The following is a 270,003-nucleotide window of genomic DNA, read 5'->3' on the forward strand; positions in this document are numbered from 1 at the left end:
TCACAAGAAAGTGTGACTTTAAATAAAAGTGTTATTCATAATAGCCAAAAATGTTGTCCAAATGGGATGCCTCATACTAAGTGAAAGTTACCAAGCACAAGATCGTATTGACATGGAGGAGCTAAGTTAACTGACTGCAAAGGGGCACAAGGCATTCTCCTTGGTGATGAAATGTTATTTTGGTTACACAACTGAATCTATTTGTCAAACTTTGACTAGTACACTTAAAATAGATAAATTTTATTGAATGTAAATTATACATTAGTGTATTTTAATATGTAAGAATACATACTAGGTTATTAACATGGATTGGGAGGGATAAGATGGGGGAAGAGAAAACCAGGTGAAAAAGTAAAAAAAAAGAAAAAACACCAATATACTTAAAAATTAGGTACTTGATCCAATTTATGCATTTATGAAAAACTGTATGTGTATGCATGAAGCTTCTTAGCTACCTGATACTGCAGTCCAATACTTGCATCCTTGGCAAGTTCAAATTTAGGGGAAGACCAGGTGATGGAAACCTGGTGGTGATGGTTTATGGCAGAGTAGGGCTTCCCTGATGGCTCAGCAGGTGAAGAGTCCTCCTACAACGCTGGAGACATAGGAGATGCAGGTTCAATTCCTGGTCAGGAAGATCCCCTGGAAAAGAATATGGAAACCCACGCCAGTATTCTTGCCTGGGAAATTCCATGGACAGAGGCGCCTGGTGGGGTACAGTCCATGGGGTCACAAAGAGTTGGAGATAACTGAGTGACTAAACACACACACTGGAGGTGAGGAAATGGGACAGTGAGTTTAGCAAATCTAACAAAGGATTGGATAACTTGTGTAGTTTAAGCTTTGGAGTACCAATAGAGAATGAGATACTACAAGGTGTACTAAAGTCCTCTCACTGGCCTCAATATTTCCAAAAGATTAAGTCCCAGTACGTTTGTCTAAAATGATGTTTCTGAGGGAATTTACACACAATGAACAGCAGCAACTCTTTCGGCATCAGGTAACATCAGCCTTTCCAGAAGGAGCCATTTCTGGCAAGGGCTGACTACCTCACACGTGACCCACATTGAGCAAATGGCCTGTGTCAGCAGACAGAAAACCTGAGTAGTTATAGAAACTCTAGCTTTTCTAGAAATCAGTCTGTGCCTCTGTTAAGTATCCAAATGTTGAGACCAAAATGGAAATACATTTTGGTCTCAAAAGGTAAAACAAAAACAACCAGTATTATGTTTTAAACATTAGTAATAAGGTATATGCACAAATCTAAAGGAAATCAACCCTGAATATTCATTGGAAGGACTGTTGCTGAAGCTCCAATACTTTGGCCACCTGACGGGAAGAGCTAACTCATTGGAAAAGACCCTGATGCTGGGGAAAATTGAAGGCAAAAAGAGAAGGGGACAGCAGAGGATCAGACAGCTAGCAGATAGCATCACTGACTCAGCTGACATGAATTTGAGCCAACTCCAGAATGTAGTGGAGGACAGGAGCCAGGCATGCTGCAGTCCATGGGGTCGCAGAGTTAAACATGACTTAGTGATTGAACAACAACATGCACAGGATATGACACAAAACAGGTACTCAACCAGTGAGCTACATTATTAAGCCCCTGCCAAGAAAGAACTCAGAAACATACTCAGGAATCACAAAATAGCTGTGGTATGGATGGATAAAACTGTGAACAAGTCAGTCAATTCCAAGTACCTGTTTTTCCAGAATGAGCTTAAGTATTATCCTCTTGGGGAAGCCACCTTCATCCCAAGCTACACACATTTTCTCACTTAACCGTGCAGGTTTCCTACCAACAACAATGAAAGGGCACAATTACAAGTGTATTTCCCCTCCAAATGAAGAACAGACATACAACAGAAGATTGTTGACTAAAGAAATGAAGGTGATCATATGGAAAGTGATTTCTGACCACTGACAATACTACAAAGAGGCAAAAAAACAGATTTAGGAATATTCCAGTTTATAAAATCTTTTATTTAAAAAATAAAATTATAAACAAAATACAGAAAAATATTGACACCTGTGATAACAAGGAAATGACTCCTAATCTTTAGGGCAGTTGTTATCCTGGAAGAGCAAAATCATGAGTTTTAAAAAGAAATTTTATTGTCCAAAGGAGGAATGTACTTTCAAAGGTTCATCTGTAATATGTATTTGGCATTGACAAAAAAAAAGTATTTCTATCTATACATTCAACATTCTGCAGCATATTTACATTCAAGTTACATTTCCAAATTCTATGCCAAATATAGTCTACCTCACCACCCCAAACCCCTAATAAGACAGTACTAAAATTTTGTTTATTTGGTAAGAGTTCAGTATGACTTTATTAGAAAATAATTTTATGTTCCAACTAGATCAATCAGATTTTAACTACTTCAACAAAATTCATTGGCCTGTTCTTCCCAGTTGAAGCCAAGCCCCTTCCAGAAAAATTAAACACAAATTGAAACTTGGGTAAAAATGAAGTTATATAGTAATTTTTTCCTCCTTCCTTAGAGATATTATTAAGCTTCCAATGAAAGGACACTGGCTCTGATAAACAGATCTTACTTTTGCAGCAATTAAGATACAAGTCACAGAAGCTTAACTTCTTTTTCAAAGATGGCTAAAGCACTTTTCCCTTTCAGCTGTTACCAGATTCTTCATCAAAATAACACATTAATAAACTCACAGTTTTCTGACAACTTTTCTCCATTTTCCCCATACATTCCTCAAATCAGATTACTTATTAACAATTTGTTAATTTCTTGCTTAATTTTTATAAATTACACCAGGATAGCTAGCCTAATTTCCTGATAATTTAAATTACGATTTTATTAAAATCAACATAAATTATAAATAACTTGCATCTTTGCTACAGTTCTCAGAGAAATTTATCTGAACTTCCTGGGGAGTCAAGCCTCCATGAGGCCTGTCTGTCTAGCCTTGGTAAAAAAAACGTCAAGATTTGAAAATTCTCATGTGTCCAAGTGATCCCATTCAAATCAAACATTCTCATATGGGATCAATTCTTTCTTAATTCTCTCATATTAAGTTCATTTTTTACGTCTAGTACAATAAATGAATGACAAAGGAAATTGATGAATGTCATTTAGTTGAGCTCTTTCTAACTGACTTCAGGTTGTGACTTCTCCTCCAGTACATGAGGGCTGGCAATTGGCAGCAGGCTGCGGAGTAGACACCACTTCTAATTCAGATTCACGAACAAAAACCACCGCATCACCACTGACGTTTATAAGACACTGTGCCTAAAAGAATAACACGACATTTCAGTCACATTTCAGTAACACGCTCATACTCTCCTGTTACGCTGGGGGCAGTGTTGTAGAGCAGAAACAGGCATACAGTTCAAGAAAAAAAGAGCAAAGGCTAAGAAGGCAATGCATAGGAAAGGAAACAAAAAAATTCATTAATATAGTTATTTAATTTTTTAAAGGACTATGTTTAACGGTTCTAAGTGAATTATTATGTTAACAAAGCTGATAAGAGAAATCTATTCTAAAATTTAACCTAAGTAACACTCCCCTATCCTCATTAACAAAATTATATTACTTATTAGAATTAACAGTGTGGCCCCACCAGGATGTACTCTTTACCAGCAAGGCAGTCAGAAGTGGACAGCATCACAGCTCAAACCAGAGGGCATCTTTAACTGTCCTCCATTAGCCATCACTGGATCCCAAAGACACCCCCCCAAGAAGGTGGTGGGAAAAGTAATTTAGGACCAAACTTCCAGAGGTATTTCAGACTAATAACTAGTCACTGGGGATGTGAAAACAACACCTGACCTATGTATGACCACAGTTACCAAAATATTTACTAAAACATGTTTTAAGCCTCTGGAATCAAAGAGCTCTGAGGAGCAATTCTCTTTTTTGGAGGCGGGTGGGAAGTGAAAAGGCCATAGGGTGAATTCGTAGGGTCTCCCCATCAGAGGTTTTTAACTCCACCTCACCTGGTTTTTGTTTGGGTTCTCCATGAAGACACACTGCTTCATTATGTAGGAGACAACAGCGTTCCCTCCCAGTGCAGCCACGTGTGCGCGCACCATTGCAAACACTTCAGCGATAAAAGCATGGAGAAAACCACTGACTCCACCTTCCTAAAGGACAATGCACAAGAAAACCAAACTATATACCTGGGTAAATGAACGTACATAAAACATCAAAGAATATGTATTAAAACAGTTTTAAGTGATCTTACTATAATGGATGGTCCTTTTAATTTCCTTCACCATGCGGATTTGTTGCATGAATGAAAAACCTTTACCTAACACATGTCTACAACAGGGATTATTGTTGGTGTTCAGTCATTAAGGTGTGTCATTATCCCAACAGGGATTACTATCTTGATTTTACAGATGATGAAACTGAAGCTCATGTGACGTGTCCATGATGAAGGTGGAACACAGAGCTAGTGGACAGATGGCAGAGCGAGAGTTCTAACTGTTCCTCCACTGTCAACACCTCCCTCCATGAAACTGTTCCCATCATCATTCAAATAAATTGATGGTAAATATAAACAATGAGACTTCCCTGCTATCCATATCTCCCACTTTGAAAATGAACCATGTTCCAAGTCACACTCGTCTTTTTCAGTTTCTTGAAGGTTTGACACCTTTTCCAGCCTCGGGGTCATCATACATGAAGGGTCCACACCCGATTTTCCACCAGGGTAACTCGTACTCAATTCTTCAGGTCCTGGTTTACATGTGACTTCTTCAGAGCAATCTACCCTGCTGCTGCTGCTGCTGCTGCTGCTAAGTCGCTTCAATCGTGTCCGACTCTGTGTGACCCCATAGACGGCAGCCCACCAGGCTCCCCCATCCCTGGGATTCTCCAGGCAAGAACACTGGAGTGGGTTGCCATTTCCTTCTCCAATGCATGAAGGTGAAAAGAGAAAGTGAAGTCGCTCAGTTGTGTCTGACTCGTGACCCCATGGACTGCAGCCTACCAGGCTCCTCCATCCATGGGATTTTCCAGGCAAGAGTACTGGAGTGGGGTGCCATTGCCTTCTCCGGCAATCTACCCTATCAGACCTAAATTACGTTCTCCTGTTAATATTCTCTGAGAGCCCTTGTTGTATTTCTTTATATGACTTACTATTTACTAAGAGCTATCTATTCACCACATGATGATTATTTACTGTCCACTAAATTCCATCATGCCAGGGACTGCATGTGCCATGCTCACAACTATATACACTAACACCCGTTTCAACAGGTGCATGTGCCCAGTGACCTATACATATTTGTCATGGAAAGAGTCCAACAGTTTGGGGAACTTTCGCAGTGTTCAAAACCAAACAAGACAGAAACCAAAGGCTAGCTGATAGCTTAGAATGCTTTACAATCTAAATTTCCCACAAATTTTACTGGAGGTTTTTTACAGTCTAGGAAGAAATTTCCAACTTTAAATTGGAAGATAAGGGCAAAATTTAATACACTGTTAGAAAAAGCATTTGTCTAGGTCACATTTTTTCTGAAAAGCTACAGGATCCTACATAAAGTTTGTCATTAAGGAATTAAAGGAGTTGCTTCAGCCTGCCTCTGACTCAATCACAGTCCAGGACAGTCTTCTCTTCTACTTTTATCAGTTTTCCTCTTACATATCAAATCAAAAAATTCTTAAGAGTAAAAGACACTACAGAGGGGTAAATTCTAATATTACGTAATTGAAAGCAAATAAGTCAACGAGGAATGAACAGATTTCAGATATTATACTATATACAGGCTTCTCAGGTAGCACTAGTGGTCAAGAACCCACCTGCCAAGGCAGGAGACATAAGAGACATGGGTTCAATCCCTGGGTCAGGAAGATCCCCTGTAGAGTATGGCAACCCACTCCAGTATTCTTTCCTTGAGAATCTCATGTTCAGAGATGCCTAGTGGGCTACAGTCATGGGGCTGCAAACAGCCAGGCACAACTGAAGCAAATTAGCCCACATGCATGCATACACTACATGTTATACTATTAACTATATTATAGCTGGTATTATAAATCTCTGTTGAAGGAAAATCTGTGAAGCAACATTTCGGGGTATGGTTGCTTCAGCAGTTGAAAAGACACTTTGGAAAGAAAGTTTTATGCATTCAACAGTATAATATCCATGTGCAACTGGAAAAGGTTAATTCACCAATCTATGACAGCTTCTCAAACCCAAATTTCTTTGTCAAACCTCAATGGATTTAAGTGTTGCCTATTTTAATTCTACATTAAAAGGTTTTTGAGAATATCTTGAGATAGTTTCTTTTCCATCTCAACACAATTAGAATATGATTGTAAAAATAATTTTTCTTAAAGGAAACATCTATCTAATTAATTAATCTGTCAGAAGTCACTCCCTCATTTACACAAAAACGGCTTGTGGTTACTCTGCACCAGGCAGTCTGCTGGGTGCAGGAGGGTGAGCCTGAGTTAGTAAGCAGGCTGCCATTTCCAAGAAGCCATAGAAACACTGCTGGTGAAACAATGGGGGGAAAAAACACAATTAAGTTGTGTTTATGATTAACACACTTTTAAAAAATACAAACTTCTGCTAAAGTATTTTGAAGAGTTTATTGGATTTCAAATTTAAATAATTAAACATTTTCCCTACTCACTATATTAATTTGCTTAGCAGCCCTGCTCAAGAAACATAAGACAAATAGAAATACAATCTTTTCCTGAGTTTAAATTCCTCTGTAATGCAAGATATAATAGGCTGACTCTGATTCTTAATTCTGACCTCATCAAGCAAGAGATTATAACTGCTGTTCTTTAAAAAACAAATTAAAGTTTAATGATACCCAGTGTGAGGTAGGAACTTGAACAAATAACACTGATGGCTAGAGGAGAAAACAAGCAGCCTCCTTCTTTGTCAGGAGAAAACGACAGAAGTAAATGATATAAAAAAACCTCCAAAGACATCTATTCAGGATACAGTCCCCTACTATTTCTTAATGTGAACTCTTAAAAATTGCCATTTAAATCCATCTCAGGCAAATACCTACTGAGAAACTAAGCTATTCTTTCAGGGCTGTTTTAAACCTCTATCAAACATGGATACATTTATTTATTTTTAATTTACCATCTGATAAGGATTTGTAACTTCTAATAACAAATGAATTTAAACCCAACACAACTCTTGTGATAATACTGAAAGTGAAAGTGAAGTCGCTCAGTCGTGTCCAACTCTTTGCGACCCTGTGGACTATAGCCTACCAGGCTCCTCTGTCCATGGAATTTTCCAGGCAAGAATATTAGAGTGGGGTTGCCATTTCCTTGGAGAAGGCAATGGCACCCCACTCCAGTACTCTTGCCTGGAAAATCCCATGGACGGAGGAGCCTGGTAGGCTGCAGTCCATGGGGTCTCTAAGAGTTGGACACGACTGAGCGGCTTCACTTTCACTTTTCACTTTCATGCATTGGAGAAGGAAATAGCAACCCACTCCAGTGTTCTTGCCTGGAGAATCCCAGGGACGGGGGAACCTGGTGGGCTGCTGTCTATGGGGTCGCACAGAGTCGGACACGACTGAAGTGACTTAGCAGTACCAGCGGCCATTTCCTTCTCCAGGGCATCTTCCCGACCCAGGAATCGAACCTGGGTCTCCCGCATTGCTGGCAGACACTTTTACCATCTGAGCCTAATCTACAGCCAATCCAGACAGGTTATGCAAAAAGTGTGTGTGTGTGTGTGTTACTTTTGGCAAAAAAACAAACAATTTGAAACATGTTTAGTTTTGATACTACTACTTTCAACCACAGAAAATTCACAAACACAATGAAATAACAACTATAAAATTACCTCACGTAGAGAAGTGGTTTCCCGAATGAAAAACATGTTAATTATCCCAAGATATTTTGTTATTTTTGCTCCAGGAATGAAAGAAAGAGGTGTCATCTTAACAACCCCAACGGTAGAATTTGCACAAGGGGGAGCAGAACGATTCCGGAAGTTTCCTTCCCCCATTGGACTTGCTTTTTCAACTGTCACTGCTAAAATTGGAAAGAGAAGAGAAAGCATCAAGATCACATGTTGGTGACTCAATGATTCCCTAGTGTTTCCAAATAAGTGGTGACAACATTCAGCTGTCTGTGAGGCTAAGCCATGTCATGAAAGAAAAGAAATTATCATGCACTGCATGCAGTTACAAATAGAGAGAGAAAGAAAAACGTAAGAGGAAATGCTGGAATGGAATCTTTGGGAAGAAAAATGGCATTCCTGCAAAAGAAAATGTCGATGCGGTGTAGCTACACACACAATGATAGTTATAAAGTGAAGACAAAGAAAAAGCGGTAGAGCATTAAAAAATCTGCTGTAGGAACAAATTATTACGAGAGTGTGAAAGTTGTTACATTTCCCAGTGCAGTGTTTTCCATCTTTTTTTCAGACGACTTCATCATTGTCAACTTGTAGATAAACCTTATCTTAACTAGTTGTAGCAGGTTTCTTTTCCAAACCTTCTCGATCAAAGTTATAATTTAAAAAATTTAACAAATGACCTTGGCTGTCTAAAAGTTAATTGTTCATAAAATAACAAATACCTACTGCTTATCAAATAACTACCATGAACCAGACACACACACACGTGTGTGTGTATATATATAATTTTCACAACAACACAGCGACATAGGTGTTATCATCCCCATTTAACACATGAGGAAACTGAGGCCCACAAAACTTAAATAACTTGCCAAGGTCACACAGCTATTAAAATGGCACTTTTAGGATTCAAAACCAGACCTGGTTGGTTTCATAGCCTGTGAGCTTCCCTCTAAATACAGTTCCTTCCCTTTAATGTCAACTCTTTCACTCAAATACATTTACCTCAAAGTCTACCAAAACACATGGAGTATAGATTAAAAAAAAAAAATATCTTAGTCCTGATGCTGAGTCTAGCAGTGAGATAAGAGTTGGCCACTTTCTCTCTGGAGATACCTTCTAGTCTCACTGTAGACATTACTCTTAGTAATCTGACAGATGCCATATATTATCGAGTACCTTGGGCCCTGAAAGAGTCTCTTCAATAAAAGCTCATTAATTTCCTTCCACTATGTGACATAATATCTATTTATATACGTCTAAGAATACCTTCGCCAAAATAAAAAACTAAAAACACAACCCTGCAGCTACAATTTAAACATCTAAAGGCCCTTCAAAAGCTTTTGCTAAATGACCATTAGCATCTGCAGCTTTCACACTCCAACACATGATTGATTGGCAATGTTATTACTGAGTAGTCAGGGCCAGCCTTCACCACTGGGAAATCAGGGATATGCTTCTCAAATCACAACGTGGTAGAAACATCCGCCTACTTGTCTTAATTGATCCGCGCCTTATGGTCTGAGCTTTCAGTTTAATGAGCTCTATCCAGCTGCTGCATCTGTCTGCAAAGGAACTGTAATCAACTGACGTTGCTGAAAACACAGACAGAAAACAAAAGAAAAAACAAAGAAAAAATATGGATGACGTCTCTTACTCGTCACAACACTCCTCTCGATGATGTAATTTAACTGTAACTTAGGGGGAAAGGTGATCCTTTTCAAGTCAGGTGAGAGAGATAGTAAAGAATCAAGCTTTAGACACTGATTTGTCCAAAACCAAGTTGTCGGTTGGCTGAGCATCTCTGGCGATGTCAGAGCTGTGTGGTCTTTTAGGGGGAACAGAAGCAGGTCTACCAAGATCAAGGAAAGGGTCACGTGCTGCGTTTTAACTAACTTCCTTTCCCTTGTTTTTATTTTACACTGTTTTTAGCTGTTTATACTTAGGACTTTAATTTACAATCAGAACTTTGTGAGTAATTCCTTGCCCTATTTTTGCCCTGAAATCAAAAAAATAAATGAATAAATAAATAAATAATGAGAATCAAATGTTAAAGGATACATGAAAAAAAAATCACTAGTTAACTTATTTTTTGCAAACTATCTTCTTTCTACCAGTAGTAACTAGGAAGCCAAAGGGTCATTTTTATCAATATTCTATTTCCACATCTGATTTTGACAACAAAGCTTCTATTAACATGGAGTGAGGATCAAGTGTGAGCCCAACAAGTTCTCCTTTTCAAAAGAATACCTTTTACTACTGTTGAGCTAAAACATAATATTAAAAGCTAAAGTCTTACATTTAGAAACTGGGACACTTCTAAAATGCTAGATGGTGTAAATATTACTTGAATTTCACAATCTAACTACAACAAAGCCACATTTTGGTGTCTATCCCATTGTCCAGAGCATTTCTTCGATGTCTGTATGCTTATGCACCACCACGCTAGAATTTCACACCTTTGGTGACTATTTGCTTCATTAGACAAACTCACCTCTCTGTGCAGCTGGTATACCTGAGTTAGAACTTGCACTCTCCAGGTGTTCTAGTAAGACAATATGAACAACATTAGCTTGGATGCTAAGTACAAGCCAGTATCTCTTTGCTCTTGGTTAATACTCTCTAAAAACCAGATGAATAGGAGAAAATTTTTATGGCCTCATTATAAAAGCAAACCAAATAGAAGTACTTAGGTTTAAAATGGCAGTTTCTATTGATATATGAAAACTAGCTCGGTTAATAAACACCATGCCAAGAAAGATTACTTGTTATTATAACACAAAGAAAGTTCCAGAAAGTCTACATGTTAGAAAATATCAACACAGTAACAAATGTTAGCGGGAGGGAAGCAGGATGTGGGAAACCTGAACAGAGAAAAGGGTCGAGGTACTGGGAAGAAAATCTGAAATGAAAGAGGGAAGGTAAATGTCTATGGGGGAAAAGCCAGTAAGATTAAGAGCTACAGACAAAGCAATGACCTGTGTCTCATAGATAAACACACACCATACATTAGCCCCGCCCCACCCACCTCACCACCAACCCTCTCATTCAAAGCTTTCACTTCCAACAGCTTCCTCTGAAACTATCATGACTTTATGGAACTAAAAGGTGACTACTTTTCACAGAAATAACTAGGAATCCCAAACTATAACCTCCTTTCTAGTAAGCTCACAAAAGCAACATCTTGAATTCTTCCTGAAAGTTTACATTTTTATCATAGATATTTAAGGAACTGTACAAATTCAAACAGCACTACATTAAAAAAAAAAAGTCATCATCTATTTCTAATTTTCAGGCTCTACCCACACTAGCATATTTGAATTTTTGTTTCTAAGAATCTCATAACTGAAGATATATAGTGTTGCCAAGATAGAAATAACTCATAAAAACACTAAGAATAATTTGGGTCAGCCATTTTTTTTATTATTATAAACTAAGTAAATAAGTAAATATATAATATTTTTGCCTCTGTGTCATATGGTGATTTTGGGGGTAATATTCTTAAATTTGCAAAAGTTGTACTTTTCAAAAATCAGACTTATACAGAATGTATCTGCCAACTGGGGGACAATGACATATCTCCCATCCCCACTCCACCTCTTTTTCCCTAAGGCTAGTGACCACGAGCTAATACTGGAGAGAGTACAGTGGTCAACATTCCTCTTGAGATGCACAGCTGTCCAATAAAAGGGATCATGAGGAGAAGTTCACAAAATGACTTGTGAGGGGATCACACTGGGTGTGCCCTGACCATCATGAAGTTCTCGAGGGAGTGTCCTCCTGATTTGGGATCCTGAGGGGTACTGGAAGCCCAGGAGGAGACAGGACCTACAGCAGGAAGACTAAACAGAACTGACACTCAATTTCTAGCAACAGCTGATCCAATGCAGAAGCTGGGAAAGTAAGTGGCCCACCCCAGGCTCACATATCCCAGGAGAGTTCCAGGATTCCCAGAGGTCCTGGGCAGCACAGCCTCACTGAGTACAGACACAGAAAATACAGTTGGCATTAAAGACCCTAGTTTTATCATGTGGGGATGGGAAGAAGGGAGAGGAAGCTAAGAGAAAACATGAAAATGACTAAAATTATCCTCTATACCTTCATATTATCTTGGCAATATGGAATTCCCTGGTAGCAACTGTATATGAAATGTCCACAAAAAGAGCTTATACATGTAGAATCTATCTGCTCCCATCTTCAAATATGTCAAGTGTTAAAAAGTAAAGGTATACAATGGTCTGTAGATTATCTGTGTGTGTGTGTTTTTTTTTTTAAAGGATAAATAGAACATCTTTGCAAAGAGAGACAATATAGCTATTAGAAGCACTTGCCTCTTGGGAAGGAAAATGAAGGGAGAAGGGAGCTTTATTTTGGACAATGTGGTCTTTTTGTAGGATTTGAATTTTTTATCATGTACACTTACTACACTTACTACTTTCCCCAAAGTTTTACAAAAGTGGAGAAGAAGAGAAACAAGAGAGGAAAAATATTTATTCCCAGCCCTCAAATGTGAATGAGTCAGGAGACTTCTGACCTCACTGAAGGAGAGCAGGTTCACCTTCTGCCACGTTTGCCTGGACACTCATTTTTTTCTATCAGAGAAAAGGCCCAAGAGAAGCTAGTCCTGTGGACTTCAGCACTTTGGACTGGTCTGAACACCTCAAACATCTAATGACCTCAGGCTCTCTGCCCCTTCTGATTACTGTTTAGCTTCCCAGGTCACAGCCTTTTCAAAAAAGAAGGTAGCATAGACATTAGCTGTCTGGCTCACTGACAAAGCAGAAATTCTGGTGGTGTGTGTGTTAGTTGCTCAGTTGTATCTGACTCTTTGTGACCCCATGGACTGTACAGCCTACCAGGCTCTTCTGTCCATGGGATTTTCTAGGCAAGGATACTGGAGTGGGTTGCCATTTCCTTCTCCAGGGGATCTTCCCAACCCAGGGATTGAACTCAGGTCTCCTAAATTTCAGGAAGATGCTTTACCGTCTGAGCTACTAGGGAAGCCCTCTGCAATCTCTAGTGCGTGCATGCTCAATTGTGTCTGACTCTTTGTGACCCCATGGACCGTAGCCTACCAGGCTCCTCTGTCCACGGGATTCTCTAAGGCAAGAAAACTGCAGTAGGTTGCCGTTTCCTCCTCAGGGGCTCTTCCCCACCCAGGGGTCAAACCCGCATCTCCTGTTCCCTGCACTGCAGGCAGATTCTCTACTGCTGAGCCATCGGGGAAGCCACATGCAATCTCTAAGCCAGTACTTTAAAAAGGCAACAGATTTCATACTCAGAAGTAGAAATCTTTTTAAATGTCCTTGAGGCTTTGCTGGGGAGCCAATGCTCAGTTCTGGCCATTTGTATATCTCTGTGGAAGACTTTGAGACAAACACTTCGTATGTCAGGTCCCCACTGAAGCCGCAAAGAGAGTTTAAATCAAGCCATACAGCAACCCAGTTCTCTTACCATTTCCTTGCCCACTGAATACAATTTTGCTATTCAAAAAATCTACTAAGTGATAGTGATAATCCCTCAAAAAAAACAATGCTGGAAAGTTAACAAGGCAAGCAGAACAACATATAGAACTGTTTTATTAGTATACTCTAATATTAGACTTTTAACAGGCCTTAGCAGAGTGGGGAGGGGGATTAATCTAGATTAAAGTGGTTTAGTGGAAATGAGCATACAGATGAAAAACAAAAAGAAAATCTAGCAAGAATTCTTCCTCCTTCAATTATACACCTGCCAGTGCTTCTGAAGTTTGAGACGCCTTCATTCTCCTAAACAATCTGTCATACCAATGACAAAGGGATGTACTAGTCATGATAAAGTCTTACACTGACTACTCTTCTGACAATTTACTATCATTAAATTTTACAGATCATCTTTGCTCTGAATAATTAAAAAAGTCTTTGAGACATTCTTTTCCTGTCACCCTAAGAAAAGTATTAAAACTGAAAAAATTCCTGCAAACTCTGAAAAGATTCTCTGGCAGATAAAACTATGTGCAATCTGGAGTCTCTAAACTATATTGCTTTATTTTCCTATTTAAACATTCTCAGTTTTAAACTATGATGATCAAAATTTGGTTTTATGTTCCTTTAGGCATTTCCTTAATGCACTGATCAGTATCTGGCTTAATGACTGAGTGAGACAAATGATGTATGTAAACATTCAGTATATACCTGGACCCTAATGGTCTTCAAATATTTGTGGTTTGATAATGAAATTGACATATTACAGTTAAAAATTATTAAGGCATGGAGAAAAATGTAAGTTGTTTTTCACTAGAAGAAAAAAATTCAACTAGAATACACAGATAATACATATATGACAAAAGACAATTAGTTGCCCTATTTGAATCATTAAAACTTCCAATTAAAGGTGTACAATATCCTAACCCACTTACTTTTCTTCTTTAGTCCCCATCATTCACTCCTCTCACTACCATCCTTTGTTATCTTTTTTCCCCAAATAATCCTGGTTTTTGGTCAGTAGCCCAATTCAACGTTCTTTGCTTTTCACTCCCTCGATTCCTGATTGGCTTTTACTGCCCTCGAGCTGCCTTGAAGAAGCTAAGATTCCCTATCTCTACTTCTTCATCAACTCCTTGCTTCCTTCACACTTCTTAGGTGCAATTTTCACATTTTCCACTCTTTATAGAGTTCCTGTTCATTCTCTTTCCCCTCAGTATCTTTCTCCTTTCAGGATCCCCTACTGATTGCTGTGGCCACCAATAACAAGGAAAATTTAGCATTTTTAATAGATTTCCCTGGTGGCTCAGACAGTAAAGCGTCTGTCTACAATGTGAGAGACCCAGGTTCGAGCCCTGGTTTGGGAAGATCCCCTGGAGAAGGAAATGGCAATCCACTCCAGTACTATTGCCTGGAAAATCCCATGGACAGAGAAGCCTGGTAGGCTACAGTTTGTGGGGTCGCAAAGAGTCGGACACGACTGAGCGACTTCACTTTCACTGTTTGGTCACGTGTGCTTAGTCTCTTAGTCCTGCCCAACTCTGTAGCCTGCAAAGCACTTCTGTCCATGGGGATTCTCCAGGCAAGAATTCTGGAGTGGGCTGCCATGCCCTCCTCCAGGGGATCTTCCCAACCCAGGAATCAAACCCAGGTTTCCCGCATGGCAGGCAGATTCTTCACCATCTGAGCCACCAGGGAAGCCCAAGAATACTGGAGTGGGTAGCCTATCCCTTCTCTAGGGGATCTTCCTGACCCAGGAATTGAACTGGGGTCTCCTGCATTGCAGGTAGATTCTTTACCAGCTGAGCTACCAGGGAAGCCCACCATTTGGTCATAGTGACAAAATATATCTTAAAAAATAAGAGAGAAAAAACAGACATGCAATGAACTGTTAATATAAAAAAAATTTAGTTAATATAAAGAATTATATATACTTGTAAGAATTCAGAACCATTAGTTGGTAAGAAAAACTAAAAGCTAATTTCTGTAATTCTTATAGATTTATATTTCTAATAACTAGTTTACAATAATTTAAAGCAAGTCATTTAAGTTTAAAAAATTAAACTATATTTTTAAATCCAATTTGGTTTAACAAAAAAGTAAACTCCAAAAGCCTACTGTAAAAATAAAGGAAAAAGGTTCCAATGTGGATACCTAATTATGGAGTACAATGCATTGAGGGGTGTAAGTTTTCTTTTTTACTGAAATCCAGAATGTGACCTATGTTTGTCACATTAGTCAGCAACTGCTCAGTGAAAAGAGAACTCCTCCCAGCCTCTAGTTAATGCCACTGAACGTGAGGATACCACCCCAGCATAAAGCCAAGTGACAGCAGAAATAAGCATGGGGGGTAGGGAGTAATAAAAAAATGTTTCCTCTATACAGTTTCATCCAACAGTATACAAACACTAAAAGTGACTCAATTAAACACTCTTATAGCCTTAAATTCTCAGAATTTTAGTGAAAACCATTATCCTGATATAGATTAGATTTATAAAGTATTTGATATCTATTTATATATATGTGTGTATATAGTGGTATGTGATTCACACACGTTTGTCTAACGTAAGTTCTTAAAGTCCCACAATATGGTATCTAATATCTCAAGATTCAGGTCTTTAAATGTGTATCTACTAAAGCAATATGCTAATCTTTTATATAAAAAAATTATACACATCTTTTACCCAGATTACATTTACTCAGATTCTCTATTTTTACTATATTTGCTCAATCTTTTTTCACTTCCACTTCATAAAATATATATGATTTTTAAATTCTCTTAAAAACCATTTCAGAGTGAAGTGACATATTAAAAAAATTGACATATAGATATTAATGAAGGGGGAAAATATTATGAAAGTGCCATAAAAATTTATGATAAAAACTCTCCAGAAAGCAGGAATAGAAGGAACATACCTCAACATAATAAAAGCTATATATGACAAACCCACAGCAAACATTATCCTCAATAGTGAAAAATTGAAAGCATTTCCTCTAAAGTCAGGAACAAGACAAGGGTGCCCACTTTCACCATTACTATTCAACATAGTTTTGGAAGTTTTGGCCACAGCAATCAGAGCAGAAAAAGAAATAAAAGGAATCCAAATTGGAAAAGAAGTAAAACTCTCACTGTTTGCAGGTGACATGATCCTCTACATAGAAAACCCTAAAGACTCCACCAGAAAATTACTAGAACTAATCAATGACTATAGTAAAGTTGCAGGATATAAAATCAACACACAGAAATCCCTTGCATTCCTATACACTAATAATGAGAAAATAGAAAGAGAAAATTAAGGAAACAATTCCATTCACCATTGCAACCGAAAGAATAAAATACTTAGGAATATCTATCTACCTAAAGAAACTAAAGACCTATATATAGAAAACTACAAAACACTGGTCAAAGAAATCAAAGAGGACACTATAGATGGAGAAATATACCATGTTCATGGATTGGAAGAATCAATATAGTGAAAATGAGTATACTACCCAAAGCAATCTATAGATTCAATGCAATCCCTATCAAGCTACCAACAGCATTCTTCACAGAGCTAGAACAAATAATTTCACAATTTGTATGGAAATACAAAAAACCTCGAATAGCCAAAGCTATTTTGAGAAGAAGAATGAAACTGGAGGAATCAACCTGCCTGACTTCAGGCTCTACTACAAAGCCACAGTTATCAAGACAGTATGGTACTAGCACAAAGACAGAAATATAGATCAATGGAACAAAATAGAAAGCCCAGAGATAAATCCACGCACATATGGACATCTTATCTTTGACAAAGGAGGCAAGAATATACAATGGGTTAAAGACAATCTCTTTAACAAGTGGTGCTGGGAAATCTGGTCAACCACTTGTAAAAGAATGAAACTAGAACACTTTCTAACACCATACACAAAAATAAACTCAAAATGGATTAAAGATCTGAACCTAAGACCAGAAACTATAAAACTCCTAGAGAAGAACATAGGCAAAACACTCTCTGACATACATCACAGCAGGATCCTCTATGACCCACCTCCCAGAATACTGGAAATAAAAGCAAAAATAAACAAATGGGGCCTAATTAAACTTAAAAGCTTCTGCACAACAAAGGAAACTATAAGCAAGGGGAAAAGACAGCCTTCAGAATGGGAGAAAATAATAGCAAATGACGCAACAGACAAACAACTAATCTCAAAAATATACAAGCAACTCCTACAGCTCAATTCCAGAAAAATAAACGACCCAATCAAAAAATGGGCCAAAGAACTAAATAGACATTTCTCCAAAGAAGACATACAGATGGCTAACAAACACATGAAAAGATGCTCAACATCACTCATTATTAGAGAAATGCAAATCAAAACCACTATGAGGTACCATTTCATGCCAGTCAGAATGCCTGCGATCCAAAAGTCCACAAGCAATAAATGCTGGAGAGGGTGTGGAGAAAAGGGAACCCTCTTACACTGTCGGTGGGAATGCAGACTAGTACAGCCACTATGGAGAACAGTGTGGAGATTCCTTAAAAGACTGGAAATAGAACTGCCTTATGATCCAGCAATCCCACTGCTGGGCATACACACCGAGGAAACCAGAATTGAAAGAGACACATGTACCCCAATGTTCATCGCAGCACTGTTTATAATAGCCAGGACATGGAAGCAACCTAGATGTCCATCAGCAGATGAATGGATAAGAAAGCTGTGGTACATATACACAATGGAGTATTACTCAGCCATTAAAAAGAATACATTTGAATTAGTTCTAATGAGGTGGATGAAACTGGAGCCTATTATACAGAGTGAAGTAAGCCAGAAAGAAAAACACCAATACAGTATACTAACGCATATATATGGAATTTAGAAAGATGGTAACAATAACCCTGTATACGAGACAGCAAAAGAGACACTGATGTATAGAACAGTCTTTTAGACTCTGTGGGAGAGGGAGAGGGTGGGATGATTTGGGAGAATGGCATTGAAATATGTATAATATCATATATGAGACGAGTCGCCAGTCCAGGTTTGATGCACGATACTGGATGCTTGGGGCTGGTGCACTGGGATGACCCAGAGGGATGGTATGGGGAGGGAGGAGGGTTCAGGATGGGGAACACATGTATATCTGTGGCAGATTCATTTTGATATATGGCAAAACCAATACAATATTGTAAAATTAAATAAAATAAAATTTAAAAAAATTGCTATTGTTATCTTTTTTTCTTATAACACAGGTTCATATGAAAAAAAAGTAATTTATGGTGATGCCACATCATCTCTGTTCCTCACAGCATTCAAAGAATTTTGATGACCTTCACTTGATAATGTTCTTTAAGAAATTACTTAGGCTCATCACTTTTTGATATTTCAAATCAGAAAAATCAAGATAACTAGCAAGGTAACACAAAATCAACCATAATTTGAGACACACATCAAAACTGTTTTGTGTACCTTGAGAAACAAAACCAAGTATAACAAAAGATGGAAGGGGAAAAAAACTGAACATGGATGGACAACTCAGGCCCAGGCTTACTCTACACAGTCAATTAGAATACATGTCATTGAAACATCTTCTCTTCAAAGAGTCTCTCATTTTCAGTAACACCAAAAGATAAGTAAAGGTTTATCTACAAGTGAAAAGATGGAAGTATTAATAAACATACTGTGCATAGCTCTTGACACTACTCTGTCAACTAAAAAGAAATAAAAATTTTCATAAATTATCTCATTTGTGATGAGAACATGGAAAATAAATTAGTATTCAAAGTTTTCAGAATTAAAAAAGATAAACCTCAGTCAGCTTAGCTAACTGACCTAACTATAAAAACTATATATTTATTTATTTATCATATCAGTTGTCAATTTTTAAGCCTCTGGTTGCAGAAAGAAAGTAAAGTTTTTTTTTTTAACATTTATTCCCCATCCTTGCCTTTCTATCTCCCACCTATTTCCTCTAAACCACTAAGCTTAACTGTTTCCAGATATTTCTATTCTCTATTCAAAGCCTGTCTTCATGTTAAAATATTCAGCTACTACATTCATGATATAACACTCTATTATTACATGTTTCCTACCTTTCAAAAGCCATTCTATCCTCAAATTTTCTAAAATATTTTGAAATAACTTTTTCTAATGTATATAGCATAGAACACGTTCTCCTGGAGAGACGTCAGGAAGCAAAGACAATAAGTAAGCATGCAACATAAACCACAGTATACACGACTTTAAAAAAAATGCACAGGTAAACTTTTTAGTGTTCACTGATGATATTAAAATATAACATTCAAAGAAAGGCACGTAGGTTTTACAGTTAAGTACTTAGTATTAAAAGTTTTATATATATATATATAAGTATTAGATGTGATGGTATGATTATGAAGCTGACAACAGTGACAATGATGATGATAAAGGCAGCAGGATCTGATTCAGTGATTTTCAAACTTTTTGAAACCCTTTCTTCTAACAAAATCACATAGGAAGCGAACACAGAAAGCACAGTGAATCAAAGCTGCTCTAGTTCAGAGGCAGGTGAGCCAGCACTAACCCCGACACCTTGCCTCTTGGAAGGCCACAAGGCACCTCTGAAGAAATTCTAGGGTTTGGAGGGACAGAGTTTAAAAATCATTGGTTTAACTGATTTGAAGCTATTTGGAAAATGAACTCAAAGAAGCTCAGTGTGACCTCAGGCATAATTTAGCTTTTGTTTTTAGTAATAATCGAAGAACCATACACCATAGAAACTCAAAAAAATCCGAGAATTTTAAAGGCTGGAGAGAATCTTCATCTTTTCACATTTTACAAATGAAGAACTGAGACTTCAGTGGCCTAACTGCAGATTAACTGGCCCAAGTTCTCACATTTGATATCATCAGGAGCAGAACTGAGAAAAAAGCCAGGTCTCTTGCTTTATTAGTCCACTTTATGGCCCTCTCCCATGCTCCTTAAAATAAACTGCAAATATTTTAGGTATTGTTTAGATATAACTTATTCTGCTCAAATTCTTCTTTGTTTTTCAGTTCACAGAGTATCATTTGTGCAAAATATACTGATTACTACAAAAAGCATTAGTTTTAATTACCTTTGAAAACATTTTGAAAGCTATTACCGAAACTAAGTTATCAATATAGACATGGTTAATTTACAGAGTTTAAATTTAATCTTCCACAGATTTCAGTAGCTATTAACAACATGGTAAAATAGAGCTGACAGGGACCTCAACTCCACAAATAAATATTTTTATAGATTAGCAATTAATCAAACCTTATTGCTGATAGGGTTATTGGTTTTAGTTGCCCCCTCCTCACCACTGCTCGTTAAGGATAAACTAAGTGAAAACTAAAAGTAGTTTGAAACTAACCCTGTGTTAAATGTAAGTTTCTATAGAAAGCAGGTGTTAAAAAAAAAAAATTTTATGAAGTCAGTTCAAGGAAGATTCTAGACTGTTCTGCTTTTTGTTCTAAAAGCTACATTTAAGTTATAAATCTGAACTCAGATTATCTTTGGATTTATACCTTTTTTTTTTTTAAAGAAATTCTCTATGAAGTTCTAAATGAGAATTTTATTTGGACAAAAAGGAAAAAGAACCACATGGTAACCATGTTAGAAAGTTCCAAATCTGAAAGTAGCTTAACTTTTTCAGCTCCAAAATATGAGTCAAGATCTATTTATCTTCATAGACTCTGAACTGATTTAGTAAAGACTCTACTGATATATACACAATGTGAATTTAAAGCTATTATGTATTATAACTAACTTCGTATCAGATAAAGTAACTGACAAATAGAAATCATATGCATGATAAAATGTAAACATTAGAAAGGCCATCTGATTTTAAATAATGAATGCATCATTTCTCAGAATAAAAAATATAGAAAAAACACAAACATTTATTGTATATAAACTGCTCTAAGATAAGGTATAGTATTTCTGAAATTTTTATAAGAATTACATTTAAATCACAAGAGAAATGGAAAAAACTACCTCCCATTTTTCTCCAAAGATTGTAGAGATATAAGTATACCTAATGCTACTGAATTAAGGGATAATCATTTTGCATTTGAAAAAATGTTCCTCAAATATAAGACACCCGAAAGACAGAAAGCTCATCCCTTTCTCACTTGCACTAATCCTTGCCCAAAACCTCTCTCCACATAGCTTCTGAAGAAAATAAGTATTTTGTTGTCTAAGAAAATCTAAAAGTTTCTGCAAGAGGTTAGAATGTTGCTGGAAAAAATTCACCAGATAAAAATATCAAAAATACCATATGTGAACAGTTAACTTTGGGAAATCCACATCTCTGAAAATAAAACTTTAATATATTTGAGGTATTAGAACAGAATATCATATGAAAAATTACCTTAATAAGTTATGATGAGATTACTAGGGAAATTAAAATGAAAGCAACAGTACTCTCTCCCCTTTATGAACATGAAGAAACATACAATGGGGAATGAAGAACAAATCTCCATTTCAAAATTAAGTTAAGATCACCTACAATCAAGAAGCAAGTAAAAGCATCTAGAAACTAGTATTTGTGCTTGCATTTCTCTTGCTTAACCAACCTTTAGCTGGTGGAAAAGGATGAGAAGGAAGTGAATCCGAACAGAGTTCCAGGGGAAACTGCAGAAGTTCTTCATTATCTGTAGAGGCTAGAGAAGCAAGAAAAAATATAAAATACTATGTAATGATCTCTTATTAATTTTTTAAAAATTAAGAATCTGGGATAGTATATGTATTTTTCCCCAACTCAATTTATTCTGGTTATTTTCTCCTTGCTTTCTACCTTCACGTGCAGACACTGAGAGTGGTTGCTATCTTTCCAGGTGGGACTGTTAAGATTTAGAAAGGATGATACATATAAACCTCTTAGCACAATGCCTTTCAAAGAATAAGCACTCACTAATAATTATTACTATCCTACTTTTGTATTGATACTATAGTAGTTCTGTAATACTTAAACCAGTTACTATTTTTTTTTTATAAATATCTGAACACATCATCATTTAACACATCTCTCAATCTGACATTTACTCAATACTATATAGGTGTAATTGGAGAAGGCGATGGCACCCCACTCCAGTACTCTTGCCTGGAAAACCCCATGGACGGAGGAGCCTGGTGGGCTGCAGTCCATGGGGTCACTAAGAGTCGGACATGACTGAGCGACTTCACTTTCACTTTTCAGTTTCATGCACTGGAGAAGGAAATGGCAACCCACTCCAGTGTTCTTGCCTAGAGAATCCCAGGGACGGCAGAGCCTGGTGGGCTGCCGTCTATGGGGTCACAAAGAGTCAGACACGACTGAAGCGACTTAGCAGCAGCAGCAGCAGCAGCATATAGGTGTAATATATTCAACTTAAAATATTTTAGATATTTATTTAGCCAGCAAGTCATTAAACTTCAGAAAGTTTCTTTTTTTTCAGAGCCTCTAAATTGCTGAAGAATTAATGATACAATCTAAGTCTAAAAAACAGCCACATGCTGTGTAATCAGCAGTGAACCACCTATCCATGTGTGAAACAAAAAAAAGCCAATCATATGCTTATCCATACAGTTGATAAAGAAAACAGGAAAAGTAACAGTATCTTACCAAAAAACATATCATTTAGTTACCTATCCTCTATATTTCTTCACTGAACTATAAAATAGACAAATATATTTTTTTCACTGAACCATACTCCCATCTACCGCAGGTTTACCTCTTTGCAATAACTTCTCAGCGTGTGTTTTTGTAGTCTGTAAAGCCTGATTTTTGTCAAAAGTTATTGCAACTGCTGTGACTGTAACCTAGAATCACAGAAACAATATGATGAGCGAAGTAATCATTCCCCAAATCATCTTCTCACAGATCTTTCTCACTACATACAACTTATACAAACTGGCTAATCTGCCTTTAGTTTTACTGGTTAAGATTCCTAACCAGAACTGCACATAAACTCAAATATTCAGACTACAACTAAGCCCAACATGTACACCGAAACCTAGGTATTCCAAAAAAAGCTCAAGAACCTTCTCTAAAGGATGGAGACTGCAGAAGTCACACTGAGACAGAACTCCCAGTGGGTATTACGCTGGAACACACATTTGATTCCACCTTTAGATAACTAGAGTTCACAAAAGTAAAACGGACAGATAAGGTCTGACTCATACTAACATGTTTAAAAATATTTTGAAATAAAGCAGCTTACACTTCTCAATTATGGAAAATGTATAATATTAAAACAGATCAAAGAAATCTTTTTTAATAATAGAATAAACTGTAATTACCTGAATTAATTCATCTTCAGGGAGAGAGACTGTAAAATTGACATGGCAGAGGCAGCAGGGGGTCATAGACCGGAGTTTAAAATACAGGCTCTACACAAAAGAAAATGTTAGTAATATCACTTCTTGTAATTTAAAAATCCATAAAAAATGATTTTGAATGCATATTTTACTGTGGCAAATAAAATTCAAAAGATTAAAACATTTCTGTTTTGTCTATTCTTTCATTAAGAATACAGTTTGGGTGGGGGGGACACATGTATACCCATGGCTGATACATGTTGATATAAAGCAAAAACCATCACGATATTGTACATTATCTTCCAATTAAAATAAATTAATTAAAAAAATAAAAAATAGAGATATTAAAAAATGAATACAGTTTTAATATCTGAGCAGACAGTAATATTTAGTCATATTTCTAAGTCATAAAAACATAAGAAAGAGGGATTTTAAAAATTTATAAATACAGATTTTTATGCAGTTTAAAGCTATGAAATAACTCAAAATATATATCTTTTATACTATGGCATATTAGGATGGAGAGGACAACTTTGGCATTTTACTTGGTGGCAAGTTAAGACTGACAAATAAATAAAAATAATTGTCCCTACCACTGTGCAAGGTATTCCAGACAATATAAGCACTTTTCTTTTTAAATCTCATGATCCTTAGGCATTTTAACTAAGGTATAGTTAGTCAGAAGGTTCCTACCTTAAGCAAGTTTTCACAGAGATCATTAAAGTTCTTATTAAGGGCTTGATTAGTCAGGTTAAGGCTGCTTAATCGGATTACTCTTACTGATGTAAACATCTAAATATGGGAAGATATAATGGCATGTCATTTCATTATTTTTAACTATATACTGTAACAGAAAATAAACAATAACTACCATACTACTACTATAATAATTATTTTCTAAAAAGATAAGATTTAATTGCAATAAGGAGGCAAAAAGAAGACACATGTTAAGAAAAAACTTGCCAAAATCACACATGCTATACTTGTTTAAAATTAAGAATAAAAGGTTTACCTGTATTTCAGATGTCCAATTATTTATACCAGGCATGATTTCTGTATTACAACTATAAAAGCCTGTCAAAATAAATTAGAGTTAAAACTTATGATACTATTTCATTTATTCTTGTTGTTAAAGGATAACATATTTCAATTATTACATGAAGTCCTAACTGTAAAATCTACTCATTCTTTTCTTCTAAAACTCTATACCTCTGGGAAACTTCAGACCACATTAATAAATTAGCATGGTTTGGGGGGTAATGATAAACATAAAAGGATTAAAAATCAGCTCACAAGTTCTAATGTAAATATTTTTAAACACTGTGTTTTCAATCTTGGGCAGCAAAGAACATGACAGAATGTAACACTGACAAAGCCTTTAAAGTTAGTGCTATAACAATTATGAACCAAAATACTGATATGCAAAACTAGTCTCCTCTTGGATAATTTTTCTCTATTTACCTGAAGGAGGTGGGACATCAGTGAGGAGAGAATGTACATCTTCCATAGCATCTGTGTCATCAATCTGAAAATGAGAAGATTAAACCTATCACATAAATAATAAATATATAGTTATTTTTAAGATTATTTTTATTATTTATTAAATAGAAAACATAAAGCGTCAAGGAAAAGTAGAGCCATTTTCCCCTAAGTTAAAGCACAAAATTTGAAAAAACTTTTCTAAAATCTATAAACTTTACTGCAATAATAATTATAAATACTTCTAAATGAAATATCTTACATTACAAAGTACACAGGGTTAGAAAAAAATCAAGCCTTTTCTCAAGACTTTTTGAGGGCATGTTTCAAAAGATTTACAAAGATAACATAAATAATCACTACCTCTGTTTAAACTAATAAAGTGTAACGTTAAAAAATCTTTTGGCTAAATATGGAACTGCTTTAAAATAGAATTACATAGGGATAAATTTAAAGGTATATCTTAAAAAAATAAGTACAAATTCCATTTTTCTTACATCTCAATATTCTGTTGTGAATTATAAATAGTGAACATATCCAACTGGACATATATAGACATTCCTCTGTACCCTGGGGGTCTAAGTCCCACCTCAGACCCTTGAGGTGTCAAGAATCACTTTCACTTACACTTTGCTTCAGTTACCCACAGTCATGGCCATACCTCAACTGTGGTATTCCCCAAAACATTTCACACCAAGATCTCAAGCACTCTCCAAACACAACCCCTGTGTCTCTCTGTCCCTTCTTTTACTGAATCTACACCTTGCCTTCTTGTCCACACTTGAAGCACTTCCATTCTCCAATTAGCTAGAATCCCAGGATCAGAAGTATAAAAAAATGCTCTGGATCAAGGTTTAAGTAATGCTAAGAATCATCTGGAGGGTTTGTGAAAGATTCCTGGGCCCCACATTGAAATATTCATGTTCGAGGTCTGAAGTAGGGGCCCCAGGGTCTGAATTTCTTACGAACTCCCAGCTGGTGCCAATGCCACCTCACAGGACACTGAGTAGCACTGCTCTAAACAGAACCCTGGAGCTTGTTACCTCTTAATCTTTCACTGACCTACTACACTTTTCTTTTTCCATTCTCAGATTGTAGAAATTATGAGAAAAGTGTACAAAGTCATATAGTTTGAGTTTTCTACAAGGTAACACTCTTATTTCAGTTAAGCCTTGAGCATCTTCTACAGCTGACATCCTAATCATTCACAGGCACTGTTCTAGACTCTTCAAGCCTCCAATACCAACCCAGTTCAATTCTACTATCACTTTCCTGCTTTACTGAGATGCAGATGTCGGATTTTTTCTCTCAACTGTCACCTTACCAGGAAACATTTCTCAGTATCTTCATTTATTTTCCTTTCCTTCAGGATCAAAGAAAGATCATCAACCCTTTTAAAGCTAAGCATTCTACAGGGGAGTGCCTAGGAAGCAGATCTGTGAAAGCAGAGGTTCCATAAACCTTTCATGTCACATTTATTCTTCAGGAAAGTCAGTTCTGAATGTCTTTGTACAATGAAAGTTCGATTACATATTCTGAACTCGGCAAGAAAACACTACAGTGCTTATATTATTATGTTTACATGTAAAAATGTTATAGTAACATTATGACCTATAAAGTAAATAAGAACTATAGTAAGTGAAGGAATAGAACCTTATTTAAATTAATTCAAATTTACAAAAATAGCTCCAAAAGTTTAATGTTTTTATTTCAACCCCAACATTAATTCTTCTCAAACCATCTACATTATTTAATCAGTCATCTGGTGTTAAACAAAAGATATATTACCAAGTCTTGATATCTTCAAATTTGTTGTAATTTCTGTAAGAAAACATTCTTCTGACATTTATAACAGTTGTAATGATAAAAATCGCACCAATTTAGGATTTGATTGCAAAAATACATATCTTATCGTCCAAAAACTTTTAGAAATTATTTCAATGCAATAATACCTCCAAAACAAAGGCATCTTTTTTCCCATGTGAAAGGTCCAATTCTGTAACTTCATCAGAGCTTTCTGACTGAGATCTCAAAAGTCTTGAGCGTTGTCTAGGTTCTGGAATGGGGGATCCTATAATCTCTTCAGATATCTCCTAAAAGAAATATAATTGCTTTATATTGTATCTTTTTCTGTTTAATGGAGCTTCAGTTGACATGTTACATAGCAGTTTCAGGTGCTCAACACAATGATTTGATATTTGTATGCTTCAGTCTGGTTTTAAATTTGCATATTAATAGAAAACTACGGGGGGGGGGGTCTGTAAAATGTATTCCTAGTCTATATTTAATTATAATCTTTAGGAATAATTAAACTTTTATAGAATACATGTCTATCTCTTTTAGTCAGACACAACTTGGGGACTAAACAACCACCACGCCTTGATACAATAATCCAGAAACTATCAGACACAGCAAGGCAACACTGACATCTAGTGTACAAAGAGGACACTACAACTGGTAGGGAACTAGCGGTTTTTCCAGCTCACAGTGTTTTCTACTCAACATTTGAAAGTCCTAAATAACTCATAAAGAATTAAAGATTATGTACCCAAATAACATTCTAATCTTTTATATCTTATGCAGTGTTAGTTTTTCAAAGCCCCAATTAGTAAAATGTGGTATATGATATACATATCTATGTTTGTGTTTGTACACATAATACATATATTATACATGTATTTGCTATGCAACTTATTAAGCTAAATAAATTTTGACAGTTACAATGATCTTTTCAAGGTAAATGTATGGTGCAATCTTTTATGGGTTTGTAAGTTTTTACCTATTTTATAGCCAAAGATCGCAGCTAACTAGAGGTTCTAAATAGCTGCTGGCCACAAGGATACCAACAGAAAGTGGGTATGTGAACACAAATGTAAAAGACAAAGCTTGCTGTTGGTATAACAGAGCTATCTTTAAAAAAAAAAAAAAAAAAAGACCAAGGAAATTATTTTTAAAAAGGTTTTTCCAAACTGTTTTCAACGTTCTCTGCTAGTGCACACCTTACATAAGACTGCCACCGCAGTTTCCTAACTCAGCTACTCCGCAGCACCTTCATATCCATTACCTTACTTGCTTTCCACATTAATCTGCCCTACATAAATCTGACAGGGTGCCTGCTACAGTGACTACAAAGTGAGAAAGAAAAGACCCTGCATTTTTTAGTATTTTTGCCATAGATAAGCAATCTTTCATTATACTAAACAAAGAAAATTTTAAGCCATTTATTTGGTTACTTAACAAGGACTTATCTATCGGGAGGCTACTACTAGGAGGAACTGGCTGGGCCACTAGGAACACAGCCCTGATGCAGCTTCATTCTACCGACAGCATCAGGCAAGTAAGTGAGTCACTCATCTTTGTGACCCCATGGACTACACAGTCCTTGGAATTCTCTAGGCCAGAATACTGGAGTGGGTAGCCTTTCCGTTCTCCAGGGGATCTTTCCAACCCAGGAATCGAACCCAGGTCTCCCATATTGCAAGTGGATTCTTTACCAGCTGAGCCACCAGGGAAGCCCAAGAGTACTGGAGATAGCCTAGCCCTTCTACAGTAGATCTTCCTGATTTAAACCGAGGTCTCCTGCATTGAAGGCAGATTCTTTACCAACTGAGCTATCAGGGAAGCCCAGGAGCAACAAGCAATACACAAAAACATACTTCACACATAAAGACACACAGAAATAAGAGAAACAGAAAACAATAAAACACTGAAGGGAGATGGAAGTACCAAAAATTGATGGGACAGTTACCATTTTTTCAATAGGGTGTTTGGAGTTGGCTTCCCTAAAAAATAAGACATTTGAGCATGGATGTAAAGGAAGGAGAAAGAATGAGTAATAGGGACAGCAAATTGAGACAATAACTTATGTATTCACAATGGAGATTTATTTCACTTACCGGAGGATTGATTTCATACAACTCTTTATTCTTGGCAATCGTGTCATTTATCTTCTTCTGCATATGAGATATATGCTGCTCGTATGAGCCATCATTAGGAGTCTTTCCAGCAATCTGAATACCACCAGGCGTTGGTAAAGCTGCTAAATACACACCGGTGGCCGACTGGTAAAAATAATGGGGGAATAATGAGAAAAAAAAAATCTAAATCGTAACAGTCCTTCAGTATTCATATTCAGAAATATGGTCCTTGTCCTGTAGGAAAAAGATAATTAGCACCAGTGTTTGCACAGGACATATGTAAAAGAACACAGAAAAACAGAACTGGTAGCACAGGGGTTGGTTACTCCCAGTGAGAACCCTGGGTAGGTCGGACACAGTAGTGACAGGACAATTTGCTTGGCTCTGCACACACAACCGGACTTTAATGTGCACAGAAAGAAACAGCTCAGGAAAATATGATTGAAAACTGTAATAAAATAAGTATTTCATGAATGAGTAGTTTATCTTTAAAATGGCGAAAGTAAAAAAGAAACTTATGCAAAGCAAGTAAAGAAACTGAAGTTCAGAAAGGATAGGAAGCTTACTCAACATCACATCAATAAATGTGGAGAAGAGATGTGAATGTGTTTCAAACTCTTAAAACCAAGAACTTTCCACTATATCATCCTAACTTCATAATCACCAAGAAAGAAAACCTGATACAGATTTATTTTAAATATTTAATTAAATAAAATTCTGACTTTGTAACAGTACTGCATGTCATTAGTACTGAAAACCTATTAGGGGAAATACAAAACAAGATAAAACACACACACACATGTGCTTTATGTTTAAATGTGTTTCTGTAAGGAAAGAAAGCAAAAAAAAATGTATAAAAGTACCCACAGCAAATTATTAACATCAAAGGAGTAGAATGGAGAAAAGAGAAGACAAGTCTTTTAACTCTGGATAGTTGCATAAATTTTAAGAGCTGTTGTTGTTACTAAAATTTTTAAGCAACTGCCAATTTTGTTAAAGTCCATCCTGGAAAGCGTGTGGTGCTCTATGAAGTCTGGTCCCCAGAAGCTCTTTCTCCTGGTTTGTTCACATGTCCATGACTGGACCCACAACCCAGTCTCTGATGCTCAAACTTAGAATGCCCTCCACACCATATGAAGCCTGAGAGCACCATCTCTTAACACTTTCTTAACTGCATTCACTAATGAGGCAACAACCCAGCATAGCTGAGAACACAAACTCTGGAACTAGACAGGCCTGCATTTGAAACTGAGCTCTGGTATGTGTGACCATATCACTTTGGACAAGTCTCAATCTATTATGGCATCTGTCTTCTCTTGTAAAGTTAAGATAATGCCACATTCCTTCCAGAGCAGCGCAGTGCCACATACCCGGGAGACACTCATCAGAGATTACCTATTGTGAAAGCTACTCTTGGGACCTTGAGATTCAGGTGTACAGACTAAAAAAGTCTCCAATAGTTACAATGAGTGTCCCTAGTGATTAAGAAGAAAAGATCAGTAAGAATCAGAAAAGGCAGTATATGAGGCAGGAATGTTAACAATGCTAAGAAGGAAAAACCCTATGTTAGCAAGTATAAACAATAATAAAGTCCAGACAATGGTGGCCAACTTACAAAATAAGGTCTACATGGTAATTCTTAGAAATGTGACTATAAGAATTATAATCTGAATACAAAAATAGAATAATAACATAAATATAAATTTATATAATAGTTTATTAATTTAATTTCAAAATAATTTCATAAAGAAATATAAAAGTATCTGAAAGTCTATCACTGGATTTCTTTTCTTCTTATAATGTCCCTAGCCTTTAGAAGTCTTAATGCCAATAGCTAAGTCTTCTTAAAAGACTCTTTGAATCTCATAAAACAGAATCTACAACTACATGAATCACAAAACAAAAACAAAACATCTTGAAACTTACCGCTAAGCCCATCAACATATTTTCGCCCACTGTGATCTGAATTCTCAGTCCAAATAAAGCATTCATTGCTTTGAGTTTTAGTTTATTCATTAGCTGAGTATGCACTTCATATTCCATAAATGGCAAGAGATTACTGATGGCTGTGGCATTTGCTTCTGCCTGTGCCTTCTTTTTTAAGCGACACAACCTATTAAGGAAAATAATGTAGTCAGTGGACAGTGTTCCTGACACCATCTTAAGCGATATCCAATTTTTAAAACTTCATAAAAATGTGCTTGATTAAAAACATTTACTTGCTTCAGATGGGCTTATTATGTTTTATCAATAATCCTTTCTGCCATTTTTTCACTGTATACACTTTTGGTAAAAGTCCCATTTTGATAAACCAAAGGAAAAAAAAAATCTCAAAATCTCTAGAAATGAAACAAATAGTAATCAAAATCATCAGAGAATATAATTTTAAATCTTAGGTTTCATAACTCCACATGATCATATAATGGGTGGACAATAGAGAAAAAAGTTAATTTACTCATTAAAAGAATATAAAACTTGAGTATCTACCATGTGCCAGGCACTGTTCTAGGTGGTGAGCAATGATCAAGGAATAAAACACAGAGACCCTGCTCATGACTGTATTCCAGGGGAGGAGTAATTAAAAAAAAGGCAAAGAAACAAAGCCAACTGCAGACAACACTTAAGAATCAGGTATGTGCAGAAAATAAACCAGGGGAAGAAAGAATAATTGGACAGAAGGCCTCAGAGCAGAGATAACACCTGAGCCAGGATCTTAAAGACAAAATAGAATTGGGACTGCTGGAGAAAGACAACGATGGAATGAAGTTGGCATATTACAAGAACCAAAAGGAGACCATTGTAGCTCCAGTGAAGTGAGCAAAGGTGAGGGCAGCACAGAGGAGGATGCAGTTAAGCATGGGCATGAATATTTTAGGACTGGTCATGGTGAGGAGTTTGATTTTATTCTACCAGCAATGGGAATGCCAGATAGATTTTAAGAAGTAACATGATCTAATGTATATTTTAGGACATCATTTATACTGCTACACAGAGAATGGTGCAAAGAGAACTGATGTGGGAATGGTGAACAAGAGCTACTTAGGTGACAGACAACAAAAGCTTGGACTAAAAAGTTGACTGAAAAGATGAAGAGAAGATCCCCAAACTGGTAAGCCAGGCTGCTCAGGCCAGTAGTTGTTAAAAAACAATTGCTGGGCTCCATCCCTAGGGTTTCCAAATCAACAGTTCTGGCACAGAGCCTCAATATGCATTTCTATACATTCCCCCAGGATGGTGATGCTATTGGTCTAAGGGCCACACTCTGAGAACTGCTGAAGAAGACTACCTAAAACAAGGAAAAAAAAAAACAAAACAAAACTGGATAAACTATGTACTTTTAAAAATCTTCCTAAAAGCATCACAGGACCAGGGCAAGGGGCAATACAGGGTATAAATATAAGTGGGTAGCATAAGGAAGTTCTTTTGTGGTGGTGAACAGCTGTGTATCTCGCCTGTGACGGTGGTTTACATCATCTATTTGTTGGATAAAACTGCATAGACATATATATACACACACACACACACAAATACTTAAATGAATGCAAGTATTAAAAATGTAAAACTGATTCAGGTCTGGAGCATAGTTAAAACCATTATAACAATGTCAATATCCTAGCTGATACCCTACTACAGCTGTGTAAGATGTCACCAATCGGGGAAGCTAGGTGAAGGGCACACAGGACTTTTTACAATATTTGCCAAAGCAAGTAAAACACAATGAACAATAAGCAGCAGAAACAACAGAAATAAAAATGTTTTAGATATTAAAATAATCAGTTACAGAATCAAACACAGACTATAGTATGTGATATCAGATTTGAAAAAGAATAAAATACAACTTCTGGAAATCAAAAATTTTAAACCCAATTATTAGGCATAATAGCATATTAAAGACAGCTGAAGACAAAACTAAAGAACTGAAAGATAAGAAAATATCCAAAATATAACATAAAGAAATAAAAAGATTAAAAATATAGATAAGAAAGTAACAGACATAGAAGAGGCAGTCAGAAAGTGACACATACTTTAATTGGAATATCAAGATGAGAGAACAGATGAATCACAGAACTAACCTAAAATTTTTTAAAACACATGAAAGATACCAATCTATAAATTCAAGATGTCCAAGGTATAGCAATTAGGATAAAGAGAACTCCATACCTAATACTCTACAGGGAAACTGAAGAAAACTGAAGACAAATAAAATAGCTTGCACACAGCCTGAGGGAAAAAAATAGACAAACTTCAAAAGAAGAACAGTTAGTCTAATAGGTTATTTCTCAACAGTTGCAATGAAGGCCAGAAGGCAGTGGAAGAGTATTTTCAATGTGCTTAAAGAAAATAACTGCTAGCCAAAGATACTGTTTAAAGATAAAATAGGCTCATTTTCAAACACGTAAAAATAGTTCACCATCAACAGATCCATCAAAAAAATACTCAAGGAGATAACTCAGGTGAAAGAAAAACTATTCTAAATGGAAGGTCTAAGATGCAAGACGGAATGAAAGCAAAAAGGAAATAGATTAGAAATATAAATAACTCTGATGTGGGGAGGTTAGGCAAGAGAACAATGTCTAAGAATACCATATTTGCAATGAAGAACTGAATAGAGCAAGTATCACTTATGAAAACAGGAAAGACCAATATGAAAGAAATGGATAAAATCAGCAGTTCAATATGGAACAAGTATGAGATGCTTATGAAAGTGGGGTATAAAGTAGACAGCAAAGTATATGGGTCTGAAGCTCAGAATAAAGTTCTGAACTAGAGCTATACATTTAGGAGTCCTAGACTTACAGACAGAATACAGATACATAGGAGTTGATGACTTCAACTAGCGAGAGAGCTTCGAGAAGAGGGTCTGAACTCATGGCTCTCAAGGAACAAGAAATGAGGAGGAATGAAGACTACATATAAAGGCAGGAAAAAAGAGGACATGTGGCATTGTGAAGTCATGAATTTCAAGGAGAAAACGATCAGCTGTGTGATTATTGCTGAGACCTTAAATAAAATGAGGACAGAAATGCTCCATGGATTTGGCAGCCTGACAGTTGTTAGTGACCTAGATAGCTGCAGCTGTTTCCTGTGTGCTTTCCAATTTCCTATTCCAGCACACTTTAAAGAGAACTCTTAACAGCTAACTGAAATTGTTAAAAAAAAAAAAAAAAAAAAAAACACAAAAAACCACATAGCACCATTCTTAAAAAGAACAAAAAGTCAACTTCCAAAATGTATCAGATATTTAACGTCATTAAAGCATACTGAGTCACATCCCTCACCTGTGACAGGTTAGTTAATAATCTTCATAATAATAAACATTTGTACCTAATTTCAATTTTTAAGACTGCTTTTGCATTAAAGTTTATCTGAGTCTCATAAAGAGGATTATTTTTCCTTCCAATTTTCCATACAGTAAAATCATATGGATCAAATATGTCTATTTGACTTCATACTCTACATTCCTTCAAGGACCCCAAGTACTGTCTTCACAAACATACCTTGCTTGAATGAGACAACCTTTTCCAATAACTGTTGCATCCACTGGGAGGTCTATGGTTGTGAAGAGAACATCAGGAACTTTTTGTTTCCTGCAGTTATTGCAGTATGTGAGATGAGCTGGAAACGGCATATTCAATTCATCATATGGTATATGGCAAAATCCACAGCCTGCAGGCAAATTTTCTTCTAGCCTATATGGATACATTAAGGGGAAAAAAGGCATTCTTGAAAAATTCTACACATTTTTCCAAAAACAAATATTCTCTATCCAGTACCTGTGTACAAACTATATCATAACTTTGACCATAATAGGTACCACTATGATTGATAAGAAATAAACAGGAAATCAGAACCACACACTGTTATGAAAGAAGAGGCTTATACAAGTAGAGAGGCATTTTCTATCAATTATGTTTTTTTTATTTTTTTAATTGAAGGATAATTGCTTTACAGAATTTTGTTGTTTTCTGTCAAACCTCAACATGAATCAGCCATTGGTATACATATATCCCTTCCCTAAATTCTTATGTTTGATGACCTGACAAAAACCACTATTATTCCAATGGTTTCTTCTTTAGGATACAACATAAAAATGAATGGTTGATATTTGACAGAAATCAAACCAATATTGCAAACCAATCATCAATCAATTAAAAATTAAATATTTTTAAAAATGGCTAGATAATAAGAGTGATATGCTTTTATTATCTGAAAAGATAATACACATAAAATCAGAAAATAATTCCTAAGGGAAAAAACTTTACCAATCTGAAAAAAATCTACAGTTAGAAACAAATGTATTTAAGAGGGGAAAAAAGTCAAAGCTAGGCACACTCTAAAGTTTCTAATTTCTAATGTCTGTTGTAGCCTTTCAGAGAAACCAAAACACCTGTGTTTCAGAAATGAACATTTATCATACATGAAGCAGAAAAAAATAACCCACAACCTTCCCATTCATCGTAAAATGTCTACTGTAATAGGCTGTTCATGAAATCACTTTAGAATGATTAAATCCTTTTCCAGTCATTAAATCTGAAGAAATCAGGAGAATAGGAAGGGAAGAGGGAAACTCCACAGAGAACAGCAGGATTTCACAGTCATATCCATGAATCTGAAAAGATGTGGGTTCTCAATTCTGTTTCATCTAAAAGTTTACAAGTTACTATATTTCCCAGGAATCAGGCTTTGCATAGATTCTTTGTATACATTATTTCACAGAATTTTCTCAGTAAGCCTCTAAATTATTAAGTTTCTCCCAGATATTATTCTTTTACTGGTGGGATGGCATTCTGGCTTATTAGAAGTAACAGGGGAAACAGATATGAGCAGAGCTGTGAGCCTAAGCAAGTCATTTAACCTCTGAGAGTCTTCTCTGTAAAACTGGAACAACAGTATCTACTCAGAAACGTTCTATTTTTTTTTTTAAAGATTAAGTAAGAAAACTAGAGCTACATGAACACCCCCTTCGATATAATGCCAAGCACAGGGAAACAAAACCTAGTTTCACTTGGCCTGAAACCAAGCTGAGATGCTAAGTAATTTGCTCAGTCACAAAAAGTACTAAGTAGCAGACATCAGATTTTAAAGTCAGTTTGTTTGAATCCAAAGGCCATGTGGTACAAGGGGGACACAGAAAGATGATAATTTGGACAACTTTTAACCAAATAACTCCCAGAAATTTGAACACAGGTGGTGTAACATCATAAAGCATAAAGAATAAAAGTGCTAAAATGTATGACATTCAGTTCAGTTTAGTCACTCACTCGTGTCTCTTTGTGACCCCATGGACTGCATGACATGAGGCTTCCCGGTCCATCACCAACTGCCAGAGCTTGCTCAAACTCCTGTCCATCAAGTTGGTGATGCCATCCAACCATCTCATCCTCTGTCGTTCCCTTCTCCTCCCGCCTTCAATCTTTCCCAGCATCAGGGTCTTTTCCAATGAGTCAGTTATTGGAGCTTTAGCTTTAGCATCAGTCCTTCCAATGAATATTCAGGTTTGATTTCCTTTAGGATTGACTGGTTTGATCTCCTTACTGTACAAGGAAATATCAAGAGTCTTCTCCAAGATCACAGTTTAAAAGCATCAATTCTTTGGCATTCAGCTTCCTTGAATGGTCTACCTCTCACATCCATACATGACTACCAGAAAAACCATGCCTTTGACTAGATGGACTTTAGTCAGCAAAGTAACGTCTCTGCTTCTTAATATGTTGTCTAGGTTGGTCATAGCTTTTCTTCCAAGGAGCAAGCGTTTTTTAATTTCATGGCTGTAATCACCACCTGCAGTGATTTTGGAGCCCAATAAAATAAAGTCTGTCACTATTTCCATTGTTTTCCATCTATTTGACATTAAGTGATGGGACCAGATGCCATGATCTTAGTTTCCTGAATGCTGAGTTTTAAGCCAGTTTTTTCACTCTCCTCTTTCACTTCATCAAGAGGTTCTTTAGTTTCTCTTTACTTTCTGTGATAATGGTGGTGTCATCTGCATATCTGAGGTTATTGATATTTCTCCCGGCAATCTTGATTTCAGCTTGTGCTTAACCCAGGTCTGGCATTTTGCATAATGTACTCTGCATATACATTAATTAAGCAGGGTAACAATATATAGCCTTGATGTACTCCTTTCCCTATTTGGAACCAGTCTGTTGCTGGTTCCATGTCCAGTTCTAACTGTTGCTTAAGAATTTTCCACAATTTACTGTGATCTACACAAAGGCTTTGGCACAGTCAATGAAACAGATTTTTTCTGAAATTCTCTTGCTTTTTATATGATCCAGTAGATGTTGGCAATTTGGTCTCTGGTTCCTCTGCCTTTTCTAAATTCAGCTTGAACATCTGGAAGTTCATGGTTCACGTAACGTTGAAACCTAGCTTGGAGAATTTTGAGCATTACTTTGCTAATGTGTGAGATGAGTGCAATTGTGTGGTAGTTTGAACATTCTTTGGCATTGCCTTTCTTTGGGATTGGAATGAAAACTGACCTTTTCCAGTCCTGTGGCCACTGCTGTGTTTTCCAAATTTGCTGGCATACTGAGTGCAGCACTTTCACAGCATCATCTTTCAGGATTTGAAATAGCTCAACTGGAATTCCATCATCTCCACTAGCTTTGTTCATAGTGATGCTTCCTAAGGCCCACTTGACTTCACATTTCAGGACGTCTGGCTCTACGTGAGTGATCACACCATTGTGGTTATCTGGGTCATTAAGATCTTTTTTGTATAGTTCTTCTGTGTATTCTTGCCACCTCTTAATATCTTCTGCTTCTGTTAGGTCCATATCATTTCTGTCCTTTATTGTGCCCATCTTTGCATGAAATGTTCCCCTGGTGTCTCTAATTTTCTTAAAGAGATCTCTAGTCTTTCCTATTCTATTGTTTTCCTCTATTTCTTTGCACTGATCACGGAGGAAGACTTTCTTATCTCTCCTTGCTATTTTTTGGACCTCTGCATTCAGATGGATATATCTTTCCTTTTCTCCTTTGCCTTTCACTTATCTTCTTTGCTCAGCTATTTGTAAGGCTTCCTCAGACAACCATGTTGCCTTTTTGCATTTTGTGACTGGCAATGGATGTAAAGTCCGATACTGTAAAGTACAATATTGCATAGAAAACATTCCTAACCTGGAATGTTATGTCCATGAATCAAGGTTAATTGGAAGTGTTCAAACGGGAGATGGCAAGAGTGAACATCAACATTTCAGGAATCAGTAAACTAAAATGGACTGGAATGGGTGAATTTAATTCAGATGACCATTAAATCTACTATTATATCTACATTATATCTATTATATCTACTAGTGGGCAAGAATCCCTTAGAAGAAATAGAGTAGCCCTCATAGTCAACAAAAGAGTCCGAAATGCAGTACTTGGGTACAATATCAAAAATGATAGAATGATCTCTGTTTATTTCCAAGACAAACCATTCAATAGCACAGTTATCCCAATCTATGCCCCAACCACTTATGCTAAAGAAGCTGAATGGTTCTGTGACGACCTACAAGACCTTCTAGAACTAACACCAAAAAAGATGTCCATTTCATCATAGGAGACGGGAATGCAAAAGTAGGAAGTCATGAAATACCTGTAGTAACAGGCAAGTTTGGCCTTAAGAGTATAAAATGAAGCAGGGCAAAGGCTAAAAGAATTTTGCCAAGAGAATGCATTGGTCATGGCAAACACCCTCTTCCAACAACACAAAAGACTACTCTACTCCTGAACATCACCAGATGGTCAACACCAGAATCAGATTTTTGCAGCTGAAGGTGGAAAAGCTCTATACAGTCAGCAAAAACAAGAGCAGGAGCTGACTGTGGTTCCAATCATGAACTTCTTATTGCAAAATTCAGACTTAAATTGAAGAAAGTAGGGAAAACCACTAGACCATTTACGTATGATTAAATCAAATCCCTTAAGATTATGCCGTGGAAGTGACAAATAGAGTTAAGGAATTAGATCTGATAGAGTGCCTGAAGAACTATGGATGGAGGTTCATAATACTGTACAGGAGGAGGTGATCAAAATCATCCCAAATAAGAAGAAATGCAAAAAAAAGTATGAAAACATTTGAAATATGAAATGTACAAAATGGATAATCTCTAAATACTGACATCCTAGGGAATTTTTTTCTTCCTTCTACTCTCCTACATTTTTTCAAATTTTCTTTAGTAAGCGCTAATAATTTCATGTGTCCATCCAAGCCATAATACGGAAACAACCAAACTGCATGAGAAAGGCTGTTCATTAAATTAGGCTTCTACCTACTACAGAATGGAAGCTACTGACATAAGCAAGAACTATATGGCAGCACGGGGACAACTCACTGGCAAAGTCAGTTTTCTCAACAGAATATTCCAATTGTTCAGTACACTTCAAAACGTCCAACCTTCACTTGCCTATTATTTACCATGACTTTTAATGCTCTGAAACATACTATGGTCAAAATCCATTTTTAATACTGACAAAAGAAACTAACCAAGGTCTTTGTAACATATTTTTCTTAGCTACATAGAGACTTTCAAATTTACAGTAAATTTGATAACGTATAGATTTTTTTTTTGGCTTTCTTCCTTAATATATACTATACATTAATACTGGGGAAAAATATGCATAGTGTTAGGTAAGAAGTATTTAAGATTTATATTATTCAGGCAAGCTCTGGTATCAAACTTACAGCTTTTTGTATATATAGTTGATAACCTCATCTTTTTATTTATCGACACTAACAGATTAAAGGAACCAATAATCAAATAAACCAAAAAGCAGTCTCATTTTACCTAATGCTTTCATTTTTACTTTCTCTTTCACATATCTTAAAGTCATATTTCACAAGATTTTTATACATAATTGAAGCTTTTATATATAATTTTCATACAGCATAGTGTCTGTTTTATAAATTAGGAATTTTCTTTATGGAAATTGTTTCATGACCTTTTCCTATTTTGGAGGTAAAACAAAAGGAAAAGAAAGGAAGAGAAAACTCAAAAGAAATTATTTCTACATTGTAGCAAACACAAAAACAAATACCTGAAATTCTTCAATTGGTAATCATATGTGCCATTTACTGAGCTATTAGAAATAACAATGTGCGTCATGCAGTGCAGAACCCAATACTTGTTAGTTGCTACGGTGTTGCTATGGATTAGGTAAAAATCAGTCAAGTGCCTGGTCCTGATTTCTGCACCTCACCCGTGTAACCCACCCTCATAGAGAAGGATTATCCCAGCTCTGAGAAGAAGAAAGTCAAACTTTCCCTTCTCTACCCTTAAGGAAAATAAGCCATGCTGTCGTGACAACCTCTGTTCCAAACAGCCCTCCACGGTGCCATCCTGCAAAAATCTAGGGTTCAGTACAGCTGCCGTGCCGGATGCAGATAAAATACAGACCTCTTCACTACAAGAGAAAAAAAAAAAAACATAACCAAGTTAATATTTTCAGGCAGTCTAACTTTGGAAAATGTTAAATATCAAAGTCATTACCAAGGTGACAATTTAAATTTAAGATAGACTTTACTAAATATTATTATCACAGGATTACCTCCTAAATCCAGGATAGAAAATAGAAGTAATATTGTTAAAATGAAGAGGAAGAGTATTCTTTGCCATTTAAAAATTGTAAAAGATTAGTATTAGTGACAATTCCTTTAAAATATGGCAAAGCTTATAAAGACTGGAATGTTTCAAAATAATAGTAGTAACACACTATATTGCTGAATCCAGCAATAGCCCATTAAACTGTAATAAAATACTCTTTAAATGAATATTGAATTTTATTAAAATTATTCTAAAAGCACAACTATGTAAATATCTATATTGCTTTAGCTTAATTTAAACTTAATAATAAAAAGACAACTGACACAAACATCCAAAGTATACTAGACAGAGCTTAAGCTACATCATATTATATATATGATAAAAACCGATTTTCCAAAGAATTATCTGAAACTCTTCATTGCATATTACCCAACTTGAAAGCCAAAAAACAATCAACATATTTATTGAATTATGAATGAGATCACCGAAAGCTAATGGGAAAAGTAGCAACCTAGGGACAATACACTTGAAACAAAGTAAATGAATAAGAAGCAAGGCCATAAAAGAAATGATCTGCAAGAGGCCAGGCTTCTAACGGTTAAATGCACACTGAGAATATGAAAAAAACACAAAGCCACAGAAGGCGCTGAATCAAAGAGCTACTAGAGCAGGTGTGCATTTCAAGGTGTGCACTGTAGGGAACTAAATCCAGTAATAGTAAGTAGGACGGGTTAGAACCGAAAAAAAACTGGTAAAGACAGGATTTAAATACAAAAATTTTCTGAGGTCTCCAGGGAAAACAGAAGCTTACATCAGGTGAATGCAAACTTCTAAGTAAATGAATTGGACTCATTTCTGTAGACTTCTGCATCTGTGACTTATCTCCAGCAACTGAATCCACACCTCTGGCCTTCTCCACATGCTATTCTTTTCACCCTGAAAACCCTCCCTATGCCTTTTCTCTTCATTGATATAACTCATCTCTCAAGATACAGTTCAAGCTTCAGTTACTTCATTAAAACTTTCTTCCAATCCTCCTATCGCCCTCTAGGATCCTAAGATATCCTGGGATATCTCTACCATAACATGTATTATGCTTGTCATAATTCTCCAGGAGAATGTGAATCTGATGGTAAGAACTATGTCTTCTAAAACTATACCCCTAAGAGCTGAAAGTATATGAAAATAAATCCACAAATAGAGCAAGACTATTTACTGGGAAGAAAGGCAGGATAAGCCTAACAAGGTTAGTAGGTTAACAAAAGTAGAACAGCTACAATGAGAATAGAGCAGTTCAAGAGGATAATATATACAAAGGAGTACTACTCAGCAATGAAAAGGAACGGGTTCTTGCTAACTGTTACAGGGATGACACTCAATTTAATCTCAACTTAAACATGCTGAGTGAAAAAAGGAGTGCATAATGTTAAGATTCTATTTACGTAAAATTTTGTAAAAGTGAAAACTTATTCTAGTGATAGAAAGCAGATCAGCAGTATATCCTATGACAGGGGTGGGATGAGAAGGGACTGAAGGGAGAGAGTACAAAGGAACATAGAGAAGCTTTGGGGGTGATATATGTGTTGACTGTCTCAATGACACTAATGGTTTTATGGTTTCATGACTGATGCTAATGGTTTCATGATAATAATGGTTTCATGACTTTTATGGTTTCACATACAAGTTATGTGAGAACTTTTCAAAGTAATGTACTTTAAACATGTGAGATTATATGCCTATTATATATCACTAAAGTTGTTTTTTAAAAAGAGTATAATATATGGTCTGCAAAGAAAAAAAAAAGGATCCTTAGAGAATTAAACAGCATGGCTCTGTAACATCCTCATTTATTACAGGCTAATCATTTTTTCTCCAACAAAAATGATCAGCACCACCACAAGAAAGTTATCCATGTAATAGCTGGCAGTTAAGTATTACCCAACAGAAGGTGGAAAAATAAGACAGCCTAAGGTCAAACAGTGTCTGCTGCTGCTGCTAAGTCACTTCAGTCGTGTCCGACTCTGTGCAACCCCATAGACAGCAGCCCACCAGGCTCCCCCGTCCCTGGGATTCTCCAGGCAAGAACACTGGAGTGGGTTGCCCTTTCCTTCTCCAATGCATGAAAGTGAAAAGTGAAAGTGAAGTCCCTCGGTCGTGTCCGACCCTCAGCGACCCCATGGACTTCAGCCTTCCAGGCTCCCCCATCCATGGGATTTTCCAGGCAAGAGTACTGGAGTGGGATGCCATTGCCTTCTCCGCAAACAGTGTCTAGATGACATCTATTACCAACTTCTGAAGGAGTGGAAAGTAGGGTTCAAGGATGGCAGACAGCAAGTAAAGTCAGAACCTAAGTAAGGAACTGGGAAAACTCTTGATTAAGAGAAGGGTCAAAATAAACCAGAAATAAATAAGCAAATGGGATAAGTAGGAAAATACCAGGTTGTGATCCAAAAGTGAAATTGTATGGTTTCAAATTTTTAAAGAGGAACAGTTTCATGCAATAATGAAATCAAAATAAGGTTGAAAGTCAACTAAGGATAGAGGACTTGAGAATGAGAAAGCACAATGACAGACTGTTAGAAGGGAGATAATTGTGTTTAACTGGAGGAGATGGGCAGGAAAAAGAAGAACAGAAAAAAGTTTTGGAGGTAGAAAATCCTGAACAGTGGATTGGCACGGACTTAAATGGGGAAGAAGTTGTCCAAATGAAAGACAGGAGAAAAAGAAATTGAGAACTGAGAGTATGGAGGTCCCTTCCTAACTGGGTAGCGTTAGGGAGATTTGTTGGTAGGAAAAAGTTAAGTTATAGTTAATTAATGAAGGCAGAAAGAGTTTACAAATGAACTTGAAAGACACACGGCGGTTTGTTTACAATAGATTAAGAGTTTCAAAATCCCAGAGGAAGGAGCTGGTGGAGTCACAAACTGGAGTAAAGTAGGCTTGGAGTTAATACTTGCTGTGTGCCAGTATTATATTCTCATTTAATGCCTCAATAACCTTAACTGACAGGTAGTTATTGTCTCCAATGTATAAACTGAGGCTTGGAGGAGTAAAACAATTTTCCTGAAGTTTCACATTAATTAAGCAGTAAAGATAGCATATGAACCTCCTCTTGATGTATTCTAAAAAAGCCCACACTAACTGGATCAATCCACTTTTCTTCTTTTCTCCGTGTCTGCATAAAGCTTTTCCCCTTTCAGATGACAATCTGTAAGCTACAGCATCTAGAAAATCAAGTTGTTATTATCATTTACCAGATGCTAGTTGATTCACTGTAGCCCACTACAGCATGACAGCCTAATGCTTTGGCATGGGATTTTATTTCTTGTCTGATTTCTGCCCACCATGCATCTCGAGTTTCTGGTTCATCTGAAAAATAAATTTTAAATCAGTTCACTACTCAATAGCATATTGTCTATTTGAACAAGAAATATTTAAAGTACGCATACTCTGGAAGGCAAAGAACTACTATTCTACAACAGGTTTCAAACTTCACATCTTTAAAATGCTACTTCTCAAAAAGCTTATTAACATTTTCATTTAATGCTACGTCTCAAGAAGTTTAACATTTTAAACTCAGGTGCTAGAAAATAAATCATCTAGTTCTATTTGCTTTTTTGCTTTAGGGCTATCTATAGGGATCTGTTTTATGAAATACAATTTGAAAGGTAGACCCAGAGTTTTCAGACTCTAATCTTAAACTAAAATGACTTCCTATGTCTCACCTCACTGAGTGAGCACCTTGAGTCATATCCATAAATTTATTTTAAATGCCGATTTCATTTCCTGTACTTAATTTTTAATAATGCAATACATTCTGGGTTCTCTGCAAGGCATAGATTTATCAACATTAAAAAGCAGAAAGCCATCTATAGCCATCCTTCTAAAGAGATGTGGGTCCTGAAGCAAAGTGACAAGAAATAAAGGGACTGGCCAATTCAAAAGAAAGAAAGCAAATACATTGAAAACATTAGTACAAAGAATCTAGTTAATGTACATAAGGACAAATTTCAGAAAGAACACTGCAACTCCATATATAGCTCTGTCATTAAGAAAATGCTTTCAAATCACAGAATCACATTTTATTACCATAGAGTAGCCCAACATTGCTTGCAATGGAGCATTATAGATGGAACATCTGTCACATACACTTTCTAATTACTTGCATTTAGCTGCAAACTACTGATGAACAGCAGCTGCATATATAGTTAGCTTTTCCTGCCCAAAGATGTTAAAAACAGAAATGGTCTATAATCAGCATATCCTAAATTGTTTCTTTTTTTGTGGCCAATTCCGTTTGGGAACAATTTGGAAAAGAAAAAACCTGATCAACTCTAAATAAGATGCTAAGCTTTTACTGTAAATCTTTCACATTAAAAAGGCACTATTACAACTAAAAATCCAACAATCCAAAAGCCTTCTGAGTTTCTGTACATATGCAGTTTTCAAATACGTTTTTCAAAATAAGTAGAATAAGTAGAATCATACTCACTAGTGAAATACTGAAGACAGCAAAGTAAAGAAAGGTTAAAAGGCTTGTTATAGCTCACATTCCTATGGTGGAATTTTGTTTCCCCCACAGGGAGATCAGCAAAAAGAAGTGAGGAGATAAAAACCAGAACTACAAATGATGCCAGCCAGTTCTTGCGTTAAAGTCTTAGATCCAAGACCGTGCTACCCTAAAACTTTCTTTCAGAAGAGAAGAAAGAAACACAAAACTCCAGGAAACTGAGGAAAAGATCAAAGTACGAGATAAAGAAGGAAAAGAAATAGAAAATACTACAATATGGTGTTAGCAATCAATATTACGAATTCAGAAATGGGTGAGACAATTAGGTGGCCCTATTTTGCACATATGCTACTACGTTAAAGAATTTCTTCATATTCCTAGCTGAAATGTAGACATTAAGAGCACAAAAACACTTTCATATCCATTCTCTCTTTTTAGGACATACAAGTTTCCAGATTAATTTGGACATCTATTAACATCATCTTTTCCTAATAGGGAAATTTTATATCATAAGATAAACTATCATTCAACTAGTTGCTCCATCTATCAAGTTACTTATGATTTTCGAAAAAGATAGCAAAAATAAGAGAACTATATCTCAGCTTAGAAAAAAATTATTTTCCTGAAAAACTATGTAAAATGAAAAGTCGACTTTCTAAAACGTAATAGTAAAACCTGCAATTTACTTTTCAAATCATTCTGGAAGTTTACAATAATATTTACTAAATCAAATAATCATATACTACGTTTTTATAAATTAGATTTTCTCACATTAGGTTTGCCTACATCTTGCTACATGGTAATACATGGCAGTTTTCTGCTTTAAAAATTTTACAGGATGTAATCAACAGTATTATATTTTTTTAAATTAATGAAAAATTTGGAAGAAGCTACTTATTTTAAGTTTGAGATCTATCTATTTAGAAAGGCCAGCATGCCTAAATGGAAAAAGTATGTAATCATAATTACTATGAGATACATGTAACCACATAGAATACAAAGTTTATCTACATCAAACTTACCTTGGTATAACACATAAAATAATCAGATAATTAAACCAAACACTATGAAAGAATAAGTGGCTGATTTAAAAAAAACAAACAAAAAACCAACAAAAAGCTGAAAGCAGCGCAAGTAGAGCATTCATACTCTCTGACAAGTTCACAAGCAGCCTTTATTTTGACACATGAGCCACACAACTGCACATGGGGATGCCACTGCTGTAGTTAATAAAGTATTTACAAGTTTAATAAAAGCTAAAGAGTTACATAACAGGAGGGCTAAGGAAGCAAATGGTGTTATGTCCACGCTCCAAAGGATTTCTTAAATTTGGTTTTTGGCTAAAGCAAAAGCTCAAAGAACGAAGGGTTTTGCAAAGCAGATTCAGCAGACAGGTGCCAGAAACAGTGGAAACTTTGGCGCATGCTTGGATCAGGTGACAGTACAGACTGAGAACTATGGCAGCTCACTGAAATGGCTACAGAAAGTAATGGCCCTAGATTCTAGGTGAAAGCAGGGCAAGCATACAGTAGGGAGCACTTCATCACAGACTAGTAATTGGATTAAAATAATTACCTACAACTGTGAGCAAGAAGTCAAAGGATGAATTTTTTGGCTATTAAATTTAGGGGTTAATTAAGATATAATTAAGAAAAATCAATTTATTTAATATTACAGAAAAATTAAACTTCTCTTCAAAGCCTATCTTATACTTAATGCCAGAGATGAGCCACAGAATATTCAAGTAGCAATCATGATTCAGTCTAACTTACTAGTACTGAAAATTCAGAAACAAAAATCAGAGTATGTAATCCCTACTAATGGAAATCTTAAAAACTGCTAATTATACTTCTTATAGGAAATACATTAGTGAATCTGAACTGTTTTATTCACCCTACAAAAGTAAAAACTGAGGATTTACCATACTTATGTAAAAGGCAAAAAAAAGAACCTGGCTTAAAAATTTACTGGCAACTATACACACCTTATATGAAACTGGATACAATTTGGTCACTTGAAGGATATACAGCTGACATGTGAGGGTTGCAAATTAACGTTTCAGAGATGTGAAGAAAAAATATCTTCACTTAAAATACCATGCTCCTTCCAAGAATCTATAGAATTACTGATAATCATAAAATGATTATCATTTTAGGAGATATGAAAAGTTACTTATTATATACATTATATTTCATACTATTTTGTATTTTTCTTCTAAGGGTCAGAACTATACATAGATAATTATCACAGATCTTTTACTATATTCTCTTAATTGCAAGCATGAATTGAGTTCTAGATCAATGCCTCACTGATGCCTCTTCCAAGGGTAATGTCCTCACACTTACGTTGACACCACAGTTAATTCGTTTTTCTATTACTTGTCTAGAGCATGGCCATAGCTTGATATCTTGCCATCTTTTTAGTATTTTATCTTGTTTCTAAAGTACAGGTGACACTGGTAAAGATTCCTAAAATGACAGTAATAGTTTACCCCTCAAAAAGTAAAGAAGTGAACAACTCAACATAATATGCCTTTATAAAAGTCAATTCCTTCCAGATTTTAGGCAATTACACATTTGCAACTAAGAAATGCTGACTACATGAAGAGTTAAATGTAGTTCTATTTTTATATAGGTCTAGAAGAGAATAATTCTGTCCCTGGAAACCTTTTAATCAAGTTGAAAGAAAATAAAAAAGGAAATGGGCAGTTATTCAATCTAATTTTTAAATAAACAAGATAAAGTGTTAGATAGGATTTTCAGACAAAGGACAATGTATCTTGTTAATGGACAGCACAAAAAGCTACCTTCTCAAATGTCTGAAAGTAAGAGTCCAACGCAAAACAACCTTTTGAAGAAGATAAATTTCCACTAATAGAACAGAAATTAGAGAGTCCAGGTTCAAGAAAGTATAGAACCTCAAACTGGTTGGGGATTCAGTACAGACTAAAAAGAAGAATCTCATTACAGAAGAAGTAATGCGCAAACTGAGAGTGAACTTCAAGATGTGGTAATTTGGAATATTAGGATGGTGGCTCAGATACAATCCATGTTGGACCAAACTGCAGTCATTACTATTTGTTTAAAAAAAAAAAAAAGTCAAATATGTAATTTACTCCTTGACTGTGACATTTCATTCTTTATATATATAATGTAACTGGTGACCAGTTACATTATTTTATACAGAGAATGATACATTACATTTACATGTTACATTATAATAATGTAATGGAATATCCAGTTACATTTTACATATTTCATATATATGAAGAGTGAAATTTCACACTTAAGGAGATTACCTATCTGACTTTTTTTTTACAGATAGTAGAAAAGTAATGAATATCCAGTTACATTATATGTAGAAAGAAAATTAAATATTACATTTATGTCACATTATAAAGGAAAGCTCTCAAGTCATGCATGCTATATTTATGCCTTCTTGAACTCTATGTATCTACTTTCTGAAGACCTTATTAAAATACTGAAAACCAAATGCTGCTTAACTACTTTAGGCTTACTTTGCACATTTGCTCATGAATGTCCCTCAGATGTAGAAAAATAATGATTGCTGAGATCATCAGTAGAATTCAAATTCCAAGAAAGTCTATCTCCATTTAACTCTCTCTCTCTCTCTCTCAAACACATACAGCAAAGTAGTGTAAGAAACAGACTAGGCTAGTATGTAAACAGGAGGTCTGCCTGGGTGAACCCTGGTTATTTCCAATCCCCAGAATTGTGCTTAAGACATGGTAGGCACTTAACAAACATCTATTGGAGAAAAATTTGAATGATCAGAGTGATAAGTATATTCTATATAAATATTTCCTTATATAAGTATTTCCTCAGCTGACTCATATTTTGTTAAGTATTTTTAAAGTAGTAACTACACTTTTAGATGTTAACTATTAGTTTTGCCTCCAAAATAAAGTCAAATTTCTAACTATATTTCTGAAAACAAAAAAGAGAAAAAGAGTAACATTTTCTAAATTTAAACCACTAAATCTATCATTAGCTGAAGTTCATTCATTGTAAGATTGAGAAAATTTCCAGTCTAATAAGTCTTAAAACCTACCATCTGTCTAAAACAGTAAAAAAAGAAAAAAATATTTTTAGAATATTCTCAAAAACAAAAGAAAGGCTATTCAAACACCTTGCTTTACTAACTCAGGGCTTAAAAACACTTAAAAATATTGTCTAAGTTCATAAGCTACTTCAAACTAGTATTTTTCAAATGACATTATATAAGTACTTTAAATTTCCTCTTGTCACTTCTAAAAAAGTTATCTAAATTGACATGCATCCTACACAGTAAAGAATAACAAATTTTCCTCAACTCACTGAGACTGCTATAAGTAAGAAACTATGTGCGACCTATTCAGAAATACTTCTAGTGAGAAGAAAAAAAGATTACAGCCATTTGAGAAGCAATGAGCTAGGGCTATCAGGATTTATTCTTAAAATATTATTGTCAACTGAACTTTCAAACAGACTTGAGTTTCTGTAAGATAGGAATCATTTGCCCCCTGGGATGTTAAGACTTGCAGACATGTGTTCTCTCTCTCTCCGCTAACAATTGCACAGAGCCTGTTTCACTCACCACATTCTCCTTTAATTACTAAGTCCTGCAGGCTTCACATTCCCTGGTAGTTCACATTCTAAACAGTTTGTAAATTTGTGGTTAAGAGTGTAAGCCCTGAAGCCAAAATTGTAAGGTTCAATCTGGGGCTCAGTCACTTCCTATTTGACCTCGGACAAATGGCTGTTTCATACTGCTCACGTCCAAAATGAGAAGAACGCCTATGTGAGCGCTGTGCTTGAGGATTAAATGACCTACTACCATAAAATCTTAGAAGAGTACATAGTAAGCGCACCACAAAACTTTAGCTCTCCTGTCACCATCAGATCCCAGGTCACTATCTGGCTAGGATTCCTGCACTGCACTAACTGGGCTCTCTCTAGTCTTGCTGCTTTTAAATTCATTCTGAACCAGCAGGCAGCGATTTAATGCAAATCTGACTACTCTGTCTTCTGACGAATCTCCTCCCTGGCATGTTACACACAAGATCTGCAAATGTTACATTCTCCTTCCTAGTAGCAAGGTTCCTTTTATCTTTCTCAGTGTATTAACAGGCCAAAGAAAAAGAAACAAGGTATTAAAGGTAAGAGTTTTGAATAAATTTTCAAATACTGAGCTCCTTTCTTCCTGCTGTATAAAAATACCTTCTATCACTGTAGTTAACACTGTAGTTAACACAAACTAACAGGACAAAGCAGAAGAAAAGGGGGTGGGGAAAGAAGGTAAACTAAGACATTTTGTATTAATAGCAAACAAAAAGTATGAATTAGCTATGTAATAAACTTCATTGAATGAGTAATAGCTAGGATATTGTTTTGCAAATACTTGAAGTTTCAGAACTAGACTCAAAGAATATATTAACATCGTTCCAAATACACTGTCTGAAATATAAATCTAAGTGAATCTTCATGTACTATCCAAAACTGAGCTCAAGACTACTACCTCTATAAGGTACCCTGCCACACAGAGTTAATCCTAACTTTCTCTTTAACTCTGAATCTACTATCACACCATACTATACAGTAAGCCGTTTACATATTCTTCTATCCTCCCAGAATATAAAAATAGGGGGACAGGCACCTTGGCACATCTCTTATCTAACAAATTGCATAGTAGAAAAAAAATTCTAATAACTGCCCACATGGTCTACTGTTTTGCATGAAACACTATTGTATGATATAAAATGTTTTCCTATACCATTCCACATTTTAATGTTTCTGAAATAAAAATGTCAAATAATTAGTATGTTTGACTACCACGTGTTCCTCTTTTTTCTTAGACGGCTTTTATGAAGTCAATGATATATCATATTATAGCTGGTATCAGAGACCAGTAAATATAATATTGATAAATAATTTCTAGCATTAATAGAAACTGTATCAACAACTACTTTTCTATAATTTTTGATTTTCTGTGGTAATACAGGACAGGAGTGGCTAAATATTCCCTAATTACAGAGAAAAATATATAAATGATTTGAATACATTTACCAAATATATAATCTTTTTTGCAGAATTATCAAGTTATTTTTCTGAAACTAGTATCAGAAAATCCCTGGTTTCTAAGTATGTACCAATTCTTATCAGAAAGACTCTAAATACCCCCAATCAAAAACATAAAACTATGAGCAAATTAAACTGAAAGCATCATTTTTTATGTTCTTTTAATACGCTGTAACATATCCATCTTATCTTTCTTACACTTACTACTGGATTTTATTTTAAATGATGGCAAGATATACTGCTTCCTCAACCATGTTCCTCCTCACCAAATTCTGTTTACAGGGAACAAAGTCTTTACTGTGTCTTTAAGATTTAACTTTTGCCTTTTCCACATTCCAAACCAGTTCTATCATCTATTATATCTCTCATCTTAAACATCATTGCCCTCACAAACTTTCAGCTCCTTAAATTATTAATGATGATGCCTCAATGTCCTATTCTTATGTAACTAGCCTTTTCTCTGCCTACGACCATAATCTGCCCATGTTTTTCTAAAATATATTCTTATTTTATTAAATGAATCCAGCAGGATATTTTTAATTTCTCATTAAAAAAAAACAATATAAAGCATGACATTACAAGAGATTACTTTAACTCTAACCAATGGGATACATGCTGGCAAAAACTTAGATAGGAAATAGAGGTAATTTCCTTAAAGATTTACCAACTGATGTCGGTCCAAATCTGCAAAGGTTGGACCAGATCAGATTGTTTACTAGACTGACTTTAGGTTAAATCCACATGATGAACATGAGTTACTTCATAGTCAAACATGCACTACTTACATTAGAACTTACTCCTGGACTCCTAAAAACAAAAAGTTTATAATACTGAAAAGACTATGGAATATTATCTCAAATGTTGAGCCTCTTGGTGCTTCCGCTTTTGTTTTTCTGTAAATAGATGTACTTTCTGACACAACTAAAAAAGTTCTTTAGGAAAATGCCAGTTTCTGAGACTGAATCAAAATAGCTCTATTATTTAATTCTAAAATAGAGTTAATATAAATATCTACATTTTTATGTTAAGAGAACACGCTTTTAATCAAAAAGAAAAATTAATTGGTTTTAACTCTAAACCACATCATCAGCTGTAAAGCTATCTTAGTTTCTTTAAAAGCTACAAACTATATTCATATGTAAAATTACTTAAAAAGAAAAAATATATTCTATTTGGAAAGGGAGAGAGGAAAGCTTATGAAAGCTGTTAATCCCCCCAAAATCTGCTCCTACTTACCAAAGTTTAGAACACTTCTAGAATTATAAATAAAAATACAGCAAAACCACAATATTGTAATTAGCCTCCAATTAAAGTAAATTTTAAAAAATTAAAAATAATAAAAATACAAACAGTTATACTTTTATAATATTTATAGAACACTAAATATATTCAAATCTAAATTGAAGTTTACATATACTTCAAGATGATCAAACTAGCCATTTAATACTTATATATTTAACAGTTACTATTCCCTTAATGATAAAGCTAATCTAGTATCATTCACCTGATATGAAAAAAACTGTACAAAAATGTAATAAATTTAAAATTATCACTCTGAAAGTTCATCACCTAACAGAAGTCATTCATAATTCATGGTATTTCTATGGTTTTGATTAATTCATTTTAGTAAAAACATTTTTATGTTTGTATTTCCATGGAGATTACAAAAGTTATCACATATGTATTCCAAAATGTATCTGTATTAACTGAATTGACATTAAGCCTATTTAATTGAGAACAATTCTAAAAACTTCACTGAGCTGCCATAATTTTTGTCAGCATATGTAGTACTGAATGACCATTAAAATACCTGAATTGAAACTATTCCAGTCTAGCAGTTTGTAAGATCTTGTGTTACCCATAATTCCGACAAAGGCTGAGTTCAAAACAGCAAATTAGTAGATCAGTTTTAGGTGCAGAATAGTAGGAAAAAAACAAAAAATACTACAAATAAGAACACAATTGACAACACCACTTGACAGGAACTAGAAAGACACAGACAGCAGAGTTAATAAGAAGTAGAAATAGAGAAGAAGGAACATGCTATAGTAATCTAACATTAACTGAAGTCTAATCATTATTTCAGATAATTACCTTTTAAAACCATCCCATTCTCTCCCTTATTGTATGACCTGTTTGTTTAATATTGAAGAAGAGGAAGTTCTAAAGAAGTAACTCCAAAATAATAATCAATAGTTAGCAGGTGGTAGTCGTTTTAAAATAAGGCTTTTCCTTTTATACTTAGTGTGAAATGAAAATTTCCCATATTCACTAGTCAAAAAATAGCTGCAAGATTCATCTGAGAGTGCAAATATAGGACTTTTAACATTAGCACGTGTTATCTCATCTGTCATAATTTTCTTTCAGCAGAGTAACTCAGAATCATAAAATTAATAAATCTTTATTATGGTAGATGCTAACTGAGTTTTGATCTGACATTTAGCTTCTGTAAACAAATTAAAATTTTTTCACACATAATTATTTACGGGGCCTGAAGATTAACAAAATGTTAAACAAATGTTCCTTTTTCAGGCACAATACATATATAAAAAACAATCCAAATAATGTGATAATTGTATCAAAATAATATAATATTAGGGCAATTAGAATATGATTTGTATTTAACTGAAAATAAAAACAAAACTGAAATACAACGTTTATAACATTACAAGTATTTATATGTATTATATATGCCCATAATCTTCTGGAAAATAAACCATCAGTAACTGAGAATTTCTCCACGTAAACTGAAAAAATATTCTGATAGGGAAGGAGAGAAAGAAAATGGATGTGCTATAGTTACAATATACAAATCATATTTTATAAGAAGGAAGAACTTGTTTTTTCTTCCGTGGGCCTGGAATTTTATATTTCTTACACAACTAAAAATAAACTGGCAAGTATGGAAAACGCTCAAAAGCAGGTTTTTGGGGTTTTTTTTTTAAGTAATGCAATTTAAAATTTGGCTCTCTACTTAAATTTGGTTTAAATAACCTTTGTTTCTTCTCCTAGATTCTACAGCTTACCCAGAGTACAAGGAAGCAATGATGAAGTCTAAATGTTTCCATCACGAACAACTGAATATATTCCTAGAACCAGTTTTGGAGCTATTTGGAGTTGGTGGATGCCAACTATCAAAATACTTCAGTCAAGGGTACACAGAAACTCAGCTAACTGGCCTTGGGTCACCCAGTTAGTGTCAGGTATCTTAACTCAGTATTTCCTTGCACTTCTCAAATAATTCAAGTTCCTAAATGCACAGATATGAAACTTGGCATAGTTTTCAAGATCTCAATCCATTAAAACTGGCATCAGTCTAAATTTGCCTTTAATTGCTGCTACTGCTGCTGCTAAGTCGCTTCAGTCGTGTCCGACTCTGTGCGACCCCATAGACGGCAGCCCACCAGGCTCCCCCGTCCCTGGGATTCTCTAGGCAAGAACACTGGAGTGGGTTGCCATTTCCTTCTCCAATGCATGAAAGCGAAAAGTGAAAGTGAAGTCGCTCAGTTGTGTCCGACCCTCAGCGACCCCATGGACTGCAGCCTTCCAGGCTCCTCCGTCCATGGGGTTTTCCAGGCAAGAGTACTGGAGTGGGGTGCCATTGCCTTCTCCATTTAATTACTACAGAATGCATAAAATACTGCATGAAGAAAAGATTTTAAATTGACCCCAAAAATGAGATACAGGGGAAAAAAATAATAAACCAGAGAAGAAAAAGAGAAGACTGGCACTTAAAATATGTATTTGCTCAACGTTAAGAGTTTAACTAATTCCAAATAGTATTGCTTTTCTGCAATTCTATTCAGGGTCTAGAAAAATTCCATTCTGTTTTACTTCAAATGACATCAAACTATGGGGCCCAGATTAAATTTTTTAAAAATCTAAAAGAACGGTAATGCTTTGTATCCTCAAAATCATTACTTGAGTTTTGCATACAATAATTTCAAAGCACTTTTCTTTTTTCATAGCTGTCAGTACAAGGCCCCGAAGAGGTTACTGGAAGTGACCATTTCAATTTTCAAAAACACATTCGCATACATGCCAGGTAAGAATACTAATATAACTTCAAGTTTAAGGTATGTCATCAAAATAATAAGTGACCTGAGCAAGTTACTGGGCATCTAGTCAATGAGAGATGCAAGAACAAGTTCCACAGGGAAAGTTCCTACTATACTTCTCATGCTTATTTTAGATTTAGAAAAATCAGCAAAACATTTCTAATCCAAGGGTCTGAAATTACCGGGACTTGCATGCTTTTTTTCTCTTTTATCATCAAGGTTCATGTTTTAAAGAAGTGAGTTGCCATTTTCTCCTGTTTGCTTAAATGGAATAAATAGCTATTGAAAGAAACCAAGGACCCAAAGACAATAATTATTTTTTTAAAACTTTTAGGTTCTCTACACAATGTATACATTTCAAACTAAGACTTCTTTTATGAATAAGAAAATTACTCAAATAACCCATAAAGAATTATTCTAGTGAAAAGAATTAACCTAACCTCTTAAGCTAATGGCCACAATGATCAAATTGTAAATTTCATTATCTGCCTGAGTCAAAGAAAACAGCTGACTCAAAAGTGATTTAAGGATTGCCTCAGAGTGATACACCTTGGCCAAAAATGAATCAAGATTTGCTTTGTATTAAAAAAAAGTAGCTGAAATATACACTTCTACTTAGTTTATTTTTAGTTAAGATTACTGCAAATATTTATAAGCAACGTGTGCTAGTTTATACTTTCTTCGTCATTTTTCTTTTTGGATAAATTCAGCTTAAAAAACTATCAAAATCAAAAAAAAAACAAAACAAAACAAACAAACAAAAAAAACCTATCAAAATCAGTGTTAATAATAATCACAGTGTAAGTAAATGAAACACAGAAAACAAATGTTTAGAGAACATACCAGGATTGTGGATACGATCCAAAAGCTTCACAGAGCGTGCACTAACAACGCCCCCAACATGCACAAGGAATCCAGGAGGAAATGCCGTCAGGGTGAAAAACGGAAATTCCTAGTAGAAAGAATGGGGGAAAAATATGCCTGACCATGTGTGAAGTACAAATGCATGCCTGTTAAAAAGCTTATCATAAAGAAATGAATTCTACCCCTTAACAAAAGGCTACCAATTATACATTACAGATGCTTTGTAATGAAAAGCTTCCTTGGATGTTGAGTTCCCAATCCATTTTCCCATATGTATTATGTTATAGAGAATCCGAACACCTTTTTTATCACTTCTAAATGAGAAAAAAAAAAAAATTCTCAGAGTTTCAATTTGAGATATTTGAACACACTCTTCCTTCCTCTCAATTGCCTATTGCGATCCAACTTGGCAATGAGATGGGGAATCTGCCTGAACCACAATCCACATCTACTTCTTGACGGGGCAGAGTCTCCCTCAGACACCTACCCTGTTCCAGGCTACTGGTAGACTTTGAAGTTCTGGGGCAGGAGGTCTAAAACAAGGTGGGGCTGAGGGAGGTGGAGGGAGAGGATGAGCAGAGCAGGTTAACAGCTACGTTGAAAGGTGAAGAGAAGAGCCAATGTCAAGTTCAGGTAGGCAGAGAATTATTGTGTGGGCTTATTTCCTCTACCAACAAGGGGGCAGCAGGAAAAAAAATCTAAATATATAAATGCAAATTAAGAAGGGGAGAGGTATGTAGATGACAGCAAGGGAGGCAATCAAATTCTACAAGTTCTTCCAGGATTTATTCTCCTCTCACTCTCTCTCTCTCTCTCTCTCTCTCTCGGACATCAAATTTGTCAACTTAGAAATGTCCGACTCTTTGCGACCCCATGGACTGTAGCCTACCAGGCTCTTCTGTCCATGGCATTTTCCAGGCAATAGCACTGGAGTGGATTGCCATTTCCTTCTCCAGGGAACTTCCCGATCCAGGGATCGAACCCAGGTCTCCCACATTGCAGACAGACGCTTAACCGTCTGAGCCACCAGGGAAGTCTAGAAATGAAGAGATGCAGGCAACAGAGAAATGGTAAAGCAGAGACAGAAAATTTACTGAAACAGCAGCCAAAGGAAAGGAGAGTTCCTGAGGCCGCTCATATGATAAAAACTGGATGCAAGAAAGGAAAACAATATCTGACCTGACTGGCGGCCAAGATTAACGTAGCTCACTTAACCACAAGTCACTTAGCAGTAGCCTCAGCTATTCAGAACATAACTGAGAACTGGAAATTAAGCAAAACAGGGCTCTCAACAGTCAAAAGAACTGTTAAAGTTGCAAGGACTAAACTTCACGTATTTCATTCCTAAGAGATCCCCATAGACTATATTCATACAATGATATACGGTAATTACAAGTGTATAACATTACAATTATATTCTAAAATCTACTGGTATCTTTTTATTCTGGACCATAGCAGATTAAATGCAGCAAATAAAAGTTGGGAGATAAAGAGATACAGAATACTACGAGAAGCAGGCACATTAACCACAGCAAGATTACTGACTGGCTGCTTAAAGCATGGGGATATGAACTGACCATAATTCACACAGCAAAGGAACTTGGAGTCATTTAGCACACAGGCAAACAGTCCTGCACACCCCAATAACCCATGAGGTATAGTATTAAAATATATATACATGTGTGAGTGTGTGTGTGCATACACACCCTCATATTCAGAAATAAATTCATTAAAATTTAAAAGTAATCTTTAACAAGGGCAAGAAAAACCTATGCTATGTAAAAAGGGAGTAAAAAAACAGTGGAAGTGGACAGGTTTGACCCAGTTGATAGGCAGAGGCCCCCTTATTTCCACCTAAATTTTTTACATATAAATTTTAAATGAGAAATGTACAGATAAGCTCATACTATTGGAAACATGAATCTTTTGTTCAGTCTCTAAGTTGTGTCCTTAAGACCCTTAAGATTAAAAAAAAAAAAAAAAAGATCCTTAAGATTTGTTTTCAATTTAAAAATTTTTTAATTTCCTCAAACTACTGTAGTAAAGCCCAAAAAGCATGTTACACTTGATCTTTATATTTAACATTTTAAATATTTTGGATAACAGACAGTGAAAATGCAAATTTTGGAAGCTAAATGGAACGTAGTACTTCCACCTAAACTTGAGAAATAAGTAAATTCCATGCTGGAAATATGCATATAAGATTTTAGATAAGATAGAAAAAGAAAATGAACCTAAATGATTTCTCTATTTGGGAGTCTCTGACCCTTCTCTCCAAACTTCAGAAAATGGGAGAACAGGATGGGGAGACAGGATCTGGAGACAGCTCACTCCAGAGCTGGTCAGAGCAGAAGTAGTAGGGGACCAGCTGACCTAAGAGGTGGATGATGCCCTGCCAACTTAGACTCTGTCCTAACTGTCCCCAGTTCATCCAGGCAGCACACTCCCCCAAGTTTAACATAAAACTTAACCTGGAGGGACTTCCCTGAAAGTTCAGTGCTTAGGACTGGCATTTTCACTGCAGGGGGCATGAATTCTACCCACGGTTAGGGCTAGGATCCCGCATGCCACAGGGCGTGGCCAAAAACAAACCAACAAACTTAACCTAGAATTAAAATGGCATTGTTATTCAACCCAAACTATGACTGGCAAACAACACTTTCAGAAGAGCTTACCGCCAGTATCTCAACTGAAGGTTAAATAGCTGTCCTCCCACCAGCATCACCAGTAACTATTATGGAGCACTTCCAATGTGCCAGTCCTGTGCACAGTACCTCAAAACTAGGCTTCACAGACGTTACCATACCCTGAGATGGATGTCCTATCAAATCCAGGGTTCAGGTGAAACATGAAATGAAGAGGGCCTACACTCTCTGAGCCACAAACTTTGTCACCTGGCTTCTTACCATTGCTGGTTAAAGCACTGAGTAAAATAATTGATTTTAATCTCTAGTCTATTACTACACCTGATGAATCCATAGGCTCTCCTCCACTGAAAAGGACAGCTTCGTTAAGATCCGCCCAAGCACACCCTGCCTTCAGTGTCCAGATGGGAATGCCAGGGACCACATTTTCTCTGGAAAGCCCTTATTTTGCCCTGTGGAGCCCAGATAAGACTTCATACATTGATGCTTTGACATAAGCCAAGTGCATGCAGCATAAATCATTTAACAGCATGTGCTCAGAGACAGGCTACTTGAAAATTCTGAGAACATATGGAATTTTTTTTAAAGATTTAAATAGGATTTTTCTTAAAAGATATTTAATCAATTTCATTTTTTGAAATCAGAGATTTTTTTTATTATCCCAAGACACCACAGAAAACTTTCTAGATACAAAACTCCCCACCAGGTTCCTACAATGATTTATCATATAATTTTATCCCTACTTCAAAAAAGATCGTAATTTATCAAAAGAATCCATTTTAAATCTAAGTTTCCCAAAGTGGGTTCCTAACAGGCATTTTAAATGGAAGGACTTCATGGTAAAATACATTTGGGAAATACTAAACTAAACTAAGTCAATTAGGATTCTTTATTGAAGAAAAATATACATTCCAGAATCTAAAAAGTAACTTCATTTTTCTGGCAAGTTAAAAAAGAATCATATTGGAAAAATAAATCAATTTGCTTCACAGCAAATACTTCACAGGCAGAACCTTAATCTAAACTTTTATCTCCCAATAATCTGATACCAATTACCACGATCTTGTCAATTCATTTTTTAATTCTTTTGTGAGAGAGGAAGAAAAAAGCACTTTTATTTTTGATAACTGCTACTTGAGTAACTCAAAATAAAAAGATGATGGACAAATAAAGTTCCTCTTTTCCACAAGAAACAAAAGGCCATATAATATATTAAGGGTAGCAAGGGGCAGAAGTGAATATTTTAAAAATGAATATATAAAATGATAAATAGATCATATGTTCAACTTGATCTAGTGTTCAACTTGGCAGAGTTAAAGCATAAGTGACCACATACAGGAAGAATTCCACATTATTTCTGCACAAATTTTTCCCATACTGATGGCAGCCACAGGTAAATGGGGAAGCCAAGCACGACAATGCTTTTTCTACCCATTATGTACACAGGGTAGAGAGGGAGGCTCACACATACAACTCACTGCCACCGCAAGGTTTGATAATGTAAATATATTGCCAACTGAGGTTTACAGAGTGGTAAACGAAAACTATAAACCTCCACATCTCTGCTGTTAATGCCTCGAGGATTATCTAGTAATGTATGTCCAATGTGTTAATGCGCCCAAAAGTTTAAGAATGTTTGAAAGCATATTTGAAAACATAAATTTTATCCAAACTAAATCCAAAACCTTTTCAATGATTAGTATTTCTTTTGTCTTTTAAAACTAGGTGCTTTTTAAAGCTCTTAGTACGGACAGGAGAGTCACGGACTCAACACACAGGCAAAGTCTCATTATATCAAACATCAAGGCAAGTCAAGTTTCTCTGTTCATGTGAATTCTAGAATGGTAATTAGATTACAGAAAATATTCCTAGCGTAAGGGACTCCAGAAAATGTAAAACTGGGAGGGGGTAGGTGATAAGAGTTCTCTGTAAGTGACACACACACTTTAACTCTGATCCTCTTCCCCACGCCGTTAGTCTTTCTTTATATTTGGTTTCAATGTACAGTTTGAATGTTTAGGTGAGCTACGTGATGGCAGTCGTTGGCATGATATGCCTGCCGATGTAAGAGTAGTAGCTCAAAGGCAAAGAACCAGGTACCACCCAAGTCCTACCAAAGTCCCAAGTTTAGTTCCGCTCTGTTCTCTCCAGACTTTCATAACAGGCAAACTGCACACACAGATACTTTCAGCACAAGGAAAGAAAGTCTAAAAAAATTACTTGTTGTATTGTTTATAATAATAGCATCTGAAAAACACTCTTGTCGAAAGCCAACTTCTAGCAAATAAATACCTTTGTTTTATAAAATGCATCCTTCTACAGGCATTTGATATGTTTCATCTTTTTTTTTTTACTGTAGTATAAAACGGAACATGTAAAAGAAAATTCTGTAAATGCTTGTAACTTCCAAATCAGACATAATGAAAGCTATGGAACTGTGCCTTAAAATAACTGACATGACATATAAAACCATGCACTGTATTAGTTAGGGGGGAAAAAAAAATGAGTCTCATAGTGCCATTAAATTAAAACAAAAAACAAACAATTTTGCATTATAAAAAGAAAAAAAGCTGGCAACATTTGTTAAATGCTTAAATAAAACTTAAATGATCAAGATTAAAACTAGAAAAGCTACCAATACATGAAATAGGCTCTCACACATGTTCAGAAACATACCCGCCTTCTACAGAACCTATGAGGCGATCCTCCCTTAGCAATGAAGTTTATACAAAAAAAATAAAGAGAGAAAATCATCCAAACACTTTAGCTCTTCATACAACATATTTAATTAAATAAATTTACAGTACTTAATAGAGATGTATTCACATACTGAACAATCATATAGAGATTTATTCACATACTGAACAATCATATTATCTATGTTAATCTGTAAAAATATGGAATCTGCATTTCTTAATCCCAAAGAGACTGGCCACTGATAAAATTCATCTCAGCAAATCTATATTAATATACTAAAGAATTATTTTTAATAAAACACTAATAAACTTTTTTCTAGAAAATTATCCACTATTTCCTTTTATATATTAAACTCTAATGTAAGATTAGAAATGATTTCATTATTCAATGGATATTTCCAAACAGACTATTTCTAATATAATTTTGGGAGATAAGACCAAAATAGTTATAGAATTATTCCAAATTAAAAGTAATCATTTATAAGCAAATTATTATGATACCTTTTGGACTGAAATTATAATATTAATCAAAACTAGTATATGGAAACAAGTATAGAAGCATGAGAATAAAATCATATTAACAGTGTAAGAAGAAAGAATATTGAGTGAACCTTACCCTCTGTTCCAATGCTGATTGAGTCTGTTGTCTTAAAAGAGCTTTAAAGGGCCCCCCTTCTTTTCCAGCACTACCACTTCCCATTCCTACAGAACATCAGTATGTAAATAATGACCAAAAACAACTAGAGACATAGAAAGTTTAATTGCATTTATCTTCATAAATATCATGAACAAAATCTGTTAAAAACAAAAATCTAAACATTTGAAGTATTTGTGATGGCAACTAAGCACATACTCTTTCTTATTCACAAGGTTTTCTTTAGAAGCAAGATGTCAAAATTCTGATCACAGTGAGTGTGGACTTAATTTATTCTAAAAATCATTTTTAAAATTACATTAAGGTGATAAACTTTTTTATATAATATTCAATCTTAAAAGCTGAATCTTCTAATAAAAAATCAATGTAATATCAATTATTTATACCCTGCTAACAAGTGAAGAGTACTAAAAGAAATAAGAAAAACATTAAATGTTTGTTTCAAACTAAATACATATATAGAAAAAGCACTAATTGAGCTTAAAATATTCCAAAATTCTCTAAGGAGTATGAATTTTAGGCAATTTTGAAATATAGTCACATCTATTTTCTGATAATTTTGCATTCATAAACATAATATTCATTACAAAATAGCACTAATATTCATATCATAACACTCATTTGCAAAAACTGACATAAAGTTTTTAAAAACTAAAAACTGCAGACATAGAATAGACACATCACAAATGTACATGGTTATGGATGAAAAAATTACATTTCCCAAGCTCTTAGACGTATTTATTTTTAAGGCATAAGTTTAAATGTCTTTCCTTATTTTGTTCTTTTGATAGTACTAATAGACCAACTATGGTCAAAGAATTAAATAAAGCAGGGGGCAGGTGAGAAGCCAGTGCTCTACAAACTAAAATTTATAATTTAGTCCCACCTTTTAAATCTGAAGATACATGCAAGCATATTTACTACAATGACTTAAGAAAGGAACTAATTTACTTTTATATTTTTAGCTGTTCTTGGATAAGGAAACAAAGTTAGCATGTGTATAGTCCCATTTTGTTCTTTAAAAATTAAAAAGAAATGTATTTTTATTGTAGTAACCTAAACATAATTTTTAGAGACTATACAATACTAAACACAGAAACAAAACTAAGATCTTCATATGAAGCATATTGAAAGCCATAAAATAAAATGTAATTTGGTAGAGATAAATGAAATATTAGAAAATAGAGCAGAATAACTTGAAAATTAATGCAATGGACAAGAAAAAAAATAGATAATGAAAGAATATCACTAAAATGAGACTTAAACTGATTCAAACAGAATAATTTACTAATGTAACCATATGGTTTAGCAACATGATGGCATAGGTCCAACGTGAATGGAGTTGGTGTGAAGGGAAAGAAAGTAAAAGCATCTAGAACAGAAATTCTAGTAATGAGAACCTAATAATTACTGGAAATATGCAGCTCTAAGCACTTAGACATACAATTTTTAATACATAAGATTATTTAGCAGAATATTCATAATTATCCATCAAGTAATCCTCAATGGTGTTCTCATGGTAATTTTACTGTCTGCCAATAAGAAAAATAAGAAATACATCCTGTGTCAAATATTCAATACTTCTGTATAGTATGAAATAATTAATTTTTTCAAAAATGATTTCGAATAAAGGGATTAAAAAGCTGACATAATATGATCCTACCAGAAGCAGCCAGGAACAGCTCTTCACTGAAAGAAACACTTTTCCTCAGAACTGGGCTGACAAGGCTAGAAGGATGAGGGGGAAGGCTAGATTCCGAGAGGAGGAGACAGGACTTTTTAAGATGAAGGGACCCACAAGGGAGAGAGGGGGAGCTGGGACACAGGTAAATCCTAGGCCCCTGTGGGTAAGGTGCTGTGGAGGAAAGTAGCAGAGAAAAGATGCAGATTCAGAAGATGACCAGAAAATGCAGGATAAGGAAATCAATGGTGAAGCAAAACGTAACAGTAAAATGAACTGTAAAATGCGTACACAAATTACAGTAAGCATATGAAGTCATTAGCAAGATCATCTGTTCAACGTAATATAAATAAAAGGCATAGTCTAAAACTTAACAAAACCTTTACAAACTCTGCACTCATTAAACATTTTTAAATCGATCAACAGGATTTTATGCCATTCTGATTACTTTTAGCTGACTCCTTAAAAACATTTAAATTACTTCCCATTTTTTTGCTTAAGACTGTTTAAGGTCAAATGTATCACATTTTTTAAAGCCAGAAATTTGTTGTCTCAAATACAAAAACCTTTTTAAAGAGGTAAGAGTATAGTTCTTCCAATGTTACTAGCTAAAACACATGACTTATGAGTATTTTAATTGAATTAAAAAAAATCAAACACCTGCTACCACATTAAGTTTAAATAAATACAATATTAACTACCTTCTGTCATGCTTCAGGAGGTATGTTAATGCTTTTCTTTTTCCTCTAAAATTTTAAATACTCAAATCTGATCACAGCACTGTTTGCATTTAAAAAGATCTGAGTACCTGAGAGTCAAAGGAATATGCTCTGAACCACAAAAAACACACATGGCAAAAAGCCTGATCAAAAAAAAGTAAAAATTAGCTTGAGTCAGATGTCACATCAGTATCTTAACACTAGCATTCTAAAATTCCACTTCTCCTAGTTGAATACTTGAAAAAAAAAAATGAAAATAAAATCTGGTAAAATGTCAAAAAATAAAAATCTACAGAAATAAGTGTGAATTTTTTTTAAAACAAGACTCATCTGAAGGTGGATGAGAGCTTTATCTACAAACAGAAAAACAACTTTCTCAGTCTAAGTTCTATTAACTTTATTCTATTCTGTTTTTGTTTCCCAATGTACATATAATTAATCAATCATGAGCAACCAATCTATCATGAAATACATGCTGACCTACAGCTCTAGAAATTTTAGAACATTCATAATTTTGGCACTTTCAATCTCCATGAAAAATAGGAATACTTCCTAGTGGCTCAGACGATAAAGAATCTGCCTGCAATGCAGGAGACCTGCAATCCCTGGGTCAGGAAGACCCCCTGGAGAAGGGAATGGCAACCCACTCCAGTATTCTTGCCTGGAGAATCCCATGGACAAAGGAGCCTGGTGGGCTATAGCCCATGTGGTTGCAAAGAGGCAGACAGGACTGAGCAACTAACACTTTCACTTTCACTTTTTCAGAAGTATTAAGGACCCATGATTAGGACAAGCACCTAAAAACTGTTAATATCCTATAAAAATGCAACTGATGTAGTGAATAATTACAGGCAAAACAAAATAATTTACTTAGTGGCAGCTTATATAGAAATACATGAGAACAATACTTTTTTTGTAAATGAATTTTTAAAAACCAAAAATTTGGAGCTAGAAAATACAAAAAAGTTTTCATTGATAATACAATTGATTGCCTACTAGAAAGCTAAGGGAATAGAAGTCTGGTTTGGTTAATTTATTACTTGACAATCTTCACTAGATTTGGTTTTCCTGATTAATTAAAAAGAAACAGAAAGACAAAGGAAAATACTTTAAAAAATGTGTCTGTAGCATGGCAAAAAAAGATAAGGAATACTGAAAAGTGGCTTGGAATACAAAAATGAACAAGCAGTGGACAAAGTCTCAAAAAATTAAGAAAACTACTCATCAAATGTTATGCTACGCCCTTATTGTTTTGATATTATGAATTTCAAAGCCAGAATCTTATTCTTTACTTAAAAACAAAATTTAAAAAAACAAAAAAACAAAACACCCCCAATTCCCTACAATTTCAATGATTCTGTTTTTATGACACCAATATGGTTAAGATGCCACATTCCACAGCATCCATTACTATCAAATATCACATTTTTTTATTGTTGTTCATAGTTATACATGTAAAAATAAAGTAATGCTTTTCAAAGAATTAGGTATTAATAATTATCTTCTTTACATTTTGTGACTACATTTATAAAAAATAATAGTGTGTCTGGTGGTGGTGGTTTAGTCACTAAACTGTGTCCAACTCTTGTGACCCTATGGACCCTAGTCTGCCAGGTGCCTCCACCCATGGTATTTCTCAGGCAAGAATACTAGAGTCTGCTGTTATTTCCTTCTCCAGATATTATGACTACAGGCTTTTTAAAAACACCCTATCTTTGCTTTGAAAGTAGCACTGGTTCTAGAATTAGATTTCTTCTCGTTATTTTCATAAAATCTGGGGTCCTTCTAAATTTCTTGTCTAACATAAAAATAGTTACTAAAGATTACAAATTAAAAATAACACATGAACTAGGCAAAACGTTTTCCTCAATCTGTCAAGGAAACTCCCAAACATGCTATTTGCAAAAACTGCAAACGATTAACTTTTAAATGTTTCATTTATCTTTTATTTTTCTTAAGAATATTAATTCGATGGATTTAAATAAGCTAATTTTATTTTAAGGCATAAGAAACTAATTTGATTCATTAATCAATTTTTATCATAAAACATATTCACAAAACTGAGAGATCAGCAAAATACAAATAGGAGAGGGAAAAATTATAAATTTCATATACTGAGAAATATGCAAGAATAAGTAAAGCAGAAATGCTATTTTCTAACCTAGAGAATACAACTAGCAAAACCAAACATTTTAAATAAAAGCTAATAAATATATATACTCCAGTATAACAATATCAGCTGTTCTTAAGGGTTTTTTCATAATAAAATCTTAGAATTAAATTTCAAAATAGAAACAATGAATTCAAAACTGTTTATACTGCATGAGGAACTGGACTGCAAGCTACTAGTGTTACTTTCTATTCAAATGCTTTGAGATGTTATTCCTCTTAATTTGAGCATGAAATGAAAAATGTCTACATGCAAAAATAAATCCTGGACTTAATATCTAAACTATAATTAAATCAACAAAATGTCATGCTTTAAACAAAATAACTTCTTAACTATACAAAGTTTTCACATTTTAATTGTAATCACTGAAAATGATCAGTATTTCCATTAGCTTTTAACTTAAATGCCAAAAACAGGAAGAAAGGCTTGGATGGAAAGCTAATAAGGAACAAAAAACAAATTTGAAAAATAAAATAAAAAAAGAAAAGGTGAGTGGAAGTGCCTTACCAGTTTTGGGTGTCAAACTCAAATCTGTGTCAGAAGAAGAGGACTGTCGACTGTAGGACTTGGAAGGTGAAAAGGAATAAGTTTGGTTTTTCAGAGGGGTTGAGGGTCCTGATGAGTGAGTATTGGGATTGGGATCTTCATTGAAGGGAATCCTGCCAGAAGAAGGTGGAGAAATATTAAGCAATCATGTGCCAAAGGACCGGACAGAGGCAGCATGATCCAAACACCAGGGAAGGATTGGGGCAGGGCCAGTAGTCATTTCTTAAATGTGGAGCTGGGTCTGAGGCCAAAGGCATCCAACTGTTGTTTAACCATTCACCATTCTCCAGATAAGTAATTATCTGCATTGAAACAGTTAATAAGCCAAGGGAAAAAGCAAAAAAGCATGAAATGGCAGACTCAAGGGGTAAAAAAATATTAAAAGAAGAAATAAACAAAAAGATCAATACATGATTAAAAATATTTTCAAACAAACAATGCTTTTTTAAGTTACAAAATAAAAAATGGTGACTGCAAATGGTGTGTGTAAATATTCACAATAGTTTTCATATTTGCACACACGGGTATCTTGGAAAAAAAACATGTTTCCTTATCCTATAGCATCAAGAGTGCCACAGCTAAAAACACAGCAGAGTGGAAAATGAATATAGTTACACAGAGACATCGCATTTTATGCACAAGAGTCACTTACCTGTTTTCCAATAGCTCTCTTCCACAGAATGAAACAGACCCTACTGTAACAAGTTTTGTACATAAAGAAAATAAGCAAATTGGAAGCTTTGGCAGCTATTTCATTTAGATTCCAATTATCTATTTTATTTCTAATGCAGAAATAATGGCAAAAATACATACTGGAAGATTCTCCCAAAACTCACAGTATCTATATGTATGTGTATATATATGTGTGTGTGTGTATATATATATATATATATATATACACACACACACACACACACACACACACCAGATAGGGTTCTTAGAGGATCTATGGAAGAGACTTTGGAAGTTGGAAGAACATTTTCACTTCCATGTAGTTAGAGCCTCTGCGGCGGCTAAACACAGGATTCTTCACTGCCGCTGGACTAGGAGTGAGAAGAGGAGGAAGCAAAGACTAGCGGGGCCTGCCTACGCTACCTGCCTGCCTGCCCTCTGCAGCCACTCTGCCCGTGGCCTGCTTCCCCAGCTCTGGAGTCTGAGCAGTCTCGTACCAGTATAGATGAGAGTGGGAACAGACACAGAGAAGTTCTGAGTAAGTCGTGAGCCAGTAGCAGTGTGAATTGGGCTGTTGTGAGTCGAGCGGCATCCATGGCTTGGAGGATGAACCAGCGGAGACCTGAGGGAGTTTGTGGTCAAAGTGGAAGAAAAGAAAACAATACATACAACAGATAGCAAAGTTATGTTAAAACAGTTTCAAACGAGCTTTAGTTAGGGGAGAGGAATTATTTTTTTAATCCCTAGCATGCACAAAACAAGTTGAGATAAAAAAGAAGAGCTAGATATTAATTTGTTAGGAATCAGATTAATAAATTATGACTGTGAATAGAGAAACAGCAAGCAGAACTGTCAGTGGGATTAAATAAGAAAAAGACTATGATTTGGATTTTCAGTTACTTTAAAATGCCTGTTATTATTTTGATCATCACTGAGCTTACTGAACAGTATTTCAGGAAGAAAATACCCATAAAAATGAAAAGTCAAATATGAAGTTCTTACATGGACTTTGAAACTGAGATATGAATAATTGCTAATATAATTAATTATATTTTTCTATAAAGAAAGTTTAATAACAGAACTGTTTCTGTCTAGAATATCAAGACCGGGGTACATAAGAATATGAAAAATGACAGCATAAAGATAAATGAGTGAATAGAATGTATATATATGTATATCCAATCATCCATATTTCTGCACACCAAGTATCTACCTTAAAATCAGGTTACAATGGGAACAAAACAAAGCAAAGGAACACTGCTCTTAAAAAAATAAAAACATTAAACAATATAAATGACTCTTCTGTAACTTTCAAACAGAAAATATTATTTAAACTTAAACAGAATTTATTTCAACTAAATTCTAAACTGAAACTTTGTAGGATATCAACTATATCTTGCAACAGATCACATCTATGTACATGTAAAGATACATATTTAGACCAGATACACAGATATACATTCATCTATGACATTTAAAATTTTCACAAAGAAATTTAGCTGAAAGAGCAGTTTCAATGGATGGTCAAAAAGGAGAAAAAAAAAGGCATATTATATAATTAAGAATCCTGGACTTCATATAATCAATTATTTCACTGTGCAATTCCTTACCTTATGCTTCTCCTAATGGGGAGAAACAAATAAGTGACTATACTCTGAAAAGCTCTCATGCTCCCATTTTTTAGAATTCAAATTAATAGTAGTTTAAGAGCCCAACTTTTCCTGGCCTTTCTTCCTTTTCCATTTCCCAGTAAACATTCCCAACAGTCACAGTTTGTCAAGATTCAAACATGAGTTCTCATTAATTGGCAACAGTGGTCCTTTACAGACCATCTACTTTCTGAAAATATCACTGCTTTTACTGTAGGACAAATGTTTCTGCTTTTGTTGCTAACTTAAATTTTTAAGTGTTTAATGGATAAAAATCAAATATCTCATGGGTGACCAATTTCTATACAAGCAACTAAGTGAGGTTTTGTTTTTTTCTTTCTCTGCTCCAGAGACTAATGGTTAAAAAGTCTAAGAATCAGTGCCATACAGAGGAGAAACTATAACTAAAAGCTCCTAAAAAGTACTTTTTTAAAAAAAAGTAGGGAATTGATAAATCATATTTAAATGCACTTTCTACCATTAAGATAGTTCAACTAGGAAACACCAAAGAGATTTATACTCTGTAATACACTAAACATCTAAAATGAAAACAAACTGATGGAGTAGAACACACGGTTAATAAAAGCAAAATAAAATGAACACTGTTAAATGTTCAAATTATTACATCAAATTAAAATCCAAGCATAGTGGAAGGAGCATCACCATAATGTATTCTTGGAGCCCTGATTCTTATTGGTCTTATATGAAAGGTTGCCTTACAAGAATATATCAGTGGTATTTCTTAACATTAAATCCATTCAGACAAGAACATAATCCAAATTACCTTTATCAAATTCTTGTCTAGAAGCAACAAAGTTAAAATTAAATAGCAAAGTAATACAATCAGATGACTCATAAAACAATTTTAAACTAGCACCCAAACTAATTCTTTATCAAAAAGACAAAGAAGCTGGTTGAAAGTGTTTTGTTTTGTTTTGTTTTGTTTTTAAATAACGTGACTTAAGTAATAAGATGCCATCAGAAAATCTTAATGAAGCCACTTAAATTCGTCATGGTGTGAATATCTGAAAATTTAAGGCAAATGGCTGCAACAAAATTAGAAAAAAGAGAAAACTTAGACAAGCTCAGGTTTACTATAAATGGAACTCTCCCTGAATGCAGGCAAAATGTATTTCCCTACTATCCATATATCATTTTAAGACAACAACAGGTACTGCAGCTTTCTTTCCACTAAGTAATTTAGTGAAAAGAGGAAAACTTCAGACATCACAGTCGTAAAGGCCAGGCCCCTTCAGGCAGTACAGATAAAGCAGGAGGGTGGCGGAAGGAGGAGGGACCCAGGTCTTCAAGTAAATTTGCTATGGAAAGAAAAAAATCTCAATCCCCCAAAAGGTTATACCTGCCATCTGACTTTATCTATAGCATAAGGTAGTTCACAGCTTTTTTAAAACATATTTTAAATGGAATATAAAGCAAATTCACTCAATTTATTTAAAACAATTACACTTATCAATACTTCTAAATAAAATTAGGTAGCATACGCAACACTGTCCTCCCTCTTGTGACTAAAATTTAATTCAAATAACTAAAGGTCAGCAGAAAGAAATAATTAAAGAGAGTTAAGTTGAGACAAAGAGAAAAATTTCACCTTTATAAAGACTGTTTGAAAAAACATTGTGATTGCTTTCTAGGCAACCTCTCTTTACTGCTGAACTAGGAAACATTTTGGGTTTTTTTACTACAGAACTCTGACTCCCTGATGATGAAAGTCAGAGGTCAGCACACTACACAGTACAGACCAAATCCATCTTGCCATCCATTTTTCAAAAATAAGTACGTTTTATTGGAACGCAAGACACACCCATTCATTTGCAAACTATTGTTGGCTGCTTTCTTGCAACAACAGCAAAGTTGAGTCCTTGCTATTCCCATTCTGGTCATTTACCAAAAAAAGTTTTTTGACCTGTGATCTACAAGAATCTCTAGAGCAATGGCTCTCAGTGGAAATACTATCAGCATTTTTAGTATAAAACAAGTCTTTGTTGTATAGAGTTGTCCCTTGCTCTGCAGAACAGGCAGCATTTCTGGTCTCCAACAGAATCATCCACCTTACCCCAGACATTACAACAGAAACTTTTCATTTCAAGTATTCCTTCTTGATAGCACCACCACCATGTTGAGAATCTCTGCCTTAAGCACAAACGATGACACATAAGCCAAATCAAGCCAACAGAAATGTTTTGTTGGATCAGATGGAGTTTTTTTTTTTAAAATGTGACTAACTTCCTAAACTTCCTAAAGGTCAAAATCAACTAAACTTCCTAAAGGTCAAAATCACCAAATTCCTTTTTTTAAATTTTTTTTGATAAACAAAGATAAAAACTATATGTCCAGTGCATGAAATATTTACCATCTATTTACTATTTGGTCTTTTACAGAAAAAGTTTGCCAACATGTGCTCTATGTAGTCCCAGTATTCACCATTTAATTATACCCAATTATTTTATTTATATAAATTGCTTGACCTCTGTAGACACTGAAGTTTGAGACCCCTGAACAGGTCTCTCCCCTGCTGTCTATACTATGTTGCTAATAATATGCATAATTGGATTATGAGGTATGGGGTATTAACCATTTCCCATAAAACAAGTAAAATTCCCCACAATGCATAAAAGTTCATTTTATGCTTTAGGTACACAGTGCCTAAAGATGTAGAACAAGTTTAATTATACATTATTTAATATGAATTTCACAAGACAGTATAAAAAATACTAGAAAGATCTAAGTTTCAAATTGTGATAGTCATCTCTGTAAGTAAAATTGCCACAGGAAAAAATGTATTTTGAACAACTCTACTGTTTCAAATCAAATGAAAATATCTAAGCAAAAGATAAAAAGCTCCATAAGAACAATTCATCAATTCATACTTACTCCTTCATTTCTTTGGACGGGGAATTACATGCAGGAAGGAATGCTGCTGGGCTACTTAATTTATCCAGCGTACACGCTGTTCCTATGGCTCGTACCACTAACCCAGATTCGCCTTCCAGATCAAAACACTGTAAGTACCCAACAACCGCATTTCCTCTCATTTCAAGAACTTTTAAGCCAATCTTCCTCTGCAGTTCACCTACAAAAAAGCGAAGAAAATTCAGTCAGCTTTTTATCTGTATGTTTCAAAATACAAAGCTGGGTATGGTGGTGATTTGAAAGAGTTCAGAAAAATCACAGATTTTGAGAACTTGAAGGGAACCTAGAAGATTACCTGGTACATACTCCTATAGTCAAGGAGGTAAGATCTTATTAGCTACATTTTACAGATGTGCTAAGTAAGGTTCACTCATTCGTGCATTCATTTACTAAATAATTTCTCACCGTATACTGTGCGCCTGGCATTCTTTTCTTCTGTGCTAGAGATACAGAGGGGAACAAGAAAGATAAAGCCCTAAAACTAGTGGGATTTACAGGGGGAGAAACAGATAAAAAACAAGTAAACAAGTATTACATATAATATAAATAAAATACATAGAATATACAGCACATAATATACTCTAATATGTTATAAATAAATATAATAAATTATATATGATTTCTTAATATGTAGACTAAAAACAAAAACATTTAATTAAATTAATATATTAACAGTAACATTAAATATAACATGCATATGCATTCAAACATTAAATATTTATAAATATTTAAAATTTCATCAATTATATTAAAAATTTATAAATATTAAGTACATGTTTAATAGAGTTAATAATATATTAATAACTATAAATATATCTATATTTCTATTTAAATATGCAAATTTATTATAAACACATTTGTGTTTATTATCTGATATATATGAGAGAATGAACGTATGTGCGTGTGTGTGTGTGCATACGCAGTCACACACACATACATATAAATACAAACTTTAGATGGAAATAAGTTCTTCAAAGGAAAATAAAGTAATGGAGTAAGAGTGGCAGGGGAGTAGGGGATAAAAGGAGGTATAAATTGTCAGAGAAGGACTATGAAAAGACATTTAAACAAAAAGCCTAGGGGCTTTCCTGGTGGCTCAGCAGTAAAGAATCTGCCCACAATACAGGAAAAATTATCTATTACGTAGGAGACGTGGGTTCAATCCCTGGGTTGGAAGAGTCCTTGGAGGAGGGCATGGCAACCTAGTCCACTATTCTTGCCAGGATAATGCTATGGACAGAGGAGTCTGGTGGGCTGCAGCCCATGGGCTTGCAAAGAGTCAGACACCACTGAAGTAACTGAGCACGCACGCAAACAGAAAGCCTCAGAGAGATCACCTAAGCTCTGAATACAAATAAACACTCAAAGGAGGAAAACTACTTCCCTCTATTCCACTTCATAAGCGCAATTTCCTTTCACCACCTAGAAAAAAGGAACCATAAGCTTCTGATTCAGATTTCTTCTTGTTATAAGACAACAATGCACATGTGTTTAGCAGAATGGGGCCAAGGATAGGGAAACAGTCAGTTACAATTCAGTCTTCATTGTAAAGTTTTAGTAAAATGTCAAAAGGAAGTGAAGAATTCTCGAGGATTAAGTCAATCAGCCATGAAGTTATTATTATTATTTTTCAAATACCTGACATTAAAGAAATGAGCCTCTGTCTGGCCTCATTTGATGCCCTTGGCGTGCGAATTCGATCAATCCATTGATACTCTGGGTCTTCATTGACCACAAGTTCTTCTACAAATCCATGAATTATTACAGCTCTATAGCACTTTGGAATGGATGTTGCTGTTAAAGAAAATTATTTATTATGCTCTGTTTATCACAAAGTTAAATTCAACCCTTTAAAAATCTACAACTAGTTTTTACCTTGTGGATACATACTACAAGAACATCTTTGACTGTGATAACCTCAGTGTAATCATAATAATACTTCAAATCAAACAACTGATTCTAATGATTCTTGATTAGAATAATATTAGAATATTATTATTCTAATAATATTAGAATAATATTAGAATAATCAAGAATCAATTGATTCTAATTGATTCTTCCAATCTATTGATTCTAATGATTATTCTTAGAAACAATATTTTTCTTTCATGAGGCTTCTCACCTTTCTCATATAAGCATAGTAGATACAAACTTTATTTTTATAATATAGAAAATAGCTACACACCATCTTAAGTAGTATTCAATACAAAATATAAAAAAAGTCAAAATTCAACTGAGCTAAGTAGGTATTATACAAAAAATCAGAAAGCAGATAATGAATACCAAAAACCTCTAATTACCGGAAGCCCTTTTAAAAAGTTTAAAAACACCTCATAATGCAGCCTCAAAAATCACACCATTACCTTTCTGACTTAATCTGAGAAGTCCTACAGGTTTGTAGTTCCTAATAATCCATGGCTCCATGGCCAACTGGTTCAGTAGCCTCTACACTACTTAACATACTCATTCAATACTGAGAACAACAAAGCTCATTGGATTTATCAAAAAGGGGAGAATTCGAGAATTCACACTTTCTCAACCAATAAAAAAATGCCATTAATATCAACATCTGGGAAACAAATCTGATAAGGTTACATGTGTGGCGTATTTACACTTAATTCATATAGGCTGTTCCAAATCAGACAATACTGACATGGAGCCATTTGTGGTGGAGTCATTAGTTTCAGGCCATTCATGTACCTTGAAACTAACTCAATTATTTAGGAGTTTTCAACCTTGTTAGTTCAGGCTGGCTATGAATTGCCCAGAACTGCTTAATTGCGACCCCATATTTCATGGCATTTGTAGGGCTCCATACCTGTAGATGCTTATGTCGTTCTGGACAGTACCACGGTACTCCACTCCTATCTTTTAGCATCCTATACCAGCATAAAATGCCACTGGATTTTTCTTTTTTGTGACAGTTAGTCAAAGCTTAATTATAGTCAGATCTTTTACACATTTGACAAAAATAACTTGTTCTAATTTATGAAAAAAATGTAATAGGCAATAAAATATTAATTTTTATAAAATAAGAAAAATATGTGAAAATTATTTTAAGATTTTGTTGACTACTGGTACAAGAGTAAAGCTCAAACCAGATGACTAGCTTGCAATCTTCTCTATAAGTTAGTGTCCTGTAATTATGCTTTTTAAATAATTCTGCTTTTTAAAGCCATGTCAAAAAAAAAAAAAAAAAATAAAGCCATGTCAGACTTCTGCAAGATATACATGTCCATCCACCACAAATGGTTCCACATCTATATTGTCTGATTTTGAACAACCTATTTGAATTAGGTCTGAATATTCCACACATGTAGCCTCATCCAGTATGTTTCCCAAATGTAGATATTAATGGGATTTGTCTTCATTGATTGAGAAAGTGCAACAAGTTCTCTCCCCTCGTGTTGTCTCTGACCACTGACATCAAGATAGCGTAGGCTATGTTCAAATACAGTATATCAGCTGTTTTATATCACAATGTTTTATATTACACATGGGCTCACACCTAGTTTAAGAATGCACTGATTTTCTTTCAACATGTAGCCTGGTGAACTGTGGGCTCATTCTCTATATATCAGTTTGGGTTTATTCCCTTAATTATTGTGTTTTGAGTTAAGACTGTACCAAATGCTAGCACACTTTGCATTCCTATATCTAATTTCTCTAAGGCTGAATTAATTTGTTGCACTGCAGGAGAAAACTTTTCACCTTTATCTTCAATCTTGTTTCCAGTCATTCTTAAATATTTCTTATGTAGTGCTTTACCAATCAATTCTCCACCTCAAACCCAATATCACTGAACATAAGGTTTAAGTAAATATTCTCTCATTAACATATGGATTCTTCTTTTAAAATTCTGAAAAAGATTCAAAAATCTTCACCTGTTAACTCTGTCTACTGGTGTTAAGTACTGTAACCCGCAGTGACTAATGTGATTCCTTCTCATCACGCTCTGTGGGCTGGGCGGAGGCTGGCATAGAGACTAGAGAAGTCAGGGAAGGCGGGAACAGCCAAAGGCAGCCTCCCTGTAGGCCACAGGGACATCGTCATGACAACCACACGCACAGACATGCCTTACTGGATTTTTCTAGAAAAAACTTTCTATGAACTTGTGAAAATTGGCTATCATCTACTTTAAAATCAGATAAGTTTCCAGAACTACAGCAATTAGTTTTGAAAAACTAGCAATTTTCTCTTTGACATTAAGACCAAAGTATAATAGGTTTTCTGTCAGCCTTCTGAAATATTAATTTGATTTCTCACATTTAACATATTTATTAATACATTTTCATATTAATATAAATATGTATAAATTAACAAAATTTCTCACATTTATTAATAAATGCATTAAATTTCCTGTCAAATGAGTAATAAAATATATTTACTTACTGCAAAAGAATTTGACTCCACATGATGACTGCCTGAATCGATTTAAATCATTGAAGAGGTCTACTTTGACAACTACATTGATTTCCCCACGGATACCTGTAATTTCAAAAGGAAAATCAAGTTTCTACCTTTAGAAAATAAAGTATAATTAAATAATCAGCAAATAAATGCCAATTAATGATTTTAAAATAATGTATCGATCATAATAGCAATGCTAACCTTGTTTCCTAATTATTTTTATTCTACAGATGCTCTAAGTAAATACTGTTCCCAACTTATTTTACCATTTTAAATATCAGTAAAAATACAGAATACGAATAATGTCACAATACACACAAATCTCATCAAATATCTTCTTATAATAAACTACTATCGATGGAATTGCCAGGTCAAAAATGTAAAACAGGCAGAAAAGTGCAAGACTGTAGGCAGAAGTATCTGCCATTTTCTTATGAGTCCATCTGCCCTTTTAAAGAGATGACATTATTTTTAAGTTAGTGGTTCTCAACTTTTTGATCACTGGGCCCCTCTAATCTCAAAAACTATTGAGGATCTCAAAGAGTCTTTGTCTATGTGGGTCAAAACCTATCTTCAATATTTACCATGTTACAAATTTAAACTGAGAATTCAGAAAAATATTTACTTATTACTTCATTTAAACTAACAGGAAATTTATTTATGTCAAAATAAACATTTTTATAAAAATAACTATATTTTGAAAAACAAAAAAATGTTTAATGATAAGAGTGGCATTACATTTTTTTGAACTTTATAGTGCGTAACTTAATGAAATATTTAGATTCTCATTTCTGCTCTACATTCATTGTGTGGTAACATGATATTATCATCAGATCAGATCAGATCAGATCAGTCGCTCAGTCATGTCCGACTCTTTGCGACCCCATGAATCGCAGCATGCCAGGCCTCCCTGTCCATCACCAACTCCCAGAGTTCACTCAGACTCACGTCCATCCAGTCAGTGATGCCATCCAGCCATCTCATCCTCTGTCATCCCCTTCTCCTCTTGCCCCCAATCCCTCCCAGCATCAGTCTTTTCCAATGAGTCAACTCTTCGCATGAGGTGGCCAAAGTACTGGAGTTTCAGCTTTAGCATCATTCCTTCCAAAGAAATCCCAGGGCTGATTTCCTGCAGAATGGACTGGTTGGATCTCCTTGCAGTCCAAGGGACTCTCAAGAGTCTTCTCCAACACCACAGTTCAAAAGCATCAATTCTTCGGCACTCAGCCTTCTTCATAGTCCAACTCTCACATCCATACATGACCACAGGAAAAACCATAGCCTTGACTAGACGGACCTTTGTTGGCAAAGTAATGTCTCTGCTTTTGAATATGCTATCTAAGATACCTCTAGAAAGCTCCATTGTACCCTCGTAAGAAAATGAGACTAAAAATGGCAAATGACATACATATAAGTATCATGCCGAAAACGGTTCTCATCTCACTTCTCAGGGCCTGTGAAAGTATCTCAGGGACACACAGATGTCCCTAGACCATACTTTGAGAACTTTACTTTAGGTAACAAAAAGCCTTTGAACACTTTTCTTCCTTTCAAGAATTTTTACAAAGTTTCAAAATCATTCATTTTAAAGTATGTTTTAGAAACAGAGTACTAATATTAGATGATTTTCAAATGATGTATTTGCTTATTTTATTGCACAAATTCAGCAAGCATTATTCCAAATTATGGTCAGAAAAGTTACAATTCTACCAACAATACATACTACCACACGTCTATTAAAACAAAAGCCATATTTTTAAAAAAAACAAATTTAGCACAAAAGTCTTTAAGATACCTCATAGTGGTTTTGATTTGCATTTCTCTGATAATGAGTGATGTTGAGCATCTTTTCATGTGTTTGTTAGCCATTTGGATGTCTTCTTTGGAGAAATGTCTATTTAGTTCTTTGGCCCATTTTTTGATTGGGTCATTTATTTTTCTGGAGTTGAGGTGCAGGAGTTGCTTGTATATTTTTGAGATTAGTTGTTTGTCAGTTGCTTCATTTACTATTATTTTCTCCCATTCTGAAGGCTGCCTTTTCACCTTGCTAATAGTTTCCTTTGTTGTGCAGAAGCTTTTAAGTTTAATTAGGTCCCATATGTTTATTTTTGCTTTTATTTCCAATATTCTGGGAGGTGGGTCATAGAGGATCCTGCTGTGATGTATGTCGGAGAGTGTTTTGCCTATGTTCTCCTCTAGGAGTTTTATAGTTTCTGGTCTTATGTTTAGATCTTTAATCCATTTTGAGTTTATTTTTGTGTATGGTGTTAGAAAGTGTTCTGGTTTCATTCTTTTACAAGTGGTTGACCAGATTTCCCAGCACCACTTGTTAAAGAGATTGTCTTTAATCCATTGTATATTCTTGCCTCCTTTGTCTATGAGGTACCATTTCACGCCAGTCAGAATGGCTGCGATCCAAAAGTCTACAAGCAATAAATGCTGGAGAGGGTGTGGAGAAAAGGGAACCCTCTTACACTGTTGGTGGGAATGCAAACTAGTACAGCCACTATGGAGAACAGTGTGGAGATTCCTTAAAAGACTGGAAATAGAACTGCCTTATGAACCAGCAATCCCACTGCTGGGCATACACACTGAGGAAACCAGAAGGGAAAGAGACATGTGTACCCCAATGTTCATCGCAGCACTGTTTATAATAGCCAGGACACAGAAGCAACCTAGATGTCCATCAGCAGATGAATGGATAAGAAAGCTGTGGTACATATACACAATGGAGTATTACTCAGTCATTAAAAAGAATACATTTGAATCAGTTCTAATGAGGTGGATGAAACCGGAGCCTATTATACAGACTGAAGTAAGCCAGAAAGAAAAACACCAATACAGTATACTAGCGCATATATATGGAATTTAGAAAGATGGTAATAATAACCCTGTGTACGAGACAGCAAAAGAGACACTGATGTATAGAACAGTCTTATGGACTCTGTTGGAGAGGGAAAGGGTGGGAAGATTTGGGAGAATGGCATTGAAACATATATATCTTGTATGAAACGAATTGCCAGTCCAGGTTCGATCCACGATACTGGATGCTTGAGGCTGGTGCACTGGGACAGCCCAGAGGGATGGTATGGGGAGGGAGGAGGGAGGAGGGTTCAGGATGGGGAACATATGTATACCTGTGGCGGATTCATTTTGATATTTGGCAAAACTAATACAATATTGTAGTTTAAAAATAAAATAAAATTAAAAAAAAAAAGTCTTTAAGATAAATTAAAAGATTGTGAGGACTTCCCTGGTGGTCCAGTGATTAAGTATAGGCCTGCCAATGGGGACATGGGTTCAAATCCCTGGTCCAGGAAGACCCCATATGACACCCAGGGCAAGTCCATGCTCCACAACTGCTGAGCCTGAGCTCTGGAACCCATGAGCCACAACCACTGAAGCCCGGGCACCTGGAGCCCATGCTCCATAACAACAGAGAAGCCCTCGCTTATCTCAACTAGAGAAAAGCCCACGCAGCAACAAAGACCTGGCACGACCAAAAATAATTTTGAAGATTTAATTTTTTAAAAGACATTGGGACTTATTTTCTTAAAATGTACTGCTTACCGTGAATGGTATCATAAATTGGAAACCATCCTGAGATGACAGTTGCAGCCTCACTGTAGAGTAAAGGATCAATGTCAATGTACACTTTACCAATGGCATCATTTGCACTATATGTATCGTGGTCAAGAACTGTGATCTGGAGAGGTTCATCTTGTAAATCTTCATCATCCACCTAAAAAAGGATACTTTAAAAGTTAAATCTTATAATAAAAATATAATAAAAATCTTATAATAAAAATCTTCATTACCATAAATATATGCATAATGTAGATTACTTATCTCTGGGAAAAAAAAAATTACACAGATTTATCTCTAAGTAAAGGTAGAGAGACTAGTCATCAGAGAAATGCAAGAGAAAACCAATGAGATACCACCTCACATTTACATTCTTTGTATTAAAATGGTCATCAAGTCTGGTGAAGTCTACCTCAAAAATCTAAATATCTTCCTTTGGTGGCTAAAATACGAAACAGTTCACCGTAAAAAAATGCAAATGAGCCTTAGCCATAAGAAATCAAACTCACCTCATTCATAATAAAAATGCACATTAAAATTATATAATAATGTATATAATTTATAGGATAATTTATGTAATTAAATTATCCTATTAGGATGACTTACATTTTTAAAATAAATAAATATGGACAAGACTATGGAAAAACTGAAACTCTCAAGACATGCTGGTGGGAAATGGTGCAACCACTGTGGAAAAGTTTGGCAGTTCTTTAAAAAGCTAAACACAGAAATTACCATATGACTCACCCACTCCTCTTCTAGGTATATATCCAAAAGAACTGAAAACAAAGATTCAAACAGATCCTTGTATACCAGTGTTCACTGGTGTGGCATTAGTCACAACAGCCAAAAGGCAGAAACAAATCCAAGTGTTCAATAACAGATAAAGAGAATAAACAAAATATGGTATGTTCATAAGATGAAATATTATTCTGCCATAAAAAGAAATGAAATTTGGATACACACTGCACAACACAGATGAACCCTGAAAACATCATGTTAAGTGAAAGAAGCCACACACAAGAGGACAAATACTTATGATTCCACTTACATGAAATACTTATATAGGCAACTTCAGAGACAGAGAGTAGATGAGAGGCTACAAGGGGCAGGGGAGAGGAGGGCATAGGGAGTTGGTGCTGAATGAGTGGTTTCTCTGAAGTGACCAAAAAGTTTTGGAAATAGTGGTGATGCTTGTGTATCATTGTATGCAGGTAAATGCAATTAATGCTGTTGTATTGTACACTTAAAAATGGTTAAAATGGTAATATTTATGACATATTTTTACAAAATTCAAAAACTTTTAATCTATACACAGTGCATACGTGATTTCAGGTATATGCTAAAATCCAGAGGAAAATTATTACATAATAATATAATACCTTTTTAATCTGGGCTCTCCTATTCATACACCATTTTTCTAAACTGTAACATAATTTTTTTGAAAATTCAATATTCCTAGGGCTTCCCACGGAGAAATCAATGGCACCCCACTCCAGTACTCTTGCCTGGAAAATCCCATGGACGGAGGAACCTGGTAGGCTGCAGTCCATGGGGTCGCTAAGAGTCGGACACGACTGAGCGACTTCACTTTCACTTTTCACTTTCATGCATTGAAGGAAATGGCAACCCACTCCAGTGTTCTTGCCTGGAGAATCCCAGGGACGGGGGAGCCTGGTGGGCTGCCATCTCTGGGGTCGCAGAGTCGGACATGACTGAAGCGACTTAGCAGCAGCAGGGCTTCCCAGCTGGCACTAGTGGTAAAGAATATGCCTGCCAATGCAGGAGATGCAGGTTTGATCCCTGGGTTGAGAAGATGCCCTGGAAGATGCAACCCATTGCAGTAATCTTACCTGGAGAATCCCATGGGCAGAGGCCAATGGGGCCGAAAAGAGACACAATTGAGTGACTGAGCACACACATAGGAAATATTTTCCTGGTGTACAAAAACTACAATACCTGAAATAAAAGGTAGTGCAATCATTCCTGGAGAGGGGAGAAAAAAGGGTCATATCAAAAATACACACACAAAAAATGCTGACATTTAAAAACTTACCTCAAATTTAAACCACTCTGAGTTCCACTGAGGGTTGAGGGATTTGAGATACACATCTGTTTTAAAGGTAGTATTACCAAATTTCACCTAAAAACAAATGAGAAATAATTCAAATATAAAGATCAAAAATGTGAATAAAGATAAAATTTAACGTCAGCTAAGCAATGGGAAGATTAACCATGCAGGGGGAAAAAGACAACTATCCCTGACACGAAAGGGGAGAAAATAGGATAGGCCCAGGTAAGTTGATAGATTACACCTGGGAACAAGGGCTCGCCCGCCGTTCTGTTTGACTAGCTCTGCCGATCCCTGGGTCAGGAAGATCCCCTGGAGGAGGGCATGGCAACCCACTCCAGTATTCTTGCCTGGAGAATCCCCAAGGACAGAGGAGCCTGGTAGGCTACAGTCCACGGGGGTCATAAAGAGTAGGACACAACTGAGCGATGAAGCACAGCACGGCATGGGGAAATTAAAATCAGACCATTATGTCAGTGTGAGAGCTTCCCTGGTGGCTCAGTCTGTAAAGAATCCACCTGCAATGCAGGAGACCCAAGTTCAATCCCTAGTCGGTAAGATCTCCTGGAGAAAGAAATGGCAACCCACTCTACTATTATTCTTGCCTGGAAAATCCCAGGACAGAGGAACCTGGTGGGCTATAGTCCATGAGGTCAAAGTGTGGGACAAGACTTAGTGGCTAATCCACCACCAAGTCCATATGGAGGAAGTACTCAACACGGCGTTCACTAAACAGGAGCTTAAGAGGAAAGTCTTAAGGGTGGAGGACCAGCAAAACAAATCAGAAGGTAAAAAGGACAGCTGTCTTACCAGCTCATCAAGGGAATCCAGAACTACAGCCTATTATTACAAGAACTTAGTAACATATACTCCTCTATTTTCTTACTTCCTCATATTTGTTATTTTTTAAAATCTTTACTTGTGTGTACATCAGTTCAGTTCAGTCGCTCAGTCGTGTCCGACTCTTTGTGACCCCATGAATCGCAGAACACCAGGCCTCCCTGTCCATCACCAACTCCCGGAGTTCACTCAGACTCATGTGCATCGAGTCAGTGATGCCATCCAGCCATCTCATCCTCTGTCGTCCCCTTCTCCTCCTGCCTCCAATCCCTCCCAGCATCAGTGATCAGCAATAACTATGGTCATTAAGGGTTTTATGTTCCTACATCAGGGGACAATAAAAGGGGTTGGATGGGGAGTCTATCTGGTTTCAACGTCAGTCTTGGCAGGCACTAAATCAAAAAGAAAAAGTAAATAAGGAAATGAAGAAGATGGAAAGCAGGCTAAATCCCTGGGACGTTTCTAACAAAGAATGGAGATTGTGAAACCTCAGACTGGACTTGAGAAGCAGTCAGGAAGCTTAAGAGCAAAACAGATAAGAAACTACTTCCTAGACTGTCTCATCTTTCCTAAATTTGATCTTGCCAAGCTCTTTCCCAGTTATATCAGTTTTCACCAGTATGTATCTCCCACCCTCAAAATTCACTAAAGGTTTATCCCAATACCCAATAAAGAATTTTGCACATTGTAGATACTTAGGAAATGCTGGTTCTGTCAGATTACCCATGAAATCTCCTTTCCTCCCTGACTTAAAATCCTACTTTTGGTATTACAATACTGGCAGACATTAATGTTTAATCAGTCCAGAAAATATTCTAAAAGCAAAATACCCAAAACTATAGTCATTATCTTATGTACATTTTATCACACAATTTGAATTATCAGGGATGATACCCACCATTTTGTACCTAGGTAGTTGCATCAGAGGGTAGAAAAAGTTTAAGAAATTACACAAAAATAGTAAGTTCTTGCATGGTGAGTGCGTTTAGTTGCTCAGTCGTGTCCCACTCTTTGCGATCCCATGAACTGTAGCCAGCCAGGCTCCTCTGTTCATGGAATTTTCCAGGCAAGAATACTGAAGTGGGTTGCCATTTCCTACTCCATCAGGCATGGTAAGGACTATGATAAATAAGAAACTGAGAAAAAGGATTTGCCAGACGTGTCACAAACAGCTAATTTCCTTAATTTCTAATAAGTTCCTACAAAGCAGTAAGAAAAAGATCAATAAACCAACTGAAAATAGGAAATTCAAAGAAATGGAAACGTAGATGTCTTTTTAATATATCAAAAGATGAAAAGCTAAACCAACATGTTGACTACTTGGGTTGGCAGAGGTCAAGAAGTCTGAAAAAACAGTGTGAGTGTTTCATACTCACTCTTGTTGCTGGAAGTGCAACTTTGAACAATCTTCACAAAGTGCAATCTGACAACATTTATCAAAATGTTAAACGCCCATACCCTTGACATTCATACAGAGATGCACAATGACATATACAAGCAGCATGATGGTGGCAAATGATTGGAAGTAACCTAGATGTCCATCAATTGGGAACTGGCTACATCAAGTATGGGAAAGCTGCATGATGCAGTGCTAAAGAGAAAAATGAAGCCGTTCTCCAAACACTAGTACAGAACAATGTCTAAAGGCCCAGGTTTGATCCCTGGTTGGGGAACTAAGATCCCACATACCACAACTAAGCCCATGTGCTGCAAGCAGAGAAGTCTGTGTGCTGAACTAAAGAGCCCAGTGCAGCCAAAATAATTTGAATTTAAAAATTTTTTAAAAGGAACAATGTCTATGATACATCTCTACTGCAGGGCAATGTGTATGGCATTCTTTGTGGAGGAAAAAAATGACAAAATGTCATAAGGCGTATGACATATGCCTATATGTGCACACATTATTTCTGGAAGGACATACAACAAATGTTAACGGAGGCCACTGAACAGAACAAAACAGATCAGTTGAAGGAGAGGCAATGAGAGGCTGACTCATTTTGTACCTGCTGGAATTTTGACATGCATGCATATTACCTATTTTTCAAATGGGCTATTTTAAAAGTCAAAAACATCAAAAATAAAAATAAATTCAAATGGCAAAAACTCTGTTTAGAGTCAAATTACAGAACTCTGGATTCACGTCCAGGAATTTATCCTCAAGTAGTACTTTCACATGTGGCTCCTCCTCCAAAAAATACACAAAAACCTAGTGAGAACAAGAAAGGGACTAAATCACACACTCCCTACTAAAGAACGGAGTTAACTATATATGCTGGGAGGGGAATATGAAAAAAACAAGAAATATATGATATGTAAAAGTTGCTTTTTTTTAGAGGGAGGAGTAGACAGATATATGCCAAAAAAGAGACAGCAATGATCTCTGAAGAAGGAACTAATAAGGGAGCAGATAATACAGTACAGTGTTGCAAGAAGTATGGGGCTTTCAAGTTTACATCTGAGTATCTGAATCTTTTGTAACAGGAGTTATTCGTGCTCAGTTGTCTCTCAGTACCCAGGTATTGGTTCCAGGACTCCTCCCTACCCCTCGCCCAACCCCCAGATATCCAAATCTGTGGATGCTCAGGTCCCTTATATAAAATGGTACAGTATCTGCACATAATTTCCTGTACACTTTAAATCATCTCTAGTCCAGAGGGTCGCAAAGAGGACACGGCTGAAGCCCTGTGCTAAGTCACTTCAGCCCTGTCCTCTTTGCGACCCTATGGACTGTGGCCCACCGGGCTCCTCTGTCCAAGGAATTCTCCAGGCTAGAATACTGGAGTGGGTTGCCACTTCCTTCTCCAAAATGCTATGTAAATAGCTGTAAATACAACATGTGTATATGCTAAGTCACTTCAGTCCTGTCTCTCTGTGACTCTCTAGACTATAGCTTGCCAGGCTCCTCTGTCCATTGGATTCTCAAGGCAAGACTATTGGGTTGCCATCCCCTTCTCCAGCAGATCTTCCCAACCCAGGGATTCAACCCTACCCTTGTCTCATGTCTCCTGCATTAGCAGGTAGGTTCTTTACTGCTAATGCCACCTGGGAAGCCCATACTATGTAAATAGCTGCCACACACACAAAAATTCAACTGTTGCTTTTTGGAACTTTCTGGAATTTTTTTTTTCCAAATATTTTCTACCTGCAGGTGGTTGACTCCAAGGAAGCAGACCCCAGGGCCGTGAAGGGCCAACTGTATTACTGTGTAACTATCTTTTCACTTTTAAACTACAAATGTAAAAGAAATGAAATGAGGATAAAGACCCCTCAGAAGAAACCTGCTTACTACTTCTTTAATGTTTATTACATTTCAATATTCAAAACATCAAAGAAATATTTATTTTTTAATTTACCTAAAAACTACTTTATTTGAAGTAAAATATCACTAGGATTCATAATACCATTCAACACCATTCAAAAGCCAAATGTACCCAAGGGTTTTGGCTCAACTGCCATACCCTAAGTTATGATTTTGGCACCCTCTTACGTTCTGTCCCACTACCGTGTAGTGCCATAATGTGCTTTTTTTTGGGGGGGGTAGGGATGGTCAACTCTCCATTTCATCTACAGTAAAAATCTAATAGTCCCCATACTACTCTAAACCAACAAAAGATTTTAGAAGAGAAAGGCTAGAGCAGGTACTCTGCCAACATTGCGGTAATTCCCCACCTACTAAAGAAGAATCAGAGTTCATTTGGTCTTATTTAATTCAAAGGAGATTTTATTACTCAGCAATTAAATGAATGCCTCACCATTTAGCTAAAGAACATCAGGGATTTTAACGAGATTCCCTGGTAAGGTAAAGGCATTCTCTTTCCCCACTCATAAGCTAAATTACCTTGAGAAAGTTATTTAACCTGTTATTTAAAGCTGCTTCCTCCTCTGAAAAGAGGAGTTGCTGTAAGCATTAATCAGGATAATGCATGTAGAGACCTAGCAAAATGTCTGGTAGAAGATGCTCATTAACTATTAATTTCTTTTCCTCTCCCAGTTCCTTCAAAGGCTCCTGGGTAAACACAAAATGATAATGTAGTTTAGCAGAACAGTTTGTAACATGCACATTAATACTGGGATATATTTTGATTAATACTTCCCTTGTACAGATTCCATCCCATTCATCCTGGAGATTCCCATTTAATAATCATCTTTAAATACTACTTGGTCTTCATTGGCTTCCTGAAAGCCTCACATCATATATAGCAGAAATTCCCTCAACCAATACAACCAGGACCAATATCTGAGTTACTCAGTCAGTCAAATAATTTGGTTAGATCAGATAATAATTAAAAATGATACAAGCAGTAAACATTTTCAAATAAAACAGGCAAACAAATATTCATTTCTCTATCTTTTATCTTCAGACTAAAGGCCTCATCTTTGAGTAAGGATCCACTGCTGATAGTTCTGTGGCATCTTTTTTGCGTAAACAACACTCATAATGTATCATCTGTGTTTGCCAGTTTGGATTTCCTTATAATGTGGTAGAGGGACTTCCCTGGTAGTCCAGTGGCTAAGACTCTGCACTCCCTATGCAGGGGGCCCAGGTTCAACCCCTGGTCAGGGACCTAGATTGCACATGCCATAGCTAAAGATCTGGTGCAGCCATATAAACAAATAATTTTTTTTTTCATGCAGTAGACTTAAAATTGCTGGTAAAAAACTATGGATAGAGAATACTCATTTTAAAATCTTCATCTAATTCAGGAGTAATTTTTAGCAAGTGTATCCATAAATCTTTACACAGCATTATCAACTTCATCATCCCACTTAAATCACTGATTTGTATGAGGTTTAAACAAATAACAATAACAAATGGAGTTGGCATAAATAGGGTAGGGCATAAATAAACACAACTGCCTCTTAGTAATATATCAGAACTGATGGGAGAAACAGGCACACTGGAGCAGAATCTAATGATACGAGGTATTCAAAAATGTGTTTATGGTAGAAACGTAGAGCACTGGAGACCGTAATGAGTCAGCTGGTAGAAACTGGTTAAGAGAGCATCCACCGTACAGACTTCTCCCCCTCCTTTTCAGACCACTTGGTAATCTGTATCCATCTGAGCCACCGGGGGGCCTGTATCCCCTTTTCTCAGCCAAATTTTATTTCCCAGTTCTATTCAACAAGAACCCTCTCTTCAATTACATGTGCTCTATCCCCTCCTTTTGCTTTTATCAAGTTTGTCCTATTCATCCAAAAAATGCTCCCTTTTCCTCTCTGCCTGTGGAGATGTTACCATCCTTCCAGTCCAGCACAAAGGCTTCTTATCACCAGCCCAGACTTCATTATGCTCCTTTCCTATGCGTTCATACAGTACTTAGAGTCCACCCCATACAATGTATCCCTTTATTATACTGTAATCCTTCATTATCCCCTTTTTTCTGCATTAATCTTTCCCTTTCTGCTGGATTATTCCTATTAGCACACAAATATGTTCTAATATCTTCTAATTTATTTTTTAAGTATTAAAAGCTGCATACCCCCTCAATATCACACTATTTCTCCTCTCCCCTCACAGCCTTATTTCTTGAAACAGTTGCCTATTCATGCCACCCCTACTTCCTTATTCCTGTGTACAGTGCGTGTGTGCTAAGTCGCTTCAGTTGTGTCCAGCTCTTTGTGACCCTATGGACCGTAGCCCACCAGGCTCCTCTGTCCATGGGGTTCTTCCATGGAGTGGGTTGCCATGCCCTCCTCCACGGGCTCTTCCCAACCCAGGGATCGAACTTGGGTCTCTTATTATGTCTGCCGTCTTGGCAGGTGGGTTCTTTACCACTAGCACCACCTGCAAAGCCCTTCTGTGTACTTACTTTTCTACAGTATGGGTTTCCGGCCTTGTCACTCCTTCCGAGTGTCAATGCCGCCTGAGACATTACTTTCTTGATTCTCTCCTAAAATCACTGGCTGACAGTATGTTTCCTTTCCACAATCCTCAACTTCTAATAGATTCTTAATGTCAAATTCGTTCAAGGATCCATCCTTCTTCTTGCTCCCTCTTCTCTCCCCCTTAGTCAGTGGTTTGCAAAAGGGACAGAACCAACTTCTAATGGAACTTTAAAAATTGCCACCGGGTATTTTTGGGACAAACAGTAGTATTATTAAGCGAAGAAGCTCAGAGATGCTAGATGTCCTGCAATTCAAGAGACAGTCCCCAACAATGAAGACTTGTCCCATGTCATGACTATCAAATGTCCGTACCAGATAGCCAGATGGGTCAAAAACCTACCTAGAACCTAACTCAGTTTTACAAATATAAGTATTGTAGTGTGGTTTAAATATACACTCACTTTAATATACATAATTGTCAAGAAATATGACCATTGTAAAAATTAGTGGACAACTTTTTTCCCATGAGCTGACTATTTTGGAAACCCAGATCACCTATGGCCGTGAAGGCCCATCTGAGATGCGAGCACTACACAACTGTCTCACTCTGTGCGAGGAGCAGCCGTGTTCAGGAGATTGTACATGGAGGTGAGGTATTTGCTATCCTGAATCCCTGCTTTATTTTCTCCACATGGGGCACTTCTCACCACCTTGCATAGTTTCTCTCATAACAACTTTCCTGATTAACTCTCTCCTCCCACTAAAACCTAAGTTCCATGACTACAGACATTGTTTTGCTCACTGCTCTATCCTTGCATGCTGTACTATAGCCAGTACAGTATCTGATATATACAAAGCCCCAATAAATATCATGGACTCAATCTGACTACTTCATGTCTTCTACTATGGTCATTAACAAGTATGCCCATATTAAAATACATATTATAAAATACTTTTATTTCTGTATCATATTACAGTTAGAGCATTATATTGATTCTTTAGAACTGTAAGCATGTAAAGATAGTTAAGGGAAGATTCCAAAATACCTGCTATATAAATGCGAGATTGGGTCTCACCGAGTTGAGAAGTACTGGACTGTGGGAGCTTATTTTTAACTCATACCTCTCTTCAGAACACCATACTCACAAATCCAACCTTTTCTCCTAAATAACTCCAATTAAAGGACCCAAAGACACTTCAAACTGAACATGCCCAAATGGAAGCTGATGCTCAACCCACTCAGTCAATCTCTCTGAACCCCATGGAGACTGAGAAAGTTACTCCAGTAACACCAGAAGGCTAGGAATCATCTCTACATCTCCCTTTCCCTGGCCCCCACTCCAACCTACCAAGTCCTCTACTCTCTACTTTCTAAGTGAATCTGGAATCCATCCACTTCTATTACCAAAACCATCACCTTGACCCTCACGATATCTTTTTTGAACTATTATGAAATCTCCTAACTAGTTAACTGCTTTTGCTCTTTCCCCTCTGCAGTCCATTCTCTAGACAGTAACAGAAATACTCATCTTAATAAGTGCTTCCCACTGAACTGAGAATCAAAACCAAACTTCAGTCATGGCCTCTAGGATCCTGCACAATCGGCTCCCTGATTAACTGTCCAGTGTTATTTCACAGCACTCACTCCTTCCCTTACTACTTGCCAGCACACATCTCTTCCCTCATTTCCTGAAATAAGCAAATCCTCAGGATCTTCCCTCTGCGGAGGCTTCCTTCTCCTCCAGCCTCTCCGCTACACACACACACACCACCATCACCACCAAGCAGCTATTCCTTCTCATCCAGCAGGTCTGTGGCTAGCTGGCACTTTCTCGGGGGCCTCCCTTGATAATCCAACCTAAAGTTCCAGAGATTCTTCTTCTTTTTTAATAGTTACTAACAATTAGAAAAGTGTATCTGCATATATTTATTTTTTTACTCCAGGACAGTGGCTATGCAAAATTAAATTTTAACAGTCTACTACTTCTAAAAGGGTACAAGTACATGGTATTTAATTTTTTTTAAACCTTTTATTTTGGATTGGCATACAGCCGATTAACAATGTCGTGATAATTTCAGGTGAACAGTGAGGGTAAACCCCCTGAGATTCTCTATCACTTTTCTTTCATGATTCTCACCACTATTTCTAATTATAAATTTAAGTTTCCTTTACTTTTTAACATCTGGTTCTCCCACCAAAATATACAGTCCATAAAAACAGGAACCAAGAATATTTTATTCACTATCACATATGCATCGGCTAGATCGGTGACTACCACAAGGCTTGGCAAACAGCAGACACTCAGTAACTATTTGTTGAAAGAAGGAATGAATGAGTCACCATTAAATCCAACTCCTCCCTCTCCAGCAAACACCATTTGTTACCAAGGCCTGAGAATATTACCTCAGAAACGTCCCTCAAATCTTTCTCCCTTAATTCATTCCTACTATCATCTAAACATGCACACATTGTCTGGATAATTTTACCACCTTCTCAACTGATCTCCTTGCCTCGTCTCTCATCTATCCAGTCTATCAATAACATCACCATTCAAGTCATTCTAGAAAGAAACAACCTAATACAAAAATGATCTTATTTCATTTCTGCTTGAAAAACTTCCCCAAACTACCTTATACTCAAAAAATAAAGGAAAATGCCTTTAATACAGAAAATGAGGTTGGCGCAAACCTACCTTTCTAGCTTTAACCCCTCAAAGCTCCACTACCCACATATCCCTTCTGACACCAAGCACATCACAAACCAAATTGGTCTCCTCACACACCACGTATTCCACTCGGCGCCTTTGATGTTCTGCGCCTTTCCACTCTGCCTGGAAAATTCTGGGTATTCTACAAAGCCCAGCTCCGATATCTCTTTTTTAGGAAGACCCCTCAACCTTCAGAGACAGAATTAAGTTTCCAGAGTCTACAGAAAACACCCATCATCTTGTCTGGAAAGGCAGTATGAGCACAGTGGATTAACAGACCACAAGGCTATGGAGAATTACAAGGTTAAGTTACCTCTGGCAAATTATTTACTGTTCCTAGGCTTTTTTCAAGTTGTAAAGCATTTTTAATTGTAAAAACAGTCAATACAGGTTGACAATGCAAATGTTATCTCAGAACATATTCCCCTGGCTCCTGAACTTGCCAGGTTCCTTTGTACCAGCAAGTCTTCATAGCATTTCTCAGGTATCATAATTCTTTTCAGATATGTTTTAATCGATTACATGTACATACTGCTTGGAAACAAAAGTCCATATGTTATTAAAACTAACCAATCTGTTGTGTCCTTCCAGTACTTCCACTGTAAATGGGAAATAACACAATAGTAGGACTGATATAAAGGCTAGGTTTTGTGTTAGTCCTGCACTCGTGTCCAACTCTTCGAACCCATGGACTGTAGCCCTCCAGGCTCCTCTGTCTGTGGAATCCTCCAGGCAAGTATACTGGAGAGGATAGCCATTCCCTTCTCCAGGGGATCTTCCCAACGCAAGGATCAAATCCGGGTCTCCTGCACTGCATGCAGCTTCTTTACGGCCTGAGCTAGCAGGGAAGTCCGATATAAAGACCCAGACTAAAATTGAAGATATAAAGACTAAGAATTGAAAAATACTTAGCACAGACCTGGCAATAACAAGACTCAACACATGTTAGCTACTATTTATTAACCTAAACTGTGCAGGTCAGTCTCTGATACACCTGAGAGCAAAGACTATGCTATTGCAATCTGTGCAACCCCATGACTTATCATCTGGCCCAAGAACATACTCAGTAACTGTTTCTCAAATAAAAATGAAGTTGAGACTAAGAATGTCAATGTTTGTGTCAATATTTGACTGAGTTAGAGAATCTTTAGGGACCGTGAACAGTATTTTATATTGAGATGGAATCAGGCTGTATATTATCATGTATCTATCAACTCGAAGCATTAATAGCCCAAACAATTACTGTTCTAATGCTCTGGCTCGTCCTGACAATTTTTTATTACAGTATTACTAGGCTTCTTTCAGACTCTGGATTATTACTTTCCGCGCCCCAGGCCTGTGCTAATTTGCATGAGTTTTAAACTAATCATTAGATTTAAAAAGCAATTTTGCAATTTAAACCCATGGCACTTAATTGGCTTCCTACCTCAAGGCACTAAATTACCCTGAAACAGCTCATCAGACCTACCAGTCTATACAAGAGCAGAAAAGTGTTGCACTTGGGTTTCAGAACTTGCACTGATGATTCAGAAATCACTATGTTAAAGAGGAGATCGCCTTGCAGCTCTCCCGTGTCCATAACAGACTGTATCTATATTCTTAAATATCTCCATCACGCTAACATTAAAAAACCAGGTACCCTCCCCCCAGAGAAGGGTGGATGTGGGTGTGTGTGTGTGTGTTTCAGTGGCCGCCTGGCCACGCCTTGCGATCTCCTGACTGGCGGGTGGCCTGTTAGAGGAGTCCTGACATCAGGGTCACCCCTGCAGACAGAGCAGTAACAGCCTTCCCTCGCGGCTGAGCGTGCCGCTGACGCCTGCAAGCCGTGCACCCATTACATGGGCTGCAGTCTCAGCAATCAGCTCTCCAGGGAGGGCTGGCTAAGCACCGCACCCGGCAGGCCAGTGGGCGGGGAACGGGCTGAGGGACTGCGGGCAAGGTGGCTAGGATCCTTCACAGGGCTTGGCGCTCCCTGGGTTTGGAGGGGCAGGACCTTGCACCAACCTCCACGAAGGCATCAGTCAGGTCACTAGCTCGGTCCATCACTGGTAAATGGCGCCCGGCCACGATTTTCACCTTCAGCTTCCCAGGCATCGTCTCGGCTTCGGCCTCTTCTTGGGCTCCTGCAGACACAAACAAGCGAGTCTGCGCCGAGCGCCCAGCCTGGGAGGGGGAGGGGGAGGGGTGGGAGCGCGCGGGGAACGGCGCGCGGCCGCGGGGACGCGCGGGGTAACTGACAGAGGAGGGCGCGCGGGGGCGCGCTGCGCCGCCTGGTGCTACTTACTCTTGGAGGAGAAAGGGGGCCTTCCGGTGCGGGAACTTAGGCCTCATTCCGGAGAGGCAGGCGGAGGAGTGGCCCCTATGGAGGCTTCTGCCCGAGCTCCACAGCGCTGGCAAGAGAAGCAGAAGCCAGTCGACATCCCGTTGAGCCGCTGCCGCCCCTACTAGTCTTTCTCCTCCCCCAAAATGGCGGCTCCCGGGGCGGAGGAGGAGGCATCGATTGCTCGGCGCTCGGCCCACCTCGCAGAGGAGATGCGAAATTGGCTGAGAGCAGGTGAGAGGCGGGACGGACTTCGAGGAAGCGGAGGGCAGGGAAACTGGTGGAGCTCCGCATCATCCAGCGAGCGTGGGCTGTGAGTTGGAGCTCAGCGGCTTCCAGAGAGGAAACCGGTCTACAGGTCAAGGGCGGACCGCAGGTGCAGCTCCTAACCTCTCCGCGGGCCGTTACCTTCCCGGCTGCCAGCGCCGCGTTTCCAAAGGGCCAGGAGAGACCGGGCAGCAGCAGAGACGGATAGAGGAGCGGTTTCAGTTTGCCTTTAACGACCATTTAGTAGTTCGTGAAATCAGCTTAACTGGTTTCTACCTGGAAGGGCTACAGTTTTTGTCTTATATGAAATAGAGTGAGAAATTTCAGGAACCTCTCGGGTAGTTGAGTAAGTATTGGAGTAAGATAGTCGAGTATTCTATAGTAACATTCTTTATTCAGTCATATACACGTGTACTGGGTTACAGATGTTAAGGTAGATTTTGGACGGAAAATTTTTGAAATCCAAAGGCACTTCTTGGAGGAATTTGCCTCGTACCCTTAAGTCATCTCAGGCTGGTTATGCTGGCCATAAATCGGGCCAATAAACCAGGAGATGAGTTGTTGGAAGAAGAAATAACGATTTTAATTGGAAAGTTAGCAGACTGAGAAGATGGCCGACTAAGGCCTCAAAAAGCTACCTCTGCTTAATCTCAATTCAGGCTCCTTTTATACAGAAGTGGGAGAGGGGCCCACTCTGTTAGTGTTACTCGCTCAGTCGTGTCTGACTCTTTGCGACCCCATGGACTGTAGCCGGCCAGGTTCCTCTGTCCATGGGATTCTCCAGGCAGGAATACTGGAGGGGGTAGCCATTCCGTTCTCCACAATATCTTCCCGAACTTGGGTCTCCCATATTGCAGGCATATTCTTTACGGGTCTGAGCCACCAGGGAAGTCCAATCACTGAGCAGAACCAGTAACAGCTGCAGGTTGACAGTTGCTCCCTGTCAATTGCTTGGGGGAAGAGCCCATTGGGTGCTAACCAATGGCTATAGAGCTGAGCGGCTATAGCTTGCCCCTGCCCTGACACTCTTGTAACTTCTTGAAGGGATTTGCCCTCCACTCTTAGTTCGTTTCAGTGTGGTTATGGCACCCCACTCCAGTACTCTTGCCTGGAAAATCCCAGGGACGGAGGAGCCTGGTAGGCTGCAGTCCATGGGGTCGCTAAGAGTCGGACACGACTGAGCGACTTCACTTTCACTTTTCACTTTCATGCTTTGGAGAAGGAAATGGCAACCCACTCCGGTATTCTTGCCTGGAGAATCCCAGGGACAGAGGAGCCTAGTGGGCTGCCATCTATGCGGTCGCACAGAGTCGGACACGACTGAAGCGACTTAGCAGCAGCAGCAGCAGCAGAGATCTACAATTCTGCCGGAATTTCAGGACCTCCTACCATTGGAAATTGGGCTTTTCTGGTGGCTCAGATGGTAAAGAATCTGCTTAGAATGCAGAAGACCTCGGTTCTATCCCTGGGTTGGAAAGATCCCCTGGAGAAGGAAATGGCAACCCACTCCAGTATTCTTGCCTGGAGAATTCCATGGACAGAAGAGCCTGGTGGTCTATAGTCAGGGGACTAAAAAAGTCAGACACGACTGAGCAACTAATACACACCCCATAGGAAATTATGTTCAGCTAATTGGACGTACTTGATTAAACAGTTTGAAGACTCGACCCAATTGTATATATACATAAACTTGCTAAAATGAAGCCTAATTTATAAGCTCAGACATCAGAAAAAGATTAGAGAAATTGAAACACACACACATGAGGTAACACAAATCACTCCATAAAAGTATCAAAAACAGCGTTAACAATGCATGCTATGTTAAATACCAGAATGAGCATTAGCAATTTCAGTGGAAATATTATACCACTGGGATTCATCAGGAGTGGAAAATTCCAGATGAAGATATCAAGATTATATTTTTAACTTTGAAAATACTCAACAAGATAGGCATCCAAATTGGAAGGCAAGAAGTAAAACTCAGTATTTACAGATGATGTGATACTGTATAAAGAAAGACTCCATGGAAAAAATTGTTAAAACTAACATGAATTCTCTATAGTTGCAGGATACAAAATCAGTATATAGAAACCTATTGCTTTCTTTAAAACTATCGAGAAATTAAAATTCCATTTACAACTGTATCAAAAAGAATAAAATATCTAGAAATAAATTTAACCAAAGAGATGAAAGACTTGTATACTGAAAACTGTTAAGACATTGATGAAAGAAGACACAAAATATTGAAGACTATTCCATGCTCATACATTGGAAGAATTACTGTTGTTAAGATGTCCATATTACCAAAAGCATTGGTATTGTATAGATTCAATGCAATCCCTATCAAAGTTACAAAGCCATGTTCCACAGGACTAGAAGAAACAATTCTAAAATTTTTATGGAATCAAAAAAAAAAAAAAAAACACCCCACAAATAGCCAAAGCAACCTTGAGAAAGAGGTATCACACTCCCCAATTTCAAACTATACTGCAAAGTTATAGAGTGATGTTGTCAAAAACATAGGCATACAGATTAGTGGATCAGAATAGAAAGCAATAAATAGACCCACAAGTGTATGGGCAATTTCCATAAAGGAGCCAAGAGTATACATTGGAGAATTTTATAAGTACGTGCAATGTATGAAACTAGACCACTATCTTACACTATACACAACAGTTAACTTAAAATGGATTAAAGCCTTAAATATAAGACCTGAAACCATAAAACCTCTAGAAGAAAACATAGGCAATGAGGTCCTTGACTTTGGTCTTGGCATTAAATTTTTAGACTGAATCCAAAAGCAAAGCCTTTTAGGGCTTTCCTGATGGTTCAGCGGGTAAAGGAATCCACCTGCAGTTCAGGAGACATAGGAGATGCAGTTTCGATCCTTGGGTCAGGAAGATCCCTAGAGGAGGAATGGTATCCCAGTCCAGTATTCTTGCCTGGAAAACCCCATGGACAGAGGAGCCTAGCAGGCTACAGTCCAAAGGGTTGCAAAGAGTCAGACACAACTGCACACTGCATGCAAAACTAAAGGCAACAAAAGCAAAAATAAGTGAGCCTACATCAGACTAAAAAGCTGCACAATAAAGGAAATCATCCACAAAATGAAAAGGCATCCTACTGAATAGAAGTGCAAATATATATCTAATGAGGGGTTAGTATCTAAAATGTCGAAAGCAAACAATAGTAAATAAAATAATCTGATTTTAAAATGGGCAAAGGATCTAAATAGACATTTTTCCAGAGAAGACATGTAGATGGTAAACAGGCACATAAAAAGGTGTTCAACATCACTATCATGGAAATGCAAATCAAACTACATTGAGATATCAGCACACACCCATTAGGATGACTACTCTCAAAATGGCAAAAGTTAACAAGTGTTGAAGAGAATGTGGAGAAGGGAGTCCATGCACATTGTTGGTGGGAGTGTAAATTGGTACAGTCACTATGGAAAACATTATGGAGGTACCTCAAAAAATTAAAAATTGAACTATGATATGGTCAAGCTTATGGATATTTGTCTACTGAACACAAAAACACTAATTTGAAAAGATGCATCCATTTTAATTGCAGCATTATTTACAAACTAGCTAACATACAAAAGCAAACTATGTCCTGTGATAGATGAATGGATAAAGAAGATGCAGTGTATGTATATACAATAAAACACTAGTCAGTCATAAACAAGATAATTTTGCCATTTGTGACAACATGAATGGACCTTAAGGGTATCATGCTAAGTGAAATAAGTCAGAGAAAGACAAATACCATATGATTTCACATACATGTGGAATCTAAAAAAGAAATGAACAGAGGACAAAGCAAAACTAAACGCACAGAAAAAAACTGGTGATTAGAGGACAAGAGGGCTGAGAGTGAGCAAAATGGTGAAAGTGGTCAGTTGTATAGTGATGGATGGTAACTAGACTTACTGTGTTGATCACTTCATCAGTTCAGTCGCTCAGTCGTGTCCAACTCTTTTCGACCCCATGAATTGCAGCACACCAGGCCTCCCTATCCATCACCAACTCCCGGAGTTCACTGAGACTCACGTCCATGGAGTCAGTGATGTCATTCAGTCATCTCATCCTCTGTCATCCCCTTCTCCTCCTTCCCCCATATCCCTCCCAGCATCAGAGTCTTTTCCAATGAGTCAACTCTTCCCATGAGGTGGCCAAAGTGTTGGAGTTTCAGCTTTAGCATCAGTCCTTCCAAAGAACACCCAGGACTGATCTTTAGAATGGACTGGTTGGATCTCCTTGCAGTCCAAGGGACTCTCAAGAGTCTTCTCCAACACCACAGTTCAAAAGCATCAATTCTTCGGTGCTCAGCTTTCTTCACAGTCCAAATCTCACATCCATACATGACCACTGGAAAAACCATAGCCTTGACTAGACGGACCTTTGTTGGCAAAGTAATGTCTCTGCTTTTGAATATGCTATCTAGGTTGGTCATAACTTTCCCTCCAAGGAGAAAGCGTCTTTTAATACCATGGCTGCAGTCACCATCTGCAGTGATTTTGGAGCCCAGAAAAATAAAGTCTGCCACTGTTTCCACTCTTTTCCCATCTATTTCCCATGAAGTGATGGGACCGGATGCCATGATCTTCATTTTCTGAATGTTGAGCTTTAAGCCAACTTTTTCACTCTCCACTTTCACTTTCATCAAGAGGCTTTTTAGTTCCTCTTCAGTTTGTGCCATAAGGGTGGTGTCATCTGCACATCTGAGGTGATTGATATTTCTCCCGGCAATCTTGATTCCAGCTTGTGCTTCTTCCAGCCTAGCGTTTCTCATGATGTACTCTGCATATAAGTTAAATAAGCAGGGTGACAATATACAGCCTTGACGAACTCCTTTTCCTATTTGGAACCAGTCTGTTGTTCCATGTCCAGTTCTAACTGTTGCTTCCTGACCTGCATATAGGTTTCTCAAGAGGCAGGTCAGGTGGTCTGGTATTCCCATTTCTTTCAGAATTTTCCACAGTTTACTGTGATCCACACAGTCAAAGGCTTTGGCATAGTCAATAAAGCAGAAATAGCAAATTATTATGTTGTATACCTGAAATTAATACAGTGTTACATGTTAGTTTTACCTCAATAAAAAAAAAATACTCAACAGGTTAAATTAAGTATACTAGACAGTGGTGACCCAGAATTATCTTTTCAAAGCAAAAATTTCTTTACAGAAGGAATACTGTTCATGTAAGTGAGAAGTTGAACTCCCCCCTCCAAAAAAAAGAAAGACTACCTCAAAATTAAAATCTAAAAGATGAAACTAGAGAAACCTTTATCCATCCAAACTATGACAAATGAATAGAGGCAACAGTTTCAATGCAAATTTCCTTAAATCTACCTGCAGTTTTTGTGGAGTGTAACTCTACACTTAAAATGCCCTTACAATACTCTCAAGGTCAGCTATAATAAGTACATGATCAGCTAATCTTGGTTTGTTTTATTTTGTTTCAATGGTAGAGGTGAAATAGCTTTTTTACTGAAATCAAAATGTAGCTATACTATCATTTTTTAATACCAAAATATATATATAAAGAGAAGAATTAGATAAATTAAGTTTAGCAACAATCTTAATGGAAAAATATTGCATAATGTTACAGGATGTTGTAATAAAAAAATTTGTAAATTACACAATTAGAGATTAGTCATTCAGCCTCCTAATTAGTAGCCTGAGAGGTACTTGTACATAGCTGTTGCCTTAGGCTTATCAACAGGAGATTATAATTAAGATGCTTCCTGAAGTTTTTTTTTCACAGAATTAAATCTGGCTTCAGTTTGTCATCTAATATTGTACTGGTTTCTTTTAATTAGTTCTGGGAACAATACTGACTTTCCTGACAAATCCATCATGATCTGCTTCCTGATTACCTCTTTAGCTTCATACCCTCTCACACTTTTTACATTTTATATCCTACCGTATTAACCAAAGTTAATGTATATTGAATATTTGATGTGCAACAGTCAGCGCATCTCAACTTTTAAGCCTCCCTAAAAACCTGAGATAGTAATTGTCAGCTTTCATTTTATAGATGAGGAAACTGAGGCTTGGCAAACACACGGTGATTACCCAAAGTCATAGAGCTGGTAACTTGGAGGCAGGATTTATATCTAGACAATGCCATTCCAAGAACCCTTGTTCTTTAAAGGCTACATGTAGTTTTTCAATAAATTATGCTTTTCTCTCTGCTTGAAATGCCTTTCTGAGATAGTCATCATAGAAAACATTTAAGAATTCATGTGTGTGCTGTGCTTAGTCGCTCAATCATATCCGACTCTTTGTGAAGCAATGGACAGAGGAGCCTAGCAGGCTACATACAGTCCATGGGGATTCTCCAGGCAAGAATATTGGAGTGGGTTGCCATACCATCCTCCAGGGGATGTTCTCAACCCAGGGATGGAACCCAGGTCTCCTGCATTGCAGGCGGATTCTTTACTGTCTGAGTTAGCAGGGAAGCCCAAGAATACTTGAGTGGGTAGCCTATCCCTTCTCCAGCTGATCTTCCCGACCCAGGAATTGAATCAGGGTCTCCTGCATTACAGGCAGATTCTTTACCAGCTGAGCTACCAGGGACACCTAAAAAATTAATGACTCAGTTTAAATGTGACTCAGATGTCTTCCCTGTTCTCCTTCCTAATAAACATACAATGCTACCACTGAATCCAACACATGTAATACTGCACTGTCCATATACATAATTTTTGGCCTGTCTCTCCCCATTGAACTTTGAGCAACTTGAGGACTGCTTTCTGCTCACTCATCTCTCAGTTCTCAGTTCCCTGCCCTTTATGTGATCAAAAAAATACTTGTTGAATTAAATTTAAGTAACACTTACAGTATTAATACCTTGCTCGCTCTTTCCTGATTTCCTAAAATCCTTTTATCTCTCTCCATCCCCTCAAAGTTAAGCCTCTCAAGGGTTGTCTACATGTGCTGTCCTAAATTCTGAAAGAGATGGAAATCCAGACCACCTGATCTGCCTCTTGAGAAATTTGTATGCAGGTCAGGAAGCAACAGTTAGAACTGGACATGGAACAACAGACTGGTTCCAAATAGGAAAAGGAGTTCGTCAAGACTGTATATTGTCACCCTGTTTATTTAACTTATATGCAGAGTACATCATGAGAAATGCTGGACTGGAAGAAACACAAGCTGGAATCAAGATTTCCGGGAGAAATATCAATCACCTCAGATATGCAGATGACACCACCCTTATGGCACAAACTGAAGAGGAACTAAAAAGCCTCTTGATGAAAGTGAAAGTGGAGAGTGAAAAAGTTGGCTTAAAGCTCAACATTCAGAAAACGAAGTTCATGGCATCCAGTCCCATCACTTCATGGGAAATAGATGGGGAAACAGTGAAAATAGTGTCAGACTTTATTTTTCTGGGCTCCAAAATCACTGCAGATGGTGACTGCAGCCATGATATTAAAAGACGCTTCCTCCTTGGAAGGAAAGTTATGACCAACCTAAATAGCATATTCAAAAGCAGAGACATTACTTTGCCAACAAAGGTTCATCTAGTCAAGGCTATGGTTTTTCCAGTGGTCATGTATGGATGTGAGAGATGGACTGTGAAGAAGGCTGAGAGCCGAAGAATTGGTGCTTTTGAGCTGTGGTGTTGGAGAAGACTCTTGAGAGTCCCTTGGACTGCAAGGAGATCCAACCAGTCCATTCTGAAGGAGATCAGCCCTGGGATTTCTTTGGAAGGAATGATGCTAAAGCTGAAACTCCAACACTTTGGCCATCTCATGGGAAGAGTTGACTCATTGGAAAAGACTGTGATGCTGGGAGGGATTGGGGGCAGGAGGAGAAGGGGACGACAGAGGATGAGATGACTGAATGACATCACCGACTCCATGGACATGAGTTTGGGTGGACTCTGGGAGTTGGTGATGGACAGGGAGGCCTGGCGTGCTGCAATTCATGGGGTCGCAAAGAGTTAGACAGGACTGAGAGACTGAACTGAATTGAAGATCTTTCTGGAAAACTCTAAGCACAATTGATAATTACCTTGGACTCTTCCTCTTACCTTTGACACTCAAAGAATTGCCAAGTCCTGTGGCTTTTTACTCCTAGTTCAGTTCAGTTCAGTTCAGTCACTCAGTCATGTCCGACTCTTTGTGACCCCATGAATTGCAGCACACCAGGCCTCCCTGTCCATCACCAACTCCCGGAGTTCACCTAGACTCACGTCCATCGAGTCAGTGATGCCATCCAGCCATCTCATCCTCTGTCGTCCCCTTCTCCTCCTGCCCCCAATCCCTCCCAGCATCAGAGTTTTTTCCAATGAATCAACTCTTCGCATGAAGTGGCCAAAGTACTGGAGTTTCAGCTTTAGCATCAGTCCTTCCAATAAGCATCTTTCAAATCCATCTACTTCCTTCACTATTTATCACCTGGATGTCTGGTAACCCCACTTCCACTTTTGTTTTAAAACTATGAAGCCACCAAAGAGATGTTTTTAAATAGCAAATATATTTGCGTCACTCTATTTTAGGGGAATACTTTTGCCAAAGATTAGATGACATCCATTTTTTCTTGTCAGAGACTTTTCTTTATAAGAAAGTAAAAATGTTCAGAACTTAGGGAGATCAGAAGTGGGTTTTTAGCTTAATATTTGCCTTGATGGGTTTGTTTAAAGCCAAACCATGACTTTCCACCTGTGTTACCCTATCACCTAATGCTAGATTATTCCATTTCTAAGGGATTGTTATTCAAATGAATTGTTTTGTTTCAGTATCTACAGACTGAAATAGATCCCAATTCACCATAATTCATTACAAGTTGTACAAGTTAGACTGCCTTCTGTGTATGCGTGCTCAGTTTTGTCTGACTCTATGCCACCCTTTGGACTGTAGCCCACCAGGCTCCTCTATCCATTTTTTTCTCCAGGGAAGAATACTGGAGTGGGTAGCCATTCCTTTCTGCAGGGGATCTTCCCGACCCAGAGATTGAACTCACGTCTCGTGTCTTGGAAGGCTGAGTCTTTACCACTGAGCCACCTAGGAAGTCATATACAAGCTAGATACTGACCCTTAAAAGTTTTAACTCAGCCGCTGTATTTCCTCTGATGCAGATTATTTTTCCTTTGCCAGTTAGGTGACATTAATAGAGTTTTCCTGACCCTATAGGCCATTATCTTCACAGAGACACTGAATGTAACATTAATTGAATTACATTGGTATAAATTTCTCAACCCCTTTGTTAATGTCCAGTATTTTCCTATTGTTAGAGGAGATGTTCAATAATGTTCCAATGTATCTTGAAAAGTAAAGCTGCTGCTGCTGCTACTGCTGCTAAGTCGCTTTAGTCATGTCCGACTCTGTGCGACCCCAGAGACGGCAGCCCACCAGGCTTCCCCGTCCCTGGGATTCTCCAGGCAAGAACACTGGAGTGGGTTGCCATTTCCTTCTCCAATGCATGAAAGTGAAAAGTGAAAGTGAAGTCGCTCAGTCGTCCCCGACTCTTAGCGACCCCATGGACTGCAGCCTACCAGGCTCCTCTGTCCATGGATTTTCCAGGCAAGAGTACTGGAGTGGGGTGCCATTGCCTTCTCCGAAAGTAAAGCTAGAGATATATATTTACTAAAATCTGTAATGAGCAAGATTCAGCTTCTAGGCTGAACTCACTGTGGACTATTTAAAGGAGGGATGGTAAGAAGTGAGGCAGTTAATAATTACTGCAATTGATGGGAAGAACAGAAGTGGACCTAACCTATGGCTAGTATCCCTGTACAGCTCACTGTGATATGACACACTTGCAGTCTGTTCCAAACAGTTGCATAAAGGATTTCTAGACCTGCTATCGATTGAGTTGCTTCCCACAGGAGAAAGTAACTTCACTCATTACAGGCAACATACATACAGACAGCTACTGCAATTCAGATGCAACCAGTTGAAATTTTAGCAATACCTATGGGGTTGGAACAACAAAACTCAGTTGATGTAGGGATCTGAATATTCCAAGAATAAATTCAGCTACATACCTTGGGACCTTAGTTCCTACTTAACTCCTGTGGCTTGTCTTCATTCCCACTTGGGTAAAGAAATTGACTCACCACCACCACACCTAGCCAAAGGAAGTTTGCTCAAACATCTCCTGATATATATTACTATTGAATGTTTGTCTACTGCTACAAAGAGAAAAACCAAAATTTCTAAAGTATACTCTAAGATTTTATGTGATTTGGCCCCTACAAACACTAAGTAAGTGTTAGTTGCTCAGTTGTGCCCGACTCTTTGCAACCCCATGGACTGCAGCCCACGAGGCTCCTCTGTCCATGAGATTTTCCAGGCAAGGATACTGGAGTGGGTTGTCATTTCCTTCACCAGGGGATCTTCCCAACCCAGAGATCTAACCCAGGTCTGCACTGCAGGCAAGTTCTTTACCGACTAACCTGCAAGGGAAGCCTAACTTTACTAGCTTAATTTTCATGACCCTCCCTCCCACTGACCTATTCCAACTGCATTGGTCTCCTTTAAACAATACCATTTTCCATTTCTTAATAATTAATGTTGAGATAACTGAATAGCTGTATGGAAAAGGAAAAATTGAACATGTTCCTCACATCATAGTAGTTGGAACTTATATCACAGAAAAAGGATTAATAGCTCTGTATATAAAGAGCTTCTAAAAAAGATTTTTAATGACTAAGAAGTATAAACAGATGGTTCACGTCCATCCTGTTCGTGGGTGCTCAGCCTTGTCTGACTCTGTGATCCATGGGCCTTTGCCTGCCAGGTTCCTCTGTCTGTGGGATTTCCCAGGCAAGAATGCTGGAGTGGGTTACCATTTCCTCCTTCAGGGAATCTTCCTGACCCAGGGATCAAACCCACATCTCTCTTTTGCATGTCCAGCATTGGCAGGCAGATTCTGTACCCTGAACCACCTGAAAAGAGAAAATCAGGGAATTCTCTGGCAGTCCAGTGCTTAGGATTTTCACTGACAAAGGCAAAGGTTCATTCCCTGGTCTGGGAATTAGAATCCCCAAAGCTGCACAGTGCAGGGGCAAACAAAGAAAAAAAAGAAAATCGAATGGTCCTTGAGCATATAAAAAGATGCTCATAATTTTAAAAGATGCAAATCATACCATAATGAATTGCCATTTCTTATATATCTGGTAGGAAAAAACCCAAAAGCTTGACAAACATACTCTGTTGGCAAAGCTGCGGGGAAACATATACATTTCTGGTGGGAATGCCAAAATATAATCCATGTGGAGAAGAATGTGGGGATATTTAGCACAATTACAAATGAATTTTTGTTTGATGCAAAAATCCTACTTCTAGAAACATATCCCAAAGAAACACTAACAAAAACACAGAAGATTGTGTGCACAAGGCTATTAATGATAGCACTCTTTGTAACAGCAAAAGACTAAGAACACATATGCCTATCATGAAAAAGTCTGAAAATCATGAAAGGCTGAATAAAGTACTATGTCATTTGCATATTTAAATATGAATAGTATGCAACTGTAATATGAGTAAAGACAGTATCCATATACTACTGAGGAACAATTACCAGAATATACAGGCTAAGCATGAAAAAAAGAAGCATGTTTTGAAAACAACCAAGTTGAGGGGGAAAAAAAAACAACCACCAAGTATCTTTTCTAGAAGGAAGTGGAGGAATAATAATAAAGAGAAAAGTATTCACATATATTATTTTGAAGCAAAGGATAAATGAAAACTAATGAAAATGGTTACCTGTGAGGAGAGAGAGAAGATAGAAAAGAAGCTAGCCTTTTTAGAAAAGTACTTTATTCTGTGGCACAGGCTTTGGAAACAAAGTACAAAAAAATTTTTTTTAATTGAAATCAAAATAAGGCAAATCTAACTATATAGAAGGTGCTTGCCTCGTAGCTCAGATGGTAAAGAATCTGCCTGCAATGCAGGAACGGAGAAGGCAATGGCACCCCACTCCAGTACTCTTGCCTGGAAAATCCCATGGACGGAGGAGCCTGGTAGGCTGCAGTCCATGGGGTCGCTAGGAGTCGGACTCGACTGAGCGACTTCACTTGCACTTTTCACTTTCATGCATTGGAGAAGGAAATGGCAACCCACTCCAGTGTTCTTGCCTGGAGAATCCCAGGGACAGGGGAGCCTGGTGGGCTGCCATCTCTGGGGTTGCACAGAGTCGGACACAACTGGAGTGACTTAGCAGCAGCAGCAGCAATGCAGGAGACCTGGGTTTAATCCCTGGTCGGGAAAATCACCCTGGAGACAGAAATGGCTACCCACTCAGTATTCTTGCCTGGGAAATACCATGAACAGAGGAGCCTGGTGGGCTACAGTCCATGGGTCTCAAAGAGAAAATCGGTAAATTAACCACACACACAAAAAACTATTCCAAATGTCTTTACAACATAGAAGTTCATCTACATATCCCTACTGCGAAGTATCCTAGGGACAAAAATAACTACAAAGAAATCTTAATCTGTTTTATATGATCAAATCTTTAGTAATAATATCCATATTGAATATATGTGTGTATATATATATATTATTGGGCCACATCAAATTTAATAGCATGTATATTTTGTTGGAACACATCAAATGTGTAAAAATCCAATGTTCATAATATTTACAGCAATAGAATAAAAAGCCTCGTTGTTCCCTTTGGAGAATGCTAGGAAACAAACACATTATTCTGAGAACAGAAACTAAAGAGAATGAATAAAGTATTATCTTGCCTTTCCTAGAAGAATTTCACCTCAGGATAACCTAAGGGAATAATTTTAAGGGAAAGTTTTTCTTTATAGATATATTCCAGTTCATAAATAAAGGAATAGTAAAATTAAAATATTACCAGTCTAGGGTGTATAGCACAGGGAACTATATTCAATACCTTAAAATAAACTTTGCTGCTTTCTAGCCATGTCATATTGACAAATTATGCAACAAAAAGAAAAAAATAAACTCTAAAGGAAAATATATGTATCTAGCTGGATCAGTTCAGAGATGACTTCTCTATCTGAAAGACTTGTGTGTGGCAAGCCAAACTCTCCTCATCTTCTGGGGACTTGTCTTCCTCCTTTTGAAGTCCCAGGCCTCTACCTGTGTCTCCTTAGCTGAAGAGGACACAGCCTTATATTAGCCTCAATTTCCTGACAGATTTTGACCATCATTGTCTCTGAGAGGCTCTTGTACATATATATTTAAGTGTGTTTTTCTCCTGTTATTCTGTCTTATTTAATTATTAGACCAACCCAAGAACCTAGAAATTTTTTCACCCCTACAAGAAATATATAGAATTAATAAATGTTTTCTTTTAAAATTAAGTCCACCATGAATTATTTTACTCATCCTGTGTCTAGGGTGCTCAAGACATTTAAGTTGAAAGATGAGTGGGAATTAATTTCAACACAATTGGCATTTTCTCAAAGAAACCTTCCCTGCATTCCCAGATTAGGTCAGCATTGTGTAGTACTTTAAGTTATCCCTTTTAATGTTAAAATAATTGTAACTAAATAATTAATTAGGTGAGTAGTTGTTTAAAGCCCTCTGCCCTGGTAATGAGCCCTGTGAAATCAAGCACTGTCCATTTCTGTCTCATCATTGCATTGCTGGCAGATTACACACAGTAGGCAATACAGTATATTTTTATTAAATGAATAAAATGTCATGTTCCTGTGTAAGAAGAACAGATTCTCAAGTTTGATGAAATGCTAAGGACTTGCAAGGAGACAAGAGCCCTGGATTTAAATCTTTAACTCCTCATTTACTGTTTAAGACTGAGTAAATTACTTACACTGTAAAAACTAAGGATTTCTATAAAATTAAGAAGTGGTGGGAGCATTTCAATAATGCATTTAAACTTTCTGGAGGGACTTCCCTAGTGGCTCAGTGGTAAAGAATCTGCCTGTTAATACAGGAGACATGGATTTGATCCCTGGTCCAGGAAGATCCCACATGCCGTGGAGCAACTAAGCATATGGGCCACAACTATTAAGCCTGTGCTCTGGAGCCCGGGAGCCGCAAATGCTGCAGCCCCCTTGCCCTAGAGCCGTACTTTGCAACAGGAGAAGCCACTGCAACGAGACGCTCCTGCACCACAAGAGAGTAGCCCCCTCTGCAACTAGAGAAGAGCAGGAGCAGCCACTAAGACCCAGCACCGCCGTAAGTAAATAATTCTTCAAAAAAACACAAAAAAACAGTTTCTGGAACACAGAAGTATCCAACAACCATTAACTATTGTTTAGCTACTCATTTATTCAGCAAACATTTTTATGTGGCAGAAACTGTTCAGGGAACCAAAGATTTCATGGTGCAGGAGAAATATTATCACTGCCTTCATGGGATATTTCAATAGAGGAGAAATTAGGAAATAGGTAAATGAATACTGTAATCTCAGGCAAGTATAGGCACAATAAAGAATAATAGGAACTATTTTAAATAGAATAACTTGAAAATAGCTCTTTTAGAAGATACTATCAGGAAAAAAGGAGGGGAATACACAATGTAACGATGTAGAGGGAGAAGGGATGGTAAAGAAATTAGCTTCTCCTTAATAAACTATTATGATTGTGGATTTATTTATTTTCCATTACAGTTCTATCAATTTTTTTTTGTTTTATATATATTGAGGCTGTTATTCAGAAGACACAGAAATAAAATTGTGATCTCTTCCTGTTGACCATTTCAACATTACAAAGTGAACTAACAATATTTTTTTCATGAACATTTATCTATTAATATTGCCCAACCAGCTTTTGATTGGTCAATATTCTCACAGTATATTCTCTGTCCTTGGAATTTTCCAGGCAAGAATACTGGAATGGGTTGCCATTTGCTTCTCCAGGGCATCTTCCCAACCCAGGAATTGAAACCATGTCTCCTGTTTTTCCTAGCATTGGCAGGCAGATTCTTTACCACTGTGCTGCCTTGGTGGTATATTTCTACCCGTGAAAATGTTCGTTGCCCTTCGTGTCCCACTCTTTGTGACTGCATGGATAGTAGCCCACCAGGCTCCTTCATCCATGGAATTCTCCTGACAAGAATACTGGAGTGGGCTGCCATTCCCTTCTCCAGGGGATCTTCCTGACCCAGGGATCGAACTTAGGTCTCTTCTACATTGCAGGCAGATTTTTTACCAACTGAGCCACCTCATAAGACTTCTCTGTATATAAATTTTTCATATTTTTTATTATGAGGCATGTTTCCCCTAGCACAGTGTTTATCTCATTGTTGGCACTCAGAGAATATTTGTTGAATAAATGAATTTGTTGAATGGTGACACCACTATATATTGATTGTTAGAGAATTTAAGGGCTCATGTAAATAGTGGTTACTGAGTGTTTTATTGGACCAACTGCATGACTCTTTCAAATTTATGCAAACAGCACCCTTTTTAAACAGCTCTTTAGAACTTTTGACTACAGGGCCCTCTCTTCTGCCACCCTGCTCATTTAGGGAGGCATTTCCTTGTGCTAAGCCACAAGACAACTCTGAGGAAGAGAGGCTGGGAGGTGGGGGGGACAGGTATAAATAGATCCTGTCATATGTTAAGGAACTGGGGTTCAGTGGTAATTTGCCTATGGTTAGTGAACACGCCCCCTCTTTCCTTCCTGTAACACACCTCTTGCAAACAACAAAGTAATTTTAAAATTCTGTTTTGGTTATCATATTTTCCACAACAAGTGTTGAAGTCCTGAGGCAAAAATGAGCCCCGATGTGCCTTGGAGAAAAGTAAGCAAGTGGAAGGATAGTTGAGCACTGCTTTTATCGTTGCTGTTGTTAGGGAATTAAATTGACCCTTTATTTGATATCATCTTTCTAGTCTCTGGAACAAACAGTGCATATTTTCTTGTCCCTGCTGTTCCTCTAGAATGCCCTTTCTCTCCCTACTTATGCAAATCTAACTGCTTCCTTCAGCACCAGTTACTATTTTCTGATGATGCTTTATCCTTAAACAGGTGTAAGGTATGGATCTTGATCTCCAGAAGTTTGTAGTTCAGGTATGTGGATGAAACATTTATTACACATGAAAAATGTTAACTATAATAAATGACTACATGTTGTTGATTAGTCGGTAAGTCACGTCTGACTCTTTGCAACCTCGTAAATTGTAGCCCGCCAGTCTCCTCTCTTCGTGGTATTTCCCAAGCAAGAATACTGGAGTGCTTTGCCATTTCCTTCTCCAGAGGATCTTCCCAACCCAGGGATTGAACCCACGTCTCTTGCAAGTCTCAAGAACCCAAGCAGTCTCTTGCATTGCAGGCAGATTATTTACCACTGAGCAACATTTTGGATGTTAACTGAATGGTTTGGACAAAATATTAAAGGAGTTAAGGAATCTGAGAAAAGTTAGGGAAGAAGCCTCTCATAAAAGATAGATTTGAGTTGGCAATTTGAGGATTAGCAAGGTCTAGACAATGGGGATTCCTTTGAGAAAAAAATCAAGAGCAAAACTATTGAAGAAAGAATGCTGATGGAATAGTCTAGAAATAATGACTAGAGTTGTGGCTGGATTTTGGGATTTTGGAGAAAAGTGGTAACATGGAAGGATAGGTTATCCCCAGGGCAACAAATGGCAACCAGAATTGGGAGGGAGGTGATTCGATCAATAAATCGAAGGAGCAAGGACATTGTTATGTCAGCAAAGGAAGCCATCTAAGGATTTTTTGGAGGAAAGAGGCATAATTAGAGCAATATTTTACTAAATGAAAATTCCGTGAGGATTCAGGATAAATTGAACTGCTGAAGGCCAAAGAATCATTGCTGTGCTTTAGCTATTAGCATAAACATGGTAACTGTTAATGGAAAGGAAAGTAGAGTCGGAAATTATTAAGGAAGAATTGATGAGACATAGCTCTGCACATTAAAGGGAAATAAAATGAAAGAAAAAGACTGCCTCAAGTTTTGAAACATGCTGCTGCTGCTGCTGCTAAGTCGCTTCAGTCGTGTCCGACTCTGTGCGACCCCATAGATGGCAGCCCACCAGGCTCCCCCGTCCCTGGGATTCTCCAGGCAAGAAACATGAGGACACAGAAATGAAGGCATTATTACTAGAAAAGGGGGAAAATGAAAATTAAGAAAAATGAGTTGTTTTGTTAATATTTTTTATTATTATTTGAGTTAATATTTGAGTTAATATTTTTAAAGAACAAAAATTCAACCGAGTCAATATAAGCATCAAATTGGCTTTATTAAACAATCCATGAATCAGGCAGCACCCATCTAGTAAACAGATAGGAGCTCCCTTGAGTTATGGAAAAGGAAAAGTTTTTAAAGGCAGAAAGGGGGTGGAAACAGAAAATTATTAACAAACAATGCAGTTTCAGACAGGATCACCTTTCTAAGGGGAGAGAACGTACCTATTGGCCAAATTGCTTCAGTTAGTGCTGACAGGTAATTCCAGGCTAACTGGTTAAAGATCACATTCCAAGGGAGTTAAGACAGTAATTAGATTAGGTATTAAGTCTTGATTTGGTGACGTGGACTTAACATAAATGACTCTATTTTGGGACTATTGTTTCTTTTTTAAAACATTGAGTTTCATGAAGTCTTCCTCAACTGTCCCAATCTGCTTTAAGCATCCCAAAACCCAATGACATTACAGCAAGGATTTCTTAGGCCAATTCTGAGTTGGTTGGATGGCTCCTCTGTCAATTTTGCTGACCCACTCATGCAGCTGCATATTTGCAAGAATGGCTGTTCTTGCAAGAACGCTGGAATTTGCAAGATTGGGGGTTCGACACTGGCTGTTAACTAGGAGGTCTTAGGTCTCCCGAAAATGTGCTCCATCCTGTGGTGGGGTAGACTGGCTCTAATATGGTAGACATAGCCAGCATTCCAGTAGGGCAGAAACAGTCTGTCACTGAAATTTCTTACCTTCAAAGCTTCCAAAGTCCACCTAACAGTCAGGAACTATTATCATGACCCAGTCTCCTCTTTCCTTGCAAAGTGAACTTGATACTTAAAATGATACCATTTAAAAAGTTTTTTTTTTATACTTAGGGCCTTGTAAGGCAGGCCTCTTTCAACTGAAGTGTTACATGTATTAGGGTTCAGACTACCTCACTCCAAAATGTACCTCAATAGCATATTGATTATTTTGAATCAAAGTTGCTAAAGAAATGGCCAATGCAACAGGGCAACTCTGACTCTCCTCTCTGTCTCCCTGAAAGCAGGAAATAAATGTCTCATGTAAAAGATGCCCTTCTTTCACCTGGAGGCAGAAGGACAGTCTTATCTCCTGAGGTAGGAAATTGGGGCTGAGAAGCCTGTGCAAATAGACCTGACGAGTTTTAAAATTTACTACCCCAAGCCCAAACTCAGTTCAGATTCTTCACTAATTGGGCACCCCAAACCTAAGTTTCTTTGTCCAGTCAATTCCTCACAAATTTATTGTTTCTTTGTATAAAAAGTATAAAAGTTGCCTGTTTTCATCACTTCTTAGGTGTCATTTATATGGGACCACCATGTGCATGAATTAAATTGTGTTCCTTTTTCTCCTATGAATCAGTCTTCTGTGAGTTATATTATTACTCCAGTTACAAGAGCACAAGAAGGGGAGAAGAGGAAACTTCCCCCTCCCCAACACACGCATTCAACACACGTGAACTTCCAGATGTTCAAGCTCGTTTTAGAAAAGGCAGAGGAACCAGAGATCAAATTGCCAACATCTGCTGGATCATTGAAAAAGCAAGAGAGTTCCAGAAAAACATCTATTTCTGCTTTATTGACTATGCCAAAGCCTTTGACTGTGTGGATCACAAAAAACTGTGGAAAATTCTGAAAGAGATGGGAATACCAGACCACCTGACCTGCCTCTTGAGAAACCTGTATGCAGGTCAGGAAGCAACAGTTAGAACTGGACATAGAACAACAGACTGGTTCCAAATAGGGAAAGGAGTACGTCAAGGCTGTATATTGTCACCCTGCTTATTTAACTTATATGCAGACTACATATGAGAAACGCTGGGCTGGAAGAAGCACAAGCTGGAATCAAGATTGCCAGGAGAAATATCAGTAATCTCAGATATGCAGATGACACCACACTTATGGCAGAAAGTGAAGAACTAAAGAGCCTCTTGATGAAAGTGAAAGAAGAGAATGAAAAAGTTGGCTTAAAACTCAACATTTAGAAAAGTAAGATCATGGCATCTGGTCCCATCACTTCATGGCAAATAGATAGAGAAACTGTGGCTGACTTTATTTTCTTGGGCTCTGAAGTCACTGCAGATGGAGATTGCAGCCATGAAATTAAAAGACGCTTACTCATTGGAAGCAAAGTTATGACCAACCTAGATAGCATATTCAAAAGCAGACATTACTTTGTCAACAAAGGTCCATCTAGTCAAGGCTATGGTTTTTCCAGTAATCATGTATGGATGTGAGAGTTGGACTATAAAGCAAGCTGAGTGCCAAAGAATTAATGCTTTTGAACTGTGGTGTTGGAGAAGACTCTTGAGAGTCCCTTGGACTGCAAGGAGATCCAACCAGTCCATTCTAAAGGAGATCGGTCCTGGGTGTTCATTGGAAGGACTGTTGTTGAAGCTGAAATTCCAATGCTTTGGCCACCTGATGCAAAGAGCTGAGTCATTTGAAAAGACCCTGATGCTGAGAAAGATTGAGGGCAGGAGGAGAAGGGGACGACAGAGGATCAGACGGTTGGATGGCATCACCAACTCAAAGGACATGAGTTTGGGTAAACTCCAGGAGTTGGTGATGGACAGGGAGACCTGGCATGCTGCAGTTCATGAGGTTGCAAAGAGTCGGACATGACTGAGCAACTGAACACACGCATGCAAAAATTTTCATGATGTAGAGAAAGATATAAAGACAAAAACATCCTTTATACTCTTTCCTTAGACCATACAGCTTTGGGGTGCCTTGAATGTTAATGACAGTGTATCAGATCTGTCTCTTTCCAGATAAGAGAGATGGTCACATGGCCCATGTTAAAGTCTAATGTTTCAAGAGTGCTTTTCATCCATAACTTTCTCCACTTTCTGTTTTTCTGACTCAGAAAGAGAAATGATGGTTTGAGATGTTCCCTGAAGATTAGCAATTCTGTGAAAAATAAGCCAAGATTAGCAGAGTGCGGACATGTCAGTTAATGACTTCAATTATTACAGTCTTGGAGTGATGATGCATCTTTAACGAAGATGTGAGGAGAAGATAGCTGGTGAATGGCATCTGGAACTTACCTGAAAAATTTTTTGCTTGGGGTCAAATAGAGAAATAAGTAAGAGATTGATGTCATTCTTAGCATAGGATACTTTTGTTTTAAAGCTTCATTATATAACAAGCTAAAACATAATAGTTCTTTCAAACACTTTTTATGGTAAAAATCATAATGAACAGAATCAAAGACTCATTTCAGCTCTTTTCTCTTCTCACCTACGATGTAGCCTATCCACAGAGAAGAATATATATATGGGTTCATCACATGGTGATGGTAACTGAAATCACAGAAACAGTGTCTAGGAGAAAATATGTTCCTTGCTCTTTGGGTGCTTCATACCATTTTTTTTTTAATCATTCTCTTTTACGTGGTTACAAAAGTCACAATATTTTTGCTTAAAACATTTGATCCTCTGCATAATATAATGGAAACTTAGGGAAAGCTTTGGATTTCCAATATTCTAAACAACACACAAACTCCAAAGCATGAATAGATAATTTACTCACTCTGTAAAATTTAGAAACTGATCTAGAAACTCAGCTGACTTAAGCTGGGGAAGAGCCTGTCTAGAGCTTTTGATCAGATTCCTCACTTAGGATATTCCAAAAATCCTTTCTCATTCTATCTTGCTCCTCTTTCATATATCTTTTTCTTATGGAAAAAACAAAATCAATGCCCCAATGTTCCAGATAGCTGGCACCTGAATTTAATGTGCCACAAAAAAAGTGGATAGTTTTTTAAAATTAAACTTTGAATTTTAAGGTGAAATTTGTAGGTTCGCATGCAGTTGTAAGAGTAACAAAGAGATCCCATGCACCCTTTACCCAGTTTCCCCCAATAGTAAGTTGTTGTTTAGTCACTAAGTCATCGCCAACCCTTTACAATCCCGTGACTGCAGCGCATCAGGCTCCCCTGTTCTTCACTATCTCCAGGAGTTTAGTAGATTCATGCCCATCGAGTCAGTAGTATGCTATCCAGTCTTCTCATCCTCTGTCACCCCCTTTTCTTCCTGCCCTCGATCTTTCCCAACATCAGGGTCTTTTCCAATAGTAAGTAGCACCTTACAAAACTCTAGTGCAATAATACAGACATCACTGGATATTGTTAGCGCTCCAAAAAAATTTTTTTATTGTTATTTAATGGTTTAGCTAAATTAGCCCAAAATGAACTCACAGGCCAGCAAGGATAACCCAACCATGCTAACACTTGCCACCATCATTGTCTAACCTTGGAAATTCAGAGTCATGCTGGAAGAATTGGATTTAGTCATATAAATCACAATGAATGAAACTAATTATGTAATTGTGAATAATTCAAGTTTAATTCCATTAAAGAAAGGGTTCTCTTTGAGAATGTGGGGGAAAGTACAAAGAAAAACTTTAGATGTTCTTTGTTTGTTGGGTTCTTTTCAAAATATACTCCCCATTCTGATAAACTTTCATGGATAGTGGTATGGTTGACAAAATTCTCAAATGGTCCCCAAATATCCCACTGACAGGTTGTGCATTACCTGATAATCCCTGGGACTGTGACTCTGATGAATTTTCCTCTTGTGATTATGTTGTTACAGGAAGAGGTAACCTTAAGTTAGGGAGATTATCTGGATGGACCTGAACTAATTATATCGAATCTTTAAAAGTAGAGCATTTTTGGGCTTCCCTGGTGATCTAGTGGTTAAGAATCCACCTTACAATGCAGGGGACACTGGTTCCACCCCTGGTGCAGGAAGATTCCACCTGCGTCGGGGCAAGTAAGTCCATGTACCAAAACTACGGCAGCAACTACTGAAGCCAGGGTGCCCTAGAGCCATCTCTGCAACAAGAGAAGCCACCACAATAAAAAGAGCAAACACCACAACTGGAGAGTAGCCCCTGCTTGCCACAACTAGAGGAAAGCCCACATGCAGCAACGAAGAGCCAGGGCAGTCAATAATCAATAAATAAATGTAAATGTGGTGGTTTAGTGGCTAAGTTGTAACCAACTCTTGTGACCCCATGAACTGTAGCCCACCAGGCTCCTCTGTCCATGGGATTTTCCAGGCAAGAATATTGGAGTGGGTTTTCATTTCCTTTTCCAGGGGATCTTCCTGACCCAGGGATTGCAGGAAGATTTATTTATATTTAAATATAAATAAATTTTTTTTAAAGTAGAGCATTTTCTCTGGCTAGTTGAAGAAGGGGACATTTGAGAACTGTCTGGCTTCCCATGTTGTGAAGTGGTAATGGTGGCCATGCAGAAGCGGGCTAAGGGCAGCCTCTAGTTCCTGGGAATAGCTCCTGGCTGACAGCCAGGAAGCAAAGGGGACCTCAGTCTTAGAAGAACCACAAGGAACTGAATGTGGCCAACTACACCAATGAACTTGGAAGTTAATTTTCCCCTAGAGCCCCCAGGCAAAAATCTCAGTCCATATGATGCTTTGATTTCAGGTTCGTAATATCCTGAACAGAAAGCCTGGCCACACCATGCTGGCCATCTGGTGACACAGAAGATGCAAAAGAAACTTGGATGACTCTGTAATGCTGCTGCTAAGTTGCTTCAGTCGTGTCCGCCTCTGTGTGACCCCATAGACGGCAGCCCACCAGGCTCCTCTGTCCATGGGATTCTCCAGGCAAGAACACTGGAGTGGGTTGCCATTTCCTCCTCCAATGCCAAAGAACACTCAAACTACTGCACAATGGCACTCATCTCACACGCTAGTGAAGTAATGCTCAAAATTCTCCAAGGCAGGCTTCAGCAATATGTGAACCATGAACTTCCTGATGTTGAAGCTGGTTTTAGAAAAGGCAGAGGAACCAGAGATCAAATTGCCAACATCTACTGGATCATAGACAAAGCAAGAGATGTCCAGAAAAACATCTATTTCTGCTTTATTGACTATGCCAAAGCCTTTGACTGTGTGGATCACAATAAACTGTGGAAAATTCTGAAAGACATGGGAATACCAGACCACCTGACCTGCCTCTTGAGAAATCTGTATGCAGGTCAGGAAGCAACAATTAGAACTGGACATGGAACAACAGACTGATTCCAAATAGGAAAAGGAGTACGTCAAGGCTGTATATTGTCACCCTGCTTATTTAACTTCTATGCAGAGCACATCATGAGAAACGCTGGACTGGAAGAAGCACAAGCTGGAATCAAGCTTGCTGGGAGAAATATCAATCACCTCAGATATGCAGATGACACCACCCTTATGGCAGAAAGTGAAGAGGAACTAAAGAGCCTCTTGATGAGAGTGAAAGAGGAGAGTGGAAAAAGTTGGCTGAAAGCTCAACATTCAGAAAACGAAGATTATGGCATCCAGTCCCATCACTTCATGGGAAGTGGATGGGGAAACAGTGGAAACAGTGTCAGACTTTATTTTTCTGGGCTCCAAAATCACTACAGATGGTGACTGCAGCCATGATATTAAAAGACGCTTCCTCCTTGGAAGGAAAGTTATGACCAACCTAGATAGCATATTCAAAAGCAGAGACATTACTTTGCCAACAAAGGTTCGTCTAGTCAAGGCTATGGTTTTTCCAGTGGTCATGTATGGATGTGAGAGTTGGACTGTGAAGAAGGCTGAGTGCCAAAGAATTGATGCTTTTGAACTGTGGTGTTGGAGAAGACTCTTGAGAGTCCCTTGGACTGCAGGGAGATCCAACCAGTCCATTCTGAAGGAGGTCAGCCCTGGGATTTCTTTGGAAGGAAAGATGTTAAAGCTGAAACTCCAGTACTTTGGCCACCTCACGCGAAGAGTTGACTCATTGGAAAAGACTCTGATGGTGGGAGGGATTGGGGGCAGAAGGAGAAGGGGACGACAGAGGATGAGATGGCTGGATGGCATCACTGACTGGATGGACGTGAGTCTGAGTGAACTCCAGGAGTTGGTGATGGACAGGGAGGCCTGGTGTGCTGCGATTCATGGGATCGCAAAGAGTCGGACACGACTGAGCGACTGAACTGAACTGAATGCATGAAAGTGAAAAGTCAAAGTGCAGTTGCTCGATCGTGTCCGACTCTTAGCGACCCCATGGACTGCAGCCTATCAGGCTCCTCCATCCACGGGATTTTCCAGGCAAGAGTACTGGAGTGGGGTGCCATTGCCTGACTCTATAATAATCCATCGCAATTTAGTAATGATCACCCCCTTTGAGAATTTGCATACTAACATTACATTATGAAGCTAGAGGATAACAAAGATTTATGACAAAAGGAAAATAGGAATAAATAAATTGCCATGTGGCCCTGACTCATGTTGAAATCATATTCAGAGGTAGCAAGCCCAGCCCAGCCACATTCAATTCATTATTGTCACAAATAAAAATGTCCGGTCTCGGGCACATAGGTTATGTCTAAGCATGTGTCTTACTATGTAAGAAATTTAGAAACACCTGTTAAACCTCAAATTACTTAATAATTTCACTGCCTCTTGCTTTGATGCTTCATTTGTTTCCTTGCGCAAAGCAGATTTCTCGTAGTTGTCAAGGCAACCACCGCCTCCATCTGTATTCATGGGGTATTTAGGAAAAAGCCCACTTCTTGCCTGTTTAATTTTTATCTTTTTTTCAGGCTAGGAATACAAATATAGCTGAATTGTAAACTTAATAGCCATGACACATGATTTAATATGACCATCAGTTCAGTTCAGTTCAGTCGCTCAGTCGTGTCTGACTCTTTGTGACCCCATGAACCGCAGCACGCCAGGCCTCCCTGTGCAACACCAACTCTCAGAGTCCACTCAAACCCATGTCCATTGTGTCGGTGATGCCATCCAACCGTCTGATCCTCTGTTGTCCCCTTTTCCTCCTGCCCTCAATCTTTCCCAGCATCAGGGTCTTTTCAAATGAGTCAGCTCTTCGCATCAGGCTGCCAAAGCACTGGAGTTTCAACTTCAGCATCAGGCCCTCCAATGAACACCCAGGACTGGTTGGATCTCCTTGCAGTCCAAGGGACTCTCAGGAGTCTTCTCCAACACCACAGTTCAAAAGCATCAACTCTTCGGCGCTCAGCTTGCTTTATAGTCCAACTCTCACATCCATACATCATTACTGGAAAAACCATAGCCTTGACTAGACGGACCTTTGTTGGCAAAGTAATGTCTCTGCTTTTGAATATGCTATCTAGGTTGGTCATAACTTTCCTTCCAAGGAGGAAGCGTCTTTTAATTTCATGGCTGCAATCACCATCTGCAGTGATTTTGGAGCTCAGAAAAATAAAGTCTGACACTGTTTCCCCATCTATTTGCCATGAAGTGATGGGACCAGATACCATGAGCTTAGTTTTCTGAATGTTGAGCTTTCAGCCAACTTTTTCACTCTCCTTTTTCACTCGCATCAAGAGGCTCTTTAGTTCCTCTTCACTCTGCCATAAGGGTGGTGTCATCTGCACATCTGAGGTTGTTGATATTTCTCCTGGCAATCTTGATTCCAGCTTGTGCTTCTTCCAGCCCAGCGTTTCTCATGATGTACTCTGCATAGAAGTTAAATAAGCAGGGTGACAATATACAGCCTTGACATACTCCTTTTCCTATTTGGGACTAGTCTGTTGTTCCATGTCCAGTTCTAACTGTTGCTTCCTGACCTGCATCCAGGTTTCTCCAGAAGCAGGACAGGTGGTCTGGTATTCCCATGTCTTTCAAAATTTTCCACAGTTTATTGTGATCCACACAGTCAAAGGCTTTGGCATAGTCAATAAAGCAGAAATAGATGTTTTTCTGGAACTCTCTTGCTTTTTCCATGATCCAGCGGATGTTGGCAATTTGATCCCTGGTTCCTCTGCCTTTTCTAAAACCAGCTTCAACATCAGGAAGTTCACAGTTCACATATTGCTGAAGCCTGGCTTGGAGAATTTTGAGCATTACTTTACTAGTGTTTGAGATGAGTGCAATTTTGCTGTAGTTTGAGCATTCTTTGGCATTGCCTTTCTTTGGGATTGGAATGAAAACTGACCTTTTCCAGTCCTGTGGCCACTGCTGAGTTTTCCAAATTTGCTGGCATATTGAGTGCAATACTTTCACAGCATCATCTTTCAGGATTTGAAAGAGCTCAACTGGAATTCCATCACCTCCACTAGCTTTATTTGTAGTGATGCTTCCTAAGGCCCACTTGACTTCACATTCCAGGATGTCCAGCTCTAGGTGAGTGTGAGTGATCACACCATCGTGATTATCTGGGTCGTGAAGATCTTTTTTTGTAGAGTTCTTCTGTGTATTCTTGCCACTTCCTCTTAATATCTTCCTCTTCTGTTAGGTCCATACCATTTCTGTCTTTTATTGAGCCCATCTTTGCATGAAACGTTCCCTTGGTATCTCTAATTTTCTTGAAGCGATCTCTAGTCTTTAGATTGGTTCCAAATAGGGAAAGGAGTACATTGAGGCTGTATATTATCACCCTGCTTATTTAACTTATATACAGAGTACATCATGAGAAACGTTGGACTGGGTGAAGCACAAGCTGGAATAAGATTGCCGGGAGATATATCAGTAACTTCAGATATGCAGATGACACCAGCTTATGGCAGAAAGCGAAGAGGAACTAAGAACCTCTCAATGAAAGTGAAAGAGGAAAGCAAAAAAGCTGCCTTAAAACTCAACATTCAGAAAACTAAGATCATGGCGTCTGGTCCCATCACTTCATGGCAAATAGATCAGGAAACAATAGAAACAGTGAGAGATTTTATTTGGGGGAGGGGGCTCCAAAATCACTGCAGATGGTGACTGCAGCCATGAAATTAAAAGATACTTGTTCCTTGAAAGCTTTCTCTGTCCCTTTTCACTTTAATAAAACTCTGCTATGCAAAACTCTTGAGTGATTAAGCCTGGTGTCTGGCCCCAAAGCTAAATCTTCTTCGGAGATCATGAATCCAACACCATTCACCATAAGCTATCATCTTGGGGGCTCCTCCAGGATCTTCAGGACAAGGTAAGGACACTCAAGAGCTCTAGCCTCTCTGCCTTCTCAGTGTAAACATTTTCTGCTCTATTTCACTAACTGTATGGTGTGCTTGTGTGAATGAATATGATATACTCTGTATGAAGCAAGTGATGAGCCCTGCTCTGTGGTTTTGCAGTGCCTTGTAATGATTGAAGGCAGTCCCCAAAAGGGGAACCTTGTCAGGGGTTTATACCTACCTGCCAATGCCAAGAGACACTCAATGTCCCTGTGAAGAGAATGGCCAGAAATGGGTGAAGCGTGTGGACCAAACTTTCCTTTCTAGGTCAACTTTTCCTGGTCCCTTTGGCTACTTCATGATTACATGGGGAATTAGAACTACTAACCTGTCAGTTTATAGACTTTCAAGGGACTTGTGATCCATGCTGTTGCTGTGTACTTTTACTTAGACCCCATGTATGGAAGCATTTAGGCTTGCTAGTAGCCAAAAGTTACAGGAGCATGTTTGGGAAGGAAGTGGAACTCTAGCTTCAGCAACGTCTCTCTTGGTTGCCTGCCTCAGGGGCCAATGACCTGAAAGCGAATCTTTGTCATGGCTGTGCCTCTGATCTATGTGGATAGAAGCACTGCTGAAGATCGTGAGGTTTTTGAGGACACAGATCAGGAATTGCAGGATCTGGTTAGATTGCAAGTGCAATGGGCCTCTTCCTTTGGTCATGCTAGCTCTTAGAAGACCAGAGAAAGCTCTCCAGTGGCTTCTGTTTCAACTCCTTAGATATTCTTTTTGTGGAATCTGTGGACATGAACTGGAAGGATTGGCCCTAATAGCTTGAGGACAAAAATCACTTTTTCCTCGCTGGCCGACCCTTTTGCTCTCACATATGCTGGCATGGTGACACTCAGAAGGGACATCTTGGTTGTTTTTCATCCCTTTATGACTCACCATTTCTACTGCAGTCAGGACTGTACTGAGGAATGTGCACAGGCAGAGGGAAGATGGATGCTTCCCCTAGTCATCTTAGCTTGGGAAACATTACAAAAGACTACTCTGATCCACTCTGGGTGGCATCAGAGGAGGAGAAGAAATCAAACAAAGGTCTTGGTGGTAAGGAACAAAGTCAATTTGGGATGCCATGAGGTCTACCCCTGGTGCATCTCCACCCCACATCTGTGGTAGAACCAGGGGGGACGAATAAGGTACCTGCGTCCATAAGGGACAGACTAAGTCTGACCAGGGAAGGAAAGCTTTGGTGGAAAGTCTGTCTACACCCCCATCTAGGGTGGAGAGGGACGCCTCTGGTGGAAAGAAACCACAGCTGTGGATGCACTTTTTTCCTCTTACAGATGGAAGCTAGCAGTTCCAGAACCACTCCTTTATAATGTTTTTTTTTTTTAAGGGACCAGTTTGACCCAAAGTTTAAAAAAGACACACCTGCTCTTCTTCTGTGATATTGAATGTCACAGTATCCTTTAGAAGATGGGGAATGCTAGCCTGTTGAAGGGTCTCTAATTACAATACTGTTTTATAACTAGACCAGTTCCGTAGAAAACAAGAGAAATGGGTAGAAGTACCATATCCGTTGCTCTTTATTTTTCTGCGAGACATGCCAGACTTATGTCCTAAAGGTGCAGATTTGGGTGTGAAACCTTTGGCTCCCTCCTGTTCTCTTACTTTGCCCCTGTATCTGAGGCTCCCAACTGAACAGGCTGAGAAGGCTGAACAGGGCACCCTTCCAGGAGGGGTTGCCTCACTCTTGGTAAAAATTCAAACAGTCCCAATTGTGGTTGAACTATTGAGAGGATCCAAAAGGTACATAGAAGGCTTTACAGAACTAACTTTACTTTATAATGTTACTTGGAGAGATGTAATGCATGTCTTTCTTGGGACAGACACTGACTCCTGACTCAAAAACTTGAGTTTTGGGGGAATCAATTACTTTTGGAGATAAATGGCTTGAACGTGAGACAAGGGGAAAGAGGGAACACGAAATAGCCCTCCTTCCTACTGGGAGCCAAGTGGTTCCAATAACAGAGCTGCTTTGCCGGATGTATACTTGAAGGACTTAAGCAAGCACACACTAAGACTTTAAACTATATTAACTTGGCTGACATAGAACGAGGAGAGAAGGAAACTCCTGGTAAATTCCTAGATAGACTACAGAAGGCTCTCCACAAGTTTATTGATGTTCATTCCAAAAGTTCAGAGGAGGAGTAATATTAAACAATAGATTTCTCACTCAGTCGGCTCCAGATATCTGCCGTAAGTTATGAAAACAGGCTTTTGGACCAAATCAGTCTTTAGAAAAACTGTTACAGATGGCTCAGACTGATATTATGGTAGAGAATATGAGGAAGAAAATAGGGAAAAAAAAAAAATCAGGCAAAAGACTGAAGCCCCAACAATGGCTTTTAAACTTGCTCTGAAACAGCCTGAGAAAAATACCCAGAGGGACCCAGGTGAAAAGGGATGGACTTGTTATTACTGTGGAAAGAAAGGGCATCTCAAGCAGGAATGCCCTCAGGCATCTAAGCTGCCCCCATCTCCACGTCCGGTCTGCAAAGGACCATACTGGAGAAGAGACTGCCCTCTGAGGCGTAGGTCTCCGGGGTCGGACTCTCAAGACAATCAGGACCGAAGGTGCCTGGGGGTTCCCACACAAGCCCCCATCATAATAATACCCGAGGAACCCTGGGTATTAATAACTGTGGGGGGCCAATCAGTTGATTTCTTTTGGACACCAAGGAAACTTTCTCTGTGCTCACTGAAGCCCCGGTCCACTTTTCTCCCAATCCACTACTGTAATGGGACTGTCAGGACGAGCCAAAGGCTATTATTTCAGTCATCCTGTAAGCTGCAACTGGGACTCTGTGCTGTTTTGTCATGAGTTTCTGATCTTGCCAGAGTCTCACTCACCCCTTCTAGGGAAGGATATTCTGAACAAGGTCCAGGCCTCTGTTTTCATGAATATGGAGCTTGCTCTTTCTCTCCCATTAATTGAACAAAATGTAAATTCTAGAGTGTGGACTGATGGAAAAACTGAGTTGGGCACAAAATACTGTTCCTGTCATTATCAAGCTCAATGACCCTCACCTATTTTCACATCAAAAGCAGTATCCACTAAAGCCCAAGGTTAATTGAATGGGCAAAATCTTACTGTACTGATTTCTCATGATATAAGTGGGATCTTAAACTCTGAAGTTCAGAGCAACAGTGCTCCACCTTTAAAGCTGCTGTAACTCAAGGGGTGTCAAAAACTTGAGGAATAGAATATCACTTACCCTGTTCCTGAAGACTCCAATGTCAGAAAAATTGAAAAGGCTAATGACATTATTAAGAGACATCTGTGTAAGCTAACTCAGGAAACACAAGACAGTTGATTTAAAGCTTGACCCATAGTTTTAATGAGGGCTTAACTGCCCCTAAGAAGAAGGGATTATCTCAACGACAGTTTTTGTGCACAGATATTGTCATAGACCCTGAAGCCTTAGAATTAACTATGTGACTCAGCTTTCAGCTTTTCAACCTCCTCATCAATTCAAGGCTTCCCAGGGTGGGTTTCTCCACTTCAAAGAAAGGACTTTCCTCAACTCTGTGATGACATCTAACAATCCTAAGATAAACTGATGTAACTATGGATATAATGTGACTCTTAATTTTTATTATATTTTAACTTGGTTTAATGACTATTTTGCTGCACATAAGAAATTCAGGTCCTTCTTTTTGCCTGGCCAGGCACTGATTGGGACTGGATCCCTCAGTCATACTGGTTTGCTCTAAAATGGACCTACTGTATATGTGGCTCTTACCTATGGGTGTGGCTTCCCCCTGGCTGGATAGGGAGATGCACCCTAGGTGTAGCTTTTACTCATGGCTTCATATTTTCAGAGTTTCGAGAGAAGCCTGCTAATCTGCCACACCTTACCACTCATTGGGCAAGGTGTGTATTTCACTGGTATGATTATCTCTCTGGGAACTATAGATGTTATGCTACAAGTTGATGTTCTGACTAATTTTACTCAACAGGCTTTACAAGATTCTCAAAAAGCTATTTCAGCCCTTCAGTTTAGTTCAGTCACTCAGTCCTGTCTGACTCTTTGTGACCCCATGAATTGCAGCACGCCAGGCCTCCCTGTCCATCACCAACTCCTGGAGTTCACTCAAACTCATGTCCATCGAGTTGGGATGCCATCCAGCCATCCCATCCTCTGTCGTCCCCTTCTCCTCCTGCCCCCAATCCCTCCCAGCATCAGAGTCTTTTCCAATGAGTCAACTCTTCGCATGAGGTGGCCAAAGTACTGGAATTTCAGCTTTAGCATCATTCCTTCCAAAGAACACCCAGGACTGATTTCCTTTAGAATGGACTGGTTGGATCTCCTTGCAGTCCATGGGACTCTCAAGCGTCTTCTCCAACACCACAGTTCAAAAGCATCAATTCTTCGGTGCTCAGCTTTCTTCATAGTTCAATTCTCACATCCATACATGACCACAGGAAAAACCATAGCCTTGACTAGATGGACCTTTTTTGGCAAAGTAATTTCTCTGCTTTTGAATATGCTATCTAGGTTGGTCATAACTTTCCTTCCAAGGAGTAAGCGTCTTTTAATATCATGGCTGCAACCACCATCTGCAGTGATTTTGGAGCCCCCAAGAATAAAGTCTGACACTGTTTCCACTGTTTCCCCATCTATTTCCCATGAAGTAATGGGGCCAGATGCCATGATCTAGTTTTCTGAATGTTGAGCTTTAAGCCAGCTTTTTCACTCTCCTCTTTCACTTTCATCAAGAGACTTTTTAGTTCCTCTTCACTTTCTGCCATAAGGGTAGTTTCATCTGCATATCTAAGGTGATTGATATTTCTCCCAGCAATCTTGATTCCAGCTTGTGCTTCTTCCAGCCCAGCATTTCTCATGATGTACTCTGCATAGAAGTTAAAAAAGCAGGGTGACAATATACAGCCTTGATGTACTCCTTTCCCTATTTGGAACCAGTCTGTTGTTCCATGTCCAGTTCTAACTGTTGCTTCCTGACCTGAATACAGGTTTCTCAAGAGGCAGGTCAGGTGGTCTGGTATTCCCATCTCTTTCAGAATTTTCCACAGTTTTTTGTGATCCACACAGTCAAAGGCTTTGGCATAGTCAATAAAGCAGAAATAGATGTTTTTCTGGAACTCTCTTCCTTTTTCCATGATCCAGCAGATGTTGGCAATTTGATCTCTGGTTCCTCTCCCTTTTCTAAAACCAGCTTGAACATCAGGAAGTTCACGGTTCACGTATTGCTGAAGCCTGGCTTGGAGAATTTTGAGCATTACTTTACTAGCATGTGAGATGCGTGCAATTGTGGAGTAGTTTGAGCATTCTTTGGCATTGCCTTTCTTTGGGATTGGAATAAAAACTGACCTTTTCCAGTCCTGTGGCCACTGCTGAGTTTTCCAAATTTGCTGGCATATTGAGTGCCGCACTTTCACAGCATCATCTTTCAGGATTTGGAATAGCTCAACTGGAATTCCATCACCTCCACTAGCTTTGTTTGTAGTGATGCTTTCTAAGGCCCACTTGACTTCATATTCCAGGATGTCTGGCTCTAGGTGAGTGATCACACCATTGTGATTATATTGGTCATGAAGATCTTTTTTGTACAGTTCTTCTGTGTATTCTTGCCACCTCTTTTTAATATCTTCTGCTTCTGTTAGGTCCATACCATTTCTGTTCTTTATCAAGCCCATCTTTGCATGAAATGTTCCCTTGGTATCTCTAATTTTCTTGAAGAGATCTCTAGTCTTTCCCATTCTGTTGTTTTCCTCTATTTCTTTGCATTGATCGCTGAAGAAGGCTTTCTTATCTCTTCTTGCTAGTCTTTGGAACTCTGCATTCAGATGCTTATATCTTTCCTTTTCTCCTTTGCTTTTCGCTTGCCTTTTTTTCACAGCTATTTGTAAGGCCTCCCCAGACAGCCATTTTGCTTTTTTGCATTTGGACCATTTTAAAGTTTTTACTGAATTTTCTACAATATTGTTTCTATTTTATGTTTTGGTTTTCTGACCAAGAGGCACATGGGATTATATCTCCCTGACCAGGGATCGAACTGGCACCCTCTGTATTGGAAGGCAAAGTCTCAACCACTGGACCACCAGGGAAGTTATTTCAGCCCTTAATGCTGAACAAATACAAATTAGAAAGGTGATTTTACAAATCAGATTGGCCTTAGATACTCTAACGGCTGCACAGGGAGGAACTTGTGCTATTATTCATACCCAGTGCTGTACATATACCAGATATGAGTACTAATGTTACTAACTTTATTAAACACATGAACAAGATGATTCCGGCTATGAATTCTCCTTTCATAATTTCAGTCACCTCATTTTGGGAAATGTTAACTAGCTCCTCATGGTGAAAAACTATCTTAATTGTAATAATTCTAATTGTTCCGTTTTTACTTTTTGCTCCCTGCATCTGTAACTGGATATGTTTCTAACCGTCTGAAAGCTTTTAGGTTACAAATGGTTGTTCAAGCTCCTATGAGTGCCACGACCTCCTCCAACTATTACCTGAGGCCCCTGGATCAGAGACCCTCAATATGAGAGTTAGGAGGATATGATGCCTTAATAATTTAGGGACAATGCCTCTCAACAGCCGGAAGTAGTTATGGAATGAAAATGATGCCCCTTTCCCTAGGCAACATAATTCTCCTGAAAGAAAAGGGGAGAAAGAGAGAGTCAATTCCTAGGTAGGTTGATAAGAAGTCCAGGGTCCCCGAGAAGGAGAAAGGGGCCTGGGGCTCTCGAAGAGGAGATAGGGGTCTGGAATTCTCAAGGAGGAGGAAATGACAAACTTTTTCTCCTACATTCCTTGGTAAGGATTATGTAAAAACAATATATCCTGCTTGAGGACAGTTTCTCCTTGAAAACCTTCTGACTAATCCTGTTATCTTAAAATGTATATTATGGGAGTGGGCCTGGTAAGATCTTTTTGTTGTCATCTTAAAATTGTGGGAGTGGGTCTAGTAAGATCTTTACAACCTTGAGACATTCTTTTGATTTATTGTAATAACCAGTTCCGCCCCTTTTCACTTTAATAAAACTCTGCTAAACAAACAAACAAACAGAGATATTACTTTGCCAACTGAAGTCCATCTAGTCAAAGCTATGGTTTTTCCAGTAGTCATGTATGGAGGTGAGGGTTGGACCATAAAGAAAGCTGAGCACTGAAGAACTGATGCTTTTGAACTGTGGTGTTGGAGAAGACACTTGAGAGTCCCTTGGACTGCAAGGAGATCCAACCAGTCCATCCTAAAGGAAATCAGTCCTGAATATTCATTGGAAGGACTGATGCTGAAGCTGAAGCTCCAATATTTTGGCCACCTGACATGAAGAACTGACTCACTGAAAAAGACCCTGATGCTGGGAAAGATTGAAGGCAGGAGGAGAAGGGGACAACAGAGGGTGAGATGGTTGGATGGCATCACAGACTTGATGCACATCAGTTTGAGAAAACTCTGGGAGTGGTGATGGACAGGGATATCTGGCTTGCTGCAGTCCATGGGGTTGCAAAGAGTGGGACACGACTGAGTGACTGAACTGAACTGAACTGAAGGTGAAGGTCAAAGCTTCTTCCTGAGTCTTTTGGGCCTTGACTGATTTCAGCTCAAAATAATCCACTTACCAAAGAGACATTTGGGAGTGACAAGTCTTGGTCCTAGCCCAGAAATGCAATGCAGTAAGGCAGGTACTATGAGGAAGGCAAGGTCAGGGAAAGGAGGCAACATTGAAGAGGAATATTGAACTCAGTTTAGGGGCATCAAAAAAGGCTTCTCTCAGGAAGTGTGCCCTATTGCTGCTTTAACAAATTGCCAGACAAATGTTAGTAACTTAGTACCTTAATACCTTAAAGCAGCACGCATTTGTACAACATGGTAACTATAGTTAATAATACAGTATTGCATATTTGAAAATTGTTTAGAAAGTAGATCTTGGGCTTCCTGGAGTTTCAGTGGTAAAGAATCCACCTACCAATTCAGGAGATGCAAGATACATGGATTTGATCACTGGGTTGGGAAGATCCCTGGAGAAGGAAATGGCAACCTGCTCCAGTATTCCTGTCTGGAAAATCCCATGGACAGAAGAGCCTGATGGGCTATAATCTATGGGATGGCAAAGAGTCAGATGTGACTGAGGACGCACAGAAGGTGGGACAAGGATGAAGTGAGTGAAGCACTTGCTTTGTGTGTATCACTTAAGGAGGCCCCCAGAGACCTAGTAAATAAGATAAATGGTATTTTAATGTATTATTTTCAAAAATAAAAATTAATGTAAAAAGTCCATGATGAACAACTTATGAAAATTTTAAATAAAGGCCAGGTTATTAGTGAAATCATTAAAAAGATGTGATGAGAACCTAATGTGGAAGAGGAGCACTGGGTCTCAACACAGTTGGATGGATTAAGAAGAACAAAGAAAAGAGCTGTGGAGGGGAGGGTTGATGATGTCTTTCACTAGTACAGTATACTCAAGAGGAGGCAAATGTTTAGATGCGGGAGGTGGGAGAGTGTGTCAAGGAGAAAATCAAGTTCTATTTGGGCATGCTGAGTTTAAGAAGCCTGTGATATTTTCAACTGGAGAGCCAGTAGGCAACTTAAATATATGAATATAATGAAGCAAAAAAAAAAAAAAAAAAAATGTGACCCAACTTTCCTTCTCCCTCACCTATTATCTTCTAAGTGTTGTTACTACTGTTTCTCTGCCAGACCGGTTCTTGGAGAGAAAAGAAAAGGATCTTAAAGGACCTAATTCCTTGGGATGTAAGAACAAAATGTTGGTAGCTAATTTTTGGAAGGGAGATGATTAGGGACTATTTGGCGTATGTTAGAGCAATGGATGGATCTCCCGTCTGGTCCTGAACCATTTTCAAATCATTATACTTTCATCCTCACTGCTCCTATATGATTCATGTCATCAGCTATATCAGCTTCTAACCTTTGTTAGTACAGTCAGTTATTGACAACTTGGTCATTCTTTCTTTCTCATCACAGACTTTGACCCCTGAATAAGAAACACACACACTGTCATCATCTGAAAACATTTTACTCTAAAATCACACCACTCTAGGACTTTCATCTTCCTTCCAACTCTTCCCTTCACTATTCCTATTATATCAGATCCTTGGGTTCATCAAGACTTAATGGCCCTTGACCCACTTGTCTGGATGTCTATCAGCCCCTTTCTACCTCCACTTCCTTTCCTATCCAGCTTACACTGCAGTGGCTCATAACTTCAGCCACTTTCCTGCCAATAGTCTCAATTCCTGTGCTTTTCTTCCTGTTGTCATATCATGTGATAGACTTTAATTCTGTGAGGACCCTCCTATACCTAGGTGCTTGTTGTGTACTGCACAAGTGCATCCTACAAATGGAAGGCAACCCCAGCTCTACTCAGAGTTCTGGGGTAGTTCTTCTTCAAGGGTGTAACTTTTTCTGATCTATCATACTGTCTAGTGTAGAGGCTCACAAGTTTTGGTTCCAACAGACCAAAGCCACTTGTTGCCTGTTTTTGTATGGCCCATAAGTTAATATTTATGTGTAGAATTTAAAGCAGTTGAAAAAAAATCAAAAGAAGTATAATAATTTGTGATATATATAAATAAATATAAGTAAATATATATAAACAGAAAAACCGTATTAAATTCAAATTTCAATGTCCATAAATAAAGTCTTATTGGAATACAGTGATTCTTTTTCATTTTTATATTGCCTATGACAGAGTTCACACTACAAAAACAGAACTGAATAACTGTGATGGACTTATGACCCAAAACTCCTAAAATAGGTACTATCACGCTGTTTGCAGAAAAAGTTTACCTATCGCTGGTCCAGCAGTTCTGCTATCTGTCTTCTCTGTCCCAACAGCTGGGATGTTAAATATTTGTCAGAGAAAAAAATCCTTCAGTTACATCAACTGGTAAATTGGATGATATATTCATGATCTCTAACCCCACCTGGAAACATTACCTGCTTAGCCGTGTCATTTCTCTAGTCAGCTCTCTCTCCTCGCCTTTCACTTTTTCTACTCTTCTAAGCCTCCAAACATGTTACATCCTTATCCTAACAATGCCTCACTTCCAACTACTAGGTGAAAACAGAAGCCATCACATTGGCACCCCCCGAGTTTCCTGTTCCTGTACCTACAAATTTGCCTGTAGGTGCCCTCATCCTTCATTCACTGCCTTTTGTCTCAGGTTGAAGTGGGAACTTGTCACTCATTTATGGCAAATTCTTCAACCATTGCTCCAGATGTCATCACCTTCTTCTTCAGCGTTCTAACACAAATGATTAGCCCTCCTCTCCCCTGAAGCTCCATGTCTATTGGGTCCTTATCATCAGCAATTTGACAATTCTGTATTAGTTGGCACATTTAACCTGACCCTCCTACTTGAAACAATTTCCTCATTTGGCTTCCAGGACATCACATTTCTGGTTTCCTCTTTCCTCATGAGCTGGTCCTCTTCTGTCTCATTTTCTGATTCTGTCCCATGTCCCCAACTTCTAAACCAGTAGTTTAGTCAAACATTTTGGACTCTTAGAAATTATTGAGAATCTCAAAGAGCTTTGGTTATGTGGCTTGTATCTGTTGATATTTACTCCACTAAAAATTTAGCTTCCCTGGTGGCTCAGATGGTAAAGAATCTCCTGCAATGCCAAGAGACCCAGGTTTCATCCCTGGATCAGGAAGATCCCCTGGAGAAGGGAATTGCTATCCACTCCAGTATTCTTGCCTGGAGAATTCCATGGATAGAGGAGCCTGGCAGGCTACAGTCCTTAGTATCACAAAGAGTCAGACATGACTGAGCGACTAACACATGTAAAAACTCTACCCACTCATTTAAAAATAATAATTATAAGCTCATTACATGTTGACATAAATACTTAAAGTTGGTTTCATTAAAATTTTTATTGAGGTATAATTGACATAAAACATGTATTAGTTTCAAATGTACAATGTAATGATTTAATATTTGTACATATTGTAAAATGAGCACCACAGTTCGACCAGTTACTAGGTATGTAACCTCACACACTTAACAAAAATTCTTTTCTTGTGAAGAGAACTTTTAAGATCTACTGTCTTAGCAACTTTGAAATATGCAATACCATTATCATTAACTATAGTTGCCATGCTGTACATTACATCCCCATGACATTTATTTTAATGACTCATTTCACTAACTTCCATACCCTGCCTCTGGCAACCACCAATCTATTTTCTGTATCTATGACTCATTGTTTTTTTTAATTCCACATACATGTGAAATTATATGGTATCTGTCTTTCTTTGTCTGACTTATTCCACTTAACATAATGCCCTCAAGGGCAATTCATGCTGGTGAGATCTCCTTTCTTATGGTTGAATCATATTTCTTTGTGTGTGTGAGTTTCTCTATATATAGACACATCTTCACATCTTGATGATTCATTTGTCCATCAGTGGAACTTAGATAGTTTCCATGTCTTGGCTATTATAAATAATGTGGCAGTGAACATGGTGATAATATGGCCTTCAAGCTAGTGTTTACATTTTCTTCAGATAAATACCTGGAAGTGGTGTTGCTGGATCACATCATACTGTTTCCCATAGTGACTTCACCAATTCATAATCCCATCAACAGTGGATGGGCTTCCCTGATAGCTCAGTTGATAAAGAATCCACCTGCAATGCAGGAGACCCTGGTTCAATTCCTGGGTCAGGAAGATCCTCTGGAGAAGGGATAGGCTACCCACTCCAGTATTCTTGGGCTTCCCATGTGGCTTGGCTGGTAAAGAATCTGCCTGCAATTCGGGAGACCTGGGTTTGATCCCTGGGTTGGGAAGATCCCCTGGAGAAGGGAAAGGCTACTCACTCCAGTATTCTGGCCTGGAGACATGACTGAACCTTGACAATGGACTATCCTGTATATTTCAGTCTATAAGCAACATTCTTTTACAAAAGGTGTAGAGTCAGCATGACCATGCTAAGTCACTTCAGTTGTGTCCAATTCTGTGTGATTCTGTAGGCCTCCAGGCTCCTCTGTCCATGGAATTCTCCAGGCCAGAATACTGGATTATGTTGCCATGTTCTTCTCCAGGAGATCTTCCCCACCCAGTGATTGAACCCATGTCTCCTGCATTAGCAGGTAGATTCTTTGCCACTAGCACCGCCTGGGAACCCCCAGCATGACTAAGCACAGGCAACAAAGCACAAAGTTTAGAGCTCAAACAATAGGTTCAATATGGAGTCAGGTTTGTTCTTCTCTGTTACGTCATGACTTTATAAATCATTTAAATGCTCACAAGTACTAAATTTTAATCTGCAGCCTGAATCATTTTCCTACAGATTGGATGTGCGTTGGTATTTCAAACTTAACATTCTCAAATAGAATTCCTGATCTTACTGGTAAGTCTTCCCCTAAATTCCTATCTTCATTCTTCCCTATCGCATTAATTGTTCTCATCATATCAACTGTCTGAGGCAAAAAACCTTTGAGCCATCCTTGACTTCCCCTTTTCCTTTTTTTTGCCACACCATGCAGCAGATGGGGGTCTTAGTTCCCCAGCCAAGGATCTTAGTTCCCAAGGTAGGGATCAAACCTGTGCCCCCTGGATTGGAAGGGCAGTCTTAACTTCTGGGCCATCAGGGAGGTTCTCCTTCCTCTTTCTTTTGTACCTCACATTTTTTAGCAAATTTTGTTTACAGCTTCTGAAACCAGATTATCATTTCTCACTTTATGTTTAACTACTATCTAAGTGGTTCAAACCATCATCACATCTCATGTGTATTATTATTTCACCAACTTTCTAACTGGTCTTCCTGTTTCTTCCCTTAGCTATGCATGGTTGTCTAGGTTTTCTCAACACAGCAGCCAGAATAATTCCTATGAAGAATTAGATTATGTCACTCTTTGACTCAAAAGCTTCTACTGACCTCTTGTATGTTTTAGCTTAGGCAATCTTAACGAAATATTATAGACTGGGTGGCTTAAACAACATAAATTTATTTTTTCACAGTTCAGAAGACTAGAAGTCCAAGATCGCAGTGCCAATAAAACTGGGTTCTGGTGAGAGCTCGTTGGTGACAGCTACCTCTCATTGTGTCCCCACATGTTGGAGAGAGAGTATGCATGCTCTCTGACACCTCTTCTTACAAGGATACTAATTCTATTGGATCAGAACCCCACCCTTTTGCTCTCATTGATCTCAAGATTTTATAGCTCTGTAAAGTCCCTGTCTCCAATACAGTCACCATAGGGATTCAGTTCAGTCGCTCAGTCGTGTCCGACTCTTTGCGACCCCACGAATAGCAGCACGCCAGGCCTCCCTGTCCATCAACAACTCCTGGAGTTCACCCAGACTCACGTCCATCAAGTCAGTGATGCCATCCAGCTGATTAGGACTTAGCAATATATGAAATATATTAATATATTAAAGGGAAACGCAGCACAATTTAATCCATAACATGTGTGTTTAGTGAAAAATTAAGCACTGTGTTTCCATTTATTAAGAATATTGATGATAGAAGTATTACTAGCACAATATATTTGCTACTATTTAAATCCACCATGGGGATAACAGTAATGGCTACTAAATGACTGCCAAAAATCCAGAAAAGAAAAATTAGTTGAAGAAGTGATATATACTTCAAAAGTAAGCACTTCTTTGAAAAAGACTATGCCCCAAAACCAAAAATTTAACATGTGCAGTTGTAGAAAGCCTTAACATACCACATTGTGATGCATTGATCAAATGATGGTTTCAATTAATTTTACTCATTTTTTATTGAATGTTTTTTGCACTCATGAAAAGTGGAGCAAGGGCTGTTAATGTGTTGGGTCCATTAGCAGGACAAGTTGTTTGTAAATAGTTAAATGGTGCCTGCTTTTATATCAGTGTTATCAGATCTTCAAATAAAAAATCAGTTCATTTCAGTAGTTTTTAATACAATTCATGGAATCAAAATTAAGTTTTTGAAAGGTCATTCTAAGGTAAAACATCTAACATTATTGTGAAGGTTACTGTAAATTTCATTTAAAGATATCAGCATTGAAACCTAATTTTTGCAAAGTTTATTCATATACAAAATACTGATGAATCACAGTATTATGATAAAAACAATGATCTAACAAGTTAAGAAATCTGGAACAAAAATTAGTTTTGATACAACAATATTCATCAGTTCAGTTTTGTCACTCAGTCATATCCAGTTCTTTGTGACCCCATGGACTGTGGCACACCAGACTTCCCTACCCATCACCAATTCCCAGAGCTTGTTCAAACTCATGGCCATCAAGTTGGTGATGCCATCCAGTCATCTCATCCTCTCTCATCCCCTTCTCCTCCTGCCTTCAGTCTTTCCCAGCATCAGGGTCTTTTCCAATGAGTCAGTTCTTTGGATCAGGTGGCCAAAGTATTGGAGGTTTAATATTCATAATTGTATGGAAATGTATACTTCATAAGAAGACCTAGAGATGTTAGATGAGTACATGAAAAGAGGTTCAACATCACTAATCACTCAGGAAATGCAAATTAAAACCATATGAGATTCCACTATATACTTGTAGTAGTCTGTGCTAGCTACCATAAGAGAATATCTCTGACTGGGTGACTTAACTGACAGAAATTAATCTTCTCACAGTTCTAGAGGCTGGAAGTCAGAGATCAAGGTGTTGGCAGGGTAAGTTTCTGGTGCAACCTCTTTTCCTGGCTTGTAGATTGCTGCCATATTGCTGTGTCCTCATTTGGCCCTTTTCCCGTGCTTGTGTACCTCTGGTGTCTCTTCCTCTTCTTATAAGGACACCAGTCCTATTGAATTAAGCCTCCACTCTATAACTTCATTTAGCTTTAAAGATCCTGTCTCCAAATACAATTATACTCAGAGGTTAGGGTTTCAACATAGAATTGGGGGAGGACACAATTCAATCCATAATATTAGAAACATTAATATTTTTAATGATAGTACCAAATGCTGGCTAGGATGCAGAGCAACTGGGACTATCATACATTGCTGGTGGGAATTCAATTTGTGCAGCCATTGTAGAAACATGTTGATAGATTTTTGTAAACTGAAACATGCATTTTTGGGGGTCTGAATCACACAATTTGCAGGATCTTAGTTCCCTGACCAGGGATCAAGCCTGTATCCTCTGCTTTGGGAGTTCAGAGTCCCAACCATCAGACCACCAGGGAATTCCCAAAATATACCTTTGGCATACAGTATAGCAATTCCACTCTTAGGCGTTTACCCAGGAGAAATAAAACCTGAAGTCTATAAAAACACTTATACCTAAATATTTATAACCCTAAATTAGAAACAACCCATGTCCATCAGCTAGTGAATAAAAAAAAAAATACAGCCCACCCATAAAATCCAATATTACTTAGTAATAAAAGGAGACATTCTTGCTTATTCATTAACCACATTTGGATTGAATTCAGTTTTGTGCTATTATGCATAAAGTTGCTCATAATATTTAGGATCAAGTCTTTATGGAGACATATATTTTCATTCTCTAGGAATAAATATTGAAGAGTGGAATTTCTGGACTGTGTTTTAATTGTATGTTTAACTTTATAGGAAACTGCCAAATTGCTTTCCAACATGGCTGCACAATTTGGATTTCCCTCAGCAGCCTCTATGTACCAGTTGCTTCATATTCTCCAACACTTGGCGTTGTCAGTCTTTTACATTTTAACCACTCTAGTGGATGGGGAGTGGTGTCTTATTATGGTTTTAATTTGTATTTCTGTAATTCCACATTGAACATTTTTTTAGTGCTCAGTTTTTTTTAATGTAATTTTTTAAAAAGCAGTTTTAGGCTCACAGCCTTTCCTGGACTCTCAGCCTTCTTTCCTGAATCTCTTACATATTGAATCTCAGAGCCTCTGCCATAAGCTGGCTTCTCTCTAAAATCTCTTCAGATCAAGCTCCTTTACTCTTAGGACTTCGGATACTGTCTAGATGATAATGATTTTATGGTGTTTAATGGTAATGACTATGAATATTTAATAAGCAGAATGTTTCATCTCTACTACTACATTATGATATTCCTAGAAACAAGAAGAATGATCACCTTGGAGTCCCCACACAGTCTAGCAAAAACTACGTAGACATCTGCTCAGACTGTGAATACTTTTGGATACTATCCCCTTCCTACTTTCAATATGTGACATTACACTCCATTATAAAAATACAATTGCAAATTTCCTGATGGTCCAGTGGTTAGGACTCAGCACTTTCACTACATGGCTTCAATCCCTGCTCGGGGGATTAAGATTCTGCAAGTCTCACAGTGTGACCAAATTAAATAAAATAACAACTGATCTAAGCAAATAACAAAACGTATGAGCCAAATAATTCTATGATCAGTAAAAGCTTTAAGACTAAAGAAGACTTCAGATGAGGCTGAACATTTCCATGAAAGCGCTAGGAGGTGATAGCTATTGAACATGGACTTAAAGGGACATACCTGTTCAGAACACGAAGAGGGGAAAGTTGTGCCTTCTAAGCACTGGGAAGCTGTGTGCTCAGGAATATGGAGCAGTGCTAAGTGCCGGGTGTGGTAGCGCCTCTTTCCTGAATTTTCAAGAACCTTTCACATCCACTTAGCTAAAGAACAACATAACTATCACGTTGGCAGAGTAAGCTGTAAGTTCTCTGCTTTATATATGATCTCTAGTGAAGTCACATTGCAGAAAAAAGGCAGAGCCAGGACCAAAACAATTCATCACTAGGGAGCATTTGTAGACACCGAAGTTCATATACTTAGATGGTTTCTTTCCAGCTCAAGATAGATCTTCTCTTGAAGATCTTGGATTTACTACAAAGGCAAATTATCTGCATAGATGAAAATGGGTTATATGGTGCAACAACACATAATTTACAGCAATATCCATTTTTATTCCTAAAATATTTTTCACATCTGTTGCAATTCGCTCATAGGAATGACTGTTTCTAATTTAATTATTACAAGTGTCTTTCTAAGTTTTCTTCCATTCTGCTTGCACGTAATTGTGACTGCAAGGGTATATCTTACACTTCCTTTGTATTTGAGCAGGATAAAATTTCTAATTAATTTCTTCAATTGGTGCATGTGAAAGAGATGTAAAGTAATAGCACTGAATCAGCATACAAACAGCAGAACTTAAGAAGAGGGTCAAAGTGAATTCTGCAGTGTCACAAGATATGCTTAAGGAAGAAGATTTATTTGGGAAACAAAACTGAAAGTTTAGCAAATGGAGACGATAAATTTCAAGCTCCACAAATCCAAGATTCAACCCTTTCTGGAGCTCTTTCAATCCGTGAAAAATTGTAATCCTGGTAGGTAGAAGAAGCCACCAGCTGGTGGATAGCTGAGTTCAAAGGCAGCCCCTCCCCCTGAGAGACAGCTGCTAATTGTCTGGGAAACCTGCAGTAAATTCTCTGGGCCATTTTTGAACAAAGCTGCTCCTTATAGAACAGTCCTCAAAAAAAAGAAAAAGAAAAAGGAAAAAAATGTCTTTCTTAGCAGTTTACTATTTGAAATATTTAAACATTCAAACTAAGTTTTAGAAATGTCATTTTTAGCTATTAAACAAATAGAGAAACAAAGCAGGAGAATGCACACACATGGTAGCATTTATTCCTTTTCATCAAAAGCTGCACCTAACATTGATGAACCCTTAATCTACATTATTTAAATGAGAATATTTGGGTGTCCTTGACAATGTCTTGGGAAAAGATTACTTGAGGTTATTAAATTAATGTTTGATTTATTAAAGTTGTAAGTTAAAAAGCTCATTTCTTCTTAAGCTTTTAACTTCACTTATCAATCAAATTATTAATTTAAAATCTGAAAAAATTTAACAATTACTTTTAAGAGGCTTTTGATTAAAACTGTCTGATCAGTAAAACTTCCCAGGTATTTGAATAACTCCTAAATCTAGAAAATTAAATATGTAAATGTATTTATGTTGAATCTCAAGCTATTTTAAAAGTTATAATATTATTTATAAAACCTAATAACACTGTCTTATGTCTTTCAGCTTAAAATTGCAAACATAAATTGACATAACTTTTTATATTGAAAAATGAGAATATCATGAGGATAATCTGTAAAATATTAAATATGTCAAGTACTTAAAGCACCAAACCATAAAACATTAAAATGGCAAACGGCTAATTCCCAAACCTACCATGAAAATATTAATACTGTAATTTTGGTTTCCTTCATCACTTTAATATGCATTTCTTAAATGGGATTCTTCTTTCTCAATGTGGAAGGCCCATAATTTATATATATATATATGTGATATATATATATATGTGATATTCTAGTAAACCTTAGTACACCTATCAGAATTGACCTATGGCTTATCTTTATTGCAAGATAATATGGATATCAAGGCTGTTGGGAATGGGGGTGGAGGGGACTAGAGAAATAGCCCAGTCTATCTTTGCTAGAAGCTACCAGTACATACAAAAATATTCTGAAAATCGTTAACTAGCTAAGAGATTTTGAAACATTTACATTTTCTTTCAACCCCTAGCAGAATGCCTGAAACATGATAGATTATTAGTAAATACTTGTTCAACCAATCAGTGCTTAAATTGTTTTATAAATATATACTCCTATTTTATTCTTCTTTTGTTGTTTAGTCGCTAAGTCATGTCTGACTATTTGGCAGCCCCATGGACTGTAGCCTGCCAAGCTCCTCATTCCATGGGATTTTTCAGGCAAGGATACTGGACTGGGTTGCCATTTCCTTCTCCTTACTCTTCCTTGTGTGTGCTTAGTCACTCAATCCTGAGAAAGCAATAGCAACCCACTCCAGTACTCTTGCCTGGAAGATCCCATGGACGGAGGAGCCTGGTAGGCTGCAGTCCATGGGGTCACTGAGGGTTGGACACGATTGAGCGACTTCACTTTCACTTTTCACTTTCATGCATTGGAGAAGGAAATGGCAACTCACTCCAGTGTTCTTGCCTGGAGAATCCCAGGGATGGGGGAGCCTGGTGAGCTGCCGTCTATGGGGTCGCACAGAATTGGACACGACTGAAGCGACCTAGCAGCAGCAGCAGCAGCAGTCATTCAGTCATGCCCTACTCTTTGTGACTCCATGGACTGTAGTCCTCCAGTCCATGGGGATTCTCCAGGCAAGAATAATGGAGTGGGTTGCCATGCCCTCTTCTAGGGGATCTTCCCAACCCAGGGATTGAACCCAGGTCTCCTGATTTTTCTAGTAGTCACATATGGATGTGAGAGTTGGACTATAAAGAAAACTGAATGCCAAAGAATTGATGCTTTTGAACTGTGTTGTTGGAGAAGACCACTCTTGAGAGTCTCTTGGACTGCAAGGAGATCAAACCAGTCCATCCTAGAGATATCAGTCCTGAATATTCATTGGAAGGACTGATGCTGAAGCTGAAACTCCAACACTGTGGCCACCTAATGTGAAGAACTGACTCATTTGAAAAGACCCTGATGGTGGGAAAGATTGAAGGTGAGAGGAGAAGGGGACGACAGAGGATGAGATGGTTGGATGGCATCACTCACTCAATGGACATGAGTTTGAGTAAACTTTGGAAGTTGGTGATGGACAGGAGGCCTGGTGTGCTGCAGTCCATGGGGTCACCGGGAATCGGATACAACTGAGAGACTGAACTGAACTGAACTCCTACATTGCAAGCAGATTCTTTACCATCTGAGCCACCAGATAATATTCTTACTCTTTAAGGTGTTATAAATTTGACAGCAGAACATTTCAGTTTGTATTTTCCACTCTGATCTCAAATTCAGCATATTTAAATCCCTAATTATCTGTTTCCATAAATGTGTTCCACCATCCCCCCCAAAATGGTCTCAAGCACCTTATTTTAGTTTTTTATTTTTGCATAACAAACCAGCCCAATAATTTAGTGGCTCTTAAAAACGATTATTTATTTGTTCATGATTCTGCAGTTTGAGCAGGGGTCAGTGGCATGGCTTATCTCTGTCTGATATGGTGCTATCTGAAGTTGTGGAAAGTTGTGCATCTAAGAGCTAATGCATGGAAATGTCCAAGACCATTTCCTTCCTAAGTCTAAGGCCTTAGCAAGGAGCACAGGAAGCCGGAGTTTTTTCTTTGGAAGTCTATGGTCTCTCCACTATTCAAAAGTCTCCTGACCCAAGGACTGAACTCGGGTCTCCCACATTGCAGGCAGATTCTTTACTATCTGAGTCACCAGGGAAGCCCTATTCAATAGTCTAGTCCAAGTTTATTTATACTGCTGCTGGATCTCCAAAAGAAGAAACCTCTTAAGGCCTGAGTTTGAATGTTCTAGTATAAAATCGAAGTACAAAAAACTGAATTACAATATTGAATTACAATATTCTGTAGTTTCAGGTATACAGCAAAGTGATTATATACACAGATATATTTTTTGGGGCTTCCCTTGTAGCTCAGCTGATAAAGAATCTGTCTGCAATGCAGGAGACCCGGGTTCTATTCCTGGGAAGGGAAGATCCCCTGAAGAAAAGATAGGCTGCCTACTTCAATATTCTTGGGCTTCCCTAGTGGCTCAAACAATAAAGAATCCACCTGTAATGCAGGAGACCTGGGTTCAATCCCTTGGTTGGGAAGATCCCCTGAAGGTGGGTATGGCAACCACTCCAGTATTCTTGCCTGGAGAATCCCATAGACAGAGGAGCCTGGCAGGCTACAGTCCATGGAGTCACAAAGAGTTGGACACGACTGAGTGACTAAGCACAACACAGCAACCTTGGTACTAAAATTAATTGTGAGTGAACTCTGGGAGTTGGTGATGGACAGGGAGGCCTGGCTTGCTGCGATTCATGGGGTTGCAAAGAGTCGGACATGACTGAGCGACTGACGTGATCTGATCTGATAAGAAAATAACATTATAGACAAACCTCAGTTGTGAACGTAGAGCCAAAGATCATATATAAAATGTGCTTCAAATCTAGTAACTGAAAAAAGTTATGACCAAATAAGGTTTATTCCATGAATATAAGCATGGTCCAAAGGCAGAAAATCTATAACAATTTATCATATTAATATTTTTTTCATGTTCAAATGTTTATACTAAAGAGATTCTCACATATGTCATCATGTAAAAATTTTTCACAGTGACTTTTTTTGGTGTAATTTCCCCCCAAATTGGAGATTATAATTTTAATGCTTTTCCATAAGAAAATATGTATGTAAACAAATCGTATGCTATTCACTCTGGAATCCTATGCAGCAATTAAAATGAATCCATTACATATATCTGCATGCAACAATCTTAAATGCAAGTATCCCTCACTTTCCAAATGTTTGCTTTATGTCACTTCCCCTTCTACCAAAGACCTACACTAGTGTGTGTTTTTGCTAACCAAATGAAATCTGGTTAGCAAATCTGAGAGCTTTTGTGCTTAGGAAAATGGCAAAAGGTAAAATAGCCTTCAGCATTGTTTTTGCAGAATTCCCTGATAGCTCAGTGGTAAAGAATCCACCTGGAGAAACAAGAGATGGCAGGTTCAATCCCTGGATTGGGAAGGAGGAAATGACAACCCACTCCAGTATCCTTGCTTGGAAATTTCCATGGACCGCTGGTGGGCTAAAGTCAACGATGACCACATTTGTTTTTCAGCCCATGATTATAGAGGCCGTGTGTGCCAGAGAGAGGGGCAACACCAAGCTCCTTTCCTGGGATTTACACTCAAGCCGCCATAGCTTTGAATTCCAAGCACCTGTGCTTTATCTCGACTTATTTTGTGAATCCTTTTAGCAGGATGTGCCCTAAAGGATGGAGAAGGAAATGGCACCACACTCCATTACTCTTGCCTGGAAAATCTCATGGACAGAGGAGCCTGGTAGGCTGCAGTCCATGGGGTTGCTAGAGTTGGACACAACTGAACGACTTCACTTTCACTTTTCACTTTCATGCATTGGAGAAGGAAATGGTAACCCACTCCAGTGTTCTTGCCTGGAGAATCCCAAGGACGGTGGAGCCTGGTGGGCTGCCGTCTATGGTGTCACACAGAGTCAGACACGACTGAAGCAACTTAGCAGCAGCAGCAGCCCTAAAGGAAATTGTTTCTTTGCTCTCCACAACTTTGGCTTAGGAAAATACCATAGGAATGCTCCATGAACTTTCAGATTGCAGGAGAAACCTGTGAATAATTTTTAATAAAAAAGCAGTTTGCCGTTTGCAGCAACATGGTGGGCCTAGAGATTCTCATGCTTAGTGAATTAAGTCAGAGAAGAACCAATATTATATATCGCTTATATGTAGAATCAAAAAAAAATATCATACTAATGAACCTATTTACAAAACAGAAATAGAGTCACGGATGTAGAGAACAAACTTATGATTACCAAGGGGTGTGAGGTGAGATAAATTGGAACATGGAATTGACATATACACACTGCTACATATATGATAGATAAGTAATAAAAATCTATTGAGTAGCACAGGGAATTCTACCAATACTCTGTAATGACTTATATAGGAATAGAATATGAAAAAGAGTGGATATATTGGGGCAGTCAGAAAGTTCATTTGGATTTTTCTTTATGATGTTAAGAAAAAAAACTGAAGGAACTTTTTAGCCAATTCAATATGTATATGTATAACAGATTCACTTTGCTCTACAGCAGAAACTAACGCAATGTTGTAAATCAACTATAGTCTCATAAAAATTAACTTTATAAAAGCAGTTTGCAAGGGGATGAGTGAATGCTCAGTCTTGTCTGACTCTTTATGACCCCAGGGACTGCAGCCCACCAGACTTCTCTGTCCTTGAAATTTTCCAGGCAGGAGGATCTTTCTGACCCAGGGATTGAACTCCCATCTCTTGCATCTCCTGCTTTGGCAGACAGGTTCTTTGCTAGCTGAGCCACTAGGGAAGCTCACATATAGTGTAACATTTGTAAACATACAGAATAATACTACGTAGTATATAGTGAATATAAATAATACATATGCTAAAAATATAAAAACATGCATGAGAATATACATACCAACTTCAGGATAGCTGTTCTTCTGGGGAAAGAGAAAAGAAAATGAGGTAAGAGGGATTCTACTCAGTAATTTTTTATTTCACAGGAAAAATGAATGCTAATATTTGCTAAATCTCACTTATATGAATACGGCTATCTGTAATATTGTTCTTACTACTCTTCTATATGTCCTCATTTCATTTTTAAAAAGTTAGACCTATTTGCTTGATGTAACTGAAATAAAATGCTTGATTATAGAAAGGGCAATAATGGCTCCTTCTGTGACCATAAAGCCACAGTTAATTATACAGTAATTCTAATATTGACATATGATTTCAGTTTGTATGGAACTGCACTCTGTTTTAGGACTCCCTCCTTTGTTTCATTCATTACCATATCAAAAGGGTCTGTCTTCAGAGTTTGTATCCTTGGGAACCCTCCTGGTTGCTAGGTAAACCAGTAACAGCCCCAAGATTCACATTCAATTGTCCATGACGGTTACTAAGCTGAAAGGAACCAAAGAGAGGTAAGGGAAAGACGCGTGTGCTCTGACCAAAGCAGAGTTTTAGTTCAATGTTCAGCTTACAAATAAAACATCACATTCAGCCCCTTGAGAGTCCAGAGAGATCTAGAAAAGAGTCACTGCTCTTAAATGAGTTCCATTTTAGTTCATATACTTACATGTAAGTATATGAACAATAGAGAAGAGCCTGAACATGAATAGTAAATATGATAGGAATTCAGAGGAATTCAGAAACACAGCTTTGTGAAGCCAGATGCTGGTGAAATTTCAAGGCAAAAATGGGGCTTGCAGTGGGAAATCAATCCTGCTTCATCCTCTAAAACTGACTCTAAGTTATTTTTAATTTTAAAATATAAACAACACTATTTTATACAAAGGTGATTTTCCAAAGAAAGTAGAGGAATGTTGCTAAAAAAATAATTGAAAGCTATTTCCAGAAGTACAAGGGTAAGGAGAGGAGCGATGTGGGAGGTGGCAGAGAGCTGGTGAAGAATCTTGGTTGAAGAAGCAATTGGATTTTCTACTTGTGACAAGAAATGCGAGTTGGTGTTACTTTTAATGTCAAAATGTCTTAAATCTGATATTTATTGTTTACATATGTTTTTGTCATCCTTGGCTATTTAGAACACTTTTTATATCAGAAATTTTTAATACTATTCTGCACAAATCAAGATGTAACCAAAAAAACTTCATTGGTGGAACGTGAAGCTTTATTCTTTAAAGCTAAGAGCTAGAAATTGCCTTCAATGTAACTACTGATTTTAATCTTATTATGGAAAATTGCAAACACTCACAAAGGTGGAGAGACTAGTAGTATAATGAACCCTAATACACGCAACTCAGAGATTTAAAAGTTTATTAGTATTAGCCATACTGGCTTCATCTACCCTCTTTTTCTTTCTTTTTATTACTAAAGTATTTTAAAGTAGGTATGCAAGTGGTAAAGAATCCACCTGCCAATGCAGGAGACCTAAGAGACGTGGGTTCAATCCCTGAGTCAGGAAGATCACGTGGAGGAGGGCACAGTAACCCACTCTAGCATTCTTGCTGGAGAATCCCATGGACAGAGGAGCCTGGCGGGCTACAGTCCATGGGGTCGCAGAGAGCGGGACACAACTGAAGCAATTTAGCACAGTAGAGCAAAGCACAGCAGAGCACAGCACAATCCATGCAGCTCAGAGATTTAAAGGCTTATCGGTATTAGCCATACTGGCTGCATCTACCTTCCTTTTTTTTCTTATTACTAAAGTATTTTAAAGTAAATCCAAGACCTCATGAAACTTCATCCCATCTACTTATAAGTCTTCTGAGTTTTAATTGAACTATTGATTAAGTAGTTAACAGAAAACAGGATATTACAGGAAGTATCTACTGAGCTGCAAAGTACAGCAATTAATCTTTTCTCATTTAATCAAAGAGAGCAGCAGGGCTCTAGTCATATCAATTATGTTTAGAAATGGAAATTTAAAAAAAAATCAAAAACAAGGAAGCAATTTTAAGTATTTTTCAGCCCTCACTTCTGCTTTACTTCCTCTTGACATATTCTCTGTTAACAACTGGCTACTTCTGAGGGCTCTGACCTCTCAGGGTAAATAAAGGTTATATGTAAATCATATTTATGTGGCTCAGCAAGGGGTTGGCAGCATCCTAGAACATAATTCCAATAAAAGTTTTTATTTTGTACCACAAAACCCTTGCCCTTCTGACTGAGAGACCTTTCCAGTGCTTTATATTTTAGCTCTTCTGTTGATGTTACTATTGTTGTTACTGTGTATTTATCAGTATTTTAAAATAAATTTTCCTAGATTCACATGAAAAAACACACAAAGAAGTAAAATATCTAATGTTGATAAAGGTTTATATGATGAATTTCTGGTGTGAGTATTTACAAGTTGTCACACTTAAACCAAAAAAAAGCCAGTTTGATAATCATACTTGAATAGCAAGTTTAAATATTTGGAACTTGATAGCAAGTTTTAATATTTGGTATCTTAAACTCTGTTAGCCTCTTCATAACTGAGCAGGATAAAAAATTCTTAATGTGGAAATGACGCTCCCTCCGCTGAAAGAGATAATGCTGACTTTTTATTTTGTTTTATTCCAGCATCCCATCTTTTCCTCCAGAGAAAAGGTCCCTCTGCCAGGATGGATTGAGGGACTTTTGAGATGTACAGTTCCAAATTAGGAAGCGTTGGGAAGAAGAGAAAAATTAATAGACTGTAAAATCTATTAATTTAAAAATAAGTAATGAAGAGAGGTGGACAGAAAGGGAAAAGAGTTGAGAAAATATTAGAGTGTGGCTTATAACAAAGAGGCTCCTGCCAGGCTCCTCTGTGCATGAAATTTTCTACATGAGTACTGGAGTGGGTTGCCATTTGCTACTCTAGGGGATCATCTCCATCCAGGGATTGAACCCCTATCTCTTGTGTCTCCTGCATTGGCAGGCAAATTCTTTACCACTGAGCTACCTGGGAAACCCCCTTGTAACTAAGAGGCTCCAGAGTAATATGAGTTTACAGAAAATTGAAAAGGAGAGAAAAAAGAGATGTAGGAAGTGTTACTGGAGTGTTAACAGCTTTAGAGGAGAGCCAAGTTCAGTTAAGCTCAGTCACTCAGTCTTGCCTGATTCTTTGGGACCCCATGGACTGCAGCATGCCAGGCTTCCTTGTCTATCACCAACTCTCAGAGCTTGCTCACACTCATGTCCATTGAGTCCGTGATGCCATCCAACCATCTCATTCTCTGTTGTCCCTTTCTCCTCCTGCCTTCAATCTCTCCCAGCATCAAGGTCTTTTCTAATAAGTCAGTTCTTCACATCAGGTGGCCAAAATATTCAAGCTTCAGCTTCAGCTTCAATCCTTCCAATGAATATTCAGGAATGATTTCCTTTAGGATTGACTGGTTTGATCTCCTTGCCATCTACAGGACTCTCAAGAGTCTTCTCTAACACGACAGTTCAAAAGAATCAGTTCTTCGGTGCTCAGCTTTCATTATGGTCCATCTCTCACATCCATACATGACTACTGGAAAAACCATAGCTTTGACTAGATGGACCTTTGTTGTCAAAGTAATGTCTTTGCTTTTTAATATGCTGTCTAGGTTGGTCATAGCTTTTCCTCCAGAGCAAGTGTCTTTTAATTTCATGGCTGCAGTCACCATCTGCAGTGATTTTGGAGCCCAAGAAAATAAAGTCTGTCACTGGTCCCATGGTTTCCCCATCTACTTGCCATGAAGTGATGGGACTAGATGCCATAATCTTAGTTTTCTGAATGTTGAGTTTGAAGCCAACTTTTTCACTGTCCTCTTTCACTTTCATCAAGAGACTCTTTAATTCTTTGCTTTCTGCCATAATGGTGGTGTCATCTGCATATCTGAGGTTATTGATATTTCTCCTGGCAATCTTGATTCCAGCTTGTGCTTCTTCCAGCCCAGCGTTTCTCATGATGTACTCTGTATAGAAGTTAAATAAGCAGGGTGACAATATATACCCTTGATGTACTCCTTTCCCTATTTGGAATCAGTCTATTGTCCCATGTCCAGTTCTAACTGTTGCTTCTTGACCTGCATACAGATTTCTCAGTAGGAAATCAGGTGGTCTGGTATTCCCATCTCTTTCAGAATTTTCCACAGTTTATTGTGATCCACATAGTTAAAGGCTTTAGTGTAGTCAGTAAAGAAGAAGTAGATGTTTTTCTCAAACTCTTGCTTTTTCGATGATCCAACAGATGTTGGCAATTTGATCTCTGATTTCTCTACCTTTTCTAAATCCAGCTTGAACATCTGGAAGTTCTCGGTTCAAGTACTGTTGAAGCCTTGCTTGGAGAATTTTGAGCATTACTTAGCTAGCATGTGAGATGAGTGCAATTGTTCAGTAGTTTGAACATTTTTTGGCATTGCCTTTCTTTGGGATTGAAATAAAAACCTACCTTTTCCAGTCCTGTGGCCACTGCTGAGTTTTCCAAACTTGCTGGCATATTGAACGCAGCACTTTCACAGCATCATCTTTTAGGATTTGATATAGCTCAACTGGAATTCCATCACCTCCACTAGCTTTGTTCATAGTGATGCTCCCTAAGGCCCATTTGACTTTGCAGTCTAGGATGTCCGGCTCTAGGTGAGTGATCACACCACTGTGATTATCTGGGTCATTAAGATCTTTTTTGTATAGTTCTTCCGTGTATTCTTGCCACCTCTTCTTAATATCTTCTGCTTCTGTTAAGTCTGTACTGTTTCTGTCCTTTATTGTGCCTATCTTTGCATGAAATATTCCCTTGGTATCTCATTTTCTTGAAGAGATCTCTAGTCTTTCCCTTTCTATTGTTTTTCTCTATTTCTTTGCATTGATCACTGAGGAAGACTTTCTTATCTCTCCTTGCTATTCTTTGGAGCTCTGCACTCAGATGGTATACCTTTCCTTTTCTCCTTTGCCTTTAGCTTCTCTTCTTTTCTCAGCTATTTTAAGGCCTCCTCAGACAACTGTTTTGCCTTTTTGCATTTCTTTGTCTTGGGGATGGTCTTGATCACCGCCTCTTGTACAATTCACGAAACTCCATCCATGGTTTTTCAGGCACTTTGTCTATCAGATATAATCCCTTGAATCTATTTGTCACTTCCACTGTATAATCATAAGGGATTTGATTCAGGTCATACCTGAATGGTCTAGTAGTTTTCCCTACTTTCCTCAATTTAAGTTTGAATTTTCCAATAAAAAGTTCATGATATGAGCTACTGTCAGCTCCCAGTAGTTTTTACTGACTGTATAGGAGAGCCATGTAAATTATTAAAATTCCTTAATGGGACTTGCCTGGTGGTCCAGTAGCTAAGACTGCACACTTTCAGTGCAAGGCCCCTGGATTCAATCCCCGGTCAGGGCTTTAGATTCCACATGCCACAAAAAAATCCTGCCTGCTGTAATGAAGATTGATGATCCTGCTTGCCAAAACTAAGACCCAGTGCAGCCAAATAAATTTTTTAAGAAAGAATTCCTTAAAAATATCTGAACAATATTTCTTTGAGAGTGTTTCCATTTATCAAAAGTGTTCTCTTTTGTTGATGAATGAAATATCTATACTAGTACACATTATTTGAAAGGCTCTGTCCAGTGAAAATACTGTGGTTAATGTGTCATTCCTTTGTAATTGGATTTATATTATTTCTATTTTTCTACTATTTAAAAACCACTGAGGTGAATATATTTTTACTCATTGCTTCAAGTCCCCCTAAAACAGCTCTCTTGCTAAGTTTAGGACTAACCTCTCCATTCAAAACTTTATTCCCTTTCTTGTCATGTATCTGTTCCCTTAAAAGCTCATGTCTCATCATGGTTCTCTTTCATAGTGTTTGTGAAGGTTAATGATATTCACAAAGTGTGCAGACCCCTGGCTGGCGTAGAGTAATGGTCAATGAATGTTAGTTCTATATTAGTGACCACCATATTACATTAGCTCCCAGGGAGCACAGATATAATCAACCTAGATTTTCTGTTCATGTTTATCCATACTCATTAGAAGAGTATTATTTGAGTGGCAGAAACCAACACAATTCTGTAAAGCAGTTACCCTTTGATTAAAAATTAAAGAAATTTAAAATAAAAAAACAAATGAGCTAATATACAAGAAAGACTATTATTCTTTTGTCTTTATTTTGATGGCATTATGAATTAGCAACAATCCTATAAAAGTTTGATTTGCATTCAGTTCAGTGGAACTAACAGTTTCCTTGCTCAAGACACCCATCTTTGTGTGAAAAACAGTCATATATCAAAAAGAAAGAAAATTATTTAATTGTATCTAAGTTGGGCTTTCCTGGTGGCTCAGATGGTAAACAATTTGGCTGTAGTACTGGAGACCCAGGTTTAATCCTTGGGTTGGGAAGATCCTGTAGAGAAGGAAATGGCAACTCACTCCAGTAATCTTTCCTAGAGGATCCCATGGACAGAGGAGCCTGGCAGGCTACAGTCCATGGGGTTGCAGAGTCAGACATGACCTAGTGACTAACACCCAGACTTTAAGTACTCTTAAAATATAAAATAATAATTAGGTTTCTGTAGGGGATTTTTTTTTTTTTTTGCCAGGAAAACAAATGATGAACAAGACAGGCATAAATGCCTTAATTGTTGCTTAGCTCAGTTTTCACTTAGTACTACTTCTGAAAATATTTCTCCTTTATTTTAGGAAATTTTATATTTCCATTAGACATGTTACCAAAGTCAACAGATATGAGGATACCTGTAACCAGACTTGTAAAACTGAGATAATAGCCACATTAATACCAATGTCACTTTTAGTTAGAATCTAAAAGATATACAACCGTGTATAAGAATCTGCACAAAACAATATTAAATTAGCTTTTAAAAAAAACAGGATTTTTTTTCAAATCATCACTGTGTCACCGTGTGTATTTCTTTGAAAATTATCTCTCTGCACATATTTGAGTATGTGCCAAGTTGGAATTTCCTTGTTATGAGAAATGAGTCACAAAACAAAGTTCAAAGGAAGTGTTCACAACCCTAACTGCACCACGTTTGAAGTTGGGATAGTTACACACACAATAAAAAAATTGAGGGAATGACTCAGTGAATGAAAGACAACTCACAAGCTGTATAGCCCTATAACACTGCAAAAATGTAAAGGATTTCCCATTTCCAGAAATGTATATCAGTCTGCTTAGTTCTTTCAGCATCATCATGCCCTTTCTATTTGCAATTCAAATAGTTAATGAGTTACTTGAAGAAGTTAAACACTAGTGTAGAATTGCAAACCTTAGGTCATATTCCACCATCCAGCTCACTCTCATGTTACTGGGAAATTAAGATCTCTCAGAGCTGTTCATTGACTTAAAAGTTCATCAGAGCCTGAAGTAAACAAAGTGATCTTTAAAACGCCAACAAAATTTAGATGCTTTTCATAATTTTAGGAGCTGTGTTAGTGTCGGAAGTTGGGTGATGATAAAGTCAATTATCAGCTCTGTTAGGTAAATCTCCTGTAATCTTAAGAAAAAAGATCTTAATAACCTAGCACATTCAGCACTTCATGATCATGAATATCTGTGGCTTTTCCAAAATGTGCTAGTTATCCAAAACTCACTTCAGTTTTTCAATTCTGAGAAATATATGTGAGTTAATTCAGTAACTACCTCAGTCATTTCTTAAATGCCTACTATTTGAAGCACGACGCTAGGCAGGGAATAAAAAGCAAATAAAATGTAGTTCCTATGTGCTGCAGTCTATGGGGTCAAAGGAGTCAGACACGACTGAGCGACTGAACTGAACTGATCCTTAAGAACAGGCTTACCTGGTAGCTCAGCTGGTAAAGAATCTGCCCGCAATGCAGGAAACCCCTGTTCAGTTCCTGAGTTGGGAAGATCCCCCTGGAGAATGAATAAGCTACCCACTTCAGTATTCTTGGGCTTCCCTAGGAGCTCAGATCTATCACCTCACATAGTTACCATTTTTCCTTGTGTGATGTAGGTTTCACGTTCAGCAACTATATACAATACAGTATTCTTCACTATACTCACCAAGCTGTACATTAGATCCTCAGAATTTATTCATCTTATCAATACAACTGGAAATTTGTACTCTTTGTCTTCACTCATTCCTTTCTCTCATCAATCCCCCATGACCAATCTTCTGTTTCTGTGAGGTGTTTTTTTTTTTAGATTTCACATTTAAGTGAGATTATACAATATGTCCTTGTCTTATCTCACATTTCATCATGTCCTTTGCTGCTGCTGCGTCACTTTAGTCGTGTCGGACTCTGTGTGACCCCACAGACGGCAGCCCACCAGGCTTCCCCGTCCCTGGGATTCTCCAGGCAAGAACACTGGAGCAGGTTGCCATTTCCTTCTCCAATGCATGAAAGTGAAAAGTGAAAGTGAAGTCGCTCAGTCGTGTCCGACTGTAGCGACCCCATGGACTGCAGCCCACCAGGCTCCTCCATCCATGGGATTTTCTAGGCAAAAGTACTGGAGTGGGGTGCCATTGCCTTCTCCAAATGTCCTCTAGGTCCATCTATGTTGTAGCAAATGGCATGATTTCTTTCTTTTTTATGATATACGAGATATGTATAATAAGTTTTCTTTATACATGCACCCTATAGTAAGCAATACTACAGTAAACATTAAAGTGAAGTGAAGTGAAAGTCACTCAGTTGTGTCCTACTCTTAGGGTCCATGGAATTCTCTGGGCCAGAATATTGGATTGGGTAGCCTTTCCCTTCTCCAGGGTATCTTCCTAACCCAGGGATCAAACCCAGGTCTCCCACATTGCAGGCAGATTCTTTTAACAGCTGAGCCACAAGGGAAGACCAAGAATACTGGAGTGGGTAGCCTATCCCTTCTCCAGGGGCATCTTCCCTACCCAGGAATCGAACCAGGGTCTCCTGCATTGCAGATGGATTCTTTACCAACTGAGCTCTCAGGGAAGCCACAATAAACATGGGGATGCATATATATTTTCAACTTAGTATTTTCATTTTTTTTTCAGATAAATACACAGATGTGGTATTACTGGATCATATGGTAGTTTTATTTTTAATTTTTGAGGACCCTTCATACTGTTTTCCATAGTAGCTGCACCAATTCACATTTCTGCCACCAATGCACAAATGTTCCCCTTTCTCCACACCTTCACTTGCATTTATTGTCACTTGTCTTTTTGATAATAGCCATTCTAAGAGGTGTGAGGTGATAGCTCATTGTGGCTTTGATGTGCATTTTTCTGATGATTAATGAGGTTAAGTACCTCTACTTATACCATTGACCATGTGTATGTCTTCTTTGGAAAAATATATATTTATGTCCTTTGCCTGTTTTAAAATCAGATATTTTCTTGCTTTACTTTTGTGTTGTATGAGTTCCTTACATATTTTGGATATTAATCATTTATAAGATATTGGCTTGCAAATATTTTCTCCCATTCTATAAGTTACCTTTTCATTTTGTTGATCTATACTGGTCTTGAAATATAAGTAGAAGCTTTTTCAGGCACAGACTGGAAGGACATACTTCAGGTATTCTACTATTGCTTTTTTTCCCCCCAAATGGGCTATTTATTTGCTTTCAATAAATCTATTGATAATGATTAAGAAATCGATGTGGCCTGAGGTGGGCGAATAGCTCTCAGGGAGGGAAAGCTATACTATTTTTATTATAAATCATTAATCACAATTCACAAGTGATATTTCTAGCACAATAAAATTAAATGAAACAAATAATGTTACAGTTTTGGTATACTACTTATTTGTTACTAATGCTAATATCAGATGATTCATATATATTATCAATTATTTCTTAAGTAGCTTATGGTTTCTTAAACTCTAAAGGTTCAAAGTTTTTCAAGGTCCTTTTATCCAAAAAACATGCATAACTACTTTTCAGCAGTCTCCCTTCAAAATAACATAAACATAAAGCTTAGAGTTTTCTAAATGACTTCAACTCTTCTATCAGGTTCCCCTGACTCATCTCTTAAGGACAACCCAGTGAGACCCCAGAGCTTTCCAATCAGCTTTAAATCAGCTTTAAAATCCAGCCTCATTCGACCAATTTCTGCTCACCTAAGTGCCCCTCTTCCCCTACACTGGCTAGTCTGTCACCTGAGGGATTGAAATAGAAAGTAAACCTCAGTTCTTTTATTCGTTATCAGACATCTTGCCAGACAAGTATGGGAGGATCTTCAGCACAACACTAATGAAATATAGACTGCGGACTTGACTGTTTGTTTACAGGAAGGCAATAAACCCATTAACATTTTTATTATCTACCATCATATAATATATCAACATTTCACAGTGTGAAGCATATGGTTGCCTCTTTATAGCTTTACAACCCTGTTCTTTCAGGAAATATTTATTGATTACCCCCTTTGGGTCAAATACTGTTCTACAGGTCAGACCATAGCGCAGACAGAGGAGCCTGGCAGGTTGCAGTCCATGGGGTCACAAGAGTCGGACGTGATTTAGTGACTAAATCTATAGTTGCTTTACAATGTTGTGTTAGTTTCTACTGTAGGGATATACTATATGTTTTTAAGATGTCTTCCTAGGTAGTCCAAATAGATATTTTCTTTTTTATTGATGCAAATTCTAAGTTGTTTCTAAGTATTTCAAGGTCCCCATCGTGATTGATAGTTCAGGTTGGTTTAAAGTGACCAACACATACCACAATGGCACACATATATTGAGTATATTGAGTAGGTATTATGTGCTACTGTCTTACGTGATTCAAATGTTTTATTTCATCTAGGTACTAATCAGGTATACGACTAGTCAGTCATATTATTCTCGTTCTACAATGAGAAAACGGAGTGTGAGTGGTTATTAAACTGGCCCGATTTTACTGCTAAGTAAGCCTTGCACTCTGATTGAAAAACAAGCTGAGCTTGTCCAGCTGTCTGACTGGAGCCATGACAAGAATTTAGGCTCCACCCCTTGTAAGTTATCTCACCTTTCTGTGTTTGTTTTCTCATCTGTAAAATGGAAATAACCACTGTATCTTTATCCTAAGTTTTATAAGATAAGTTAACATAAAGCACTTAGTATAATCTGCACAAAGTGCTGTTGTTCGTCGTTTAGTCACTAAGTGTGTCCAACTCTTTTGCCACCCCGTGGACTTTTGCCTGCCAAGTTCCCCTGTCCCTTCCAAGGGGATCTTTCCCACCCAGGGACTGAAATTTCCTTTCCTGCATTGGCAGGCAGATTATTTACCACTGAGCCATGAAGCATGCAATATATATATATATATATATATATATAAATCCCAACTATCACACAAGTCTGTAATACTTTACCAGAAATTCATGAGGTTTGATACACTTTATAATTCAGAATCAGTCAGATTTTAGAAAAGTAAATGAGCCCCTTCACCAAAATTTGTATAACATTTTCAGCAGAGTCTGGATACCTTCCCATAAGCAAAGAAATAAATATATCTGATTTAAATTTATTGCTTCACATGGAGTGGAACAAATGAGGACTTTAAGTAGTTTGATTTCACTTCAAGTCTGAATTTGTTACCCAATTAGTTTAGGGCAAATTTAAAACAATATTTTTGGGTTTTAGAACTTTTGGGATTTGAGAATTTTGGTAAAGGGCCTATTATTAACAACTAAGTTATACTGCCTACCCCATAATAATCAGAATCATCTTTACTTCAGGTTCTAGAATTTCAAATGGGATTCAGAGGAATATTTTTCATGTAAATCTTCCCTTCCAGTTACTTGGCAGAATTTTACACTCAGTGATATTGTTTGACATAACCAATTTCATTTCATCTGCTTCACAAAAAGTCTCTTGAGTTTCCATTTCAGAATTCCCAAAAGACATTTGAAATCTTTATAAAATTTCTGCTAGCTCTCCAATACAAAGCTTCTGATTCACATTTAGATTTTATCTTATGCCATAAAGTTTCAAAACCATGTAAAAGCTTAATCATTTTGGTACGGTAATCAGAAAACATTGTAAATCATAGCAATATTTAGGATACACTGGGTTTTATTGCAGTTAACATACAGTCCAGGTTTCCCTGGTGGCAAAATGGTAAATAATCTGCCTGCCAAAGCAGGAGACACAGGTTCTATCCCTAGGTCGGGAAGATCCCCTGGAGTAGGAAATGGCAACGTACTCCAGTATTTCTGCCTGGGAAATCCCAAGGAGTGAGGAGCCTGGCAGGTTACAGTCCATGGGGTTGCAAAAAAATTGGATGTGACTTGGTGAGTAAACAACAACATACAGTTCCTCAAATCTCCGTGGCTTAAACAATATAGGCAGATGAACATGTATTTAACTTATAGAAATGTACTTTGAAAAAGACTTTTGGGAAAGCAATCATTAATCAAATCTTAAATATAGTTATAGCCTTTGACACAGTCATCTTTATTTTTTTAATCTATCATAAAAAGTAATTCGAAATTAAAGAAAAGATACATGCAGAAAGATGTTACTCAAAATGTTCATTACAACAAGGCATCTGGAAAAAAAAAAACTACTGAAATAGAATGAATAAATAAATTATGACACAATGCTGAAACAAGTTAGACATAAATAAACCAAAATATACCCTGCCTTCATGAATTGGAAGAATGAATAGGGTTAAAATGTCCATATTACCCAAAGCAAGCTACAGATTCAGTGCAGTCCCTATCAAAATGTCAATGGCTATATCAAATCATCATGTTGTACCCTAATAAACAGCTTATAATTTTATTTTTCATTTATATTTCAATAGAAATTAATTTTAAAAATTTTGCTACAGGTTTAGTGGTGTGAGAAAATGACACAAAATAGCATATGCTGTAATTATATTTTGTTTCTGTCATTTAAGGTGACCTAAAAAGTCCTTCCTTTCAGACTCAACAAATTCAATTTATTTAGTAAAATTGAAAAAAATCTTGAAATTCACATGGAACCATAAAGGACTCTAAATTGCCATAAACAATCTTGATAAAGAAGAACAAAGCTGGAGACCCCACATTTCATTTCAAAACATATTATAGAGCTATTAATATTAATACAATACTCGAAATAGCATGGTATTGGCATAAAGACAGGCATATAGACCAGTTGAATAGAATAGAGAACCCAGAAATAAACTCATGTATTTACATTGAAATCAACTCTGACAGAAGTGCCAAGACATATTGTACATAATGGGGAAAAGATAGTCTATTCAAAAAATGATGAGAAAACTGGATATGGACACGTAAAAAATTGAAACTGGACCCTTACTTTACACCCACAAAGATCAATATAAGATGGGTTAAAGACAAACATAAGACTTGAAACGAAATAAAATTGCTGGAAGAAAACTTAGGGGGGAAGCTTTCTAACACTGGTCTTGGCAATGATTTCTTGGATATGTCACTAAAAGCACAGAAAACAAAAGCAAAAACAGACAAATGGGAGCACATCAAAATAGAAAGCTTTTGTGCTGCAAGCAATCAACAGAGTGAAAAGTAACCTATGGACTGAGAGAAAATATTTGCAAACCACATATCTGAAAAGGAAATGATATCCAAAATATAAGAAGAACTCCTACATGTCAATAACAAAACCCCAAATAACCCAACTTAAAAATGGGTTAAGGACTTAATAAATAGATATTTCTCCAGGAAATACATAAAAATAGTCTATGAGTGGATAAAAGTATGTTCAGCATCACTAATCTTCAAGGAAATGCCGTCAAAACTACAATGAGATGTCACCTTACACTTGTTAGTATGGCCGTTATAAAAAAAAGGGTTGGTAAAGATGTGAGGAAATTGGAATATTTGTACACTATTGGTGGGAATGTAAAATGGTGGAATCACTATGGAAAATGGCATGGATGTCCCTCAAAACATTTTAAGTAGAACTACAATATGATTCAGAAATCTTATCTGGGGATTTATTCAAAAGAATTGAAAACAGGATCTCATATAGATATTTGTGCCACTATGTTCATTGCAGTATTATTCACAAATAGTGAAGAAACAGAAAAATCCTAAAAGTCCACAGATGAATGAATGGGTAAAGAAAATGATGTATATCCAAACAATGGAATATTATTGTCTTAAAAAGAAGGAAATTCTGGAGACTTCTCTGGTGTTCTGGTTGTTAAGACTTACCTTTCTTCCAATGCAGGGGATGCAGTTTCAATCCCTGGTCGGGCTGCTAAGATCCCACATGCCAAAACATGAAAGCAATATTGTAACAAATTCAATAAAGACTTAAAAAAAAAAAAAAGGAAATTCTGTCATACGCTACAACACGTGAATTTTGAGGACATAACCTTGAGTGAAATAAGCCAATCACTAAATTAGGACAAATACTTGGATTCACTTATATAAAGTATCTAAAGCAGTCAGATTCACAGAAGCAAAAAGTAGGGTGACAGGAGTTGATGAGGGTAAGGGGACAATGAGAGGTTTCTGTTCAACAGAATTCCAGTCATGAAAGATGAAAAAACTCTAAAGATATGCTGTACAGCAATGTGCACACAGCGAACAGTACAGCACCATAGAGTTAAACATTTATCCAGGGGCTGTGTGTGTGCTCAGTCTTTCAGTCATGTTAGACTCTTTGTGACCCCATGGACTACGGCTGGCCAGGCTCCTCTGTCCATGGAATTCTCCAGGCAAGAATACTGGAGTGGGTTGCCACTTCCTTCTCCAGCAGATCTTCCAGACCCAGGGATCAAACCTGAACCTCTTGCATTGGCAAGACCACTGTGCCACCTGGGAAGCCTGTTAAGGCAACAGCATCTATCTTCCTAATTCCTTTTCTGCTCCTGCAAAGATACACACACACCCAATTCTTTACCTTGAAAACACATTATATACATTACATTTTGTCTTTCATTTCAAAATGTAAATTAAAAAAATTATTTTAATTAATTTATTTACTTGGCTGTGCTGAGTCTTAGTTGTGGCATGTGCAATCTATCCTGACAAGGGATTGACCTTGGGTCTCCTGGAAGTGTGGCGTCTTAGCCACTAGACCACCAAGGAAGTCCCTCAAAACGTAAAATTTTGAAACTACATTTTAATTTATGATTGCATAAATTTATGCTACACAGGCATATTCAAACAAGTTTTGAATATTTAGGTTACTTTCAAACTTCATTATTTTAAATAGCTCAGAGTAGTATAATTAGCAGTAAATACTTAGGAAGAAAAGCAAAAATAATCTGAAAAAATTCTGAAACAGGCAAAAATTTTAAAAGATGTATGAATGTATGAAGAAATTGTGAAACAGGGCATCATGTGTGTGAAATTTAAAGTTACTGGAAATATATTTTGACCACTTTGTCACTCTGTTCAGTTGCTGTTTTGTTTTCTTTGGTTTGGTTTTGTGACTTGTGGGATCTTAGTTCCCCAACCAGAGATTGAGCCCAGGTCTTTGGTAGTGAGAGTGTTTAGTCCTAAGTACTGGACCCCTGGAAAATCCCTCAATTGCCATGTTGATTAAATTCCTTTCAACCAAAAATCTGGAGCTATTGTTATTAGAGTTAATGCTATCTGATTATGTTACTGATAATTACTGCAGATGTTTTACTCTTACTGAAAAAAAAAATACTGGATTTTTCTTTATACATGTTAATATTTTATAGTTTAAAAAGTAAGTATGCACTATAGAAAAAGCTTTCTTACCCATCTTTATTCCTGGATAATTTATTCTTTTGTCTGACTTGCCAATACAATTTAAACATTTTTTTTCCTCCCGAACTAGTTATTGGATGTACCTAAGAATCCCATTTCGGAGAAGGCAACGGCACCCCACTCCAGTACTCTTGCCTGGAAAATCCCATGGACGGAGGAGCCTGGTAGGCTGCAGTCCATGGGGTCGCTAAGAGTCAAACACGACTGAGCGACTTCCCTTTCACTTTTCACTTTCATGCATTGGAGAAGGAAATGGCAACCCACTCCAGTGTTCTTGCCTGGAGAATCCCAGGGACTGGGGAGCCTGGTGGGCTGCCATCTATGGGGTTGCACAGAGTCGGACACGACTGAAGCAACTTAGCAGCAGCAGCAGTAAGAATCCCATTTATATTTGCATATTCTATTACAGCTAAGAAAGCCTTGGATGAGCTGAAAGAGAGGTTGATTTTATGCAGTGTGTGCCCACCCCTCAACTTCCCCTCCTTGAGGCATTTTTTAAATGAAAACTACAGTGCTTATTTTCTCTTTTTTAATTTTGATGATGAAACACAAAATCATAAATTAATTTACAAGTCCGAGTTCTGATTTAGCAGAGGTCTATCTTGCAACACTGTTTTCATATCAATTATTTCCCAAATATTGTTACTGTATTTTTAAGTTCCTTTTTGACTTAGTTTTCATCTGGAAGACTATTCATTTGCCTCTTAATGTTGGGCCCTTCTTTTTAATCTCAGGCTAATAATTTTGATTTTGTATTATTTGGCATGCATCCTATTTTAATGTTTATTATTTTGTAAACAACTCAAGATATAATTAATATTGAAAAATAATTTGGGACTTTCCTGGTGGTACAGTGGATAGGAATCTGCCTGCCAGTGCTGGGGACTGGGGTTCAATTCCTGGTCCTGAAAGATACACATGCCTCAGAGCAACTAAGCCCATGCACTGCAACTGCTGAGACCACACTCTGCAACAAGAGAAGCCGCCACAGCTAGAGTGTAGCCCCCACTTGCTGCAAATAGAGAAAGCCTGAACACAACAATGAGGACCCAGTGCAGCCAAACAATAAATTAATAAATATTTTTTAAAACTTTTTTCTTTTTTTAGTTTGTACCTAAATAAATACATATTTCATATCCTTGTCATGTCCAATTAGAACACTTTACATTATTTACACATTTTTAAAAGTACATTTTGCTCCTTCCTCTTTTCTCCCTAACCCAAATTTTTATTTCTTCTATATGAATGTCTGTGTATTAGCCACCTCTAATATATTTGTACCTTATTGTAGTTGTTGTTTCAGTTGCTAATTTGCTACCTCATGGACAGTAGCCCTGCCAGGCTCCTTTGCCCACGGGATTTCTCATACTGGAGTGGGTTGCCATTTTCTTCTCCAGGTGATCTTCCAGACCCAGGGATTGACCCTGCGTCTCCTGCATTGGCAGGCACGTTCTTTACCACTGAGCCATCAGGGAAGCCCCATTTGTACTTTGGTTTGGGTATTATTATCACTGAGCACTAACTCAAGGGTATGGGAATGGGTAGAAATTCCTACTGGTTTTCTACAATACTTGTCATATGTAAGTGTATTAAAAAAAAAAAACAAACAAGACTCTAGACATGATCCTCAAGTAGCCTACCTGACACATTTCACCATCCGTGATAGTTTTAACCACTTGGATAAGATTTTCAGTCAAATTTCTTTCTAATTTATAATACTGAATTTAAAGGACTGGATCTATATAATCCTAATGTGTTGATAAGAAGAAAGAACCACATCTTCCCAAATTCCAAATAGGTGAAATTCAGTGTTTCCTCATTATGGCCTGACACCATTATGAAAGTTAATTAATTAGTATAGTAGGCTATGTTCTCTTTGAGCCATCAGAATTTTGCCTTTCCTATTAAGGCTCTTCCAGATGTCTATTTTTGGATGGCTTAAAAATCTGTTATTTAGTAGTCACCTAGGCATACTTGTTTATCTCACTAGTTTACCATTAATAGGGTGACATTCTGCCCACCTTCCTTAAAAAGGCTTGTATGTCACTTAACTCTTCAGCAGTCTTCAGAATTTTCATTACCCATCAGTTCAGTTCAGTTCAGTCGCTCAGTCGTGTCCGACTCCCTGCGACCTCATGAACCGCAGCACGCCAGGCCTCCCTGTCCATCACCAACTCCCGGAGTTTACCCAAACTCATGTCCATTGAATCGGTGATGCCATCTAACCATCTCATCCTCTGTCGTTACCTTTCAGTCCTGCAAAATAATGGCCCCATTGCTCCGCTCAGGTCTTAGGAGCGTGGCAGACGTTATCAGTGGGCCGCCAGTTACTGCATCACTCCTCATTCCCGGCTATTGTACTCCCTTTCCGGGTCCTGTTACTCAGAGCAGCTTTAAAATATACAAAGGGAAGAAAAGGCGAGTAACCTGAGCAGCCTAGTGGATTACAAAGGGTCAGAGAAAGTAGGTCCTTGATACTCTCCTTACCCTTCCCCCAGAATATTCTCTTCTAGCGCCTCAATGGCACCCCACTCCAGTACTCTTGCCTGGAAAATCCCATGGATGGAAGAGCCTGGTAGGCTGCAGTCCACGGGGTCGCTAAGAGTTGGACACGACTGAACGAGTTCACTTTCACTTTTCACTTTCATGCATTGGAGAAGGAAATGGCAACCCACTCCAGTGTTCTTGCCTGGAGAATCCCAGGGACAGGGGAGCCTGATGGGCTGCCGTCTATGGGGTCGCACAGAGTCGGACAGGACTGAAGTGACTTAGCAGCAGCAGCAGCAGCACCTGATACACCTCTCCCAAGGAAAGAAAAAAGATTTCATTAGTTTAGGCAGACCTCCAAACCATAACTTAGTTATAGATTTTGAAATCCCTTTACTGAAATAAGGTTTAAGCATTGTGACAATGTTCCTGGATTAAGCTAAGAAGGTCGTTTACCTTTTATAGTCAAATAATAATAGCACCATCTCATTTAATAATAGCTAATTAGGGGGCAGGAGGAAAAGGGGACTACAGAGGATATTGGCTGGATGGCATCACCGACTCGATGGACGTGACTTTGAGTGAATTCCAGGAGTTGGTGATGGACAGGGAGGCCTAGAGTGCTGCGATTCATGGGGTCACAAAGAGTCGGACACGACTGAGCGACTGAACTGAACTGACTGAATTATGTTGTTGTTGTTGTTGTATAGTCGCTAAGTTGTGTGTGACTCTTTGCAATCCCATGGACTGCAGCATACCAGGTTTCCCTCCCAGAGTTTGCTCAACCTGATGTCCATTGAGTCTTCATTTAATCCAGATAAAAAACTTAAATAAGGGCTCAACACATATTTGAGCCCTTACTGGGACCAGGCATTATCCTGAAGACTGGATAATCATCTATTTACATCTTTTTGGCATCTCTGTTGTTATCACTGTTTTGCAGATGGGAAAACTGAGGTTAAAGGAGATTAAATACATTGCTCAAATTCGGCAGTAGTATCATCTAGCTGCAAAGCTCAAATCCTTTCAGCCCCTTCGATATGTCTCCAGTATCTGTATAATATGCTTTAAGAGCTAGAAAGCAAAGTTTCATCTTTTGGAACAAGATAGAGTAGAGTCTGAACTTGGAGAGACTGGTTCTTACTTGCTGTATTTTTCAAATGCTGTAGGCCCACAAGTAGTAGACATTAGACCTTTGTAGAGTATTCATTCGGAGAAGGCAATGGCACCCCACTCCAGTACTCTTGCCTGGAAAATCCCATGGACGGAGGAGCCTGGTGGGCTGCAGTCCATGAGGTCGCTAAGAGTTGGACACAACCGAGTGACTTCACTTTCATGCACTGGAGAAGGAAATGGCAACCCACTCCAGTGTTCTTGCCTGGAGAATCCCAGGGACAGGGGAGCCTGGTAGGAGGCCGTCTATGGGGTCGCACAGAGCTGGACACAACTGAAGCAACTTAGCAGCAGCAGGGTATTCATTGGAAAGACTGACGTTAAAGCTGAAACCCCAATACTTTGGCCACATGATGCAAAGAGCTGACTCATTTGAAAAGACCCTGATGCTGGGAAAGATTGAGGGCAGGAGGAGAAGGGGATGACAGAGGATGAGATGGTTGGATGGCATCACCGATTTGATGGACACGGGTTTGGGTGGACTCAGGAGTTGGTTATGGATAGGGAGGCCTGGTGTGCTGCGGTTCATGGGGTTGCAAAGAGTCGGACACGACTGAGCAACTGAACTGAACTGAACTGAGTTTGTGTGCATACATGATTGCTCTGAAATCCTGATTTCCAACTATTAAAACACAGTTTCAAACACTTCTTATAAGGACTGAATAAGCATGAAAATAGAGATATTAAATATTTAATTTGGGAATTGGTATTTAAACTCTTGAGTGCATTTGGGAGAAAGTTGGAATGGTACTAAAAACAATATAGAGTGATTCAGTGTACCTTAGGGGTCTGAAAAGATTGTTTTAAACTATAATGCAGAACATATTTAGCCTGTCACCATTTTATTATTCAAGAAATAATTAAGTGACTGTTAAATGGCAATCATCAGCAAAGTCCTGGAAAAATGGATTAATAAAAACACAGGATTTAATTAAGCTAAATATGTTTCTCCCTTTTTTTGGGTCTCATCACATGGCTTGTGGGATCTTACAGTTCCCTGATTGGTCCAACAGCCGCGAAACTCTAGCCCCCCAGGGAATTCCGTGTTTCTTCATTTTTAAAATGATGTTTTTGGCTGTGATTTATATAGAATTAAAGATGAAAGGGAAGCCTGGTGGGCTGCAGTCCACAGGGGTCACAAAGAGTCTGACACTACTTGGTGACTGAACAACAACAACAAAAAATGAAATATTGATCAGTACTTATGAACTTTTAATTAATATCACTTAAATAACAATAATAGGGAATTCCCTGGCTGTCCAGTGGTTAGGGCTCCATGCTTTCACTGTCAGGGGCCCAGGTTCAAGGCCTGGTGGGGCAGCTAAAATCCTGCAAGCCCCATTGTGTGGCCAAAAAAATCCAGAAGGAAATAAATAAATAAAAATAATAAATGCAGAATTTTAACGAATTCTGTGAGAAATATGATCTCAACATTATTTTTTAATTAATTTGCCTTCTCCCACTGATTTAAACTATTAAAATTTATTACATCTAAATACCCATTTACACATGGATTTTTCTTTTTGGGATCTGTATATTCCAGTGCCAGCCTCACAACTTATAGCTTTATAATATGATTCAATATTTGGTAAGGTACATTCCCTCTCATTACCCATATATCTTTAACAACATTTTCCCCTCTTACATATTTTAGATTCTTATAATTCAGAATCATTTGAAATATTTCTCTGTTCTACTAAATCCACAATTGTAATTTACAGTATGCAAGACACTCTTGACTCCATCGAGGCTATTAAGAGGAAAATGATAGAATTCTTGCTATTAAGGAATTAACCTATTATATGAAATAGTTATAATCCGATTCTAGGAACAGGAGAAAGAAGCAAGCTAGAACAAGCGCCAATAGACATGTTTTATAGAGTTAAATATTTATTAGCTTTTAAAACTGAGCACACATGTGATTGTTGCGGTGGTTTTATAGACGGCCAGCTCCCTTAGGCTATCTTAAAGTTGTAAAGTGAAGAACAGGGGCAGCTTCATTTTTATGCAGCATTTGAAAATCCAAACACCTAGAGGGTCTTGTTTCTCTCTCTCTCTCTCTTTTTTTTTTTTAAGAGAGGGAGCAGGTGTGTGGAGCATGCCTGTCCTTGAATATGAAAGAGGGGTCACAGATGTTTTGAATTTCTAAATTTTCAGTTCAGTCTATGATAGCATTAATGAATCCTGATTCTCTGGTAGGTGTACAAGAGTGATTTCTTCTTAAACACGTGCTGAATCTGGTGGATGATCTAGCTATTAGATATGCCCACATAATCTTGTTTCACAGAATATTTTCTTCTGTGAATTCTTTGTGTTATTACTCTGGTGAAGTGAAGTTGCTCAGTTGTGTCCGACTCTGCAATTCCATGGACTGTAGCCTACCAGGCTCCTCCGTTCATGGGATTTTCCAGGCAAGAGTACTGGAATGGGTTGCCATTTCCTTCTTCAGGAAGATCTTTCCAAGCCTGGGATTGAACCCATTACTCTGGTAACTAAGGTTAACTCCACTGTAATTAAAATATTTATGACTAGAGCCTCTGGATGTATATTCAGTAGTCCTTTTATTCCCTCATACAAAATGTTTATTATGTAGCAAGTTATAAATATTTTACTAGTCCTTTATGTGTTGCATAATCTTTATGACTTAAGTCTATAATACAGGTGGCACAAGGCAGAATTTTTAAAGTGTTCTAGTAGATGCTGGCGTGCTGTGATTCATGGGGTCACAAAGAGTCAGACACGACTGAGCGACTGAACTGAACTGAACTGAATGGATGCATAAAAGGGATAAAAGTAAAATTAGATTGGGAAAATCTAGCTAAACTCTGTGAAGATGGCTGCTGGAGGTTAAGTTCTGAAGAATGAATCCGATTTCAAGAAGCAGAGAAAGAAGACAGATCTTCCCAAGTATTGGAAGGCCACAACGTAATGCTAAATACTGGAAGGGGACTAAAGTTTGTTGGAATGTTATATTGCTGTTATACCTTCACTTCTATTTTACAAGCTGAACAATTTTAATGATGCCCTGAAGCTAAGAAATTTTTCCAAAGCCAAAGATAATTTATGGGCTGGCCTATGACCTAGGAAGAGGTCAGAGACAGGAAAGTTCAACGTAATCAGTTCAGTTGCTCAGTTGTGTCCGACTCTTTGCGACCCCATGGACTGCAGCACACCAGGCCTCCCTGTCCATCACCAACTCCTGGAGTTTACTCAAAGTCATATCCATTGAGCCGGTGATGCCATCCAATCATCTCATCCTCTGTTATCCCCTTCTCCTCTCTCCTTCAATCTTTCCCAGCATCAGGGTCTTTTCCAAGGAGTCAGTTCTTCACATCAGGTGGCCAAAGTGTTGGAGTTTCAGCTTCAACATCAGTTCTTCCAATGAATATTCAGGACTGATTTCCTTTAGGATGGACATGTTAGATCTCCTTGCAGTCCAAGGGACTCTCAAGAGTCTTCTCCAACGCCACAGTTCAAAAGCATCAATTCTTTGGCGCTCAGCTTTCTTTATAATCCAACTCTCACATCCATACATGAATACTGGAAAAATCATAGATCCATAGCTCAGCATGATCAGAGTACTCTATGAGTTCAGTTCAGTTGCTCAGTCGTGCCTGATTCTTTGCAACCCCATGAACTTCAGCACAGCCAGGCTTCTGTGTCCATCACCAACTCCAGCTAATTCAGCCCCTGGCTAATGCTATTCTTATCTGTGACTGGGTGTTTCAGGAGCTAATGAGGTGAACTTAAGCATTTGTTCATTAAGTACCTTTTATTTTCTAGGCACTATTCTACGTAGTGGAAGGGGCAGTAGACAAGAGAGACTGTGGATTTGCTCTTTTAGGGCTAACACTGTGCTACAAAGGTAGCTACTAAAAAAGTTAATACATTGATTTTGAGATAACTTACATAGTGACAAGTTATATATAAAAAAAATCAAACAGGTTATTATGATAAAGGAAGCAATGGAAAGACCTTTTTGGGAACAACTTTTGAGTAAGCTCTGAGTGATAGGGAACCCATGGAAAGAAACCAGTAGAGAGAAATCACAAGAAAGCAAAAACAGACAATTAGAAGCAGACTAGAGATAAAAACAGGGGAAGAGAGGAGATAGAGAAGTCAGCTATTTGCAAACTATCCAGAGGCACTGCTGCTGTTGGGTCCTTAAAGCTACAGCTTGACCTCTGACTTCTATGGACATTGTTGTCTCCTAATGTATGTATAAGCAGGTGGATGTATTCCACCTGCTGTCATTATTCCGCTGTAGGATATTTCTACTTGTCTATTTATCCATCTATCTATCATTTATCCAATTATATGTTGACTGAGGGACAGCTTGGTTGTTATCAATTATGAGCTATTATGATTAATACTGCAGTGCACGTTCTTTGGGCTTCAAAGGCGGCACTAGTGGTAAAGAACTGCCAGTGCAGGAGACGTGGGTTTGATCCCTGGGTCGGAAAGCTCCCCTGGAGGAGGGGATGGCAACCCACTCCAGTATTCCTGCCTGGAGAATCTCATGGACAGAGGAGCCTGGCAGGCTACAGCCCATAGAGTCACAGTGTCAGACACCACTTAAGCGACTTGGCATACTTGCATGTACATTCTTTACACACTTTCTCATGTACATATGTGAGATTTTTGTATATATCTGGAATTGAAGTTGGTGGATGGCAAAGAATGCTTATATTCATCTTAATAAAGACTGCAAAATTGCTATCCATAGGTTTTTTTTCATTTTTATTTTTTAATATTTCACCTTCTTACCAGTAATGTACACTTGGCACTGTAAGAATTCAAAAATTTTCCCAGTCTAATGGATGGAAATAAAATGATGTCTTGTTGTTTTAACTTGCATTGCTTATTAGTTATAGAAGTATATTTTGATGTTTATTTCCTGTTTGGATTTTCTCTTCTGAAAATTAATATTCTTCATTCATTTTCTCTTGGGTGACAACTTTCTTATTGATTAGTGGTATTCAGAATATTAGTCCTTTTTTGAGGATATATGTCACAATTATCTTTTATCTCTTTTATGTGTTGTCAATTAGTATGTCTTTTTATGACTAGCCAATTAATTTCATAAAGTTTTAAATTTTAATATTTTCAAAATTTTCAATCCTTTTCCTTTATGGTGTGCGCTTTATGAAACTTCTTTAGGAAATCTTTCCTTAACTTGCAAAATTGATCCTATGTTTCCTTCTACAATTTTTCCATTCATTCATTTACATTGTTAAAATAACTACTGCCTTGCCAAAGACATAAATATGAACTAAAGTCCCTAGTTTACATTAGGGTTCAGTCTTTGTGTTGTACAGTTCTATGGGTTTTGAAAAGTTCAAGTCTTGTAGCCACATTACAGTATCATACATACAGAATAGTTTCACTGCTCTAAAACTTCCTGTGAGCCATCTATTCATCCTTCCTTCCCTCTGGCTGAACACTTGGTCACCATTGATCTTTATACTGTCTCTGTTATTGTTTTGCTTTTTCCAGAATGGCATACAAATGGAATCATTTTATAGCCTTTTCAAATTGGCAGACTTGACTTAGCAATATGCATTAAAGTTTCTTTCTTTTTTTTTTTGGTGGATTTATCCCTCATTTATTATTGCTGAACAATATTCCATTGGATACATGTCCTGGTGGTTTTTGTTGTTGTTGCTGTTGTTGTTATTTTTACACCTATTCAGTTCAGTTCAGTCTCTCAGTTGTGTCCAGCTCTTTGCGACCCATGGACTGCAGCACGCCAGGCCTCCCTGTCCATTGCTAACTACCAGAGTTTACTCAAACTCATGTCCATTGAGTTGGTGATGCCATCCAACCATTTCATCCTCTGTCGTCCCCTTCTCCTCCTGCCTTCAATTTTTCCCAGCATCAGGGTTTTTCAAATGAGTCAGCTCTTCACATCAGGTGGCCAAAGTATTGGAGTTTCAGCTTCAGCATCAGTCCTTCCAATAAATACCCACGATTGATCTCCTTTAGGATGGACTGGTTGGATCTCCTTGCAGTCCAAGGGACTCTCAAGAGTCTTCTCCAACACCACAGTTCAAAAGCATCAATTCTTCGGTGCTCAGCTTTCTTTATAGTCCAACTCTCACATCCGTACATGACTACTGGAAAAACCATAGCCTTGACCAGGTGGACCTTTGTTGGCAAAGTAATATCTCTGCTTTTTAATATGTTGTCTAGGTTGGTCATAACTTTCCTTCCAAGGAGTAAGCGTCTTTTAATTTCATAGCTGCAGTTACCATCTGCAGTGATTTTGGAGCCCCCCAAAATAAAGTTTGCCACTGTTTCCATTATTTCCCCATCTATTTGCCATGAAGTGATGGGACTGGATGCCATCTATTCATCTATTAAATCTATTCACCTGTTCAGTGATATCTTGGTTGTTTCCAAGTTTTGGCAATTATGAATAAAAATGCTATAAATGAATAAAAATTCTATAAATATTCTTATGCAGGTTTTTTGTGTGAAGGTAAGTTTTCAACTCATTTCGGTAAAGATCAAGGAGCATGATTACTGATTTTATGGTAAGACAACGTTTACCTTTGTAAGAAGCTCCCCAACTCTCTTCCAAAGTGACTATACCATTATCACTGTCAGTAGTAAGAGTTCCTGTTTCTCTACATCTTCAACAGCATTTTTTGTATTTTGGATTTCAGCTATTTTAATAAGTGTGTAGTCATATCACATTGTTGTATAAAGTTGCAATTTCCTAATGATATGATGTTAAATGTTTTCATATGCTTGTTTGCTGTCTATGTATGGAATTGGGGTTAGGTCACTGTTCTGATCCTTTGCCCATTTTTAAATTGGATTGTTTGTTTTCCATTAGTAAGTTTTAAAAGTTATTTGCACATTTTGGATACAAATCTTTTATTAGATATATGTTGTGCAAATATTTTCTCCCAGTCTGTGTCTTGGACTTTCAATCTCTTAAATACAGAGATGTTTTTCACAGAGCAGAAATTTTTAATTTTAATTAAGCCTGTAAGCAGATAGTATACACGGTCTCCAGAGAAAGAAAACCAGGCATGGCTTTCTGGACATAAGAGAAGCCATTTTTGGCCTAAGCCATTTTGTGATCTGAGCTTGGCTGCAATGCTTGCCCTGCACAGATCTCAGTAACTAATGATCTCAAGGGAACAAAGGAGTTTAGAAACAGAAGAAAAGCAGTTAAGAAACAACAGGTAAGCTATAAAGTAGTCCTAGTTCTTTCTCAGGGTATATCTGTATATCTATCTATATAATTTGACAAAAATCCTTGAGCTGTTCTACAGATGGTAAGTCGCCTTGCCCAGGTGGAAGACCCAGACTGGTCACAACCTAAGGAATGAAGACGCTGACCTTTTCTGACCCTCATGACTTCCATCAGCTAAAGCTTGGACTCTGCTGACCTTTGCCCCAGTAATATGCTGAATTATCCTCTATTCAGCTGGGAAACACTGGGCTGGAAGAAGCACAAGCTGGAATCAAGATTGCCGGGAGAAATATCAATAACCTCAGATATGCAGATGACACCACCCTTATGGCAGAAAGTGAAGAGGAACTAAAAAGCCTCTTGATGAAAGTGAAAGAGGAGAGTGAAAAAGTTGGCTTAAAGCTCAACATTCAGAAAACGAAGATCATGGCATCCAGTTCCATTACTTTATGGGAAATACATGGGAAAACAGTGGAAACAGTGTCAGACTTTATTTCTGGGGGCTCCAAAATCACTGCAGATGGTGATTGCAGCCATGAAATCAAAAGACTCTTACTCCTTGGAAGGAAAGTTATGACCAACCTAGACAGCATATTCAAAAGCAGAGACATTACTTTGCCAACAAAGGTTCGTCTAGTTAAGGCTATGGTTTTTCCTGTGGTCATGTATGGATGTGAGAGTTGGACTGTGAAGAAGGCTGAGCACTGAAGAATTGATGCTTTTGAACTGTGGTGTTGGAGAAGACTCTTGAGAGTCCCTTGGACTGCAAGGAGATCCAACCAGTCCATTCTGAAGATCAGCCCTGGGATTTCTTTGGAAGGAAGGATGCTAAAGCTGAAACTCCAGTACTTTGGCCACCTCATGCGAAGAGTTGACTCATTGGAAAAGACTCTGATGCTGGGAGGGATTGAGGGCAGGAGGAGAAGGGGATAACAGAGGATGAGATGGCTGGATGGCATCACTGACTGGATGGACGTGAGTCTGAGTGAACTCCAGGAGTTGGTGATGGACAGGGAGGCCTGGTGTGCTGCGATTCATGGGGTTGCAAAGAGTAGGACACGACTGAGTGACTGAACTGAACTGAACTGATCCTCTATTCAAGTTCCTTCATAAATATGCATATTCCTCCCAATTTGCTTCATGAATATGCGTACTCCTTTAGCTTAAAACTTCTCCAATTTTGCTGTTCTAGATGTTGCTTAGATGTTCCCTGGTGTCTCTTCACTTGCTGCAAGTAATAAATATTACCTTATCCAGATCTTTGCCTTGGTTATGTCTTTTGGCTCACATTCATGAAGTGGCAAACCCAGTTTGGATAACAATGGGATCAAAAAAAATTTCCCATACAAATAGCAATTACTCCAGTACTATTTATCCATCCTTTCCTAATTTTTAATGCCACTTTCATTATATTTAAAGATCTCATAAATGTGTAGATCTTTTTCTGGAATCTTTATTTGTTCTCCTGGTTTGTTTGCCTACTCCTAAATTCAAAAGCAGAGACATTACTTTGCCAACAAAGGTCCGTCTAGTCAAGGCTATGGTTTTTCCTGTATGGAAAAACCTGTCATGTATGGATGTGAGAGTTGGACTGTGAAGAAGGCTGAGCACTGAAGAATTGATGCTTTTGAACTGTGGTGTTGGAGAAGACTCTTGAGAGTCCCTTGGACTGCAAGGAGATCCAACCAGTCCATTCTAAAGGAGATCAGCCCTGGGATTTCTTTGGAAGGAAGGATGCTAAAGCTGAAACTCCAGTACTTTGGCCACCTCATGCGAAGAGTTGACTCATTGGAAAAGACTCTGATGCTGGGAGGGATTGGGGACAGGAGGAAAAGGGGACAACAGAGGATGAGATGGCTGGATGGCATCACTGGATGGACGTGAGTCTGAGTGAACTCCGGGAGTTGGTGATGGACAGGGAGGCCTGGTGTGCTGCGATTCATGGGGTCGCAAAGAGTTGGACACAACTGAGCCACTGAACTGAACTGAAAACCGTTATATAATAAATCTTGGTAGGATGTGTTCTCCCAACTTATTCTCCAATCTCCCTCTCCCACAAAGAATCATAGCAGCTTTTGTTCGACCTTAAGTTTTGGTGTGAATTTTAATGTCACTTTAACAAGTTTTGTGAAAAACTCAGTTGAGATTTGAATTGTAATTGCACTATATTTATTGATTAGTTCAGTGAAAACTGAGGTCTTTATAATAACTATGTTTTCTTATTCATGGATGTGGTTCATTTCTCCATTAGTATAATTTCACCCATAAAGTATTACACATATTTTGTTAGTTTTATTCTTAGGCACCTAATAGTTTTTTTTTTTGGGGGGGGGGGTCTAATTATTAACAGATGTTTCTTTAAAATTAAAAACTTGTGTAATTCCAGAAATAATTTTTAAAATCATTTCACAATTCAGAACAGTTTCAAAATTCTTAAAATTCCAACTGTTTAATACAAGTACAAATTATACAAAATTAAAATAGATTCTACCTGAAATGTGAAATTATTAGTATATTATTTCCACCCAAACAAGAAGAACATGTAATTTAGCGTTTCTTGCAATATACGATTTAAAAAAGACTAAGTTTGGAATATGCTGAATCAACTTTCTTGCTGTCTATAAAACTCTCTTTTCCTTGTTTTTAGTTTATTTAGTTTGGCGCGCGCACACGCCCCCTCCACCCCCGCCCCCGCCGGCGTCCCCTTATGGAAAGTAAGCTATTTTGTGATTGACAAAGGTAAGTAGGTTCTGAACAACTGGAATGTAAACTGATGTTAATCAGATAATTAAGCATTTTGACTGTTAAGCTGAGTTGTTAGTGATGTAATTCACCACTAATAAGTATATTCACCATTTACCAAGTGTTGCAGAGAAGACAGATTAAGAGGTCAAATCTAAAGCCAATTTCCTCACATTATAAGGAAAATTAGGAAGTCCCAGTAAATTACTGGTGGATTACCCAGTTTCCAGTATTCTCTTAGCAGTGGTATTAGCTGATACAAGACCATGAGACTAAAAGCCCACCCAGCACCTCCATCGCTGAGCCTCAGAATTACTTCCCTTCCATCTTCATACACTATAACCTGTTCCTCCTGACTCTAAATAATTCTCAGTACGGTCAAATAACCGACCTTTAAAAATACATCTTGAAGTGCAGTCTCCGTTTTACCCAATTATCTTAACTGTCCCAGTATACCATGAGCTCAGTATACTGCTGATGGTAATTTAGTTGTCAATCCAACTATGTGGACCTCAGTACACAGCAGTTCCGAGATGAAGGCGACCCAGTTAATTTAGATTGCCCAGACTCAGGCCAAACTCAGAGGCTGACCCTGGGGTTATTTCAGGACGCGTCCCTGGCATTCCAGAAAAAGTCAGCCCTACCTCAAACCCAGATCCCAAGACCCACCCCTTCCTCCAAAAAGGTGAGCTAAAGCTTCAGTGCCTTTCGTTCGGGGCTTGGCAGGGCTCAACCTCATTCCAGAAGGCGAGCCCCGCGTGTTTCCGACTACCACGCCAGGAAGAGCCTGATAAAGGCCGAGAAACCGAGCTCTGGGAACCAGGCCCATTGTGCCCCGGAGCTAGACACGCGGCCTTGAGCCTGACGCAGCCGAGGCCCCGCCCCACGCGTGACGCCAGCGTCAGGCCAGTCCCGGCATGCTCCGCGCCCGCCGGCGGCCGAGCGCAGACGAGAGGAATTTTTTTCCCGTGAGCATTCCCCGCTCAGTTCAGCCGCTGTCCAGACCCGGGTTGGCGAGAGTGCCGCCTCCACCGGTTCTCCTACCGCTCGGCCGTCAGTCTGAACGCCCCCAGCCCTCCCGCGAGGGCGCCCCGGGACGGAAGGATCCAGCAGCCTGTCGGCGCCCGCCGTTCTCGTGGTCGCCGTCGCCGTCGTCGTTGTGGTAGTCTCTGCCGTCGCCTGGGCCATGGCCAATTACATCCACGTCCCGCCCGGCTCCCCGGAGGTCCCCAAGCTGGACGTCACGGTGCAAGATCAGGAGGAGCAGCGCTGCCGGGAGGGGGCCCTGAGCCTCCTGCAACACCTGCGGCCGCACTGGGACCCTCAGGAGGTGACCCTGCAGGTAACGCCCACACCTTAGCCCCGGGTCTCTCCCGACCTTGACGCGGCCCAGGGGGAAGGGAGTGGGGGGTTTTCACCTCACCATCCTTTATGGTCCCCGGGGCCCCAGGAGGATCTCCGGGAACGTCTTCTCGCTCCGTTCTTTGGGAAGTGACCCTGTGTTTCCTCCGTCACACCTAGGAAGGTCACTCCCCCTTCTTTCATCATTGCTTACTGAGGTTGTCCTGAGGGCAGATTTCCTTTTTCCCGAAGCGGCTACGTTAGTGACGCACCCCTTCCACCTCAGGAAGGTTCTTGTTGTTACTTGCCTCTCCTCCCCCTCCCCTTTCCTAGAAGACGGCGGAATGAACCCTTTCCACTCCCCTTGCAAGGGGTCCTCGCCCGTCGGCCTAAGCCACTGTCGCCTCTCCTTTCACAAATAATGCAGTAATTAATTTTCTCTGATCTTTTCCTTTCCCTTTCCAATCCTCCCCCCGTCGGTGTAACCCACTGATGCTCACCCTGCGTTTTATCTTCTCAAATCCTGGGATTGGCGACAGCCCTGTATGTATCCCAAAGTAATGACCATGGTCATCATGCATTATCAGATTGGGTTCTTAGGTGGCCCTGCATACGTTGTTTTATTTGTATCAGTATTTCTGTAAAGGTTTTAATCATGTGAGTGAAACTAACAATATCTGGTGTTAGAACGATAGGTGGCTTGTGAATATTTCTTTTTCCGGAGCCACTGTATTCATAGAAATTGGGAGAAAAAGTCCTGGAGAACCTATGCGTTTTTGAATAGCTTATTTTTAATAAGTTATGATGCAGCATACAGGAAATGTATTTTGAGCACTTATTTCTTTTTAACTTTTTCAGTTTTAGGTACTATATACGAAAATGAACCTCCTTTTCCGTGCAAACACAAAGTAATTTTAAAGGCTGGCATATTTGAGGTTTGTTTCAAATCTGAGCAATAATGTAAGAGTCAAATCGTCTGCCGTAGTTTGTTGACTGTTTCAGCAAAGTTAACTGACTTAACAGTATCTCAGGTGCTTTGCTAAAGTAGTTACCTATATAAAAATGAATAAAACATGAGTAGTGCCCTAGGGCCCAGAACAGTCCTTGACACTTCAGTTTCATTAATGTTGGCTTCAAATCTTACTGTCTGGAAGAGTTTTGAGCAGATTAAAAGGACCCATATGTTTTGGAAAAAAGTTATCAGACAAAAATTTTGAAAATTTAAGGGAGTGTTTGTTAGCCCGATATGTAGAACATTGTGAATCAAAAGTGATTTTCATGTGTAATAAAAAAAAAAAAATAGTAGAGTTGGACCATAAAGAAGGATAAGCACCGGAGAATTGATGCTGTTGAATTGCGGTGTTGGAGAAGACTCCTGAGAGTCCCTTGGACTGAAAGGAGATCAAACCAGTCAATCCTCGAAGGAAATCAGTCCTGAATATTCTTTGGAAGGACTTATGCTGAAGTTCCAATACTTAGGCCACCTGATTTGAAAAACTGACTCATTGGAAAAGACCCTGATGCTGGGAAAGGTTGATGGCAAAAGGAGAAGGAGGGAGTGGGACATGGAGGATGAGATGGTTAGATAGCATTACCGACTCAAGGGACATGAATTTAAGCAAACTGGGAGATAGTGAAGAACAGGGAAGCCTGGCGTGCTGCAGTGCATGGGGTTGCAGAGTCTGACACAACTTAGTGACTGAACAATAACAGCATATTTTCTTTAAGGAAAATTAGTTTAATTGAAATTTCCAAGTTGAAACTCTATACTTCTTTAGTTTATTATTTATTAACTTATTCTAATTTTTTACATTTATTAAAATAAGTTATGTTCTGGCCATCAGTTATTAATTAAACATTAATTAAAGACATTGCCGTTTTCTGGTAAACTTTGATTCTGACAAGCTGTATTACTTTTTAAGCAGAGACTTAAGAGTTTGAAGCTTTGATGACTGGAATTTTAGAGGTACATTAGGTGTTTTTTTAAATCATTTAATCTCTCAGACAACCATTTTAGATGGGTACTATCATTTTTTTAGATATAACTCAGTGAAGTAAATTTAGCCAGGATATAGGTTGAAAAAAAAAGATAAAATGTGTTAACATTCAGACTGTTTCTGGTTGTTGAAAGTACTTGAGATTGAGCCTTACCTGAAACCCGAGTATCAACTTTTGACTTTAAGACCTTTGTACTCATTATCCAAACTTCCAGTGTGCTTATTTGTAAATGAAGGTAAATACTACCATTTGTTTTGCTCTTATGATGATTGTTATTTACAAATCTAATCCCTCCGTGTGCAAGCAAAGCTTTTGATCCAGAAGCTGGGACAACTGCTAAGCTGAGTTGATGGTTAGTCATCTGTCAATTTAGTAGATCTGACTCCCATATTCTAGGTCATTATAAACTCTGCTTTTATGATGCTTCAGAATTTCTTTAGTAAATATGGACAGGAATATTTTCTTTTGAGATTTGCTTTTATTTCCTTTGAAGTATAAAGATAAAAGTCATACCTCATGAAGTATAAACATAAAAGTCATACCTCACATATAGTCAAAAGACTAAAACAAGTATCAGTAATAATAGCACATATTTTTAAAAGATTTTTTCTCAAATTCTTATGTGATATAAAATATTATTTAAACATACCTTAGACTGGGTGACTTCACTTTCACTTTTCACTTTCACGCATTGGAGAAGGAAATGGCAACCCACTCCAGTGTTCTTGCCTGGAGAATCCCAGGGACGGGGGAGCCTGGTAGGCTACCATCTATGGGGTCACACAGAGTCGGACACGACTGAAGTGACTTAGCATAGCATAGCATAGCATAGCATAGCATATCATAGAAGCTTACTCTAATAATACTTATTTACCTGGCACTTACTCTTGCCAGCTGAACTTTGAGAGCACATTACAAAATCCAGAAGCAAACAAACAAAGATGTTAGTACATTCAAAATGATAGAGGGTCCCGTCTTTGCTTGCAACTTATGGACATACGGGATAATATATCTCATTTTAGATAGAGCTTTAAAAAGTTGAATTATTTTTTCCCTATCTCCGCCAAATTAAAAGATTACAGTATAAAAGTAGTGGTGAGCTTTGTGGAGTGTAGTATGTTAGAATAAGGAGAGTAGGTCTAAAATAATACATCAGAGTGTTTTTTATTTAATATTTTACTGTTTATAAAGAAAGCACTTTGGTATACACGCTCCCAACAATCCTGTGAGATAGATGTAAACTGTTAATATGTATTTTATAGTTAAATGATACTGAACTTGAAGTTAGTAATGGCAGATCTGGGATGAGAACTCATAAATTATTGCTCTTTGATAAAAGTTTATGTTTGTTCAGTTCAGTTGCTCAGTCGTGTCCAACTCCTTGTGACCCCATGGACTGCAGTTTGTATATTATGATTAAGACAGGGAAGCCATTTCTCTGCAAAGTTCATAGGAAGATTTTGTCTTAAGTTCCTTACAAATATAATTTCATTACTTTTTCCACATGTGACGTTATTTTGGAAAAGGGATTCACTTCTGCTTTCTTTTAAAATCATTACTATCTAATAGGAAAGTATTTGAGTGGGTGATGACACCTAAGAGTATTTTAACTATGACTAAGAGTGATGGGATGTTTAATAGACTCCTGTGAAGGATGTGTAATGTTTGATAGGCTCCCGTGTATTTTGATAATGTGTGACCACAAAGTCAGGGGTCTAATGTGCTAGTTCACTTTCAGGTATTAATAGCTATATGTCTTGGACTGAGCAACCATTTCACCACTTTTTGAGGCCTCAGCATAGTGTAGTGGAAAGAGGATGGTTTCAAATCCTGATGTCAGCCATTTGTCACCTTTGGCAAGTTTAAAAATCTCTATAAAAAGAAATTACTATCTACCTTGGAAAATAGTAGCATAGTACAAAACAGAATTTAACTACTATCAGTTCAGTTCAGTCACTCAGTCGTGTTGCACCCCATGGACTGAAGCTTGCCAGGCCTTCTTGTCCATCACCAACTCCCAGAGTTGACTCAAACTCATGTCTGTTGAGTCAGTGATACCTCCAACCATCTCATCCTCTGTCGTCCCCTTCTCCTCCCGCCTTCAATCTTTCCCAGCATCAGGGTCTTTTCCAATAAGTCAGTTCTTCTCATCAGGTGGCCAAAGTTTTGGAATTTCAGCTTCAGTATCAGTCCTTCCAATGAATATTCAGGACTGATTTCCTTTAGGATGGACTTGTTGGATCTCCTTGCAGTCCAAGAGACTCTCAAGAGTCTTCTCCAACACCACAGTTCAAAAGCATCACTTCTTCGGTGCTCAGCTTTCTTTATAGTTCAACTCGCACATCCATAGATGACTGCTGGAAAAACCATAGCTTTGACTAGATGGACCCTTGTTGGCAAAGTAATGTCTCTGCTTTTTAATATGTTGTCTAAGTTGGTCATAACTTTTCTTTCAAGGAGCAAGTGTCTTTTAATTTCATGGCTGCAGTCACCATCTGCAGTGATTTTGGAGCCCCCCAAAATAGTTTGTCACTGTTTCCATTGTTTCCCCATCTATTTGCCATGAAGTGATGGGACCAGATGCCTTGATCTTAGTTTTCTGAATGTTTAGTTTTAAGCCAACTTTTTCACTCTCCTCTTTAACTTTTAACTACTACAGTACTACAAATAGTAATTTTAATACTATTCTTTTACTACTTTTACTACTTTACTACTAAGAGTAGAGTATCAGGAGAATTAAATGAAATAGGTAAAAATTATGCACAGTATGTTTTATTACTTCACCCTACCCCCCATCCCTGGCTCACCACCCCCCCAGCCTTTGTAAGTAGAAAGTTGTTCTAAAAGAATTGTAAGCTCCTAAAATTTTGACATGTAATTTTGACATGTATTTTTTTGTACTGGCATAATGCTAATTTTCAGCAGCATTTCTTGTAGCAGAAGGTAGGCATGGGAGAATGGAGAAGGAAAGGCTTCACAGAAAGGCTTCAAGGGGTACCTTGAATTGAGTTTGGAAGGAAAGATAGGAGATGGAATGGGGAAGTATTTCTGGGCAAAGAAAAACCACTTGCGTAAACTATGAGTGTTTCATGGAGTATGAGTGTGGTGTACAAAGTGATTTCCAAATAAGGGAGAGGTTAAATATGAAGTATTTATGCCTCATTAGAAGGTGGTATTTTATTATCTAGGACGTAATGGGAAGTTGGTGAATGTTTTTAAGGAGGTATGTTACATATTTTTTAGAGAAGTGGCAGATTACTATTTAGGCAGCATCCATTGAAGAAAATGTTTTGAATTGGGAAGTGAGTGATTACTTAGAACGGAGAAGGCAATGGTGCCCAACTCCAGTACTCTTGCCTGGAAAATCCCATGGACAGAGGAGCCTGGTGGGCTGCAGTCCATGGGGTCGCTAGAGTCCGACACGACTGAGCGATTTCACTTTCACTTTTCACTTTCATGCATTGGAGAAGGAAATGGCAAGCTACTCCAGTGTTCTTGCCTGGAAAGTCCCATGGACGGAGGAGCCTGGTAGGCTGCAGTCCATCCAGTCGCTAGAGTCGGACACGACTGAGCGATTTCACTTTCACTTTTCACTTTGATGTATTGGAGAAGGAAATGGCAACCCACTCCAGTGTTCTTGCCTGGAGAATCCCAGGGACAGGGGAGCCTGGTGGGCTGCCGTCTATGGGGTCACACAGAGTTGGACACGGCTGAAGCTACTTAGCAGCAGCAGCAGATCACTTAAAAAGGACATTATTTTTGAAACTCTTGGTTGCTGCTTACTAAGAGGATGCTAAATTAGTATAGTGGATTGAAATCACTACAGTTTAAAAAGATGAGTTAAGATATGATCGGAAAGATCAGAGAGCATTGCAAGTAATATGGTTAAATATTTCTTGTGAAGCTTGTTTTAGTTTTACATGAAACTATGTATGTGTTGAATTAAACCATAAATACGTTTTTTTCCCCAGTGTATTGCGTTAAAAAATGTTTGTGAAAGACAACTGAGGAGAGACTGTTATGTTAGTATAGATAAGGGGTGCTGGGATCCAAATTAGGACAGTGGCCTTGAAGCTGGAAATAAGGGATAGATTTGACATTTCAGAAAATAAATGTGCAGGACTTGTTAATTGCTTGCAGGTCCGGGAGGAAGTGGGAAGCTTAAGGGCTTTGTTTTGTTTCTTGTTTCTTTTTGTGGCTGACAAAGATAGGGCAGTAATGAAAGGCCTTTATGTAAGGAATCAAGTTGTATTTTTCAGGATTCTGTCATTGTTTTTTATCTTTTGGCCTTTCCACATGACAGGTGGGATCTTAGTTCCTTGGCCAGGAATTGAACCTGAACCCTCTGCAGTGGAAGCACAGAATCTTACTCGGGACCACCAGCAAAGTCCCCCGAATTTTTTCTTAGAAGTTTTTTTACTCTGATACATCTTATGGGCTATAGATAAATTTTGTCACCCTTTTAAAAATTGTGAGATACAACAAGCCTACAGAAAAAAATGAAACATAAATTGTTGTAGAACAAATACCTTTGTAGCCCTAGCTCAGGGAAAGAGAGAAAACATTAACCAGTAACCCAGAATATCTCCCACTTCCCTTTCTGCTCCTACCTTTTCCCTCCCTCTAGTGGTAATCACAATAACAGTTTAAAAAAAGTTAACAGAACAATATTTTTGAATTGAATTAGTCATTTTTTCTAATACTCTGAGAAAATATACTGTATGTGTAAATTTTTTAAATAAAGAACTATATAATCATGAAGTAATTTAGTTTTACTGAAAAGATGTAACACAATATTAAAACTTTGAGTAGCAAAAAACCCCCACTTCCTATTCATATTTTATTAAACAATCAACTGTTCTATTTTGTTTATTACCGTCTACTTCTCCCTTAAATATTTTACATAGTTGTTTTGTTGAATCTTATGTACACTTTTGTATTCCTGTTCTTCACATCAGTTCAGTTCAGTTGCTCGGTCGTGTCCGACTCTTTGTGACCCCATGGACTGCAGGCTTCCCTGTCCATCACCAACTCCTAAAGCTTGCTCAAACTCATGTCCGTTGTAAATATTTTCATGTTTTTATGATATTGACCACAGTTTTTGATAGCTAGAAACATAATATTTGATCATGTTAAAGATCATGTGACTTATTTACTTTTGAAGTGAGGTTTTAAAAAGAATTCTAAAGAGTATAAAGAGGAAAATTAGAAGGGCTCAGCAGATAAAGAGTCTGCCTGCGTTGCAGGAGACAGCTTGATCTCTTGGTTGGGAAGATCCCCTGGAGGAGGAAATGACAACCTGCTGCAGTATTCTTGCCTGGAGAATTCCATGGACGGAGGAGCCTGGCAAACCACAGTCCATAGGGTTGCAAAGAGCTGGACATGACTGAGCGACTACACACACACATAGGCATGCATCACATTCATAAAAGAACACTATCTAAACCTGTTGATTTTGTTTAATAAATACAAATGGTTCATGCTCTTAATAAAATATTTAAAACATAAATAAGGCTATAAAATGGAAAGTAAAAAACCTAAATCCCTCAACACCAAGTCCTTCTCCTCAAAGGTAATTTTGTGAACAGTTTTTTTTGACTTATAAAAAATTGTCAGATTATTTACCAGCATAAATAATTTATGTATGGATTTACCAGCATACATTATCTACTTACATTTATAAATATAGTAAATATAATTAAATTATTCTATGTCGTGCTTTTAAAATAATGTATCTTCCATATCTCCATATCAGTGTATGTAATCTTTTTTTAAATTTTGTTTTTATTTTTTAGATATTAAAATCAGTATTGCAGTGAACTACTTTTATGCATATATTTTGGGTAACTTCTTTTAAGTATATCCAGAGAGTAAATTCTTAGTGAAATTAAATTTTAAGAAAAATATACAAACACATATACATGTGTGTGTGTGTGTGTGTGTGTATATATATATATATACACACACACACATATATATATATGATCTACTTCAAGGAACTGGCTCACACAGTTGTAGAGGTTGGTAAATCTGAAATTTGTATGGCATTGTCTGGTAAGCTGGAAACTCTTAAGACAGGAATTGATGCTGTAGCCTTAAGGCAGAGTATCTTCAGGAAAACCTAAGTTTTGCTTTAACAGCTCTTCACCTGATCTAATGAGGCTCACTTAAGGGGATTAATCTTTTACTTGAAGTTATCTGGTTAATAAGTCTGCGAAATACCTACAGAGCTGCATCTAAATTAATGTTTGATTGAATAACTGGGCCTTACAGCCAGTCCAAGTTGACATAAAACTGTCATGCTATTTCTCACTTTATGTAATTTTTTATTCCTCAAAACAGTATTGTAAAGTATCTTTTTCTGTATACCTTCTCCAATCTCTGATATTAAATTAAAAAATTTTTTGCCAGTTAGATACATGAAAATGGTATTTTGTTTTCTTTTTACATTGCTTTTCATTCTGTCATTTTGGAAGGTGGTGGACTCACAATAGTTTCTTCCACAAAACAGTTAACTGACACAAATTAATTCCATCTTTCTAAATTCCTGGTCTTGTCTAGTAGTCATTGTCTTAAAGAATAATTGAAACTTGTCTTTCCCATTATCTTGGCCTGTGGAAGCTTATTCATTTGAATTTAGTAGTTAATTGGTCATTTTAAACCATAAATAAATATCAAACTCTGCTTGGTTTCTTAATCATCTTAGGGACTAAAGAAATTTCGTGGTAGCTAAGATATAGAGTTTGTCATTGCAAGATAGTGTCATGTACTGAAAGGAGGCATTGGATCATGTTTTGGGGGGTCTCAAGAAGGTCTTCAGGCTCACTGATAGTCACTTTAACTTCTAAGGTGTCATTAAACTGTAATTTCTTTTCGCCAACCAGGGTTTCTGTGTTACTTCAAATGGCAACCTGTACAGGTTTGGGCAGTGCAGCACACAGAGTCTAGGGCTAATCTGTAACATAGATCTTGTCGTAATTATTAACTTTTATGATCTCATTATGAATCATTTTGCTGTCTTGTGTTGAAATTTAAGTATGTAGTTATCTGCATACTTGATAAGAGCTTATTTTGTGTCAGAAACTGTTGTATGTGCTTTTGTATATGTTAAGTCATTAATTCTCATGAGTGAAAGTCGTTCAGTCGTGTCCAACTCTTTGCGACCCCGTGGACTATACAGTCCACAGAATTCTCCAGGCTAGAATACTGGAGTGGGTAGCCTTTTCCTTCTCCAGGGGATCGTCCCAACCCTGGGATTGAACCTGTATTGCAGGTGGATTCTTTATCAGCTGAGCCACAAGGGAAGCTGTTAATTCTCATAAAAACATATTAAGTGAAAAAACTAAAACTATAAAGTAGATTCTAATTGCTTATATTAAACAAAAGATGAATAAAGCACATACAAGTTAAGTGGCTTGCCTAAGAATAGACTAACACACCTAGAATTTACAGTCAGGTAGAGCAGTCTTGCTCTGAGCTCATTCTCTGAACTAGTACTATCTTAAATACTTGATAAACAGTGTAGGATAAGCCCTGTGAAAAGGAGCTCCATGAGATTTCTATTGTTTTTGTACCCCCTCCAATGAGCTGGAATTTTACATTTCTAGTGTATATCTGATATAGTACTCATACCTAGCATATACCTAGTATATTTTTGTCTGTTTTGGAAAGCTGAAGTACCTTGAATTAATTATTGATTTATGCACGAGGTAGAAACCATCCAAGAGCGAAAAAGCATTATCCATACATCTTTAAATTCAGAAATCTCCATCAAGAGGTCATTTGAATAGCTGAACAAATTGGATTTATTACTCCTTGTAGTTGCGGAAGACTTATTCCATGAGTAATGGTGGGGCTCTCGGTATGTGGGTATTAGAAAGGACTTAGTATAAAAATTTAGGAGAGGGTTCAGGGAAGCTTCCCTGATAGCTCAGTTGGTAAAGAATCCGCCTGCAAATCAGGAGACCCTTGTTTGATTCCTGGGTCGGGAAGATCCCCTGGAGAAGGGATAGGCTACCCACTCCAGTATTCTTGAGCTTTCCTTGTGGCTCAGCTGGTAAAGAATCCACCTGCAACCTAGGAGACCTGGGTTCAATCCCTGGGTTGGGAAGATCCCCTGGAGAAGGGAAAGGCTACCCACTCCAGTATTCTGGCCTGGAGAATTCCATGGACTGTATAGTCCATGGGATCACAAAGAGTCAGACATGAGGCTTTCCTGTGGATTGGGTGCTGTCAGAAAGGAAGTGGAGCAAGTCTGTGACTGTGGGTAACTTACCTTACCTAGAGGACTGGAGGAATGAAGCAGGGCCAGAGCTGTGACTTGAAAAGGAACAGCAGTTCCTCATATTAGCCAGAGCAGGGGGATGTTTGGTGATTTTTGTGGTTTTGAAAAAATTCATAGTTTTATCTGTGTTCACACATGATTATGGAGTGGCTTTGTTTTTGTCTTGATGCATTATGGACACAGAGTGGTCTCATCTGATATTAATGTTCTGTGAAATTACTTATGTTCAACTGAATCTCCAGGCCTTGCTGTATGTGCTGGGTCTGTTCCTAGCTATTGGGCTCCTTTTGTTTTTCTCACTAATTTAATTTTTTCGCATTTAAACTGGATTGATTGTGGAAGAAAAAAAAAGAAAACATGCATAAGCCAAAAGAAAAAAGTTTAAAACAGGGTAACAGGAGACAGGATTTAAACTACCTAATATTTCTGTTGGATATTTTTGTAGACATTTCTATCCTTATTTATACATAAATATAAATTAAGTGATACTTTACATAAAATACTCTTATGAAGTGAAATAAAAGTCGCTTAGTCGTGTCCGACTCTTTGCGACCCCATGGGCTATACAGTTCATGAAATTCTGCAGGCCAGAATATTGGAGTGGGTAGCCGTTCCCTTCTCCAGGAAAACTTCCGAACCCAGGGATTGAACCCAGGTCTCCCACATTGCAGGTGGATTCTTTACCAGCTGAGCCATCAGGGAAGCAAAATACTCTTATAAATGAAGTAATATTTTTTTTGCCCCAGAAATTTATTGTGACTATCATTTTATTGTAAATTTTTAGCTATTTTGTATAGTAGAGTATGTTAGGGTTAGTGTCATTGGAGTTGTGACTCAATGTCATCCTTATAAATGTGTGTATATTGTTCAGTAATCTCATCCAGTAATGTTATCCACTTCTAGCCCTTTTAAGTGCATACATCTTAAATGTGTGTTTCTGTGTGTACACATAAATATACAATATAGCATGCACAATTAAAGAAATTTATTATAGGCAAGAGTGAAAGAATAAGTTTGTTATAAGTTACATCAATAAGACAAGCTAGTATTTAAAGTGAAAGTGAAGTCGCTCAGTCGTGTCCGACTCTTTGCGACCCCGTGGACTGTAGCCCACTAGGCTCCTCCGTCCATGGGATTCTCCAGGCGAGGATACTGGAGTGGGGTGCCATTTCCTTCTCCAGGGGATCTTCCTGACCCAGGGATTGAACCCAGGTCTCCCGCGTTGCAGGCAGAAGCTTTAACCGGTGAGCCACCAGGGAAGCCAGTATTTAAGTCCTTACTAAATATTTGTTGGGGGGATGTAGAAAACATAGATTTTACTCCTGGCTTTTGAGAAATATGGAGTGTCATTCATCATAAGCATTTCAGAACATGAATTTCTCAAACTTTATTTCAATAATTGAAATATTTTATTTCTATATGACATTTGGAGGAGTTACAGAGTGATATGGGTGAGTTGATATTTTAATAAAAACAAACTTGCAACATAGTTTTTAAGAAAATGATGATTGGAATTTAGTATAAGGGCATATGCTTCTTGTCATTGTCTCCCTACCTACCAGCTTTTTGAAATCTAGGTGGAAAGCAGAGTTTGTATGTCTCTGCATACCCCCAAAACATAGATATTCAAAATAAATGTTTTCACATTAGCTCATTAAATTTACCTACATTAGGTAAATAAGGATAAGTAAACACTTCTTCCAAATTTCACCTGAAGATCTAAAGCCTTTTCAGGTATCATTTATCATTACAACAGTCTTATCAAAATAAAAATGATTACCCTCTTTCTCAGGCATTAGTTAAATGTGTATACATTTAAAACTTATCCTTTGTTCATTATTCTTGTTCTTTCCCATTTGTCTTGGGAAAAATGTCCTTAACACTTGCTTTCACTTTTATCCCTTTATTCTACCTGAGAGCCTCCAAAAGCTCTGAGTTATAATTGGGTAAATAGAAAGTTTTAGTGTCAATTTTAGGAGAAGGGGATGACAGAGGGTGAGATGGTTGGATGGCATCACTGACTCGATGGACATGAGTTTGAGTAAACTCTGGGAGTTGGTGATGGACAGGGAGGCCTGGCGTGCTATATAGTCCATGGGGTTTGCAAAGAGTCGGACACGACTGAGCAACTGAACTGAACTGAGTGTCAAATTAATGTAGAGGAAGACAAAAATTGCAGTTTTTGAATAGACTTAGAGAACTAATATTGCTAATCATCTGTTTGCTTTTTCATATAATATTATACTCAAATCTGAAAAAGGACCTTAAAACTCCTGAGGGGACTTCCCTAGTGGGCTGTTGGTTAAGACTCTGTCCTTCCACTGCAGGGGGCATGGGTTCAGTCCCTGGTTGGGGAACTAAGATCCCTCATGCCTCACGGTGCAGCAAAAAAAAATCTTGAAAAGTCCCCAAACTCCCTTTTAGAAAATATCTGTGAAATCTCTAGTTACTTCTCTATCTTCATCTAATTAAGATTATGCTGCTGCTGCTGCTTATTTAGCTGTAGCATTCAAGTTTAAATTATTATAACCTGAATACTTAGAAGAATTTCTAGTGTATATTATGTTAAGTAATCTTTGAAAATAACATTTAAAATTAAGTTTTTTTATAAATTGGAGATTTACCATAATAAAAATTATGGTACATTATGTTTGTAGTTTTAAACTTGTGAACATTATTAAAGACTTTTTTATAACATATATTATGCTAGGAAGAAAGCCACTTTCCCTATCTTCAGAGATGTTCCAATCTGTTAGACATAGGCGAGAGAAAGAATGTGTGTGTTGTACCACACAACATATTAAATAGCAACATTCCATTTTGTTTACACCTGGAATTAAAGTTATAGACATGTTAGGTAATGGCACCCCACTCCAGTACTCTTGCCTGGAAAATCCAATGGACAGAGGAACCTGGTAGGCTACAGTCCATGGGGTCCCGAAGAGTCGGACATGACTGAGCGACTTCACTTTGACTTTTCCCTTTCATGCATTGGAGAAGGAAATGGCAACCCACTCCAGTGTTCTTGCCTGGAGAATCCCAGGGACGGGGAAGCCTGGTGGGCTGCCGTCCATTGGGTCGCACAGAGTCGGACACTACTGAATCGACTTAGCAGCAGCAGCAGCAGGCAAGATTATATTCAAAAATTAAGTAGATTTTTTTTCAATTAGTGTTTAATGTTTTTCAAGTTATCTCCTAATTCTTCCTTAAAAGTGAATAATTGTTTTTCCTTTTTTTTTTCTTTTTTTTTTTGGGGCAGCTTTTCACTGATGGAATCACAAATAAACTTATTGGCTGTTATGTGGGTAATACAATGGAGGATGTCGTCCTGGTGCGAATTTATGGCAATAAGACTGAGCTGTTAGTCGACCGTGATGAGGAAGTGAAGAGTTTCCGAGTGTTGCAGGCTCATGGCTGCGCACCACAGCTCTACTGTACCTTCAATAATGGACTGTGCTATGAATTTATACAGGGAGAAGCATTGGATCCAAAGCATGTCTGCAACCCTGCCATTTTCAGGTACATTTCTTTTCCTAAGTAATTTATCCTTTTGAAAAGTTAAGTGCACTAAGGAAATGTTTTTTGAAACTGCCTTTTCTTTCTTTAAGCAACTGTTTAGTAAATTTAGAAACTCTCTCTTGTTTGGGTTTTGTTTTGTTTTTGCTAAAGAAAAAGCATTCCTTTTTATCTGAATTCTCATAGTTTACTCTGCAAAAGAAATATAAGTGACAGGTTTTAGATTAGCTTGCTATAGAAGGTCAAGGTTTCTCCTTAATTTTTTAAAATAGTGCTTGAATCAAAGCATTACACATTTCTTATTAAGTTTTGTCACTCAGTTGCTCATAGTTTCAGAGTTATTGCTCACTAAAATCCTTTTAATACTGTTAACACTTCTTTGTTACTCTTTAAACTTCTATTATTTAATTCAATATATTGTGTTTTTATAAGGAAATGCTCCAAAAATTTTCTAAAATTGATAAAATTTTCTTTTCTGCTCTTGAAAACTGTAATAAATGGGCTTGATTTGAAAACCACAAGTTCATTTATAGTTTAGATCTAAACTTCTCACTTTGGTCCCAAGACTCTTTTAAAACTTTTAAGGTTTACTGAGGACCTAAAGAGCTTTTGTTATTGTGAATTATATTTATCAATATTTACTATGTTAGACCATTCAGGTATGACCTAAATCAAATCCCTTTATGACTATACAGTGGAAGTGAGAAGCAGATTTAAGGGACTAGATCTGATAGATAGAGTGCCTGATGAACTATGGATGGAGGTTCGTGACAAGGTACAGGAGACAGGAATCAAGACCATCCCCAAGAAAAACAAATGCAGAAAAGCAAAATGGTTGTCTGAGGAGGCCTTACAAATAGCTGTGAAAAAAAGGCAAGCGAAAAGCAAAGGAGAAAAGGAAAGATATAAGCATCTGAATGCAGTGTTCCAAAGAATAGCAAGGAGGGATAAGAAAGCCTTCCTCAGCAATCAATGCAAAGAAATAGAGGAAAACAACAGAATGGGAAAGATTAGAGATCTCTTCAAGAAAATTAGATATACCAAGGGAACATTTCATGCAAAGATGGGCTCAATAAAGGACAGAAATGGTATGAACCTAACAGAAGCAGAAGATATTAAGAAAAGGTGGCAAGAATACACAGAAGAACTGTACAACAAAGATCTTCACAACCAGATAATCACGATGGTGTGATCACTCACACTCACTTAGAGCCGGACATCCTGGAATGTGAAGTCAAGTGGGCCTTAGAAAGCATCACTATGAACAAAGCTAGTGGAGGTGATGGAATTCCAATCCTGAAAGGTGATGCTGTGAAAGTGCTGCCCTCAATATGCCAGCAAATTTGGAACACTCAGCAGTGGCCACAGGACTGGAAAAGGTCAGTTTTCATTCCAATCCCAAAGAAAGGCAATGCCAAAAAATGCTCAAACTACTGCACAATTGCACTCATCTCACATGCTAGTAAAGTAATGCTCAAAATTCTCCAAGCCAGGCTTCAGCTATATGTGAACCGTGAACTTCCAGATGTTCAAGCTGATTTTAGAAAAGGCAGAGGAACCAGAGATCAAATTGCCAACATCCTCTGCATCGTCGAAAAAGCAAGAGAGTTCCAGAAAAACATCTATTTCTGCTTTATTGATTACGCCAAAGCCTTTGACTGTGTGGATCTGTGGAAAATTCTGAAAGAGATGGAAATACCAGACCACCTGACCTGCCTCTGGAGAAACCTATATGCAGGTCAGGAAGCAACAGTTAGAACTGGACATGGAACAACAGACAGGTTCCAAATAGGAAAAGGAGTACGTCAAGGCTGTATATTGTCACCCTGCTTATTTAACTTATAGGCAGAGTACATCATGAGAAATGCTGGGCTGGAGGAAGCACAAGCTGGAATCAAGATTGCGGGGAGAAATATCAGTAATCTCAGATATGCAGATGACACCACCCTTATGTCAGAAAGTGAAGAAGAACTAAAGAGCCTCTTGATGAAAGTGAAAGAAGAGAGTGAAAAAGTTGGCTTAAAGCTCAGCATTCAGAAAACCAAGATCATGGCATCCGGTCCCATCACTTCATGGGAAATAGATGGGGAAACAGTGGTAACAGTGGCTGACTTTATTTTTCTGGGCTCCAAAATCACTGCAGATGGTGATTGCAGCCATGAAATTAAAAGACGCTTACTCCTTGGAAGGAAAGTTATGACCAACCTAGATAGCATATTCAAAAGCAGAGACATTACTTTGCCAACAAAGGTTCGTCTAGTCAAGGCTATGGTTTTTCCAGTGGTCATGTATGGATGTGAGAATTGGACTGTGAAGAAGGCTGAGCACCGAAGAATTGATGCTTTTGAACTGTGGTGTTGGAGAAGATTCTTGAGAGTCCCTTGGACTGCAAGGAGATCCAACCAGTCCATTCTGAAGGAGATCAGCCCTGGGATTTCTTTGGAAGGAATGATGCTAAAGCTGAAACTCCAGTACTTTGGCCACCTCATGCTAAGAGTTGACTCATTGGAAAAGACTCTGATGCTGGGAGGGATTGGGGGCAGGAGAAGGGGACGACAGAGGATGAGATGGCTGGATGGCATCACTGACTGGATGGACGTGAGTCTGAGTAAACTCTGGGAGTTGGTGATGGACAGGGAGGCCTGGTGTGCTGCGAGCAACTGATCTGAGGGGAGGAAAAGTAATTCAAACAGTCATCTGGTTTTCTAGTAATACAGTCTGTGATAGACAGTAGCCTTGGGGGGAAAATAAGCTAAATAGTATACATAGAGGAGTAGAAAAGGTTTTAAAAAAAGTACAACTAATTTTCTGTGGTATAGTTGGGAAATAAGCAGTGTTTAACTAAGATGATATTTGAATTGGACCTTAAAGGTGATGCAGAACATGGAGGAGTCTGAGGGAGATGACAGGTAAAGATGAATTACATCATGCTAATACTTAACTAGTAATTCAGCCTATGCAAGTTTATCACGAACTTTTTTATTTGAATTTCTCTACAGCAGTCAAGTATTACAGAAACCTTTAATTATTATTATATTTTTTAAAATTCTAAGGTGTTTAGGAATTTTCTTACCTGGTATTTCTCTAAAATTTGCCTCTTGCTGGGAATACTGGCTAAAGTGTAATTAAAATCGCTCAGCAACAGACATACAGGGAGAAGTGCAGTTTAAAATGAGTTATTGCACATTTATCAATAAACATAACTAAAAATGCCAACTTCCAGTGCTGAGCATATTGTAGTGGAACCAGTAAACTATGGGTTGCAAATAGAATTGGTAATGTTCTCTTTTGGAAATCCGTAGGGCAATATATAGTAAGTTATAAAAGAAAGTCATATGGCTTGGTTGTGTGATAACAACTCATATTTGAATATAACAAAGGTACATTAGCACAAATAAATGTTATGTTATTATTGAATGTTGTCTAAAACATACAAAATGTCTGATGTAGGACTAAGAAAAAATCAGCTTATTAGTTGAACTGTGGCTACAATCAGGCAGTAATTTGTTTATGTAAAAAACTGAAAGGAGTGTTTAAAAAATCTCTTGGGAAGGTAGGATTGGGGATCTTTTTTTTCAATTTCAAAAAATGCCTGTTATTGTTACAGTTTTTAAAAAGCTTCCAAGAAAGGAGCAACTAGTGAATATTAGTGGGTATTTGAAGAAATTCTCTGCAGCCTTGAGGTTTTCAAACATTTGGCTTTATTGAGTATGGAATTTAAAGTAGCATTTGCCTTGATGTTAGTGCAGTAAAACCTTATCTTATTGAGACTACATAGAAGAAGGACCATCTGTGATAGTGAAAATAAGAAATCTTAATTTTTTATTACCTAATTGTTTTTCCTGTTATATAGAAAATTAGCTAATAGAAAATAATTGAATTGTTCTAATCAGGTCTCTTTAAGAACTGTATTCTTTTTTATGACCATTTATATTATTTAACATTTTTATTTTTAATTGTAATAAAATACATGTAACATAATTTGCCATCTTAATTTTAAGTATGCAGTTGTGTAGTGTTAAGTACATTCACATTGTTTTGCAAACACTCTCCACAATTCTTTCCTCTTGCAAAACTAAAATTGTATATACAAAAGCAACAACTTCCCATTCTCCCCTCCTGCCCCCTTGGCAGCCATACTACTTTTTGTCTGTATGAATTTGACTGCTCTGGATACCTTATATTAGTGTTACTTCTGTTTTTTTTGTGACTGGCTTATTTCACTTAGCTTAATGTCTTGATCCATGTTGTAGCATGTATCAGAGTTTCCTTCCTTTTTTTAAAGGCTGAATAATATTGCATTGTATGTGTAGGCTATGTTTTGTTTACTCACTAATTCATGGATGAACATTTGGGTTATTACTACTTTTTTTGCTGTTATGTATAATGTTCTTATGAACGTGGGTGAGCAAATGCTTTTTTAGACCCTGTTTTCAGTTCTTTAGGATATGTTATCAGAAGTAGAATTGCTCGATCATACAGTCATTCTATTTTTAATTTTTTTTGAACTGCCATACTGTTTTCCATAGCACCTATACCAGTTTACAGTCTCACCAGCAGTGCACAGGGTCCAGTTTTTCCAAGTCCTTGCTGACATTATTATTATTATTTTTTGATAGTAGCCATCCTGATTATAAGGAGATGGTATCTCATTGTGATTTTGATCTCTTTTTCCCTAATAGTTAGTCACATTTAGCATCTTTTCTTATGCCTGTTGGCCATATGTGTATCTTCTTGGGGGAAATGTCAGTTCATGTCCTCTTCCAGTTTTCTAATTGGATTATTTTTTGTTGTCAAGATGTAAGAGTACTTACATATTCTGAATATTAGCTCCATATCATATATATGACTTACAAATACTTTATTTAATTCTATGGGTTGCCTTTTCACTCTGTTGATTTTGGCCTTTAATGCACAGTTTTAAATTTTGATGTACGTGGATTGTTTTGTTGATCACTAACAACCTCTGCAATTGTTGGAAGAGGTCATCAAGGGGATGTGACCATCAGTTGACCCCCGGGGCTGTATTCACACAATAGGAGGTTCCTCACACCCCCATCTTGGAATGTGTACTCTGCTCACTGTTCCCCCAGTGGAAGCTATTTTCGAGGATAGAGCCTTGAGAGAATGGGGTGTTGTTGAGGCTATCTGGATGGCATACATTACCGAACCCCGTTAAGACTTCTATATAAACTTCTAAGATTCTGGCAGGCAGGTAGATCTATTTGTCCTGCAGCTACCCAAGACAAGCCTTATATGTAAGTTCTCTTGCTTAGTTAACCTGCCACCTACCTACCCGTCTGGGGAAAAAAGAAAAAATTGATGTATGTAGTCAGTTTGTTTGCTTTTACTTTTGTCATCTGTGCTGCTGGTGTCATATCCAGGAAATTGTTAGCAAGTCCAGCGTCATGAAGCTTTTCTCCTGTATTTTCTTCTAAAAGTTTTATAGTTTTAGCTCTTACATTTAGATTTTTGACAGGTTAATTTTTATGATGATTTAAGGAGAGGATTAAGGAATTTCTGTCTTTTACATGTGGATATTCTGTTTTTCTAGCACCATCTGTTGAGAAAACTGTCCTTTGTCATTGAATAGTCTTGGCATCCTTATTGAAAATCATTTGCTCATAAACTGGGGGGTTTATTTTTGGGCTCTATTCCATTGGTCTGTGTGTCTGGTGATATGCCAGTACCACTCTGTTTTGATAACTATAGCTTTGTAATAAGTTTTGAAATCAGGAAATGTGAGACCTCTAACTTTATTCTTTTTTTCTTTAACTTGTTTTTATCTGTCTGGGTTTCCTTAAAATTACATTTGAATTTTAGGTTTTGATGTTTTTTTTTTTTCTGTTTAATGTAAAAAATGCTCTTAGGATTTTGGTAGTGATAGTATTGAATTTATAGATCATTTCGGCTAGTATTGACATTTTAGCAATTTTAAGTCTTCCAGTCCACAAACAGGGGATATATTTCCATTTAATTCTGTATTTAATTTTTTTCAGCAGCGTTTTGTATAGAAATTTTTTAACCTTGGATAAATTTATTTTTAAGCATTTTATTCTTTTTGATGCTATTGTAAATGTAGTTGTTTTGCTTAATCTCCTTTTTGAGGAGAATTTTGTTCATTGATAATGTAGAATTGCAACATATTTTATGTGTTGATTTTGTGTTCTGCAACTGTGTTGAATTCAGTTACAAGTGAAAAACCAAAAATTTTCCTAACAAAGCCATCCTTCACAAATTGCATGTTTTTTTTCAAGACCAATTTATCAAAAATTTCAGATGAGTATGGAACTTGTAAGTAGACTTATTTAATTTTTAAAATCTCTTAGCAAAGCCTGGTTTTTAAGTATGTAGTTGCTGTGCTTGCAGTTTACCTGTATTTGTTATTTCCATGAGGATATTTGTATAATAGATCTTCTTCCTTTCCTTGTTAATTTTGCTACAGAGAAGATAGACCAGTAGTTCTAAGACCTGTAGAAATTAGCTTGAATTCTAAATTTTGAGGGAAAAAAAAGACTTATTATACAAGTTATGTCTTGTCAAAGAACAGGCAGTGTTGCAAATGGATGGTCACTTTGTCTTTCTGTAGCTCTGCATTAATTTTGGCACAACTGGTATTATATGAGATTAAAAAAAAAATCCAGGATAGATTTTAATCCACCTGAGAATAACTCCAATAGTGGTAGAATCCTGTGGTAAGTTTCTAAATGTTCCCTGAATCTGTTACCAAGATGGTGATTCTTATTCATCAAGTATCTATTAAGTACCTCCTCTTAGTGCTGAGTGCTAAGAGAGAAGAAGAAGGCATGGTGTTTGCCTCTTGTAGGATAACCTAGTGATAGTATTGATCAGTAGCATTAATAAAGCAATCTCAACTACACTATTATTATTTGCTGCTATTTTTAAAAAATTACATAGGAAAATGCTATAAACATTTAAATAATATTCTGAATATGTTTTTACCTGTTATATAAGCATGATGTTATCATTTAATATTAACATTGTCCCTTATGTTATCAAATACTATTTTGACAGTGCACCTTTAGAAAGGACAAATATATCTATAATTTACTTTAGAAGATACTAATCATTAGCTCTTAAGTTTTGATATAGCTTTGTTTGAAAATACTAATTTTGCTCTTGTAGGTTGGTAATTAATAGTTTGTTTTCCATTTGAGTAGATATGTATCTCATTATGTAACAGTATTTTTAAAATTTCATATAAAACAATTTTTATAATTTCACTTGTAATTTCAGAAATTTACTCAAAGATGAAAATAGTTGCTGATTTTTGATAAAAATCAGTATCATTTGGAAAACTTTGCCTCTTTTAGTCCATAGATCATGTATATTTAATATTTCTATTATGACTAGTAGGAAATCGTTATGAGATGGGAAGTTAGTTTACAGGAGCCTTGTATATGAATATGAATGTGAAATTCCTATTGTCATTACTGAACTTAAGTCTCTAAACTGAGTGGATGTTTATGTAAATTTTTTTCTTTTATTCACAGACATCCCTTCTTAGATTTGAAGGAGAGATTTTAAGATTACACAAGTAATTTGGCTTTCCTTCTAAGAACCCAGAGACTCAGAGAAATGCATTGATTTGCTAATTCCGTGCAGTGTTACTGCAGTATACTGTAGTGGAAAGACCTTGGCCTTTGCATCACATAATCAGTTCAAATCCTGGCCCAGTTCCAGTTAGCCATCTTTCTGCCCCAAAAGTCAAGATTCTCACAATTAGTAGGTGCTTTTTCTCGTAGCAGCTGTTCAACAGATTCTGTTAACATGTAAGAGCCCTTTGGAGTTATGACCATTCTATTTACCGTAGAATTGTCATTTCAGTCACTCGTAGCTGAATAACTTGTATTTGGAGAACTTCTGAAACTACATTTTGTGGTTTTCAAATCAGAGTCTCATATAAACTCTGGGGTAAAACAATGAAAAATGACATTGTTATTTATTTTTAAAACAGCAAATAAAAATTTGTTGGTATTAAGTATCTATTCTAATATGTGACCCTTCTCCGGAATCATTGGTCTCATTTGTTGGGTAAACAGTTTTAGGTCATAATGTTCTGTTGATGTAGATTTCTCCTTGAGTTTTGTGTAACATGGATTACTTTTCTTCAGACCTCTTGTCCCAACTCCCTCTCTTAAAGTTTAAAACCAGTTTACGTATACATGTATGCACGTGTATATACATATATATGTGTGTTTATTTGCACTTTGTTTTAATTATCACTTGGTTTTTTAATGAAGTTTCTTAGTGCTTAAAGTGCTATGTGTTTGTTTATAGCACTTTTATGGGCCTAGCTTTTTAATGCAAATACTGTATGAGAGATTGATAATAAAAATAGATTTTTTGTTCTGTATTCTTATAGAATATGTGGTCTTAAGACCATTCAGGCAATAATTATTGATAAAAAATGATTATTTGGTAATTTGAGAGGTATGAACCAAAACACACATACCTAAAAAGATCACGGATTTTAATATTTTGGTAATGCATTAGGATTCTTTTTTTTTTTCATCAAAATACGATTTATTCTTCTCATGGTTGCATACTTAGTTTTATTCTCAAATCAGCAAAGTTTTCCATCTTAGACAAGAATGCAGTGCCTTAAAGGCAAAAGATATTCTCAGATAAGATACCTTTTGCCTCTCCTTTTAAATAACTTCAGCATCTGTAGGTAGAATCATAACTTAATCATCAAAATAAAGGCCAAAATCAAGTATTACTCAGTTACAGTGAAACCTCATCATACTTATTTTTCAGAGTAGAAAACAGTAGAAGGAGAAAAATTTGAATGTCTCACAAGAAGAAAAATATTGAATGTGTCAGACATGACACTTGCAATGTCTTTAGGCCGAGGAACTGGCTGGATGCGATCTACATGTAATCTTTAAGCTTCAGAGTAACAATATTAGGAAGTTTCTCTTTAAAAATTTAGGTAGGTTAAAGAACAGCATTACAAATACTTTTTTACTCATTTTTAATTCGATAGTAAAATCCAGTAGTGCTCTGAAGACAAGAGAAACTGACAAATTTCTGTATCTGGGTACAGGAGAGAATCAATAGGGAAACAGTGAATTCAGTTACAGCATTGTGCATCAAAGACAGGTCTGTGAGGGCTATGTCCCGTAGACCTCATTTTGTTGCTTCAAGTGCTGTCAGACCAGTTACAATTTTCTGCTTCTTACAAGCATTGAGCATTACCCCCACTGTGAAATATTTTTCAGATCATCGAATATCAAAATAGATGTGATCAGCTGAATTATAATCATCTAAATGGAAAGATGAAGAATATTAGTCAATTGCTTGGTTCGTTAAAGCTATGTTCTTTCAAGCAAAGCATTGAATATTTCTTGTAGTAAAACTGGAACTCACTTGCAGTAATGTCTAAACACTTCTGAGCTGCATCAGGACTCTTATTGAGGACAATAATATGAAAATTCAGACTGGCTCAAAGAAGAAGGAATTTGTTGGTGTCTATATCTGAGAATACTAAGTTCAAGCATGGGTGGATCCAGGGGCTCTAATAGTGTCTGTCATGAGGAGTGTTGCTGTCTATTTTACTGTATGTTAGCTTTTTTTTCCTGGCAAACTTTTCCAAAGAGTGACAGTTACAATTACTAGCCGTTGCAGACTTATCTAATCAATTTGCACAGTGTGCGTGTGCGTGTGTGTGTGTGTGTGTGTGAGTGAGGGTGTGTTCCTCTTTTTCTGATGGCTTCACCCAAAGTCAGTAGCTTCCATAGAAGTCTTGGGATCAAATCCTTTTAGCCTGGGCTTGGGTAATATACCCTGAACCAATCACTCTGACATGCAGGATGGAGTGCTCTGGGCAAGACTGTGTCATCTCTTCACTCCTGAAGTTAGTTGTGCAGCTGGGATAGGGGGTTAGGATGGAGATCAGCTCTGAAGGAACCACATGAACTAAAAGTGAGAGGGATGGAAGTTTTTCCAAAGGAAAATCAGGAATCTTATTAAAAACTAAGTAGATAAGAATATTCATAGTAGTGTGAAAACATAATAAAACTGTGTTATTTTATCACAGATTGGTGAGCTATAACTACAATACTAGATTCCGTGTGTGTTTAAAGTGATTTTTACGTATTCACGGCATCTGAGAAGCTTTTAAAATACCTTGATGCTGTGGCTGCACCCCAAACCATTTAATTTCTGGGGTAATACCCAGGCTTTTTGTTTTCTTTTTTTTTTTAAGTTTCCAAAGATCCATTTTAGTACATAGGCCAGCTAATGTTTGTTAACATAAGATATAGAAATTAAGTCATAGAACCTGTTAATCTGCCCACTTACCTCTTTACCTTAGTCTATTTTGCCCTTTAACCTCAGTGACTTCAAAAGCAGAATTGGAACATTAAGTCAGTACTTCTCAAGTTACACAGTGAATTGGAATCACCTGGAAATCTTGTTTAAAATGCAGAGTGCTAGGGCGTACCCCTAGAGTTTGTGATTCAGTAGATGCAGGGTAGAACTTCAGAAATTCCTTGGTGGTGCTGTATTGTAAGTCCTAGGACTTTACTTTGAGGGATGTTACATTAGATTGTAATGTTGAAGATTTGCCAGTTTTAAGTTCTTTTTTTGTAGATTATTGTTGTCACTTTTCTACCTACTGTTCTATGGACTGAATGTTAATTTAGTTCTTATTTCTATGTAGTATGCTTATTCCTCCATTAGCATATGCTGTACTAGGTTCTACAGATAAAAAGATAGTGTGGACATAAATACACACAGCTTCAAATTATTTTGTCATTATATCAAGATTGATTGACATCATAAAATCGTAACATTTGTTCAGAGAATTTGTTAACACCCCCCTTCAGAAATTAACTCATAAAACCTTTTTATCTGCCCATTTACCTTTTAGTCCTCTTTGCCCTTTAACTTCAGTGACTTCAAAGGCTCAAAATTAAAATGACTCAGTGTAATTTAAATGTATTGGTAATTAATGTCTAATATGTGCCTTGAAATCATTTATAGTTGTGTATTCTTCTGCTGGTTGCCGACATTGTAAAATCAAAATAGGCTGCCACTCAATCCCTTTGGACTATAATTGCTATATTAATTTTAGGTATTTCTTCCTACTTACGTTTTAAATGTTTACCTTTTCTAGTGAGAGTTGACTTGCCATATTATTTTGAATCTTATGTAAGGTAAAAAGAAATCATGTTATATGATAAAAGTATCCTAATTATTTTAGTTACCTTTGAGTAAATATGAACTGTATGGTGCATAACACTTTCCTTTTTATGCTGTTTTGTTTTTAAACAGGCTAATAGCTCGTCAGCTTGCTAAAATCCATGCTATTCATGCACACAATGGCTGGATTCCCAAATCTAACCTGTGGCTAAAGATGGGAAAATATTTCTCTCTCATTCCCACAGGATTTGCAGATGAAGACATTAATAAAAGGTAGAATTACTTTTTTCATTTGAAATTATGTTTTACATTGTTTTGCTACGTATATAGGGTTTCGAAGATAACTGTAAGGTGTGTAAAATCTGATTTTATCTCTTTGTATTTAAGTAAAATAAACATTAATTCATTTGACTCTGAGAAGACACTACAGAAATCTGCTTTCTTCCCCAGTCAGCTCAAAAAAAAAAAAAAAAAAAATCAGTCCCTATAAAAGTGGGGAAGTGGGGAGCCAAGAAACAAATATAGAACATTTATTTGACAGTAAACATAATATAAAAGTTACTGTTATTGGGTATATTTTTTATAGTGCGAATTGACCATAGAGACCTTTTTAAAGCAATTCTTTCTGTCCAAAGGAAGGCTGCTTTGAATGGGCCTAGAGATCTACACTGGGGCAGTGTAGTCATATTGAAGTGTGAAAAGGTTTGGGTTGTCTTAGTTTATTGTGACTTTTAAAGTCTCATATAATGAGATTGAAAATTCTTTTACTGGAGTCTCAGATTTTGTAGGACTTCAGGTTCAGAGTAACTAAGATATTTCATTTCCTATAAAGATAAATGTGTAAATCAGAATTTAGAATCTAAATTATATAAACAAGTTTTTTTTCTTCCAGTTTTATTGAGATATAATTGACACACAGCGCTGAATAAGTTTAAGATATACAGCATAATGATTTGACTTTTATATGTTATGAAATTATTACTGCAATAAGTTTAGTGAACATCTGTCATAATAAAGACATAGGAAAAATTTTTTTTCCTTGTGATGAGAACTCTTAGGTTTTACTGTCTTAACAACTTTCGTGTATAACGTACAGCAATGTTAAGCGGGCCACGCTAACAACTTTCGTGTATAACGTACAGCAATGTTAAGCGGGCCACGCTGGCTCTCTGGTGGGCAGAACTGGGTCTGGGGTCGGTGGTTGTGGGGCTACAGATCCTCAGTCTAGTGTGGGCCTCTGGTGGACAGGGCCCAGGTCCTGGAACTTCCTGGGCCTAGAGCTGGTCTGCTGTTGGGTGGAGTCAGGTCCCAGGGTCTCCGGCTACAGGACCCTGAGGTTCCTCAGAATAGGTGTCAGGACCTCCAGTGGGCAGGGCTGGTTCAAGCACAGCTGGCTTTGGGGTCCAGGGTGTCCTGGAAGCTGGTATCAGCTTGCTGGTGGGTGGGGCAAGATCCCTGGATGGCTGTGGTAGGGGCCCAAGGTGTCCTAAAACTTTATCAGCTAGAGTGGGGCTGGGTCCTGGTGCCAGTGAGCTAGAGGGAGGATTCCATAGTGGGGCTTGCCAGGACCAGTGTCCTCTTGGTAGAGTGAGCTCCCAGAATGGCTGCTGCTAGTGCCTGTGAGCCCAGGGGGAGCTTCATTTGCTTCTTGCCTCTCCAGGAGGCTCTTGAGGATCAGCAGGTGGGTGTGACCCAGGCTCCTTTCAGATTACTGCTTCTGCCCTGGATCCCAGAGTATGTGGGATATTGTATGTGCCGTTTAAGAGTGGAGTCTCTGTTTCCCACAGCCCTCTGGTTCTCCTGAAAGTGTGCCCTTAAAAAGCCAAGTGTTCTAGGAGCCAGCCTTCCCAGTGTAGGATTCCTGGGCTAGGGAGCCAGATATGGAGCTTGTCTTCTCTCCATGTGGAGAACCTCTGCAATTGTAATTATTATTATCCTCCCATTTGTGGGTTGCCCACCCAGGGGTGTGGGTCTTCACTGTACTGCATCTCTGCACCTTCTACTTGTCTTACTGTGGCTTCTCCATTCTACCTTTGAAAAATCTTTTGTGCTAGTCTTCTGGTCTTTCTCCTCATTAGTATCTCTGTCGGTAGTTGTAATTTTGATGTGCCTGCTGGAGCAGGTGAGCTCAGTCTTCCTACTTAACCATCTTGAATGCTCCTAACAAAGAGAGCGCAGTCCTGCTGGGACCCTCTGAAATAGTCTGTGACACATGCCTCAGAAACTACACCGAGCATGTTTTTCCATAATGTTATTAATACTAGTACAGAAATTGCAAATCTTGCTTTGTTTTTATATCTAAAATGTACATGAAGACTTCCGCTTTTGTATTCAGGAAGTCTTTAAGAATGACAGAGGTAAGCAGGACCTGTGGATTTTTTTTTCTTGTTTCGTTTTATTTTTTATAATTCATTAGGAAAAAATTAAAGTTGATTATTTCAAAAGATTAGTTTGACTCACTGTGTGTGTGCTTTGTTTGCGCACAGTTTGTCAGACTCTGAAAGGACAGGGATATTATACCCTGTAAACTGGGGTAGACAGACATCCGAAAGTGTGTCCATGGTGCTGGATACTCAGACAGTGATCACATAAAAACAAAAAGAATCCACCTTCGAAATAACAATTTTATTGAAAGATTTCAGGAAAAAAATCACTTTAAAATAATGAAGCTGGCAGTGGTTCAGTGTTGAGAGGCAGTATGATATTGTATGGATTAAGAGTACAAGACTCTGGAGCCAGACTGCCTGGGATCAAATCTCAGTTCTGCTGTGTAACCCTGGACAAGGTACCTGTTTCCTTTTCTGTAAAATGGAAATAACAAGGGTAAGATGTTTACGTTTTAGGGATTTTGTGAGGATTGAGTCAGTATATACACATATCTTAGAACAGTGCTTGTACATTTAAGTGCTAAATAAATGTTAGCTGCTATTTTAAAAATTATTATTCAGAGGTTACTTTAAATTCTTGAGGTTAGTGATAAATCTGGAGATGCCCTATGGTAGATAATGAAAGATCCTTGCCCCAGTAGAAAACACACAACTAAAGTATTAAAAATAGTTAATATTAAAAATATTTTTCATATTTCCTTTCATTCCTTTTTGTCTGTACATGATTGTGATTATGTTAATAATCCTTTCAGTCCTATTATTTCCATTCAACTCGGTACTTTTAAAATAAATTCTTCAATAATTACACCATTTTAAAAAGCGCATATACGGATCTCTGTTGGAAGCTATGTGTAGAAGAGAATGCAGCAGTTGGGAGAACAGTGAATAGGCAGATTCATTAAAGTAAACTGTGATACAGACTGTTTATTGTATTGTAAAATGAAAGGGGTCATCTGAGAGACTGTATAGAGAAAGAATGAAGAGAACTTGTCTTGAAGTTTTAGGGAAGAAGAGGAGGAACAGCAATTTTGTAAGCCTGATGGTGCTATTGAGGAATTAATAGCAGCACACTATTTTTGTTCCATTGTATTTTTATTATTACAAATATGGCACAATAAATAGTACAGAAAAGAGTACAGAATAAAAAGCCATAATCGCCAATCCTTCTTGTCAAACTAACTCTCATCCTTCCCAGTCTAACTACTGAGGCAATTCTCTGTAAAGATGAATATTCTATGATATCGTTATCATATGATAGTATCATAATGTTTATATGATTGATGATTATCATATAATAATGAGTTGATTTGTCAGCAATAGATAATATCTGCATGTGTGTGCAAAGTCACTTCACTCATGTCTATCTCTGCGACCCCGTAGACTGTAGCCTCCTCTATCCATGGGATTCTCCAGGCAAGAATACTGGAGTGGGTTGCCATTTCTTCCTCCAGGAGATCTTCCCAAGTCTCCTGCACCTCTTGCACTGCAGGTGGATTCTTTACTGCTGAGCCACCTGGAAGCCCAAATATATCTGTTGACTTTCAAATGTGACTTTAACTAATTTATTCTACATTCACCCTTCCAAGCTTGAGATAGATGTTTTAGTTCTTTAATAGGCTGTCTTTGTGACTTTAAATACTTAAACTTCTTTTTATTAAACTATGTGTCTTGGTTTCTCCCATCTGTAAAATGGAGATAAATATAAAACATTGAGAAGAATAGTGTTAGTAAATGTCAGCTGTTAGACATGTATATTCTTCCCTCGCACTGTTTTGTACTGATACACTTTTTACTTTTATGCCGTGCATTTTAGGTGTCTTGTTCAGTTGCTTTTTATTCATACTAAAGTTGTTTATCATGGATTTTCTTTATTCTAATCTTAGAATAATTGGCCTGTTTTAATTCAGAAGTCTACATTTAAATGGAAAGAACTTATTAAAAATAGATTTTTTGTTATGTGTTGAAATACTGAATTACTATGTCGTACACCAGGAAGTAACAATATTGTAGGTCATTTATATTTCAAAAACAAACAGACTAACTCAGACAAAAAGAGATCAGATCTGTGATTACCAAAGGTGGGATGTGGGGAAGGGGGAATTGGATGAAAGTAGGCAAAAAGTTCAAACTTACAGATATGAAATAAATAAGCACTGCTGCTGCTGCTGCTAAGTCGCTTCAGTCGTGTCCGACTCTGTGCGACCCCATAGACGGCAGCCCACCAGGCTCCCCTGTCCCTGGGATTCTCCAGGCAAGAACACTGGAGTGGGTTGCCATTTCCTTCTCCAGTGCATGAAAGTGAAAAGTGAAAGTGAAGTCCATCAGTCGTGTCCGACTCTAGCGACCGCATGGACTGAGCCCACCAGGCCCCTCCGTCCATGGGATTTTCCAGGCAAGAGTACTGGAGTGGGGTGCCATTGCCTTCTCTGAAATAAGCACTACGGATGTAATATACAACATGGTAAAGTAACATTGCTGTGTTATATATGAAAGTTGTTATATTGTTATAACAACTTTTGTTATATTGTTACATTGTTATATATGAAAGTTGTTAAGAACATGAGTTCCTTAAGAGAAAAATATTTCTTTTTATTTTGTATCCGTATGAGATGATGGATACTTAACTAACCTTATTGTAGTAATCATTTCATTATGTATGTAAGTCAAATTTAATTTTGTACACCTTGTATAATGCTGTGTGTGTCAGTTATATCTTAAAACTGAAAGGAAAAAATTCAAGTTATATATGACCAAAAAGAAAAAAAAGGTTTTATTCCTTAGGGAAACTTAAAAAAACATGTTGTCATAAACAAGATGTAACTTTTTTTTTTTTTTTTTTTAAACTGAAAGGTTCTTAAGTGATATCCCAAGCTCTCAGATTCTTCAGGAAGAAATGACTTGGATGAAGAAGATTCTTTCCAACCTGGGCTCACCTGTTGTGCTTTGCCATAATGACCTGTTGTGTAAGAATATAATCTACAATGAGAAACAAGGTAGGTATCTGACTTTAGCAGTAAGTAAAGTTTTTTTTTCTTTGTGTTTATAACAGTCCTTTGATCTTTGTATCAATCAATAAATTTAATTCAAATGTAAGGGTTAAAAACATGTATGAAGACTGAAGTGTTTTCTTTTGGTTACAAAGTCATGGTAACTGTGCTATATTAGGAATATTCTGCATAGTTGTATAAAATATGTTTCTTAGAATTGGTTTATTAGAAATAGTTTTTGGTTTCTGTTAGAGTTTTAAGTGAAAAATGATGACATGACTGTTTATAAATTTAATTGTAAATATTTGATAATTCGTGGTTTGAAAATGCACCTGCTTGTAATGAGGGTTATTGAAAAACCAACTTGACATTGCACTGTTTTATAAATATAGAAATATTCTGAGTGTTGGTGGGGGACAGAGTATTAAACACAAATGTATCCAGGTTTCCTATTACCTGTTTATTTTACTGACTTGTTAGATATTTTGATGCTAAGGAAATAAGCCACAGATGGAGGAAATTTTATTTTGTAGTTGCTGAAATTTTATCTACTGAAGTAATAATCAAGACACTTTAGTAAATTGTCTTAACATTTTTTGAGGAGGACAGTGATACTTTTTGGTGAAATGTTTTTGGGGATTGTTTTTATCTTGTTGTATTCAAATTCTCTAATGTTTTCATATTTAAGAAACACATGATTGTATAATATTATTGGATAAAGTGGTTTGAGGTTTGGTTGCTAAAATGGTAGATGCCCTTCAAGACACAATTTTGTGTTAAAAGACACAATTTTGGTTGAAAGATTAGTGTTAATTCAAAAAGTCTGTCTGAAACTTTGAAGCTATTGCATTTTGTAGGAAACCAGTTTTGAAGATAAATATTACAGTTGGAAGATTATTTTGAATTACAAGTGTGCTTTTTGAAGATACTGAAGCCAAAGAATTCTGATTAAGTGGTCATATTATGTCAGATTATTATTTATGACCATTCTTATCAAATTATAAGTTGAGACTCTTCTAATGCAAAAGCTTGTAATATTTATAACTGACTTCAACTTGAAAAACAAAGAACACTGTCAAGAATGGTAGACTGAAGCACATATTTTCAAAAACATGCTTAAGTCCCTTTTATATTTGATATTTTAATCTGGATTAGAGAGTCTAAAAAATTTTTGAGCTAACATCTCTATTTTGAATGTTTTGAAGTCTGGAATAATTTTTTTAAAAACTTCCAGTGTATCCTAAAACATTAAGTACTTGACAGTGTCCTTTAATTTATTGTTACCCATTTATTACCTATAATTGTTACAGTATATATGTACTACATTGTATAATAGTAACCAAATCTCAATGCCATTTGTGAAACAAGAATATTAGTTATTCATTAAAGTGATGTATTATCTTTTAAGTTCAGTGCAAGACCTAATAACACATTATATTATATAATGGAATTTCAAGTAAGGGCCTTCATCTTACATTTGAAGTGGACACTCAGCTTTATTTTTAACTGCAAGTTAATTAAGAGAATCTGTTATTTCCTTTGGAATATAATTTTAACTTTTCACATTTTTATTTTATAAGTTTCTTTTGCATATTCATTTCACCAAACAAACTTAATTTATATCTAAAATAAAAGGGACCAAAAAAATCAGATTACTATGTTTAAGGTATAAAACATGAATTTTTGCTTTTTTATTTAACTAGTTGGCTATCTGAACTGCTGATTAGTGATATGAAAAGTTCTCCTATTTTCAAATAAAATATTTATGCTTCATCCTGGCTTTAAAGTTTCAAACTTCTTGTCATTTTTTGTTTTACCAGGAGTTACCTAAATCATACTTTTGTGTCTAATTTTTCTTCCTGACATTGAAGAATAAAACTCACAGTTTAACAAGTGTAAATATGTTGATACAGTTTTTAGAGTTTGCCCTTCGTCATAGGAGTCTATTATGTACCATTTGTTTCTTCTTGTCTTTGTGGTTATGTTTGTGTGTTAGTTATGAAAATATTCTGTTATATTTTCTTACAATGTTTTTTTTTTTTTTCTTCTTGCCAATGGTTTTATACTATTCATTAGGAAGGCTACTTTGGACTTTGCGGCAGCCATTAAAAAAATCAATTTCTATGTGATTAGTTGATACATAAGCATTAAGAAAACATGTTTGGAATGTTGTTCAGGTAAAATCTGAAACTCATGAAAATGTGGCAAGAAGCTTGTTTTTATTTTTTATTATCTTATCCTGCTATTATCTTACTTGTTTTGAATTAGGAGCTAATGGTTTTGAAGTAATGTGGTTATGACATATTGTCTTTAGTTATAAGGAGAAGTAACTTGCCTCATACTTTTAAAAAAGGTAAATTATATAAATTTAGTGAATTTAATAAGCAAAGAATATATGTATCTGAGCTGTAGCATAGCATTAGTACTTATAATGGTACTATCAGGAGGTTCATTGAAATTAGAAACATGGACTGCAGAGTTCTTTAACTTATTGCTTTGTAGCATCTGAAATCCCAAGTTTTAAATCCTTCAGAATTAAAATGGTTTCTACATAGAATAAATGATTAAGTTACATATTATGTTCACAAATGTGTTTGATTTGTTATCACTTGTTAAGTCGTTCATGTGATTTGAGCTCAGGGCTTCACCATTTTGTACCCACCTATTGATATATATAAAGTAATAAGGTATAGTGTATTTCAGACCCTTAATTTCTTGAAAGTACAAATTTTAAACTTCATGAATGTATATTGGATCATCTTGGTCTCTGCATGTACTTTTCAGCTATAATAACTTAGATTTGTATATAGTATAACTAGATTAAAAATCTCTTAAGTAACTCTTATCAGAAGATATATTACTCTTAAAAGAGTAATCAGACTCTTAAGTAACTTTAAAGAGAAGTCAAAAGGAATATAGATTTTGGAACCAAACACTCTTGTGCGCAGATCCCTGCTCAATCACATATGGAAGTAGGTGGTATTAAAGAAGTTGTTTTTATCTCTTCATTAAGTGTTTATATTTAATCCTTTACCGTCTGCACCAGAATCACCTAGGGTACTTGGGGAAAATGTAGGTATCTGGGCTCCATCCAAGACCATCTGAACAAAAATTTTTATGGATGGGCTTAAGACTCTAGGAAGTGCTGCTTATACTGTTGATAGTCTAGAACTTTTATTTGCTCTGTTTGAGACTAGAGATAATAGCTACTCCAGATGGTTCCTGACAAGATTTTAGATGAGGCATATAACACACATTGCACCAGACTAGGTACTTAACAGCTCTCAGTTGCAGCTATTATACTGTGATAAGAGTTGGCAAACTGTAAGGAGCTTTCTGTAAGGAGCTATGTAGTACATACTTTAGACTTTTCATCCCATATTAAAGTCTCTGTTTCCACTATTAAGCTCTGTGTTGTGGCACAAACACAGCCATATATTGTTAGGCACTGGGTTCAGTTTGGCTCGAGAACACATTGTTTGCCAACCCCTGTATTATGTTCATAGGAGATGTATTATACAAAGTGTATCTGATTCTGAAAAAGTAAAAATGGTAACTGTAAGCCAGAGGATTTATGGCTTAGTAGTATGAGATGACAATTCAGATTGTCTTTAAATGCAATTTACAGATTTTATCTTAACTATAATTCGAGTGATTAATTTAAAGTTAAAAATGTATATATGTATGTGTGCTGTACTTATTCATACGCACACACACACAGACAGACTATGAGCACTCTGCAGTCTGTAGGCATTTTCACCTGTGAATGTTACAGGAACTGGTAGGCATCACAGAAGAAATCCTGCTTCTACTTGTTTTCATCATGTCAGTTGACAGGACTCAGGAATATGGGAGAAGAGTAAGCTTCCTTTCTGAAGTCGATGGTAGTTGTCAAGATTTTTGAAATGTTAGTCAGTGCCAGGAATTAGGTGGTTGGTAAGACAGCGTCCCATTCCTTGGCTTCAGTGAAATGACATCTTAAAAAGGTAAGAAAAGTATACTTAATGATATGATGATAGAATTTGTTATATAATGATAAAACCGAAAGCAGTGACTCTTGCTCCAGAACTGTATGATAAGACTTATCAGTCTTCTTTTAAGTTAATCAGCAATTAATTAAAAAGAATTTATACTAAGTGGAACAAATTTCAATATTGCTTATTAACTGACTTCAAATCTCGTATTTTAATTTCAACTAATCCTTTAGCTGCTGACAGTTAGAAGTAATCGCTAAAGCTTTTGAGTTTGTCGTCTCATGTCTTGATCCTCTGTCAGAATGTTTACTGGTGGCTGTTTTGTTTCTTCTTTTCCCCAATTCATAAAGTGAAATTTGCTCAGTAGTGTCTGACTCTTTGGGACCCCGTGGACTATAAGAGTCCATGAAATTCTTCAGGCAAGAATACTGGAGTGGGTAGCCTTTCCTTTATCCAGGGGATCTTCCCAACCCAGGGATCAAACCCAGGTCTCCTGCATTGCAGGTGAATTCTTTACTAGCTGAACCACCAGGGAAGCCCCCCGTTCATAAAAACTTCATAAAACGCTTAAGACCTAATATGTAACTTTAAATGGCTGCCACTGATTATTTTTTTCTGTCAGCAAATGCAGGAAGCTAATGCATAACTAAGGAAACAAAACTTTTTTGGGCAATTACAGAGTAAGCTAGGTTTTTCTTCAGAGTTTTAGACAATATAATTAGAAAATGGGTGAGTCACCATTCGTAGTCTTTTGATTGACTCTAAATCTTACTTACTTTATTATTATTCATGAAAAAGCACTGTTGTGGTTACTTTATTGATTTTTAACAAGAGTTTTTTTTTGGTTAGTTTTATTTTTAAATTAAAATTTGTTATCGTATTTGTTAGAGTATATTTTCCAGGGTAGAATTATTATGAAGGATAGTCTTAACTTTGTTTTACCTTGTAGTCTAAATCCCTAAATCACATAATAAAACACTTAAATGGACTGTAAAAACTTGAACTATTAAGGAAGAGCTACCTAAAATAGTTACTAGTTTAGAATTTTTTCTTTACTCATACATTCACTTCCACTGTATGTTCAACCATATACTTGAATAAGAATGTCAGAAATGCCATACTTTGTTCCTTAGTGTTTCATACTTGTTTCCCCTGCTCCCATTTAAACATGTGTTATCACCGTGTCTGAGCATTCTCTGCAAAACTTCCATTTATTAATATTTCACTAGCATTTGACTACTTCCTGTGTGCTAGGGTTTGCTCTGTGGATTGCATGAAGAAAGGTGGAAGGGACCTGCTGCCCCTCCTACTGCCCCTCCAGGAAACGATGGAGGAGTCAGATAAGAAAACGGATGTTTACATTCACAACGATGAGTGCTGTGGTGAAGGTGTACATGTCCAGGGTAAACTCACTGGACTCCAGAGAAAGAGATGAAAGGAAACTTTCCCAGAATTGAATACTTCCTTTTTCTGCCTAAGAGAGAAAACATTTTGCCAACTTGAGTATAATTGTGGTTACTTTTTCTCTCTTCTCTTCCTGTCTTACATAACTCTCTAGAGCAAGTAGGGTGAATTGGAACCATTTTCAGGTTCTCATATTGGTTATTTTGCTTTTAATCCTTTCTTCCTTAACAACAAGTAAAGGAGTCCAAATGAATACATCATGTGAATTATATAACCTTAGTTAATTAACTTTTTTTGGTTTTAAAGTACTTTAAATATTGTTTAAACTGTACTGAGATTTGAATGATTTAACTCAGTAAGAGTGGACTTCATTACTGTGAAGATAAAGAAACTAATAAAAGAAAAAGTAGCTTTTGAGAAAACAAGATAGTCATGCCATATGAGCTGTTAGTTTTTAATGGTGATGTGGATGTTTCTCTAAATTGGAAATTTTAGAATTCAGAAGTTAAATTTGTAGAGGAAAAAAGTTCAGGGTATTTTTTTTTTTTCTTGTAGGAAAGCATTTTCCAGTAATTTGATTTTTCTGGCACCCAAAATAAGGAAAGCAGGCCTCTTTAATTGTACTTTGTTGCAGAAGATTAAATTTAAGGTTGAGTTCCACTTTGTTTGCAGTAGTTTGAAAAGAATAGTTAATGCAGATTAAAAAAAATTTTTTTTTCCTTTTAAGCTTTGTGTCTTGTAAAATGTGAGTTTGCCAAATTTTCTTCATCTGCTACAGATTAGGTATGCCATTGTTGCTGCCATGTGGCGGCGCACCCGTGCTTCTTAAACGCACTGACTGGAGGTTTATCGCATCACTTGTTCACATGCACGGAGCCTGGTAACAGCCTCATCTGTATCTTGTTAGCTTCATTTTCTTATTTTTAAAATTTCATTATTTATAAACTCAACATAGCATTTAAAAATAAAGGCTAGTTTTAATGAATTAATGCTACTACAAAAAGTCATTGCTAAAATTTTCATACTGAAACAGATTTTAACTTTTGTTAAAATGATCTATGCTTTATTTAAATTGTGTATACTCTATAAGCAGGCATGTTTTACCTGCTGTTTTATTTATATTTGCCAAATTCTAAATATGATTTTGAAAATTGAAATTGAAGCTTTTGTTTATGTGGCTAAAGTAAGCTTCAGGACTGGGCTGTGTATTTTTATTGGCATGTAACAGTTTGTATGAGCTCTACAAGAATTTATATTTAAAGAGCTAAAACAATCAACAGCTGTAATTTGAAAAATTGTTTATTAAAATTGTTTGGTTGACTCAGTAAGACAACTTGGTAAATCCTCTGGAATCCTCATATTTTGAAGTCTGGGTGGGTAGATAGGTATTTCCCAAATCAATATGTTTAGTCTCTTTCATCCTAATCTTTTTAAACTATCATTTTTTTTCTCCTTAAAAGAATGTTTATTGTAAAGAATAAAGGAAAAAAGGTCACTTGTCTACCATCTGAAATGAAACCAATAAAAATGTTTTGGTTTATTTCCACCATCTTTTCCCCCCTATGTATTATGTTTCTTTTTTTTTTCCTTCTCTCTTCAGGCATATTTTAATAATTTGGATCACTGTGTTTACTATTTTGTATCTTTTGTCATATAACATTTGTAATTCTCCTGGCCGTTAAATAGCTTTTGAAAATGAAATTTTTATCATGGCTGCAAAGTATTTTGTCATCATGGTGGTCTTTACCCTGTCATTCCCAAGGGTACCTAGAAGAAAATTTTAAAATATATTCTGACCTTTCATTTTGCAACTTATTGGTGAAGTGATTTGGTTAAAGCTTGTTCTGTCCTCCTGTTCTGCAGGTTAGTGAAGTGCTTTGGTTAACTTTAAGACTTTCTGCGGGATAGTTTTTGTTTTTCCAAGAATATAAATTGGTTGAGTTGCAATGGTTTATGTAGTCACCAGCTCTTAGAAACCTTATTTTGTCAATATGCATATAGATTTTGGTAACTGGACTTTTATACTTTGATGATCTCACTTTTTTACTCTAGATGACTATTATGAAAGTTTTGAATTATATATTAAATGCAACCATATTAATTTTTTTTTGCTTTTGTGTAAAATACTCCACTTGCTATTACATTTTTTAGGTCGTATAATACTCTTTTTCTGAGTTGGAATATGATCAACATACAGTCCAAGATTAAACATATAAATTTATAGCAACACATGATAGTTAAAAGGCTCTTTCATCTGGGAAAAGCCAGTGTGTTTAAACCAGAAGTTTATTACCTCAGCTTGATGTTTTAAAAGATAGTATAACTAGACATAGGCTCTGTATTTTCTCAATATCAGCAGCTTAGAAACTATTCTTACAGCCTTACATCTGTGTTCATGTATCCATTTTAACTGTTGAGCCTTTTGAGTTTGTGATCTCCTGGTGTAGACAGTGACCCATTTTGATTTTTTTTTCTTAATGTTTCTCTCTCTCCCTCCCTCCCTCTCTTTTCCTCATCTGTCTTTTAAAAAATAGGACCTATATCTGTGTTGAGCCAAATCTTCTAACTAATACTCAGTATTCACAGATGAAGCTTCCTAAGCAGGAATTTGTCCCTTGGGTGAATGGAACAGGGTAGTCTGAAGAATTATAATAAAATTTGCATATATATCTATATAAAGCACTAATTTAGAATAGGAATTTTTTTAGTTTATATAAAAATTTCTCAAAAAGAAAAAATAGCTTACCTTTGTTCCTTTAAATGATAAAATGACCACCTTAATGCTGCTCAAGTAAGCTATTGGAAACCTTAATTATGTAGCATTTCAAGAATATTTAAGAGTTTGATAGCAACTATCTTACCTTAAAGAGGTTCTGTTAATCAGCAAGTGTTATAGCTTAAGTGCAGGACTCACAGAATTCAAACCTTTGAAAGTCTATGTATTTTTTCCATCGGTAAACTCACTGTTGGAATATATATTAATTTTTTGAGAAGATTGCATAAATTATTGTTTCCAAAGGTAGTTTTCATTTCTAACTAAACTTGAAGTTTTAAGTAACTGATGCCCCCATGTGGTTAAATACATATTTGCTTTTGTTTGAATGTGGAGAATGACTGTATTTTTTGACTTTTATTTAGTATAGTGGACATTGATGTCCTCAAAGAAGCTGTTGACATATGTACGTAATTTGAATTTTGTAAAGCTCATTGCCATAAAATTTCACAGCCTTACCCTGTATTGTCTCAGAAGTGCATGTAACCAAGCACGTACAATGAGACAAAATATTGGAAGCTATTTAATTATAAATAGCATAGGGATTTTCTTATCCTATATGTGATTTCTTATGTCTTTGTTTTTGTGTCTCACATAGGTGATGTACAGTTCATTGATTATGAATATTCTGGATACAACTACCTGGCATATGATATTGGAAATCATTTCAATGAATTTGCAGGTAAAATCCAGCAGAGAATGTGTTCCTCTAGTGGGGTAGCATATATAACTTTGAAAGGATGCTTTTAGAATTTTTTCTTTACAGAAGATCAACTTGGGGGTAGGGGCTACAGTTTTTATGTTCTTCATGACCATTTTGGTTTTTCTTTATTATTAGAGGAAAGAGATGATGACCTCTTCTTAATTTCTTAAGGAAAATAAGAGAAAAATAATGATTGTGGCTTTTAATTTTTTTTAAGAATTGACATAGTTGCTTTATAAATCCCATCTAATTTTTTCTACACACAATCCATGTTCTCAATTTACAAATGAGTAAAGTAAAAGTAATTCACCAAGGTCACGGTAAAATGCAGAGAACTAAGATTTGAAGCCAACTTTTTTTTTTATCATTTAAAGGCCTTTGCTGTTTCCATTGTGTGTGAGTGAAAGTCGCTCAGTCGTGTCTAACTCTTTGCAAGTCCATGGACTATACAGTCCATGGAATTCTCCAGGCCAGAATACTGGAGTGGGTAGCCGTTCGCTTCTCCAGGGGATCTTCCCAACCTAGGGATCAAACACAGGTCTCCCCCATTGCAGGTGGATTCTTTACCAGCTGAACCACCAGGGAAGCCCTAGTGGAGAATTCCATGGTCAGAGGAGCCTGGCAGGCTACAGTCCATGGGGTCCTAAGCAGGACATAGCTGAGTGACTTTGACTTTCCATTGTATACCTGGGCTTTTCAAATGTCATCTAACTAAAAAGCTCAAGAATTTATTTCTTTATCTATAGGAAGGGAGAGTAGCTGTGCATAAAAAGAGTTATTACCATGAATATGCTTAACTGGTGAGGATATGAAGCTTCAATGATCTTAATATGATTTTGTGTAGAAAAAAAATTGCAAAAGGTAGAATTTGGATATGCAAATAGAAAGGAGGGCACTGCAAGAAGAAGGAAGAAATCTTCAAGGTGAATACACCTATTCCTGTAGGATATAAAATCCATGAAGGAGAATAGAGTGTCATAAGACCAGAGAAGAAAGTTTGGATCAACTTAGGATCAACTTGAATGCTAGGTAAAATACTAGGAACTAAATTAGTATTTTTCAAACTGCACATCATGAGATCAGATGTGTAGGGGAATTAATTAAAGCAAAGAATGCAAAAGAAATAGAAAATATCAGAATTGGAAGGTGTAGTTAGGGTAAATATTGTTTCATGAAATATAGTATCAGGTGCATGTGTAAGGCTTCAATATAAAAATGTATTTATGGTTTTCACTAGTGGTCTAGTAGTTAGGACTCCATGCTTCCAATGTAGGGGGTGCAGGTTCACTGCTTGGTTGGGGAACTAAGAGCCCACATGCTGCGTGACCAAAAAACAAAAAATAGGTCTATCCACTTAAATGTATTTGTTACTTTGGGAGTAATGGTTAAAGATGCTTTAAAGCCACAGTTCTAGAAAATGCTCTAGATGCTAGTGTGGATGAGAATCATAAGAATCTCCTGAGGTACTGAGGTAAATGAAGATTTGTGACACCTAATGGTAGTTGGTTCAGGCTTCACATTTTGAGGAAAAATTGAGGCAGTGAAAATTGATTATGGTGATCAACTGTATTGTGTATTAGAATTTAATTAGGAATACGTTATGATTGGTTTATTTAGTAAATGGTATTTACTTAATATCTAGTGTTTCAGCAAAAAATGGAGACATTTAATGATTTTTTTCTGAAAAAATAGGTAGATGGTGCACATTATTAAAGTAGACAGAAGATATGTCATGTGTTTTAAAAAATCTCAATGTACTTTTCTATTTTAGGTGTGAGTGATGTAGACTATAGTCTTTATCCAGGTAGAGAACTACAGGGCCAGTGGCTGCGTTCTTACCTTGAAGCCTACAAAGAATATAAGGGTTTTGGGACTGAAGTTACTGAAAAGGAAGTAGAAATACTCTTCATTCAAGTCAATCAGTTTGCTTTGGTAAGTTTAAATTTAAGTAATTAATGAAAGGTTCTTGATACAATGTTAATAACTTAAAAAAAGTTTTCCATCATTTTTTAAGCAGTTCCCATTTTGAGTTTTTTGAACTTGTTAATTGTTTAAAATAATGACAAGAGTGTTTAAAATTCCCCCACTGTAAAGCTTTTGAGGACAAAGATTTTATTTCATTCACTAGTGTATCCTCAGCCCCTAGAACAGCAATGCCAAACTACAGGTTAAGTGCTCAATAAAATTATTTGTTCAGTGAATGGATTTGAGTTAGAGTTAGGATTAAAGTGTGAAGCACTTTTTTAAAATGCCGAATTCTCTTTCTTTATGTTATAAAAAACATAATCAAGGATAGATGTATGAGAAGTGAGGTTATTTCCAGAATACATGTAATCATCACATGAACTTATCATGTTAACATGATTAAAAGTAAATTGGAAGAACCAGTAGAATTGTGTTCATAACTGCACAGTATTTTGTCTTCATGACCTTTTGATAAGCAGTTATTTCCCACATCTTTGTTATTTTAATGCTCTGTTATTTTCAAGACCCACCTCTCTTTACTCTAAATGCATCTACTTTTTCAAAATTTGATTCATTTAAATTATCTTTTGAGAATGACATGCTGCCATTAGAATGAGCTTTCAGCTAAGGTGTTGAGACAAATTGAATATTGGGTTGCAGTTCTTTTAGCTACTATGTCTTTTTAGTTTTAATACAATTCTCTACAATTGACAGGGGAATTATTTGCTATGTAGTCTGTACAAATAGACCCTAATGGTGGCTCATGGGCGTACTGTTTCCATAGTATTAAAAGTAGCATTTCTCCAGAGCCATTCAGAATACATCTTAAGAGGATGTGCTGAAATGTGACTTCTTTATCTACTGTTCTGATGACTTTAGAATATTAATGACATGCTCTCCATTTGGTCCTAGGATGCCTGCTGTTTCTATTTATTCTTTTTTAAGCATGATCTTAGAGAATATAGGGTTTTCTTAACAATAATGGCATAATTGCTAAATCCAGTTAAAACTCTTAAGTCTTTATCTTACTTTGTCTGTCCATAGCATTTGGCAGTATATTTTCCCATTGATTCCAGTTTTTTATTTGTTAATTTTTGTGGTACCATTTTTCCTTGGTTTTCCTCTTTTGTGCTCTCCTGCTTGTCTGCTTCTTTGGCTATTCTTTCTTCTTACTCTTCCTCTCATTCTCTTGCATTCTAGTGTTTCCTAGTGTTCAGATTTTGGGCTCTGCCCCGCCCCCCCTTTTTTTTTGGCAGTGCCATACAGCTTGTGGGATCTTAGTTCCCTGACCAGGGATGAACCTGGACCCTTAGCAGTGAGAGTGCCTAGTGCTAGTCACTGGACTACCAGGGAACTCCCTACTTTATATACAGTTCCCTGGCTTTTACTGCCCTTTCTTTTAATGATCCCAAGTTGAGTTTCCTCCCACTGTCAAGCTCCAGATCTGGACTGTATCTCTCCAGGGTCCCATTAGTATTTGACCACAATGTGTCCACACTTGAATTTTATTTTCAGCATCCTGTCCTGTTTCCCATTATTTATTCTTTACTGTACTGTTTTGACTTAATTAAAATGATGTGTATTCTGTTGTTGTATTCTGAAACCAGGAAAGAAGGAATTATCTTTCAAGTGTTCCTCTTCTCACACTTTTCTATTTTCAGGTTCTTTTTTTTTTTTTCTTGGTTCCTGAAATTCTGTGAATTGCACCCCTTTTCTCCTTAATTGCATGACCTATGATTAAGGACTTAATCTCTCACCTATGTTAGTCTTTACTTGTCTCTTCACCTTTAGGTTTTTTCTGTCTGTAATTCATACTGTACGTTTTAAAAGTGATCTTTCTAATAACTAGAATCTAATTTATGAATCTGATTGTGTCATTTCTCTACTTTATGGCTCCCCATGATTTACAGAGTGACATACAAATGATAGCATCTACAGATTTTCTTATTTCCCACTGTATTTCTCACATCCCACCTCCTCCTCGAGCAGAGTCATCATGTTTTATAAACACTCCAAGGTGTTTTAAGCTTGTATGCTTTTGTATAGATTATTTCTTTCTACCTAGGATGCCCTTTTCCCTGTATTTTCTGGCAAGTTCCTTTTATTCCTTATGGATGTTTCTTAAAAACTCTTTCCTCCTCCTTCCTTGATCACTTGTCATGAAGAAGATAGCACTGACATACATTATAAGGCTGTTTTGATAAGGGAGGAAAAGAGGTTTGAGTAATAAGATCGAGGTGTAGATGTTTTAAATAAATAAATGGTTATGTGAAAGTCACTCAATCATGTCTGATTCTTTGCAACCCCATGGACTATAGAGTCCATGGAATTGTCCAGGTCAGAATACTGCAGTCGGTAGCCTTTCCCTTCTTCCCAACCCAGGGATCAAACCCAGGTCTCCTGCATTACAGGCAGATCCTTTACCAGCTAAGCCACCAGGGAAGCTCCAAAATAAATGGTTGGTAAATGTTTATTCCTCAGGGCATGGTCAGACTCTTAAATATTAAATGACTTCATTTGTTATTGATTGTTTACTATAATTAATTAATGTTTCTGCTAAGTCACTTCAGTCGTGTCTGACTCTGTGACGGCAGCCCACCAGGCTCCTCTGTCCCTGGGATTCTCCAGGCAAGAATACTGGAGTGGGCTGCCATTGCCTTCTCCAATTAATGTTGAGATGATGACAAACAAAAGTAGGTATTTACATTATAAAACCAAATAGATAATGTATGGGTTTTTTAAGCTCTGACGAGTTTTTAGACACATTGTTGGCAGACTTCAGATTCTTTGTAAGTAAAGTTATATTGTATAATTATATATTTATAAACATATAAATATGTATTATTTATAATATATTAAAATTATATGAGGTTTTCAGAAAAGAGTTTGAGAATTTATTTTAAGTTGTTTATTCACTATATAAAGCTTCTAATTTTTCTTGGCAACAGATGTGGGTGGCCTAGGAATTAAAATGCCCTTTGATAGACTTACATATCTGTAACTTTGAAATCTGAGAGAAATAGTATTAGTAAATCATAGAATCACAGATTATTATATTAGTTGTACTTCAATATTCTCACTTTTCCATTTTTGAGAATGCAAATAATAAAAGGACTGTTCCCTCACTTTCCTTTTTACTCATATAGGAGTCTAATATAATTTTTTCATTTTCAGCCTGTAAAAGGTGTTAACCTACCAAAATAAGTGAGGTTCTATGTATAATGCTTCTCTAGTAGACAATCTGGAGAAGGCAATGGCACCCCACTCCAGTACTCTTGCCTGGAAAATCCCATGGACAGAGGAGCCTGGTGGGCTGCAGGCCATGGGGTTGCTAAGAGTCGGGCACGACTGAGTGACTTCACTTTCACTTTTCACGTTCATGCATTGGAGAAGGAAATGGCAGCCCACTCCAGTGTTCTTGCCTGGAGAATCCCAGGGACGGGGGAGCCTGGTGGGCTGCCATCTATGGGGTCACGCACAGTCAGACACGACTGAAGCGATTAAGCAGCAGCAGTAGAGGATCATTTAGTTATTTTACATTACTGTATGAATAAAAATTGAGAAATACGGTTGATAACAGTGCTTGAAACACTGGGGAGAGCTGTTTTGATGTTATTTTTAGGTGTAGAATTTCCCCTGATTTTAGTTTTCCTTCTACAGAACCAGACTAATAGAAAGAGATACTATTTGCAGAGGATTTTTTATATTATTAGGGTTCTCAAACATTTTGGTCTCATTACCCTCTTTTATACTTTAAAAAAATTTTTGAAGACTTCTGTGAGATCTTGTTTATATGGTTTAGTTATCAATATTTACCATCTTGGATATTAAAACAAATTTAAAATATTTACTAAATATATATATTTTTAAAAAGCTCAGATTAACATAAACAGCTTTTTAAAAATTAAAAATAACTGTTTTCCAAAGCAAAAAACACTTCAGTGAGAAGAATGACATAATTTTATACTTTTACAAATTTCTCTGATGTCTAGCTTAACAAAAGTTAGATTCTCATATTTGCTTCTGCATTTCATCTCATATAATGTGTTGTTTTCTCTCAAGTGTGTGAAGATAGTCCTGTTTCACACACATATGTTGTTGGGAAAGAGAAGTATTTTGCCTTTTCAGAGAACTGTGGATATTTTTTTCTGATGCTTCACCAAAATTCAATAAGTAATAGTTTCTTAAAGGTTAGTAGTAATGTTTAATCTGAGCATATCAGTTAACTTTTGTACTCTGTTACATTAAACTTCATCAGTTTATCTTACACTTTGAATACCTCTTATACCAGTGTGTGATTTTTTAATTTAATGTCATTCGTTAGTTATTTGGAAAATATGCATTTATTAAGTTGTATAATCATTTCAAAGTTGATACATCTCATTATATATTGAAAAATTACACTTATTTATGTCACTGCCAATATCAGAAAAATATTAAGCACTTAATTGAGAAGCTGATAATCTCACAGAGTTGAACACAGATTTTTCCAGTGTTCTAATTTAGGTTGAATAGTCTTAAGTCTGTCATTGGCAACAAATACTGTCAGTTATTTTCATTGAAATGACAAGTTCTCTTTTTTTATATTTGAGAAATGTCTGCCAAATACACAAGTCTAATAACTAGTTCATATGTCAGTTGTTCTTTCAAGTAAAAATGATATTCCATTAAAATTGTGCAAGTTTAGGTCACAACTCAGTCATATGTGTGTTACCTTGAGACAGCCTTCATACTTTGGGTAGGCATCAGCCGTGCTTTATGTGTATTTCCAGTGTCATCTCACAGAAGGTCAGAATATCATGTATTCAAGGGTGGAGATGTAATAAGATTAATAGTTTTAATGGCTTCATAAAGTACATTCTTTAGTGAGACTGTATTTGTACTGTGAGTGTGTGGTGGTAAAGAGTAAGACCATTATACTAGTACAGTTTAGTGTACCTGCCTTGGCTTATGTTAAGGAACCGGGAGCTTCACCCATTATTGCTTTTCCATTACTGGAAATGTAAACAGAGTCATAAAGACAAGTAACATATTAGTATTATAATGAAAATAGCTTGGGGCCTCAGAATCTTCCATGGATTCATGGACCACTTTGAGAACCGCTGACTTAGACTTTCAAAAGAAGGAGAGCATTTCATAATTCACCTTTCAATACCTGAGACATATCCTTAGATAGAAAGAAGACCATTTTTTAAAGTCTTCCTCATTTTTGTCATTCTGATTTTGTGTAATTATAATAATTAACATTTTATTGGATGTTTGTTGTATGTCAGGTGTAAATACTATTGTTAGTTGCTCTGAGGTGGTTCTCTCCTTCTCCCGCCCCCAACACACACATACACTAAGCAGTTCTCCAGTTCTCAGCAGGCAGTGATTGGGTGTCTTACATATTCTACTCAAGTCTGACGCTTTCCACCTGGAGATAGTGTCAGATTCTATAAGGTCAGGGTTCAGTCCCACAAGACTGTGCCCTCACCCCTTTAGATGCTACTTGCAAGTCTGGGGTGTTATTGGTACTTCTTACCAACTGGCTATAAATGGGAGGTTTCCACAACTCCCTCCTTGGGGCCTATTAATTTGCCAAAGTGGCTCACAGACCTTAGAGAAATGTTTGCATATGTTCACCAGTTTATCATTAAGGATATTACAAGGATACAGAAGAAAGCTTGATGAAGAAGTATGGTAGAGTGAGGTCTGGAAGTGTCCTGGGTTCAGGAACTTCTGTTCCGTGGAGTGTAGGGTAGAACACACCCCTCCCCTCCCCAGCATGTGCATAGGTTGTGGTTTGTGAAATCAGGAAACTCGCCAGACCCCTTCCTTTTGGGTTTTAATGGATGCTTCATTACAGAGGCAAGATTGATTAAATCATTGGACATTGATTTATCTCAGTCTTCAAGCTCCTCTTCCCTCCCCTGAGGTGTGGAGGTGATGGGGTTGAAAGTTCCAACCATCTAATCACCTGGTTGGTTCCCCCAGGCAACCAGCCCTCAAGTTTAGCATCTTTTCAAAAGATACCTCAGTAACATGTGGTTGAAAGGGACTTGTTAAGAATAACCAGACATTCTTTTCAATTTTATGGCTTTGGAACTATTTTAGGAACCAACGACAAAAGACCAGATATTATATAAAAAATGCTCCCAGTTGCTTTATGCTTAGGAAAGTCCAAGGAGCCATGAGCCAGAAACAGTGAATGTAGATCAGATGTTTATTTCTTATTATAAATGATCACACCTGCATTTTACAGATGAGGAAACAAAGATGCAGAGGGGTTAATTAAGTTGCTTACAGCCACACAGCTAGTAATTTTTTTCTAGTTATAGTATTTCTGGTTACAATAGAATATTTCCTGGGAAGTGAAGTCTTAGATTCACTAAGTGAATAGTGAAATAGATTTTAGTAAAGCATACATACAAAATTATTGTGCAGCTTCTAATTATACCGTAGAAGGCAATGGCACCCCACTCCAGTACTCTTGCCTGGAAAATCCCATGGACGGAGGAGCCTGGTAGGCTGCAGTCCATGGGGTCTCTAAGAGTCGGACACGACTGAGTGACTTCACTTTCACTTTTCACTTTCATACGTTGGAGAAGGAAATGGCAACCCACTCCAGTGTTCTTGCCTGGAGAATCCCAGGGATGGGGGAGCCTGGTGGGCTGCCATCTATGGGGTCGCACAGAGTCGGACACGGCTGAAGCGACTTAGCGGCAACAGCAGCAGAGAATTGTGCACTTCAGTATTACCTGTGTTGTAGATACTTTGTGTTAAAAAGGCATCAAGAAAATATTATGCATGGAGTTGATGAAAGAGGAAAAACTTACAATTTGATATTTGTTTTGAAAAGAAATCAATTACCATAATTCTTGATTTTTCTTTCCTTCTTTTAGGCTTCTCATTTCTTTTGGGGATTGTGGGCTTTGATTCAAGCCAAATACTCCACTATTGATTTTGATTTCCTTGGGTAAGTTTAATTTTATTGTATGCATTACATTTGTCTCTACTCTTTTTGGATTCATTTTAGAATCCATAAGGGACATGTAGTTGTTGTTTTTAGTCAGATGTTACAAAAGTTGTATGTATTTAATAGTTGGTTTGCAAGGAAATCTGGTTTAATCTGTTAAATGTTCTCAGTATTAGAAAAGTGTCCAGTAGGTGGTGCAATAAACTAAAAATATGTCCTTTTAAATTTTAAAACTTAAAACGACTTAGAAGGGTGAGTGAAAATAAAGGAAGGATTAAGGTTTTTAGCTCTAATTCTGTTGTTACTCTCTTTTCTTGATAGGTATGCAGTTGTTCGTTTTAACCAGTACTTTAAAATGAAGCCTGAGGTTACTGCATTGAAAGTGCCTGAGTAAAGAAGACTTTAATTAAGTAGCTGAACAGTGCTTGTGGATCTTTAAGAAATTCCAAAAAGTCAATATTTGTTAAAATTCTTTTAATTTGGTTTTCTTGCTTTACAAATTATGCCTCTTAACAACCAATTTATTTTTAAAATAGTCTGAATGATGTCAAGAAATATACCTACTGCTTTCAGTATGTGGTGGGTTAGAAGTTTGTTAAATCGGCAAAAAGATACAAAGATGTCAGTTTAATCCTTTTATAATTTAATCTATGTTATATGTGAATTATTTATTATAAATTTAACATGAATTTTGTGACCGCTTTCATCTGTTTCATCTGTTTGTTGAGTGTAAGCAGTGAAAAATTTCCAGAGAAAATACTGTTTTTGTTATGTTTAAAGTAAGATTAATTTCAGTAAACATTTTTGGTGTTTAGTGTAACCTTTCTGACACACTGTAAGTAAAATGAATCATTTACTCTTGAAATGCCAGACACTGGTTTAGATAATTTAAAATGTTCATAGAAAAATACCTGTGTAGGAGAATGAAATACATTCACTGTCTATGATAGTGGTACATCTTTCTGAAGTATTGGAAAGCATTTTGGAGGGGGGAACATCTTAGAATTTAAATTTCCCTCTTCTTACATAGTCTGGCAGAATAAATATTAATATTTACCATATAATCCTGGAATAGATACATGGTAGTTTTGTTACCAAAATCTGCATTAAATAATGTTTTCATGTACTTACTATATGTGGTCATTTAAGGTACAGTTTGTTTTTAAAATTTTACTATATCAATTTGTTTCTAACCAAAAATTTTGTTTCACTTATTGGGATATTCTGTATTTTGTTTGTTATTAAATAGTAGCTAGTACAGCAGTTACTAATTTTTGAAACAAAGGTAGAATGCTTATAATATTTGGGAACAAGAAAATGTCATTTAGATTAATTCTTTTTTACTTCTCCAGATTCATTCCTTACACTGTGGCTTAATGTTTTAGTTTGGCTTCTGTGTCTTTAGAATGATAGCATTCATTCAGCATTCATTCTACTACTTGATAACATGTAGTTTCAGAGAAATAAGTTGAGGTGGTTAAAAGAATTAAATAAGGAACATTTAGAACATCCTGTACACTTAAAATCTGATAGTGTGAATTAAGCAAAAATACTCATGGTAGGAGGGCTTCTGTTTGTTTTGATTTGTTTTGATTTTGTTTTTGTCTGTTTGTGAGAGGATGACAGTTATTATTTGGAAGGAACTTGTGTCTTTGGGATAGATAAGCAAACTTCAAGTTTTGAAGACTGCTGTGTGGAGTTGAGCAGTCATGGTTAACTTTGCTTAGAAAATTAGTCTGAGAAGCTTTGCACACTTTGGTCACATAAGTGCCCATGTACAAGGTTGGCTTAATGGATCTGCATATTCAGAATATGCAACTGCAAATTTATCCTCTGAGAAATCTTCTGGGGTGTCTGATGTATTATTCCAAATGACTTATACTCTCAGATAAGTGCTTTAAAATACTTGGATTAGCTCAAGATGTTTAAAACTGATAAAGTAAGTAGAAACACGGGCATTTAAAATGGTAAATTCTAGTTACATGAGTAGAATCTTAAAATCTGTTTGAATCTGTACCAGTGTTAGCCACGATTTGTTTCCTACCTCCTCAACGTTGCAAATGTTCGTTTCTGTTTTTATAAAACGTATTACCATTGGATCAGTAGAATTTTACCTAATTAACTAAAGGAAAGGAACCAATTAAACAGTTAATAGCTTTTTATAGAATGTTAAGAGTGAACTTGAGAAATTGTTTTTGGTGGAATTTTCATCTGTGGCTGGAACATTTTCTTAGGACAACGAAGAATATGTAGGACTCGAGGGTTTTTTTGCTTTCTGACTTCGTAAAAGTGCAACAGTACACATCTTGGAGAACGGTGGGAGGAGAGGAGATCCTTTTTCTATCTTCCTCCATATTCTTCAGACTGCTTTGAATAGATTCACTGAGCCATTGCTGGTGGACTGCATGGCCGCTCGCTGTGACACCGCTGTAAGTGGTTCAGAGAGATTCAGGAAGTGAATGTAAAGGGGAATAAAGGCTCTCACTTTAGCCCTAGGCAGTGCATCTTGGGAACAAAATAAGATACTTAAGATATTTCTCCCACTCTTTGGGGTATCATGATGTTCTCACTTCCTTTGCAGGTTTTGGGGATCATACTTCAGCCTAAATAGAGTTCAAAATTGCTTCCCTCTGAATTGACCATTTAAGGGATTCTCAAGGGAAAACATCCCTCTAAAATTTGTCCTGTGGCTTGCTGAGATGTCTTTTGCCTTTTTATGTTAAGGAACTTGAATGCCTTACCTAATAACTGATAGTAAGCTCATTTTGTAAATATGAAAATGGTTGTTAGAGAAGTGGCATTCATGTATACTCCTTGTTAGTCAGTAGACCATAGTGGCCTGGATGCTTAAACAAGCAGAATTCCACAATTCTTTTCCCCTTTGTTCCGTACCTACTTGTGTGATCTTACCTGACCAGTAATACTTGACATTTTTCCCTCCAGACCCCATGCTACCACCACTTTCTGGGAATTAAAGAGATGTGGTAGTAAATCATACTGTTCACGTGATCATTTGAGATCAATATGAGCACAAAACTCATCAACTAGGTCTGCCTGGAATGTATATAAAACAGTGTAAATAAAAGTTTGTAAATTAGTGTGAATTGTATCTTGCATATGAGATTGTGTATTGTTTTTGCATTCTCTTCCCTTTTGTAGACATTTTTCTGTAAGGGAATGATCCAGCTCTTTGGTTTAGACTGGAAATAACCAACAGATGGGGCGGTACAGTGGGATAACAAGAGGAACTGGAAATAGGGTTATCCATTTTTGTTAACGTCAGTACTTAGTTGTTTAGCCTCTCAGTGCCTAATATGACTTTTTTTCATTCTTTATTTGGCCATTAGTTTTTGGAGGTTAGATTCTTGCAAGCATTAAATTAATACCCTGTAAGAATTCCATTCTTTGAGTCATGATTCTAAACTAAAGCAAATTAAAAATGCAGTTTTATGATTGCAAACTGAAGTATTACCCTTTTCTGTTTTCAAGGCTGTTAACTTTTTTCTACCAAAAAAACACTTTCACTTTTTATATATCTCAATATGATTCTTAAGTCCCATATGTACAAGGGAGATGATAAATAATAGCTTCTAGTTCAACTTAAGCATATCTCAGTTGTCTTCTCTAAGTATGAAATTGTTCATTAGGGGATTGTAAAATACAGAAAAAGATAGAACTGTTCTTTTAATGACTGCTAATTCCATTTTTGTGGAACTAGGAATATTTTAACTGCATAAACGTATTATGAAAGCTTCCAGATTTAAAGGAAAAATTTCCCCTAAACACTCTGAATTAAAAGTTAAAAACCTCCACTTTTAAAGTTATATAGGTATTTCTTTCTTACATTTTCAAAATCCTTCATAATGTAAATGAGAAAACTATCATTTTGCTTTTCTGCTTTACATTGCTTTTAATAAGCATTTTATACTGCGTTCCAAAGTGATATAGGCAAACTTTTAATATTAGTCAGTATTTCAGTTAATAGAGTTAACAATGCTTTATGCTAGGAGGAAAGTTTTGTTATTGACGGCAACTTGCATCACTCAACACAACGCTAGTAACTATTATGTACCAAGGAAAGTGAATTATAAGGATGTCCTAAAGCAACTTTAATCTTTATTTCAAAATTGATTTGCTCTGAATTTTCTAATATGGTTTGTTAGATTTTAGAATGTGTTTGACTGGAAACTTAGTTACATATTAAGGCCATTTGTTTTTGTTTCTTTTTTTAACAAAAGATATTAGTTATAGGGAATCACCTTTTTTTTTCCTGTTAACATACCATTTGTGTGATTACAGTGTTTTGTCTTGGGTTTGGTGTCTTCAGAGAGAAAAATGTAGCAATTATTTTAAATGAATTTCCCGCTATCTTTGAAGTTTAGTGTGTAAATGTATTGCTCTAAAAGCAAATGCTTGAGTTTGCATTACTTGAGTACTTGAAAAACTGAAATTAATAAGATATATTACATGATGAATTGGATTTTTTTGAGCAGGTTTTACACTAAAATTTTCCTTTCTGGATTATAATTTGAAATGGACAGATTTCAACCGTTTGAATAGAAAAAATAATGGTAGTGCTTGTAGAAAATACCTTTTTGAGTTTGAGGCATTCAGAACTCAAGTTTTTAGTAGGGTTCTATCCTGCAATCTGCTTTTCTCTTCTTTCCTGTACTTACTGATGTTATCAAACAGCCAGTTAAAATCTGTGTTCATTATGTATCCTATGACTTTTCTAGTTATGAAAAAAGTTGCTCTGTAAAATACTCTTAATCCCTAAATGTAGACATATTTTTGTTTACATCTTGCCCATTAATGGTATTAATACCATTAATCATTTTGACAAAACACAAGGTGTTTATAAAAACTGAAAACATTATGTATTATATTTGAACTAGTTAATGAAGAGTAAGAAAAAGCTGGCTGATTTGAATTGTTCCATTAGTTAAATTTCAAAACTCTTAAGGAAGGGACTTTAAGAGAGAGACCAAGATCTGATGATATCCCTGAATACTAGATCCTATGAACTGGAAAAGGACCAACCCCCCAAAAAAAGCAGTGGCGGAAATAAGAGCACTTGCATGGTTGTGGTGTGCTGCTACCTAATTTATGCAGTGACACACTGACATTTTTATTGTTGAGTAATCTGAGGAAGGTTTCTGTTACTTCCGTGTACTAAAGTAATTGTAAATTGGTGGAATTTGCAAAGAGGAGAGTTTTAAACTCTATTCTATTTAGGAACCTTTATAGCTGGGTGAAGTTTCCATGATTTGAGGTATTTGGATTTTAAAATATACTATTATTTTAAGAAAGAAGACCTGGCATTATTCCATGTTCTTAAATGATAATGTCCTTATCATTTTCAGAAGAGAAAAACTAAATTAATAACTGTCATTGCATTAGCTGTATGTTGAATTGGGAAATTGTGGCATAAAGGTTAAATTTGTGTTTATCAAATGTGAAACATAGTAGTATAATGCTGCTCTGTAAATACTGTAAGTGCTACAAATAGTCTCAGCACTGAAAATGTATTGATACCTCTCAAATGAATGCAACGTTTGAGGTAGGTGTATTTGATATGCCTCAGAAAGTATCTGAGTGTCTGAGAACTTGTAATCTGTTTGGTAATGAAGATACTTCCTGTTTTTTGTTGCTTATTTTCATGTTTCAAATTTAAGTTTTACATTTTTACTGCTGTTAATTTAAGTAAAATTTGTTCTGTGGTTAAAATGGGGTTGCCAGTGAATAAAATTAAAAACAGCCTCATTCATGTAAACTGCTTAAATAAAAATGCATTTTTTGCTATATGTTCACAAACTTTTCATGAATCTGTATTTCTGTTAAATATAAGTGATGTTTAGGCTTTATTTCTGTTTAATAAGGCCTTTTACCATTGATTAAATGAAGGAATGTATCTTTTTGAAGAGATATATATTCTGTAAATAAAAATTGGTTGTAACAATAAAGTTGAGTTCTAACTGCTTGTATCCATAAACTTGTGACTTCAACTTATTTTTGTAGTTTTCCTTTTGTAGAAAAAGCTCTTCAGTGTTCGTGTATTCCGTGTATTCTGTTTGTATATTTGAAATTGTTCAGTTGCTCAGTTGTGTCTTAACTCTTTGTAACCCCATGGACCACAGCACTCCAGTCCCTGCTGTCCTTGAAAGAGTTGGCTCAAACTCAGGTCCATTGAATCGATGATGCTCTCCAGCCTTCTCATCCTCTGTTACCCGCTTCTCCTGCCCTCAGTCTTCCTCAGAGTCTTTTCCAATGAGTTGGCTCTTCACATCAGATGGCCAAAATATTGGAGCTCCAACTTAGCATCAGTCCTTCCAGTGAATATTCAGGGTTAATTTCCTTTAGGATTGAGTCCATTCTGATAGCTCCAATATCTGATTCAAGTTTCTAGAGTTCTTCCTTGCCTCTCCAAACAAATATTTCTTATTTGTTTTTCTTATTTCCTTACTCTGAAAATATAGATATGTATTTTTGTTAAGAATACCATGGTAATGTATCCTTTTTGGTATATCTTATGAGATTATTGTTGTTATAGTCGCTAAGTCATATCTGACTCTTTTGCCACCCTATGGACTGTAGCCTGCCAGGCTCCTCTGTCCATGGGATTTCCCAGGCAAGAATACTGGAGAGGGTTGCCACTTCCTTCTCCAGGGAATCTTCCCAATCCTGGGTTCGAACCTGGGTCTCTTGCTTCGGCAGACGGATTCTTTACTGCTGAGCCTCCTGGGAAGTTATGTGAGGTATAATATATTGATATGTATGTTACTAGTGGTTTTAATCTTAGTTACTTGATTAAAATGTCTCCCAGGTTTTTGAAGCTCTGCAGGATTTTTTGTTTTTCTTGCTATTAACTTTAGCGTCCATGGGCAGTTTTTGCCCTGAGACAGTATTGTGACGTTTGCATGATGTTGCTTTTCTGTTGCCCTCTTTCCTTCTACATTCATAAATTAGAATTTCACTCTTAAGGAAAAGCTGTACCTTTGTTTATTTACTTTAATTTATCCAACCAGTAAGGACACAAGGATGTTTTGTGAGCTGTAATTTTTTTTTTGTTGTTCTAGTGCTCAATTAGTTTCAACTTGGTGATTGAGAGCTCCTTCACTGTATTGGCTGCTGTATTCTTTCAACACTGTCCACATCATTTCTAGAGCACTTCCTTTTCTGGCAAAATAAGGTGTTCCAGGCTAGATTTGTATTTTCCCTGCCCCAACCCTCAGTTCAAATACTTAAGGAGCCTTAACATTTTTTTAATTTTTAAAGAATATTTAGAAATTAAGGCCTTAACCATTTTGGGGCATTACTGCTTCTAAGTTCCATCAGTAGACAGAATTAGAAATACTAGCAAAGTCACAGTGCTTTCCCTGGTGGCTCAGATGGTAAAGAAACTGCCTGTAGTGCAGGAGACCTGGGTTCAGTATCTGGGCTGGGAAGATCCCCTGGAAAAGGGAATGACAACCTACTCCAGTATTCTTCCCTGGAGATTTCCATGGACAGAGGAGCCTGGCAGGCTACAGTCATGGCATCACAAAGAGTCGGACACGACTGAGCAACACTTTTTTCAGAAAAGTCAAAAGGATTGTTTAGTGTACTCTCATACATCCTTCCCAGAGTTCCCCTATTAATATTTTAACTTCCTTTGCTGTACCCTTTTCTGTGTATTTCTTTTTGTGAATTAGTTGAGTAATTTGCACACATAAATCTTTGCGTGTGTGTGTGTGTGTGTTCAGTCGCTCATTCATGTCCTACTCTTGCGACTCCATGACTGTAGCCTGCCAGGCTCCATTCTCCATGGGTTTCTCCAGGCAAGTATACTGGAGTGAATTGCCTTGCCTTCCTCCAGAGTATCTTCCCAACCCAGGGACTGAGCCCATGTCTCACGTCTCCTGCATTGGCCAGGTGGGTTATTTACTACTAGTGCCACCTGAGAAGTCCCATAAATCTTTACCCCTCAATGTTTCAATACTTGTATTTCCTAAGAACACTCATTTTACTTCTGATGATTTAGTGATCATTGAAATGAATGAAGAAAAAGGATGTTTCTTTTTTGTTTTTTGGCTGCTTTCAAGACCTTTCAGCCCTGAGATTTCTTTGGAAGGATTGGTGCTAAAGCTGAAAGTCCAGTACTTTGGCCACCTCATGCAAAGAGTTGACTCATTGGAAAAGACTCTGATGCTGGGAGGGATTGGGGGCAGGAGGAGAAGGGGACGACAGAGGATGAGATGGCTGGATGGCATCACTGACTGGATGGACGTGAGTCTGAGTGAACTCCGGGAGTTGGTGATGGACAGGGAGGCCTGGTGTGCTGCGATTCATGGGGTCGCAAAGAGTCAGACACGACTGAGCGACTGAACTGAACTGAAGACCTTTTTAATTGGTTTTCAGCAATTTGATTGTAATGCATTTTGATGTGATTTCCTTTCTATTTATCATCTTGCTTGGGTTTCAACCACTTTGAGTCTGTAAATTTATGTCTTTTACCAAATTTGGGGAAGTTTCAGCCATTATTTCTTTGAGTATTAGTTCAGACCTGTTCTGTCTTCTCTTTATGGGTCCCTGATTATATGTGATTAGACTGTTTGAAGTTGTTCAGTAGAATACTGGAGTGGGTTGCTATTCCCTTCTTTAGGGGATCTTCCCGATCCAGGGATTGAACCCAGGTCTCCTGCATTGCAGGTAGATTCTTTATCGTCTCAGCCACCAGGGTGGGAAATGCTCTTGAAGAAGGTATTAATATATTCTCTATTGTCAGTGTGTGGTGTTAAACAGAGTTATATATATTTATGTGTATATATATGTGTGTGTGTGCATACAATTTATCCTCATTATTCCTGGATTCCATATTGGCAAATTTGCCTACTTGTTAAAATTTGTTTATATGCCCAAAGTCAATTCTTGGGCTGCTCTTATCTTCTGTGGACATGTGCAAAGTAATGCAAAGTTTGAGTTCCCCCAACACATGAATTCCCAGCTGATGTAGAATAAGCTGATAACTCTGCCTTTTGTTTCAGCTCTCATACTGTTAATGTTCTTTCGTCATGTGGTTAGTGCCACATTTTTCACATTTTTTGTGCATTTCGTTGACAATGTCACTGTTTAAAATGGCTCTCCAAACAGTGCTGAAGACTTCCTTGGTTTGGTCTCAGCTCTTCAGCTTCAGATTCGTCTCACCTCTTGCCTTATACTTCTAGAGCATCACCCATCTGCTCATAGTTCTGGGACATAACAGTCTTATGAAAAACCCCTCAATTTTTCCCCGTGCTGCTTGTCCACTTACCAGGTTAATGCTTGGCTTTGTTAAAGCTTTTAAAAAACTCTTTGCAGACTACTCTGGAAGTGTCGCTTCCAGAAAGCAACCTCCATGCTTGTGCAATCATCCCTTCTAGCCCTTTTGCCCACCTCACTGCGGTGTCCAGTAATACCTCTTATTAGTGAATGTATCCATAATTGTCTGGTTACGTATTTGCCTTCCTGAGTATATTTAATGAGCCTTCACAACATGAGCCTTATATATCTTTATGGTATAACCGTCTTTCCCAGCATCCAAGTCTTTTCCAATGAGTCAGCTCATTGCGTCAGTTGGCCAAATTATCGAAGCTTTAGCTACAGCATCAGTCCTTGCAGTGAATATTCAGGGTTGATTTCCTTTAGAATTGACTGGTTTGATCTCCTTGCTGTCCGAGGGACTCCAGGAGTCTTCCACAGCACTACAGTTCAAAAGCATCAATTCTTTGGCACTCAGCCTTTATGGTCTGACTTTCATGTCTACATGGCTACTGGAAAAACCATAGCTTTGACTATATGGACCTTTCAATTTATATTTGTTGAATGAATGAATCTAAGTATTGAATAATTAGGAAGTATTTCTAAGCAAAAAATATTAAGTGAAATAAAAAAATCAGTATTTGATTTTAGAGAGAGGTTAGCCATGGAAATGGCTCTCCAGAATAGCTTTTCCTCAGTTGACGTGATACCAGAAAAGCAATTTCATTAGGGAAGCTGTGCTTCACTCCTTTGGAAGTTAAAAATCCATTAAAAAAAAAAAAAATATATATATATATATATATATATACACACTTCTATAGGGCTTGGTTTTAATTTTTTATTTAGTTGAGTCCCAATTTGGAGAAATACTTTGTTAATGATTGTGATTTTCCTACAGATGACCAGAATTCAGTGTTCTTAGAATCTAGCATCCCACCAGCTGTTCAAGCCCCCTCACCCAGTGTGTATTTTTAAAAATGTGTGTCCAATAACATTAAAACAAGCAGTGAAAGATTTTTTCCCACTCTAAATGAGTTTCAGTCAGAATCTATTGTTTTTCTCGTAAAATCACAGAAATGTCGGTAAAACATTGACCTACACCAGAACCTTATTTTTTTAAAGCATCCATCATTCATAATTTGTTATGTGGGGAACCATCTACTTTTTTCTAAAGATTTGGCAGTTGCATTGGATTGTCTCCTCTGCCTTCTTAGCACAACCAGAATATCACAAAAGAGGAATGAACCTAAAACTACACTGATGTATCAGGTATCTTTACTGTATTACTTTAACACACGAACATGAATCATACATCCAAATTTCTACTACAGTTTCTCTCACTGGTCTTTCTCAGCTCTTTATATTGTGAATCTTTATAATAACTGAAAATTACTTAGTCTTTTATATAAACTATATATATTTAGTATCTAGTTAATAAGAATTGCCTTTTTAAACTTCTCACAACATTTCAAGAATCTAACTCAAACTGTTGTCTTTTTTCCTCTTTGTAACACTTTGAAAAGAACTTAAAATTTGATTGTGCTTCTTGCAGTTTGTTTTTTTTTTTCTCACATAGAAGCAGAAGGCTGTGTAGGTGCCTTGTAAAAGGCTGTCTTGTGACATCCCTAACAACTTAAAGCAATCCTGCTAAAAAAGATTTCTGAGTTCCAGCTTTGAAATAGTCTCAAAAGAAAAAGTCAACAAGAAAGAAAACAACCACTTGGCTACATTAGCCAGTGAGTTTCCTTCTTGATTAGAGGAGCTGAGTTTTGTTTTTTCCTTTGTCTTCATGTTACCTGAGACTGTGTTGACCACAACAGCTCATTTATCTTTTGCCATTAAAAAACTTAGTGGGTGTTGCTTACTGGGTGTTGCTAATAGTGCCAGTCTTTGGATAGGTTGAGTGGAGTTTATTGTTCTTTTTCCTTCTCAACTCAGAGTATCTTTTTTTTTTTTTTTTTTGGAGACAACTAGAAACTAGAGTGCAAGTATTTCATGGTGGAAAGATCCTGTTCGGGTGGCAGAAATTCCCAGTAATGACCAGAGTTTTATGGGCTTCATTTTCTCATTTTTCTCAGATTAAATAAGATTACCTCTAGAGTCTCTTTTAGTTCTAAACTACTGGAATGCAATAACCAAAATGATTTTGTAAAGATTTTGTTATTCAGTTGCTCAGTCGTGTCCAACTCTTTGTGACCCCCTGGACTGCAGCATGCCAGATTTCCCTGTCCTTCACTAGCTCCTGGAGTTTTCTCAAAAGCTCATGTCCACTGAGTTGATGATGCCATCCAACCTTCTCATCCTCTGTCACCCACTTCTCCTGCCCTCAATCTTTCCCAACAATAGGGTCTTTTCTAATGAGTCAGCTCTTTGCATCAGTTGGCAGAAGTATTGGAGCTTCAGCCTCAGCATCAATCTTTCCAGTGAATATTCAGGGTTGATTTGCTTTAGGATTAATGTTTTGAAAAGCTTACATAGAAGAATTGGGACTCTCCAGTATTCTTCTGCACTCTGGCACATCCCTGCTCTTCCTGTGCCGTGCTCCCTGCTTGAACTGCAGCTGGTACAGGGGCTCATTCTCCCTATTGCTTCATCTTAGCTAAACACTGGCTACTGAAGGAGGTACCTTGTTTTTGGAGGTCTCAGGCTTTGAGTGTCACTTCGAGTCTTTTCTTTCTGAAATATTATATAGGTTCTTGCCAAATAAGTCATTTTTGCTTAGTGTTTGAATGGTTTTACCGACTGAATGCCTTCCCCCAAACTCACATGTTGAAATCCTAACCCCCCTCATGGAAATAGAGCTGCGAAAGAAGTAGCTAAGGTTAAATGAATTCACAGGGCTGGGGCCGTCATCCGAGAGGATTAGCTTCCATATAGGAAGAGACACTAGAGAAGTTGCTTACTCTCTTCATGTGTTGAGGAAAGGGTTTGTGAGCACACAACATTTACTATCCAGGAAGAGACCTCTCATTAGAAACCTAATCAACTGGCACCTTGATCATGGTCTAGAGTTGTGAAAAAATAAGCCACTTGCTTAAGCCACTTGAATGTATCCAAGTTCAGTATTTTGTCATGGTAGCCTGAGCTGATTAGTACAGATGGCAGGAATTTAGAATACCTTAGGACTTTAATGTTGTAAGTAGGTAAGGCAAGTAGGTATTAATGCATGTGGGTATGTTGGGGTGGGGTTTAGAAAAAGTATCTAAAACGTTCACTGTGGCACAAGGTATCTGAGGATACCACTTACAGTCCCCACAGCAAAGGTTGCTCATTCTTTCGTGAATCCATGTGGCTAAGGCCCTGAACCTCCCACTACTGTTTCTTTCCAGCAAACACTTGCCTTATATGAAGTTCATAAACTATGCCATACTCACTTTCTCCTTCTTACTGTCATTTTCTATTCTTCCGGCCATACCCTCACATTCACGAAGGGGCTTCAGGGTCTCAGTCACAGGCTTTTCTCTCATCTCCACTGCTGTCATCACCAGAGACAACTTAGCCATACCTGAGAACGTCACCCGAGCAACCCAGGCTGAACATTCAAATTTTAACATTTCCTTTTCATATCAGCATCCTATCTGGAAGGTCATGGGCTGTGCCTAATTTGTCATTTGAAAATGCACTTTCTTATTTATCTAGCTTTTTTCATTTCCTTTTTTTCCACTTTACTTTTTCTCTTCCTTCATTAAAACCTCCAGAACTTGGACCTCTTCCTTTTGTGTCCAAATGTCCTTCTTCTGGCCTGTTGCTTTTATTTAGCTTAGACTCTGGCATGTCACCTCAGGCCCTCCAACCAGCATCCTCACCTACTGGCCACCTCTGTTTTTCTCCCACCATCATCCAGCCAATCCTTAGGCTTCAATATATCCAATCATATGTCTCATCCACTCCTGCCTCTGGGGCTGGCCCTGTTGGGGGATACAATTTTGCTAGCTAATGCTCCTACAGTCTCATAGTCTCCAATGTAGCTTGGCCTTTAAGAGCAGTTTAATAACTAGCTAACTCACCAGAAAGCCCTGAAGTGTTTGCCAATTCCTGTGGTATAAATACACTCTCCACGGTCAATTTTAGGTTACTAACATGATGTCGGCAATGGCACCCCACTCCAGTACTCTTGCCTGGAAAATCCCATGGACGGAGGAGCCTGGTAGGCTGCAGTCCATGGGGTTGCAAAGAGTCGGACATGACCGAGCGACTTCACTTTCACTTTTCACTTTCATGCATTTCCCACTCCAGTACTCTTGCCTGGAAAATCCCATGGACGGAGAAGCCTGGTACGCTGCAGTCCATGGGATTGCGAAGAGTCGGACACGACTGAGTGACTTCAATTTCACTTTTCACTTCGATGCATTGGAGAAGGAAATGGCAACCCACTCCAGTGTTCTTGCCTGGAGAATCCCAGGGACGGCGGGGCCTGGTGGGCTGCCATCTATGGGGTCGCACAGAGTCGGACACAACTGAAGCGACTTAGCAGCAGCAGCAGCAACATGATGTCACTAAGTGTAGAGCTGGGAAGAGAGGCTAACAGTTGACTCTCTGGTATCAGTCAGATGCAGCACACCAATGGATCATTCAAGACCACTGCCTGAATAGGTCTGACATTCTGGTTTTGAAATGACTCTTACTTGAGCATGACCAGAATGAGTTTAGGCTTCTGGGTTACCAGTGGTTTACTACTGACTCCTGGGATTGAGCATGTGGAATTATGCATTGATTTGCTAAATGTTTTGACCATGGTACTGGCTCTGGTCTACATTACCCCAGGACAGTGAGCATGTTTTTAAACATCCTTTACCTGCATACCCTTCTTCCACTGGTACCCAGAGTGATTACTCCATTTCTTAGGCTCAGGCAGTTCTTCTAGTTCTCCTGACTGCACTGTACCTCTTTTCTTTGAAGGCTTTCAAGACCATTGCTCTCTGATGCAAATAAGTACTTCTATTGAAGTCCCCTTTTGCTTCTGATTAACATGAATCACATTAAATCATGTCAGATGAAGAACAGACATCTCTCATGCAGATAAGAAAAAAAAGCCAATTTTCCGTACTCTACCCATTTTTGTTGTTGTTTAGTCGATAAGTCCTATCTGACTCTTTGTGACCCCATGGACTGTAGCCAACCAGGCTCCTCTGTCCATGGGATTTGTCAGGCAAGAATACCAGAGTGAGTTGGCATTTCCTTCTTCACCCATGGGTCTCTCATCTATTCTCCCAGCTGGTGGTAGGGTGTGAAAGGCAGTAGTGTGGTCAACATTAAAAGAACCCATATTCTTGGAATCCAGCCTAAAGAATTCAAGAGAGGACACAGGTGAAGGTATGTTATTTTACATTTTGGCTATAAAACTCCAAATGATAAATTTAACTTTAACAAATGATATTTTCCTGTATTCAATGAGCAAGACGTGCATTTGTGGTTATCATCAAAAAGCACAGGAGGGACTTCCCTGGTGGTCCAGTGGCTAAGATCCCATGCTCCCATTGCAGGGATCTGGAGTTCAATCCCTGGTCGGGGAACTAGATTGCACATGCTGCAACTATGACTCTACATGCCACAGCTAAGACCCAGCACAGCCAGATAAATAAATAAACAATTAAAAAAAAAAAGGCACAGGAACGACTTTGAGAGAGTCACTGGAAGCCACTGTTTATGGAAACTACAAAGGATGATGCAAGATCATCATCAGTATGCATGTACCATAAATAGTATTTAATGTAACATCATTTAAAAATGGTCTAGAGGAACTGCAGGCAGAGGTAAAAAGATCTTTTTTGGTTCCCAAGCACTCTGAAGAGCTACATTTTTCTTGTCATGGGAGATATGAAATTAGCCCGTAGTGGTGCATTTGACAATAAAGAACATTAAGAGGTGGCTCCTGGACCTAAAGGCAAGAAGGATGTTTATGGATGCCACAAAGAATCATTACATGTGCTGATTGGACAGAATAATAATATGTAATTACCTCTTCTCTACGCATTATTCTAAATTTTCATTAAGTTGAGCTATTCCAAATCCTGAAAGATGATGCTGTGAAAGTGCTGCACTCAATATGCCAGCAAATTTGGAAAACTCAGCAGTGGCCACAGGACTGGAAAAGGTCAGTTTTCATTCCAATCCCAAAGAAAGGCAATGCCAAAGAATGCTCAAACTACCGCACAATTGCAGTCATCTCACACGCTAGTCAAGTAATGCTCAAAATTCTCCAAGCCAGGCTTCAGCAATATGTGAACTGTGAACTTCCTGATGTTCAAGCTGGTTTTAGAAAAGGCAGAGGAACCAGAGATCAAATTGCCAACATCTGCTGGATCATAGAAAAAGCAAGAGAGTTCCAGAAAAGCATCTATTTCTGCTTTATTGACTATGCCAAAGCCTTTGACTGTGTGGATCACAATAAACTGTGGAAAATTCTGAAAGACATGGGAATACCAGACCACCTGATCTGCCTCTTGAGAAATTTGTATGCAGGTCAGGAAGCAACAGTTAGAACTGGACATGGAACAACAGACTGGTTCCAAATAGGAAAAGGAGTATTTCAAGGCCGTATATTGTCACCCTGTTTATTTAACTTATATGCAGAGTACATCATAAGAAATGCTGGACTGGAAGAAACACAAGCTAGAATCAAGATTGCCGGGAGAAATATCAATCACCTCAGATATGCCGATGACACCACCCTTATGGCAGAAAGTGAAGAGGAACTAAAAAGCCTCTTGATGAAAGTGAAAGTGGAGAGTGAAAAAGTTGGCTTAAAGCTCAGCATTCAGAAAACGAAGATCATGGCATCCAGTCCCACCACTTCATGGGAAATAGATGGGGAAACAATGGAAACAGTGTCAGACTTTATTTTTCTGGGCTCCAAAATCACTACAGATGGTGACTGCAGCCATGAAATTAAAAGACGCTTACTCCTTGGAAGGAAAGTTATGACCAATCTAGATAGCATATTCAAAAGCAGAGACATTACTTTGCCAACAAAGGTCCATCTAGTCAAGGCTATGGTTTTTCCTGTGGTCATGTATGGATGTGAGAGTTGGACTGTGAAGAAGGCTGAGCACCAAAGAATTGATGCTTTTGAACTGTGGTGTTGGAGAAGACTCTTGAGAGTCCCTTGGACTGCAAGGAGATCCAACCAGTCCATTCTGAAGGAGATCAGCCCTGGGATTTCTTTGGAGGGAATGATGCTGAAGCTGAAACTCCAGTACTTTGGCCACCTCATGGGAAGAGTTGACTCATTGGAAAACACTCTGATGCTGGAAGGGATTGGGGGCAGGAGGAGAAGGGGATGACAGAGGATGAGATGGCTGGATGGCATCACTGACTCGATGAACATGAGTCTGAGTGAACTCCGGGAGTTGGTGATGGACAGGCAGGCCTGGCGTGCTGTGATTCATGGGGTTGCAAAGAGTTGGACATGACTGAGTGACTGATCTGATCTGATCTGATCTGATCACTGTACTTCACATGGGCCCATAAATTTTGTAATACCCTTGGAACCAAGCTTCCCCAGTAGCTCAGTGGTAAAGAATCTGCCAGTGCAGGAGACGCAGGAGATGTGGGTTTGATCCCTGGGTTGGGAAGATCCCCTGGAGTAGGAAATGGCAACCCATTCCAGTATTATTGCCTGGGAAATCCCATGGACAGAGAAGCCTGGTGGGCTACTGTCTATGGGGTCCCAAAAGAGTCAGACACGACTTATTGACTAAACAACAACGATTTATGTAGACAGGGGTCCTCAAAAAACATTTGCTCAGAGGCCTGAACATATAAGGGATTGGCCCTGGTGGAGATGGTTAATAGAAAACAGCATCCCTCAGGGCAAAAGAGATTAGCAAGCTATATGTAAATAAAAGCAAAGTCAGATGGACAGAAGGGTGATGGCAGTCAGGATAATAAAACTCCTGCCCAGTTTTTAGTCAGCCACTTTTTAAATCTGAATTCTGTTTACAAAAGGGTTGGTCAAGGCCTCAGGGAGAAGGTCACTATAACACCATAGTAGGTAGATGATTAATACTGATGATTCTCCAATCCTTATTCAAAGGGAATGACAGCCCTTGAGACTGTATTCAGGAGTAGGAATACCTGGAATGTCTGTTGGACATAGGGTCCACCTTGGCACTGATAGATAGAGACAAGCATTATTTTGAGCCCTCTGATAGAGTGGGATCTAGAGGTTTGGGAGTAAAATCTTGCCCTGTGCAGCAGGGAATTAATTGCCTTTTGATAATAGCTGTTAGTGAGCTACTGGTCCTCAGTGGAGATGGAGTAGTTGAATATGGGACCCCAAGGAACCATGCATCTCAAAACATGAAATTTAAAATTATTCTCTTGAAAAGAAAAATACTTGTTATGAAATGACTCTGGTCAGAGTTCTCCAGAGAAACAGAACGAATGGCTGAGAAGTCCTATGGTCTGCTATCTATGATCTGGAGACCCAGGAAAGCTGATAGTGTAGTTCAAAGGCCTAAGAGGGAGAGTCCGTGATGAAGTTTCCATCTAGGGTCTGGAGGTCTGAGAACCAGGATAGCTAACTGCAGGAAGAGATCAGAGCTTTAGCTGAAATGATCAAACTGAGAACACAACTTCCCTTCCTTTGCCTCCCTCAACAAATCGGGTGGGGCCCATCTACATAGGGAAGGGCCATCTGTTGTACTCAGCCCACGCATTCAAATGCTAATCTCTTCTGGAAACACTCTCATAGACACACCTGGAAATATATTATGTTTAACCAGCTATCTGGGAATCCCTTGGCATAATCAGGTTAACACACAGAGTTAACTATCACAAACTTCAACTTCCTGTTTCATCTAGTATGATTTTAATTTTTTTTTTAAGAAACTAAAGAGTTTTCAAAATGAATGTGTGTGCATGCTAAGTTGCTTCAGTCGTATCCAACACTTTGCAACCTTAGGGACCATAGCTCACCAGACTTCTCTCTCTGTGGGCATTCTTCAGGTAAGTATACTGGAGTGGGTTGCCGTGCCTTTCTCCAGGGGGCCTTCCCAAGCCAGGGATAGAACCCAGGTCTCTTTTGTCTCCTCCATTGTCAGGTGGGTTCTTTACCACTAATGCCACCTGGGAAACCATTCAAAATGAATACTTGGTATCCAGTCTAACAAGGCAGGAGATTTTCTCTATTGGTTTTCTATGTAAATCAAACAGTGCGAACTTTTTGATGAAACCTAAGTTTTGAACTGTGGTGTTGGAGAAGACTCTTGAGAGTCCCTTGGACTGCAAGGAGATCCAACCAGTCCATTCTAAAGGAGATCAGCCCTGGGATTTCTTTGGAAGGAATGATGCTAAAGCTGAAACTCCAGTACTTTGGCTACCTCATGCGAAGAGTTGACTCATTGGAAAAGACTCTGATGCTGGGAGGGATTGGGGGCAGGAGGAGAAGGGGACGACAGAGGATGAGATGGCTGGATGGCATCACCGACTCGATGGACATAAGTTTGAGTGAACTCCAGGAGATGTTGGACAGGGAGGCCAGGTGTGCTGCAATTCACGGGGTCGCAAAGAGTCGGACACGACTGAGCGACTGAACTGAACTGAACTGAACCGAAGTTTAAATAAATTTCCAAGCACCGAACTATGTCCACTGAGCTCTGGGTTAGGGGTGAGAGGCCCAAGTCTAGTGAAGCAACTCTGGGTAGACTGGGGAGGCATATGGTCTAGATATTCTTGATTCACTGCTTCCACAGATATCCTGCCTGTTCTCCATGAGTAAAAGAAGTTTCTAGTATTCTCCAAGTCTCTGTGTTAAGGATGGAGGCGGAGTGGAGAGGCGGGCTGGGACAAGCAAGGAAAGAAGGGTTAGGTGAATAATCTGACCCAGAATATTGACAGATATCACCTCCTCTTTCCAGTTCCCTCCTCTTCCAGTTTTCCATTCATTGACACTGACCTCAAGTACATATTGATCTAAGTACTTGACACTAAGGCACATATGACCAATTGGCTTAACCTTCTGTAAAATTCCAGAGGTCTATGTGTTATTAAGATTCAGATGCTCTTTTACATTCAGGTCAGCTTCCTTAGTTCTTCTCTTGATGGCCTCAGGGACTCAGTTGCCTTTCCTTTCTGCTTCCTCTTCTCTTAAAAAGAAAACCAACTTTATATTTCCCCCGTATTATTATAATGGATACCTGTTCAGTGGAGAAAAATCAGAAAGTACAGAGAAGCCAACTACATTATTTATAAACCTATTTTCATTTTGGTTATATATATTTTCCAAACTTTCACTCTGCATGGCTATCTTATGTTTGTGTATAAATGTATGTATGTACAATGTCTATTTCATTAGGTGACTCAGCGGTAAAGAATCTGTCTGCCAATGCAGGAGACAAGGGAGATGCGGGTTTGATCCCTGGGTTGGGAAGATACCCTGCAGGAAGGCATGGCAACCCGTTCCGGTGTTCTTGCCTGGAGAAGCACATGAAAAGAGGAGATTGGTGGGCTACAGTCCATGGTATCGCAAAGAGTCGGACGCGACTGAGCGATGACTGATGATGAATAATGATAGAAACAAACATATGTACACACACACAAATGTACACACACACACACACACACACACGCACTATAAAATTGACCACAGTTGTCTTATAACCAGCATTTTTTATTTTTGCTTTTCAAGAGTAAATTTCATATTATATAATTTTTAAGCACTGCCTAGAGTTCCATCATATGGTTATACCACAGTTTACTCTGTTAAGCTTCTATTTTTGACATTTTGGATTCTCAGATTTTTTTAGACTATATCAATACTGTTGTGACAAACATTCTTGTATGGAGTTTTGTGTGCATATTGTCAGTTTCAGTTCCTGCATGTGGCATTCTGAGTTTAATGATATGCACGAGTTTAATATATTTTGTTGTACTTACTTCTACAAGGCTTGAACAAATTTTTTTACTTCCTAGCTGAACTTTAAGAGAATCTTTACTAACACTGGCTAATTATCATTAAAAAATACCCGATCTGATAAGTCCCCAGTGGTATCTCTTTTCTTCATTAAAGCTCTGGCCACCCACTCTGTATTCAGAGATCAGATTCCCACAGAGAGCTGCAGAGGAGAAGGCAGCCAAACTGTATTGCATACCCACGCCTTGCGGGGCACTGTGCTAAGTTCTAAGAGAGTTTATATTAACGCAGCACAGTTCCAGTTACCTTCCTCTTGAGTCTAACGAGACTGGAGGCAGGGCTGAAGAGAGACCAATAAACAATGAGTTAAGTATAATAGTGTGAAGATGCTATAGGAGCACTCAGTTGGGAAGTGAGGTCAGCCGTGTTAGGTCTGAGTCTCAATTCAGTGTCTGTGTGTGTGCGTGCGTGTGCTTGGTCGCATCCGACTCTTTGTGACCCCATGGATTGTAGCCAACCAGGCTCCTTTATCCATGAGATTCTCCAGGTAAGAATACAGGAGTGGGTTGCCATTTCTTCCTCCAGGGGATCTTCCTGACCCAGGGATCGAACCCACATCTCCTGCACTGGCAGGCAGATTCTTTATTGCTGAGCCACCTGGGAAGCCCAATTCAGTGTCTAAGTGAAGACAAATCAAGATTAGGAATTAACCATGCATAAAAATGGGTTATCAGACAAGGATACCAATCAGTGCCAAGACAGGGAGTGTCACATATACAGTGGCCTTGTCGGAAACAGCCAGCAATCTGGAATGAATGGGGCAGTGTGTGTGCCTTGAGGGCACTGCAGTGGATGAGATTAGAAACAGCATGGCTGTCTGAGCTTAGGATTCTTTTCTCGTGGATGTTAGGAAATAGTGGAAGGTATTAAGCAGGGAGTCCAGGATTAACCTGTATTTTGGGGAAGTCCCTGGAGGCAGTGTGGAAGGTCAGCAGGGGCTAGTGGAAGTAAGGAGGCTGGCTTGGACGCTGGCAGAGTCCATGCCAGGGAGAGCAGCAGGAGCTCACACAGGAGGAATGTGGATGGAGAGGAGGAAACAATTTAAAACATAATACCATGTGATAGTAATAGCATTGGGGCTATTTGGCTATTGTTTATGAGATGGACTGTTCTTTCTTGGGTCAAATAGCTGTATAATGGGGCCATTTTAGCTATAGAATCCTTTTGCTTCCACATTTTCCAATCCTTTCCTTTGTGGGGCTGCTCCCACACAATGACTACATTGTGCTGTTCTGTCACATACTGCAAGAAAAACAACTTCTGTGGAGTTGGAAAAGGGAAGAGAAAGGTGAGTATGATGCTCAAGGAGGTGGAGGCATTAGAAAGTATGATTGAGGGACTTCTCTGGTGGTTCAGTGGTTAAGAATTCATTTTCCAATGCAAGGGACACGGGTTTGATCCCTGGCTGGGGAAATCGGATCACTCACACTGTAGAGCAACTAGCCTATGTTCCACCGTTAAGGAGCCCGTCTCCCTCTGGAGCCCTCGGAGCAGCCAAATAAATAAATACTAAAAAACAAAACCAAAAAAGATTGTGTTACTATATATTGGAAAAAAAAAAAAAAGTAAGATTAGGCTGGAGTTAGAGTAGCAAATAGATGATGTAATAAACAGAGGTGATGATTTTGTTTATCACCTTGATTGTCATGATGGTTTATACATCTCTCCAAACTCATCAAATTATACATGTTAATTATGTCCAATTTTTTGGATATCAATTATAATCTCGATAAAGCTGTTTTTAACAAAAACAAACCACAGAAGGTTTGGATAAGGTGAACAAAGATTTGTTTACAAAGTCCTGAAATACCAAATCAGGAGCTAACCCTGAATAAATAAAGTGGGAAACTTAGGACAATAAAACGTAACAAATGTGGGAACCTTGTGATAAAAAGTCAGGTATGGTCTGAAAATATTAGGAGAGTCAACAAAATTTGGTCTCAAATAAGAAACCTCCAGACGGAAGCTTAGCCATGGCTGTTACCTCCGTTTCACCTGGTCCAAGTGTAGGTATGACATCCCCACAAATGCCTACAAATGTGAAAAAACATGGCTGGAGTAGCTAGGAGCAATATCCTAAAAGACCACAAGGTGGTAATGTCATTTCACAAGTCTGTCTTTTGCTTGGTTGCTTCCTCTTTTTCTGTTTGTATTTATGCCTCCATGTCTCTGTGTTCCAGTCCTTTTCATCTTTTGGTCTTTTTCTGACTTGTGTATCCTCCCCTTAAAAATTGTTTCCTCCCTTTCATTATCTCCCTAACTGACCATCAGCAGAAGCAATGCAATTTTTCCATTATTCATCAAATAGAATCTTGTTTTGTCCTTAAACAAAATTTGTTATAAAGAACCTGAAACTTACATGAAAATGCACAGAATAGGATAATGAATCCCTATGTACCTATCATATAGCTGCAAAGTTATCAAGTCATAGCCAGTCTTACTCTACCCATATCCCCACCCACACTCCCACTTCCCAAGTTACTTTGAAGCAAGCTCTGGTCTCGTACCAGATTTTTCCGTATGTCTGTATCCGTCTCTCAAACCTGAGGATGCTTAACCAAAACCACAGTGCCAATATCACTCCCCAAATGTTAGTTAATTCCTTAATATTACAAAATCCGGTTAATGCTCACATTTCCAATGCTCCCATGCCAATTTTAAAATATTATTTTATAATTTGTCTGTTGGAATCAGTATCCAAATAAATCACCACATTGTCATGGCTGCTTTTTCTCTTCATACTTTTTCATTGTATAGATTCCTGCTTTATTTCTCTCTTTCTTTTTCAACTCATGATTTATTTGTTGGGGGAACTTAAGTTATTTTTCCTATACCTTCCTATAGTCTAGACTTTTGTGATCGCTTTCAATTTTTAAAATGAGTTGTAGAGCATTACGTAATTTTCTACTAAAATTTAAGATGAAGCTAACCACTTGGTTTCTTTGTTCCTGTTACTGAGCATCTGAACGCTGTTGGAAAAAATTACATACAAGAATTACAAATGTGTAATTGGTGGAGCTAGTATACAACCTCAGGTGAATTATCAATACAGATCAGATCACTTTTTTTTTTTTTTTTTGCCTCTAACACTTTTTCTTTGCATTTCAAGCCTTCACCATCATCCTTAAACTCTAAGGTAGATTCTTTCCATCTTCTGCCTTGTTCTTCACTATTTTTCTGTTATCATAAATTGATTCTCTTGGGCTTTGCATTCTCTATCCTGAAATACTTTCTTGCCTAATTCCTAGCGAGGACCACCTCATGGTGCTGAGTATGTTTTGTCCTACACAAAGATCCTCCACTCAAGGGGAAAGGTTGTTATGCCTGCCAGTCCATGTGCTCTGGTGGAAGTTTTAAACATTTTTTAATCTATTTATTTTTGGCTGAGCTGGGTCTTTGTTGCTGAGCTTGTGGTGATGGGGGGCTACTCTTTTCATTGCGGTGGCTTCCCCTGTTGTGGAGCATGGGCTGTAGGAATGTAAGCTTCAGCAGCTGTGGGGTACCGCTTAGTTACTTTGCATCATATGGGATCTTCCTGGACCAGGGATGGAACCTATGCATATCCTTCATCATGTTTATGACTTGAATGCCACTCCTCTGGGGAAGCTTTCTTCAATCTTCTAGCCTAAGTTGGCTCTTCCATTCTCCATGCTGGATCACCATTCTGTTCTTAGCTTTGTAATAGATTTTGACATGTTTTTCTTGGACTTTAAGCCCCAGGTGGAGGTGGGGCAGAAATACTGTCTTCAGCATCTATGTGACTCATTCATCCAATATGACTCTAGGACCTACTTTAGAGCTTCACTCAGGGTGAAAGGGAAGGCAGTCAGTAAGTACAGCCCAGGCTCTGGGACCAAGTCTGACTCCTGATCTAACCACTCTCTATTTGAGTGACTTTGGACACATTACAGACACTCCCTGTGCCTCAGTCTCCAACAAAATCATTGTCAAGATTGGTAGAAATAATGCATATAAATTGCTTCACACAGTGTATGGTTACCATACATGCTCAGTACTGCTAGGTATACTATAAGTTTATAAAATGAATGACTTTAGCATAACCAGTATGATCCCCATTTAAATGATTACAGTGTAAGTTTGTAGCTCCCCAGGGAAAAGGAAAAGATCGCTTGCCACTGATTTAGGGGATTCAAAGGGAACAACTCCATAACGTGTAATTAAGGGAATCTGGGACTACTTTGATAGGACACATACTGTTTTATACCTCCATCTGGGTCTAACCTGTACCCTTTAGTGGGAAACAAAGTCTCTGTGGTACTTTATTTAGGGTGTTCTCAGACCTGTTATGAACTGAGCCATAGTTTGTTTTGAGGAATAAAGGAGGTAGAGGATCTGAGGGAACCATTAATAAGCCCAGCTGCCATTTCACATGTAAGTAGGAGCAGGTTCACAGCACACGCCTCCCAGGGAGGGGAGGGAAAATGTCACGGATTGTACTGGGAAGGTGTCGGAACATTTTGTGCAAATGTGGATATTTGGATGAAATGCCTTTAAGGCCCCAAGATAGCACCATGGGCTGTAAATACACGAGGAAGAAAGAAGATGGAAGAGGAGTGTGCTTCTCCATGGCGAATATACAGGCTGTATGCAACTTGGATGGTCCAGGGGTCAGTGAGATACAAATATTAGCTAATGACCTTAAAAACAAACAGCAGCATCACAGAGAAGCTACGACTTCTGGAAGCTGATTCACTCTGGATTGGACCTTCATTCTGCGGCTGCTACTGTTGCTTCTGGAGTGATTGAACGAGACTGAGTTAATGAATTCTGTTTTACAGCCTTGAGGAGGTCTGATACACTTGTAAAAACCTCTGGTACTAATGCAAAACAGAACTCCTATGGATATTCTAAATATTAATTGGATGTGTTCCATTAGTACGGAGAGTTTCAGGGTGTGTGTTTTCATAGGTTGATTAGGAGATGACTTATGCTGTCATGTGAGGGAAATGGCTGTCAGCAACTCCCCCGGATCTTAGAAAGCTCCTATTAATCACTTGCGTTGATGTTACCCACTGGTGTTCAGTCTGGAAGGATCTGCAAAAGGTTAATCTTTTATAGTTTCTTGGGATTTGGAGGGCAACATTCCGAAAAGCTAGTTTTAATTTTGATAAATGAATTTAGCAAGTAGTTAATCCCCGAAAAGGACTGAGATTTACAAGTCAGTCAAGAGATGAGGCTGGCAATTTATCATACACGTGGGTTGCTCCAATCACAAAATAAGCCCTTTGACACATTGACTGAGAAGTGATCGAATGCCACAGATGGAGATAAATTTATGACCAGGATATGCCCCTTCTCTCTGAAGAGCCATATTCTCTCCTCCCTTCATCAAGAGATGTTTTTCGGCAAGCTCACCTGTGCATTGGTCACGCCTCTGTTTTGACCTCTCCCAACGCCCGGTGTATTACTTAAAAAAACAAAGGATTGGGGGAGGGGAAGTTTCACTCAATCTTGCCATCAGTCATATTCCTTCTTCTCCTGAACAGTTTATCCTGTGAACACAATGACTTTTGTAACTGGCCAAGTTTTCTGTATCCCTTTGACTTCAAGGACATGTAAGGATGAAATTTTACCCTTCCTGGAAACAGTAGATGAAGATACAGTATGGATTGCAATGTGCTTCTCCCCTAAAGGTTGTTCTTTTTGTATTTTGACTTTCCTGTCTCTCAGCTATTTTTTCAAAAATTATTTTGTGTATATTTGTGGTAGGTTAGAGGAGGAAGGGCATGTGACTTTTTTTCTGGTTATAATAAATTTTTTTTTCCAAATTAAAGCGTTTCTGAGAGCATGCATTTCATTTTAGTTTCTAGAGTTATTTTTGCCACAAAACAAATACTTGCTCAAATGAACTGTTCTCTTTATCATTCTTACTGGGCTTCCCTGGAAGCTCAGCAGGTAAAGAATCCACCTGCAATGCAGGACACCCCAGTTTGATTCCTGGGTCAGAAAGATCCCCTGGAGAAGGGATAGTCTACCCACTCCAGTATTCTTGGGTTTCTCTGGTGGCTCAGATGGTAAAGAATCTACCTGCAGTGCGGGAGACCTGGGTTCGATCCCTGGGTTGGAAAGATCCCCTGGAGGAGGGCTTGACAACCCACTCCAGTATTCTTGCCTGGAGAATCCCCATGGATAAAGGAGTCTGCCAGGCTACAGTCCATAGGGTCCCAAAGAGTCGATCACTACACTAAGCACATCATTATTACTGCCCCCTAAAGCCATTCTTCTAAACTGCAGATCTGATCAGTCTAACATTTTTGCTCCTAAAAACCCTCACTATTTCAAGGTTTCTAACTGTTGCTAAGATAAGGACCACATTCCATAATTGGTTTAAAATGTCTTAAGTGATTTAACTTTTTTCTCTCATTTTATCCCACTCAATGCCACCTGTCATTCTATGCATCAGACATCTTAAACAACTTGTGGTTTCCAGCTGTAATTAACATCCCCAGTCAGTTGAATTTGTATTAAACAAAAGAGAGATTATCCCAGGAGGGCCTGGCTCAATCAGGCGTGCCCTTAAAAGAAGTTAGATTTGAAGCATGAGAGAGATATCTCCTGCTGGCTTTGAAAAGTAAGCTGCAGGTTGTAGGAATGCCGTGTAGCTAGGACCAGAGGGCAGCCTCTAGAAGCTGAGAATGACCATGAGCCGGAACTTAGCAAGAATAGTGAGACCTCAGTGCTATAACCACAGGAGCTGAATTCTGCCAACAATCTGAATGTGCATGGAGGAGCACTCAGTCACAGATGAAAACACAGCTCTTGTCACAACTTTGCTTTTTTGGCCTGGCAAAACTCTGAGCAGAGGACCCAGTTGGACTGTGACTAAGTTCTTGACCCAAAACTGTGAAGTAATAAACTTGTTTTAAGCTTCTGTGGGGTTTTTCTTTTTGTAATTTATTATATAGTATTAGGAAACCAAAACTAATACAGAAGTAGAGAGAAAGGATGGAAGGAAGGAGGGAGGGATGGATATTTGGTCATAATTTCCACTCCCTTGCTCTTCTAAGGCAGGAAAGACATACTTAGCTATAATTCATAAACTTTGAGAAGGCTAATAAAAAAGAACTTGATTAAGTCATGTGTGGTTTTTAAACCTCTAGATTATATTTCATGGATGCTTTACGAAATTTACTAAAGTATAAGCCAGCATCACCTTTATTTTGGCTTATTTCCTTTAAAGTTGAGAGACATGAAAATATTAGGATTTTAAGAGTTTACTGATCTCTTTCTATTTTGACTAGCTTTTTTAGATTTTTACTTTCCTATGAGATCTTTAGGGCTTCCCTGGTAGCTCAGATGGTAAAAGAATCTGCTTGCAATGCGGGAGACCTGGGTTCAATCCCTGGGTTGGGAAGATCCCCTGGAGGAGGGAGGGCATGGCAACCCACTCCACTATTCTTGCCTGGAGAATCTCCATGGACACTGGAGCCAGGTGGGCTACAGTCCATAGGGTTGCAAAGAGTCGGACAGGACTGAGCGACTAAGCACAGCACACATTAGGCTTTTTAGCGTTCTGCAGTTGACCTAAAATCTTTAATTTGCATATTGTATCATATATAAAACAGTATGTGTCCAGTTTTATAAATATAAAGAAATATTCATATATCAATTCAGTTGCTCAGTTGTGTCCGACTCTTTGTGACCCCATGGACTGCAGCATGCCAGGCTTCCCTGTCTATCACCAACTCCCAGAGCTTGCTCAAACTCATGTCCACTGAGTTGGTGATGCCATCCAACCATCTCATCCTCTGTCGTCCCTTTCTCCTCCTGCCTTCAAGCTTTCCCAGCATCAGGGTCTTTTCCAATGAGTCAGTTCTTTGTATCAGAAGACCAAAGTATTAGAATACATATATTTGTATATATCACCCAATTAAAAAAAATAGATCATTACCATGACATCTGTGGCTTTTGATATGCTCATTCCAAATTTCATCTTCATCTCTCCACTCCATATACTTTTTTAAAACATAAATTTCCCCACAAGGAGAACTTTGTTGACGACAGTATTTTCCTCCCCAAAGATCAAAGCCACCAAATGAAGTGAGCATAACCTCAATAGTTTTTGTCTCTATAATAAAACAAAAGATAGAGCTTAGATCTGGATCACTTGGGCCATTCCTCTTATCTCCTCCCACTTCAAAAATCTTGCATCTGTGAATACCCAGCATTCTTTTATTTTTTTAAGTTTTTTTTTTTTTTTTTTTTGATGTGGGCCATTTTTAAAGTCTTTATTGAATTTGTTACAATATTGTTTATGTTTGGTTTTTTGGCTCCGAGGCATGTGGGATCTTAGCTTCCAGACCAGGGATGGAACCTGTCCCCCTGTATTGGAAGGTGAAGTTTTAACCACTGGACAGCCAAAAAATCCCCTAACATTCTTTTAGATATGCATTGGGCTCAACACATTTAAGTCTTAGCACAATTTTCTTTGTAGTTTTAGCCTTTTTCCAGAAAAACAGCTTAGTTTGCTTACCATAGCCACTCTGATTCCTGTTCTAAGGCTGCTTTCCCCAGGTATACAGAGGATCTTTGCCCTTCTTGTACCGCATCATTTTGTGAGACTGGTGTTGCCACACAGAAAGTCCAGTAGATTTCAAAAATGTTCACCATGTTCACAAGAGAGCTATTGGCAAAGAAAGAAAAACATTTCATAAATTTTATACTTTTAATATTGGAAGGACTGAAGCTAAAGCTGAAACTCCAATACTGTGGACACCTGATGTAAAGAGCTGACTCATTGGAAAAGATCCTTGTTCTGGAAAAGATTGAAGGCAGGAGGAGAAGGGGGCAATGGAAGATAAGATGGCTGGATGGTATCACCAACTCAATGGACATGAGTCTGAGCAAACTCCGGGAGATGGTGAAGGACAGGGAAGCCTGGTGTGCTGCAGTCCATGGGGTTGCCAAGAGTCTGACATGACTTGGCAACTGAACAATAACAGTAATATTTTGCTTATTCTTTTAGTATCCTTTATATATATATATATACATATTATATATATATTTTAACATTGTCTATTTTAAATCTTTTCTGCAAATGGTTTTATTATATATCTTTTTTGCCTTCACTAATTTAAAGATATTTAAAGATATTCTCTTTACTTTTTTCTAAAAGTTTTAAAGTTTTGTTGTTAACATTTAAATTATTTTCTATATGCTTACCAATTTTCCTTGTACCATTTAACGAATGACCCACCCTTTCCCCAGTGATCTATAAGGTCAGATCTGAAATAAATTAGGTTTTCATAAATGCCTAATTTCTATTCTATTCTATTGATTTGTTTTTCTATTTCCACACCAATGTCATACTCTCTTAATTATTATAATTTCTATTCAAACTTTTCCTATGTGTTAAAGCACCTGGTTCTTCCTTTTCAGGAGTCTCTGGGCTAGTCTTACCTGTTGACATTTACATATGATTTTCCCCCGACATTTTATTATGAAAAGTTCCAAAAATGAAAAGAAGTTGAAAGAGCTTTGTAGCAAACACTCATAAACACACTGTTTCAGTACAGTTCAGTTCAGTCACTCATTCGTGTCCAACTCTTTGCGACCCCAGCGACTACAGCATGCCAGGCCTCTCTGTCCGTCACCAACTCCCGGAGCCTACTCAAACTCATGTCCATTGAGTTGGTGATGCCATCCAACCATCTCATCCTCTGTCGTCCCCTTCTCCTCCCACCTTCAATCTTTTCCCAGCATCAGGGTCTTTTCCAATGAGTCAGTTCTTTGCATCAGGTGGCCAAAGTATTGGAGTTCAGCTTCAGCATCAGTCGTTCCAATGACTATTCAGGACTGATTTCATTTAGGATGGACTGGTTGGATCTCCTTGCAGCTCAAAGGACTATATACTGCTTAGATTCTATAATAACTTTTTGCTATATCGCTTTGTTAAATAACTGTTCATCTCTCTATCTACCCATCAATCTACATATGAGTAAAAATTAGCTTTTAATGTTCCATAAAACCTATTGAACTATGATTAGAATGAAATTGAATATACAGAATAAGTTAAGGATAACTGATACAGTATATTTATGTTCATGTATCCCATGAACACGGTATAGCTCTCATAAGTCATCTTTCATGTAAAGTATTATATTTTTCTTCTTAGAGACTGTGCAAAGATTTTGTTAAATGTATTTATACAAGTTTTTTTAACTGTTGATTTTTAAGTGATATCTTTTAAAGTTATACATTGTAAATGTCTATTCCTGGTGTGTAAAAGTACAATTGACTTTTTAATATGGATTTAATAACTAATAATCCTATATCCAGCTACTTTGTTAAAAATCTCTTAATATTTATAACAGTTTAGCTATATAATTTTTTTTGAGTTTTCTATGTATACAAGTGTTGGGCTTCCCAAGTGGCTCAGGGTAAAAGATCTTCTGACTGCACCTGGAGAAGGACATGGCAACCTATTCAGTATTCTTGCCTGGAGAAGTCCATGGACAGAGGAGCCTGGCAGGTTATAGTCCATGGGGTTGCAAAAGAGTCATACACAATATAGCAACAAAACAACGGCAACAACAAATGTATATAAGCATATACTGGCTGTTGATTTTCCCTGTTCAGTTCTCATGTTTTTTACATCTTTTCTCTTTATTCTTTTACTGGTTCAGATATCCTGTGTAATGTGAATAGAACTGGCAATATCAGGAATTTTGCCTTTTTTCTAATTTTAAAGTTAATGCTTTACAGCTTTCATTATTGTGTTGATGTTTGCTGTGGGTTTTATTTGGGGGTGGGATAACTGTTTTTGTTTGTTAGCAAATCTGAAATTTATTTATTAAAAAAAACTTTATGGAGGATGTGAATCTTTTTAATTACTTTATTTTTGCTTGTTCTGGGTCTTTGTTGTTGCATGTGAACTTTTCTTTAGTTGGGCGAGCAGGGGCTACTTTTCGCTGTGCTGTGAGTTTCTTGTGGTGGTGGCTTCTCTTTAGTTGTGGAGCAGTTGCAACGCATGGGCACATGGCATTAGTTGCCCTGTGGCATGAGGAATTTTCCCAGATCAGGGATTGAACCCATGTCCTTTACATTGTCAGGTAGATTCTTAACCACTAGACCATGAGGAAAGTCTTGAAATTTATTTTTGAAACAAATTATGGCTTTACATGCAGTTCTGAATGTCTTTGGATTTGAAGCAATGATTTGAACCTGTAAGAATTACTTTTTAATGAGGATAAAATGTCTCAAGGGAAGATCTCTCTCATACTTTTATTCTTAACCACTCCATAAGCACCCACTCCCCACTGCCATCTTCGCCCTAAGCTTAATATTGCATGAACAGTCAATAAACACCCATTGAATAATGCCAAGAATTTATATGCTTCTAGGCCTTGGATTTGATGGTTCATTTTGCATGAAAAACTTTTGCCAATTTGCGTTATCTTTGTTCATTTTAAGCTGATATGCTTATTGCTTGAGTCAAAGCTGTAGTTGTCCTTTTGTTTGTCTTTATCTCACACAGACCAAAAATAAAAGCAGAAAAGGGAGGTGGAAAATTTTTAGTTCTCTTAGCAATTCAGAATTGCTGTTTCTTTTTTAAAAATAATTTTTATGTTTAATATTTATTTTTATTTATTTATTTTGGCTGTGCCAAGTCTTAGTTGCAGCACCTGGGATCTAGCTCCCCAACTCAGGATCAAACCCAGGCCCCTGCACTGCAAGGCGAAGTCTTAACCAGGGAAGTCCCTATTGTTATTATTTATGTAAAACAAGGCAATCCAACCGTCGATCTTCAGAATAGTTGATACATCTAAATTTTTGCTTTCCATTTACTACTTAAGTTTTCTCTTTTTCCCCTCACTTGGTCCCTCTGTTCTTTTCCTATTATAATAGAAATAATCAGTTTATATTTTTAGATTTTGTCTTTGGTCAATAAATCTCTTCGGTATTCTTAGGATTATAGTCTTGTATTGTTTAATACTCTCAGAATCTCTATGTGCCATGAAGTTCAGTTTTGTGTCTGGCTGAGGAAACACTGGCTGTTTGTTTACTCTTCTGTGTCTGCACTGGTTGAGTGTTATCTTGCACAGATAACTGCTTTTGATTCAAAGAGGCAACATGATTTCAGACCTAATTACTACATTAGTAATTGCTCCTTGGCAAATGGGACCTGCCAGTCTGCCCAGACTTCAAATGTCAAAGAGCCAACTGAATGCAGGGCATGTTCAGATCCTCTATTGGAAATCCATTGCCCTTCTCAGTTTTGCAGTCTAAAAGACTAAGATTTAAGCTGCCCAAATGTAAAAGGGGACTCAGTAAATGGCTGTTTCATCTGAGGATTCAAGACAATAGAAGCACTGCATGCCAAGGAGGGGGTGCAGGGTCACTTATACACATTTTGAACTGTTGAGAGTCCCTTGGACAGCAAGGAGATCAAACCAATCAATCCTGAAGGAAATCAACCCTAAATATTCATTGGAAGGACTGATGCTGAAGCTGAGGCTTCAATATTTTGGTCGCCTGAGGCGAAGGGCTGAGTAAATTGGCAAAGACCCTGACGCTGAGAAAGATTGCAGGCAGGAGGGGAAGGGGGCAAAAGAGGATGAGATGGTTGGATGGCATCACTGACTCAATAGACATGAGTTTGAGCAAACTCCGGGAGGTGTTAAGAACAGGGAAGCCTGGGTTCTGCAATCCATGGGGTTGCAAAGAGTCGGACATGACTTAGCAACTGAATAACAACAATAGACTGATTTTGTAGATCATCTACCTTGGGTTATGGGAGAAGCTGGAGAGACTGAGAGGAGTTGGTTAGAGAGATAAGAGGATTTTTAGAGGGGGTTTTTAGTATGCTTCCCATCTTCTTTCCTCATGCAGATGAAGTAGAGGGAAGGCTTCTTTGCTTTATGTCAAGCAAAATGCACTTCAAAGGAATACATTGTTTTCCTGTTGCTGGAGGAACATGGTTGACTGATGTCTGATATGTGCTTGAAGCACCTAAAAGCAAAATTCTTTGGTTCGATATTCCTGCTTTGATGGTGGGACAGCGAATGACACAGGAGTCTTTTCAGTGGATCAGATGTGGGCCACGTGTGAGAAAGAAAGCTGGCCTTGAACTGCCTTGAATCCTGCCCAAGCTCTGAGGGGCAGGGAGAGCAAGAGAGCACTTCAAGAAAGGCTGTAATCATTTACAGTATCCAAGGCACAAAAAAACTTAAGTGTCCATTGGTGGATGCATGGATAAAGAATCTGTGGCTTAAACATACAATGGGATAGTATTCAGTCATGGAAAGGAGGAAAATCTGCATTTGTGACAGTTTGGATGGACCTTGAGGGTATTACCTTGGACATAAGCCAGACAGGAAAGATAAATATTGTGTGCTCTGGCTTGTATGGGGAATCTAAACAAACAAACAAGAAAAAAAAAAACCAACTTCTTAGAAAAAGATTTGCAGTTAGCAGAGGCAGGGCGGGAGAAGGCAATGGCACCCCACTCCAGTACTCTTGCCTGGAAAATCCCATGGACGGAGGAGCCTGGTAGGCTGCAGTCCATGGGGTCACTGAGGGTCGGACACGACTGAGCGACTTCACTTTCACTTTTCACTTTCATGCATTGGAGGAGGAAATGGCAACCCACTCCAGTGTTCTTGCCTGGAGAATCCCAGGGACGGGGGAGCCTGGTGGGCTGCCGTCTATGGGGTCGCACAGAGTCGGACAGGACTGAAGCGACTTAGCAGCAGCAGCAGCAGCAGCACAGGCAGGGCTGGGTAAAGGAATTGGATGAAGGTCAAAAGACACAAACTTCCAGTTACAAGGTAAACCAGTTCTCTGGCTATAATGTATTGTACAACACGACAGCTATAGTTAACACTGCTTTATGAATGTGTAAGTTGCTCAGTCATGTCCAACTCTTTGCGACCCCATGGACTGGAACCCACCAGGCTCCTCTGTCCATGGGATTCTCCAGGCAAGAATACTGAGGTGAATAGCCATTTCCTCTTCCAGGGGATCTTCCCGACCCAGGGATTGAACCCAGATCTCACACATTGCAGGCAGATTCTTTACCGTCGGAGTCACCAGGCAAGCCCCAACACTGCTTTATGGGTATATTTGAAAGTTGTTAAGAGAATAGATCCTAAGACTTCTCATCAAGAGGAAAAAAACATATTCATTTTTGGGCATATATATGAGATGATAAATGTTAAATCAACTTATTATGGTAATGGATCAAAAAACAAACAAAAAAAGATCGTCAGCTAAAAAAAAAAGAAAGGCTTTAATTGTGCAGAGGAAGTCAGGAACTGACAGAGGAGGACCTGTGAGCCGTGAGCCAGAACGAATCTGTTCGGTGCGAGTTCTCAATGATGGCGGGAGCTCCATAAAGACCCTTCACGCTCGCCACAGCAGCCAGCAGAGGGAGCCAGCGGCAGGTGATATGGTTTTAGTAAGGCAAGACTTTCTAGAGTCCTTCTCCCTTCTCTCTTCTGACCCCAGCTCCACCTGCAGTCTTGCCTGGGGCAGAGGAAGCTGAATGAGTGAGGTGGAGGAAGGGGAGAAACAAGAGAGAATATTGAGAAAAGTTTGAATGTGCAGACCTCATTTGGGAGTACCAGTACAAGTTGGGGAGGAGTAACATTGCAGCTTTGAATTATGCACTTTTGACTTAACTTTTTTATTTTTTGATGTGAGCATCTTTAAAGTCTTCTTTGAACTTGTTACAATATTGCTTCTGTTTTCTATTTTGGTTTTTTGGTCCCGAGGCATGTGGAATCTCAGCTTCCCAACCAGGAATCAAACCGGAACCCAGTGCATTGGAAGACTAAGTCTTAACCACCGTACCACCTAGGAAGTCCCCTTGACTTATAATTAAAAGATGAGACTCTTGCCTGGAAAAATGAATTTCATCTCCCCAGAATTTCTTTCAGGAGTAGATGAAGCATTAACCCGATTGAATGAACCAAACTTGAAGGTGATGGTAAAGAAAACAGTGGTTTTATTAACTGAGTCCTACTAGTTTTACATGTTCACATGTTAAGAGAGGAAACCTTTTTTATTTTTCCTCCAGGCAGTTCCATGACTCATTAGTTCTCAGGGAACACACTCACCATGGGTACTTTGCTCTCCATCCACTAGGAGGCGCTAAGAAACTTGGAGGTAGGAGCAGAGGCTGTCTGAACTGAAAATCCACCCAACTGATTACTTCCCTGGCCAGCAGCCTGAGTTAAAAGTTTCTCCCACAGGTAGACCTCAGACTTCTCAAAGTGGTTCCCTATCATCTGGAAAGATTTTTTGAAATTACAGATTCTTATGTTCCATCATAGACCCACTGACTCAGAATCTCTGGAGGCATTTTGAAGAGTGTTACAAGTCTTTTAAGTGACTGTGGTCCATTGGGTCATAAGGTTTGGCATTTGGGAGGATGGGTGAGAATGCTGGAGTCTGCAATGAATGTATTGCTCTAAAAAAAAAAAAAAAAAAAACAACTCACAAGTATTCTGGTGAAAGGAGTGAAGCTTCAAGGGTTTCTGTTATGTATTCTTTTTAAAAAAACTTTATCTTTAAACACGAAGATTGCTAATTGCAGCTAGATAAATGTCAGGGTGTTTATTGGGTTGGTCTTTTCCCACTATACTGGAACATTACTTCTAGTATAGTGGCTTCTTAGCCATCTGGTAATTCTGTTGATGGGAGCAAAAATGGAAAACAGAGGGCACTATTAGCCCACAACTGCAAAACATAACAGTTGTCTGATTTTCCACCCATCTTGCCAGAACTAGGCCAATGACAATATTGTTTCTAACCCACATGTCTCCCTCAGGCCAATTTGGAAATGCATCTCTTGTGGCAGAACAAGTCTGTCACTGATGGAAAAGAATCAGTAGGTTAAAAAATAAAGATCAGGTCCAGGAGTTTTGCCAGCATCAAGAATGTGCTTCATCAGTAGAACAGGGTATGGGATAATAATCATTCTAATTTTCTTTGTCTTTTGCTTTGGAACTCTTTGCCATTGTTGAATAAGGACCAAATGCAATGCAATGCACTGTTTTATTAGTGTTCTCTTAGCCAGTGTATTAATTATTTTTCCTGACAAATGTCTGAGAGGAGGGGTGTTGTAGCCTGATTTATGGCTACTTCACTTTGCAAGTCATATGTTCAGGATAGCACAAATAGAAGAATGTTTTAAGTGCCAAAAATATGAAATGTTAAACTTTATTTCTGAGGGATTTTATTTTTGTTCTCAATTTAGAAGCATTAGTATATTTTCTTGACAACTGAACAGCGAGGGAGATGTTTTGGCTGATGTAAATACCTATAGGCTGAAGAAGAATGCACTAATTTGTTCACTGAGTTTTGAGCACATTGTTGAGTTGAGAAATTTCAGAGAAGACACCTTCTTTATCTAATCAAGCATTGGAGGATGGTAAGACTGGGGAATGGCATTTTATTGCTCTTGGGTCAAAGAGAAGGAGCACTTTGTCTGAGAGATGAGGGAAAGAATGTGATAATTATTCTCAAATGGATGAAGAGTTATCATAGGGAAGAATTCTGTGACGCTCCAAGGGGCAGAATTAGAGCCCACTCCTTCAATCCCCATATCTGGTTGGTTGGAAAGTACTGATGATGATTTTATCTCTGATTTCTGTTGGTTCATCTCTCTCCTCACTTGTAGCATCTTGGTTTGGACATATTTACTATTTCAGGAGAAAGGAACAGAGAGAGGGTTGGAGAGAGAAAGAGAGGAAACAAATCATGTACAGGTCTCCTCTCTACTTAGGTTTTCTCCTTTCTCAGATGGCTCCTCTGCCCATGGAATTCTCCAGGCAAGAATACTGGCTGCTACTGCTGCTAAGTCACTTCAGTCGTGTCTGACTCTGTGCGACCCCACAGATGGCAGCCCACCAAGCTCCTCCGTCCCTGGGATTCTCCAGGCAAGAACACTGGAGTGGGTTGCCATTTCCTTCTCCAATGCAGGAAAGTGAAAACTGAAAGTGAAGTCGCTCAGTCGTGTCCGACTCTTTGCGACCCCACGGACTGCAGCCTACCAGGTTCCTCTGCCCATGGGATTTTCCAGGCAAGAGTACTGGAGTGGGGTGCCATTGCCGTCTCTGAAGAATACTGGAGTGGGTACCTATTCCCTTCTCCAGGGGATTTTCCTGGACCCAGGGATCGAACCCAGGTCTCCTGCATTGCGAGCAGATTCTTTACCATTTGAGCCATCAAGGAAGCCCAATACTTTTTCTCTATTCTTATGTTTTCTCCTTTCTCAGATTCATCCTGAACTGCAGAGTAATTGTTCAAATCAGAAAACAAACTTATGGATATCAAAAAGAAAAGGTAGGGGAGAGGGATAAATTAGGAGTTTGGGATCAACATGTACACCCTACTATATTTAAAAAAGATAAACCACAAAGGAACCTACTGTATAGCACAGGGAACTCTACTTAATATTCCGTAATAACCTAAATGGGAAAATAATTTGAACAAGAATAGATATATGTATAATTTAACCACTTTGCTGTATACCTGAAACTAACACAACACTGTAAATCAACTATACTCCAATATAAAATAAAAACTAAAAGAAAAATTCTAGGATATTACATACCATATCTGCTTAAAATAAAGCTTATTAATAAAACTTCAAAAAGAAAAGTGAAAGCCAATCATGTTAACTTCCTTATTTAACATTCTTTTTTTATTATTCAATGTATTTATTTTAATTGGAGGATAATTACTTTACAATATTGTGGTGGTTTTTGCCATACATCATCATGAATTAGCCATAGGTATACATGGTCCCTTCCCTCCTGAACGTCCCTCCCACCTCCCTCCCCACCTCATCCCTCCAGGTTGTCACAGACCTCATCCAACATTCTTTACTGATTCCCCCAAAGCCTGGAATTCGAACTTCTTATCATAAAGAACAAGTGTTTTCCTGACTTGCTTCTTACCAACTTTTGTAGGTCCTATCTTCTGCTCCACAGACTTTTATTCTGGACTTACTGAGCCACTTTAAGTTTCTCAAATAAGTCATGCTTTTTTAGGCTTCCATGCTTGTATTCATACTCTTCCTCGAACGAGAATGTTTTTTCTCTTTTGAGTCCTGTTCACCCTTTTCTGATACCATGCTTTCTCTGGAGTCTTCTGAGCACTCTCAGCAGAAGTAGTGGCTTTTGCATCTGGCTTCTCAGAGCACTTTGTAAATCTGTGTTGTTGTTGAGTTGCTCAGTCATGTCCAACTCTTTGGTGACTCCACGGACTGTAGCCCACTGGGTTCCTTTGTCCATGGGATGTTCCAGGCAAGAATACTGGACTGGATTGCCGTTTCCTTCTCCAGGGGATCTTCCTGACCCAGGGATCGAACCCAGATCTCCTGCACTGGCAGGCAGATTCCTTACAGCTGAGACACCTGGGAATCCCCATATAGCTCAGTGTTTATTATTCCACTGTCATACCCCCAACCCCTGGCCACATGACATTTTGAGCTCCCTGGAGGCAGTTGTGTCTCTCTCTCCAACCTCCAGCAGAGTGTGTTTCTTCTCTGGAACTGTGTTGAAGCTCTTTACAGGAGGATTTCCTCTCAGTATGAGTTAGAACTTTAAAACAATTAAAACTGTTCAAAAATTAAAGAGGCTGCATGGTACAGAGTAGGTGCTTCACAAATAAGTGGAATATTGAATGAGCTGTGGACACTTGAATCTCCTGTCACCAGGAAGTATTCAAGTTGTTTGACAGGCTGTTTCAAGCATCATAAGAAATGCTTTGTGATGAATCATTGAAAAATTTCCATCAAGTTATTGACTGTATTTCACTATATTTTGGGAAGTTATCTATCTATCTTTATATCTATCTTCCTATCACCTACCTACCTAAATGATTAAAATAATACTAAATTTTTTCCACATCATAATTCTTTTTTTCCTGCTTGAAGATTTGATTAACAGTCAAGTGTGAATATTATCTAAAGAGTTTTTCTTTTACTTTTAGCAACTAGGGCTATTCATACCTTCTCAATTCTTTCCAACAAGTCTTCAGGATAATTCTTGCTGTTACTGATGACTAAAGTACCTACATGATAAGAATGGATTGACAAAAAGTTAATACTTTGAAGGGAAAGGATAAACCTCGTAGTTCCTCATCAAAGTTAGAGAAAAAGAGAAGAAATTATGCAAAAAGGAAAATGCATGTTTCATATTTAAATTTTTAAGATTGACTTGAATATGATAATTTATATCTTTGAATATAACATATTATGTAGCTTTATTATTTATCCAACTTTTCCAAGTGTCAAGATGTATACAGGAAAGGTACTGACTCTTATTATGATGTACTCTTTGGTGTACAATCCTTGCAAATACAATCCTTGACATGAAGTGATGCTCTTGATAGCATTTAAATAAACAGTGTATCCTAAAAGAGAAACTTCCCAGACACAAGGACAGGAGAATATCACAGGGAGGCAAGAAGGGGCCTTACCTAGGGATGGGTTAAATTGGTATAACAAAGAGACAAAAATTACAAACGCCTACATCAGTGAGACTCCAATAAAAAGGTATTTCAGAAACACAAAAAGCAAGCAAAAAATTACAGATGTCTCAAGCAAAAGAAGTTTATTTCTCCATCACATAAGAGGATGGAGGTAGGCTGGTGGTCCAGGGAGAGTGGGCAACTCGCTCAGTGAGGATATCAGCCAGTCAAGCCCTACTTGATGCTTTGCATTCCCAGTGGGCAGTAGCTGTCAAATGTTAGCCTGCATCAGACCCACCTGGGTTTTTTTTTCCCATACAGGGAGTGCTGAACTCTAACACCAGGGTTTCTGATTCAGTGTGTCTGGGGTGAGGACAGAGAACCTGAATTTCTAAAAAGCTCCCAGGTAATGCTGATGCTGCTGGTGAGAAGACTAGATCTGAGGAGGCACTGCCCTCAAATTCTATCCCCATTTTCATTCACCCAAAGGAAGGAAAAAATGGAAATCGAAAAAGATATGACTCAGAAGTTACACATATTTTTTCTGCTCAGATTCTTTTAGGCAGAACATGGTCAAAGAGAAGCAAAAATGCAGTTGCTTCCATTATTAAAGGGAAGAAGAAATCATTCCAATGTTGAGTCTTCTGACTTATGACAAGGTACATTGTTCTGATTATTCAGGTCTGTGATTCTCTTGGCAACGTCTTGTGCTTTTCAGTGAACTGGTCTTTCACATCTTTTATCATATTTAAAGTGTTTAATATTTTGATGCTATTGTGATATTAATTTTCATTTTAAAATTTTGAATGTTTGTTGCAAGTATATAGAAATATAGTTGTCAGTTCTTTCCAAACTTATCCATAGTGTCAATGCGAACCCAATCAAACACTCACAGGCTCTGTGTGAGTGTGTTTGTGTGTGTGTTTGTGTGTGTGATATTGACAAGCTAATTCCAAAATTTGCAAGGAAATACAAGAACCTAGAATAACCAAAATGACTTTGAAGAAGAACAAAATCAGAAGGCTAGTATCACCTAATTTCAAGACTTATAAAGTTACATTAACCAATAAACTATGGTAATAACATAAGGATAGGGAAAAAAGGTCAATGAAACAAAAGGAACTAAAAATAGACCCCCACACATGTGGACAATTGATTTTTGAAAAAGATGCAGAGATAATTCAATGGATAAGGATAGTCTTTTCAACAATGATGCTAGAATATATGCAAAATAATAAATAATAATAATAATAATTGGATATCTATATGAAAAACAAACAAAAACAAACTTCAATCTTAACCTGATAGTGTATATGTAAGTTAACTCAAAATCTCAAAATGGATTATAGACTTAAATGTAAATCCTAAAACTATAAAACATCCAGAAGAAAACATAAGTAGAAACCTTTGTGACACTATGTTAGACAAAGATTTCTTAGATATGATGTCAAAAATATGATTTGTAAAGTAAAATATTAATAAATTCAGCCTCATCAAAATTAAAAACTCCTTCTCTCTGAAGGATACTGTTAAAAGACTGAAAAGACAAGCCACAGACTGGAAGAAAATATTTGCAAAGCATATAGCTGCTAAAGCACTGTATCCACAATACATAAAAAACTCTCATAACTCAATAATATGAAAATAACCCGATTAGAAATGGGCAACAGATTTAACAACATGAATTTATCTCAAAATTGCTATGCTGAGTGAAAGGGGCCAGATATTGTGTACATATAATATGAGTCAATTTGATAAAACTTTGAGCATAAAAAATTATCTATTTTGACAGAGCGGATCAGATCTTGCCTGCAGGGGTAGGTGGGATGGGAAAGGGAGAGGAATTACAAAAGGCATGAGGATATTTGGGAGGTAATAGAAAACTCATCATCTTGAATGTGAAAATGGTTTCGTGGGTTTATACATACATAAAACTTAACCATGTTGTACACTTATTGTGTTTATTGCACGCTTTTATATCAATAAATTTGCTTTAAAAAAGGAAAAAGAGAAAAAAGATACAATGATCAAATATTAACAATATGAATTACTGTAGCTTATACTGATTTTTAAAAAATGTCCTAGAATTCAGTTGAACTAAATGGATGTTTGACTCTTCAACTATTTTAAGAGGTTCATTTATATAAAAGCCTAAGCCTGGGTGAGGTTCAAGGGCAACCTACCTTGAATCTACCTTAGTTACACTACCTTCATGTTACCAAATGGGAAATACATACTGGAATCAGAGTGATTAAGAGGAAAATCTTAGAAAACCAGGATTTTAGCTCTGATTTCTCCAAATGTCCCAGACCTAGCTTATTTATCTGACCAAACTAATTTTAAGTATTAAGCATTAGTCACTCAGTCATGTCTAACTCTTCGTGACCCCATGGACTGTAGCCCGCTAGGCATCCCTGTCCATGGAATTCTCCCCGCAAGAATACTGGAGTGGGTTGCCATTTCTTTCTCCAGAGGTTCTTCCCAACCCAGGGACTGAACTTGTGTCTCTTGCTTCACAGGCAGGTTCTTTACCACTGAGCCACCTGGGAAGTCCCATTTAATTTTGCCACCTGTAAAATAGCCAAAATAATAGCTAGTTCAGAAGATACAGTGCAGAAAGGAGACAGAATAACTAGTGAAAATGCTGTCAGACTGTTTGAAATAGGAATAATAATACATATTAATTTTCCTGCCTTCTCTTTAGTTTTCGTACTCCCTGCACATCTCTTTTGTCATTCAACTTCAGTTGGCATCTTTCCTAAATAGTTAAAGCAAAATGTGTTGAGTCAGCAGATTTGATGGACTTCTACAGCATCTAGTGACTTGAGGCTGGCAAAACTCTTTACTCTTTTGGACCCAGAAACTGAAGCTCAGGGATTTGTAAGTTTCAAGTCACTTCAGAGGCAACTGTGGCTTTTCCCCAAGCTTGGGCTTGCAGGGACAGATTAAAGAAGGAATGAATCTACTTTTATACTCATGCTGAAATTTTGAGTAAAACTGAGCTGCTCTTAAGAGGGTTATGGGAAGCCTGGAATGCACTCCTTGGTGGACAGCAGTGCTAGCGTTTCCCAAAAGCGTCTATTTGGGGTGAGTCATTTTAGCCCAGGTTAGAGGCAGTTTGTCCATGATACCCTTGCATGGATGCTTCAGAGAAACAGCATTGAGGTGTCCACAAGTAACATGTAAGTGTGATCACACATAAGCATGATCACCAAGCACTGAAGTTATAATGAGCAGCCTGTGGCCAAGATGGGATGTAGAGGATGATGGACTTCTGAAAAATGCCTCTTTAGGGGCAATCTCCCTGTCCTGCAGGATGGAGAACTTCAACCAATGGAGTACCAGTAAATGCTTAACCATTGGCTCTGGGCAGCAAGGAGAGGCCTGATTCACAGTGTCTTCCAGTTTCCATCATTTGAATACTAGTTAGTTGCTCAGTCGTGCCCAACTCTTGTGACCCCATGGCTGTAGCTCACCAGGATCCTCTGTTTATGGGATTTCCCAGGCAAGAATACTAGAGTGGGTAGCCATTCCCTTCTCCCAGGGATCTTCCGGATGCAGAGATTGAATTGATGTCTCTTGTGTCTCATTGCAGGCAGATTCTTTACCACTGAGCCATCAAGGAAGCCCTGAATACTGTCACCATGGGTAATTCTGAGTTTCTAATATATTGTTAACCAGCTCACAAATTCAGCAAAATTTAGGTTGGCTTTCAAAAGCCAGCCTGGGCTAGCTCCAGCATGCCTCTAGACTCAACAATCTAGTGGGCCAGGGCGGCCATAAGGTAAAGCTAGGCTCATTCTCCACATCTTGCCCTGAACTCTACTGCTAGACTGACAGGTCCTGTTATAGTTCATGAAGTGCCTAAGGCCCCACCAACACTCAGAGGCAGAGATGGGACTTCTTCTAAAAACTAAAGAATAACTGACAGATATTGATTTCTTTTCTTCTCATGCTTTCTGATTAACCATCAGTGCAGTTTGATTCAAAGCTAAGAAGATTTCTCAATTAACAAGATCATTAGCTCCCTTTAAGTAAAGTGTGTGTTAGTCACTCAGTCGTGTCCGACTCTGTGATCCCATGGACTGTAGCCCACCAGGCTCCTGTGTCCATGGGATACTCCAGGCAAGAATACTCGACTGGATAGACATTCCCTTCTCCAGGGGATCCTTGAGACCCAGGGATTGAACCTGGGTCTCCCACATTGCAGGCAGATTCTTTACCGTTTGAGTCACCAGGGAAGGCCCTCTTTAAAGAAGGAGATTTTTAATTACTGGGCTGAAATGGTACCCACAGATGCTGAGAAAGAGGATGCTGTGGTGTTTTCTCTGGAACATTCCCCAAACACACTAGTCTTAAATGGGGTCAGAGTGATAGATTTCCTGGGGAATGTTCAGGAAATGTCTTGGGAGTATTTTTAATTGCCTCAATGCTTTGGCTGCTAAAATCACGTAAGTGTCACCGTAGTATATGAGGAGACAGAGACACTCAAGATTTTGTAACACTCAGGACAGTCTCACACAGAGAATGGTCTTGTATTCTGTACAACTTCAGATGTCCTCAACAGGCATCCATGTAAGGGAAAACGCTGTTTACAATTTTCTAAGCCTGGAGTATAACACCATTTTACCTATGAACATGCAGTAAACTTGAACCATGTAAAGATACATAGAATTTTGGGGCTTCCCTGGTGGCTCAGATGGTAAAGAATCTGCCTGCAATGTGGGAGACCCAGGGTCAATCCTGGGGGAGGTTGGGAAGATCCCCTGGAGAAAGGAATAGCAACCCACTTCAGGATTCTTGCCTGGAGAATTCCATGGGCAGAGGAGCCTGGTGGGCAACAGTCCATGTGGTCGCAAAGAGTCAGGCACGACTGAGCAATTAACGCACACTGTACAGTAAATTTGTACCGTGTAAAGATATACAGAATTTTCTAAGACTGCCACTACCACGTAAATGGAAGGAAATTGTGTCATGTTTTGTTGAGAACATTATCAAGCATGACACATTATTGCTGAATTATGTCCCAATTTGGGAAAGCATATCATTGCCCAGAAGATGGCCTAGCGTTTGGAGCTACCGCACACTCAAAGTGATTTTAAGTATATAGGAATAGAATTGTTTAGCCTTTATTTCCAAATGTCAAATATAAACAAAAGTGTCTCAGAAATCTAAACATTTGTTGTAAATAAGTGCAAACACAGGACTGCTTCATTATGTCTTCTGGTGTGTTCGTGTTTGAGCATTTTCACATGGAAAAACATTTCATTATGTTTAATCTGCCCACTATCCACTCAGGCACCCTAGTCAGGAAACTAGAAAACCTAGCTGCTTTCTCTTTCCCACTTCTTACACTCATTCCCTATGTTCTGATTCCATCTCCTACTTGTCCCCTTCTTGAACTTACACCCATGCTGCCTTAGTCCAGGAGCACACAATTTCTTGTTTGGACTATTCTAAAGTCTACTAATTAATTTCCTAAAATAATTTTTTAAAAAGAATATTTTAAAAATTTATTTATTTTTGGCTGCGCTGAGTCTTCGTTGCTGGGCAAGTCTTTCTCTAGTTGCTGGGAGCAAGGCTACTGTTTATGAGGCGCGTGGGCTTGTTGCGGTGGCTTCTCTTGTTGAAGAGCATGGGCCCCAGGTTATGCAGGCTTCAGTTGTCGTGCCACATGGGCCCTAGGGCAAAACCTTAGTCGTTGTGGCACACGGGCTCAGTTGCTCCGCGGCACGTGGAATCTTCCCAGGTCTGGGATCAGACCCATGTCTCCTGAATTGGCACGTGGATTCTTTACCACTGAGCCACCAGGAAAGCCCCCTAATTAATTTCTTATTGTGCAATCTCCCCACACCCCTCAATGCAACCCATTCTATATACAAACTTTTAATGATCTTTCCAAAACACAGAATCTGGAAAAGTTTGTTTCCCGCTGAACACTTTGTTGGGTCCTAGCAGAAGAGAGGCTAAAACCCTGAGACAGTCACTGTTGATCCCCATCCGATCTCAAATTTCAAATCTGGCTTCCTCACAGTGAACCATCCATGTCCTTTCATGTCCCTGAGATTTGGACACACGTTGTCTTTGTTAAGGAATATTTCCCCCCAATCTTGCCAGCTAGTAAATTTTATTCATTCTTCAAGACCCAGCCCAGGACCTGTTCAGAACCTCCCTGACACGACGGCTTCAAGTGATCACAGTACTCTCCTTTCTTGCATTGTTTAGTGTACTTACTCAATCAGAGCAGTCCGGTTGCCACCAGGCATGACAGTAGCCCATTATCTCACTTCCTGTTCGTATGAGAGGATGATGGGGAAGGGACAAAGATGTCACGACTGTTTTTGTTTGTTTGACTCTACCACGAGGCATGCGGAATCTGAGTTCCCCCACCAGGGAATCCAACCCATGCCCTCTGCAGTGAAAGCACGAAGTCTCAACCACTGAATTGCCAGGGAAGTCCCAGGACATCTCAGGACGATTGTTGACCTGCCAGTTGGATGCAGGCAATCAGAGGCTCCACACCCTTTCCCCTGTCTTTGAAATACACATTTCACCCACCATTCACACACTAGGAGCTATTTCAAAGACAGAGCCTTGAGGGGATGAGATGTTGTTGAGACCATCTGGATGGTATATACATGACTAAACATAGTTATGGCATCTATATACATTTAAAAAATTCTGACCAGGAGAGGCAGAGACCTAACCATCTTGTGGTCCCGTGACAAGCCTCTTAGTAAGTTTCCTTGCTGATTACACCTGCCACCTACCAATATGGAGGGTCTGCCTCTTCCTTTGGTCTCTCTTTGTCCTCCGTGTAGGGGAGGGAAAACTCTGAATTTCACCCAGGTGACAAACCAAACTCTGGAGGTTGCAAACTAACAGCGATATTTAGCCTTGAGGGGGAGGGCTGTCCTTTCCAGACTTTGTTTCATTAGGATGCCAAAACCAAATCAAGATGGCTCCAGGATGACCACTTGAAGGATGGGGAGAACTTCATCTTGATTCCCGGATGGAATCTTTTTTTCTCTTTTAGTATTCTTTTATTAGCTTTTTTTTTTTTTTTTTTTTTGCTTCACTGAATCTTCATTGAGGTGCTTTGGCTTTCTCTAGTTGTGGTGCATAGGCTGAGCAGTTGTGGGGCACGGGCTTAGTTGCCCCAAGGCATGTGCAACCTTAGGTCCCTGACCAGGGATTGAATCCATGTCCCCTGATTGGAAGCAGAGTCTTAACCACTGGACCACA

The 270,003-nt window shown here is 37.8% G+C and overlaps 2 protein-coding genes, 1 long non-coding RNA gene and 1 other non-coding gene across 17 annotated transcripts; 3 read left to right on the forward strand and 1 right to left on the reverse strand.

The window, feature by feature from the left end:
• Positions 1-1,965: 1,965 nt before the first annotated feature.
• On the reverse strand, positions 1,966-94,256 carry C2CD5 (C2 calcium dependent domain containing 5). 13 transcript variants are annotated; one of them, XM_044941237.2, is made up of 30 exons: positions 94,088-94,255; positions 93,808-93,926; positions 82,412-82,498; positions 80,341-80,512; positions 76,753-76,848; positions 73,999-74,154; positions 72,322-72,520; positions 67,070-67,221; positions 63,656-63,847; positions 61,954-62,039; positions 61,318-61,350; positions 55,976-56,084; positions 52,885-52,950; positions 43,742-43,856; positions 40,252-40,347; positions 34,453-34,644; positions 30,881-31,067; positions 28,934-29,098; positions 26,990-27,130; positions 25,020-25,083; positions 24,571-24,632; positions 24,252-24,350; positions 23,541-23,630; positions 22,973-23,060; positions 21,836-21,922; positions 10,313-10,363; positions 9,312-9,413; positions 7,801-7,991; positions 3,971-4,117; positions 1,966-3,263 (listed from the first exon to the last, which is right to left on the reverse strand). In XM_044941237.2, exons 2-30 carry the CDS (start codon positions 93,895-93,897, stop codon positions 3,132-3,134), a joined length of 3,447 nt encoding a protein of 1,148 aa, XP_044797172.1. In that variant the 5' UTR covers positions 93,898-93,926; positions 94,088-94,255; the 3' UTR covers positions 1,966-3,131. The 13 variants fall into 13 exon arrangements, with proteins under 13 accessions (XP_044797172.1, XP_044797174.1, XP_044797173.1 ...); XM_044941239.2 differs by lacking the exon at positions 10,313-10,363 and having other exon boundaries at positions 94,088-94,256; XM_044941238.2 differs by lacking the exon at positions 61,318-61,350.
• Positions 87,759-87,831, forward strand: TRNAG-CCC. Its single transcript has one exon. It is a non-coding gene; the product is annotated as a tRNA-Gly (tRNA).
• On the forward strand, positions 94,226-113,091 carry LOC123465670. Of its 2 annotated transcripts, none has more exons than XR_006640924.1 (3): positions 94,226-94,357; positions 110,325-110,366; positions 112,877-113,091. It is a non-coding gene; the product is annotated as an uncharacterized LOC123465670 (long non-coding RNA). The 2 variants fall into 2 exon arrangements; XR_006640923.1 differs by lacking the exon at positions 94,226-94,357 and adding an exon at positions 106,645-108,528.
• Positions 113,092-174,585: 61,494 nt separating this feature from the next.
• Positions 174,586-229,116, forward strand: ETNK1 (ethanolamine kinase 1). The gene is made up of 8 exons (XM_006073643.4): positions 174,586-175,007; positions 188,548-188,807; positions 200,106-200,246; positions 205,211-205,353; positions 214,097-214,180; positions 215,973-216,133; positions 223,051-223,124; positions 223,446-229,116. Exons 1-8 carry the CDS (start codon positions 174,852-174,854, stop codon positions 223,516-223,518), a joined length of 1,092 nt encoding a protein of 363 aa, XP_006073705.2. The 5' UTR covers positions 174,586-174,851; the 3' UTR covers positions 223,519-229,116.
• Positions 229,117-270,003: the final 40,887 nt, after the last annotated feature.

Source organism: Bubalus bubalis, chromosome 4 (genome assembly GCF_019923935.1).
Source record: "Bubalus bubalis isolate 160015118507 breed Murrah chromosome 4, NDDB_SH_1, whole genome shotgun sequence".
NCBI lineage: Eukaryota > Metazoa > Chordata > Mammalia > Artiodactyla > Bovidae > Bubalus > Bubalus bubalis.

Bases quoted from the DNA above. Each gene is read 5' to 3' on its own strand.
- C2CD5 (XM_044941237.2), bottom strand. From the start codon at position 93,897: ATGCCTGGGAAGCTGAAGGTGAAAATCGTGGCCGGGCGCCATTTACCA. The intron at 61,351-61,953 runs GTAAGGTTCACT...TTCATTGCTAAG, and splicing joins AATCAGCATTGGAACAGAGG to GGAGGATCGCCTCATAGGTT. The intron at 31,068-34,452 runs GTATGTTTGTGA...TTTCCTTAATAG, and splicing joins GGTTGTCTCATTCAAGCAAG to GTTGTGTCGCTTAAAAAAGA.
- ETNK1 (XM_006073643.4), top strand. From the start codon at position 174,852: ATGGCCAATTACATCCACGTCCCGCCCGGCTCCCCGGAGGTCCCCAAG. The intron at 214,181-215,972 runs GTAAAATCCAGC...TTTCTATTTTAG, and splicing joins TCATTTCAATGAATTTGCAG to GTGTGAGTGATGTAGACTAT. The intron at 223,125-223,445 runs GTAAGTTTAATT...TTTTCTTGATAG, and splicing joins ATTGATTTTGATTTCCTTGG to GTATGCAGTTGTTCGTTTTA.